This window comes from Phaethon aethereus (genome assembly GCF_964289735.1).
Source record: "Phaethon aethereus genome assembly, chromosome: 13".
In the NCBI taxonomy this organism is placed as follows: Eukaryota; Metazoa; Chordata; class Aves; order Phaethontiformes; family Phaethontidae; genus Phaethon; species Phaethon aethereus.
Window position 1 is genome coordinate 21,577,579 of NC_138589.1, and position 285,518 is coordinate 21,863,096.

The 285,518-nt window shown below is 46.4% G+C and overlaps 5 protein-coding genes across 8 annotated transcripts in view; 3 read left to right on the forward strand and 2 right to left on the reverse strand.

Annotated features, from left to right (window-relative positions):
* CYB5B (cytochrome b5 type B) overlaps nucleotides 1–11,498 on the forward strand; it is a 12,132-nt gene extending 634 nt beyond the window's left edge. Inside the window, exons 2-5 of the mRNA XM_082005899.1 lie at nucleotides 7,666–7,794; nucleotides 8,328–8,354; nucleotides 10,255–10,286; nucleotides 11,276–11,498. Coding sequence (XP_081862025.1) covers nucleotides 7,666–7,794; nucleotides 8,328–8,354; nucleotides 10,255–10,286; nucleotides 11,276–11,366 — 279 coding nt within the window. The 3' untranslated portion in view covers nucleotides 11,367–11,498. The remainder of the gene's footprint in view (nucleotides 1–7,665; nucleotides 7,795–8,327; nucleotides 8,355–10,254; nucleotides 10,287–11,275) is intronic.
* Nucleotides 11,499–29,499: 18,001 nt separating this feature from the next.
* NFAT5 (nuclear factor of activated T cells 5) lies at nucleotides 29,500–95,807 on the forward strand (the record flags this gene model as incomplete). 2 transcript variants are annotated; one of them, XM_082005820.1, is made up of 13 exons in its annotated part: nucleotides 29,500–29,572; nucleotides 55,855–55,980; nucleotides 69,034–69,592; nucleotides 74,548–74,740; nucleotides 79,422–79,612; nucleotides 81,574–81,746; nucleotides 85,563–85,697; nucleotides 85,872–85,924; nucleotides 87,054–87,186; nucleotides 87,727–87,804; nucleotides 91,254–91,402; nucleotides 91,912–94,342; nucleotides 95,569–95,807. In XM_082005820.1, the coding sequence occupies 13 exons, from the start codon at nucleotides 29,500–29,502 to the stop codon at nucleotides 95,805–95,807; spliced, it is 4,533 nt and encodes a 1,510-aa protein (XP_081861946.1). The 2 variants fall into 2 exon arrangements, with proteins under 2 accessions (XP_081861946.1, XP_081861947.1); XM_082005821.1 differs by lacking the exons at nucleotides 29,500–29,572; nucleotides 55,855–55,980 and having other exon boundaries at nucleotides 69,034–69,173.
* A 9,413-nt stretch (nucleotides 95,808–105,220) lies between these two features.
* On the reverse strand, nucleotides 105,221–108,130 carry NOB1 (NIN1 (RPN12) binding protein 1 homolog). Its single transcript, XM_082005785.1, has 9 exons — nucleotides 107,783–108,130; nucleotides 107,566–107,698; nucleotides 107,308–107,441; nucleotides 107,166–107,237; nucleotides 106,888–107,025; nucleotides 106,537–106,752; nucleotides 106,071–106,168; nucleotides 105,784–105,928; nucleotides 105,221–105,614 (listed from the first exon to the last, which is right to left on the reverse strand). Exons 1-9 carry the CDS (start codon nucleotides 107,858–107,860, stop codon nucleotides 105,345–105,347), a joined length of 1,284 nt encoding a protein of 427 aa, XP_081861911.1. The 5' UTR covers nucleotides 107,861–108,130; the 3' UTR covers nucleotides 105,221–105,344.
* Nucleotides 108,131–111,295: 3,165 nt separating this feature from the next.
* Nucleotides 111,296–149,663, forward strand: WWP2 (WW domain containing E3 ubiquitin protein ligase 2; the record flags this gene model as incomplete). 3 transcript variants are annotated; one of them, XM_082005605.1, is made up of 24 exons in its annotated part: nucleotides 111,296–111,379; nucleotides 112,119–112,266; nucleotides 112,558–112,676; nucleotides 119,646–119,927; nucleotides 120,396–120,500; nucleotides 120,621–120,717; nucleotides 125,816–125,943; nucleotides 128,356–128,572; nucleotides 134,317–134,406; nucleotides 136,240–136,414; nucleotides 139,635–139,689; nucleotides 141,670–141,751; nucleotides 142,379–142,507; nucleotides 142,808–142,886; nucleotides 143,042–143,113; nucleotides 143,205–143,293; nucleotides 144,521–144,680; nucleotides 145,719–145,852; nucleotides 145,980–146,120; nucleotides 146,705–146,825; nucleotides 147,169–147,273; nucleotides 147,859–147,959; nucleotides 148,825–148,893; nucleotides 149,129–149,663. In XM_082005605.1, the coding sequence occupies 24 exons, from the start codon at nucleotides 111,310–111,312 to the stop codon at nucleotides 149,226–149,228; spliced, it is 2,868 nt and encodes a 955-aa protein (XP_081861731.1). In that variant the 3' UTR covers nucleotides 149,229–149,663. The 3 variants fall into 3 exon arrangements, with proteins under 3 accessions (XP_081861731.1, XP_081861732.1, XP_081861733.1); XM_082005606.1 differs by lacking the exon at nucleotides 120,396–120,500 and having other exon boundaries at nucleotides 111,310–111,379; nucleotides 119,646–119,783; nucleotides 125,816–125,957; nucleotides 128,301–128,572; XM_082005607.1 differs by lacking the exon at nucleotides 120,396–120,500 and having other exon boundaries at nucleotides 111,310–111,379; nucleotides 119,646–119,783.
* A 2,395-nt stretch (nucleotides 149,664–152,058) lies between these two features.
* PSMD7 (proteasome 26S subunit, non-ATPase 7) lies at nucleotides 152,059–158,791 on the reverse strand (the record flags this gene model as incomplete). Its single annotated transcript, XM_082005708.1, has 7 exons — nucleotides 152,059–152,624; nucleotides 153,295–153,386; nucleotides 154,885–154,965; nucleotides 155,271–155,368; nucleotides 156,209–156,301; nucleotides 157,618–157,709; nucleotides 158,718–158,791. 7 exons carry the CDS (start codon nucleotides 158,789–158,791, stop codon nucleotides 152,186–152,188), a joined length of 969 nt encoding a protein of 322 aa, XP_081861834.1. The 3' UTR covers nucleotides 152,059–152,185.
* Nucleotides 158,792–285,518: the final 126,727 nt, after the last annotated feature.

Below are 285,518 nucleotides of genomic sequence, written 5' to 3' on the forward strand. Positions count from 1 at the left end.
CTGCTCAGAGATGCCTGCAAGATACGTGAGAGTGGTGGCAGGTCGTGTTGGCAAAGGCCAGCCGAGGGCAGGGGCTGTGCTTCAACTCGTTTGAGTCAACTTCTGTTTTCCTAGGAAACCTGTTCAGGCATGCCTTACATGGGAGGCACAGCTCCCCTCAAGCCGCATTTCTTCACTTCTGGTCTGGCAGGGTAAACAGTATTGGGCTAGATTAGTATTTTAAATTTGCTGTCTCCAGGGGCACCCCAGAACTTAAAAAGAAGAAAGTAATGGTGATTCAGTAGGTGAGCATCTGCCGCACTACTGCCCTCCCAGAGGTGACCGTGCACGAGTGATTTGGAAGCGATGCAGTCTCTGCTGCGTAATCTCCAATTTTCTTGGATGTCGGGACAAAAATTGTTTCTAGGCTCGATGCTTTTGACTTCTGTTTTTGAGAAGGTTGAGAGCAGAATTAGTGTTGGAGCTGAAAGCAGACTGGGAAGAAATGGCAACAAAATTTCAAAGTTATCTTATCCCATCTTAACACCAAACCCTTTGTTGCATCTACAGGATAATGTACGAAAGTTATTCTGAATCAGCTTTAAGAGCGTTTCACTGAAAGCGCACATGTTGCTGCTTGTTGGTTTTGCTTGAACTCTGATTTTCCTCCAGGAAATTATTAAAGCACATCTGCTGTGTAGTCACATAACAGATAATGACAAAGCTACCTTGGTGAGGTGTAGAGGCTTAGCAGATAGGAGGAGACAATGATAACCTGGCACCTTTTTTACGGTGGCCTGACAGCTGGAGGCAGTGGCTTTCTGTGTAGCTTTTGGTATTTGTTTATAAAGGGGGACACAATCTATTTGGTTCATTGGATCCAGCATCATAACACTTCATTCAGAATCTGACTTGTGCTTTGAGTCTTCCCCCCAGCGTTTATTTTAAGAAAGCCGCTAAGGTATTTCAGTGAACAAATTATGGAGTGTCTTTTACTGCGGTGGCTTGAGCTGGCCTTTGCCGTAACCAGTTCTGCACTGTTTATAGCTTTTATCATGAAAAAAACCCTTGCTTTTGCAGGACCATAAATGGATTCCGGCTCCTCTCTGCTTTGCTCACCAGTGTCTACTGTTGGTACTCCAGCACTGTTTACAGACACCTCTGTGTCAGATGCAGGATCTGAAAAGCTGCCTGCTGAGCAGCTGCTGTTCTTGGGTCTTTGATACTTGAGAGAGACTCTAGGCAGCCAGTATACTGGAAAGAAAAGTATGTGGGACAGTGGGATGGTGCCTGGTGGAAGCGTGGCGGCCTGGTGCTATGGAGCAGCAGTGGCATGAGGAATGCTGCTCAGCTGTTTGTTTCATAGGAGAACCCCCAGGTCTGGCTGAGGTGAGGGACTGCTTGCATATTTAGTCATATGCATCTACAAGAAGATGCAAACTGTACTGTAGAGAGCTTATTGTTGGGGTGGGAAGGAGAAGACGATCATAGTGAGTGTGAGTCTAACTCAGGAAGATCTTAAATAGTGGAGCTATGAGTAGAATTAAGGTACTGGGATTCCTGTTCCAGGGTCAGTTCACAAGACCAGGAGTCTTCCAACTGGTATGTGAGGATTTTTTGAGCAGCTGACTGCCTCCTTCTACATGCACGCCCCCTCCAATGCTTGGGTTCCCCGGCACTAGGCCAAATTTGTTGTCTGGCATCTGTCAGATTCCTGAGAGCGCAGTGGAATACAAAGCTGTGGGCCCAGCTACCTCTGCTGACCAAATGAAACAGGCAGGGTGGTGGGTGTGTTTTGAAGAATGTTTGTTACTCCACTAGCTTCTGAAATCTATCATGCTTGCCTGCATCTAAAACACTACTACAAGAACCAGGGGACATCAAAGAAGCTGTCTGGAACCAGGTTCAAAACAAACAAATGGTGTTTTTTCATGCAACAGGGAGCAGACCAGTGGAACTCCTTTGTCAAAGGTTGCTGCAGATGCAAGAAGGTTAAGTAGATTCAGGGGAAGACTGGGCAAAAACATGGAAAAGCAGTTCACCGCTGGTTTCTAAATAACAAAATGCTAAATAGCCAAAACCAGCTGGAGGTTGGGACAGTACTTGCAGAAACTGCATGCCTTGTCTTATGCTTGCCTCTGTGTTCCAATTATGGTTGCTGCTTACTGCTTTTCAGACTTAAGAGTTAGAAAAACGTTTTCAAGATACTTACCCCAGTGTGAATGACGCTGTGCTTCAGAGCATGGACACTGCGTGGTGGTCACAGTCTTCATCTCGGCATTCTCTGCATAAGACAGCATCTGGGACATGCTCCCGGGGACACCTTCGGTGTTACAAATGAGCCCAGAAAAATGCTTCACTCCCTCGCAGCAAGCCAGGTTTAGTGGTGCCCTGAATGTTATCCTGAGATAATATTTCACATTGCCCTTTCCAACCCCTCTATCCTATTTGTGTTTTTCTGACATGAAAAAGATCTACGTGGACTAGAGAAAGGAAGAAGAATAAGGCTACTCTCTTCACTGTGCCAGCATGGCTGATACAACATTCTTCTATGTACACCCCTTGCTGCCACAGTGAAACTTGTAAACCTAGATCAAGGCCTAATTTACACTTTATATCTGTTACCCCACTGTAATCAGTCAAGTGATGCGGAACAATGTGTAGCTGATCAGAACCAGGAGTGTTTGTCCTGTTTAAAAGTTACAGTTTTCTGATAAACTGTTCTGCTTTAGAGCTCTGAGTTGCCGTAACTGCAGCTATCAGGGTTTCAGTGGGTAATATTTCCCCTTGATCCTGTGCAGTCACTGAAGCAGTGTCTAATTGTTGCCTTTTCTGGCCTTTGGTCACAGATTATTTGAACAGGGTTGCTGAATTCCACTGCAGCGTTACCTTGGAGTGATTGCGTAATCTCAAAGAAGCCTTGCTGCTACGAATTTTGCTTTGCGATTCCTGCAAACTAGGTACAGCAGGTAGCCATTAGCTAGCTAACTCAAAATCTGTATGTTGTTTGAAGCATAGATCAGTTTAAGCTTCCAGTTTACTTTGTTATTTACTGTGTAATAGGCATAACAATTAAGACACTTCCCACATAGCAGAATTCTACTGAATAATAAAAACGTGAACAAAATGCAGGAGATGTGCAAAGACAGCAACTGAAATTTCATAGATGTTTCTGAGAGACTGCAATCTCTTGTGCTTCGGAAAGCCTGTAAGTGCCTGAAATGAAGTGTGGTTATTTCGAATTGGAAATAGCCTTATAGTGATAGTATGATTTTCTCCCAAATCTAAATAACTGGACCACCAGAATACCTGTTATTACTCCTGATTACAGTAGTCTAGAAAAGCAAGTGTAGACTATGGCTAGAGCAATATGGGCTGGCTGCTCAGGTAGGTGTGAATGATGAGTGAGGAAGCGGAGGAAGGCAGATGGACCTCCCTGACAGGCTCTCTGAGGTCTGGACCTGCTCACGCTTAGGCCCTCGCCACACTGGTATTAAAATCTGTGCCTTTTAACTTGCGCACAATCTGTAGTAGACTTATTTTCACAAGCATTCTTATGATAGAGGCACATGGTTTATCTCCATTTTTACACGACTAGAATTGTTTGGAGACACATGTTTCTTCAGTATACCCTTTTGTCTGTTATCTGAGTCCACAAGACACAGCAGCCACCACAGCTTTGTGTCTTGGCATGTGCTGCTGCTTCTGACACTTGTGATAAGTGTGACTAGAAATCTATTTGAAGTGGTTTCCAAGTGGCATGAGCCTGGGTTGTGACAGCTCTAACTGAATAAATTGGTCAGTGGGTTTCAAGTACAATGTTTTCAAACTATGTCTCAAAAGAAGAAGATAGGCTACTACTGACAGCTCCTCTTTAAAATCATACGGTTCTAACAGAAGTTACACTCTTTCCAGGCAAGTGTATAGCTAAGGTAGGGTCTGTGCTCGGAAGAGCAGGTAGTTAAGAGCATTATCATTGAGATGAAAGTAAAGAGGAGGGAAGTATCAGATGATCGCTTACACCAAAGCAGCAGCAAGTTTTTAGATTCTTACCTCCTTACTGCACCAGCAGTAAGAAACCAATGTTGAATACCCTTCTTTGTCTTTCCGCATTTAACTTCTGCATACTCTGGTGTATCTGAAACCAGAACTCTGTGAGGGAGAAGGAGGAATGTGAGAGATCTGTTTTTGCTCATGCTGACTTGCTCCAGCTTTGCAGAGATGTTTTCAGGGAAACCTGTTCTGTGTCTTAAAACAAGCTTTGGAGGATGTGTAGTTGACAAACACCATTTACCTAGGTGGCTGCTTGTCCTTGTTTCCTGGCCTGTACATTACTGGTGCATTACTATTGCACAGTAATACTCTTCCTGGCTTACTTCACTAATATTGGGGGCTAGGAATGAAAGCTTTTGCATCCTTCCTCAACCTGATGATCTCGTGTCTTACTTGATCCAGCGATCTAATTAGTCGTAGAGCTTAGTGTTGCTTCTGAGCTCATTTGTAGTTTACAGTGGGTCTGTAACTGCAGTTGCCAGCCAGATGTATGCAGACAGGCGCTTGAAATTTGTGAAGAGGTGACTCTAGGCTCTGGCCTTCTGCGATGAGTTTGTGTTGCACTCTCAGAAGCCTTTGCTGCATGCCTACGGTTCTGACTTGCTGCTGCTTTTTGCTTGCTCCATGTCCCTTCTAAAGGCTACACAGATAGAGCATCTTCTGAGGTCTCATGAATAAATTCAACCTTGCTGGCTGAACACAGAAGATGGACTATATGAGCTGCTAATTAGGGAGTGAGTCATTAAGGGCAGACTTTCTTTGCTCGCCACCTCAGAGCATCAGTGACATTTAAAGTGAGCTTGGAGTGTATATGGGGTTGTACAACTCCCTATTTCTGCTGTTCTTCTGTGGACCCAGTTTGGAATTTGGAGAACTTGATTCAAAGATCACACTAAAATGATGCTTTTGAGAGCACCTGCTGTAGCTGTGCATATTGCAGGGCATGAGGAAGACTTGGGTGTTCTCCCCTCCAAAATCTCCTGACTCTGGCAAGAGCAAGCTGGCATCCCTTCTGCCCCACCTGCGCCAGGGACTCTGGTGGGAGCCTTATACTGGTGATGGCTGTTGTGCTTTCACTGCCAAGTGACAGGGTTCTCACTGTAAAACTGTTTTCTCTGCTCAGTGGCATTGGTCATATCCTTCCAGAACTGGTGCTTCGAGGCTATTAACGTCGCTGTCAACAAGTACTTTCTTTATTGTGTGTGCTGAAGGCTCCAGTGACAAGGAGGTTCCAGTTCTATTACTCTTGTTGAGGAAAACTTCTGAGGACTGGTGCTTGGGCCCACCTCTCTTGTTCTTGTTTGTTTTTGTCTGTTTCTTTTCAGCACCAGACATTTTTCGGCCATTTTTTGGCTGATACTGATACCATACTTTTTTTTTTTCTTTTCACAGTTTGCAACACTTCTCGTTTTCATGTTTTCCTGCAGGAGCTGTAGCTTTGAGAAGTTTTGTGGTAGAGTAAATGACTTCCTGTATAAATAGTCTGGTTTTACGTTTGCTCGGGTATGACAAGGTAAGAATTGTCTGGCTGCAGTTGTGGTTGTCTAGACTAGGGAGTCCTTTCAGAAATACAGTATGCCAAAATGTTTTGAAGTTTTTTCTTTTGGCTTGGTGATTACAGCAAAGGACAGATGTGCATGCATAAATAATTATTTTTCTTACTTGTGGATTTAGCAAGTGTATAAAAAGGCTTCAGACCCAAAGATGTAACGAGGATTAAACTTTACTGTTCTTCTTGTCTCTTGTACGTTACCATTCTTCTTTTCTCAAGCAAAGATTGGATGCCACTGAAAGCTAATATCCACTGCATGTTCCCTGTTACTGGAGGTTTTTGTCTGCCCTTTTTTGGTGGATGATTAGGAAAACAAGGTTGTCGTCTTAAAATTCAGTTCTGATGTTTTCCATCTGAAATGAAATTTCTGGTGAGAGATCCCTAAGGAGTTCTTCAGGAAGGCTTAAAGTAAATGGCCAGATTTTCATCTTCTAGTTTCTGTGGATCTTTGTAAGCATGCTTGAAATATGAAATAACTGAAAATTGGGCAGTTGTTGTGCATAGACAATATACAACATCCTACCACTGCAGCCAAGTCTGAGAGCGGGACCTAAGGGGCGCAGAAATGATCTGAAGGGTGGTCTTGCTGCTGGCTGTGTTCCTGTTAACTCCCTTGCGTGAAGAGAGCTGTGCATCCAACCCTGTAGTGAGCTCATTCACAGCTATCCCAGCAGGTAATCACTTCCTTTTCTTTGTTTTGTAGGGTGGGTTTTCTGCTAGGGTAGCCCCTGATCTGCTCCCTCTGAGATCAAGTGAGCCTCAGGGTTGGTGTGGGAGAAATGGCAGTAAAACCTGTGGCCAGGCACGGAGGGAATGAGTAGAGTGGAGCCTCGCTTGGTTTTACAGCTAAGGCAATCTAATAAGTGACTGCTAACCAAACCGTGTCCTAGGACTGCAGACTTTGCCCTTCATGGCTGCTGAGAGAGCTCCATGTTGATTTTGTTACACACCTGGACAATAAAGGGATTTATTCAGAATAAGGAGCTCTGATACGAGGATTGCAGAATTGGCTGGAGCAACTCACTGGAGTAAACAACTGGCCTGTTTTTGTGTCCATACTGAGTATGTTTGGTATGAGGTGTGATAGCCGAGTGGGAATGTTTAGGCTTTTGGCAGCAAAAACAGACAAGCTGAAGGAAGAGGGGCAATGACAACTGTTCTGTGTCTGTGGGAAGGAAAAGGATATTACAGAGAAAAACAGGTGTGTTACTCCTTTGATCTGAAATTTAGCCCAACCTCTCTTCTCCAATTCCAGTCTTGTAGTTAGAGGCATTTCAGGCAGCAGTGAACAAGTCTCATCTTCTCAACTAGCGCATTTAGTACTTGTAGCCTGACGCTCTAGAAAACTGGCTTAGTCCCTGTGTGTGCCCTCAGAAGCTTGACTGCTTTATTGGTTTAACTGGATTAGCTGATAAACTGAACTATTTGTTCACACTCACACTGTAAAGAGATTGCACTTTGCTGGCTTTGCGGTTAGCGCTTTCCATTGCCAGTCTGTTCCTGGAATTATGGTATTGACAGTGCTAGAGAAGGGCCCAACCCATCAAGGAAAACAGAATTGCACCTGGGTTTGTTGTCAGTTCATAGCGCTTGGTCTGACCATCTGCCACCGACAGAAACGCCAGTGTCATCGTGGAGTGTCCTCAGGAAAGTTCTCGAGAAAATCATGCGGGAGAGGCTCCTCTGCGAGCAAGGGAGTCTGCCTTATGCAGTGAAGCCCATGAAAAGCTACATGAGGATATCCGTTCTTTTGTATTATTTTCTTGTCCAAATCCATTACAGAATCACAAAAGGGATAGCTTGGCTGTGGGGGACAAAGCTGTGCTTCCCTGTGTATGTTGGGGATTCGCCTGTTTGGAAGGTTTTTTTATTATGCAAAGTATTTTCCGTGCTGTGCCGCACACATTGTTCTTTGTGAATTCCTGAAGGAGAGGTTGGACAATTGAATCTTTGGAAGATTTATTGGTGACGTTGGTTTGAGGCATCCGTGATGAACAGAAGAGGTTGGAAGGAAGGCCGCTGACACTCTTGGCACCTTTTTTGCATCTAGCCCTTTGCTCAACTGAAGTCTTCTCTTCCAGCATCCAGGTGGAGAAGAGGTTTTGCTCGAACAAGCTGGTAGAGATGCCACAGAGAGCTTTGAAGATGTTGGGCATTCCACAGACGCCAGGGAAATGCTCAAGCAGTACTACGTAGGGGAGATCCACCCGGTAAGGACCAGCTGGCTCTTTCAAACACAGGATGGGACTGTGTAAAAGTATGACTCTCCTTTGTGTAACCCACTAAACACATACACCAAGATGCATCTTGTGAAATAAGTAAGTAGGTGAGGGTTTTAGGGAATCTCTGTGTTGTCCAGGATTTCTGCTGAGGAAGCAAAACTAAATTAGTCTTCTCTTTCCACCATTCAAAACAGATTTTTCACTACAATTAAATCAAGGGCACTTAAAGAAGCTAATGTAATCAGTTCCCTCTGTAGCTGGTGGTACCATAACTTCCCCTTGCCTTGTAATTTAGAGTTCAGGAGGGTGAGAGATCACAGGGGCACAGCACAAACACCAGCTTCCTGCCTACTACGAAGACCATGCCTTTGGGTGCTGAAGGAATGACTCCTTTATAAACCGGAGTCCAGGCAATTACCCCTATGATGAGTGCTGTGTACAGAACAATTCCCTCGTAAAGACTGCAGGTTTCTCTTGAAGTCAGTGCTTATCTTTTTTTCTTCTTTTTTCTCCCTTGACAGCATGATCGTAAAAAAGAAGGTTCTAAGGTAAGCTATTAGTGTTTTATTTTTCCGTTTTAATTTAATGCTGTGGAAACGACATTATGCTCACAAAATTAACAAAGAAGTTGTCACACGCCTTTTTTTTTTTCTTCCCCTCCTCTGTGGAGCTTGTGGCTTTATGTTTATACAAACTACGGTAATGAATAAATCTTCCAAGCAAATTATACCTTTGCTTTTGTTCTAAAGCTCAGCAGTCACCTCAGTGTGAAACTGGAAGTGGTTTTGTGTGCCCCCACTCCCCTGACATCAGCAAGGTTATTTCCACACCTTGAGCCACAGACCATATTTTTTTCTTTTTTTTTTTTTTTTTTTGGCATTACTCGTGATGTCCTGACCACTGAACTGTTAGTGTTGTTACAGTCAAGCTAGGAGACAGGCACAGCCACCATGGGGTTGGCTGTAAAACAAGAATTTTCTGTTAACTGCCCTGGTAATCATTGGTGTTGCTTAAAACTCAGGTACTCCTGGATTAGAACAGGGAACAGTGTTGCAAAAATGCCTTTGAAACGGATGGGGAGAGGGAAAGGTAATAAATAGAATCCCATCCGAGAGGTAAACATGTGCCTTGCAGCTGGCTTCTCTTCTCGCTTGGCTCGAAGGCTTGGACCAGGTGCAGCTCTGCCTTCAACAACGCTTTTGTTAGGTGTTGTTCTAAGCAGGGCCGCTTGCGGAGTAGCAGGAATCAAGAAGCAAACTGTCAATGGAGAGCGCGGCGACTGAAGCCCTTGGGAGCGCTTGCTTGCTGTAGTCAGCCATAGGAAGAATAACTCAGGCTGGGTAAAGCCTACACTTAGTTATAACACGAGATGGCATGATTACGCATCTATTCACCTTAAAATTTATTCTTTGGTTCAACTCCGTTTCATAAACAGAATCACATGCCTAATGTGACATGTGACAATCACATGCATAGGAATAAGTAGTAATCTGAGTAGCTCCCTTGGATATGAGTTAAATATTTTTTTCAAATAAGTTTATCTTCTGAGGAGAAAGTCCAGTGAGTTATGATCTGTTTTAAAAGCTGGCCCAAGTATAATTTAAAAATAGCAGCAAGAGATAGATATTAGCAATGTAAAAATAAATAGGGGTGGAACCACACACATACACGCGCACACACAAAATGTTGTATACTGTTGTGATGCAGCTCAGAGGTAGCTCCTCATGGATGAGTGTCAATGTTTAGCATCCACTGAATGTATTTTGGCAGAAAAGCAAGCACTAAGGCGCTCGAGGAATGGAGGTAATTCTCTTTAGGATGGGCAGGAAAGGTGACTTTTGGCTGGTAGGTGTTGAATCAACTGGAGAGCAGCAACAGCCACCGAGGAAGAGGCAGTAGACTTGATGAAAGCCTAAGCGAGAATTTCGGCTGACTGGAAAAAGTATTTAAGTTCTCGGAGTTCTATGAGAGGAGAAGTATTAAAGTTTGGAAACGGGTTGCGTGCAAGGGAAGAGCTGAAGAGAACATTGTGGTTGTATGGTTCAGTGGTCAGCCAGCAGGATAGCAAACGGGGACGTGGGCAGGGGCTTGGGGAGGGGATCATCGTGCAAGGGCTATCCCTGCCAGAGTGCGGTTATCATCCGTAGCATGTATAACAAACAGGCTGGTTTGTGAGTTAATGAGCAAGACCTTTTTTTGAGAGGAGTGTGAGTTCCAATGTGAAGTTGAGGACTGGGTGGGAGGACTGGATTGATGATGGAATGTGGAAGGTGAGGATGAGCACAAGCATCCCCAGAAACATCTGCACTTGTGACAGAGGGTGTTTGGGAGAGGAGGAGAGGGTTATTTTTCCTCTGTATTCCTAATTGCGTGTTCAGTCTTGTAGGCTTATTAGCACATGTCTGATGTTTCTTTTTTCCCCTGCTAACTCCCTCTTTCCTCCTTCAGAATCCAAGTATGACATCCTCAGGCCAAGCAAGGTATAGTATCTTCTTAAAATAAGAGTAAGAAATTGAGGGGTTAGGACCCTTTGTTTGAAGAACTGCATATTAACTCTGATGGACAGGGAAAAAAAGCCGTGGATATTACTGCACTGTCCTTCCAGCAGGCAGCTAGTCCAAAATAAGTTGCCGAACTGCAGTGCGCCGAGTTAGCTGCCAGGGCGTGCGCCTCCCTTGTTGGATGTGGGGACCCAGCCGGTGGGGCGAAGTCCCCTGCTCCGCTCTGGGCAGAATCCTGCTATTTTGCAGCTTGAATTCTCTGGCCCGTGTGTTCATGCTACACAACTCTGGCTGCAGTCCCTTTGCACTGCAGCGATTATCTGGGTGGTGGCCGTGGGGTGATGCAGCACAGTGATGTGCAATTTTTTTTTTTTTTGGAGGATCTTTACTGTGGCCAGCCCCACTTAGGTGAAAATCCAGGAGTGCTTACAGCCAGAACAGGGCCCTAGTCTTTCGTAGCTGATGCAGAACTTTCTTGCTAAGGGGGCTGCTGAAGGTGAGCCTGTGGCCTCTGGTTTATGAGTGAGGAAGATTTATTGTGGGATAGCTGTAGCAATTTCCATCCTTGAGTCAACTCAGCTGTTTGTATAGCACAAATTACAGTCTGACTTATTTAAGGAAAAAACCCAAAACAACAACCAACAACAAAAACCCCAAATTGGTTTCTGTATGTGCCAGGCTGGAAACTTCAGCAATTCAGCTGCTATTTTGTAAGCCACCAAGCCACCCTTGCAGGCACAGGGGCCTCTCGCAGGGGCCGGGCAGAGCACTGAGCACGGGGACTGCCAGAGCTGCCCAGCCCCGTTAGCTGATGGGAGACAGGTCCCAAGAGTTCCCTAGATGAAAACAGACATATAATAAGTGACGAGCATCTTGAATGAATTATTAACTCGATACTTTCTTCTGTTTTGTGTTGTGTGTAATTTTTGCTTTGTTGTTTGGTTTGTTTTTGTTTTTTCTCCCTGTAGTTTTTGGTCAACGTGGCTAATCCCCATCTTCGGAGCACTGGTCATAGGTTTAATGTATCGCTATTACATGCTGGATGGGAGAACTTCTTGAACTGACCTTGCTGGGACTTCAGAAAGCCTGAAAGAGAGGGTGTGAGAGAGAGTGCATGAATGCAACACGTGGAGTTCTGTTTCCCTTAACCTTTTCTGCCTTGCTTTTCGCTTTGAGTCTGTCAAGTGATATTGATATCCATGGGACCAAGCTAATACCAAACTCTTTATTCTAACTCTGGGACCCACGGACCTGTCGTACTTTCCTCGTGCGGTGGCAGGGCGAGTGCAACTTCCCAGTATTCTCTTACGTTTGTGTGTGGTCTCCCTCGTGTGTGCGTGCTTGTGTGCTCTCTCTCGCTCTCTCTCGCTCTCTCTCGCTCTCTGAAGTAAACCACAGACAACCTTTTTCTTTCAATGCCTTTTCGTTAAGCCAGACAACGTGAAACAGCTGCTAGTGAGCCTGTGGGTTTGCCTCAGTCTTTCACATAGCATTGCCAGAAATAAACTGCAAGTTGTCTACGGTCCTTTCCAGAAAAGATGTCCGGAGATTTGGTTCCGCAGTAACTTTCCCAGTGCATGCAGGCAACACTAATTGGAGCAGCAGGAAATTGTTAGCTTTGCTACCTCTTTCTGTACGTGTCTGTTTTTAACGGTTAAACAAATATAAGTATTTTAAAAGCAATTCTGTTCATTTTGTAATATTTGTACTTGTCCCTTTAAACTGTATATTCTGTGAAACAATTTATACCTTGAATTCTGGTTTGTTTGGGTGCTTTTGTGCTGCGTGCGGCAATGCCAGAAATGGGAACTGACATGTGGCTTCTCAAAATGCAGATTTTTCTTTCCCCCTGAGGTCTTGATCTGACACGTGTATTGGAAACAAAACTCATTCTTACTCACTGCGAATGTGCGCCAGATGGGGGGAGAAAAACAAATAAATCTGGTCTTTTCACCCCCAATGAAAAGGGAAAAGAAATCCGTTTGGGATTTGTGCATAATACTGTTTTTGTCTTGGAATAGAGGAGGATATTCCTCTCTTCTTCTGCTTTTGTGTATCATGTGGTCAGCCTCCAACAGCGCAGAGACAATCTAAGGTATGCTTCATGCATGGAGGCATGAATCTGCCCAGCTCTTCCAGCACGTTGGTCTGTGGCTTTGGGATCTGCTAAATAAAGGGAACTCGTCTTCTGGTGTCCGATATCCTTCAGCAGTGCTGTGCAATGCTGCTCTGACACTGGCTCCTGATTAAAACGTTACAGCGAAGCTGACCATCTTTTTGAATAGCGGCAAAAAAGGGAAGCGATATACCGGGGTCCTGATTGTGAAAATCTCCTGTAGGTTGCAGTTTTTTCTTCTCTCTTCTGTGAAACTATGTTCCCTGGGAGGTTGTGTGAAGAATTTCTTCGATGTGGAATTACACTCTGCCTTTTAAAAAACAAAGGCCAAGGAACTGCATAGTCCCTGGGAGTGGAACCTAACAGAAGAGTATAAAGCTGAGCCAAGGAAAATCCAGTGCGAAAGACCTGGGAACTTCTGTTTAGCTGCAGTTTAAAGGATAAAGGTGACAGGCCACATAGTCATACATTAATATAGGTCTCAAAGTCAGCAATGGGTCGGTCAATGTAAGTTTACGGAAAATAGATTTTATCAGTCCGACATATTTTTATACTCCAGATTAGTTGATAATACACTAATGTGCTGCTCAGGCTTCTGCAAGGCATTTGAATTGATACCGCAAGGTCTATTGCCCGATTTAACAAAACCAATACAAAAACCCATGAGGACAAATTGCCAACTGAAAGATTTGATTTAGTGGTGGAAGGGCAGTAGTCTGTCGGGGAACATGGTTCAAATTCACCCCAAAGAGCTTGTGTAAGAATTAGCAGTGACCTGGAAGGAGACAGATGTCCCCTGGTAAAACTGGTGACCCTGGTGATGGCTGCCTTGCGCGGCGGGTGAGCCACTGCCACGGTGCGGTCTGGGTTGTGTGTGGGAAAGCGAACTAGCAGGAAGGCTGGACGTTGGGCCCCGGCACCACACCAGGGGAGTGGCAGAATGGGACACTGGAGGGGTTTGGACTTGATGATCTCAAAGGTCTTTTCCAACCTTAGTGATTCTGTAAAGGTCCAGCGCGTTCCTCTCGGGCCTTAAGTGGGAAGGCTCATCGGTGTTTGGCATGGTCGCCGCAGTGGATGAATGCTCTGAGTATGCCTTTGGCTTGTAAAAATCCAGAGAAATGCCATGTAAATTATTACAGGCTTGCGAAACATTATTTATGGTGACAGACTTGGGCCCAACCTGGCTTTTCAAAGGGAAGGTTTCAAAATCGTAGCATGGAGGTACTTGCATGTGGAATAGAGACTTCATCAAAGGTCTTTTTGATCCACGGGACAGTGGTCTAAAGGCGGCCACTAGTCAAAGCTGGAGCACTTCAAATTGGAAATGGGTACTTTTTCACCTATGTCATGAAGTCATTAACCATGAAAACAGTTTAGTGAGGTTTATAGTGGATTCTCTATCAACAGAAAGTTTTAAAGCTGAAAGGCATGTGTTTGCTAAAGCATCATCTTAGTCAAGGATTAGTTCAGGGCCCCCTGCAAAAGTCAGCCGGTTTGGTGCCCGGAGCCTCGGGTTAGCTCAAGGAAAGGGGCTGGTGTCGGTGCCCGGTGTGATGGTGGAAACGTGTTTTCTCCATAGGCATGCTTTTACCTGGATTTTGGCATACGTGCTTTTTTTTTTTTTAAATAGTGTTTTCCTGGCACTCTCTACATTCAGTTGCATTTTGGTAACCCTAGATAACTTTTTGCCATGATTCGATCTTGTCCCACTGCTCTTTACTGCTGGGAAAACTGCCCGTCAATTCCCATTTGCTATGGAGCCTTTTTGTTGTTGCTGCTGTTCCCTTTTAACCAATTAACTGCCCGGAGGAGATGTTCAGTCTCGTTCCAGGGCTTTTGAGAGCTGCGAAGAGCCTTGCCCAATGCCTTGTGGAAACTCAAGCAGCCTCTCCCAAACAGCTGTCCCTTTTCTGCGCGCGTGCGGGCTCACCCAAAGGTCTCAAGGTGCCTGAGATGCGTCTACAGAAGCCACATGGAAGTCTTCCCGCTTCTCCATTACTTACAAGCTTAGAACAGCATCTGCCAGTGCGCCCAGCACGGGTATCGGTTTTACTGGTCTGTCGTCCTGCGGGTCCTTCCCGCAGGTCTCTGTCCACCGGAGCTGGGGCTGGTTGGGAGGACGACACGTAGGTGATGGACGCAGGATGGCGTGAGCCCGGTGCTCTCCAGGCGCTGAGCTGCCCTGCCCGGGGCTTCCTCCGGCGCGGCCGTGGGGCCAGCCCGCGCCTTCTCATTCCTTTCTTCTTTTCTTCTTCTGGCTCGCTGCATGATGGGTCCCACCGGTGTGGAACTGCTCAGTCAACACGAGAGGCATTAACAAAGCTTGTTTACCCGTTTTATTTGAGGATTAAAACAGACAATTCCAAATCTTTGTCCTTACGCTGAACTTCTCGCGCAGCGAATGTGTGTTGCCAGGTCCCCCACACAATGCAGGCGCTGTCTCAGCTTTCAGCCTGCGAGAAAACTCTCTCGGTGAAATTAAAGCTGGGCGTGTGCTCTTTGCTTCCTTCAGGTGCTTTGGAGAAGGAGTTGAGTGAAGAACTGTAAACACAAGCATAGAGGCAGCTTCCACGGTGACTGTAACTGGATTACGGCTGCCTTGGGAACGCCAGCAAGCTGCGCTGGTCTCTTCTGCCTCTCCACGAACCCAAATTCCTTGACAAAGCAGAATGTACCTGGTAATTGAGTTTGGTTTGCAGAGGATGGGTAGGAGGTCCGAGTGTGTTCCTGGTTTTGCTGAAGCGAGCTGGTGAAGGGAAGGAATAGCGAGGGGGTGAGATGCGGAGGTCTCTGTGCCGCCACGGGCGGACCTGGGAGCCTTGGCCGCTGGCCCAGGGCGGACGCGGGCTGGGGGTGCTGGGCAGTGCTCTGATCCGAGACAGGGCTACCCATGAAATGCTGCTTCTTGCACCCAGAGACCATCTGCCCAGCGAGACGTGCCGTGTCGTGGATTTGTCGTGTCCGTAAAGGCGTACAGCGAGCAAGTGCGTGGTTCTGTCTTCCAACAGGCGCAAAATGTTTAGTTCATCTGTCCGTGCGTAAAGGCGCGGCTCGGCTGCCGGCTTGGGTGGCTGCCTGTTTTACGGGGCGTGGATACCCAGTGGCTGTTACATTTTACAAATCATAATTTGTATAATTTCCCATCACCTATTTGAGGATTTCCACTGCACCTCAATGGGAATTATAATCGGAGAAAAGGATTTGGGGTGGGGGGCGTATTCAGCAGCCGCTTGCTATTCCCCAGAAGGATCGGTGTAAGGGAACTGAAGCCGTAACCTGAATTCCTGAAAATGACAATGTGCAGATGTAGCGCAGTTGGAGCAGGAAGATTTTGGTCATGAAAGTGGTTCTGCTTAGAACTAACTATTAGTTAAAGCTAAGAAAACGGTGAGCTGTGGCAGACGCAGGATTTGTCTTCCTGTCAGTAGAGGAAAAGTCTTATAGACGGCACCAGTTAAAGCTGACCCGTGCCAAAGAGGTTCTGCAGAGTGTTGTAACCAAGCAGTATGATTGTTCCTGCGATGTGTCGGCAAAGCAGCGCTTTGTGGACAAGCACCGTGCAAGCAATGCAACTCATTTTTTGGGGGGGTGAATTTGCTTTTCCAGTTTTGAGAACGTATGCTCTCGCTTCAGCGGCTGCTGGTGCTGTACAATCTTTCACACTGTAATTATAGTGGGACTTTTAATAATCGGAGCAGGGGAGCTATGAGGGCTCCCTATGTAATCCTGGTAATTCCAGCTGCCTCTTAGGAAGTGCAACGAGCAAGGGGCAAAGAAGCTACGGGAGCAAGTTTTGTCAGATAGGAAGCCGCAAAGCGTGGGACGGTGACAGCAGTGCCGTCTCTCGCCTTCGGCGTGAGCGTTGGCAGCAGCAGAGCATCGCCTTGTGCCAGCGGCAGCTCCGCTGCGCTCCGGCAGCGCGCGGGAGCACAGACTCTTCACCGCAAGAAGAGCGTGTAGGAGGCTTGTTTTCAGTGGAAAGGTGACATGGAGACCACAAAATACATCTCTTATTTGCAAGTATTCTTACAAAAGAGTGTAACATCCCACTCCCATAGCCGTCAGCAGAATTGGGCTCTTAAAAAGTTGCCTAATTGTGGCTCTCATGGTAGCTGCAGCGGCCTCAGGGAAGCGGTACCTGGTCAGATCATCCCGGGAGGGAGCAAGAGAGCAGCGAGGCAGCTAACCAGCAGCCGCTGACTCGATAAAAGGGCAAGGAGAAGTCAGTGGGACCTGTCTGCTTTGGTCTGGGATCTTAGCTGAAATAACGTAGGGAAAAAAGGCCATTAGCTGAGTTGGAAGCAGAGGGTTTGGGGCGGGAGCGCTTTGTAACTGGCGCTGGGTAATTTGCGAAAGCCACTGTGCGTCCCTCGCGAGGGTCCTGGGTATTAAAACTCTTCTGTGGTCTGGGAAGCAGATGCAGTCCCAGGACAGGACATCCTTGTGTGCTTGTAGGAAAGGAAAAGCCCATTTGCAATATGAAGGAAGGTTGTGAATTATTTTCTTGGCAAGCACTATTTAGCTGTAAACTTTATTTATCTTTGATCAAGAGCAATCGGATCCAAAATCCACAGAAATAAAAGAGAAGACTTCTGAACTACATTTAAATCTGCTTCCAAGTACTGCAGGGTCAGTACCGAGCACAGTCTGGCTTCTCCAAGCTTCGAGGAGAATTTGCAGGGTGTCTGAAACAGAGAGGATAAAAAAATTAGGGCAGTCCAAATGCTCCGGCACCTCTCGTTATCCCACATCTCAGCCTCGCCTCTGCGTTCAGTTGTACATTGCCCTTCGCTGGTGAAGGGAACGCTGAGATAGTGGAAAAAAGTCACCGCAGCGCCTGCACCGAAGGCGGCGGCGACATGACAACCAGCCTGTTGGTCTGTCTGCACCGTCCCGCCTTGACTTCTAGTGCGGCTAGCCATCGTTTACATAGTAATTGCTCTCAATCGGTAAATCGTCAATTAGTGCTGTATTTCTTTTCCCTTCCAAAGACTATTTTTCCATTAAAGAGTAGTTTTTGATACTTCCTTGAAAGAAGCATCAGCTGGAGAAGCAAGTGCTTTAAAACACCCCAAGGGCTGTGTTTGGTCCCTCTCTGTCCTCCCAGGCCCGTTCCCGGCAGCTGCTGCCATGTCAGCCGGAGCCACCGCTGCTGCCGTTACACCTGGCCGTCTTCACGTGCCATTCACCCGCATCTCCGCGTATTCATGGGCGGTATCTGGTTTCCCTTCTCTACCGATTTGAAGCATATTTAGCATAAATACCATCCTGCACTGGTTTCCAAGCCATACCAAAGCTCCAGAGAGGAAACCAGTCCGCAGGTGGTGGCTTTGTTTCCAGCTGAAACGGGGCACTGGGGAAGGGAGAGAGAGGAGAGAAAACATGAGTGTGGTTCATGTCCGTGGAGGGGACAGGGTCACTGCTGCTGCCCAAAACACTGTTCCTTTTCCAGGAACATTTCATGCCAGTCGCAGGGAGATACACGCTTGGGAGTGCGAGCAGCCCTCCTGCTGAGCCGTGGTGCTCCCACCAAAGCAGTTTTGGAAAACATGCCCGACACGGGAGCGTTCCTGCTGGGACGAGGCAGCCCGCACAGCATCGCTGGCCGCGCGCGCTGCTGTGGAGGGGAAACAGCTCTGGGCGCAGAACACGCTGGTACAGGGAGGAGGCTGCTGCTCTCCGCGCCTCCGGATGGGTCCTGGCCGCCGGGGCCGTGGCACCTGCATGGCTTCTTGCAGGAACAGGATTGTCATCTCAGGGCCAAATACCCCAGGTGGGTGCAGCAGCACAGGAGCCGGCGGGATGTGCCCCGTCCGGGATCCGCGGTGCCCAGGCTGAAGTCCGGCTTTGTGGGTATGCTCGGATGCCGCAGAGCCAGCAACGCCCGAGAACAGCCGTGCAATTTCTGGTGCTTCCCCTCCGCCATGGGGCCATGGCACGGGCTGAAACGGGGCTGCTGCCTCCGGGAAGGAGGGAAAGCTGCAGCTCCTGTCTCCGGGAAGGACAGTACCGTCGCTCCCCTGTGAGCACAGCCAGGCTCCGGTACCCGGTGCTGCTCGCCCAGGACGGGCAGGGTTTCGCCGCTGCCGCTTCTGCAGCGCTGCCGGGCTCTTCTCCAGCCGCCAGCTGGTGACACGCAGATTTTCTTGGCAGTGATGCCATTCTGTAGGGAGTTAATTTTTAGTGAGGACAACAGAGAAAAGGGCTAAAATGTTTGATATAGCTGGAGGATGGGGAGCCCGAATAACCTGGGCGATGCTTCTGTGCCGCCGCGTTACGGGTGACAGCGTTGTGCAAACTGAGAGCTTATTCCTTACAGCCCGCAGGAGAGGAGGAGGTGGAAACGAGTCTTTTTGACAGACATCATAAGCTCCTTGGAAATTGGGAAATATCCTAAACAGATTGATTGAGTTATTAAAGCTTTCAACTGAAACAAAATAAACTTGTTTTTACTGGACCAACTCTCGTCTCCTTAGCACGCGACAGCAAGCACTGTGTTACAGAAGACATATCCTGCCAATATTTAGACCAAGCAACACTTTCTTTTGCTTGATTAACAAAGGTGACATGAAGCATGGTGCTAAGGTTTCCAAAAGGCACGGCAAACCTGTGCTGCCCGGTGCTCCGCAGGGCCCGTCCGTGCCGGCAGCCCCGGGGCTCGCTGCCCTCTCTGCGCAGGAGCCCGGTGCCCGGTGGCCGGTGCCGGCCCTGGCCCAGGTCTGCGCCCCGAGCTCTGCCCTCCCTGGCTGCAGAGGGGCCGAGTCGGGGCGGGGGAGCGCAGAGCTGCAGAAGATCCTGGGGGTCCTCAGGGCCAACTAACAACTAACCCATCGTTACGTCTGGTATCTCACACATCGCTGCGCCTTTCAGTTCGCCCTCCCGCGCTCCCAGCAGACAGGGTCCCACCGCCTGTCCTGCCATCACGAGACTCTCCCAATCCCCGGCCCCAGCGTTCCCGGCACCAGTTCATACGTACGGGTCTCGTGTCATTATCGTCCCTTCGTTTGTACCTCTTCTCTTCCTCCTAGGTGTTCATGGAGAGTAACCTCAGCATTCACTGTGATAAATTAAAGGGGAAAAAAAAGTATTTGTCTTCTCCTTATGAACTAGGCGCCGATTTCCCTTGTAGTCACCTCCTGCAGCTGCTCCAGCTGGAATTAATCCTTTGTGACCACAACCACACACAGAACATCCCAAGGTTTCCCAGAGCTTTAGACCCTGAAATCCCCAATTCTCCATCGGCGTGGGAGTTCCATTGCCTGCCACATCCTACCCAGGCTGTCTGACGAAAACCCCGCGCTGGCAAGCTACAGCCACCTTGTGACTGGCGTTTCCTCCTTCGCTGTTTCCAACTAATAGGGCAGTAATTTATCGTAGAAAAGCTCACCAGTTTGTGAGCTCGTGACCGTTTGCTATGGAGTTGCGCGTCACTTCCAACGCACCGGTCTCTGGGATCACACCATCACCCGTGAATGGCATCCTGACCCTCTCCCCCCCAGACAACATTCTGTGTTGCTGTTCATTAGCACTAACCTACCTTTTGTGTTACTCTCTTCTGTCGTCCTACTGACCACAGCCTTTGAAAAGTCCTTTCAGAAATATTTCTGGGAAAAGCCCAATATGTTGAATATTTTTCTAGTGAAAAATACCCCTTAGGTGGGGTTAAGCTGACTTAAATATAAAATAGTGACATTTTTAAAGAGGAAAAAAGTTACTGAGTTACGCGGTGGAAAGCGATACAGGTATTCTCTACAATTGCATATAAACACAGACGGGTAAACTCTGCCGCTTTACAAATACCCTCTAATAGCACTGGCGTCACAGTATTATCGCAGCCTGAACACTGGGTTTTGCCTAACGATCCCAGTACTCGTGCGACGGGGAAAATAAGGGACAGAGAGCTATAGGGACCGAACTCCGGCGCCGGGACCTGCCCAGCTGGACGCTTGCCCTGCTGTCGACGGGCGGGCGGCCGTGCGGGGCTCGCGGAGCGCGAGCTGCCTCCCGACGCAGCCAACTCGTGTTTCCACACCGGGGCTGCCGCTCTTGGAGGCAAGGACGGGGATGCTGCTGTGCCTTTGGTCCTGGAATGGGAAGACGCGTTTCTTTAATGGATCTTAAAAGGCCCCTTTTTCTCTTTTCTCACACACACCAGCTCCTAGTCCTCAAAATCGGACCCTGCGCAGCCGTCAGCCATGCAGCCCGGGATCCCCAGCCGTCCCGCTCCCCGGCTCCGGCGCGGGGACACAAAGGTGCTGGCGCCTCATGCCAGCGGTAACCGCCGTGCGGCAACCCTGGCGGCGCCCAGCCATCCCGTGCCTCCATCGCCAGGGTGACGTTAATGCCGGTGTCACATGCTCGGTGTTGTCTCTTCTCCAGGGACGCCGCTAACAGAAATTACTATAAAACAAGTTTCCTGCCAACCTCAGCAGCTCTAATGAGTCAGGAAGCAGTAACCTGGGAATAGGGGAACTGTTGACAGAGCCTAATTATTTTCTGACAGTCTTTCTAACACAGTTAGAAAATAAAACACCTACGTAGGCTTAGAAATTGCAAATGGAGTTAGCAACATTACACACGAACCTGCTAATTTATCCCCACGATCCTGGTTCAGGCTCCTTCCCCCTCACACCTGCTGCTATCCCACTGCTCATGCAGGGAGAGGAACTTCATTATAAGAAGAAAAAATACCTTAATGAGACAGAAGACATAACTTCTAATGGGCAGTCTCCTGTTTCAGTGTATGGCATTTAATTGGTTAGGATTTTTGTGTATTTTAGTTACATTTATTCCGTACATTATAACTGCAAAATCACGATGCGTGCAGAATGCGCTGCCACGTTACAGATGTGCAAGTGAGAACAGACGCGTTGCGGTGCCGTCTCGGCTACGTCCACGGCCACGCGATGCTGCTCCTCAGCTCATTCTGATCCCCGACCAGAGCCGGATGAGGTTCCCCCTCCGCCTGCTGAGCAGCGGCCACGGGCACACGCTCCAGGGAAAAACACGTGAAAAAGAGCAGGTGCAGACAGGGATCCCACCCCGGGAGCCTGTCGCAGACTTTGGGGATTGGCAGTTTCCCGACCCCAGACTCCAAAGGCAGAATCCCAAGCGGAGCCCATCTTCTAAATCTCTGCTGCGGTGACTGGAAAAACCCATGATAGCTGCGTACCACCCCCAGCGGCAATCCCTCCTGCCCCTGAACGGGGCGCAGGTTTCCTTTACCGTGTTATTTCAACGTCCACTGTTTGTGTCACTTCCACAGTTCGGATCCCGCTCACTGTTTCCGCCACAGGCACTGGTTGGAGTTTGCCCTTTCGGGACACTAAAGGTTTTGCTCATCAGCCAAACTGACATTTGAAAAGGATCTACAGAGCTCGTATAAAGAATCCCCCAAGCAAACCTGCCTAAACCAGGCATTGAAACTAGATGTTTATCCAAGGCGAAAGACACAAAGTGTTCAGAAATCATAGGAGTAAAGAAAAATGCAGAACAAGCTCAGTGGTCATCCCTCTACCACCTCCTTTAGCATATAAGCCTCTCCAGCTTCCAGTTTTATTTGTGATGAAGACGCACAGCCCAGCACCAACCATGGGGCTGGAGGACTCGCTCCCACGCTGACTTTTGGGGTTTGGTACCAAACAGCTGGGCTGTGCCAGACACCGGGTGATCTTCAGCCACTCTCACGAGTAGCTGGTATGAATCCCTCCTACACTGTGTCCCAACTTTCCTGGACAGGGAATACAAGCCAGGTTTCATTTGCCGTCAACACAGCCCAGCAATACAACGTGATGTGAAGTTTGTGGCCTGGGGCTGGTGAGAAAGACTGGATTAAACATTGTAGTTGCTCTCGTAGCTTAAACCTCACCCAGATCCTGGGCAAGTGAAGGGAGGTTGGAGGCTAAGGCCCTGTCTGAGATTCACTGGAAAAGGTAAACCTCTCTCTTGCCTTGCTGTGTCAGGTTCATCCTGTTCATATGAAAATTTTCTCTGTCTGAAGTGTAAGCAGCTTTTCTTTCCCTCGGTAATAGGTACCAGGCCTATCATCACCAGCAACTGTTTGGTGCTGGGCTTCTCCAGACAGCCTAAAAAGTCCCCTGCAATTCAGTGAAAGGGCATGTCCACCATAAGTAAAAACATAAGTAAAAAAAAAAAAATCCTCTAAGTCCTCCCCGCTGCTATCCACCAGCAATCTGAGACGCGGCACAATTAATGTGCCACTCCATGGCATCCCCTGGCCAGTGCAATCAGTGTCGTGTGTGCCACAGGGTCCTCTGGCGTGTGCTCCAGCCGCTCCCTGCTGCGGCTGCGAGACCTTTCACTGATGAACCCCAGGTAGGAGCGGCTGGAGTTTCGTTTTTCATGTATTCCCATCCTACATCACCCAGAACAACCGTTTGTCTTAAGGTTTGTCAAAGGCACGGGAGCGGCGTCACTCGGCAGGCTGGACGGCTGGTTGCTCAGCAGCTCCGCTTAATGCGACACCTTTTACTGCCTTCGCATAAACCTGTATCCCGAGTCAGGCTGTCCATGTTGGATATGTGCAATGTCCTGAACATCCTCCTGCGCTCTAGTTTGTGAAGTCTTTCTGTCCGCCTCATCTTTTTACTTCTCTGCCCCTTTCAACGTAGAGCTTTTAACTCAAGCTGGATTTCAAAACTGTAAGACAAGGAGGTACAGTCCCACCTTCCCTGGCAGCACCTCTGCGCCATGCTCCACACGGCTTTTTCACTTGCTGGGGTCCACAGGAGGAGTTTATGGCTCCAACCGGATTCCAGTGTGCAACCTCATACTTGTGTTTTGCTGACCTGTCTCGGTGCGGTTACTTCCCCGAGTCCCACCGCTGGGCGCTGCTTCGTGCTGCACCCTGCACTAATAATATTTAGTCATTAAAAAGTCTAATTGTACAGGACTGCCCTCTCCTCCCAAATACCAGATTATCTATTCTTTCTCCAGATCTGGCCTTTGCCCATCGCCTCCCCCTCTCCAGCGATAGCGCGCGGCTCTCGGCGTGCCCGGGAGTGCCGAGGGCCTGTCTCCCGGCATGTCATCCCCAGCCTCACTCCTTCCCAGCTGTTATCGTGACCTTGCTTTAGAAATTTACCCCAGGCTCCACGGAGGAACGGGACTCCTTTTTTCTCCACTTTTACCCTCATTCTGCGTTGTCATTCATGCTCTACCAGCGCTGCCCTTCCCAGGACTCTGCAAAGCTCTTCACAGCCAAGAGTTCTCCATAAACCCACTGGCTTCAGACAGGGCCGGATGGGACCTGCGAGCTTTTGCGGGAATGGCTGCAAGAGGTGGTCGTGGCTTGCCGTTTGCTCTTGTGACTTTAGCCAATTCCAGAGACATTTCCCCTGGTTTCAGGTGTGCAGTCAGTCCTGGGGACGCGCTGTCACTTGAGAGCTTTGCCTGCCAGTGGCATTCCCACCGCTCCGTGTCCTGCTCGGGCACGCCCGCCTTGGGACGCCCAGGATAATGCCCCGGTGGCTGCAGGACCACTGGGCAGCAGAGGCTGGCTCCAGACATGAATGCAGCTTGCCTTGGTCGGGCAGAGGCACTTAGCTTGGGATTCGACCACAAGGAGAATATTCTCGTGCCACTTGCGACTCTATTGGCAATTAAAGCAGTTGTCAGCCGTGCGGCAACCTGTCTCTGCTGCAGCGTCAGTCCTTCGCAGCCGCGCAGCTCCTGCTGCTGCTGTGCCAGTAGTGTCCGGGACTTCGGCGCTGTCTGGTCTTGCTGGCCAGCGATGAATTTCTTTGCCCCCCAAAAGCAGTGGAGCTATCTGCTCCATCCCTGATTGTTCCGTCTCTCATTGCTCCCCTTTCAGGAGGAAGATCTGTTTTTCTGCTCTGCCACAAACCATCTATTAGCAGCACCTTCTCAGAAAGCCTTTGTTTCTCTCATTACTTAGGCAGGAGGTGATTATAGCACAGTCTTCCATTTTTTCCTCTGGACGCTTCCCAAATGGTTGGATTTTGTAGTGCCAGCGTAGGAGTAGCGCACTCACTTCTCAAGGGAAAGGCATTCCTCCCTTGCCGCGCAGGGAATCCCTCGCCCCGCACCGGTGAATCCACCTTCCCTCCCAGGGCTGGCGGGTACGTGATTGCCAAAGGGGGAATCAGCTTTCCCTTCAGCTCTTCAGAATATGACTACTCCACAGCTTTTTTTTTCCCCCCTCTCTAAACTTCCCACCATAAAAATAATTGCCAGTTGTTCAGTAAATTTATCAGCTAATCCTTTTAATTCCACGGTTGTATAAGCAGAGCCTGCCAATTTGCACAGTGCTGCGTATATTCAGCTCTCCTCTTTCCTCCTGCATGCTCTGGCAGCTTTACAAGGCCCCTGTGCCGTTCAGCTGAGTAATGCCTTTAGACGCACGCTTTGACATTTTTTCTTTCTTGCATTTATAGATGGTGTTTTACCTTATTTGAGTCACTTAGCATCGCTGTCTTTGGCACATTGCTTTCCTGGCTTTCATATTCTTAGGTAGCCTAAAAGTTCAGGCGGGCTGTGGTCCTGCAGTCATGCTGAGCTGAGCTGAGCTGAGCTGAGCTGGGTGCAGGTGGGCTGCCCTGAGCAAGTCTCACCTCTCCACTGCACAACCGGCACTGTTGTGTGCACCACTGTGCTGGCTCTTGAGCTGGGCAGGATAGACTCCATCTGGGAAACTGATCCCACTGCAAAATAACCTCACCAAAAAAAAGTGTTAGCTTTAGCCAGACTACTTGATTAACACCACTCACCGCGGGACTGACGGAGCTCTAGTGCCAGGCTTGGGAGGGGGTGAAGTATGTGGTTTAGGGCACAACTACCTCTTTCCATGGCAGCTTCCAGCAACATCGGGTGACAGTGACAGTCGCCCGGTCACCGCTGCAGCGATGTGGTGACACAGCTGAGGCTGTCACAGGGCTGCCTCTGCCCCGTTGCCAGCCTCTACGCCTCCTCTGTCGGCTTCGGCGTCCACCTGGACGTTTTGCTGAGGAGCTCCCGTACGTGCACTTGTTGGAAAACCAGTGGAGCCAACGCAAATGGCAAGAGGACACAGCCAGGGCAGGACAGGGCTGCATGGTCCAGCAGGAGAAGCGTTTTGTGCTGCAGCAGCGGGTGGTGGGAGCCGCAGCGCTCCTCCCTTACAGCTGTAGTAACCATGAAATGGGCTCCACTGCAGCACCCAGCATGCCGAACTCGGTCAGCACTGGTCTGTGGCTCACCAGGGGTGGTGGTGGTACAGCTGTTCAGCTGCTAGGAGCTAAATCTGTCGGGTCACACAAGGAGATGTGCCGGAAAACACACCGGAGCGCCTTGCAGCACAGCCTCCACCTCTGCGACGTGAACTGTGCCTCCTTGCCACAGCAGGATACACAGGGACGGCAGCTGTAACTGTAACTTTAACTGGTCAGATAAAGAAAAAGCCCAAGATTTGGCACAGGAGGGACAGAGTGCCGTTTTCAAACCATGTAGAAAAGCGGTGCTGGTATCTCCTGGCAGAGCTCTTTCCACAGGCAGTGGTGACCCTTGCAGCTTTGCTGCCTGCCATTCACAGCTATTTCCTATTTCTTGTGCATGGGAACAAACCAATGTCTTTTCAGGACAACAAACTGCTAGCAGTTAAATGCAGCGTGTGAGTGCCCTGGGTGATACGCAACACTTACTGCATCCAAGATCCTCCACTAAGGACCCCCAACTTACCCCCAACAGCCATCCCTCCCCCTTTCCAATGCGGTATGCTGCCCACCCCAGCTTCCCACGGCTGCCAGTCGGGAGCTGCGCCCGTTCCTAGGGTGTCAGCCGCTTTCAGGGAGTACACGTAACATCTCTTCACCCCTGTGGACAGCTCAAATCACATACAGCTTCTCAGCGGCTAGTAAACCATGGAACTGTCCATGAAATGCCTTCAGCTGTAATTCCAGGTCTGCCTCACATTGCTTCCCTTTGCTCCATTAACAAAAGGATTTTTTTGCCTGGTAACATTTCCAGAACGAGGTCTCTGAAGGACTGCTATCTGGATGCTCCTCTTCTCCTTTCAGTGAGGGCTTTTTTGCCAAAGTCAGGCACACAGAGCTCCGCAGCGGCACATCACCCTCTGAAATTTGGTAACCCTTCCTTGCCATTGCCGTAACTTAATGAACTGCAAAGCAGGCAGCTGGGTTGCCACAAGGAAATGTTACCTGTCGGATGAATGATAGCATAGTGATTACAGCAAAACCCTTCAAAAGATTTTAAAATCACGAGGATCCTTGAGCCTGGATTGAAGCAAATGAACAATGTCCTCACATGATGCCATCTGCCCACTCCACTTGGCACAGGAGCTACAAGAGCGGAGGAAAAGGCCTGCGCAACCTCCGGGCACAGGCAGCGGGGAAACTTGCTTGGCACTTCTGAAAGGCAGAAGCACAGCCCTCCTGGCAGCAGCCAACAGCCGGGGATGTGTCCAGGAGGCCTCGACAGCCTATTCTGAGCAAAACGTGTAAGTGCTGCTCTTGTTCTGCGTGGCAGCACGCAAGCGGCCAGGACTGTTCCCAGGGACGGTTGTACTTACTGTGAAGGAGGGAAAAACACCTTGTTTTACCCGTGGTTCAGCCTCAGAAATGCTCTGCTCTGTAGACATGATAAAAATAACGCATTTAATGACAATTGTATTTTTTTTCACTGTATTGGTGAACACTGCTGAGCAGCCTGAAGCAGCACCAGAATTATGGTGTGCCATAATGAGTGCTCCCTGGGGAACAGGACAGCCGCATCCAGGCTGTAACTGCCCAGGGAGGCTCCTGCAGACCTCAGTGCTGAGGGAGGCACTTGGGTAGGGGCTGGTTGCCGGGCATGGCCCTGGTGTGATGGCCTCTGCACGGCGGGATGCATTTCCCTGCTCCCCAGGGCACACACTGGCTGCCTTAGCAGCAACAAGGCAGCTCCTTAAGGAAAAGGTGAAGAGCCTCACCAGGCAAATCCATACACACCTGATCACGTGCTGGTGCGAAACTGTAATAGGTGAGTAGGCGAGGGACATCAACAGGAGATACGGTAGAGTAGATGGTGACAGAAAAGGAGTCTAGATACAAATGAGCCCTTGGACAGTGCTGAAATTTGTAGACGTACTCCAGGGCTTGAGCACTGTGCCCTCTCGAAACACCACAGATGACGATGAAGTCAGGCAGAGGAGAGGAAAAGCCAGCACAGCTCTGGGGGATTAAAGCAGTATGTCTGGGATGAAAGAGATATCCGACTTCAAATAAAACCGAACGTGTACTGCGCAGTTGCCATCAATTCTTCCACAGGGCTGTGACACCAGGACACTGTGTGTGCCACGCCAAACCGACTCCACAGGCACCGTCTGGGCGCCCTGCTTGTGTGGGTAACACGGCCGAGTGAAACCCCGGCACTTGAAGCACGAAAGCAACAGTGCCGCGAGTGCAGGGAGCGTGGTCAGATGTCTGGTGAAGACACCGGGCAGGAGGCTGCCCCATGGCGTTCGAGGAAACCCTCCCATGTGCCGCCATCCTGGCTGGTGGGGTGTGGCGAGTTTCTGGAAGCTGCTGAATGATTTTGGAGAGCAACTTCACCAGGAACCGAGAGTGGACTGGCATGGGAGCTGGCCGTGGGAGGGACAGGAGCCAACCTTTCGGTGACATAGTCCCCACAAGGAAACCAGACCCTCTGCTGAGCCGGAGGTATGCGTCAGCTGTTCACAGCTCCTTCCTCCTCCATTTTTCACAGCTTAAGCATTTGCCTGGCACCTCCATTCACTCACAAGGCAAGTCCTCTTGCTTTCATGATCCCTTCCCCATTTCCAAAGCAGATTTTTATCATCTTGGAAAAATAATTTTAAGTATGTGTGGGTGACCTTTCCTTACCTCCTCCCCCTTCTTACACTTTCTTGATCTGGGAAAGGGCTCCCAAACTCCCTCACCTCAACTTTTTTGTGCTCATGTTCCCCAGATTACCCAGATCTGGGGTACTTGGTCTCTGTGTTTGCCATCTTTGGTTCACCTAATTAAAATGCACTGTTGACACCTTCCACATTTCCGTTTTGTTTGCTTAGAAATGCCAGCTTATTTGGGATAGCATTAACGGGAGTTTGTTTGGACCACTGACCCTCTGCACCGTGAGCTGTGACACAGGGCACCAAGGCTGGCCGACCGCTGGCAGGCTGCAGCGGGTGGATGGAGGCACGATGACTGCTGCCCCACAACCACGGCCTGCCCGACCCGCGGTGTGCCCCTCGCTGCTCCCAGCACCAGGCGAGGAAGGCAGCGCCCACCACTTGCCCACGACGGCCCTGGGGCCGCCGCTGCACGCCGGCTGGACTTTGGGCAGAGCACCCCTGCAGTCAGGCCGGCCTGTCCGGCAAAATGGCTCTTCGGGGCCTTCTTCGGGGCCTCCTTCGAGGCCTCCTTCGGGGCCTCCCCTCGCCTCACAGGCACACAGCCCGGCCAGCCGCTGCTGGAGACCACCCGGCGCCGCCCGCATGGCTGCGCTCTCCGGCTGGGCCAGGCTCCCCTCAGCGCCACAGGCTCCCCTAAGGGCCCCCCCCGCCCCGTTCTAGAGGCTTCCGCGCCCCCCGCCACCGCGGCGGCTCTTCCGGCCGTCAACCCCCCGCCCTCCGCCTCCCGCCGCGCTCCTCCTCCTCCCGCATGCGCGGTACGGCTCTGGCGGCGGCGGCCGGGGGAGCGGGGCGGCGGGCCCCTCCGCGCAGGCGCGCGAGATCAGGCCGGTGGGCTGTTCCGTCGCTGCGTCTCCGCGCCCGCCGGGGTTCTGTGTCTGCACCGCCTCCCCGGCGCCCGCGCAGGCGCAGAGCGGTAACGGAGGGGGCGGTCGGGCGCGTTCCGTTGGCAGCAGCCGGTTCCTGTCAGCGGCGGCGGGTGGCGGTGCCCGGTCCCGACGGCGAGCGGAGCCCCCGGCCTGGCCCGACCCGGCCCGATTCGCGGCCCCGACGTGCGGAGCGCCGCGCTTTCGTCTGCCGGTGTCTCCCCTCCCCACCCCGGGGCGGCGGAGGCAGCAGCGCCCCCCTCCCGGCCCGGCCCCCTCCTCCCGCCGCCCCCCTCGCCCCTGCCGGGCCGCGGAGCTGCGATGCCCTCGGACTTCATCTCTCTGCTCAGCGCCGACCTCGACCTCGAGTCCCCCAAGTCCCTCTACTCCAAGGGTGAGTGTGGCGCCGGGCCGGGGAGGCGGGGCCGCGGGGGGGCCGCCGTGCCCGCGCCGTTAACCGTCGCTAACGGCCGGCCCTGCCGCCTGGGTCTGCGTCTCGGTCCGCCCCCCTCTTCCTCCTCCTCCTCCTCCCGGGGTCGGCGGGGAGCTTCGCCCTCCCCCCCGTCCTCCCCCTCCCCCCCCGCCGTCGCCGCCGGCCTGCGGGCCGCGCCGGGATGCTCGGCCGCCGCCGCCCTGCCGCGAGGGGCCCCGCCGCCCGCGCTGGGGCTGAGCCCCGCTCCCCCGGCCGCATTCCTGGCCCGGCCGCGGCGGCCTCAAGAATGTGTCCCGACAGGTTCCTGCGCTCGGGGCCCGGCGGCGGCCCCCGCGGGAGCGGCACGGCGGCGAGGGGCTGTCTCCCTGCCTGCCCGCCCGCCGGCCCGGGAGCGCGGCCGCGGCCCCGCTCGCCGCCCTGCTTCCCTCGCCGTTCGGCGGCGCATCCGCAGGGCTGCGGGCCGAGCCCGGCGCTGCCCGGCGGCGGCCGCTGCGGCCCGGGGCCGGGAGCGCGAAGTAACGGGGCGCAGGGGGAGTCCCGGCGGCTGGAGGGTTCCCGAAAGCCGCTCGCTGAGCTGCTGGGGAAGGGGCTTCGGCGGAACGGGCGGCCCTCAGAGAGCGAGGTGAACGTTCTGATCCGGCCTGGAAACTGGGAAGGAGCCCCAAAAGCGGGGGGCTGGTGCTCAGCACGGCGGTGGGTTATGGCAGCGGGGAGTCCGGACCATCTCCGGGCGTTATCGGCACACGTTAGGGCCCGGGGGAGGGAGCAGGAGGAAAACGGCACCACCGGTGCGTGGGGAGCCCAGGAGGGAACGTGGGGAGTGTTAAACGAGAGTGAGCCACGCGCCTGCTTTCATAATACCCCAATTTCAGTTTTAACAAGCGCCCGGCAATAAGGACATGTACGTTAGGACAACTGGTGCGTACTGCACAAGTTCTTTACTCGTTTTCTCTTGTTTAAAAGACTTGAAAGTCACTACTGGTAATTGGTTGAACGTATCTGCCCACAGTACAATGGAAGGGGAGCAATTTTGGGGGTGTATGGCAGAAGAAATGGAAAGTCTTTTATTACCCTCAAGTGAAGGTAGCTATTCAGAGTTTAATACTGTTAAAGGAAAGAGTAAACTTTTTTAGACTTTTTGGAACTAATTGTAACACGCGCAGTAACACTGAGTTGCGTGTCGTTAGTGGTGAAGCTAAAAGAAATAAAAATACTTGTAACGAGTGAAAGCCCATCTTTAAAGCTCTCAAACTGCTCTAAGTCATTGTCTCGCTGTTTAGAGACCTTCAAGTTATCACCACTGTATAACAGTTTGTAAATTTTTTTTTCAAGACGTTACTACAGGGGTTTAAGGCTCTCCCATGATCTAACACGTGTGTATTCCAATTGGTTTCAGTCCTAGTGAGGGCAATAGGAAGGAAAGAGTATTTTGGAACAGGATCGGTCTAATTAAATGATACAGGTGATAAAATCCATCAAAATTATCATTCATTGTACTGGAAAGTTGAAAAGTGTGCACTGTTAAAGTAACTTATAAAGCATTTAAAATAAAGACGTTCCATGGAAGTTGCGAAATTTCTTCGAGGGCTCCTGCTTAATTGAGCAGAACTTTTGAACTCGCCAATCTTACTGTGAATTCCCAAAATTGTTTAGGTTTAATGGAAAGGTTGTGTGTCTGTTTCAGGTAGGAAAAGGGTCTTGGACTGATTAATCAAGAATATTTTTTCTTCCAGTGGCGTTGATGTGGGTTCAGAGCTAAAAAAGGTCTAGAGAAGGATGTTTGATCCTTCGTAATGGCCATAATGAGCTTCTTGATCCAAACAAGATGGTGTATGATAGAGGTGTATAAAGCAGTGCATGGTTGTGAAGAGATTAAAGCAAGGCTTGCTTTTCATATTTTGTCTTAATAAAAGATCAAGGAGACGTCAAGTTGAAATGCAATTTAATTTAAATTAAAATTTAGAACAAATGAATATACTGTTACAGAATGAATAATTAAGTGATCCTTTTTGCTGTGAGGTATATTAATACAATTTTTAGCTGGATTTAGGAAGAGGTATTAGTGGTTATCTGATTAATCAGAACACACTTCAATGCGCCTTTTTTTTTTTTTTCCTAGATAGATACGGATAAACTTATCCTGTGGACAAATGCTCTGGATCAGAGTATGAATACAACTGATGAGATAAGGGGAAAGGTCTGAACACAGTGAGAAAGCCACAAGTATGCATTTGTGATGAGGGTGTGTTAGGAGCATGTAGTTTCTCATAACTGCTCTCCTTTTAGAAATACAGCTACCCCGCAGTTTGGAATCCAACTCGCAGATTGAATTGGGGCCAGTAACTTTTCCTCTGAATTGCATTCCTGTGTGCGCGTTGGGATGGTTGCGGTTTAATGATACCGGTCTTGTAAGTTTGTCAATGATGATCACTGATGTTTTGGAAATACCAAGGTTACAAAAGTGAGAGAAGCTGTAAAATTGGGGTGGTCTTGGGAGTGACGGAGGTTTTCTAACCTACAAACTTTAGTTTATTGAAATGAAAGTAGAAGATTATTAGTGTACTGATTAGAATGTACTTGCCTCCTCTTAAAAATGAAGTTATATTTGAAAACACAGTGAATCAAGATGTAGTTTATGCTAGTGCCATTTTTGATGGTATAGTTTGTCCCATTCCCTGGAAGACTGAGTTATGTCATCAGTCTGTCTCTGTGCTATCTGTTGAAGTTTTGGCTTGCGTGACCGTTTCAGTTAAGGTTTGTATTGTTCATATTCCTTCAAAAATGTTGAGCAAAATTTCTGAAGGCAAACAGGCCTAAAGTGAAATGGCAATACGGACAAAAGGAGAGTCGTTACTTTAAAATTTGATCTGATAATTCTTCCGAGTTATTTTGTTTAATTTATGCGTAGCTTGGGAAGGAGAATATTTTTCTTCGAATATCTGAATACTTTATCTTCCAATTTTTACTCCTGTAGGCGTGGTTTCATGGGCAGTTCCAACCATATGAATTCTCCCTTGCTGAGTTAGAACAGTCTTGTCCCCTGTCTTTTTCTTGCTGCTCTGCTCATGCCAACACTTCTGTGGCCATGCAGTGAACTGGATTGGGGAACTGATCGTGTTAGAATTAACTCAGCTTTTCCCTTATTGCTTCTCACCCTGGCCCCCAACAACAAAAAGGAAAAGGGGAAATGTGATTTTTTTTTTTTTTTTTTTTTTTTTTTTTAAACTAGGTGACTATCCTGCTCATGTTTGCTGTGGGTCTTCGTGAATGGCTTGTGCTGACTCAGGGGAAGGACATGTGAAAACTAGCCATGGGGAAGGGTGGGACTGTTTCTTTCAGCAGCAGTGCCGGTTTATATTGCCTTAAAATGATAGTGAAACTGTGGAACTTAAGTTGCAGGCCTCTAGAAAATGACTGGTTAAAGAAATGTGAAGTGTTGATTCCAAGGCCTGTTGCTGAAGCTCATCCCCACAGCTCCTGAGAAACTGGCTTGTGCTAAGGACTAAAACCCACCTTTTCATGTATAATCAATATTGAAAAAGGTATATGCTTTGTAACCATTGCAGAAGGATGGTATGTCCTAATAAGAAGGTAAAAGAGATATAAAAAAGTGTGCTTTTTTGAATGCTGAAAATGTTTAGAATGTAATAGGTTTAATTCCCATCTTTACATAACATACTGTCCTTTTTGAAATAAAACAACCCAAATGTGCATACAGATTAGTAATGTAGTAGAAAAATCACTGGAGCATAAAACCTAAAACCTTGAGGCTAGTTGTTCTGCGGTTCAATATCATATGCAACATTGAAATATAGCAAAGTTAGCTATTTGTTGTAAACAGGCGGAGGTGGAAAACTGTGATTAAAGCAGTTCTTCAAATGTCAGGTACTAAATCTGAACTGATTAAATGTGTGATTAATTTAGCTAACACATTCATTTTGAACAATTACAAAGTAATGTGTGTTAATAAAGTTGCATTTGTGCACCGCAGCAGGTATGATCAGAACTTTTTATTCGTTCCGCCTCCCAATTTTGCTTTGCATAACTGAGTAACTGTGAGACTTTCTCAAACTTAGAACCAACAAGAAAAATGTTAGTAGCTTCCTAAATAGGGAAAAAGAGCTAGAAATGTTATATGCTCAAGATGCAGTTTTCTTCCACACTGTTAAATGATGGTAATCTACTTGTATTCACTGAGAACTGTTGATACAACGTGTGGGTTTTGGTTGTGGTGTGTTTTTTTTTTCCTACCAGAACTTTTTTCTTTCCATGATTCAAAGGCTAACTCTGGTAAGACACTGACTGAATTATCAAAGAGGGATGGAGCAGATGCTTTATAAAAACACTAACAGCCTGCTTTTAGTTTTGAACTTTAAAACTAGTACTAGCAGTTTTTAGAAATAGAAATAATATTTAGCTTCTTTTTGTAATAATCTTTAGCTTCTTTTTGTAGCTCTCAGAAGGTGCCATGCTGGACAAGCAGTGCTGAGCGTTGTCAGGGATGGACTGCATACATCTGCCTGTTGCAGCTCTTCCAGCTGCCCTCGGGACATTCTGACTTAAGTCAACTGAAACGGATTCTACCAAAGTTCTTAAATTGTGTATCAGCCTTATAAACGTCCATTTCTACTTTGGATCCCACTAGCTCATTGGCTTTAAAAACAGAATTATGGGATATGTTGCTGCAAGATGGTTATGTGTTGGTGCTGGGACGGGGTGGGGGGATTTTGAATTCACAGCTTTTCACACTGTTAATTTGAATATTCCAGTGACAGCGCTGTTTAAACAGACCCTTTTCCCTGCCGTCTGTTCTCACTCATGTACTGTTCTCTGAATTTCACCAGCACAATTGTGTTTTGTGGCTGCAAGACGAATGGGATTAGGAAACCAATCTAGAATGAGTATACTGTACTTTTGATAGGATTTTCTGACATTGGTCTGCTCCACACTCTACTGTGCAGCTGCACAAGTAGTGGTGTCAGGACAAGAAAAGGGGTATCAAGGACTTGGAGTAAGTGGTGGAGGAGGTAGAAGATGAGGCAGAACTGCTAAAACTGGCTCTGCCATGGAAAGAAATGCTCCTCACATTGTGCCTTCTGTGTTGCATTTGCTGTGCCTGTGCTCTTGTGCTGAGACCAGGAAAGCCAGGCTTCCTGCCTGGGCTGGTTTCTTGGGGATTGGTGAGGGAATCCATTTCTGGAGCTCTCGAAGCTGGGCAGGACACTGCAGCACCTCCCCTGCCGCAGGTGTGGAGAGAAGAGCGTGACACTGTTCCTGCTGCAGCTTCTCTTCTGCTCGCCTGTTTGTATCACAGTATAAATGTGTGGTGTGAATCAAGGAGCATGGTAAATTAAGAGGAATTAAGTAAGCTTGTTCTTTAGTTCTAAGACTAGTTGGATTTTTTCATGGTCAGTTTTACTTGTTCTGGATACTTTATGGAGTTCTATGAAAGTTGTAGATTTTTTTTCTGTTAGAGACTCCATATGTTGCCCAATTCTCTTGTCCCACTTAAATTTAGATATTCAAAGAAACCGTAATTGGTGAGAATATATTTCAGTCCCATGGGAGAATTTGAATATTACAGTGAGGAGCTTGAATTTGACTTGATTTAGTGAGATCTCGGCATAAGCGTAGCAAGTGTCGAAGTGGCGCATTTGCACCGATCCGTTTCGGAAGGAAATGGGCTCTGGTGCTTTGTTGGCCGGGCTGCTCCTGGAGGAAGGGTGCTGCTGGAGCCTGCAGGCCGTGAAGGCGCGGTTCCCTGTGGTCAGATGTGCTGGGTTTGGACTCCGTCCACTTACAAAGTCAAATGGGCATGTTTTATTATGTTGTCATTTAATTCAGCAATGTTGGAAGGTTCTCAGGGTTGGAAAACTGTTTTAAGATACTGTGCAGATACTTCTCATTGCAGCTATGCTTTAAAGGAAGACACTCTTTCCTGATGCTTTCTTTCTGCACACCTTAGCCTTTCTTTTTTTGGCTTATGGCATTCTTCTTTGATGCGAGATTATGCTGCTTGGCATCCCATATATTTTGTTTTTTTCTGCAAAGTCCTTTCTGCAGTTTTGACGCTTGCTTTAATAGAGATCTGAGAATCTTTAGAATATGAAAATATTAGGAGTTAGGAGTACTTGTGCTTCAGTTAGTTCAGGATCTGCATATTTGAAATCCATTATAGCTGCTCATAAGGGGAATCCATAGGATACTGCTGTTTAGTATAGTATAGTAAAACTTTTTTATCTGATGTTTCCCAGATTGTAGGTTAAGCTTTTTCAATTTTTATAAAGCAGCTGATCTTTATAAGTTTTCAATGGCATAGTTACGTTTTGGGGTCTGTTGACTAAAAATGATTGTCAGCCTGGAGCCTTGATCTGATTTTTGCACCAGTACGCAGATTACTTAGTTTTATGTGGAAATATACTTCTTTGGAGTTGGTGAAGATGAAAGAGAAGTAATGCTTTCTTTCATACAAAAAGGCAATGGCGTGAACTCGTTCTGAAGTTTAGATACGCTGGTAAACCCTAGCAGGAATTGATGAGTGGCCAAAGTGCAGGTGAAGTAAGGTATGTGGTCATCTCTCTGCAGTTTATCACGTTTGTTATCTCTCTCTGTTTATGTAAAGAGTAAACTGATGAGGTTGAATATTCAGACAAGTTTTGGCTTTCTCATCAGCAAGTACAGCAATTATTTTAGGAACTGACTGAAATGAACTCTTGGGTCTAACTTTGAACTGTGTTGTAATAGCAGGTTCTAATGGGCATATAGTAAAATCTTAAGTAACTGTTCTTTCCAAAAGCACGCAGTGCTTTAGCAGTGTTTGAAATGTAAATGCTCAACATCAGTTACGTTATGTTATAAACGCGTGTAGTTCTGAGTGATCTGTATAGTGAATATCACCACACCAGACTAAGTGCAGTCTTTTCACTATTTACATAAATATGCTCTGAGGAACCGTTCTCCAATTCCCCGTGATTACTTGTCCCTTCAGCAGTTGGAACGGTTTTACAGTTGCTTTGTAAATAATTAGAAAGAATTTTGGCTCACCTTACAAAGGTTATAAAACTAATGCAATATGCCAAAGTAATGCAAAGTTTTGATACTAAAAGCAGATTTGAGTTGCTGTTTGCTGAACAAAAGTAAGATGAATAGCAGTTCCTATTAATGCCCAGGCAAGAGGATGCATATAGGAAAGGAAGAGATATAAAGACGGTAATAAAAAGTTTTCAAATGTTGGAGTTCCACTCCTGTTCAGAAAAACTGATATTACAAGCCAGTTGTTTCAGTCTCTCATTGTCTAGAGGCCTGATTTTTTTTTTTTTTTTATGGATTCATTTCAGCAGAAGAATCTGTAAGTTTTCATAGTAGCACTACAGAGTGATTGGAAAATAATAAGCTGTAGAGTTCAGTAGCTTCTATTAACTGTAACGGTTTCTCTTTTCTTGTGCATAGGGGAACATGACCTACTAATGTGACTATTAACTGATAGTGGTCATGTAAGCTGCTTTGTAAAGTGGGGCAGGAAGATGTGAGTTGTAAGTGACGGTCTGCCTCCATTAAAATTACATTCCACTTCCTTCAGTGCATGTCCTCGGAGAGCGTTGATGGCAGCAGCGGCTCCTTCCGAGCTGCAGGCCGCAGCGGAACTTGTGCCAAGCATCACCGCATATCTGTACGTTTGGGTACCGCTATTAATGCATGTGTCGCAGTTCGGGTATGTCTGCCTTTGCAGTGAGGTTCCTTTGTATGTATGCGTGTATACGCTTAACTATTTAGGGTATAACAGGAGTATCTAGAATCTTAATCGGTTCTTTTTCGACTCTTGATTAGTTTTGGGATTTGGCAAGAAATTCTACAGTCCAGTTGTATACTTGGTGAAGAAATATTTCTTGTCTTCCATTTAAAGTTTACTCTCTCTTCAGTTCAGTATCGGGAATGAGGAGGTCTCCTAGTTTAAAGTATTCAAGTATGTTTTTATTTCCTAAGTGTGGAAAAAGGTGGCTTAGCTTGGAATATGTATTCCTATTAAAGAAGATTTACTGAGGAATTTGTAATTATAGTTATAGAATCATTAAGGTTGAAAAAGACCTTTAAGATCATCAAGTCCAACTGTCAAACCAACACCACCATGCCCACTAAACCATGTCCTGAAGCACCACGTCTACATGTTTTTTGAACACTTCCAGTGATGGTGACTCCACCGCTTCCCTGGGCAGCCTGTTCCAATGCTTAACCACTGTTTTAGTAAAGAAATTTTCCCTAATATCCAATCGAAACCTCCCCTGGCACAACTTGAGGCCATTTCCCCTTGTCCTAAGTTCCTAATAGTCTTGGTTATAATGCTACAGACCCCAGGAATCTGATTTAGATTGAACTTCTGAAAACAATCGGATGTCCCAGTTGTGCAGGGGGTGGGAGAGGAGCAGGGTGAGTACTTCTGGAGGCAGTGCCAGCTTTCAGTCACACAGTCGTTGAGGTTGGCAGAGACCTCTTGAGATCATCTAATCCACCCCCTGCTCAGGTTGTGCCAGCTAGAGCAGTTTGCCTGGGACCGTGTCCAGTTGGGGACTATCTCTATGGATGGAGACTCCAGAACCTTTCTGGCCAACCTGTGCCAGTGCTTGGCTACTTTCACAGTTAAGATAATTAAGAAGTAATTTAATGTGTTTTAATTGGTGCCCGTTGCCTCTTGTCCAGTTGCTGGGCACTGCTGAGAAGAGCTTCTCGTTCCCTTCCTGCAGGTATTTATACACGTGGATAAGATCCTTCTGAGCCTTCTCCAGGCTGAACAGTTGCAGCCCTCTCAGCCGCTCCTTGTGTGAAAGATGCTCCGGGCCCTTCATCTTCGTGGCCCTAAATGCATGTCAGTTTGTGAATTCTGAAAAGTTTTTGCTGTTGTTGGGGCATTTCTGAGTTCCCGCATCAGAAATTCTCATGTCTAGTGTTATGTTGCAGCCATTTTCTTATTGGGGCACTAAATCTGGTTTTCCCTCTTGGAAGTAGCGGTTTGTTTTCTTGTACGCTGAGATTTTTGTATCCTATTAGCAGTTTTGCTGAAGGTATCTTACCAGGTACCTTTAAGAAAGGGGGTTACACTTTTTTATCAAGAGCGTGTTTCTTTGAAAGTCACTTTCTGGGCATTCCCGGAGTTCTGTGCTCCAGGCACATTCGGCATGTTCAGCAGTTTTAAATGCTTCTTTATATTTGTTAGTGGAGATGGAGAAAGAACTTTCATTGTCTGTCACCTGTGAGCATATTTGTGAGTGTGATCAGTGCCCTTCCTTAGCCTGTGTGCAGGTTTTATTTGGGAGTAAATCTTATTTTGTTTTTCTTTTAGGGCATCTCAATTCTAGGGCCATCTGCCTCGCCTTGAAATTTGAACCACACCTGGAATGGAGTTGCTCTTTAATCAGATGGGGAAATAATTTGGTATCTTATTTTGTGGCCTGAAAGGATTCAGTTTAAGCTTCAGTAATTCAGTTATTTGCTGACACTTAAGTAAAAAAAACAGGTGCTTTTGGAGGTGTGGTAGCAAGGAAGGGATTATATTGTTTAGAGTAAATTTAAGTGCTCCTTGTTGTGCAGGTATTTCAATACCTTAATACAATAGCAAAAGAATTCATTTAGGACGATTGCTACCTTCCTGCACCTGAGTCTACAGGCTTTATTTTTACTGAATTCAGCTTTTGGACATAGAGGAAAGACAGCTGAAGTACTCTGGGCATTTGAAACAAACACACTATCTAGTGGGAGACTAGTTATGTGTTGATCAAACTCTGAGCACAATTTTTTTTCCCCCCTTAGAAGTCCAGTAAGGAAAGACAACTTAATCGAGCTGAAGAGATCTTTTAAGTATAACAGCATATGACTTCTGGGAAGCTGGTCATCTCCGACTCTAATAGCTCAGTTTACTGGGGAGAGGGGTGGGGTAGCCTTAGACAAGGGATGCTGGAATCCCCAAAAGCTTTTGCTAGGTATGCTATATCCATCTGGATACGATCTTTCTCTGCACGGTTGCCCGTTACCCCCGTGAACTCTAACCCTCGGTGGACTTTTCTGTGTCAAGCTTTAGCATATAGAAGGTGTTGCACAGTTTAACTGTAGATACAAAACTGCAGAAGATTTGAATGAGCGGGATAGAAGAGGAAGACCATGAATGATATAGCACAGATAAGTAGGCTGTGGTTAGTTACTATTTTTCGTGACTTCAGAGATAGGAGACACCTAATGCAGCAATTTAAAACAAAAGACAGGTTATTTTTTTTTTTTTTCTGCACACCATTTAATTGTGGAAACAATTGAGAATTGTTTTGGGTGGTAAAAGGATAAATAGTTCAAGAAGCTGTTAGATTGCAGGGGATATATCTATTTAGGGAAACCTCTACACTAGGGAGTTAGTCTGTAGTGATTGTCAGAATTTGGAAGGTATTCTAATAGAAATACTCTCCTAAACTTAACTGGTTCTTGTAAACCTTTCCCTATAGATTGCTGCTATGAGAGAAAAGATATGGGCTAATCAATATTTAATTTGATTTGTTATGACCATCCTTAAGTTTTACATAACTTGACAGTTCCAGGGCAGTTACACCACTGATTCTGTCATTGCTGCTTTCGCTCCAACTCCATTGGGGTTTTAGCTCTGTGGTACAGAAAGGAATGTTTTATCCACATTTTGCTGTTAAATGGTTGGCTTACGTTCCCACTTGTCTCCTGAGAGTCATGTGTGAATGTATTTGGAGAACTTGCTTAATAGTTTCAAGACCTGTTTTTACAAAGAACTTGCATCTTTATTTCCTTGAAGAATTCCTTCCAGGTGCGGTATTTATCACACAGGTTTGCCTGTGGCTGAGTATGCACCTCATGAGCTGCATCTACCTTTTTCTGCAGTCGAAGGCAGGCTTGGCGTCTGTCTAAGGAGCACGGCTTGCTAGACAGAACAACGGGCTTGTAGTTGCAGAGCCTGGGATGGAACTGTAGCACCTTGTGTTTGATGGAAGCCTGCTTTGAACAAATGCTGGTCGTAACACATGCTGCTGCTGTATCATTCGGGCTAACTAGAAAGGATTTTATTTATAATCTTCTTTTTCCCTTTCCTCTTTTTTTCCCGATTTCCAGCACGAGCGTGTTCAGAGTAGCTGCTGCTGGTGCTAAACGTGACAGAAAGCTGAGCAGGCAATCTGGGACTCGTGTGCCGTGCTCCGAGATGCCTTGTGACTGTGGGAAACGTGTGTGAAGCATCCAGGCTGCCTCTCATTACTTTCAGTGCTTTTTAACACTGATGCAGTTTTACCTCCTAATCTGGGATCCTGCAGAACCAGAGGGAGAAGTGACATACAAGAGTCGCAGGCTCCATCGCTTTCACACAACATGTCTTTCATGTACCTGATCAGTTTATTAGAAGTTACGTTACAGATGTCAGACTTTCAGCAGAGCTTTAACTGTGCCAAGGAGTATAGTTTGTTAAACATTACTTTGTGTTTGTTTTTAAAAATTATGTTTATCATCAAACATAGTACTTGAATTATAACTAGAAACCAAAATCATGGTAGGAAGCATAAATATTTCTCAGTTTTGGGGAATGATGAAAGAAAATACATTTAATGCCAGTATCTTACTAAAATGAGTAAAGAGAGGGAGGTGTAAAGATGGTTTGTGGGCTCAAGATGCCAGACATCATGTTAGGAGTTACTAGGACATGTCAAGTCTCCTGAACATAGCCTCTGCTCCCAGGTTTTTAATAAGATACTGAATCTGAGAGATGGCTGCCATGTACTGAAAGTCTGTCTGAATACCTGGATACTTTTATTCTTCAAGGTCAAATATCATCGTATAGCCTCAAAAGAAAAAAAGTTCATGTATTTTTCATTGCTGCTGTTGCATTTCTTGTTCTACAGCAAATGTAAGAGATGGCAAAAATAACCCCATTGGAGAAAAAATATGCAAACCTGAAAAGGCTGAGGAACACTATTCTGAGACAGTACTAAATGGAGGGTCAGGTAGACTTCTGTGTGTCTCCGGATTCGGAAGGTGCATTGCCCCTACGGAACCAGTGTAACTGGCTGGAGCACCCGATTACCTCTCTGTTTCTGGTGAACTTTGATCTTGAAACAATAGCAATGTTTTGAAGTCGTTGATAAATAGCTATTACTAATATTCTTTGGTCATACTGTATTTGGCCTTCTTTGAGCATTTGAAAAATTAAGTCTGTCTTGTGACAGAATCTGAAGATGGGGAGAAAACCAACTATCCTTAAAATTCACTTTAGTATAGAATCACAAATAAAGAAATGCCATTGTTATAATGACTGTATGTAACAATGTTATACGGCAAAGTGAGGTTGTTTAAATTCCTTACTTGCATTTTCATACTTACCGTATTTGGATTCTTTCCAAACATAAGCTTGGTTTCCTGCGTGCTGGAAGATTAAAACATGGCAACATTGGATTTATTTCTTTTTGAATTTGTTGTAAGTTATTGTGAACAGGTTGATTTCTTTACTTTGTGTTTTTTTTCCTCCAATTTTTGTGGTATTTATGAGAAATGTGCACCTTTAAATACTACTACTCATATGTAGTAAAGCCTTTCAAATACGTTTCTGAAGGGTTTAACTGTCTAGCAGAGCAGTACCCTGTTATGTTCATGTGCTTGCAGTTCTGCCAGTCCTTAGTTGCTCGGCCTTGTCCAATGTGGTATTTTAGTACCTTAGTAGTACTTTGGAGTTCTTGGGTTTTTGTCTGGAGTTTACAACTCCGTAGGATAGTCTTTTCAGTAAGTTGTTACTGGTCCGTTTCTTGAAGTGAAAATTACTAAAGAATGTTGTTCTCTCTTTCTGAGATGTGTAAAATTGGATGCAAACAAGACACAGGATTTATCCTGTCTGTCTACATTTATAAAAGTACTCTTTGAGCTGTGAATGGGGATGACTGAAACACAGCCAGGAAAGCTTTATTTGATATTTGGATGAATGCCATAAATAGAATTCAGCTAACACATGCCTTTGTCAGTTGTTGAAATTCAACTTTAAAAGGATTAATTTCTCAACCCTACCCTGCTGTGCAGAATCCTGAATATTGAGATTAACAGCTTTTCTGAAGGTTAGTGGAATACTGCAGTAACTGATCTTTGTAGAGTTATGAATTTCTTGCAAAACTACCTTTTTAATACTAGCATTTTTGGTACTAATACTTGTGCCTTTAAAAAATGCAAAAAACAACTTTTAGCTTTCATTTTTATTTTTAAGTACAAGAAATAATGATATTACAGTTGTGATAAAATTTTAATGAATTTGCTAGTTAATAATACATTACTGATTATCTTTCTTTAAAATAGACGCATCTGTCTTTCAGCAACCTCTTCTCTCTTCTTCACTGACATACTGTAATGTGCATTTCATTGTTGGAGTAGCAGCATTTACAGGCAAGATTTGGATTTGATGGTGTCCAGTGCAGCATCATCAGCACAGAGTGCTCAGACCCTCTGCTGATTCTTCAGAGTGGAACCGCCCCAACATAAACTTTTTAACCATAAAGTTTTCTAGTGCAGGCAGAACTGTGGCATCTGCCTTTCCCTATGTGCTCATGAATCGTGTTGGTTTAGGGTTTGCTTCTTTTGTCTGAAGCCAGAGGGAACTGGAAGGAAGATTTTCTGTTCGGCTGTGTAAAACATCCTTGTATACACTGCAGTTTCTTTGAAAACCTGCCACTGTTGCTGTAGCAGCCATATAGTTCTGCCAGTATTGACAATAACAGGAGCACTGGCGGGAAGACTTGCTTCCAGTCTCTTACTGCTTAACCGTCTACGGATACTCTGAATATAGCGTGGCAGATAGAGGGAGGGAATAGGACCCTAGAGTTTGTTTCCACTGTCCTCTCGTTAGAGGTGCTACTGAAATGAAGGTACCAGTACAATGTCAGCAAGCGTGCCAAGTGTCTTGTTGACATACCTTCACTTGAGAGCTGTGTGAAAAACAGTGGTCCAGGTGGTGTTGGGGAAGTTACTCAGAATTGTTCAGGTGTACAGGAACAGAGGGAAGTAGTCTTTATGTATTTGAGGTTACAGTGTCAATTTGAATGGAGTCCTGTGTTTAATCACATTATTCTGAGACGTACTCGAAGGCACGAAATAAAAGCATTGTTTTAGTGTTACCTGGTGGGCTGAGCACTGGACTGCAGCCTGGGTGAGAGAAACTTGGTCGTGTCCTGCTGCTGGCTGGGGAGCCTTGTGAGTTATGTTCCTCCTGTGGCTCAGCTTCTGCATTTGCAAAAATAGGAGTAATCAGACTGACAACTTTGTAAAATGTTTTAAGGTGTATGCATCAAGATTATTAAGCACTGTATTGTGTCGTTTTGCTCAGCTTCACTAAGTATGGGCTTTGTCTTGCTCTTTGGCTTTTGCCGTGCAGCTGTGCAAGAAGTATCTTTCATTCTTTGAACAGTCGCTGTGTTTTATCTATTATGTATGCTCAAGTGGAGTCTTCCCTTCTTGCTCTGTGTATAACTTAAACCTGTCTCGAGGGCTGTTTGTCTCATTTTAACTACTGCTAAGCAAGCCTGCGTTAAGTCTAACGAAGTTGCAAAGATGCTGGGAAATGCAGAAACTGTCATAGTCTGTAATACATCATAAATCCTCTTTTGACAGTTACAGAGCAAAAGCTGATTTACTCCTATGTTTTCTGTTCTTTCCTCTTCCAAATCTTTCTTGTAACTTTACGATATAAAATCTGTGCTGTACCTTAAGCAGAGCTGCTGTTCTCCTCAGTTGTTGTGGGTGATTCTCACTTCTGCGATGAGAGTTTGGATCTCCTATGGAATACTCAGAAAAGCCAACTAACCGAGAAAGGGGGGGAACCTGACCCAAAACCCCAACTGCAACAAAACCACCACACTGGAGTAGAAAGGACATCAGTGGTCACGGATACATCTGGCCTGTGCCTATCTCTGGCTGTTTCTGTCATGTTTTTTATGTGCTAGGCTCTCCGTCTTTCTTCTAGTTGCCTTTCTCAGACTCTCAAAGCTTCCTCTGTTGAGCTGCTGACTGAGTCCTCGTTATGCTGCTTTGGCTTCCCGTCCGTGCAGCCCCTGTTCCTGTGCGCAGCGCCAGCCCCTTATCAGCGTGCCGTCTCGTGGAGCCACGATTCTTAAAATACTCCACGGCTGTGTACAAATTTGGTTTCATTTGCACAAAGGTATAGGTGTGTATTCTCGGTGTAGCTGTAGCAATATTTCATCTTGCTACCTTGGAGACAAAAAAAGCAATAGACAGTCTGTATTTTCACTGCAGAGTTTACTCCAGTGGGTCCTGATGTTGCTTTTCCCAGTTTAGCCTAGACGAAGCGAGAGCAGTCACTGTGCCGTGTAACGTGGAGTTTCTGCAGCGGTCCTGATGCCTGTGACACTTGAGGGTGGCCTAAGGTTTCTGAAACTTACCCTCTGTTCTCTGCTGTAATAACCAAACATTTTCTGCGATCAGCAGGAGAACCTGTTTGTCTTTGGTGGATGTATGGAGTGAGCTGTGGGGAGGGCGAAGAACTGGAGGGCTCATCAGCTGGCTCTTGCAGGTTCTTCCTGACAGGCAAAATAGTTTGCTTCAAAGTATTCCCACACCCAAGCTTTTGTATACAGAAAAATCCGTGAGGTCACGTGGCACTAACATTTTGCAACAAAGCACAGCTTTGATTACATGTTGAATATTTAGAGCTGATGTAACACTCCCCCTGTTCACCCCCCAATGTTCTTTAAAAACTCTTTGTGAACTAAGCTATTGTGGTGGAATCGGTGGCATACAATAAACTCAACCACTAAACTATATTGTTTATCATAGACACTGGACTTCTGAGTAGAACAGAACTTCAACTTAAACAAACAAACCACAAGGTCTTCTGGCAGATTCAGCAGCCTAGGTTTTGCAGGTGTAGAACAGATTCTGGTTTTAGCATCTCTTACCTACAAAGGTGTTTGAAAGATGCTCGGTTGCATGTATAGTTGTATTGAAATGCAGCTACCTTTGGAGTGACAGTCAGGCCCTTAGTTGACATTTGGAATCTTGGTAATAAAGGTTTAGCCCAAAACTGTGTCTTAACGTGAACTGGTTAGCATCATAGAATCTTTATATGTGTATGTATGGGTACTCGGAACCTGAATTTGTATGCTTAGCTGGGGATGAGGTGGAATATGGGCACCATTATTTTTTCCTTCATAGAGTTTCTTTAACGTGCTGAGCATGCTCCACTACTTTTCTCACCTAGCTCCTGTGTAGCAGAGACTACTTGCAGGGTCATGTATTTCTAATTGTTTTTTAATCTTAGTTCCATATAAACAACTGTCTTTGCCAGTTTGCTTTGTTTTTTGATCAGCTTAGAATACATCATTAGGAGAGATTTCTGCTTGGATGCTGCCAGCTGATTAGAAGAGTACACCAAGGTTTTGTCTAATCTCTGGTGTGACTGTCATGTGCTGCGGCAAGAAAATGGCTTTGGAAGAAGCAGCCAAATCTGTACGGGTATTAAAACATTTTGAGGAGACTGGTATCAGTGGGATCAAATGGGCAGCCATTCAGTGCAGGGAGCTTATTAAAAGACAAGGATTAACTTTGCTGCTGTTCGTGAGGTCACAGAATTGGTAAGCGTTTCCAGGATGTGCCTACCCTTAAAGGCAAAAAATGCCAGCTGCAAGTGGAAAGTGCCCTGCCTCTGCCTCCACTTCAAACAGTTTGGCTGGTTCTCATCCTCACCCATTTATTGATCGTGCGCTCCCGCACGATTGTCTTCTGAGCGGGAAGACTGTCGTTACCTGTTAGTCTAGGGCTGGAGATAAAAGGGATGCCTCTGAAGGAGCCCCCAGCGTTAGCGGGGGAGTCACAGGAGCGGATCGCCGTGCTGGCAGACAGGCAGGTGGGCTGGGAGGGAGCCAGGGCTCTATTTCAACAACCTCCTCAAGGCTGGGCCTGGGGAGCAACCTGGAGAAGTGGCATTGATGTAGGAGTTGGAGCTGCAGCCATGTTAAGTGATGCCTGACATCTTTGTTAAAAAAAAAAAGAAAAAAGGGGTTTTCCACATCACGATCAGAAATTGATTTAGAGGCTATTACATGCAGTGGAGGGATAGCTTCAGCTAAAGGCAGAAGCAATACTTCTCTCCTGGGTTCTTTTTTGTGTTCTTAACTGTGTGTTGTCAAAAATAGGCTTGAAATAGTGTGGAAATGTTGGCAGGTTAGTGGATTATTCTAATGAATTTACATTGATTTCTTAAGCAGGAGTGTGGAGGGGAATTACCTGCCTAGAAAGCAGAAATGGCTATTTTACTGCATATTGCTCTCTTAATTCTATAGCAGGATTCTGTGGACCTGCAGCAGTCTGGAGTAGATGACCTTTTCAAGTGGTGATATCAGTCTCCCTCTACATTAGTTGTGGCCTGATTAGCTGGTAGGTCAGGGCAAAGTTCTTCATCGAGTTCATAACTTGGCTTCCATGCGCAGAAGTTCCGGGTGGCATGGCTTTGCTTCTGGTACAGAGTAGCAAAGCATAGAGAAATCACTGGTGTGTCTAAAGAGCTTTCCGTAACATTGAAGGTGTTTGGTAGGACTTAGAAAATGAGGATGTCTGCACTGATCATGGATGAGCCTGCTGTTGCTTTTAAACAATGGAAACTGGTATTCTCTGTGGTTTTCGGTACCTTCCCTGCTCCTAGCATTAGCAAGTGCTGCGTTAAAAGAAGCAGCTCTTTGGACAACCAGCCAGAAGGATCTCAGTTAAATTTACTGGTAGGCTAAGAAAGCCTCACAAAAGTTTGAGAAGCACAAACAAGTTTTTTTGTAACATCATGAACCAGTCCTAGCACAGTGTGAGTTAATGAGGCACTAAATTACTAGAAACCACAGTTCTTAATCTGTATAGCTGAAGTTCCTATGTAGATGCAACTAAAAAGTCATTCAAGATTCATTAAGTGTGAGTAGCTGCAGAAGAGTCTTGCAAGTGCTACATGTGTTGGAATGCTGGATCCATGTGTACTTGATTTGCTGCATTACAGCTGAACTGATTATTTGCAACCACTTTCATTAACTATTTTGGGGAAACTACTTCTCTTTCCTATTACTGCCTTCTGTCATCTTGAAGTGACAGCATCTATCTATTTCAGTGTTAAACTTGTGTTATTTAACAAGAGACCTTTTACTTGAAAGTGGCTGCTGTTCTGACTATAGGAGGTTATCTGAAATTCAGAAATGAGAATTCTCCTTTTTTGTTATGAGGGAGAGCACTCTCCATGCGGAGAATACATATGCTTTGGAAAAAGTGGGGTTTTCTCTGGTCCATGTCCAAAGCTGCAGTGACTTCTCACAGAATATGACAGTTGTCTTAGCACTCCCAGACAGGAAGCAGTCGTGTTGTGTTCGCTTTGCTTCCATAAGCTTAGCTGCTATGTTCCTAAGAATAAAGTCTAAATAGAATCACAGTTTCCTAGTTAGTAAGGAGGAACCTAATGTTCCTGGTCACAAGGCATGGTGTGTTTCTGAAAAGTTCTTTGATATTGTGATGATGAGAATGGTTTACAAGTTTAAGTAGAATATTTTCTGTTGGTGGTGATGGGGAAAGGCTGGAGTACTTAGATTTTGCTGTAAGCCCAGATGCCTGTAATTTAGCCTGGTTAGTCTGTGTGTAGAAATCTAAAAACATTTCTACAAAAGGGGCAACTGTGTGTGTGCTAAGGTGAAGCGAATAAAGTAGGAGGAGAAGGAGCACTTACAAATTTCAGCGTGCCATCACGAACCACCGTAGTATCATCAGATCAGCTTTGCCCACCATTTTGTACCTTCTTTGAGTTATTTTGCCTAAATCCTTCCTAGGTCTCGTCTCTTCCTCTCTCCCGCCCTCAAAGACAGAGCTCCTGTCACCAGCTGCTGGGACTGATCCAGGTAGATGTTGACCCAAGGATATATTTTTGTGCAGACTGATCGTAATGCATCCAGCCCTTCCACAGATAGGTTTTGTTCAGGCCTGTTAATTTAAAATGAACTGTGTGTAGCAGTTTATACTGGGTGAGCAACCCTCCTAGCAGTGTGGTATAGCCTTTTGTGTATCTTCAGGATTTGTTGCTGCTCTTGGAGTTTTTGGAGAAAAGTAGTGCTGAATGCCTTTCACCTGAGACTGGATGCTGGCTCGGTTCCTGCCGATAGCCGAGTGTGCTGGAATGCTTATTACTTGCCTCGGCTGTACTGTTTTAGATGTGCTGCAATAACAAGCAAGTCCGATATCATATTGACGATTTTTCATTAATATTTCAATTCTGAATGTTTTGTGCAGTTTCAAGCAGTAGACTAACAAAATCTTGTCTTCCCCAGATTTAAAACCTTGCAGTGTCAAATACTGACCTAATGCTTGATGCTGTTCTGGTCAGCATAGCCACGTGAAATAGAATTTTCTGAACTGTCAGTATAACTGGCAGGAAGATCAAAGTTACAAGCAGCTGATCTCAGAGGAGAGATTATAGGGGTAGGATAATCGGATAAAGGGCAGTTGAAGAAATTTGACACTTCAAATACTTTTTGTAAGTCTGCCTGTTCCCATGTGTCCTTGATTTCAGTAGTAGAATTTGCGAAGCCTGAGCTCATCTAGTTGGTCTAGTTGAGGTATTTTGAGGGAAGAGATTCAGAAGTTTATTGTAAATAGGATGTCTAGTAACTGATTATGTGAATGCAGATGGAGGTTTGTATGTGGAAACGAGTTGTGTGTGACTCTTGGCTGGATCATTAGTACTTCGTTATTTTGTTTGTGTGTTGATCTTGTTTATATTTCATAATAACAGTAATCCTGAAATGCACGTTCCTCTCTTCTATATGGAGAAAGAACATGCGTTGAGGGGAGCTGTTGGGTATAAAAGGAGCTACTTGTGGCAAAAGAAACATGGACTTGAGATCAACTTATAGATTTGTCAAGGGGATTTGCAATCAGCATAAGTGCTGTCAGCCAGCTGAAACTTGACTCCCTGATTCAACACAGTGGCTGCTGAAAACAGGGTTTCTGTCTACATATTTTTTTTCTTGTTAATTAGGTAGAAATACGTAATGATGCTGACTTTTTTATTTTTGCCTTCAAATGTAATACTGCCTTTTCCTTTTTGTGGGTGTTTTCCACATGAACAAACATGAAATTATAGCAGAAAATTCCATGCACACACACGCGTAAAACATGGTGATGGAGGTGAGCTGGTCAGTAGGGGAGGGAGCTTTAGCTATATTTAAATATGGTATCAGGCGTGGAGGGAAACTATATCCTCTGGGGAAGAATTAGTTTCCTTGCAACAACTCTAATCTTTCTGGAATTTGTCAGTTTTTGCTTTAATGCTATTTATAGTGCGGCATATATAAACATTGGCCTGTGTTTAGGTGAAAACACAAAGTTTCATTTGAAGTCTGAGTTGTGTAGAGCAGGTTTGCTGCAGCAAGCCTTCTTAAAGGTACCCAGACAATTTCAGATTCTGCAGAAAAGCGTTGAAATGATAGCTCCTAGTAATCCCGTTCACTAAAGATGCCTTTTAGACTATGAAGCTACATCTGTTCTGAAGAAAAACCAGGAATTGTTTGTTTTTGTTTGTTTTTTTTTTCTTGAAGTTTGGATTTGACCTTAAACTTCTGCCATGTGTTCATAGAATCGTAGAATAGTTTGGGTTGGAAGGGACCTTTCAAGGCCGTCTAGTCCAACCCCCCTGCAGTGAGCAGGGACATCTTCAACTCAAAGCTCAAAGCCCCATCCAACCTGACCTGGGATGTTTCCAGGGATGGGGCATCTCCCACCTCTCTGGGCAACCTGGGCCAGGGTTTCACCACCCTCATGGTGAAAAATGTCTTCCTTATGTCTAGTCTGAATTTCCTCTCTTTTAGTTTAGAACCATCACCCCTTGTCCTGTCGCTGCAGGCCCTATGAACAAATCTGTCCCCACCTTTCTTATGGCCCCCATTAAGTACCGACAGGCTGCAGTAAGGTCTCCCCGGAGCCTTCTCTTCTCCAGGCTGAACACCCCCAACTCTCCCAGCCTGTCCTCACAGCAGAGCTGTTCCAGCCCTCTGATCGTTTTTGTGGCCTCCTCTGGACCTGCTCCAACAGCTCCATGTCCTTCCTGTGCTGGAAAACCCCATGGTTTTGATCTCTTTTCCTCCTCGTGTGTAGACCTCCCATGTTTTCCCTCACTCCTATTTGGCACGTTCTTACGCAGTATTTCTCCCACTGCTGGGAGGGGAGGGAAGGGAAGTTAGAGATAACCACGAGAGCAGAGGAGGAGATCGGCCTGGAAGAACTGGGGAGGCAGAGGAGGCACTGATGGTGGCCAGGGCGTGCTATCTCTTTTGAGCCTTCATGGTGCTGTTTGTTCTCCTCTTCCACCACATCTATGTTCTCTTGGCTGTACCTCACAGTGACTTGGTAAGCAGTGTTCCCTTCCCTCCGAACAGCTTGCTCCGTCCTCTCATGTTTACAACTGTCAAGGCTAACGCCAGCTTCTTTCCCCGGTGTAGGGTGCATCTTCAGTTTTAGGTGTGGTATCCAAGTAAAAGCTGGGTGTCGCACTTTAGACCACGTTTCAAGTAGTTTGGTCTTTATCAATGAAGCTTGAAATTAAATGGTCTTGTGACCTTTGGGAATGTGCTTCAATTCTAATACTAGCTTTTCCTTGCCTCCCTCTCTTTACCATATTGTTAGAATTATTCACAAAGATTATAATTGTGCGTGTTGTGGATTACTGCTAAAATTATGTATTCTTTGAGAAAAAATATGCTGTGGGAGTTTTGGATCTGAGCATCCCTTTAAAGCAGCAAACCTGACAGAATCTTCTTAATGTTTGAGAGTTAAAATAAATTTCTTAAAAAAAAAAAAAAAAAAAAAGGGGGGGGGGGGGGGGCAACAACCAACCCACCCGAAGAGAAAAGCTCACTCTTACCTAATAATGTAGCTTTCGGAGATGAGGCTTTGTAATCAACACCAAATACCTTATGAGTCATGACAGAATTATGATGAGGAGCAACTCTCTCCTCAAAGAGGATTTCTTGAGAGACAACAGAAAGGAATGAATATGTGTATATATATATTTGACATATAAAAAAAAAAATCAAGTGTTTCTATACTTACATGCACACGCAGACATGCTGTGTTACAATCCCTCGTTTTGGGGCCCATCACTAAAGACTCTGCGTAACAGAAACACTTGGTGAGTTGCTTCCAGTGTCTTTAAGTATAAAAGAATATTCAGCATAAGCAGATCTGCCTGTCAAGTGACTGCAGCAGCTTTAAATATTGCTACTACTCTTCTAAAGGCAATAGCCTTCCCAGCTGGGGCACAATCAAGTGTGTGACTTTCTTACAGACTTAGACGGCTCAGTAGGAAGAATTTGTTGCAGGGTGCACTTTGAACTAAAATCACTTTTTGTCAACAAAGCTGAACGGGCATAATTTTCCATAGGGGAGGTTGGGCAGATACCTTGGGAGTTAACTGCAGTGCAGCAAGCTGCTCCAGCACCGGACATCTGCCCATGGCTGGTTTTTCCACAGAAGTGAGCTTGGATTTTACTCACCTCTTCTAGGTGGTAGTACCAGTGCCAGCCAGAATAAAGGCTGGTGCTCATATACAGGGATTGCTGTCTGGAGTGGTTGTACAAACTGCTGGGTGCAGGGACAGTAGTACTTGGAGGCACAGGGATGTCAAGCAGGGAAGCACCCCTTCATGTCATAACTGTATTTTTCTTTGGCTGGTATTTGTGCTTTTCATTGTTGGGACAAAATCTGAACCTTTCATTCTTCAGTCTCGTGAATTAAGATACTCATCTTGAAGAAAATTTGTAATTCAGCAGAAAATAGACCCACACACATCTTGTGGTTTCCAAATGCCACATTTCATTTGGAGAATTTTTTGATGTATTGATAGCTATGCCAGCGACCAAGCCTATAGGAGCCATTCGATGTGGAAATAAGTAAACATTTTCTCTGAAAACTGCTTGGGATTTTGTGGTTCACAGAAGCTTTCTCAGAATGCAGCATGACAAATAACAAATGTCTGCAAAATATGCAGCGCTGGCTGTGTTTCTGTGCTTGCGGAATGCGAGGTGGCTTGGGAGCGTGAGTTACGCTGGCTTGTCGTTCTTTCGTATAGCTTCCCTGGGCTTTGTATGTGAGGACTGGCTTCACAGCTTGTGAAAGAAAGGGGAGAACTGAGACTGAAAATCCCCAATAGCAGTCAGCGTAAGTGCATTAATAGGGTTCTCACTCTAATGTTTCTGTGTATTAAACAAGATTGGAATTTACCATGACACCTCTTGGTTAGCTGTATTGTTCTTACAGTGCCGGTGCGGAAACTGCCTGACAATGACTATGGGAAGTAGTAACTGGTCTTCTTGGCTTCCCAGTTCTGCATTTTTACAGTCCTCCCCGTCGTTAAAGCTGTGAATGCAACTGCATGGAAATGATATTAGATCGAACGTGCTCCTTTTTGCAAGGCAGGTAATGCACAGCCTCTCTGCTCTGCTCTGCAGTGGATGGTCCAGCTAGAACTTGACTGGTAGATTTTAAAATTTTTTTTACCCAGAGTAGGTAATACTTGATCTTCCAGTGCCCTGTTTGCTCCTGCTGTTCTAAGAGTGAGTATCTACTGCAACTCTTTCCTATGATTTTAGCACATGTGGTTATACAACACAGAACCCCCCAAACTTTTTCTCTACTTCCTTCACCTTTGACATTCTTGTTCAAATATCAGTATAACTTCTTTTTGATTATTTAGTCAATGTATTTTTTTCTGTATACTTTCTGCACTCCCCATCTTAAAATAGAATTGTGCCTTGATAGCCGCTTTTCTTCCCCCTCATTGGCAAAGCAGGCGTAAGGAGATAGTCTTTGGCTAGTAACAATTTTAAATGCAATTTAGTTTTTTTTTTAATTTTTGGATTGGATTCAAGTCTGTATGCACATGCAACTTTAGTAAAAATTATAAGATAAAATAAAGGCATGATGAATCTTCTTTAATAAAGACTAAAATTTAGAGTATGTTTAAACTATGTAAGTGCTCATACACACAGAAAATCCACAGTACTCCTGCTTAATAAAGTGTTACACGGTTATCATATGACTAAAAAAGAACTAGCCTTTTTTGGGAAAAGTGAGTGAAGTATAAAATGAGAAGCATCATTGTAACCATATTTTTACATAACAGATTTAAAACTAGTCTAACTTATTTCACTGTGAAGGCCAGTTTTACGGTGTTGAAAATCACTAGTTCAGAAGACTGAGGAATCAGGCCTTAATAGCTGAGGAACCAGTTAATTTTACAAAGGGAACCTCATCTTTGAGGGAAATGCTAATGCAGCCGTTCCTCATAGTAAAACAGGAGCAGAAGTATGACAAATGCCTGTTCCCTCTGAGTACCTTTGAAGACCTTCAGTAAGCACAACTAATTTCCCCCCTGCCCCAGGTTGTTCCAAAGAACAAAACAATGAGTTTATGGCTAGTTAATGTGAGCGATCTTAAAATATTTTTCTTGCATATTGTGTCACCATTATGGGTAGCTCTTACAGAAAACCTCAGCAGAGATTTCTGCTTGGGATTTGGATGGCCACCTCTGGTTGCCAATATTTTGATTATCGTCTTAAACAAAACAGAACTTGTTTTTAATTTATTTGTCACGGAACTGAAAAGTTAGTTTTCCCAAAAGTGGGTGTAACTGGAAAAAAAATAAGTCTTGCAGCAGATGGGAAGAAGTTCGATGGGTTGTGGAGCTAACTCCGGTTACACCGCACCACCAGTTCGCAGCCGTTGTCGGTAGCTGCTTGTGATTTTGTGCATCACGGACAAGTAGTATCCTGTAAACAGCATTCAAGTTTTCTTGGGCTCTTTTTATGCCATTTGGTGGTGGGAGTATTTTCGTTCTTATCTAGTATGGTAACTGTTCTGGTTTCTGGCATAACCAGCGTTTGTATGTGTTATATTTTAATACAGTTACATGTTGCTGGGTGTGTATATACCTGTGTGTTTGTCTTGAGTATGTTCCACTTTTTACAGGGCCTAATGCAGATAATGCTTTTTAGTTAACAACTCTATGGGTTTTCTAATTTTACAGAAGAACTGCTGCACAAATATATTTTGCTTTAGGATCAATTGAGTATAATTATTGCTTCATAGGGGAAAAAAGAACTTTAAAAATGCAACACGCATTGAGTTTTCCGTATCTGTCTGAGGCATCTAAATAATACATACAAAGGAATTTCATAAAGTTTTGTGGTGTAGATTGTTGATTGGTTTATAGCTGTTCCTCTAGGTTACTTACATCTCCAAAGCGGGTGTTTGAAATGATGCGTCTTCGGTGTATCGCCTTGAAGAGATGCGTTTACAGCTGCGTGCTCATGCCGGAGTGGAGTTGTTATCATCTCGGAAAAACTCAGTGATACATTCTCAGTCATTGGGTGCAGTGAGAGCTCTTGCTAATTGAACTCCGAAGTAGCCATCTGACTGTGGGCAGTGACTTGCCTTGAGCTGTCGGCAAGCATGGAGAACCAGGTTGAACATGAGGCTGTTGACTTCACTTATCCCGTCTTGGCTGCTGAGGCTGTCAGGTGAGCTGTGTGGTGGCCACTAGCTGTCTCACGATAGAGAAGTCAGGAAAAAAAATTCTTAGAGGTTGTACTGCTGCACAGATCTGCTACGGTTGTGGCAAAGAGCTTTCTGTGTAAAATGGACTGGCACTAGCCATTCTGTTAGTGGAGACTGCTTTCTTTGGAGCATCTGCATGAGTTTACAGAAGAATTTGAGGGGGAAAAAAAAAGTTGGATAAATGGAAGTAAGGGATCTTGCATAACAAGAATTGACACTTTTGGGAAGACTTCATAGGATATTCCGTGCATAATGGTACTGAATTAGTCTCTCTTTCTTTGGAGGTCAGTTGCACAGTTTGAGTTCTGAGAACAATTTTGTCTTTGATTCTCATGTGATTCTGCCCCTTCATTCTAAGAGCGTACAGTTTCCGTGAAAGTTCATGAATTATTTCTTTGCTGGAACAAATTTGTATCCTTTTGTCTTGATCTTGAGAATGTGTATCTTAATGTCTTGTTTATTTGTTTTCTGAAATAATTGTATTCCATGATGTTAAGAACTCCGAGTGCTTAATGTAACTTTTTCAAAAGATTCTGAAAAGGTTGAATCACAGTTCATATCTTTTATGCAAAAACATGATTTCTTACACAGAGCGTGAATAAATTTTTGATAAAATGCTTTCTGTTCAACAGAATCTGTCTATGACCTTCTCCCAAAGGAGCTGCAGTTACCACCTTCCAGAGAAACATCTGTAGCATCCATGAGCCAAACAAGCGGTGGCGAGGCAGGTTCGCCGCCTCCAGCTGTAGTTGCTGCTGGTAAGCATTCTCCTTTATTCAGTTGCTTTGTTAAGGTTTGTAACGTTCTGGCCAACATGAACAGTGCTGGCAAAGTTTTGATTGTAAAAAAGAGCTTGTGGAGAAGTAACAGAGTTCATTCTAGGAGAATTTAGGTAATGTAAATTAAACTGAACTGGGTGATCTAAATTATCAAGTATTCTAGTTAATGGTTGCTGTATTTCATAACTTATTTCTTATGAAGAGAGAGAGATCTCTCTCTCTCTCTCTCTGTGTGTTGCTATTCTGTTATTATGCAGCACAGATCTTTTAACTCCTAGAATGCACTCTGTCTTCAGAGGTAGTAAATACCTGTTTGGATCTAAGGCAGAATGCTGACCGACTGTAAAACAGCAAATTCTAGCTAGGATAAAAAAATGGAATGGGAGATACATTTTGGGCCGTGAAGCTTTTACCAAACTGTAAGGAGGAAGAAAAGTCATATTTTCCTTTAAGAAGCCTGAGGAAGCTTAGTATTTAAACTCCATTCACACATAGCTATCTATTGTAATGTATTAAAAAATTCTCAAATACATGAGAATATAATATATGTCAGGATGGCACTTTTATAATTAGTTGTTTTTCTAATTGACGGCATATAAAAATGAGGCATGACCTTTTTATCTTCATCTTTAGCTTAATCCCAGTCATGTTTTAGACTTTAGTCTAAAGACTCTGTTATTGATCTTCATTGAACGTAAAAAAGTGAGGATTTAAGGACAAAGTTCTGATTTGTGAAGTTAGCCTTAGTGCTGTTTTGCATCTGGAATTCTTGTCAGTAACTTATATATTTTAGTAAACATCTGTGCAATGAGGAAAAAATGATTGTTATGCTCACGATAGATGAATTGGATAAGTTGGGGCTTTTTTTTTTTTGCATAATTTATTCCCCATATTTCTTACAAGGTCATGTTCCACTTTCCTAATTGGCCTTAAATTGTTGCTTGAGAAAAATGTGTATATTTAAGGTGAGGATTCAGATAGCTGCATTATCCTTTTTTCCCCTCTATGAGTTCATATGCATTAAATGTTTGTGTGAGAATGTTTCCCAGATTTGCATGGTACAGGAATCCTGATCAGAAACTGAAGTGATTGTAGACTTGTCAGAGGAACTTTACAGCACTGCTCACCATTCATGTTTTGCCAGACCTCTTCTGAGAGAACCTGTGGATTTAACTGTGCACAGTGGAACTTTGGTCATTGAAAGAATTTGTTTTTATTTATTACATTGAAAGGATTTGGTATTTCTACATCACTTATTAAAAAAATAATTTGGGCATTTATTTCTAAAATCAAGATATTTAATGATTGGTTTGGTTCAGAGATACAGCAGCAACCAAATCCTGTAGAAACGTGAACAAAAGTGAATATGAAATGAATATGAATATGTGAAACATATAAATGAACAAAAGTCCCACAAACCCTGTTACACTCTAAATCCACAGATAGACATGAACTGCTAATTAATTCTGTATCTAACAGAAAAGACTTAAAAACTTCAATGGAACTAAATGTCTGTTACCTCCAGGTATTTAGTGTCTGCTAACAGCCAGTCCAGTTCCTTTTAAAAAAACTAAGAACGTGTTAGCTGTGTTTGAGTAAAACTGCAGCACAACTTTCGTGAACGAAAAACTTCAAAAAATAGTGTTGATTTTGTGTTAACACTGAATGGAGACCTACTCCTTCAATTAAGAACACTTTTCGATGTCAGAGATCACACTTAAAAGACTTTAAGCCGATACTGCTCCCGAAAGAAGAGCTTTTCATGTGTGTGCTGCAGCGTGCGTTGGTTGGATCAAGGACCTCAACCAGATTAGAGTTGTCTGGCTGAGTTCGCTGCGGGTCTGCACAAATGCTTTTGGTGGCACAAGGAAAGGAGTCACGTGGGGAAGAAGGAGCAGTCGGGAAAGGCGCTGGCTTCTCTCGGTGGCTGTTAGTTTGTGCTGGTTTAAATTGTTCACTGAACTGTGGCTTCAGACACCTTCCATCAGAGTCATGACGAGGCGGTTAAGTTTCTGGGTGCCCTTAAAATCAGGATCAGAAGCATTAAGCATGAGCAAGTACAGTTCTCCAGGTTGTTAAAAACTGTGTTAAAAAACTAACCAACCAGACAAACCCCCCCGAACAGAGCAAAGACTACTTTTGATTTTATTGCTTGTATCAGCGTCCACTACAACGAGGGCAAGAAAATTGAATCCTGGTCTTTTATAAACACATAATTGTCATGACCAGGACCACTCCACAGCGAGCTGTGCTGCGTACACATGTAAGGAGAGGTGAGCCCCAGCCCAAAGCGCTATAGCCAGTGCTGTTACAGGGCTCCTGTAGGCATCGGGCAAGGCTCAGCCTCAGCATTTTGTCCCATGAATGAAATCAGATAGATAGCTTTAGCGTAACTGGTTAGTGGGGTTTTTGTTTGGTTTTGTTTTTTCCCCCACTCCTCTACCACATCCTTGAAAGAAAATATGTGCATCTTTAATGTTTACCTGCAAACCAGGTTTGTAGGCTGTGTTCTAAAACTATAGCGACAGAGCAGAAAGCTGAAAAGAACAGTCCCTGCTCCTCCCTGTGGTGCTGGGAGGTAAGATATGTACATATATAAAGAACATAAAATATTATCTATATATAATATCTATTATAAGATACATTATTACCTAGCGGTGGACAGATGGTTGGGTATTTCTGGTAAGTCTGAGGCCAGACTTTTTTTCTCTAGCTGGGGACAGCTTAGGAACAGAGGAACGAACATAAACGTCTACAAAAGTTGTAGATGGGGTACAAGGAGAGGTGAATTTACTCTTTGCAGTGGAGCTCAGTGGATTGTTTTATAGTCATGGTCCCTGCTCCTACCAATTCCTGCTGTGTAGTGGCTGATTAAGGGTTCCTTCTCTAAGCCATCTTGAGCTTAGCACTTCTGAACTGTGGTGGTACCTGCAGCACACGGCTACCCTGGAGCAGGAGCATTCTCCGGTGCTCTCAGTTGACTTCCAGAATCCCGGGAGTGCTTCTGTTTTTCATTGAGGTTAGCTGTGTGTTTTTTCTGCCTCCAAATCTCTCTGCTTCCTCAAGAGAATAGGACACAAGTTTGGGCTGCATTCTTGCCATAGCTGTACGATGATTCTAGGTAAAAGGGTGCCTTACCATTTTCTTCACTTGTTTTAGGATTGCTATAGTGTCTTGCTACCACATTTTCAAGGCCTGTGACCCAGCCTCTTGTAGTAATAAGAAGTCTGGCTGGGCTGGGCTCTGACCTCTTAACAGGAAAGTAAGAGGAAAATCAGCCTGGTCTCTGTGCATGTCTATATGCTTACAGAAACATAAGGGGAAACATAAAATACAAATGTAAAATATATATTTAAACGACCAAGATTGACTATTCATTTGCATGTATCAACTCCTTAATAGCAGAGTGTAGGCGTATTTTTGAGGAGCTGACACTGTACAGATGATAGGGTGAGGAGGAAAGATGACTTGGCATCCTAGTGTTCCTATATGGGAAATATTTCCTTTGTTTTGTGTAAGTGTCTCTGCCTTTTTTTTCCTCTTTTTTTTAATGTCAGCTCTTACTTGCTCTAAAACTTCACTTTTTGGGAAACGATAGTTCAGTCTCCACAGTGTTGTAGGTTAATCTCATTTTTTAAATCTCTCGTTTTTAAAAGGAAGGGCTAGTTTGAAATGCTCCTGTCACACTGTATGTAGAAGTCAACTGCAGATATGATTACTCCTGATAATGAGAGGATTACATTGCAGGGAATGATCCAAAGTGGTCATCATTTTTACTATTCTGTAATAGTTTACACAGTTTGTTCTCTGCTTCCCAAAACACAGAGTAAGGCTGAAATTCAGCTTACTTGAGGCTTTTCTGTCAATCACTTTGCTGTGGGGTTTTGTTCCATATAAATCACATTATAGGTGAAAAATATGTATTGCTGCAGTTAGCTTCTCTGGGTTTTTTTTTGAGGAGCAGGATGGGCTGTTTTTAGCAGTGATGACCTTGCAGGGGCAGACTTCTAGTTCTTGCATTTGGAAATTTGTTTTGTCATTTACAGAACAGTTTTAAGAGTATTCAAATGGAATGTTGCTGATTGGGTTTTCATTAATTTGTTAATAAATGTGTATCTCATATTCATTAATCCAGCCAAAAGAGGTATTACCCACTCTGAATATCAAACAGGCAAGTATAATTTAATAGAACTCTAGGATTTTGAGCTGTGATGTTCACAACCTAAGCTGCTATCTCAAGCTTCTAATTCTGTTATTCTTCTGGAAGGCGGAAGGGAGGGAAAGGATCTGGGTTCAACGCTAGAAACCCTTCTCTGTGCTTGCTATTTGAATGACAAGTGTCTTTGTTCAGGGACAGGAAAAAGGAGGATTTTCCCTGGTGGGGTATCATAAACACATTAAATATGAATCATCTTCTAGACTCTTGAAATGAGGGTGTCACGCTGAGAAGTGGCATTGTAAGCTGTGCCTAGAGATTTCTTATATGAAATAAATGTGCCTGAAGCTTTAATAATGCCTTCTCGGCAGTATTTTATAAGCTCCAGTTGCAAGGAGGGTTGCTTGATTCTCTTCAGTTGGTTCTTAAAGGTTGAGCAAATTTTTTGTGTTGATCAAGACACATTGAACAACTGCTTCAAATACTTAAAGTTCAAACTGCTGATTTAAGTCCTTTCTCAAAGGTATCTTTCTAGTTGATAGGTCAACACCTTGTTCTTGTCTTTTGGCGATGATGCAGGAATATTTTCAATCATGTGCTTTAAACAAGTGTTGCATTTTTGTAACAGGGATGCTGAAACCTTCTGAAACCCAGCGAAGAAAACTGTTAGAGAAACTTGCTTCTCTGCTTATCATCTCTTTATTCTTTCTGTAGCAGATCTTGGAGTGAGCTTCTTCAGCTCACTGATGCTCTCTTAAGCTGCTCTCCATTATCGACAGAGATGAATATATATCTTTCCATATTTTTTGTATTACTCCCCAGCAGTAATTCCTGCATTGTTTCCATCCTGAGAGTTTCCAGTTCTTATCTCAAATTGAATTCTCCACAAAAAGTGGTGTTCATGCTGTAACAAAAGGGGAACAGCTTTTATGCCACAGAGATGTATTTACTGAACTCTTTTTTGCATTTTTCATATTTCGATACCGTTAATCTGTGATGTGTTGTATTTTTCTGGTTCCCAAACATCTGTGTTTGTATCCTGGGAAAGCATTTGGTAAATGATAAACGTTTTACCTTTTTGTGACCATGACAATTTTGTGCTCCTTTTTAATTAAAGGGATAAAGAACTTGTCCCAAACAGGAGTATTTGGCTTTTTTGTTCAGAGTTGTTATTGAAATACTTGCTATAAGCAATTTTGGTAATTTTAATTAGGAAAATAAGGCTTTGTTTCTCAATTGCTACTGTAGAAAAATGGATAAAAATACTTACATCGCCTGTGGGGTAAACACCAGGTGCTAAGGGGTATGGGTCGTGTTTGCCACTGCCAAAATAAGGCTTCTTCATCATTCTCAAGCTAAAGATTCTAATAAAACTTCAAAATGGACATGTGGGATTTTTTTTTTTTGTTTGGGTAGGTTTTTTTTCTGGGTAACTAGAGTCAGGCTTCTTGATTTTTATTTTTAATGAAAATATTTTGGCAATTTATCATCCTTCCTGGTGTCATTAGTCAGTTTTTCCTGTTGATACAGAAATAATTACCAGAAATTTCAAAGGGGTTATCAGTGCTGCTACTAATTCTATTATCCTGGGCTTATAAGTACATGCTGTAAACAAATTATCAGAAAAAAAGATTCTTCTTTGTAGTTGATCTCCAATGCCTATAAAAACTTCCATTGCTTTGTAAGCTTTTCCCTTCCCCTTCCCACCGCCCTCCCAGTTGGAAATGCCTTCCTGTAATTTCCTAGGAGGATGTCTTCCAGGGATTCTGTCTGCAGTGTGCTTGTTTCTTCGGTCATGTGTCAAATACTTCTTTCTTACAGAATTAATTTAAACCAGATCCTAATGCTCTTTAAAAATGCATCTTCCTGGTGCTGTATATTGGTGCAGTGCCCTGGCTGCTCCGGCTTGTTAGCAGTAACGTAGATGACACCAAGTGTAAGTATTACTCCCGGCAATAGCGCCTGCCCCAAAGAGCTGTGGTGGAGCTAATTGCGTTAGCCTGGGAGAGGTGATTAGGTACGGCTTGGGGGCGGTGGAGAGGTTCCTTCATCCTTCTGAGCCGTGTGCTGGTGAGAAGTCATTGCTGGGAAATGCGAAAGGGTAAGATTTCTCTTACCGTTTCCATTTTATGGAAACTTTCTTAGACGAGTTCTCTGCACAGTCAGTTAAAACATTGTAGTTGTCTGGGACTGTATGTGTGTTGGGTGCATACCTGCTCCTCTGCGTGGAGCAGAGCTTCCTTATGATTACCTACGAAGGATTACATAGATGTACTCCAGATCATCTCTTTTTCTAGATCAAGTTTATTTTCAGTCTTCCTGAATCTCATATAGTCAGTAAACCCAATTTTCCAGAACTGCTCAAACACAAGCTGTTTTATCATTCTGAAAGGGTTTTTTTTTATGGTAAATTCTTGCATTAAGTGGATCCTATTCTTCTATCAGAAAAGCTTGAGAATTACTTTGTGGCAAGAGAATTCCCTGCTCCTTGACGAATAATGAAAAACCAAGCCAGTGAAGGACAGAAAGAGAGCAATCTTACCGTACTGTTATTTGCGCACCTCCTTGCAGTAGCAGCACCGAAGACTTCATGACGGCCAAGAGGGGTTCTTAATTTCTTAGAAGAAAAACAACCGTGCATCTAAGGAACAAAAGAGTCTGTTTCTTAAATTGAAGTGTTCTTTGTCAGATCCATCAATCCTGACATCATCGTACAGTCACTCTTTTAGGATAGCGGGCTGTGGGGGGAGCTGAGGGGATGACAGGTAGAGCTTGAAGAGAGCAGCTGAGGGTCCTAGACTTCTGACTTGCTTGGATGCAGCTGGTTATTGCTCCGAGTGGGGAAGGATCTAAGATACATGGAATTGGGGTGTGTGTGACCCACTAACAAAAGTTCAACTTAGAGACCTAAACTTGAGTGTTAATTTAATAACGGATGTCATTTATAACAAAACCAGATTGATGTATTTACCCGAAGTATAATACACTGCTTGGTTCAGCATGTGAATGTAAGGGGAATTTACACTGTTGGGCTTAATGTAAATTAAATTAACCTACCTATCTTGAATCTGAGTGTTTTTAATAACTGGTGAATTGGATTGCTTTATTATATTTGCTGGGATGCTAGTTTTTTTCTCTATTAATACACTTAACTTGCATTCTAGCTTCGCCATTCAGAGACAGGCATCGAGTGGTGGGTTGTGTGACAGTGTCTGTCAATAGTGAAGACAAATAGTGCCAGAGACACTTAACCCATCCAATCTCACCCAGGGTATAGGTCGGTCTTGTTTTCAGACTTCTTCATAAGTCTCTTTTCTTTCTTTCTTTTTTTTTTTTTTTTGTTTTATTTCTAAATAGTGGATTGATACTGATTTGAAACTAAACTTTTTGGAAAAGTTTTTGACATTACATCAGTAATACAAGAAGAAGAAAAGTAGAAACCCAAGTTTGGCATGTGAGGTGTGTTGAAAGCAGGTTTGCAGCCACTTTGTAAGTTCTGGTTTTTACCTTTAAAACCTTTGGCAACACAAGGGTTGATGTGGAAATTTTGCACATAGTATCCTTTTGGTTTTGTTCTGAAATTCTTCTTCTGTGTCCAGTGGTTCAGATAAACCCATTAACATATAAAAGTCTTATCAAGAACATGACATGTTAGATACATGAACAAATTTAGTAAATGGGTATACTTCATATATTAAGCTTATACACCACCTAAACCTCACCCTGTGTGGTGAGTTTTCACTTTTTGACACTTAATTGTTTTCTGAACATAGCCTAGGGGATCGCATGGGATGCAGGCTAGGTTCGGAGTTCTCTAATGGCTTTTTGCTAGTCCTGGCTGAAAAACTTGCAGAAACAAAAATATCTCCAATTTATGTGCGTTTGCAATCTTAAGCTTTCCAGTCTGGGAAATGACTTGCTTTGCACCCCAGCTGCAATTAAAAAACCAGCAAAAGAAAAGTCATCAGGATGCTATTTGTTTCTTTTTGAGAATTTGGTAATCCTTGTATTTAAGGATCTCTTTGGAAAGAATGAACAAGGATTTCGGGATTGGCTCCACGTAAGTGTTATCTAATGACAAGACTCCCTCAATGCCAAGTAGTGATTTTTTTTTTTCTCCTGCCTTTCAGACCTTTTTTTTTTTTTTAGAGGCTGAATGCCTTGTTTGACTTCACAAGTTAATAGGATATAGAAATATATGTCATTGCCTTAGTTGCTAAACTCAGGAGGTAATATATTTTCTTTGTACAATGCTTTATGTCATCAAAAAGAAAAAGACTTTGCTGATTCGCTCTTTGCTATGTGTTCTTCCCTTAGTCTCTGATACTATATTAGCCTGGGATTTTTAGCAGCATGCATTTGTGCCACATGCGTGTTGCATCCCTTCTTCCACTGCCTGCTTTTTGGCTGCTTTTTGTTTTCAGAAAGAACCTGAATTATTCAGTCTCTTGGTTGTGAATGTAATTCTGTTCACTGCCTGAGAGTGAGGTGAATGCTTGGGAGCGGTAGGCACCTTTTCAGACTTTCTGGGAAGCAAATGTACAAATGACTGGTATCGTGAACAACTGGAATTTCTGTGCAATACAGTCTTTCTAGGAGTAGTGCGGGGTTATTGGTTACCTTTATTTGCATTCTGAACTCCAGCACTAGCCACTTAGAAAACAATCAAGACCTAAAAACCTGTCTTTCATTTACACATTACGGAATTGTGTGTTACTAATGTGTAAATTAAGATGTCCAAAACAGAACCAGGACTTCCTTATGCTGAACTGTTTGATATCAGTCTGCCTCTCTTAGAGGAAAAAAAGCTTGTAGGATAGGCAACAAATTCTGAATTACTTATTTCAACTACCTTACATGTTACAGTGATGGCAGTGAGTAGATTCAGGAGGTTTAGTTTCAACAGTGATCAAAGTTGCTCTAATGTGAAAGTAGTTTTCTGTTCTCTCTCATTTATTTTATTAAGAAAAAGGGGGAAAAAAACCAACCTTGTGATGCTGGTGCACGTTTTGTTTATAATACCGTGGCTGTATTCTTGCCATAACATGCACTTGGCTTCTATTCAGTGTCGTTGCTCTGATAAGCAATTTTTATTTTGAGGCTGTGTTAAAATATATTCAGTCTTATATTTCAAACTGTACATACTCATTTAAACTATATATTTGTCATTGCAAGCACTGTTAAATTGCAAACGAAAGAGCCACCTGTAACAGTTCCCGTTAACATGTGTCTAAAGAAAGTAACCTCAAATAAAAGAAATGCTTAAACTGGGGAAGGTGTGTGTATGTTTGCACTCTTCACTTGACAGACCAGTGACCAGGTATCCCCCTCGCACTCAGCGTCCGCTGATTTTGGATATTATCTGCATGTTGGGGAAGACTTATTCCTCAAAACCAGGAAATGCAAAATGCTCTCGCCTTTTAAAGCAATACCAGCCAAGTTTGAATTACTGAAAACTTTAGAATAAACTTTTTTTTTTTTCCCCAAAATGCAGCATATTCAACCAAGAGATCTCCTTTGGGTATCAGATATGCATGTCTTGTCACTGGCTTTAGAATCAATTGATAGGAAAAAATGGGAGCCATGTAAAACATATAGTGATGTATTCATTATAGCAACTTTGTGAATTCGTATTTGGTTGACTCCAGTTATTATTTATTACTTCAAAGGAGGATGAGTTGGCTAAAAGCCTGCAGACTCCATGAGAAAACATAATAAATTTTATGTTTCTGAGTATTTGCATAACTTAAAATGTTACTAAAGCAATGACTAATTTAGCCCTCAGAATTTTAAATTTGTGTATTTGATTGTTCTAATATAGCCAGTTTAGTTCATTGGCTTTAATATTTGTCATACTTTCTTACGTATTTTTACTTACTATAATGAGTAGACACTGGCCTGTACACGCGTTAAAACACTTGTGTGTTTATGGATGGTAATGGCATTCATTTGAGAATATATAAGGCTAGAGAGAGAGGTTTTCTTGCCGTTACTGTTTAGCTTAATACTGTTCCGATAATCTAATCTTATTGTTACATAGGGGTGTCTCTGATAAATGGAGGAGAACATAACCAATTTATAAGGGACAGTATTTCTTTCCTTTTTAAATGTATAAAGGAAAAACATATACACATATTCATACATGTACATGCTTTTTAACTTCCAGGGGAAAAATCTGGAGGAGAAATTGTTTTGGATAGCAATAATGATAGCAACTTAAATATTGCAAAACGCTGCACCCTAAAGCAATGATACCATTACCAGCTCTTTTAGCTTTATACTGAAAAGTATTTTGTTTAGTCCTTTTTTTTTTTTTTTTTTTTTTATTTCCCCCCAGGAAAGTGAGGGGAAAGTACAATCGTTGCCTTTCTGGACAGGATACGCATTGAACCATTTGATGCGCAGGGTACGATCAGTGGTCGCCATACCTGTTCTAGTGCAGCCCTGCATATGGATTGTCACTTTAAGTGTTTCATACACGTCTTCTAAAAGACCTTTCTAAAACATTGCCCATATTTGCTGCAAAAAGATAAATCTTTGATATTAATCTATTGGAGGAAAAGTCTTCCAATTCGAGAGCCCTGCTACCTGGTTCAATGTACGTTATTATTTATTTGTCAAAGTCTTTGTCATGGGCAGGCAAACACGAGATGCGCATACACTGCGTTGTACTTCATCCGTTAAAAGAAGAATTGGTTTTAAATGGGGGAAATATTGCTGTTCAGTAATCCAGTTCTGCAGTGTTACTGCCGCGTGCTCCAGATATTCTGTTTGCAAACGCCTGCATGCAGCAGATACGCTGTATGCGTGCTGCATATTTCTATTTCTTCCCGTTCGGGTGTATAAATGATGGATGGAAACTAATCCTATTTTAACAAAACAAAGTAAGCAACCCAAATAACAATGATCTTTCTCAACTCAAAGTGGCTGCAAATCAGCTCCTAAATATTGTCACTGAAATTAATATCTAGATTTAATAGTTCTTGCCAATCCTATAAATGTTTTTGAAAAAAGCATTGCATTAATGCATGATATAGAAAGGATAAATTTGCCTTTAAATTGGAATGCAGTTCAAAGTGACTGAATTCTCCAATTTCAGCCACTACATTTGCCAAAGAACAAACTGGAAAATGGAACTGGTATCATTCATCTGCTCCTGCTTCACTGGGAGGACATAGGAAGGGACGTCCTATGAAGATAAAAGCAAAATAGTTTATTGATAAACTGTAATGACCACTAAATTTTGCAATCTCAAGTAGTGTAGACTTACTTTTAAACTAATTTAGCACAGAAAAGGTGTAAGAAACAATAAAGGTTTAAAAATGCTTTACTGTCAGTCATTGATACTCCCTGGTAATCATAAGTAGGCTGATTTCTAGGAAGGTGTGCTAAGTTTTGCACTTAGTTAAAGACATATATCCTAGCTGAACATACTTTATTCTGTTAGTTTTAAATAACTTAAACTGGATAAAATAGTTCAACAATCCTTAAACCTTTTAGACTTGAGAGATTAATATAATATTTTGGATTTAAAAAAAAAATCCCAAACAACAAAAAGGAAAACATCATGTTCCTCGTAATAATAGGTATTACCTCTAGGGCACCAGTAACTAGTTGTACAAAAATATTGTATAATTATGTATATATATTATGTACAATTTGTTTCCAAAATTGGATTATTTCTGTGGTTCTAGTTTATTGTGTAAGGTGTGGTGAGCAGTGCAGAAATACAGAAAGTAGCATCTCCACCCTAGGAAGCTTTAATCTGAATAGAAAATTCAGTTATTTTTCAGTGACCTACAGCTAATATAAATAAAAAAGACCTCTGTTCATCAGTACTGCTTCCTCTCAAACATTTTAGCCTATGTTTTCAGCTGATTTGTCCATTAAAATTCTTCTGTGGAAATCGTAATGGTGTTCTCCAGAAATCTTCAGGGTTTTGTTTTAATCATTTAGCTGTCCTTTCATGTTTCTGAAACAGATTGATCTGTGTGACCTCTGGAGAAGTCACAGTCACATTGTTTAAAATATCCTGCTTAATACGAATTTTTCAGAGGTCTGTCCCAAGTTGTCTCCGTACACGTAAGGGACTCGGCTAATAAAGTCTGAGAGAAACCATTCTCAGTGACTGAAAGAGTCAAATTACAGAAATTTCGTGTTGTCTTGTATCAGCATGTCACCAATACAGATATTTCATCCCCGTTTTGAACCTTCAAAATAAATAGCTATGTCATAGTGACTGATACCAGTTCCATTTTGCCTACCAACTCCGTTGATTTTATATTTTATTTCTCATTTATGATGGAATAATCAGCAGCTCTTTCTCATTTATTTTCTCATATTTTTATTCCAGGATTTGCCTCTGAAGCAGGGAGTGTCTGCATTAAAAATGACCTGTAGTTCTCTGCTTCATAGGTTAGAAACTTATTTTAATATTTTGTGGCTAAGCACAGTCCCGTCTCTTTCAAAAATAAAAATTTCCAACAATAAATGGTTTAATTGGCATTGAATGTGGATTATAAGCATTTTGCATTGGGGCTTCCATTATTTTAGATGAAATGGCTTCTACACAAATAACTAGTCCAGCTGAGGCAATGAAAGCTCTGTCTACTTGCAGCCATTTTTATGAATTAACATTAAGTTTTAAAAAAGTTGATTACAGTGGATCATACTAAGTCATATTTGGACATTTCCAAAGTACTGTATTGGTTAGGCTGTATTGCTTTACGCATTTACATTCTAAAACTTGACCAAATTCCAAATATTTCTTGGGGGAAAGAAATCGGTTCATAAATCACTTTATTTCAATGGGACTGCTATAGCCAGCACACACAGAACCCTGTATCTTGTATTTACTTCTGAATTATACACCGCAGATGCTTCTTCAGCTCCTTCCTCTTCCTCCATGGGCGGTGCTTGCAGCTCCTTTACCACCTCTTCCAGTCCTACCATTTACTCTACCTCAGTCACCGACAGCAAGGCTATGCAAGTGGAGAGCTGCTCCTCAGCCGTGGGGGTAAGTACCAGAGGGGTAAGTGAAAAGCAGTTAACCAGTAACACAGTCCAGCAGCAGCAGTCAACGCCGAAGAGACACACAGTCCTGTACATCTCGCCACCACCTGAGGACTTGCTGGACAACAGTCGGATGTCCTGCCAGGATGAGGGGTGTGGATTGGAGTCAGAACAGAGCTGCAGTATGTGGATGGAGGATTCACCCTCCAACTTCAGTAACATGAGTACCAGTTCCTACAATGATAACACTGAGGTGCCACGTAAATCACGCAAACGAAATCCAAAGCAGAGGCCAGGGATCAAACGTCGAGATTGTGAAGAGTCCAACATGGATATATTTGATGCCGACAGTGCCAAAGCTCCTCACTATGTCCTTTCTCAGCTCAGCACGGACAGCAAAGGCAACTCAAAAGCAGGAAATGGGTTGGTATCTGCTTTTTTTTTTTTTTAAAGTTCTAGCGCCATGTGTAAAACCAAACTAATAAAACTCCTCCCATGCCCCATCAAGTGTTCTACTCAGGTTCTCACATAAATCCCTTCCTTGCTATGCTGTTCCCTTTTGCGTCCTAGCCCATGATAAGGTCTCATTAGACTTCTTTATCTTTATTTAGAAGATAAAGCTAAACTTTCCTGCAACAATTGGACACAGCACTGATGAGCTCATCTGTATTCTTGTTTAAGTGAAATTCCTAAAAGATTGCATAATTCCATTTATAAAATGGCAATGAAAACATTATTGTGTTTAAAAAGAAAGGCAGAAGTGGACTGGATGCACCCTAAATCTGAATGTTTTTTGCAGGATTTTATGTGAGGATTTCAGTCTGTACACTTTACCTGCTTCTGTTTGTCTCTTTCTCTATTTATCAAATAGAGAGAGTGATGGGAGTAGAAGTTAATGGCTTGTTAGCATTTCTCATCATTTAAATTAACACATGCTTTACTTTTTTATAAAATGTTAAGATGATATGGTGAACCAGATTTTGTTTTTTCTTGTGAATTCACTTCTGTATTTGATTTTTTCAGAAATAAATCTCTAATCCTGTTTCTCTCTGTGCTTCTGGGTTGTGTGCATGTGTGTGTCTGTACGTGGGCACGCCTGGGTGGTGGTCTCTCATCTCTCCCACTTCACACTGTTCACTAAACGCATTTCAGTAGTTGCTTAAAGAGGAAAAAGTCCATCAGTTTACAATAGTGTGTTGATACATTTTTTAATTTTATTTTTTAACTTGTGGCTTCTTTAGTACTTTTAAGATGGTCAAGTGGATAGAGTTGGCTTTTTTACTTGGGGTTTTTGGGGGGGTGGGGGAGTGTATTTTGTTTTTACTTCTATGTATGTGCTTGCAGTATGTTCTAATGTTCATCACAGTAATGGTGAATATTAAAATTTGACTGATGGGAAAGATTATGAACTTCTCATATTCCAAAGGGAAAGAGCCTGGAGTCTGTATTCCCAGGGTCATTGCAGTTCCATACTTAAAATTTCACTGTGAGATTCTGAGAAACTCTCCAGAGTGTGCTGCTGCTTCCCGCCAGCCTGGGTACCGCGTCGGGAAGAGCCGAGCTGGCTGTTACCGGGAGCGTTGGCTCTGCCGCCCGCTCCTGCCTCGGACCGCTGGGTCTTCTGGTGTCTCCTTACAACAACCGCTCTAAGTGTGACTGCGATTGTCCAGCATCTCTTGTTTTCACCAGCTGAATTGATATAAAGTAAAACGTTAGTACGTGGTAGAGCCGAAGAAGCAAATTAGCGTATGTAAAGCAGCTGCTTGGAACTAGGAAACTGCCTCCACCGAGCACAAGGGAGGGCAGGCTCTCCCGTACAAAGGGAAGAAACTTTATCGAAAGGCGAGAACTGTGTGATTCTAAGTGGGATCTCTGGACAGAAAGGGGAGATTTACTAAATTCTCGAACAATATGTATGATCTCAACCTAAAATGTCACGAGGCTAGAACATTCCCTGAAATATTAGGGGCTAACCAGTGAACGTGCATCGGTACTGCCAGCAAGACTCTGGGAATGCAGGGGTAGATAAGCACAATTTTTTCCTAATGTGTCGTATACAGGCTAGGTTGACCCGCAGCAAAACTCTTATGTAACAGAATTGTCCTTTTAAATAAAAGCTCTGGGATAAGAAAAGGCCAAGATATTAGAAAACTTAATTTTGCAGTTGAAAGATGGAGATTTAGCATTACAAATCTAGGTCACAGTAGTGACTTTTTTTTTTTTTTTAAACTTTCCAGCCTGATGGAGTTCAGCCAAGGGAGTTAATTTACTTTTGGCTTTAAGAAAAGAGCAAGGAAAGCACCCTTGCTAATTTGTGAAGTGGAAATAGCGTTTGCCTCAAAAGAGACTTCTAGTTGGTTGTCTTTAAGAGCGTGGAAGGAACAGAATATATTCCTTTGGAAACTGTTAGAATTTGTGAAAGCCTTTTTAGAAACGGGTGAATTGATGGTGATTTAGAGCAAAGTCTCAGGTTTCGAACATGCTTGGTCTCACTTTTACTTTCAGGTCATCACTGGGAACAGCCTTGATGCCAGTGCAGGACCAGGCAAACCTTCACTCAGGAAATCTGTTTTGCTAGAATCGTGGGCTTTTCCACGATTTTCTTTATCTTTTTTAGAAAAGAAGTGCTAGCTTTGAGGAGACGTTGTCTGGTAACAGTTAAGCTAATAAATAAATGTGCGTGTATGAAATATTTTACTATTTATAGTGCATGAATATTAGTAGTATAAATAAACTAAAGTAGAAAGATGTGTAAATGAGATATCCTCATAATTTCAGACGAAAGACAGCTGAGAAGTTCTGGTGAAGGCTTTACAATTGCTTTCAAGTTCAGCTAATCTGATTGGAAGTCTTGATTGCTTTAGGTTTCTAGAGGGAAGATTTTCAAAATAGTTGTTAGGCAGAATCTTTTCACATAAATATGGCAATGTATAAAATATTACCCTGTTGACAATTAAGGTAACTTGGGTTTTAAGAGTAAAATACTGTCAGCAAAACAGAGTTGTGTTGGAGAGTCCAAAGTGTCAACATCACACTGCTAAAACTTTGCGTTTTAGGTGTTAAAAGTGAATTTCATTTTGATGGCTGCCTCTCTAACGCTTCCCTTAAAAAAAGAGTAATATCTCAGCCTCCTCTATTAATTTACAGAGATGGAATTTCCAAGCGTGACAAGGTCAGACTAGGCAATCCGTGTGACGCCTCTGCGTGGAGCGTTCTGTGACGTTTCAGCGCCCAGCCTGCCCAAGGGAGGTGCAGAAAGCGCGGTCTCAGGCACAGCGTTTCCACAAACGCGGTGGCTTTGGCAGTAGCTGGGGTTGGCCGGCGTTCCTTCTCCCATTCCCTGTGGGAAGCGAAGAGATTGTAGCTGTGGGCTTTAAAATTCTGAGAGAGAAAAAGAGAGTGTAGTCACTGAAATTTTGTAAATGTATTCCTTTTAATTACTAGTCCATTGGAGTAGTAATTATGCTTCCTGACAGGAAGACTAGTGAAAGTGATTATCTAACAAGCTTGAGTTTGATTAGCATTTTTGCCGAACTTGTACAGAAGCGAAGAGCACAGTGGTGTTAATTACAGTTTATTTAGTGTATCGCAGGTTTTGTATATGCTCTTGAAGAAGAATTTTGTGCCTTTTCCTAAAAGAAGTTATGTTTTTTCATAGCATTTTTACATAACATTTTTGTTTTTTTAAGCAGCCTGTTTGACTAGACTATGACAGAGTCTCTGTGGCAGAAAGATGGTACTCTTGCAGGTCTTTTTTTATAGTAGTTTTTTATCTAGATCCTGCCTCTCTGCTGTTACTGGGTTGAAGACGAGCGCAGGGCAGGGCTGCTCAGGGGCTCAGCTGGATGAGCAGAGCCTCGCTTGGCACTCCGTGGTGGTGAACCTTCACGAACAGAAAAACGTGAATGAAATTCATCCAAAGCGCAGACCTCGTAACAGCTCCACGGTGTACGTTTTAATCCTTTGTTATGGGTCTTAAAAGGTTTTGGAAGGCTTAGTAGAAATAAGGGCGTGACAAATAGGACTTTCAGGGGTGTGAGATGTGCTGGAGTCGGGGCAAAGTGCCCGACCTTCCCTGGGTAGGAGAAGGCCCTTCTGCAGGAAGAATGCTGGGACGGGCTGTGCAGGGGCTGCGGGACACCTTGGAAGTATTTGCGTGCTGCGTGGCCTTGTGCTACTCCTTGCGCAGGAGGAGTTTTAGGAAAGGCGCTGATAACGTGCGGTAGCGTGGACCGTCTGGTACTGGGGAAGAGAGCACTACGGGGTACCCCCGCCCTCAGGTCAGCGCAGTGGCAGAGCTCTCAGTAAGCGATGTGGAAGGAAAAGCCTCTCTTTCACCTTTCTCCCGGAGAAGAAAAAATTGTGGATAAATTAACTTCCGTATGTTACACATTGAAACAGGATTTGTTTTTTTCAAGCAATTCACACCCGTTATTTTAAACAGCTTTCGTCAGAGTCATTAGCTGTTAGAAACTGCTTTTTGGTAGCAAAAAGGAATATTACATTTGCATAAATTCATTGAGCCCTTTTTCTGCCTGTACTGTTTGCCGTGGCATGTTTACATTTGCTAGTGTTAAATGAGTTTATTAGACTTCAGTTCAGGTTCATTATACAACCCTGCTCCATATAAGATTGAGAGTTATTTTCCACTGTGCTTTAAAGCGAACAGAAAATCGATCACATGATGTTATACTTTGGAGGGCTTCTGCATTCGGGTTTTAATTATGGAACTGGACACAAGATACCGTACATCTTGAGGTGCGCACCTGGAAAGAAACAGTCTTTTTGCATACACTGCAGATTTAAAATTGGTGCAGTCGTGTCAGAGCTTTTTACAACAACTAATTCGGTTTTAACGTAAATTTTATGATCTGTTTTGACAGAAATTACTGTTTGAGTTTGCATGGATATGCAAGTTCAGGCGGAGACAGGCATGAGGCTGTTTTCCTATTTAAAGAAGTATCATTTAACCTTAAATCCATTCAGTGTGTGTGTGTACATACGTATATTTGTTACAGAAGCAAAACAACTTATTCGGATAACGGCAGGCTGTATCATATACTATGAAAAAGCAGGTTATGAGCCTTCTTCTGTTTGTTAACGTAGTTTAACGCTAATTGCTTTTCCCTTCCTTTATGTTTACTCTCTGAAAAGTAGTTCCTATTTGCACTGGATGGAGGAGGCAGGGAAGCGCCGTCCCTCTTCATCCTGCAGGTTTCCTTCTCTGTCAGAAAGAGAATTCCAAAGTTTGCTCTCAATTATAAATCTTCTGTCCATTAATATACACTCTTTATCTTTTTAGCTTTTCTGTGATGTAGTTTGTTTTTACTGAGGAGCTGCTTATAACATCTTTTTAATGGTCTACTTTGACTTCCCAGAGCATCAGAGAACCAGAAAGGAGCTGGAGGGAAGAAGACCCCAATGTTGTGTGGTCAGTATCCGACTAAGAGCGAGGGGAAGGAGCTGAAGATAGTGGTACAGCCGGAAACCCAGCACAGGGCTCGCTACCTGACTGAGGGCAGCCGAGGCTCAGTGAAAGACCGGACACAGCAAGGCTTTCCAACTGTAAAGGTAGGCTGTTCGGCGTTGGGTGATACGGGGCTCCTTTCCCCGGGATGCTTTACTAGAATGGGAACTGGTTCAGTTCAAATAGGCCTAGAATCTCTGTTTTTAGAGGGGACGGGGGGAGACTTTGCAGTCTCTTTGCTGTGGAGACTGTGCTGTATCTCTTCTTGCAGGTAACAGGAAGTCTTACTTGCATCGCAGAGGTGCAGGAGGAAGGAAGCTTTATGTCAAGGCAATGATATATAATCTGTGATGCATGTCCTGTTAGACTGCAACTATGCAAACTGTGTAAACAGACAGGCACATGAAGCATACAAAACTAGGACAGTGAAATGCTGTAACTGTTTGATTGCTGATGATAGTGGGCCATCATTATGACTTATTGGTAAGGACATAAAAGGAGGTTTCCTTTTAAAAAAAAAAAGGTTTGGGGGGATGTTTTTGGCTTATTTTGTGGGGTTTTTTGTTTGTTTGCTTTTTAATAAGTATCTGAATCCACATATCCAGTGTCTGTCTTTCAAGTTGTAAAGATCTAACTGAGGTGTACTTCCTGGGTCGTACTGCTCAGTACGGTTAGCACTAGTGAAGTACATGTGGATTAGTGGAACTGGAGAATGGGGGGAAGAAAAGAGGAAGCAGTTTTATGCACACTTAGCAAATGCAGCCTGTTTCCTGTATAGACTTTGATGCCTTAAAGTTTAGTTGTTGATGGTCACTCACTCTGAGGTAGGGATGAGCGGCACAGAGGGCTCGATTGTGTTCTCAACCCTTCTCATCAAGGGGAAGGATCTGGATCGAGCAGATGCAGTCAGGAACCCAGGGTCTGGCTGCATAGCTGGTTTCTCCAGCCAGCATTTAGCTTTTTTGCTCATCTTGCTTCATTGGGAGGGGAGAAAAGGACGGCTGATGTAACTCACCTTACTCAAAGAGGGGGAAAATTGTTGGTGATCAGGCTTGCCAGCCTGGTGAGGAGGGCTTTACTGTAAGCTTGTCAGAGGATGGGGACCAAAGCCCAGAAGGGAAAGGAGGAGCTACAGATGGAGGAGAAACACGAGGAAGAAGGCTACAAAGAGGTCTTTCACATTCCTGCTCAAAAGGGAGAACATTCAGAGGCTGTTCTCCAGTGACTGCACACTAATGCACAAAGTGTGAGTTTGCAGGTCTTGTTTCTTCTCTTGTGTAGTCACAGGGCTGTGACTTGACTGGAATCGCAGCGAGCAGCTAGTGTACATGGCTGGAATGCAGTCGTGGACATGCGGCAGCTGAAGAAGAGAGGACGTCATGTATCATAAGGAGCTCCCTGGCCGCACAGACCTCCAGCATGAAATTGGGGATTGGCTGCTGAGATCAGAGAAGGGAGGAAGCTCAGGGATAATGTTTTGGTGTCCGTTACAGACTGCCTGACTGAGAAGATAATAGATGATGCTTTCTATAGGTAGCTAACAGGAGTCTCCTGCTCACCGATCTCTCTCATTGTAAAAGGTTTCAGCCATCTGTCCATCTGCAAGGATGGCTACATAGCATGGAGGATGCAATCTGTGAACTTTAGGACTTTGCTTGTGAAGGTTCCCTAATGCAAATGACAGAGGCGCTTAGCAGGGGTAGTGCTGTACTTGACTTAACACAGAGACAGACAGAAGAACTGACGTCAAGTATAATCGCAAAAGTTGCAGCGACCACAGTATGAATGCGAGGGTGGGCATCGAACTGAACACAAGCCAGCATTGCACAGTCATTGGAACGAAGGCAGATGGCATCCTGGTTACGCTGGGAGGAGTGTGGCCAGCAGGTTGCGCGAGTAGGCAGCTATATTTGTTACCATACAAATAAGAAAGATAAAAGACCTTTCATACCTTTTCTTAGTTATGCCACTTTGAGAAAGCAGCAAAGCAGTTCTCAATCCAGAGTAATTTACCAGGTCGACAAAGAAATGTTTGTTTATGATGCAGCCCTTAAAATTTGTGCTGACTACTGCTGAGAAAGTATAGAAGTATACTTATCTTTAAAGTCCTGTTCAACAGTCTTAGAAACATCTCCAACACTTCACTTAGTCCTCCTGAGTAATGTAGAAATCCTGTAAAGTTTCATAAGAAAAGAATCCATTCATATAGTCCTGTTGCTATGGTGATTTAGTGCTCATTTATGTGAATTTTCTTAATGGGCCTTTGTTCATCTGGATTTCCTTTTAATTCCTTTCCCAGTTACCCTTTAGTGAAAATTCTGTTTGCAAGAGTTTCGTGTTACTGAATTCCTGGAAGCTCAAGCTTGTTTTACCAGTAGGCAAACTAGTTCATACCCTGCATAAAAAGTCTGCCAGGATTGGACAGACAAAATGAGTCAGTGGATCTTCAGGAAATCTGAGCTAGTGGAAAAAAAATATGTAAAGGACAAGAAGGCTTTTTGTTTTGTTTGGGTTTTTTGGAGAGTGTTTTAAAGATGGGGAAGAACAGTGTAAAAACGTTGCTAGTTCAGTAGAGATGCTTGCTCTTCTCTGGCAGCACATGTGACAGGCAACCGTTCAGATGCATCACTCTTAAAGCAGACTGAGGAGGAAAAGCAGGTTCTGTGGCCCTTTCAAGAAAACCATGTTACTTGATGACTTAGAACTAGAGTCTACAATCAATACGCAACATTAAGATTGTATAAAGAAAGCTTAGTCAAAGTGACTTGTCTGGCAAAAGAAAGATTATCCTGAATGCAAAGTCTCAGCAGAGGTGTTCCAGCCATCAATAGCAGATTTTCATGTTTTCTTGCTAACAGTATTGCAAAGCTGGAGCAGTTGCCATCCAGATGATAAGAGGTGCTCTTGCACACCTTTCATACCTTCTTCTAACAAGAACACCGGGGAAGAAAAGCAACCCTGGGTAGCTGTGGTGATGCTGTTTTTAGCCAAGGAGACCTTGATGGCATGACACAAGGACCGTTCATTCGGCTTTCCATGTAAAAAAGGTTCAGTGGTAGAATATCAGAATACCCTTTACTCCCCACTTTGTTCTGACCACTTGGTGAAATGAAGTCCTCTCGTTGGCTATTTTCATGGTCTCTTGTTTATTTGTGCTCTCTCAAGCTTTTGAGCTCTTTGATAGGAACTATACCTGCCAGCCTGTGGTCCACATGTGGGAGCCTGTGCTAGGCCACCTCCAGAAATCTTTTGTCCTTGCCCATCCAGAGCAGTCATAACCCACCTACCTGCTGTAAGCAAATTGTGCCTTTTGAACGTGGGGAGCGTCCTGTGATTTTATCAGTATTTGCCGATTCCCGCCCCCCCACCTCTTTTTTCAAACTTGCTAAGAACTACAGAACTGAATTTTCCCAGTGTGCCAGGGACTAATCCCCTAAGAGATCCTCTGGAGAATTCTGCTCTCATTTGCATCTCCTTACTAATAAAGATTGAGCTTCTTTCTGCAAGTATTGACTGGGCTTCCAGGCGTGAGACAAAACAGAACGTTGTCACCCAGAAATCCTCTAGCAACAGTTGTGGCTTAATGAAAACATTAAAAATACTTGTTTTTTCTCCTCCTAGAATGCTGTGGCAAATAATTGCCATCTCTGGCCTGGGAATTTGGCAGCAATCTAGTGGTTTTTTTTCCTTGGTGTATTTTTCTTCTATTACCTAAAAAGAATGAGAGGTTACTTCATAATACGATGTCCATGTTTACTTCAAGACTTCTTTTACTTTTATGTCAGAGCATTTTTAGTATGTAGCACCACGGTGGGATTCCGCTAACAAAAAAAAGCATTAAAAGGACACAAACCCTTTCATGCTTGGATGTCCGTTATAAAAATGAATGCATTTTTCACTAACATGTTTAGTTAGTGAATTAATTTAATTATGGCTTGCACACTGCATTGCAGGAGGACTGCTAAATCATTATGTGAAATGTATGTCTGACCATTTATGAAGTGTTTCAGTGAATCCTGACGCTGTTCATGAACTTTAAGTAGGAGATGTCAAGCTGCCATTTTTAATTTTATTTTGTCATCTGAAGGAAGACTAGATTTGCATGGTTGGACCATACAATCATTCATCCTGTTCCTCCCTCTGCTTTCCCCCTCAGCCTTTTCTGACTCATCCCGTCATTTTGCAAGTGTTAGACAACTTTAATCTGGTTTCACAAAGATTGCAAGGTGCGGCTGGCGTGAAGATGGGATCCTAGAAGCGTAGCACACTAACCGATTGATCAGCGTGCATATACTGACCAACAAATTCTCATCAACTTTGGAACCAGCCACAGCAAATGTTCTCTTTTGCAGCTCACTGGGGGTGTAGATGCTGGGGGGGAAGGAGGGTCCTGGAAAGAGATGGGGAAATAGTCGTGGTTGGGGTGAGAGTAAGGGGTCGTAAGAGACCTGAATATTGCAGTTGGGATAATTCTGAGTGGAGATAGATAGGACCCAAGCTGGTCTAGAAATAAAATATTAATAATAACAATTGAAAAGTAATTTCACCTGTTCAGTAAATGACTGAATTGTCTTTTAATGGAAGAACAAATGACAAAAGAGAAAAAATACTAACAAGTTGTTTATAAACTAGATGAAAAATTTTTGTTCCTTCTTCCCTTAGGATTGTTTCCAGCAACACTGGGGGCAGATTCACTTCAAATTCAGCTGCATAAAATGTTTCCTGTTTTAATTAAGAGGCATTGCTGGCCAATTGAAATATTTAATCTGTTTTGCCATGTTTCAGCTGGAGGGTCACAACGAGCCAGTGGTGCTGCAGGTATTCGTGGGCAACGACTCCGGTCGAGTGAAGCCGCATGGGTTCTACCAGGCCTGCAGAGTTACTGGGAGAAACACTACTCCCTGTAAAGAAGTGGATATAGAAGGAACTACTGTTATTGAGGTCGGACTGGACCCGAGCAACAATATGACACTTGCGTGAGTAGCTTTTTAAAAAACATTTTAAGTTACTAGCTTGTTTTCAGAAACTGATTTTCCTTTTTTGGTTGCATTGGTTAGTAGTTAAAAGTCTGGAACATCTTGGCACACACCAGGCACTTAGTGAAGCTACGTGTCTAAGAAAAACTTTTAAATCGCATTCTCAGTTTGTGTTTGTTATACTTAATGCTTAATCTGGTCTTTCCTATAACTTTATCAATTAACTTTGTTACGTTAGTTTCATGTTCCGTTTGAACAGTCCTGTGCATATCCAAGCATTATGTGAGCTATAAACTGGTCACTGGTTCTGCTGGTTGTCTTGTCTTTTAACAAGTACAGAACTGCTAATCAGAAGAGGGAAGGAGAATATTGGCATCTTCAGATCCCTTAGGCCCAGGAGGCTGGGAGTTGTGGATAGTGAGGCTGAACTCTGGCTTTTCTCCTCTCTTGCTTCGCTTGTCCCACTTCTGTCGTTTCCACCAGGTAGTCCTTTGCCACGGAGGCCTCCCGCTCTGCTGCCTTCACAGAGCTCGTCTGGTCAAGTGTAGGCAGCGTTCTGCGTACAGTTTGCGCGTGGGCAGTCCCCGAGGAGGGCTGTGCTCTGTCTGATGGCAGTAGTTAACTGCAGTAGATTTTTGAGCAAGTGGCCTCATCTGCCTGTGTGGTTTAGCTGTCCCAGGAAACTTTAGATATAGTGATTCCTTAATAAGCTTTTCGCATGTATCTTATTATACAGAAAGCGAGTGATTTTCTTTCAAAGTATTCTTTTCAGTAGAACATCTTTTAATGGGTGTGTGGTTGAAAGCTGCCACTCTTTACTTAAAAGCTTGTCTTGTTTCAAAAGAAGAAATGTTTCTTCAATTTACAGTGTCCACTTCTTATGCAGGATAATACAGTTTGCTAATAGACTGAATCAATTTGATTTTTTAAAATATAAAATATATTCCCATTATAAGTTTGTAAACTGCCTCTTAGAGAGGAACTTTATAGTTGTCCTCAAGTGTTAATGTAAACCCGTACAAGTACAGAGATACTAGAAAGATGAATTTGGCTTTATCTAGGAAGAGAAGTTCTGCCTAGGCTGTTTCTCAAAAGGCACCTTGATGTCTCAAAAGAAATCTTCCTAGTGTTTCAGTGATGCTGTAGCACCTCTCTATTGATGGTAATGCCAGTGCCACCTTCTGGATCACACTTCCCCCTCCTCTCTGCTCCCTAGCTGTTGCTTGTTGGCTCTGATGCAGCACAAAAATTTGTTCTACTCAAACTAGATATCAGATGGTCCCTGTACTTTTTGGATGTAGGACCTAAGATCCTGGTAAATTTACAATATTCTTCTTACCACATCAGGCTGTGTTTGTTCTTTTTTGCTTGTTTGTTTTTTTGCTTGAAATCATTTTGCATCTAGCATGTCTTTCTGAAAGTTAGCACTGCATCACTCTCTCACCTGGCCCTGTATACATTTCCCGTAGGACCACAGTTATGGTATGACGTATCTATCACTTCCAAGTTCCACTGAACATAAAAAAATAATATGACTACAGTAAGTTTTCTTCTACTACTGCTTTAAGTGAATGCAGAATATTTTGTAGTAATAATCTTACAAACCCAGATCTAGCCCCAGGAATGGAAGAATGAAGATCTGTGATTATAAACTGAATGCTTACCAGAATTACTTTGTTACATTGCATTTTCTGTTGTATTCATACTACTTTCATATTCCTTCCTCCCATGATTCATCATCCAAATTACATAGGGATGAATTGAAAACCGGGCTATATAATGAGAAAGGTCATATAGAGATTTCATGTAACTAAAAAAAAACCCAACACCCCAATCTGATAATATTTCAGTAATTACTTCAGGTGTTTTGACTTTGTGGCTTGTGTAACTAGTCAGAAGATTATTAAAGGTGCTGAACTTCTTTAACTTCTATTAAACTGTCAACTGTTTTGTGTTGTTAGGGTTGATTGCGTGGGAATACTGAAGCTGAGAAATGCTGATGTTGAAGCTAGGATAGGGATTGCTGGTTCCAAGAAAAAAAGCACACGTGCTAGGCTCGTATTTCGTGTTAACATCACTCGCAAAGATGGTTCAACTTTGACTCTTCAGACACCTTCTTCCCCAATTTTGTGCAGTAAGTATCAAAATAAAAAGTTGGTATTAGAGGACTCTGGATTTTAGTGTGATTGCCATAAAATGCTGGGGACACACACACACACACAAACAACGATGTTAATCTGTGATTATTTCAGAATTGCTATGGCTGAGATCACATGGATTGACTTTTATTTGGGGCGGGGTGTTAGTTAAATGACTGACCAGCATTTAAAAGTAGTTATAACTTTTATTAAATGAATTTTTGCCTTTTAAAAGGTCAGAATTTTTGTCATGATCGCTTTGAACTTATTGTGTGAGTCTTTTGGTAGAGGTTTAAATCTCTTCTGTATTGTCACGTTCATCTGTCAGCTTTCAGTGATAGAAAGGACTTCTACTAAGTTAGTAAGCATGGCTCTTTACAGCTGTGGTAGTTCGTTGGGCCAGAGGCTGAATCTGTTCTGGTTCAGTGCAAGAATGAAACTTTTTATAGCTATTTATTAAAATGCTCTGTTGAACACTGAGCACAGATGGCTGCATTGGCCAGTTAGATGATACTGAACAGGAGGGAAGGTGAAGTCAGAGGAGGCTGCAGTACATCGGGGCTGCCTGTCTGTATACAGTCTGTAGTGACTTCCAGTTACGGGAATTCTGCTCACCTGTCAAAGAGAAGAGATAGGGAAATGTGTTTAATACAGCTGTTGATGGGATTATTGATACTTCTTGATGAACAAGATGGAAAGCTTTTTCTCCATGCATGGAACGTAGCATGATTATGCAAGCTCCTGGGCGCCTGTGTTGTGTTCTTTCCGTTGTATAAATAGAAGTTATTGTTTTTGTTTTTTTCTTTTTTCTAAACACTGTCAGTACCTATTGTGTCAGGGCTCCTATTCAACTTGTCAGAAACTGCAGCTTTGTTGCCAGCGAAAGAGCAGATTGAAAGAGGAGGTAATTTAAAACGTATGAACTTCTACATCAGACACCACCATGCGATTCCAGCGCTGCAGGCAACAGGCGATTCGGCAGAGGTGCCCTGTTGTAGCCCGTCTCTCCTTCCAGGATGCTGCTCTCACAGAGAACCCCTTTGTGAGACTTAGGGAGAGCAGGAACCCTGCCGAAACCCCGAAAAGGCCCATAACCAAAGAGGTGTCACTGCTGATGCAGGGGAGGACTCTGCTTCTCTCTTCAGCCGTGTTCGATGCTTTAGGCAATAGTGTGATGTTTGGGGTGCTCTTGTGGAAAGGTCAGCTTGAGGTGTTCCCATCCCTCTTTTTTCTTCTTCCTGCCACTTTCTGCTAAATCTTTATTTTTCCAGTGTTTTTTAAACTGGTGGAGTTCTCAGATTTATGCGTTCATGTTGTTGGAAAATATACGTTTGCTAGAAATATGATTGTCCCTGTAGCTCCATTCCAGTCAGCATAGCATTGTAGTATCTGATACTAATCTTCAGATTTAAGAAAAAAACTCCAAAAGCTATTTCTGTATACATTTTGTTTCCATCTTTAACTTACTGGTTAAAGATAAAATTATTTAAATCATAGCGGAAATGGAAATCATCTGGTGTTTTCTTAAACACATAACAATCCAAAACTTGCTATTGTAAGTAGGAGCTGATTACCTGAGATGTTTTAGAGACTGACTTGTAAAATAGGCTGTTTAGCCGAAAAAGCTGTATTTGATGCATTTCCCACTTAGCTTGTTGATAAGGCCATTCCAGAATTGGTTTATGAGGGTTCCTTGTACGTAGTCTTCATTCTCTGTTTGTTGAATACATCCATTTATACCCCTAACGTTAGTAGCTATGTTTTGAGATGTGGGCAGTGAGTAAAAAGTAGAATTTGTGAGAATGATGACATGTTAAGGGATAGTAGGAAAAAAGGAAGAAGGAAATAAAAATTATCCTTCCATAAATAAATTTCTGAAAAAAAATACAGGAAGGAGTAAATTGGTTTAGTTTTTAGCAAGCTGGGTTTTGGTCGGTTGATAAAATCTTCCTAATTGTGTAAGCAGCTAAGAGATTGCCCAGGAATTTTATGGCATCTCTATTGCTGGAAGCCTAAAACAAACAAACAAACTACTCTGGTTAGGCTTTTGTCTTTGAGGAATGATGTGGGTGAAACTGATTGTGATGTGGAGGTTGAGAGGGGAATTCTTGAGGCTCTTTCCAGGCTTGCTTTCCAGGATTCTGTGCTGTGGCACTCCGAACTTGCTCCTGAGCTATGGTGACTTGCGGTAGACCTTAGCCAACCAAATAGAGTTGGTACACATATACTGGCTGACCAATATGGCATAAAATTTTGTTGTTTATTAAGTTATTTCTTTATATAAATCATCTCCTTGAGCATATCATATCTGGTTTGTTTGCTACATCTTATTACAGACATGTACTGTGCCTTCTCATAGTAAGATTTACATGTTCACTCATCAGAGCCTGTTTATGTTGTGTTTAATATGGTTGTCAAAGTTGCAATAATATTCCTGAAACCGTAGGAAAGACATTAAGTATATGAGGCTCTTTATTTCAGGTCTATGTTTTAAATAGGCTGTGTTAACTTGCTAGCAAACCTAAATCAGTTACTCTTTTCAGAAGTTCATGGTGCCTTGAGCATATTTAGTACTTGCGTAACGGTTGCCTAGGAACTCGCTGCAACAGTTGTAGAAAAATCCTTTCTGAAAGGTCATTAAATAATTTGGAGTGTTACAGTACGTATGTTCTTCTGTGCAATAAGCCCAGAGAATACTGTTACTAAACGTTAAAAGTGGGCCACGTGAGTGCGAAGCACAAGTACGAGCTTATGCCACTAGGATTTTATGGCGACTAGAAAAGGTGATTGAGAAACCTGTATAAGCAACTGGAATTATTTTATAACGTTAAATGTGACAAACTCAAAAATATATTATCTTAAACTATATGTCTCTATTTAAATTGTCTTTGGTGCTCATTGTCATGTAGCACACATGGTCTTACTTGATTTATGCTTTAAGAAGCATAGAAATAGTTCGCAGCAAAGATGATTTGTAATACGTTATGTAAATCATCGTCTGAATCACTGGCTGAGACAAAGGTTTCCAGGGATGGGTATCTGTAAGCCGCGTTCTCTTTGCTAGTTTGTAGGATATACGCTGCTATAATCCCCAACTACAGAGATGTGACTCTTGCCAGGATTTGTATTAGCTGAAGTACGTAGGTCTAGAAAGTCATAGAATCACAGAATGGTTTGGGCTGGAAGGGACCTTAGAGATCACCTAGCTCCAAGGCCCGTGCCGTGGGCAGCGACACCTTCCACTAGACCAGGTTGCTCAAAGCCTGGGGTTTAGTTCTTGCACCGAGAAAGCTATGTCATGTGAAAAAAAACTTGAAAAAAACCAGGTAGTATGGGAATTACTACTTCTACCCTTTTGCATTGCAGAACAAAATAAGCTTCATAAAAAATATTTTTATGAGCTTAAGGATAAATCTGAAGGAGTGCTTCAGCTGTATCTACGGGCTCATGCATTTGTTCATCGCTCTCTATGCCAGGAAATTACAGAACCAGATTTTCTTCTCTCCTGAACACTTCTTGAGCTTTAGCTCAAACAGTCAAAGTTTGGTTTTGAAGATTTAATAAATGCAGGAGAAAAGGGAAAAGATTATTAGTGGATCATTTACCTAAGTGTGATTTTTGTGAGGTCATTAAGTTTAGTGAGGAAAGAATAGAAACAGCTATCTTCTGACAAGTTTTGTCATGAATGATATAGTAAAGGAACAAGCTCTGCAATTATTTTGTTCTTTCCTTTATAATCCTGTAAGTAAAAGCTTTTTGTTTTGGATGTTGATGTTTTCTTGATTTCAAACTACGTGTTTTTTCAATTGCAGCTCAACCAGCAGGAGTTCCAGAGATCCTAAAGAAAAGTCTGCACAGTTGTTCAGTGAAGGGTGAAGAGGAAGTTTTTCTGATTGGCAAGAACTTTCTAAAGGGAACAAAAGTGATTTTCCAAGAGAACGTTTCTGGTGAGTGTGAAAGCAGTGATGGCTTGGGGTGCTGAAGAGGGCATGGTGTTTGGGTTTATGTTGGTTGATAAGGTTTAGCTACAGAGAGCCAACTGAGAAGCGGAATCAAAGGCACTTAAAATAAATTGCTTTATATGAATGTGCAATAAATTGTGCTTTTTAACTTTCATTTAGATGAGAATTCTTGGAAGGCAGAAGCTGAAATAGACATGGAATTATTTCATCAGGTACTTCTGTATTATTGTTGTTGTTGTTGTTGTTATAATATTTTAATAAATAAAAAATATTCTGACTCTGTTTCCAAAGAAGAATCAAATAAGCCTTTCCCTCTTCCTGTGCATTTCTAGAAATGCTATTCCTTTTTTTTCAAATAAGTTCTTTAGTGATCTGGTAGAATAGCATTTTTTTTGGGTCTACATAAGTATAATTGTTCAGTTTCTAACTGAGAACTCAGATACCATAGTAGGAGTGTGGTATATGAACTTGGTGAGCAAGTCTTTGCCCTTATATACAATGTCATTAAAAGGCCTAATACAATTTTTCCAGTAGTTTCCCTAAAGACCCATTAGATTCCTCCTGAGTGGAAATAAATTATGTGTATGCCATAGTCTTCATACCTGGCTGAATTTCTGTTCCACTCTTGACATGCTTTCCAAAATATTTGTTTATTCTTTTGACACAACTAAGTACCTTTATGGACTACTGGACTGACATTAGGGACATTATGGGACGTAAGTGACGTCTAACAAACGTCATCTTGCTCCTGCCTGCGAAGGCAGTATTTGGTGCGTGCACTGGTAGCAATGATTTCTCGCTTCTAGAGGGATTCGTAGTTGGGGAGCAGACAGCCTATCCCTCGTCGCTCGTACTGTGGATGAATGATTGCAAGCCCATTTTTTGATGTCTGCTCAGTCTTAAATCCGCTTAAGTGTAACATGAAACAGCATCCTCCATCTGTTCACACTGAACACAAAGACCGGGTTCGGCAGAACAGTGGAGTGTCTGAGTCCAGCAGAATTTGATGGCAAACTGCAGTTCAGTAAGGCGTTAGGCATAAGCTTATGTTTAAAGTACAGGACTTCACACATCTTTCCTTTCTGCACCTTCCGTTTGAGTTGTAAGCTGCCAGTGAGCATGATACAGGCAGATTATTCGAATCTCTCTTCTAGCACAAGTTAGTTACCAGTTTACTTCACTGAAAGTGTAACTTGATCATGTTTCCCCCAATGTCTTTGGTTTTTATGGTGGTTTATAAGTCTGTTTCTCTGTCTTGATGGTTGTAAATACAATTAAGGTCAATAGCAATGAAATAAGATTTCTAGTGTGATTTTTTAAAAAATTATTTTTGCATTGCAGAATCACCTTATTGTGAAGGTGCCACCGTATCATGACCAGCAAATAACCTCAGCTGTTTCTGTGGGAATATATGTGGTGACCAATGCTGGAAGATCACACGATGTGCAACCATTTACGTACACTCCAGATACATGTATGTAAAATGGAGAAGGAATGGCCAGTTGTACCTGCTAAGCATCTCATTTCTGATTTCATATTTAGTCCATACAATAGAAATGTTAAGTAACGTGCATCTTTTCAAACTCCTCTTGCTGCTGAGGTTTGTTCTGTTAAATAATGAAATCTAAAGGCTTGGCTTTCCTCATTTATGTGGCAAGTATCTCAAATTTCAACTGTGTGGAGGCAGCTGTTCTTATAAAGTAGCTTCCACTTCTAGTATAAGGTTCAAAATGTGAAGCTGAGGGAGGGCAAAAATAGACACTCTATACACAATGCACCAAATACAACCAAAAAAATGGCACCAAGCTTTATCCTGAGGAAAGTTGAAGTATGACTATATCATGTATTTTTGTTTATTTATTTATCTATATTACAACACACAATGCAAAAGTTTGTGTGGGTTTCAAAGAACCTTGATTTTTTTTTTTAAGGTAGAAGAAACTGTTTTAGTTTGCTTTGGTTTTTTTTGCTTGTTTGCTTTTTTAACATTTTTCAATGTGTTTTGTCTCAACAGCTGGTACTCTGAATGTTAATGTGAAGAAGGAAATCTCCAGCCCAGCCCCACATTGTTCTTTTGAAGAGGCTATAAAAGGTACTAAATTGATTCTTATCATTGCTGTTAATAATTTAACTATAAATTCCTACTCAAATTCGAAGGAATGAATCAGACATCCTGTGAAGATAAGTCTGTGCTTATAAAATCTGGCCATATTCTTACAGTGAGGTTTGTTTTCTGATTCTGAATATTTTACTTTATAACCGTATTCCTTTAAGTATATTTTAACGTGAGCTGGTATAGAACAAAAACTTTGCAAAAAAAAAAAAAATTTAAAAATGAAGTTTTCTTTTTTCATGGTTCAGACCCTGCAGTCTAATATTCATTTAATATGCTTGCAAGCGAAGAAGAAAAAAGAAAAAAGCTTAAGATGGCAGTTAATACAAAGGATTTAGAAACTGTGTTGTGCTATTTTAAACAAACACACACGTAAAGGTAGCGGTGGGGAAGAACTGAGTACTGAAAAACACAAACATGCCAACTCTGTATTTTTCGGAAGCTGTCCAGTAGTTTTATAAGACTGCTTTCAGTGGGTCTAAGTTAAGAGTTAAGAGTGCTAATTCTGGCAATTTCAACTTACTCCTTTCAGTGAATTTTTTTTTCCTGACCGTTCTGTCCATGCAAAGTTTGTCATTGTGATCCAAGAGAGCAAGTTTTAGGTTCGCCTGGTTTTTAAGTGTGAAGTAAATCGATCGTTCCGATATTGAAGTGAAGTAGAGGAAGGAAATGTTTCTTAGTTGATTGTTAAAACTATGGTAGTGTACAAAGGTTAATGGAAATTTCCGTAGCCTGCTCTGGTGAAAGCAGGTTGAAAGGTAAGCGAATTAACAATGTGATCACAAGTTTGATAGGAATCCGTAGCTTCAGGTTAAAATAATGAAGCTCATGTTTGAAGTTAATAGCTTGATCTTGGCAGGGGATATATTTACAAGTTGACTTTACAACTTGTTAGGAAGGATAATACAAGATATGATGCGTTTAAACCTGCAGAGAAAATTTGGCGGAGAAATATGCAAAAATATTTATGACAATGGAACAAGCTGATAAAAGGACTGGTAAGAGTTCTGGTAGCAAGATTAAAAAGATGAGAAAAACAATAACTAATGTATCAGGGCAAGCCTGACATCCGTCTAATTTAGTATGGAGGCTTAACCAAGGGAAGTTACCAACTGCTTCAGGAGAACATCTGCTGTTCCTAAGAACACAATGTGCTATTTCTCTTGCTTCATGTCCTCCATTTAATTTATGCGATAAATTTTAATTTACTTTTTTGTGTCGGTTTTCTGCTAGCCAGCTCCTTTTTGACAGTTCATTCCTGTACGTATTCTATACTCTAGATTGATGAGGAGCCAGAGGTCAGACAATTTTGTCTGCTTTATGTACTTTGTCACTGCGTATGTCCCAGCCCGTCCTTCCTCACTGTTCTGAAATGATAAAGACCAGGTGGGGATCTGGTGGGCTGCCACTTCCTTCCTGTTTCCTTTCACTGGGAGCAAAAAAAATCCTAGAATTCATAATTTCTTCAGTGGCATCATTTCCAGCAGCCCTGGCCAAATAGAACGAACTGTTGCTGCCAGGGATGTTTAAGTTACCTATTGAGCTACAGGGCCTTTCTCTTCCTATCACAAGCAATTTTAATCTGTCTCGGGTATCTGTGAATATTCCTTAAAAATAATTTCTATTACAACATCAGCATATGTAAAAAAATAAAACATGGCTTCCCAAAGCCATTACAGATTCTTAGCTCTAACATTTTAAGAGTCTGCAGATTTGACAGACTTCAATGAGAAGTTACGTTTCAAGACAACACATTTATAATTCTAAGCTGTTCTGTAAAACTTGAGGAAGGTGAGGGTGTATGGACAACCATGTGGTTCAGGTCTTCACCTTCTAACATTGAAGCAGTGCTGGAGCATTGTTTTTAAGTGTTTAATGATGGCTTCAGTTTCCAGCTTTGGGAGAAAAGGGAAAAGAGGGTGTGTGTGCCTTGATAAGATGGTAACTATTCAGAAGTTCTAAACTAACTGTTTTACAAAAACATACTAAAAGACCAAAACCAACAATGTTTATCTGCTCTTGAAACTTCTTCTTCATTATTAATCTCACTTCTTTTTTTCACTCTTCCAACCAAATACGTCACTCTGAACGAACATACCATTTCTAGAATCTAATTTGTATACCACTGGGATTTTTTTTAATGACATAATTTTTTTTTATTGTTTCTGATGAAGACAACATGATTAATCACATAGAAGAGAAAAGCTTATAAATTGTGACTACGGTATTGAAAAAATACTGACTGCTGTCTTTAAAACCACTGTATGACTAAGCTGTCCTGAAGTAGACGTATTTTAGAGTGGTCTCACTCACGTCGCGTTCCCTGCCAGCAGCACAGCCCAACACGTCAGGTCACGGGGCTTGTATTTCTGGAGCCACTCCAAACCTGTGAGTTAAGAGAAGGAGGGAAGGAGCCGATTTGGCTGTCGGTATATTGACAGCTGTTGCCCTGCTGACGGCTGAGAATTTATTGCTGGAGACAAAAAATAACATTTCAGGAGAAAGTCTTTGGTTTTGCATAGAACAAACACACAAGGACTGTTACTGAGGATGTGGCGTACTGTTAATATAAATGCGCAGAAATTTTACTGCCATGTTATTGTAATACTTAAATTTGTTTAAAGCATGGAGATCTGTTGCTTTATGTTGAAGATTAATTCTTTACTTAAAAGTACTTGTGGAATGATGGTTTTTACAGACTTTCCCCTTTGTTTTAAGCTCAATTTCAGCAGTATTTGAAATTTGAAGTTAATTTCATTCACAGCAAAGATCTCAGCTAAGATTTTTTTGGTAAATTTTTTTTTATGTGGAAAATTAAAAGGAAAAATTAAAACTAAAAAGACCTAATTAATGTTAAGAACCCACCTTTCTACTTAAAAAAAAAAAAAAAGAAAAAATAGGCACTGCAAAGGCAAAATAATGACCTTTTACTACAGAACTGCCATGCAGATTTGTCAAGTTTTTGCTCGATTAGTCCTTTAACAACAAAAATTCAGTCTGAATGCTTTGAACACTCTGTTCACGTAGTTACCTGAAAACAGACATTTTTCAAAATGAAATAGAGAAGTTGTACAGTTAAAGTGCAGTAAAGTGTAAAATCTGATAATTTGTGGAAAGATGTCTTAAGCTTTTGTTTTTGTAGTTTCATCAGTTGGTGGATGGCTGTCCTGGTCTAGAAAGATATGAAATGGAAGAAAAAGAAAACTATGACATTGCTGTTAGTATTAAAAATAATCTCTCGAGATTTCAATTCTCCTAGGATTATTTGAAATATTCAAATGTTTGCACTGATCTCTTGGCATATTAGCATCTTAGATGAGGATGACAGCTCATCTCTCAGGGAAGCAGGCCACAGCTAGAAACCCACTCTCTGCGTAGTTAATGTTAATATTCCATTGCCCTTCTTTTATTTTTATTTGTGACTGCAGCAGTGAAGGCCACTGGTTGTAATCTGGAGAAGGTAAACATTCTTCCTAGTGCCTTGATAACTCCACTCATGCCAAGCAGTATGATTAAGAATGAAGATGTGGCTCCAATGGAAGTAAGTGCAGAAAAAAGATCTCCCCCTGTCTTCAAGGTAAGTTTGATTGTGATCTGAAGACAGCAGCTTTAATAATCTTAGCTACATCTACCCCTCAGTTTGTGTTCTAATAGTAGAGAAGAGTAGCACACAGGTAAATGTGTCCGAGAGAGTTCTGGGCAAAACATATGACTACAGTAATAGACAATTTCCTTTGAAAGTCACTTATCTTGTTCCCGCATTCCAACAGATTGATTGGTTAGTGATACGATGATGAATTTTTTTTGTCCTGTGACACAGAACTAGTAAATTACTCTAAGAACATTATTTTAATCACTTCCTAACGTTGCTTTCATTAAATTGTACTTGGACTCTTTCCTTGAAGTAGCATTTCCTGTGCTAGTCGTTTGCTTCCTTGTTTGGTTATGGAGAGATTTGGTTGTATGGAGAGATACATAGCCATCAAATCTTCCGTCCAATCTTTCCTAAACATAATGGATTGGTGGAAGTTTTATAAGCATAACCTGAGTAAGCTTATGAATTGCTTAATGTACTGCTCTTTTCAGGCTTCAAATGTGGTTGGACCAACTCAACAAACATTGGAAAACAGTATGTCCAGCATATCAACTTCTGCTTCCCATTTACCTTCTGAAAATGAAAACCAGCAACAAATACAGCCGAAGGTGTATAATCCAGAGACACTAACTACTATCCAGACGCAGGACATTTCCCAGCCCGGTAGCTTTTCAGCAGTCTCTACTCCAGGTCAGCTGCAGAACAGTGATGCGTTATTGCAGCAAGCTGCACAGTTCCAAACAAGAGATTCCCAAACCAGGGAAGTCTTGCAATCGGATGGCACAGTAGTCACTTTGTCACAATTAACTGATGCATCACAACAACAACAGCCTACACTCTCAGAACCAGCGCAGGCATTGCAGCAACAGATTTCATCAAGTATTTTCTCGTCAGCAAGTGGTGTGAGTCAGTTACAGAACACTATACAGCAACTACAAGCTGGAAATTTTCCAACTAACACTGCCACTGGCAGCAATAGAAATGTTGACTTGGTGCAACAGGTATTGGAAGCTCAACAGCAGTTATCTTCTGTTTTATTTTCTGGTTCAGACAGCAGTGAGGATGTTCAAGATCAGCTAAATGCAGATATCTTTCAGCAAGTTAGCCAAATACAAAATAGTGTGAATTCTGGGATATTTTCCTCCTCAGACACCACTGTCCATTCCAGACCAGAGAACCTTTTGCCCGGACGAGCTGAAAATGTTCACTCACAGCCTGAAAATGCGTTGTCCAATCAACAGCAGCAACAGCAGCAGCAGCAGGCGATGGAGACTTCTGCAGCAATGGTGATAGGAATCCAGCAAAACATTTGCCAAGCTGCAACACAGATGCAGTCTGATTTGTTCTCTTCAACAACTTCAGGGAATGGAGCGCTCCAGCAGTCGCCTGTATACCAGCAAGCTTCTCACATAATGAGTGGGTTATCAACAAGCGAAGACATGCAGATGCAGTGTGAATTATTCTCTTCATCTCCTGGTGTTTCTGGAAGCGAGACTGCTCCTACTGCTCAGCAGCAAGTCTCCAACAATGGACCTCCTATGTTTCAGGCATCAAATTCTGCAGATGGAGAAGAAGCTTCTGGTCAGAGTAAACAGATGCAAAGTACTGTATTTCAGACCATGGTTCAAATGCAGCATAGTGGAGAAAGTCAGTCTCAAGTTAATCTCTTTTCATCTACCAAAAACATGATGACTGTTCAGGCAAGTGGAACTCAACAACAAGGAGGTGGTCTGTTCCAGCAAGGCGGAGAAATCATGTCTATTCAGTCGGGAAGCTTTATGCAGCAGTCTCCACACTCACAAGCTCAGCTTTTTCACTCTCAGAATCCTATTGGTGATGCTCAAAATATATCACAGGAAGCACAAGGCTCTATTTTTCACAGTCCAAATTCCATTGTCCACAACCAGACCAGTACTAATTCCTCAGACCAACTGCAGCCTCCAATGTTCCACTCGCAGAACGCCATGGGTGTGTTACAGAGCTCTTCAGTTCCTCAAGACCAGCAGTCTGCCAGCATGTTCCTTTCCCAGAGTTCAATGAGCAACCCTGCAGCTCAGGAAGAACAGATGTCGTTCTTTACAAGCCCAAATTCCATTTCTCCTCTTCAGACAGCAACAAACACTGAACAGCAGACTTCTTTCCAGCAGCAGACACAGATATCTCATATCCAGAGTTCTATGCTTCCCCAAGAACAGCCCCAGACTCAGCCTGCTCAGCAAGGTTTGTTTCAGTCTCAAGTGTCACTAGGCTCCATCCAGTCCAGTTCAATTCCCCAGAACCAACAAGGAACTATCTTCCAGCCTCAGCATTCGATAGTTGCTATTCAGAGTAGTCCTCCATCTCAAGAGCAGCAGCAGCAGCAACAGCAGAACATGATGTTCAGTAACCAAAATGCAATGAGTACAATTGCTTCGCAAAAGCAGAACATGATTTTCAATCCAAATCAAAACCCAGTTACCAATCAGGAGCAACAAGGCCAGTCCATTTTTCATCCACAGACGAACATGGCGTCAATGAACCAGGAGCAGCAGCCCATGCAATTCCAGAGTCAGACTACAGTGTCTTCTCTTCAGAATCCTGGATCCAACCAGGCTGAAGCACAGCAGCCAGCCATCTTCCATAACTCACCCCAGATTCAGTTGGTCCCAGGGTCACCAAGTTCTCAAGAGCAACAAGTCACCCTCTTCATCTCTTCAGCTTCCATGTCTGCCTTGCAGAATAGTATGAGCCAGCAAGAGCTGCAGCAGTCTCCTATGTACTCTTCTCAAAACAGCATGGCAGGAATGCAAGGAACTGCTTCACCTCCCCAGCAGCAAGCTTCTTTATTTCACAACACAGCAGGAGGTGCTATCAACCAGCTGCAGAATTCTCCTGCTTCATCTCAGCAAACATCAGGAATTTTCCTGTTTGGCATTCAAAACAGTAAGTGGTAGATGCCTGACTCTGAGTTTACAATTTAGAAGAGGTACTAATTGGGGTCCACAAGACAATGATTATTCAATTCTAAGATACTTCCTTACCAAAAAAAGAAAATCCTGAAATAAGTAATGTAGCGCTGCAATTGAGAATATACATACTCATTGTGTTGCCCTGAATGTACACTTACGTTGCTGATTTTGCATGAGAACTCTTCACTTAAATACCTGTTGGTCTTCTTACACTTAGGATTAACAAAAACAAGTGACAAAACCATCTTAGAATTGTGTGTATATTTGTATAGAAATATTATATATAATATTATTGACAATACATATGCAAAGAATAGATAAAATACATGTACACACTTCAAAAAAAAAAGTTACACCTTCTTAAGACAGCTCCACTGATCTTTCTCGTGCTGCATTTGATTTCCACAATGTGTGGAATGACTTTCTCCACACATTATTGGAAGGAAGGATTTTTTTTTTAAGCTGCATAGTCCAGAAAAGTGTCTACTGAAGTGTATTTGAAACTCCTTTAACTTCATAAGCTGGCAGTTTTCCGTATCTCATCTCCGAGTCTAGCCTTTATGACAAGTTCTTTGGGATGTAGATGCTTTAATCTGTCTGTAAAGGGCTGTACATACCTGTGAAGCTCCAGAAGTAGCAAATGATGATTATCGCATGTTGTAAAGGATGTGGACCGAAAGCCGTAGCTGTGTGCTTGGTCTGTGCTTATACCTGAGCATGTGCTTTGCTGTATGAACTCTCTGACAGTCAGGCCACAAACAGCCGAGCTTCTCCATGAAGCTGAAGGTAAGGCTAGAAATGGCAGGAGAGGTGACCCTATTTGCAGAGTTACAGAAGGAGCCAGTGGATACCTTGGCTGAACTGAGGAAGACACGTCTGTAGTCAATAAAGACAAAGCATGGGCATACTCAACACTTAGGCCATGCATTTTGTTTTTCTTCTTAGCTAAGTATTGTCCTCTGTTCGGGGTGTTAGTAGTGTTTGGTCATAATGCAGAGGCCATATATGCCTTACGTACACCTTGAGCTTGTGCCTGTACCCGGAGGGAGTGGGGAGCAAAGGCGGCCACGTGAACGAAAGTGCATGTAACTTTCTGCACAGTTTATAGATGATACGGATGTATGTAAAGAAGGCGGCTAATTCACTGCACATATTAACCTAATTTAAATGCTCCTTTGTTTTTCACTTACTGCTTAACAGACTGTGGGCAGCTGCTAACTTCTGGACCAGCTACGTTGCCAGATGAGTTGATGGCTATAAGTCAGCCAGGTCAGTCACAGAGCGAGGGACAAGCAGCGGTGCCAACGCTGCTCTCCCAGCAGATATCTGAGACTCCTCCACTACCTTCAGCTATGGCAACCAATCAGAATATTGAGAAAATAGATGATCTGCTTGTGTCATTGCAAAACCAGGGGAACAATATGGCTGGCTCGTTTTAATTAGTCAAGTAAGTAATGTGTTTGGGTTGCTGGATTCTTTCCTGCCATGCATACTTTTGTTCAGTAAGTCTTTACTTCAGAGTGTATCACCATGCTGTAAGAGATCAGCTGAAGTACCAGTACTGCTGAATTAAGAATATAATACCAGTGGCTAGAATGGTTATTAAAAACAGTCAGAGGCCAGAATTTGTACGGAACAGCTGGTTGAGACTGGGTCTTGTTGTTCAGTTGCTGTACGTTTTGTCATCCGCTGTTACGGTCTAGTACTTTATTTGGAAGGAGAGTAGATAGCTGTCAGCTTGGCACATAAAAGCGTTGTGAAATATGACTGTAGTTAAAAACTTAAGGCTTATTGAGTAAATAACACCTCGAGTCTGTACTATTCTTAAGTTACCCCCTGGGTTACAATAACGTAATGTGAAAACAAGTTTCGGTAGAATATGGCAGCTATTGAGAGTGTGCCACATGCCGAGTCCTTGTTAAAAGCAAGCTGCCACAGTCAGCTGTTACTGGGAAACATTCTGCTCTTAGAAGGTGCCTTTTTCAGAGAGGTGAACGAGGCCTCCACTACGAATGAGTACCAAGAACCATGAGAACTCTGGAATCTGGTATTGTCCGCAGTGTGTAACTTGGCTCTGGTTAGCTGTTTTGCCATCCTAAATCCCCCATAAGTTTCACTTAAGTGATACACTTCATTTTCTAATCTAAACTGTTTTGTATATGAAGTTATGAATTAAGAAAGAGAGTGGAAGGAGAGTAATCCTGCTCTAGAAAGAGAGCTGCATTCCGATACTCGCTCATAGTTTCCTGTCTGCTTGTAAAGAACACTTTGAGGATGAAGGAACTGCATAGGAATAAGAGGATTACTTTTGTTAGTTATGCCTAACTTTTTTCCTTGCTTGTTTTTTTCCTGCAGAAATTCTGTGAAGAAAAAAAGTGATTGCCCAGATCCTCTCAGACCTTCCGACTCTGGATTAGGCTGTGTGGAACTGATGGCTTCTGTCAAAAAGTGGCCCTCTTCTCTAAAGAGCACAGACGTGGCCGATTGCAGCGTCTAGCACCTAAGGCTATGACCATAGTATTTGGGATTTGTAGTGCCAATAATGCTGAAAAGCTATGCTTTGTTTTACTAGGGCATGGGATTGTACTGTTACTAGACTCCTAAACCTCATTACGAGTGGGGTGCTCTGTCAACTTAAAGCATATCTGGTCAGTTATTATTGTTGTTAGAAGGTAATACACATTACCACGTTTACTTTTTTTATCTTCCTCTTCCTTCTTCACATCCCCTCTTTTGACTAGAAAAGCTTGTGAAGCAGAAACATCCAATGCCTGTGACGTGAGCCATGACTCCTGGCTGTCAGTAGGTGAAGGGGTCGCACGTTTTACAGGGGAGTGGGAGAGCTAGTGCTGCCATTTGTTAATTGTAGTAGGTGGCAGTGAAAAATACTGATACCTGTAATAAACAAGCAGAGAATTGCTTGCTACTGTAGATAGCCAGAGGTGGGTGCTTCCCACCTGAGAACGTGATTAACGGTTTCCATGTCCCTTACATGTAACTGTAGATAGAGCAAGGGTTTGGTGGCTCTAACAAAATGAAGAAATGAAGGGGAACTTTCAATTAAATTTTGCTCTAAAAATCTTATCCTCTAAAATACCTTCAACTTGCAAGGAGGATTCTGCCTGGCTGAGGAGAGAACCCCTCTGTCTCTCTCACTCTGACTGTATGGGTTAGGACTCGGTAAAGCTGCGTTACCCATTCTCAAACCAGCCTTCTCCCTTTTGTTCTTTTCATGGTTTTCCTTCTCTCTCCCTCAGTTTCATATTACGTTTTTAAAAAAGACATAAATATCCTACTGGCTTTAAAGATCAGAAGCAGCTTTTAGGAATTCGTGGCGCTAAATTGCTTAGTCAGAAGAAGCTTTGACAAATAATCAAGGATTAAGGAAAGAGGAAGCAGTTTCTCCACCACCTTCTCAATGCAGGAATCCCCCTTAACTGTTACTCATGTAAATCTTCAGCTTGACTTTAGTCCAAGTAGGGGGCAAATTACATCATTTTTAAGCGTTCTTGAAAATTTCACTTCATGCTGAGCTGTTGCATCTTTGTAGCATATTGAGCTCATTGCAATTTTGAAGTGATTTTTTTTTTTTAATACCAACAGTCACCAAGTCTAGTTTCTAGATTGTCGTGTCTCAATTGAAAAACAAACAAACAAACAAAAATTGGCTGATGTTACAGAATGTAAAAACAACCCACTCCAGACCATGCAGTTGTATTGTGAGGCATGTGAATTTTTTGGGTGCTCCAACTATCCAGACAGTTTTGTGATATCACATGACAGCCTCATTCAGATACTCGTTTCTTCTCCTTCTGCACGTAGAAAGCTGTTGCTGCAGTTAGAGCCGGACAGCTGTCGTGTATGGCTATTATGCCTTGGTAGAGTGTAGTTGGTATCATGCCATTTTTCATTTTTGTTATTTTAAATAACAAAGAATAGTCTGTAAATGGTTTTTAAGTTACTCTAGTCTGTTTACTGTGTGTTTTTTCCCTTAACTTGTGTGCTTAGTTGAGCCGTGTAGAGTTTTTGTTTGTTTTAATGGGTTTTCCTGTTTGTCAGTCTGTCACAACGTTCACTTTCTCTTTCTGTCTCTCTCTTTCTCTCTCTCATTGAGAGGCATTGAATTACGTTTTCAGTAGTAAGGCTTCTTGCCGATATGAAGGGAACTTTTCAGAAAGAGACCTGCTCTGGGTCATTTAATTTTGAATACAGTTTTCAATCGTTCAAGTTTTGGATGGTTTATATCTAATGTGTGTTTCATTTTTTTGGAAAGCTATATTTTGTATTTAGGAAATGGTATACTATTTTGCTATTTGTACTGAGTGAGTACATTGGCATAAATATAAAAATTTATATATATACATATATATAAAATATTCTTTTTGCCACACATTTTTGTGGTAAATTTGTGAGTTTGTCTGATGTTCTACCACAACGTGGCGTCTGATAACAGTGGGGTGGGGTGGGGTTTGTTATGTCTTTATTGCGTATTTAAGTACTTTTTGCAACATAAATAACTTGTTCATCTCTCGCCATTCCATCAGGCAATTTGTTGTTCCAACTGGCTATGAGAAGCTTCACTGTGTGTTTTGATGTGTCTGTCACTCAGCAATACGATCTAGTAAGGAAACCCGTAGGCATTTAGGCGTATATAAAATAACGGGGTTTCACTCAGAATGAGCCATTCAGCTTCTATCCACTATCATTGTCTATTTAATATTTTATTATTAGCGCCTCTGTGTTTTAACTCTTAATTTATGATTATGCTAAAATGTTTAAAATTTTAATCATGATAAAAAGAATTCCCTGCTTCATAATGTCCAGAGCTGCTTTATAACCCTGAACCATACTTTTTCTCTCTGCGATTATTTTTTTTTTTTTCCTGCTAAGACAAAATACTAACAGAATCCTGTTATGGTTCATGACATGAAAACAGCAGTCTTGCAGCATTGACTAAATGCTATATGAGGCTATGTAGAAGACTGAGAATTATGGACCGAAACAACTTCCATATGGTCGTGGAAGTCGATAGCCAGTTATTAAAATATGAACTAGTGGCTTTTGCAGGATCGCAGTCCCAGAACAAGCTGTTGGGTGTCATCTGGGGCCTTCATACACAGAAGAAGTAATAGGAATGATAAATTCACTTGTGTGCTGCTTCAGTTCGTTCCGTTGTTCCGAAGGGGCGTATCCTTATGTTGATGTGCTGTCGGACAGTGCCAAGTCACCAGGGACCAATTCTCCATTTAACAAGATGGGTGTCCAAAAGAGAACTTCATACCAAGACTGCTACAGCTCCAGGGGAAGGGTATGTTTGAATTGTGTGCGTATTTTAGGTCGCTTACGAAGAGAAGAGGAAAAAAAAAAAGTTTAAAAAAAAAAAAAAAAAGGGCTGTGCTATCACATTTTTCACTTCTGGATAACACCTTTTTCTTGTGTTAAATTTATCTCGTTCATTTTAGGTCAATGTTTAAATGTACAACACGTTGAACATGTGATTTGGTTACAAAAAGTATTTGTCTTACGAATGAAGAGATTGCTCAGCGGTTGATTAGTGCCTGACCTGCTGCTTGCAAACGGCTGTTACAGAGGATAAAGAGAGGTTTGATAAGCCGGTGAAGAGCTTAAAAACAGGCTGCAGGATTTCATGGCAGAAAGACCCAAGAACAGTGTGAGCCACATCTGTATTTTATCGGAGTCCTGAACAGTTACATTTGTGATTTAAGCAGTTGATAATTGGAGCTTACTCTGCCTTTTTTTTTTTTTTATCCCTGTGTGTACTCCTCTGCATGTTGACACCGGCGTGCCTGTTGGCTGTGAGCGGACGGAGTGCTTGCCTGCGGATGTGAGGCGGTGGCATCATGTCTAGTCCATTTTGGTTGAGGAAGTTAGAAGATACCAAGACAGACATTAATCTCTATAAATTTAAAGTTCCTGACATTATTATAAAGGGGAAGTTACTATCATATCCACAAAGCGGCAACTAAATATAGAAGATACTACTAGGTGAAAAATGAAAAACGGCAGAGCTGCCTTGCTGGGATCAGTTCTCTGTATCTTCTTTTTTCTGCTGCTTGAGCTTGCTCTTAAAGAATCGTTAAATCTGATTCTCCACACTGAATGTGGGCTGTACTCTCCAGCTGTATATGCCTCCGCAGCACCCGTGCTCCACGCTCCGCACAGCGTCCGTGGTGGTTTACAGAGCAGTGATTTTAGGGAGAGGGACCTGCTAGCCACCGGACGTGACTTCTGCACACGCTCTCTTCTCCGCTTATACACTGTATGTGTGTGTATATATGTATAAAAAAATCACAGGAATAACACATAATACGCAGTTGTTGGCTAAACATCTCCTCTGGTAGGAAGTTACTGGTGCTTTGTGCTTAATTAGCCAGTCCACGTTTTGTTATTAATTGCCTCTTCACTGTCTGATCTTTAGCAGTTCTTCAAGCCAAATGCTTTGCTGTTATTTTCACCTGAAAATAGTTCAAGAAATAATTTCAACCTTGCTGTTTCAAAGTGGATGTTTAGTCACCAACCATTTTGTTACAATTACTTTTAATTACTGACAGGGTGGTTACTTCCGATTTAGTTCTAAGATAGAATAAAACATGAGCAGTGAAGTGTCTGTTACTTTGGCAGGCTTTTTTACTGGAAATACTCAGTCTGGGCAGCTGTATCAGTGGACATTCCCCTAATTTAGATGAATTTAATTTTTTTTTAAAGCTTCTCTTGTGATTTTAATTTAGCATACAGTTTCTAAAAAGAAAACTTGTCTGAATAGATTTTTCTACTCTCTTACTATCTCTCCAGAGTGCTCAGAAAGAGCACTAAGCAAGTCAGAAGCTTGCATTTGTCTTGAAACACAGTTTAAGTCACTATTCGAGTAGCAGGAAAGGTGATTTATTAAAAGGCAGGATCAAAAAAGTTGTTATTGGACTAAAAAAGCTACACGTCGTTTCCCCCAGGGGTACGTGTGTGTGTGTGCACATCCACGTGCGCATCCATTAGAAGTTGGAAAAGAATTTTCAGTTTTTGAACCTCACGCCTCTGTGTGGCAAGCTGTTGGGCTACTTTTTCAGGAGAGGAGCACAAGGGATTACGGACGTTTATCTGAGTGATGGTAGAGCAGGAACGAGGAGAATGAATTGCTTTGCACGCCCTGAGCTGTGAGTTGTAGGTGGAAGGTGAGAAGAAGAAACATCGATCACAGGTGACTTCTCATGAGTGCAGGATTTATTTCCAAGGACTATTCGTGTGGTTTGTGTTCCAGAGGGCCTGGCGGCAGCTCCGTTGTTTTAGAACCTCAAAGGCAACTGGTACCGAGATGCTTTTTTGTTTGGGGTGTTTGTCTTAATTTGGAGGAGTCTTTTGGGATAGATTGTGAGCATTTCGTGTTTGTGCTCGGGCCAGTGATGCCGGTTGTGTACAACGGTAGTCCCCGGAGCCTACGAGCGGAGGCGCACCTGCCCATGCACGCCGCCGGCGGGGCGTCAAGCGTGGAGGATCCCTGCTGGAAATGTCAGAGATGTTACTGAGACATGAGGAAAAATGCAGCAGCACATAAACTCCTGTAAAAGTGTACTCGTAAAATTCTCTAGCTGGGGAGGGGGCTCTGAGGGGTTCCGCAGGAGGAGAGGCTTTGCCTTTCTTACAATCTGTATAGGTATGTAAATACGCAATGCCTGTATATTCTAGGGTTATATATATGTATATAGAGGAATCGTATATCTATTATATATAAATAATTAGTAGAGACACACACGTAATACCATTATATTTACGTTTTTATAAACCTGAAATAATGTTAATTTTCCTTAGTCTGAGGTTATTTACCAGGGTTTTTGTAGTAACTCATTAATAGCTGTATGAACACCTTTCAGTACTGTACGTGTGACGCTGTTGGTAATGTTGCTCCAGAAACTTGCTCTGCTTGTGAACGTCACTAAAAACCATGGGTTGAAAACAGCTGTACACTTTTGTATTTTTATATATTTTTATTAATATTTGCAGATGTGGTGTTAGCAAAAAAATAGTAGAACTGAGAGCCTGCCCACTGGATGGGCTCGGGATGCGGCCGCAGCACTGGCTTTCCGCAGCCTGCCAGCTTTCCTCAAGTGACTCCCGACGTCGGGACCTTTTCCGTTCTCGGCCTCCCCGCAGCTCGTGCCGGTAGGGAAAGCACTGGTGGGTGTGTTGCTGCGGAGGAGCTGGGCTGACGCCAGCAGCTCCCTCCCGGCGGGGGTTATTGATCGTTCTTGCACGGCGAAGGATCCCAGCTGCTGCTCAGCTGGGCTGGTTTGCATCGGGACGATGAAGCTTAATCTGTCGTTCCTCTCTAGTCTGACAAAGGCAGGCATCTTATTAATTTTTTTTTTTTTTAAACTTTGTACCGCAACAGTCAGTATCTAGAAAGCTCTCTCCTTGAAAGCTGGTGACAGCTCTCCTTGGTTTCTAGCCGTGAGGAACCCTGCCCCAACTTGTGCTGATTTCTTACAGATTGTGTGAGAAATTAAACTCTAAAAGAAATACAGTTGGTAAAAAAAATAGCGTGTGTTTTGTCCACCACGACTCTTCATGCCGAATCAGGTGTGTTCCACTGCAACATGGCGTTAGGTTGATGGGCAGATACTATTGTCCTGGTACAGGCTTTATCAAGCACCTCTGCCAAAGCAAATGTCCTTACTCTTCCCTTTGAGCCCTTGCCTTGCAGGTCTGGTCCCCGCTGCTTCCAGAGACGGAGAGCTTCTGTAATTTTTGCTGTTACTGTTCATGAAACTGCCTCATAACATCCAGGTGTCCTGGGAGAGGGGTGAGGAACCCGAGGGTTTCCCCGCTTGCTGCGGGGCCCTCACTGACACTCTTGCAAGCGCTTGGTTCAGACTCCAAAACTCCGACACCCAGCAGCAGCCCACTGTAAAACGTTCCAGTTGCATGCACTTGCTCCGGGATTCGGATTAGCGGGGGGTCCTGGGTTCAGATCCCCTTAAATGGCCTTCAATTCTCTTCAGTCCCTGCAGCTGCCCCTCTGCGAGTCAGGGAAGGTCTGGCCCACGTGTCCCTCGTGCAGGCAGGTCCCCACGCGGCAGCGCACCCAGCCGAGGGGCCGGGATGACGGCGCTCGGGGGGAAACTCCCTTGTGAAAGGAGAGAGCGTGGCACGTCTGGGTGTTACAGAACTGGGAACGCGTTCCCCTGTCCTGCTTAGTAGACCACAGTATTCTGAGGCTTTTTTTAATCCTGGACACTTTGAAATCTTTACACTTGAGCTCATTATTAGTGAGTAAGCTCCAAAAAACTTCAGAGCAGAGCTTTCTACCTCTGTTACTTAGCTGCTGCATCCTTGCGTGGTTTACCTGCCTTTCTGCCATGTGTTCCTGGAGCACACTGATTGACCGCTGAGCTGCCTCTTCCACTGTCCTGCAATGTGAAAGTAGCACCAGATACTCCTTTGTGCATTTCTGTGTATATGGCTTTCGTAGTTGGGATTTTCAAAGCACTGATACCCGGTGTTTTCAGTTTGTTCTATGAGGGGATATTTCATTTGCATCTATGTTTTTAGCTATCCTGTGATAACTTGTTGAATATTAAAAAATAAAAATATTTTGCTTCTATTGGGACATTTGTATACTCGCGACTATATTTCTGTAAACAGCTGCAGTCAAGAATAAAACAATGAAAGTTTTCATTTTGCAGTGTAAAGTCTTGTTGTGTGTTTTTCAAGGGCATCTTCTCTCTGCCGGGAGAAAGTGTCCATTCCTCAATATGGAGTCAACCCATCTGGGAACCGTATGGCATCAGGTCAGGAAATACTGGGAAGGTGGGAGCTGCTCTGTGCCTGTGCTGTGTCCCGCTGGAGTTGTTGCACAGGGTCGTGTGTGCACTTTGAAAAAATACTGCAATGTTTCTTTCCGCTTTTGTGTGTTAAGGCTGAAGTAACCATCTTTGCTCTTGTATTTAGTACCCCAGCCTGCAAATTACAGAGCATTCAGAGAAATTGTTTTCACAGTCCACCTGAGGCAGGGCCCTGGCTCCAAGGGACCTGAGGGGCGATGCAGAGGTCTCTCCCAGGATGGTCTGGGAGCTGTTCTGCCCAAGGGAGGCAGAGATGACTGGAATGAATGGCCTCTCCAGCAGAATTAGTACAGTCCTACTTTATCTGCATCTTTGGTGTATTCATGCTACCATGCTAAAAGTGATCTGGGGCTCAGCGAGTCTTGGGTGTGTCATCCCTTTCCTGCTGACCTCCTGCAGGGATGTAACAGCGAGCAGGACCACGGGGCCGGTGGCCAGGATCAGTAATTTTTCAAAATTACAACAGGGGTAAGAATAAATGCTGCAATTACCCCGAGAGCTGGGCAGAATCCTTTACTGTGAAAGGTCTAAGCAGATCACCCGGAAAGCCTTTCCCCAGCGCCTGCCCCTTCAGCCTTGTGCCCACTGCCAGCGTCGGAGATGGCTGTGCTGCAGAGGGAGAAACGCAACCCCCTTCCACTGGGTTTTGCCCTTCTGGAGCTGCCAGCCTCCTCATTGCTGACATGGGACAAAAGAAAACACCCCCAGAAACCCTCCTCAGCCCCCTCTTCTTCTTGAGGCTCAGAGGAAGGCACAGCCTGGCCCACGAGCCTGGCACAGGCAGCCACAGAAACAAGACTGAGCCACGGTGCTATGGCGTTTTATTAGCAACGCAGCCATTGCCTGGGGCGTGCCGGGGGCTGAGCAGAGAAGCCACTACCTCGCCCGGCTCCCCCTGGATCTGGCAGACCACCCTGGGTCAGAGCCTCCCCCAGCCCCCCGACCATCACCCCAGTCACTGGCCACTCTTCTGGCACCAGAGGAGTGTGGAAGGAGAGGCCCGGCCCCTGCCCCAGGCGGCTGCCTTCGGAAGGGTGCTGGGAGAGGCTGTCAAGCAGCAACATGCAAGGCCTGGGCAGATGGTCCCTCACAGCACCGGCTGCAGAGGCCCCCTCCCACCCTTCACCTCCTCTTCACAAACTTCTTCGTCACGGCGTTGGGGTTCAGGCGCCTCCTGCCAGCGCCCAGGGCCGCGTCCCGGATTTGCAGGTTGGCTGCGCGGCTGTAGACGTCATTTTCCGCAAAGGGTGAGACCCCGGCGATGTAGTCAGGGTCGAAGACGTTGGTCTTCTGCCTGGCCTTGCGGGACAGTCGCTGCTGCGGGAAGGGCTGATCTTCCACCAGGTGAGGGTTGTTTGCGTGCTTCCCTCCTTTTGGGGCCGGCAGCGGGTACTGCCAAGAGAAAAGAGGTTGTTAAACTTGCTTCAGGGCTGACTCTTGCTCAGAGGGACTTCAAGACAACCGCAGGCCTTTAGAGGCGAACTGAGCAATGAAGAACTGACCACAGGCCAGGCCATTGTCCCAGCAGCAACCGCCCAGCACGTCGTATACAGCTACTCACCCGGAGCCCTCGGGGGTTCAGCACCTTGGGGTTGCGGGAGAAATGCATGTGCAGGCTCCCGTCATCGCTGACGCTCACTGCGACCTTCTTCAGGGTCTTGTTACCGCAGTGGGGACAGAAAACCTTGGTCATGTCCGAAGTGGTCCTGCAAGAGAGGGACAGAGGGGTTTTACTGCTCCCTGGGCCGTGGAATACCGGCTTAGCCCCTGAGCGGGATCATCCACCCAGCCCCAGCGAGCACCGCACGCCCGTGCCGAGGCAGCGCCGCTCTGCACACACACGCTCACTTGAAACAGCCGTGGCAGCGGAGGATGTAGCTCCGGGCCTGGCGGATCAGCATGCCGTTCACCGCCAGCACGTGGAGGCCCATCTGCAGCAGCACGTTCTGCAACGAGGAGGGAGAAACCGGGACACCGTGAACTGGCACTGCCAGGAGCTTTAACCGGGGTTTGCCAGCCCAGGCAGCAAGAGGCAAACGGAAGCGACGCCAACGGGCTTTGCAGAGGTCCCTGCTGTGGGCAGAACCGGCTGCTTTTTAGATAAAAGGTGCTCTCAGAACACTGGTCTCCTCTTGTCTTGGGGATGCAGCAGTGTGCTCCTCTGTCTTGGTGTGCTGGTTTAACCAGCCCAGACATTCGAGTAATTTGGGAATGTGCCCCTCAGCCCAGCCCTTCCGTGCAGACAGTGCCCACATGGTATCAGCTGAGCCTGAGGCTGGAGCCGGTCCCGTGCCGGGCAGCAGCCAGCACCCACCTGCATGGCAAAGTCAGTGGTGACGCAGCCGACCTGGACGCCAATGGGAGCAGTGTCACAGTGCTCTGTGTCCTGCTGGACTTGCTTGAGGTTGCTGGGTGTTATCCAACCCTCATCATCACTCTCCTCCTCCTCCTCTTCCTCAGCACTGGCCCCATCCTCAGAACTCCGGTGCTCCTCAGTGGCCTCTGGGCTAACGGAGATGGCTTGAGCTTTCTGGGATGGAGAGACAGTTGGCTAGGGCACGCACAGCACTCCTGGTGCAGTCCAGCACTGCAAAGAGGAGTTGGGCAAAGGCAGCCAGAAACCAGGGTAACAAGGACAGCGGGGAGTGGAGGCTCTGGGTCTCACCAGCAGCTCCTGCAGCTCCTCCTCGATGCTGGGCAGGGGGGCTCGCCAGTAGAGGAAGGAGCTGAACTCGTTGCTCTCCGATGGGACGGTGCTCCTTTCGGGGCTGGGCTGATGCTGGCCTTTTGCCGGGCGCTTGTGCTGTGGTGGTGGGGACACAAGACAGGGAATCCCTCATCCGCCGCTGCCCGCGGGCGCTGCAGGGCTGCATCCCCTCCCCATGGACTGGAGGGCCTCGTCCTCAGTGCCGTCCCTTGGGGCACTGCGTCCCTGTCCCTTACCTTGCTGGGCAGGTGGAAGCCGGCGAGGTGCAGGGGGGCCTCAGGGTGCCGCGGTGTGGAGCTGAGCCGCACCTGGGGAGGCAGAGCAGGGGGTCGGTGGGACGCCCAGGAGACGGGGCCCCGTCCCCGGTGTGGGCCCTACCTTGTCCTGGGGCTCCCAGCGGAGGCAGCCGGGGCCGTCGGTCTCGGCCTGCAGCTGGCAGGTGAGGGCGAGCACCTGCAGGTCGGCAGCCGAGAGGCTGGGGTAGTCGCCGGTCTTCTTGGCGAAGTCGGTCACTGCGGGAGGGAGGGGAAGGAGAAGGGAGCGGAGCCGTCGCGCCGGGCCGGGCCAGGCCGCCGGGAGCCGGGCGGGCCGGGCCCCCCGAGCCGCAGGGGCCCCGCGGGCCGGTGCGACACTCACCGAGGCGCAGGACGTCGGGCCGCGGGCGGCGGAGGCGCAGCTCGCAGGGCAGCGCGGCCAGGCGGCGGCGCGTGGGCCTGTCGCGGATCTCGGCCAGCACCTCGGGCACGGTGTACAGGTTCTGCGCGATGTCCTGCGGGCAGCGCCGTCAGGCCAGGCCGGCCCGGCCCGGCCCGGCCAGGCCCGGCCCCCCCCGGCCCCCCGGCCCCCCCGGTACCTGAAGCGGGGCGGCGCTGAGGAAAGCGCCGGTGTCGGCCACGACGTGCGCCACGCGCGCCATGTCCACGCGCCCCATGGCCCCCGCCGCCACCCGTACCCGCCGCACTGCCCGCTGGGAGCTGTAGTCCGCGCGGGGCAGGCTGGGAACGGCAGCGCCGCGGCCCGCGTGACCGCTTCCTGGCGGCGCGGTCAGGTGACGGGCAGGTGTCACATGACGGCGGGCGCTGGAGCCGGAAGCGGGAGCAGAGCGGTCGCCGGTAACTCGGGTGACGGGACGGGACGGGGTCGGGAATTCCCAGTACGGTCTGTCCGGCAGGCAGGGCCTGGCGGGGCGGCCCAGGCGCTGCTCGGCTGCGGGCTCAGCCAGGCCCGGGGCGGCACCGGCCCGGCGAGGTGAGGCCCGGCCGGGGGCGGCGGGGCCCGCGGAGCGCGGCCGTGGTGGGGGCGGTCAGCCCCCTCTCGCCCTTCCCGGTGGCCGCGGCCGTCGCTGCCCGGCCCGGTCCTGTGCGGGACGAACCGGCACCTGGTCTGCGGGGCGGGACCTGGCCCGGTCCGTGCGGCGACGGAGGGTGGGGGTGCCCGGTTCTCGGGACTGCTGCCCCGGCCTGCCCCCGCTCTGCGGCCCCGCGGGTAAACCCTGCGTTAGCGGAGTGGCGGCGGGGCTGCCCGCTTCCCGGGAGGCGAGGCCGGGGCGTCGGCGGCGGGAAAGCGGGGAAGCTGGAGAGGGGAGGCCTCGGTCTTGGCGAGAGAGAAACCTGCGTGTCTGCGTGGCGGGGGGAGGGCCCCAGCCCCGCACTCGGTACAGGCCTCGTCTGCAGCCGGTGTGAGCTGGAGCGTGCGGGAGAGCAGACAGGCCCACGGGGGAGCAAAGCCGTGCCTGGGGGGTGGCGCTGAACGCGGGGGGGCTTCCGGATAGTGGTGGCCAGGGGAAGCTAAAGTGAGCGACAGTGACGTGGTGTAGAATCGGGAAGAGAGAAAGTGGGCAAGAGAGTCAAGATTTAAAAGAAAAAAAGGATGGGTGCAGCCCAAGCAGGACGGGGCTCTGCTGTCGCCTTACGCGGGAGGGTGCCATGAGGAAACTGATGGCCGGTCTGGCCCGGGGTCGTCTTCTGTTATGGGATGCTCAGGCGAGTCTGCACGCACAGGGTGGGCACATCGCGGCGGCTCTGGTCTGCGCCTGGGTGCTGGGCTGCAGCGGGAATGAGGGAGAGCGGCAGGGCTGCCTGGGAATGTGTGTGCAGAGCGAGCGGTGGGAAGTGGAAACGTCTCTGTAACAGGTAATGCTCGGTGACTAACGAACCCCAAATCGCCAACTCTGGCGGAGGGTGGTGGGGATGGCTGGAGATGAGCAAAAGCAGCACCAGTGATAGTGAGGGAGGACCGGGGATCTAGACTCCCTGCTGCAGGGGAGAGCCTTGGCTCTTGCCACAACGACTTTGAGGTGCAGGCCACTAACCTTCGTGTAAGAGGCCCTGAAGGACAAGCTGGCTGGTCGGTCTAGCCCAGGGGCTGGTCACAGGCTGGCGCAGGAGGGGCACGTGCACCTGGCTGTTTTCTGTGGGCTTGCTTAATGGCGCTAATGAAATAAATGGTGATGTGGAGCTGGGGAGTCATAACAAACACGAGGAATAACAATATCCTAAGGGAAGGCCAGGGTGATCTGTGGGCCAGGGTAATTGGAGTAGCAGTAGCTGTAAGTAACAGCAAGTGCACTTAGTCTCGTGAAAGACCTCCCTCCGTAAGTCAGCTCTCCCCTACTTGTGAGGGGGAGGAGATCAGCGTGTGTTAGCGAGCCTCCAGCCACCATCTGATAGAGCCAAGAGAGCAGCAAGTCTGGTACCAAAAGTGGTTTTCCAGGCAGAGGTGAGGATTGTACAGGGCACCAGCCAGGTTCTTGGCTGAGCATGGGGTCCCAGGAGGGTTTGCGGGGGGGTGAGGTCACACAGGGCTGGCACGGGGAGGGGGGTGGAGAGTGAAGACCCTAGTTCATGCGAGGGGGATTTAAAAAGGAACCTGGCTTTGAGGTGGAGCTTGATGAGGTCTAATGAGGATGTGAGGAGAGGACAGGGAAGAGAGTGAGAAACCTGCACGAGAGGGGAGGTGGCAGAGGCTGGAGCTGCGGAAGATGCCCTTCTCCCCTTTTTTTGCTTCCCTGCCCCTGATCAGGGGAGGGAGAGGTTGGCAGGCACTCCGGTCCAGGGCCAGGCAGGAGGGCTGCTCTTGGCTTCGGTGGCTTGGGAGGGCAATCAGGTTTGACCCCATCTGAGCCCTTGCTGCTGCCCCAGGAGACAGGATTGAGGCTCCTCTTTGCTTCTGCCTGGAGTGGGCAGCAAATGTCTCTGCCCCGCTGTGTCAGGGGCTTGTGCAGGCAGGGACCCTCTGGTCCGTGACCTTGACAGCCACTGCAGGCACCCGCACACAGCGCATCCTCTCCAGCTCCTCTGCCTGGGAAGTGCAGGGAGGAGGGCTCCTGCCCGCAGGCTCAGGAGGATGGTGTGAGTCAATAGCTGACTCTGTGGTCCCAGACCGAGCACCTCGTGCTTCTGTGTGATATGTGACCTCATCCTTCTACTTCGTGGTCAGTCATTTTCGGCAGAGTTGCCCAGCCACGTGTTCTGCCAGCGTCCCTGGGTATTACAGCCTGTGTCCTTCCTGCCTGCTCCCTGTCCTCGGTGGGTGACTCCAGGGGAGAGCTGCAGCAGAAGGGGCAGGGGAAGCGCTGTGCCTGTGGTGACACTGACGTGGCACTGGAGAGCGAGGAAGTGGTGAGCACTTGGGGAAGTGGAGGTTTGGGCGTGTAGCCTGCTCCACCAGTGTGATCCTTCTCTCTGTTCAGAGCAACTGCTGTCCCTGTCCCCTTCACAGTGCGTTAGAATAGATGGGACTGATTTTTCTGTGGGATTTTGCTGCCAGGAAAAGACCTGGGCTGTCCTTGAGGGATGTGGCTGCTTCCCCATACTGTGACTGGACCTTGCTCTATTCCGCTGCTGTCGCTGCCTCGCCCTTTCCGAGGGATCCCTTGCACGGTGGCCATGCAGGCTGCTCGCAAGCTGGTGCTGCTGCTCATCAGCACAGAGCAGGGTGTGAGACAGTGTATCTGCTGAAGGCTTTTGAGACTGCTCTGTCCTCGTGATGGCTGTGATGAGCAGCGGCCTTTAGGTCAAGGTGAGCTGCAGCCACCCAAATGGGGTGTGCAGAGGACTGAGTGCTGCCCAGCTTGGCTCAGAGCTCTTCAGGCCATGGTGGTGCCATTGAAGGGGGGTTTCTCTCCCTACGGCGCAGCATTGCTGTTGTCTGGGGTGCAGGGCTGATTTATCAGGAGTGAGAGGGAACCTGTGTGTACCAGGTGTGTGTCTGTCCATTGTCAAGTCTCCCTGCCATGTGGGTAGCTTGCAGTAATGGCCGAGCTGCATTTGGGCCCAGAGAGGCTGACCTGGGACCCCAGTGCAGCCCCAGCTTCCTCTGCATGGTGGCAGCGGTGCTGAGGTGTCTCTTCTCTCTCTGCTTCCAGCCAGGGGTGATGCCATGGCTGCTGCGAGCTCCAGCAGGGCCAGGGCCGGGCTGCCCTGCGAGAAGTCCCAGCTCTCTGTGAAAGGTGGGTCCCACTGCCTCGCTGGAGGTGGGGGCCAGGAGCCTCATGGGGGGGAATGTGGATTTCGGGTGCATCTGGTCTGGGTGTGTGCTCTGCCTGTGCCCCGGGCTGGGACACCTTCCTGGGGGAGCAGGGGCTGGGGAAGGTCAGCACTGCCCTGCGTCCCATGGGTGCCCAGGGAAGTGGAGCGGCTGTCAGCTGGGCTCCGCTGCTTCCTCTCCCTGGCTGCCCGCGGGACGTGGCTCCGTGACCCTGCCAGGGCCGCGCTGGTGCTGCCGTGGCCGCGAGATGGCTCCCGTCCCCTGGAGCTGCGTACCCCGGAGCTGCGTCCCCGGGGCAGGGCACCACTGGCCTGGGGGGGTGGCTGAGCTTCACTTGGTGGGTGCCTCTACCCAGCGGCTCTGGCAGAGCCCCCTTGCCCTCACCGTGCTCAGAAGCCCGGGGGTAGGGTGGTGTCTGTGGGGATCGTGACACTCCTGCAGCCTTCGGGTGTGGGACCAAGGTGTGGGTGAAGCTGGGGACAGGCAGTGACTGGGGGCTGGTGATGGGAGCACCTGGATACAGGCATTGCTGCCATCAGGAGGATCGCTTCTCGCTCCCCCTCTCCCAAAAGCAGTTTGACTCTGTGGTGACTCGTGGCACCTCGAGCTGGCAGGAATGGGGCGGGTGGGGGGGGGTTAGGGAGCTGGGGACAGGGTCTCCCCTGTGGCTGTCTGACCCTCTGCCTGTCCCCCCTGCCCAGTCGTGTCTGTGAAGCCCAAGGCGCACAGCCGCCCGTCACGGATGAACTGCTATGTGGAGGTGGCGGGTGACGGGCTGCCCAGCGAGACCAAGAAGACAGGGAAACAGATCGGGAGCTCTGAGCTGCTGTGGAACGAGATCCTCATCCTGTAAGTCTCCATGACTCCCTGTTGTGGGGCTGGTGCTGGGGCCAGCCCGGTGCCCCGCAGTGTACCTCACTGTGCTGTCAGCTGGGGCCGCCCAGGTGTTGGAGATCTTTTCCCCGCAGATGAGGACACTGCCAGGGACAGCCAGGCCGGGAGGATGGCAGGAGGGGGGGGTCTCCCATTGCCTCATCACCTTGCCTGCCTCCCTCTGCTCCCTGGCTTTGGCAGGCCTGGCACTGCCCACTCTCTGAGCAGGGACAAGGCCATGGTGATGGCCTCCTCTGGTCTCTGCAGGAATGTCACAGCTCAGAGCCACTTGGACCTGAAGGTGTGGAGCTGCCATACCCTGAGGAACGAGCTGCTGGGCACTGCTTCCGTCAGCCTCGGCAACCTGTTGAAGAGCGGTGGGAAACGTACGTACAAGCTGGACCCCACTGGGGTCCCTCAGCCTCCGCCCTGGCTGGGTGCCTCGCGCTCCACAGGGTCCTGCCACCTCGCCTGCCCCGTAGGTGTGCAGCGGGGAGGAGAGGCGGTGGCTGCAGCAGCTCCCGTGCAGCCCCTGCCCCAGGAGGGAACAAGGTGCCATTGTGTGCCCTGGGCTGCCTGTCAGGGCAGTGACGGAAGCCATACCTCCGTTAGCCAGGGTGCCGCAGCCTGTACGGAAACACAAACCCCTCAGCTATTTGCTGCCATTTGTGGTCGCCGCAGTGTGGCTCGTGACAGCAGCTACTGTATAAAGGTGGCCATTCAGGGCTTGGGCCATGCAAGCGGCTGTGCGGGGCTGGAAAAGGCTCGCTCTGTCTTTTCTTGTGAGAGACAGACCTGGTATTGAGCAGGGAGAGGGGCCTCCCGTGCCCTGGGGGGATTCGGGGCTGGTTCAGACTCTCCCCCATGCCAGGGGCTGGGGTGAGCTGCTTCCCCTGGCACTGCCAGCTGCAGGCTACGAAACCGTGACGGTGTCCCTGCTTGCGCTCCCTGCGGCGGGCAGCCCGCCATGCCCCTGAGTGGCACCTTGTCCTGCCGGGACAGCGAGGGCCATGCAGGGAGCTGCGCTGCTGCTGCCGCTGCCATCAGCTCACAAAGCCCGTGAGGACCTGAGTGTCCGCTCTGGCTAGCTGCAGGGCTGGGATGCCTGTTGTTTGGGTGGTTATCAGTCAGCCTGCAGTGGGGGTCTCTGCCCCAGGGCACCCTCCTCTGCAGCTTTTTCTCCCTGAGTTGTGCAAATACCCTGCTGTGCTGGGCTCCGGGAGCCGCTGCTGCTCCCGCCCTACCTGCCTGCTCCTCTGCAGGGGCACAATCGGCTCTTTCTTTAGCAGGAGTCCCAGGGGGCTGTGTGGAAAATGAATGGAAAAGGCAACTGGCTGTTCTAGCTTGTCTGTTAACATCCACCAGAAAAAACGTGTCAGATTTTTCCTTCACACCGTGGGCTGGGAGGGAGGACTCTTAAAGCTGCAGAGCCTGCCCTGCCCTGCCGGGAAGGTGCTGCCATGGGCTGGGGGCAGCCGGCACTGCCTGGGTGAGCGATGTGCTCTTGTCTGCCCGTCTTGTCTAACCTGTGCCCGCTCCCTCCTCTTCTCTGCGGACTCACTGCGTGGCCTTTGCTGCAGCTCTGAGTGGGCCAGAGACTGCTGCCAGCCCGCCGGAGGTCCCACGGGAGCCTGCGTCCCTGGGCGCCTGGGAGGCCCCTTCCTTGAGAGGGCTCCTTGCCTGTGGAGAGGAGGGGAGCCCGTTCCCTGGGCCTGCCAGCCTGGGGAAGTGCCCGGTCATGCAAGGGCCTGCAAAGGGCGTTGGGGATTTCAAGCCATCCTGAATCGAACGGTTAATGTCCTAATGCAGCCCACAACCCTCTGCCTGGGGATGGCAGCGAAATGCGTGTGCTTCTGCTGCTGGTGGGGCCCAGCCATCCTCTCCCTCTCCTGGGGAGCGCTCAGCAGGAGCATGCCTGCTCCTGCCGCGCAGCAGACCTGCTCTCTAGCTTAGCTGGGTTTGTTACAGTTTTGATGAGGTTTTCGGTAAGTTACTGATATGCGAGCGTAGCTGTGGCCTTCGGTTTATGTTCCTGTAGTTCTACTTGGTGTGGAAGAATTGTTCTGGTTGCCCTACTTTTGGACAGGGGTGTTGTTCTTGCTGCCGGTGACGTCTGTGGCAGCGCATGCAGGGCTCCCGCCTGCCAGGAAGGTGGTGGAGCTCCCCCCGTTCTTTCTGTTGGCCCTCCTGCCAAGCACGCCTCGCTTCAGGTGGAGGAGTCTCGGCTCTGAGGCCTGGAGCCTGGAGAGAGAGCTCAGTGATGAGCCCGGTCGGGCCTGAGCTCCCAGGAAGATGGAGAGAGCCTGCTGGAGCTGACAGCCCGAGCTGTCAGACAGGAGCTCCTGCTTTCAGGCTCCCAGCGCTTCCCACCGCCTTGGCAGGCGCCTCCGGGGCCTCTCCGCTGGCAGGCAGCGCCCTCCCGCTTTCGGAGGGGATTGGCCAGGGAGATGGAGAGGTGGGTAAGAATGGGCTCGATCACAGAAAATGAGCTGGAGCCTTCCACAGAGCCGAGCTGCTCCCAGGGCTCCGGTAAAACAGCTCATTTGCAATGGCACAGCCCCCTGCCCCGGCCCCTGAGCTCTGCCTGCTGCAGAGGCACCGCTTTGTTCCCAGGCTCCGCGAGCTCCTTGCCCACTCCTCCCACGAGGCCCGAGGAACGTCCCCAGCCGGCCTCGCGCCACGGTCTGCGTGGAAGCCAATACTGGGCCTTGCTGGTTTTTGCTGGTCCCCCCGTGTGCCGAGCCGTGGATGTCTGTGCAGGCGCTGGAGTCGGCCAGGCTGCCGCTCGCAAATGAAAGCGCTCGCTTTTACTGCTCGCTGCTCGGGGCGCGAGTTACCTCAGCGGGCTCCTGTTTCTTGAGTGGCACCGCATGCCGGGGCTTTACAGCTCCCGCAGAGCCTCTTCTTTCCCTGCTGCTGCGCCCGGGCGGAGCCGCTGGAGCTGCGGCCTCGCGAGAGCCTCCAGGAAGCCGGCAGCAAAGCCCCGAGCCTCTGGAAAGCTGCAGCGTCCCCACCGTCGTGGGTGCGATGTCAGAGGAGCTCTGCTGCACGCCCCGGCAGCAGGGGCTCTTAGCGAGGAGCCGTGAAGGCAAAGACTCGGGCCAGCCGCCGTGACTGTTCGGTGAGCCGGCCCTGTAGTGCCAGGCCACAGCCTGATAAAGCTGGTCATCCAGGGTCGCAGCGGGGGTCGGCCTGTGCCTACCCCACGTCGCCTTTGGGGTGTCGCGTCCCGAGTGTCCTGCAGAGCTGATGGGACTGTGACCACCAGCACTGTCCCCGTGCCCTGGCCACCCCCACGCTCAGTTTGGATGGGCGGCTGCTCTCTGCGCCCAAGCCGGTGCGTAGGCAGGGTCTGCCGGCTCCGGTCCTGCCGTAGCCTGGCAGGGCTATTTTGCAGACAGCCAGCTGCCCCTGGTCAGAGATAGCGGGCTTTTTGGTTTTCTCCTCTCATCATGTCTTCCCTCCCAGGGCTGTGGTGGTTCAGAAGGAAGCAGAAGTCTGAGGTCCTCCTGGTTATACCTGGCAGATAAATGGAGTGAGACACAGTTGTCTCTAAGCTGCTGGTGGCTGAGACTGTGTCAGCAGCATGGGCAAAGCTTCCCACCGCCCCGGGAGACTTTCACATTTTACCTGGGACAGTAAAGATTATCCTTTCCCCTACTTCTGGGTTCCTCCGTGGTTTAGGCATGGCTGTGGAAGGTCTAATGTTCCCCTGCTTCCCGGAGGGCCTGTAGAACCACAGCATGGAGTCGTTCCTTTGGCTGCGGGTATGCACAAAGGTTAAGCTAGTCTTCACCTGCTGAGCACCAGGGAGGTGGGTGCTGCCCACCCGCCAGCCCTGAGCTCTGGGGGAGCCTGACACCCGGGGGAGGCCGGTACGGCTCGGGGCTCCCACCGGCCCCGAGAGCGGCCCCACCGACGTTTTCTGCTGCCCTGCCTTTTCTGTCTGGTGCCAGGGTGCTTTCAGGGCAGGGTTCTGGCTCTGGGGTTTGATTCTTCTGCAGATTGATGGGGGGCAAGTAGGTTGCTGGCTGGAGCACGTGGTTTTCAGGGTAGCCCAGAGGATCTGCTCGTCTTCCTTTTGCATAAGCAGCAGTCGTGGCCGCTCCGTGGGGGCTGCACTCAAGGGGCGATGGTGCGTACAGCTTTGATTGCGTGGAGCTGTTTGAGTGGAAACTGGCCTTTGCATCCAGTGGAACTGGTTTGGGGAGCTGAGAGGGTTGGAGGCACCGTCCGGCTGTCTGTCTGGAAATCTTCCTGTCTGCGTGTGCCAAGATGGAGCCACCCACCCAGGGAAGAGGCAGAGGGGCTGCCCCCTCCCGCGCGGCAGCTCTCTGGCGCTTGTGCCTGTGGGCATCAGGCGCGTGTGGTTCCTGGAGGGCTCCGGCTTGGGCTCGGCCCGGGGCCGTTATCACGCTGGCTGCTACCAGCTTGGCTTCATGGAACTGTAAATCCGCTTAATGGGCTGGGTGGGAATTCCAGCTAACCCCCGCTAAATGGGAGCTCTGATGCTGCGTGCGGGGCACTGGAAGTAGCTGAACTGAGACCTTATTCAGGACCAAATTACCCCCCGACCCCCTCCCAAAATAATAATAATAATCCCTCTGACATTCTGGCTGCTGGCGGGACACAGGCAGCCTTTGTGCTCAGCCGTTCAGGGGACCCTCTGTTGGTGCAACAGCAATGTCCCTTTGTGCGTCCTGCGTGCTGGACGGGGACAGTGAATGGAAGGTTCTGCTAGTGTTTATTTTCTTTAAAAAAGCTGAAGGGGGTGGAGAGGGGGAGAAGGAAGCCGGCTGGGAGGTTCATGTTCACATCCTCCACTTGGAGACACCTTGTCTTTGCTCCTGCGCGGCCGCCCCCTCGGCTGGGCGCCGGCACAATGAGGGCTTGTGCAGCTCCGGTGGGGAGAGCGGCTCGCTCGGCTGCCGGGCGCTCGCAGAGGGGTATGGACGGGACCCCCGGAGCGCGCAGGCCCGACTTCTGCATCTTCAGAGAAAATGCAAGTTCGTGTGGCTTGGAGCAGCCGGGGAGAAACAGGGTCTGGATTTGTTCTGGTTTTTGGCCGCGGTCAGTAGCATCTTCTGTGTCAGGCTCTTAAAATGGTCTGTGAGGCTGCTTCCCCTTGGAAGCAAACTGAGAGCAACTCCTTTAGGCAGGTGGGTAAGACCAGGCTTAGCAGGATTCCTTGTCTGTTGGTGGGCGGGTAACGGGCGACAGAGTTAGGCTCCAACCCCTGTGCCGTGCCGCCGTGAGCGTGTGCTCCTGCCGGAGCAGGACACCCGCCTGCTGCCGCTGGAAACCTGAGACTTTCCCGAGGGCCATGAGTGCTGCCCGTCCCATGGCCCTGTCTTCACTGCAGACCCCGGGGCGTGGGGCTTCGGGGTGCTGTTCAGCACCCTGTGGGGCGTGAATTGGAGGAGGGGGCAGTGAATCCCAGCACGGGGCCGCCTGCCCTGTGGCTGGGCTCCCCCTCGCAGTGCTGGTCGGCTCGGAGGACGGATGGCTACCGGCCATGGGCCAGTGCACGTGGTGCAGTGCTGTGGCTGGCCTCGTGCCAGACCCCTTCTCTGTCCCATTTCTGCCTCTTCCCAGTTGTGTGAGGCTGGCAAGTGCCCTGCGGGGAGCAGCCGCTCCGGCCAGGGAAGGAGGGCAGGAGCCCCTCTCCAGGCCGGCACGACAGGCGCGCGGCTGCTTCCGGTCCTGGCGACGGCCAGGCTGATGCGCAGCGGCACCGCGGTCTCGGTGCCTTCAGCCCCGGTGCTGTGCAAGGGCTGGGCTGGCAGCTGTAGGTGCTGTTTGGGTGGCAGTTGCACACCCTGGGGCCCCGCCAGCATGTCTCACCCTGGAGCTAGAGATGGGACGGGGGGTCTGTGGGGAGCGCGTTCCCATCCTCCTCCTGCTGCCGCTGACAGGTACCGCACCCCATCCCAGCGGTGGACCAGGACAAAGCAGGTTGCTAAAAAATGGTGCCGTTGTGTCATGAGCAATCTGTGTATAATAAAAATGTTATTTGAGCAAATGAGTCAGGAAGTGTCTGGGCCGGTGTCCCAGCCTGGCGCAGCCAAATCTTGCTGGCTTTCTGTGGCGGAGCTGGGTGTTTCAGTCCTGCTGGTTCCAGCAGGCATCGCTGCGGCGGCACGAGGGCCCTGCCTGCCCTGGGCACGGGGGGTCGTGGTGTTCTCTCATCGCTCGTGGGGCTCTGCAGTGGGTGGCTTTGTGGGCACAGCTGGAGGAGGCTGCGGGAGATGTGCAGGCAGCCCCTTTGTGCTGTGCCTTGCTCCAGCCCTGCTGGGTGCTGGTGGCTTCCAGGGACAGCTCTCGTGGCTGTCCGCGTGCCGTGGGGAGCTGTCGGGAGGCCTCAGAGGAGCTGGAAGGCTGGCGGGTGTCCGTCCTGGGGCGCGGGGAGGCAGAGAGCCGCGGCTGCTGACGTGCATTGTGAAATGGGGCAGGTGCTGGTTCTCGAAGCAGCTGCTGGGTGCCCTGGCGCGTGGCACTGCGCAGCTCGTCGGCTACCCTCCCCTTCCCTGCCGCTGCAGCCCCTCGCTCCGTGCCCGAGGGGACAGCGGTGAGCGGTGTTCCTGGGGCCATTACCCCTGAGCAAAGCCACGCTGTCCAGCTCGCTAAGCTGCTGGAGCCAAACTGGCTCACGAGGGAGGAGAGTAGAGCTGGCGGCTGCCTCCAGAAGCCTCCCAGCCCATGCCAGCCACTCCAGAAGCTTCTGCGAAGGCGGTCTGATGCCGCAGTGGAGGGTTTCTGCGTGTTTGGGGGCAGCCCTTTGTGCCAGTTGCGTTCAGTGGAACTGAACTGGGCTTCAGGCACCATTGGGCATGTGGCCATCAGCCTGCTTTATGTCCCAAGCACCTGCTGGTGGTCATCCTCATGCAGGATCCTTCTTGACGCACGTGTTGTGTCAAACCAGCCGAATCCCTCGGCTTTTCTGCCACCATCTCCCCTACAGCCCCAGCTTCTGGATTTGTGAGTGATGGTGGTCTCGGCTGTGTTACAGTCAGGGGCCCTGGGGCAGCTCCGCCGCCGTGGTGGGACTCTGCTTTGCGAGCAATAGCTGGTGAAGGAGGGTCTTCCTCAGAAGCGGGTGGTGGGGCTGGCTGGGTGTCTTCTGGCGATGCTGGTAGGTACCTGTAGGTGTGGGGCCAATGCCAGTGGTGCTCGCTGGGACAGCTGGCCCTGAGGGAGCAGGCACGTTGTCCTTTGGGGATATGGGGAGGCCTGAAGGGGAGTCTGATGTTCTGTCCCATGGGGGAGCCGGGGTGGTGGAGCCATCCTCCATCATGGCTGGCATCCCGAGTGGTGACTGCTTGGTCTCTTTCTCCATGTTCCCTCATCTCCCACAGTGGAGAACAGGCAGCTGACCCTGGACCTGCAGACGGAGAACAAAGGCAGCGTTGTCTCCGGCGGAGAGCTGACGATTTTCCTGGACGGGCCTGCTGTTGATCTGGGAAGCCTGCCTAATGGCAGTGCCGTGACAGAGGGTGAGTGCCGCCCGTCTCCGCATGCATGCGGCGGCTCTGAGCACGAGGCGGTGAGCAGCGGCGGGGAGAGGAGTGGGGCTGAGAGCACGGCCCCGGGGACCTCTGAGCAAGCGTCCGAGTGCCAGCAGCCACCTCCTCTCGCAGGTAAGGCTCCGGCCCCTGCCCGCCCGGACCCCGGGCTCGCACATGGGCTCCTGCGGGAGCGCGCGTGTAGTGGGACAGGAGCGGGAGCGTCGACAGGCTCGCGCCCCGCGGCCCCGACGGCGTGAGTGGAGCGGCCCTTCTCCAGGCCCTCCACCAGCCGCCCGCGCGGCTTGGCCCCTTCCTTCGCTGTCCTGTGTGGGCTGGGGAAATGGCTTCTGTATTTAACGAGCCGCTCAGAAAAGGGCTCCCTGTGGCAGAGGGTGTGCGGAGACGTGGACTGATGTCTGACCCATGAGGGCTGGCAGGGGAGCGAGCAGAGCTTGTGCTGGACAGGGGCTGGTGCATTGCTTTCCCTTGGCTCCTTCTCTTCCTCGCTGGGAGACAAAGCCTGTGAAATCTGGGAGTCTTACATGTGGCCGCTTTGCTGGTGCTGCCAGTTCTGCAAGGGCCTGTGTTTGCCTTCCCTAGCGCGGCACTGGGAGCCGCGGGGTGCTGCGGGGACGGGCTATGCCGTCGCACAGCAGTGGGAGAGGAGAGCACCTCGGGGTAAAGGCAGGGGCTCCTTGTGTGCTGGTGGGCCTGTCCTGTAGCGTATGGGGCTGTTGTGCTTTCGGGTCTCCTTTCTGGAAGGAGGGGGAGAAGGAAGGAGGGTAGAACTGGTAGGTGCCTCAGTCATTTTCTTCACCCATTCAGGGTCCCAGCTGCCTGGACGGGACCCCAGCAGCATGGCTGCAGCCACGGAGGGCAGACACCAGCCTCCCGGAGCAAACTGCTTTGGAAGCAGACCAAGGTAAGGGTCCCATGCTGGCAGCACCTGTCAGTCCATTACTGTCTGGTTGCTGCAGCCATGAGGCAGCTGAGAAGCGTCTGGGTCATCCCAGTGCAGTGGACCCCAGTCCGGATCTCCCCAGCGAAGCAGCTCATAGGAGGTGTGGGGCGGGGTGGGCTGGCCAGCCCGGAGGACAGCCGAGCTGGGAGATGGCCATACAGCCGGTGTGCGACTGACCTGAGCCGCTCTTAAAATACTCGTTTCTGAAGGAATATCAGGTCTGTGGCGGCCCAGACAGTTTCTACCGGTTGCTCTACTGGCAGCTGAAGGAATGGCCAGTCAGGGGGATGTGGGGCAGGCTGTGACCAGGCAAACCAGCAAAGGGCTGGTCTGCAGATGGGTATTACGGGGACTCTTGCCTTGAGCACAGCCCTGGCCAGGCGCTGGACCAGGCTGGGAAGCACGATGCCCCTCTGGGCGATGGTCACAGGGGGATGCTTCCGAAGGTCTGTGGAGAGCAGGAAAAGCAGAGCAAGGAGAGCTGCAGGGAAATAACAGCTGCTTCCAAAGGAAATTAGATGCTTGGGCACCAGGCCATCCTGTGCCTGGCACGCTGCCCTTCCTTGCCTTCTTGCTGGGCTGGAGTGGCTCAGTGCTGCTCCTTTTGGAGCTGTGGTTATTGAGAGACGTGTCACACTGTCAACATGGAGTTGAATTTAACGCTTATTTATATTTCCAGAACATGGCAGTGGCCCAGCAGCCTATACAGATGTTCTGGTTAGAAGTGTGCCTGTAGAGAGGGTGCCTGCAGCCTGCCCAGTAAGAGGTTCTGCATGCCCCAGGCTTAGGAGCACTCTCGGCAACAAGCCCCACACCTTGAGCTTTCCTGCTCCTTCTTCATCTGCTGGGCACATACAAGAGATGAGCGAAGGGGAGAAATGTTTTTGGCTTTAAAAAGTGACCCTGACCCTGTCCTTCCGTATTGTGTGTTCGTCTCCCACTCGAGGAGGGAGTGGGATGGGAAATTGGGAGCAGGTTGCTGAACACAGTTTGTGCCCTTTTGTTGCGGCTGCTCCTCGTGGTTCCCGCTGTCCAGGTGTTAAAGCCTCCTAAGGGGCCAGAGAGTGCTCAGTGTCCTGAAGGGAGCTGGACTTTGCAGCCACTTAGCAGCTATTGGTAGGTGCTAGAATGCCTACAAAGTTCTCGTTTGAGAGGCTCAGCCTGGTGACTGCTTACTTCTGATTCCTGACTGCGTTCCGATTGCCTGAAATCAGTTTCTGCTTTTGGTGTTGTCTCGACCTGTGACCATGCAAGAGAAGTGTGGTGAGGTCTGGCCAGTACTTCTACATGGGGCAGAGGGTTGCTGCACGTACCCACCATGGAGGCAGCTGCCTTCTCCAGAGTGGAGTACGGGTCCTTTGCGCATGGGAACGCTGTTTGATGTTTGCTGTGTTTATACGCAGAGCCGTGTTTATTTTCCCGGGCTTGGTGATGGATGCTGGCAAACTCGCTCACAGGCAGGACGGAAAGAAAAGGGTCATTCTTTGCTCCTCAGCTATTTCTACACTGTCCCCTCAAGGGAAACTGCTTGGTCAGGGCTTCTCTTTCTTCTTCTGAACAAATGTCATCTTGGGATTTGCTGCTAATCTTGGTGACGGGGTGTGAAATTCCACAGCTCTCTGCATGGAGAGAAAACAGAGCCCAGAGGTCCCCGGCTGAGAGCTGGTGCCGTGGGTGCCCAGAGAGTTGCCACAATCCCCGTTTGTCTGTGGTGGCCAGAGGGGCCTCTTCTGACAGCAGGGAATAAAGTAGCCTGGTTTGCCGCTTGCCCTGCGGAGAGGCTCCGGCTGGCGAGCCACGTCGGGTATTGCGATTTGAGGCACGGCCATGAGAAACGGCTGTCACCTGTCACAAGCTCATGCAAACTCAAGCCATTTCCTCAGTGCAGCATGCTTTGCTTTCTCTGCTGGTGTGATGTCCAAATGTCGCCACTCAGCTAGCGACAGGCATGAGCATCCCTGAGGGCAGACGGGAGAGACTCTCATCACTCAGATGAAGCATTTCCCGTTGTGAGACCCCTGGCTCCGCAGAGCCCTGCGTGTGGCTGCGGAGTGTCCCCAGGCATGTGGCTTCTGGTGTGACACCACAACGGCGGGAGGCCGGGGAGCTGTGATCACCAGTTCCAGCCCCGGTACAAGCAGGGGAGAGGCAGGCAGTGCTGCACGGCGGGTGTGCTGCCTGCTGCCGCGGAGGGACTGGGGGGCTGCTCAGGGCCTTGGAGAACAAGCCGTGAGATGGGTCTTGGGTCAGCTGGAATGGGGTGGGTAACAGGAATAAACTGGGTTTGGGGTTTCGGAGCCAGGTGCCTCTTTGTCTGCACGTCCTGCCACCGTGGGGCGAGGAGGTGTTTGTCCTGCCCCAGCTGCAGGGTGGGGTACACGGGTGCCATCTCTGCCTCCGGCGCTGCAGGCATGAGGGCTGGGTGCCGGGGGACGTGGCTGCCTCCTCCCCTCTTTGCAGGGGCAGGGGGAGTTGCTCAGCTCTGTGTTTCGGGAGCTGAGCCCCTGCTGCCCGCGTGGCACCGGGCTCTCCCGGTTGTGTTTCCTGGTGGTTGTGTCCCGGTGCCCTGCAGCTGATGCTGGCTCCTGGCTGTGCGCTCTGCCCTCCCTCCTCTTCGGCTGCAGCTTGTGATCTGGCGTGCCGAGTGAGACCGAGACCGGTGCTGCCGCCTCTGCTGGCGTCTCATGCCAGGCGGGACCTTCTGGCCGCCGCAGCGGGAGGAGGCGGCCGCTCCTGGGTCTCTTGCCCGGGGCCCATGTCAGCCCCTGTGGCGTGAGGGCTCTGCCTCGGCAGAAACGGGGGAGCCGGAAGGTTGATGTCACCCTGGCTGGCGCCACTTTCCTCTTTGGCACCGTCCGCTCCCTCTGCCTCCGGCCCAGGAGGGGCCATGGGGCAGAGCACGCGACGGGGCAGCCACCCGAGGTCCCCGGCGGACAGGAGACAGCGGGGGTCTGGTCAGCTGCCTGGGAGACGGGCTGCCATCCGCATGCCCCGCTCCGTCCCTCCGGCGTGGCTGCGAGCGGCTGTTCCCAGCCGCGCTCTGCCTTGTTTTCTCCCCGCTCCTATTTTAAGAGCGCGTTCCCAGCCCCGCCGCTCTCACGTGGCCCCGCTGGGTTTGTTTCCATGCGTCTATTAAAAGACAATGCCCAGATGGGAGCACTCGTAGGAGGGCTGGGCTGGGCGGCGGGCTGGCTAATTCAGGCCTGGTAACCCTGTGCGGCCGGCTGGCAGCCTGGAAACATCCTGTTTTGGTTTCTAAAAACTCTCTGGGCAGCTCTGAGCTCATCCGTGCTGAGAAGGGCAGGGGCCGGATCCGTCCCATGCCTCAGGGGCCGCTCCTGGCGGGACCGGCTCCTGCCAGCGGTGCCACCTGCCCGCTCCCCTTCGGCCGGGGCCCCGGGGGCTGCGCTGCCTCCCGGCCTCGCCATGGGGTGCGTGTGGGGAGGTGGGTCCCAGGCGACGTTCGGGAGCCGTGTGGTGCCCGCGTGCCCCGCTGAGCCCCATGGATGGGCAGCAAGAGGCAGCCGACATGTCCCAGCCGGGGGAAGAGGAGCCCCTTCTGTGCCTGCAGCTGCTGCGAGTCCCCAGGGGCCGGTGGCCAAAGCAAACCCCCAGCACGTAGCGGTGCCCTGGGGGTAGCCGAGGTTTCTGGGGCGCGTTCACCGTCTGAGGAGTGCCTCCCGGAGCCCCTGTGTGGGGCTGCCCTCCTGGAAGCTCCATGGCTGGTCAAAGCAGCCTTGGTGGCTCCTGCTCACGGGCTGCTCTGCCCGTGGGTCTTACCTGATCTATTTTCAACAACCATCTCCTGCTTTCCCAAGTCTCCTCCCGATCCCAGCCCTTCCTCTTGCCCACTCTTGTGAGCCGCTCCCCAAGGAGAGCGGCTTCGGAGCGAGTGGGAGGAACCGAGGGCTTGCTGGAGCTGGTGAGGGTGGCATGACTGATGCTGCGCCCTGTTGCTGCCAAGCTGCCGTCCCCTCCCAGCTCCAGCCCCGAGACGTGGGGACAGTTTGTGGGTTTTGCCCTTTTAAGGGGAGAATTTGGCTGGGGCAAACTGACTTCCTAATCCCTGCGGACCTCGCCCTCTGCGGTCGCTGCCCCGGCCCGGCATCCTGGGCAGAGGTGGCCAGGCTCTGCCTCTTCTCCCCTGCCCCAGCGGACCTGGGAAGGCAGCACCCCCCTCCCGCCCTGCGCCAGCCCCCTCCCCGCTTGCAGTAAGGACTAGGCTTCTTAATCGGCCTGAAAAGCCTCAATTCTTGACTGCCTTGGGGCTGCCTGTGGGGCGCGGGGTGGTCGGAGTGGGAGAGCTTGCTGAACGGGACGTGCTGGCAAGGGAGCTGCAGCGTGGCACAAGGAGAAGACCTCCTGCGAGGTGGAGAAGACCTCCTGCGAGGTGGAGCAGCCGCATTTGAGCCAGTTGCAACCTGTGCCATGATTTAAGCTCCCGTCTTTCCCAGCTGCTTGTTCCCTCCTTTGCCGAGGCCCCAGCTCTCCGGGCCGTCCTGGCAGTGGCAAACGCTTGCACCTTCTTCACCTGCTTTTGTGCAAGGCTGGTAGCCGGGCGGGAGGCACGGTGAGGGTTCCCACCAGCATCTGATGCGGCACCGCGGTGCAGCAGCTGGCGCTGGTGCGGGATCTCTCCTGGGAGCTTTATTGCGGGGGTGGAAGGAGCAAACTGCTGGTGGCCGTGACAGCTTGGTGCTGCAAGCCGGTCTCTGGCCATGAGTGCCCGGGGCCATTCCTTGGCATGTGGGGCAGACGGGGTGAGCACCCACAAACAAAAGCAAGGTCCTTATCACCCAGGTTTATCCTCTGTGGGACTCTGCCACTGGCAGGTGGGTGCCAGGACTTGTGGGCAGGCTGGCAGGTCCATGGAAGCAGCACGAAGTTCGGGTGCTGCCGGGGGAGCAGAGGCATGTGGCTGCATCCCGGCCGTTCTCGGGGGAGACGGATGGCTCTGCTGGGGGAGAAGCAGTGCAAGGCCGAGGCAAAAAGGCAGGAACGGGTTTTTTTTGGTGAAGCCAGTGGTGTGTCTTACCTCCCGTGTTTTTTTCCTTTGCAGGACACACCGACATGTGGCTGGAGTGGCCAGGCAAAACACAGGGAGCGGAGAGCCAAGTCCCAGTGCCAGGAGCCGGCACCGGCAGCAGGCCAAGAGCGCGCAGCACGCCGGCATGGCCAACGGCACAGGTGAACCAGCACTTGTGGGAGGTGGCAGGGACAGAGCTCAGGGCTGCTTGTTGCGGGAGAAAATGATTTTCCACTAAGATAACGGATCTTGTAGTGCCCAGGAATTTCCTCCCTGTGAATTGATTGATTTTTATGGATTTTACTTTTGATAAGCTGGGCAGCTCTGCAGAGCACGCCGGTAGGATCCGTTCCGCCTGTCATGAATAATTTCTCTGGCTTCTCTCTGGAGTCTCCCGGACAAAAAATACCACATCCAGCTCCAGGTTTTTAAAAGGATACTGGGACAGCCATGTCACTGATGCCACAGCAGGGAGGGCAGTTGTCACCGCTCAGCGGACTTTTTTCAGGGTTGGAAGCGTTCAGCTGAATTTGCCCATCAGTCTTCAGTGACAATGTTTTGAGCTCTCCGCCCACTGAAGCGGGGAGGAGTAGCTGTCTGTCGAGCACCAGAGAGGGCACAAACTCACGTCTCAAAAGGGGGCTGATACTTACACCAGAGGATATTTTGGAAAGGTTTCTCTTGTCTTTTCTTGGGTTTGTCCACAAATCCATAAATACCTTGTGGAGCAGGGACTGGGACCTGCTGAGTGCCTGACTACAAAGCCACAAGCAGCTTGCTTACCTGTTTTCCTTCTCTGGCTCTCATCGAGCTGGCTGAGCAGTGCAGCATCTCCCACTCCTCTGTGCTGCTTTTTCAGGCAGCGCTGACCTTTCTTTTGCTTTTGGCAGAGACCTGGAAGAAGCAGCAGAATGCTTTGTTTCTGATAGAAGGAAATGTTTTGTTCAACCCAAAAGGAAGACTTTTTTAAATTTTTATTTTTTTTATTTTTTTTCCGTTTCATTGGAAAAACCTGGAGCAATGCAATTTCAATTTTGCCAAAACCCATTTTGGGAGGGAGATGGGGGAGCAGAAGGCTGATGTGAAATGCTGCCTTTCAGCCATCGCGCCTGGTCTGTGCTCCCCTCCCCAGGGCTGCGGCTCGTCTCCGCCGTTTGGTGCAGCACTGTACCGGGATCGAATGCTGCCCAGTGTCCCCTGTGCCCACCCGGCCCTTCCCAGTGTCTTCGCTGCGCGGGGGACACTCCCTTGGCCTGTAGACGGAGTTTTTGTTCCCAAGTACAACTTCGCTCCTTGGCTTTGGTTTGTTTAGAACATGTTTTATTGGCCCAGCTCCAGCCTCCCCAGTGGCTTTGTGACTCTGCCATCCTCATCGCTGCTCACCACTCACCAACCTCTGTGTCTCCCGCAAGTCCTGTCGGGGATGATTTTACACTTGAGGATGGGGAGATGAGTGTTTTAGGTGGCTGGGATTAGTGCTGGACACTCTGTCTTGCACTCTGTGGAATGCCTCTAGAAGTCATCCTCTTCCTCCTCAATTTGGTACATTTTGACATTTTCATGGTTTTTTTTGAGCATACTGTTACAAGAATTACATTTGTCACTCACAGCTCTAATTTCATCCGACAATAAAAGGAGATTATTTCATGGCATGTTTTCTCCACAGCCACGTTGCTTAGCCCTAGCTGTGTTCCCCCTGGAGAACACAGCTTCCTTAGCTGAACTTTGGATCAGCTTTTCCTCTGCTTTGTCCAGGACTGAGATCAAACCGATCATTCTGCAGGTTCCCTTTGAAGATTGCCATAACGTGATTGAAGCTTCTAAAATCCCTTTCTGAGGCTTGCTAGAAATGCGTAGCAGTCAGAGACCTCCTCAGCTGAGTCTTGCAGGACTCTGGAAGTTGCTGTGAGCCTGCTGACCTGGGAATCCATCGCCTGTAGATGCTGCCTGAGGGGCTCCCTGAGTTGCTGATGCTGTGTAGCGAAAGTTATCCCCTGGGGGACTGCCAAGTCCCAGGGTTTTTTGGCTATCTAATAAATATTCGTCAAACAAATTCCCTTTCACTTTTTTGATCTGCATTTTCCTCTTCATCAGTTTTCTTTGTAATTTTCCTTTGCTCTGTCTCCTCCCCTTCCCTTTTCCAAAAGTTCAGTGGAATCCAGCAATGTTTAGCGCTTACCAGTGCAGCTGACTTGCTGAGCCCAGGCTTCCCTCTGCCTGGGGAGGACGCTGCACCAGCAGTTTCTGAGCTCCTGCTCGTAACGTGAATTCCCATCGGGCATGCAGCATGTCTGCAAGTGGCAGAAGAGATGCTGAGCACAAATGCAAAGTACCCTCTTCTTTTTTTTCTCTGGACAAAGGCACACGGACAGTGGTTCCCAGAGGGATCTGACTGCCGGGTGAAGGAGGTGCTGCCTTTGCTGCAGGCTGGGAGCACCGCGAGTCCTGTGCTTGGGTGGTAGTGGCTGCCACCCACCATGTGCCCCACTTCCCAGGCCGCGTGGGTGCGGTAGATCAGCAGGGCCCCCGTTACCCTTTCTGGGTGCTAATGTCTCTGCCCTCTGCCTTTCCAGTGAACGGAGACGCAGCGGGTGCTGCAGACATCGAAGAGGAAAGGCCGGCAGTGGGAGCGAGCATACCGACCCCAGTGGCATCGAGTGTGGCTGACGGCTCCGTCGCTCCTGCCCTTCCTGCCTTGACCAGCTCTGGAGAGGCAGAGGAGGCAGCCTCCGGCTCCAGCGCCCCGCCGTCCCGGGCAGCCGTGTTAGCCCTGGATGCTCTGCCCCCCGGGTAAGCTCTGCCTTCTGCTTGACACTTGTTCCCCTGACAGGGCCAGCATGATGGAGTGCCTGTGGCCCTCGGAGAGGGAGGCATGGCCCTGGAAGGATGGCTGAGGGGGCATGAGCTAACTGGGGCACTGCTGTGTGCTAGAAGAAGAGGATGTTTGAGGGAGGGGGCTGTGCTGCGCCAGGAGTTGGTGGAAATGATGGTGGTGGTCAGGGCAGAGAGGGCCCGGAGGTGCCTGTCAGGGCTCCCTGTGCCCCTACTCACCTGGCACAGCCTCTCCTCCCTCGTTTGAGCCGTCTGGCTGGGACGTGCCTGTTGTGGATTCCTCCTCTGGGCTGGGGTTTGATCTGTGTCTGCTGTGGGTCTCTGGGGTAATGAAGAGTGAATCGCATCTCTGCGGCAAGCAGCCTCTCAGCATCCGTGCCCAGGGGAGCAGCAAATTCCTCTGCTCTCCCGGGGCTGCTGAAGGGATCAGTCGGAGGAAAATGCATGAGGGAGTGAGCGTGGATTTCCCAGGAGCTCCCGCTGAGCCCGGAGGGCACGAACACGCGCTCCAGAGACACTGTGGAGGCAGTGGCCACTGCTGGGGGCAGGTGGGCAGGACGCTCGCATGGCTGTGCCCGTTCTTCTCCCTGGTGTGGCTGCGGAGCATCCTCTTCCTCCATGGGACATGGGGAGGGGCAGGGAGGAGAGCTGGGGCTGGCTGAGCAGTGCTGGTGGGCACGCGGGCTCTTTGTGGGGGCGGTGGACAGACTCTGGGCTCAGCCCCGCTCTGTGCCGCAGCTGGGTCGTTCTCCCCTTGTATTTCAGACACCTTTAATTCTGGACCGAAAACGCAAAGTGGGGGGGGCGTTGAAAATGGCTTGTGTTTCGTATGAAGGGAGCTGTTTATTTTCCTTTGGCTGAGGCGATGCCTGGAAGGTCAGGGCCTCGCTCTTGTGTCAGTCACAGGTAATTAGGGTTAACGGCTCAGTGTGCCTTTATGCGGGGTGTGTGAGGGTTTCTGTTCTCAGGCCTGGGCGCTTCCTGTTTCCAGGCAGCTGGAAAAGTCCAGTGCTCTGAAAAAGGTCTTTATTCCAGCCAGAGCTTGTGCTCCTTTCTGCTCCTACCAGGTAGACTGAAGGTCTCCTTTTCCCCACCTCTGCACAGCCCGAGGTGGAAACAGGCTGTTGTTCCTTTCCTGGGGTGGAGAGGAGCCCGCGGGTATCTCACGATTAGGGTTTCCGGAGGCTCCAGGAGGTCGCAAGTGCTGCTTTCTAGGACACGCCAGACTTGCGTTTACCTGGTCCAGCTGGGTGGAAAGGTGGCCCGTGTCCGCCCCGTGCCCGTCTCCCTGCGGTGCTCACACGCTGGAAAATTTGCATGTCACAGTGGGGAGGAGGATAAAGCTGCTGTGATTTGGGAGAGGGCTGGAGAAGAGCAGTGAAGGGGTAGTGAGCCATCCTCCAGGCTGAGCTCGTGGGATTTGGATCTCTGGAGACACCTTTGATTAGCACTTTGTGTATCTGTCCCTCCCTGTCCTGACCGCAGAACCTGTAGGGGGGAAAGAGAGCAGCAGCCCTCTTGGATGTGCTGTCCGAGTTACACGCTCATGCTGGGCCGGCTTGGGTAGCAGCTGATCCGCTCGGTCAGGTGGAGACCAAGTATCAAGGTCTTCCCCGGTGAAGGAGAGCGGAGAATTGAGTGCGTTTGAGGTCTCCACGGTGCGAGTCCTGCCCTGAGAGCTGCCAGACCAGGGTCTGGGCTAACAGGGATTTGTACAAACTGGGGTTTGCTAAACAGGGATTGCACAAAACACTGTGGTCCTGGGGTGGTACAAATGAGCTTCTGGAGATCTCTTGAGACCTCATCTAGGGCAGCTGATTTTTGGCTGACTCACCACACCAGGGTATTGCTTTGACTAGTGGTTTGGGGCCCGGCTTGGGAGATGGGGATGCGGCTGGCTGGGCTGGTGGAGCAGCAATGTCTCAGGCAGAAGGGATGCAGACAAAACCAGGCCACTTCAGCTCTGGCAGCAGTGTGCTCCGCAGAAAGCGGTACAGAATAGCCCCTTGCCGGCCCGGCTGCCGTGGGGAAGGCTGTGCAGAAAGCCCTGCAGAGCCCGCGAGCGATCGCTCTTGCTTTGCCACTCGCAGGAGCAACGTCCCCTGCAGAGCTGCCGGTCGCGCCGGCACTGAAGAGCCGGAAAGCCGTCGTATCCCTCCGGCTTTCTGCACGAGCCCTGTCTCATTCTCTGAGTGTCTCCTTTCATCCGTGGGAGTGCGGAGAGCACACGTGCTCGGCCTCCCTTCAGCCTCTGGAGGGGCGGCAGCTTTTCCTAGCTGCGTGCTGGTGGGTGTGCGGAGCCCCAGCCTCCCTGCTCGTGCTGGACTGCGTGCAGGTGGACTTGAGAGCGGCCGGGTTCATGTGGGGATTCAGAGCTATTTATTCTGCTCAGATAGCTGTCTCTAAACATCTGCACCAGATGTGGCAAGCACAAAGGCATCTCACACAACTGGGAGTCTGTTCTAGGGGCTTGAGGGTGCTGGAAGGTGTTCTGAATAATTCCAGCCCTGGCAGTGCCCAGAACCTCCTTCACATCCTTCTGGCTCGGGCAGACCTTCCTTGCGAAGCCAGGGAGCGCGTGTGGCACAGGAGCGGCCGGTCACAGCACTCGAGGCCTTTGGCACGGGGTCCTGGTTCTCACGTAGGGGTTTCCGAGCGGACCGACGGTAAAAGGCGGGGAGGGCACGAGAGCCGCTGGCTCCTGCATCTGGTTCCTATCAGTGATGATCCTGCGCGGGGGACAGACGGTCGTTAGCGTGGTGTGTATACACAGCGCTGTCTCGCCCGTACAAAGAGGTACATTATGCTGCCTGGCAGAAGGCATGGGGCTGTGGTTTCTTACATAAGGAGGGCGTTTTGTTTGGACTGCAGGGTTGCCTCAGCACTGCCACTTCGCACTGTCCGTGGCTCCCTGTATCTGCTGCCGTTGCGAGCCCTGTGGGCAGTCGGAGGGGAGCTAGCCAGGGCCGTCGTGCCGCGCGCTTCGTGCTTGCGGCAGTGGTGCACGTGGGTGAGAGCTCTCGCCATCGAGCGCTTGCTAAGCCACTGCTCTTCCTTGCCGGTGGCGACACAGCAGCAGGCACGGGGGAGAAACGCCAGCTGGACTTCGGGTCTCCGGAGGAAGATTCTGTTGTTGTGTGACTCCCAGGGCTGTCCCTTGTGGGATGGCAGACAGGATGCAGGGAAGCTTGAAAAGGCTGAAGCCTCTGAAGAGCTGAGCAAGGTGGTCTGAGCAAGGACGGGTTGCCCCCAGTGCCCCTGCCTCTCAGGCCATTGCTGTGGATCAGCGGTAGTGATGGTTCATCGCTGCTTGCTGTTTAACAGCGATGATTCGCTGTTCGTAGGGCAAGGCAGCCCTCAGCAAATTCACTTTTCAGATTACTGGGGAGCTGCTACCTGAAGAGCATGTAAGCTTGTCACCTGTTTGTATAGGATGTGAGGCAGGGACAGAGGACGTCAGTCAGTAGCTGCCACCACCAGCAGCTCTCCCCAATCCTGCGTGGCTCTTTGCCGTCACGAGGGCACCCAGAGGAGTCACCCAGAGGAGTATCTGAGGGATCCAGAAACCCTCTGCCCCAGAGGAGTCCTCATTGTGGGATTTCTGGTCTTTACAGCCACAGAAATGGTGCTTGGGGGCTTGAGAGCCTCTTGTCATAAAGGACTTCCAAGTCCTCAGAGCCAATATTGATCAGAGAACCTGCTAATGAACCCGGAGGACCTGTCCGCTCCGGTAACGACGGCTGGCACCACTGGTTGTGTGTGCACAGGGCTGAGGTCCCATTCATCTCTGAAGCACCACATGTCAGCGTGGAGGGAACGGGTGGGACATCTGGCTGGGCTTGTCCTCGCTGTAAGCGAGCGGTGCCGCAGTCTCTAGATCCACCAAAAAGAGGATGTTATGTATACCTGACCTCGGAAAGATGATGCTTAAAGGGTTTTCATGGGATGCTGAGTCCTGCAAAGCTCCCTCATGAGCGGAGTTGTGCCTTGGAGTTCTGTTTGCGAATAGTGTTCCTCCACTTGAGCCTTGTGCTGGTGGTGATCCGGAATGCCCGCAGTGCGAGCCTAGGAAGGAACTTCCCAAAGCTCTGCCTGCAGTGGGCAGCTCTCCAGCCAGCAGCACTTCCACAGCCCTGCCTTCTCCCTGGAGATGCCCAGGGGCCTTCTGCTGTCCATCTCATGGGGTGGACATGCTTGTGACTTCAAGAAATCCCAGCTGTGCTGATTTTTCTCTTCTGAGGTTTCAGTCTTTTTTTAGCTGTCCTGGTGCTTTTATGCTCATGAACTGAGTTCAGTGTTGGTGAACAGGAAGCTTCAGGCGTTTCCCCTCTGACAACGCCCGACGCTGCCCAGGGGTAGCCCAGGAAAAGCGCTGACCGTGGGGTGGAGAGACAAAGATTCCTGATGCCAGAACAGCGCCGGGTAGCGCCGGCTGTGCTCTCGTGTGCTCACTCCTTCGGGCGGTGTTATGCTTGGCAGCCCCTCGCTGTCCAAGGTGTACAGGCAGAGTAGGTCCTGCTGTGGACTCTTTCCATCAGAGATAAACTGGTGTCCCTAGATCTGTTCTGGGAATAAGAAAGATCCGGTGCTGCTGACCAGTAGCAACATTGCAGATGTCACCTGGTCTCTGCAGGTGCATTAAGTTGCCAGTGCCTTTGAGAAGCCTCTAGGAGCGACGCCAATAGCTCTGATTTGGGTTAGATAATCTCTCAGCTAAATCCTGAACCCCTCCTGCTTTTGGGGAACTGACTCTTATCTTGGAGTGCAAGATTGCCTTCTGGCCAGGGCAGAGGCTTTTCAGGCTGCCCGCATGGCCGCTGGAGACCCCAGCTGACGGCACGCTGCCAGGGCTTGGAAACACGGCTGAAGCTCTCCCTCTTTCTGCCTTCCCACCTCCTTCGAGAGCGGTGCCGAGGCTGTGATGCACGCGACCTGTGGTCGCAGCAAGTGCCTGGTTGTGGCTGAGTTCACTGTTTGGTGGCTTCATCGTCTCCTGGGGAGGTTTGAGGGTGAGCGGGGACGGGGCAAGCCCAGGCGATGGGGTGTTAGTGCTTAGAGCATCTCCTTCACAAGGGCTGCTTGCTTTCTGCAAGCCCAGATTTGTTCCCTTACTGTCACAACAGAAGTCGGTATATTAATTTCCTAGAGCTTTTTGTGATGATTAATTGAGACTGAAGATTGAATTGGGAGGGAGACCTGTGGGAGCAGAAGTGTGGCAGCAGAACACTTTATCTGTCAGCAGCTGCTGGCTTGCTTCTCTCTGTTGCAGAATAAAAGCTGACAGGAAAGCACGGTGCTCCACGGAGCTTTTACCTGCGTCGGGGCACACACTTTCGTGAATGAATTAAGGCTAAGAATGGTTTTCACTGTAGCCGTGTAAAGCCAGGCCTCCCTATCGAGCCGGCTCCCCTTAGGGACCAGCTCCGAACCGAGTGCCTTGTGGCCGTGCAATGTTCTTAAGCACTATCCGTCAGCAGTGAGCAGGACGGCTGCCAAGGAGAAAATTCAGCCCCAGCCCAAACTCAAAGGCTCCCCTTTAAAGATGTATCAAGAGAAACCAAACAAAAACTACATCAAAAACTCTCAGGGCATAAAACTGACCGGGTGCTAAATCTTACGCTGACCCACCTACTTTCTGTAGGAAATTAGGAATTTATGCTCCAAATGATGCCTGTTTGTTTTGTTTTTTTTTTTCCTTGCAGTTGGGAACAGCGAGAGCTGCCTAATGGTAGAGTCTACTATGTAGACCATAACAACAAGACCACCACGTGGGAAAGACCTCTTCCTCCAGGGTAAGGAGCTCTGGGGGCAGATGGCATCTCAGATACTGAGCTAGCTTGTAGCAGATGCACGGGAGCCTGCGCAAAAGGCGAGAGGTGGGTTGGTGGCAGGAAGGTCTTTTCATTCCTAAAAAGAAATGGGGAGAGATGAGATGACCAAGTGTTCACTGGCCTGAAAGCACACTCTGTACCCTCAGAAAGGCCTTTTCAGCATTTGTAAAAAGGAAAAGGCCTTCCAATCTGTTGCGTTTTGACCTCTGTTAGAGGATTATTTTTTTAAACAGTCGATGGAAATCACTGAACACTTCAGCAGCAGCGCAACCACTTGTGGGCAGAGCAGAGGGGTGGGCTTTGGGACGGGGTGCCAGCAAAGTGCCCCTGAGGTCCAGGGGAAGGGAGAGGGTGGGGCTCCTATCACCTGGAAAAAGAGATGCTTCTAGATGAGAGCTGAGTTCCTGGTGAGCAGAAACAGGCATGCTGAATGCACCCCACACTGGAGCTGGACCCTGGCCTCTCTGAGGGGCCTCTTACGTTCTCAGCCGCATTGGGATCTGCTTGTGCTCGAGAAGACGATGCTGCTCAGCTCCGTGAGACCTGCAGGAAGTATTCTGCCAGTCTCATGTCCAGGAGGGCCACGCTTTCATTTGCTGGAGTAAACAGTCTTCAGGTCATAAAGGCTTTACACAGCCCTGGGGACCACGTGCTTTCCAGAAGCTTGTTGAATTCTCGCCTCTTTGTGCTCCTAAAAGCAGAGAACTCGATACAGCCAAATGGTTGTTGTTCTCTAGACTGAGTTTGTTCAAGGCCGGAATGACCGAAGTGTGCTTTAACCGTAACGTGTGAAAGTGAAATACAAGCCCGTCCTGTTTTCCTCCACGGGAGCCTCCAGGTTCCTGTGGGCACCTTCAGTTAAGCTGTGATCTCTGCAGCCGTTTTCTGATCCTGTAACAGCTTGAAATCTGCCTGGTGTTAAAAGAGGGAGGCTGTAACCTGGAAGGGTAGGTTTGGGAGCACCCCAGGTGTGCTCCCTCCCTCTTGCGCAGGTCTCCAAGCCAGTGCCCTGTCTCTGTTGGAGGTCAGCTGTCTTGGAGGGATGCTTATGGCACCCTGGTGCGAACTCTGCTAGTGTCTAGGCATCCCATCTAGGCTTCATGTGCCCTTGCAGGGAGGTGCTTCAAGTCTTGCTAGCCTGTTGTATTTCCTTCTGCTGGGTCTTTGTCCAAAAGAGCCCCTTCAGCTGTGAAACTGGTGGCTATGCTGGAGCTGGGAACGGAGCCCTCGTGTTAAAGGGTATCTTAGTCTTGTGAGAGGAGCCAGAGAGCGAGTGTCTGAAGTCAGCCTGTGGTGTCAGAGTGAAATGAAAAATTACATCTTCGTGGCTGGACACTTGGGCCCCGGCAGTTCTCAGGTTGTCCTCCCTTGGAGGACTGGGAGCTGCTTTTCTCACCTGCATTTCCGAGAGGCAGAACTCAACCACAGATCTGCTGAGCCGCTTGTGTGGGGAGCACGAGGGGAGCGTGGCAGCTGGGGAAGGGGCTCACAACGCAGTGCTCCTCTCAGTCGTGCTTTTAACACATTCTGGAGCAGCGGCTGGATATTCTCAAGCCACTGCTGCATGTCCCGGGCCCTAGGGACAGCCCTCAGACGAGGGCGATGGGAGGTTCCTTGGTGTAGGACCGTGGTCTATGCCTTCTGCTGTGCCTCCCGACCTCTCTGGGGTTTCTTTCTGCTGCCTTCACACCAGCATTAGTATCAAGGTGCCGCACAGCAGCTGCAGGCACCTGCCAGCAGGACCTGCCGAGCTCTCTGAGGACAGCCAGCGACATCTTCCTCTGGTGTTTCCAGGTGGGAGAAACGCGTGGATCCTCGAGGCAGGTATTACTATGTGGACCACAACACTCGGACCACCACGTGGCAGCGCCCCACAGCTGAGTACGTCAGGAACTACGAGCAGTGGCAGTCCCAGCGAAACCAGCTCCAAGGAGCCATGCAGCAGTTCAGCCAAAGATTCCTGTACCAGGTGAGAACTGGGGGCTGCGGTGGTGGGGGTCTCACCCCGCTCTCCTGCCAGTCTCACCTGGGTTGACCTGGGAGGCCCTGAGCGTGGGGAGGTGCTCGCTGGGCTGTGTGGGGTCTGTTGGCTCGGTGAGCTCAGCAGAGCAGCGCTCGGACTGGAGAGCCCACGAGCTCCTCTGCTGAGTGCAGAGAGCCCTGTGGGAGTAACTTTCTTTTTATAAAACCGCTTGCATGGCCCTGAAGGGTGGTGGGAGGTGTCCTCGGCGGCCTGTCCCCAGTGTCCCTGTGGTGCCAGCGTGGCTAGGCACACGCTTGCTCCCTTGGCTTCAGTCAGCCAAGCCTTGCTGCCGACCTGTGAGGCTTGCAGGACGTGCTGCGTGCCACCGCAGCTGGGCGTACGCTGGGGAAGCTATGGGAGCCTGGCCTGTAGCAGGAGGGGAGGCTCTCGGGCTGAGCTCGTCCCTTCCCTGAGGACAGCAGGTTGGGTTCTGGGTGGCAGCAGTAGCTGCAGGCCCAGGGTACAAGGGCTGGCATGGTAAGGGCTGCAAGAGCCAGGGGACCAGAGAGTGCAGGAACGAGTGCTGCTGGGCTTGGCAAGCTTCCTCCTGCTTCCTCTGCTTCTTCCCCTCCTTCCTGGTTTGGGCTGAGTAGCTGCATTTCCTTGCTCAGGGAATGGTCTCTCAACAGCCCTGCAGAGCAAGAGCTCCTGGGCAGAGACCACTCTGGTCCTGGTCTTGCCTTTGCTGCTGGAACCAGGACCCGGCTTCCAGCGGTGGTGAGCACCCTCTGATAACCGGGACCGTGTTGGTGTCCGTTGTGGTGAGCAGTGCTTGGGAAACAGCCAGGCTGGAGCATTTCCACCTCCAGGAGCAGCCATGTCCCAGGGCTCTTCGCCGTCAGCCGGCCACGTGCCTCACAGAGGCTGTGCCGCTGTGTAAAACATGGCTCTTGCCAGAAGGCGGGGAGGTCTGGAGGGGCAGGTGCAGAGTGAAGGTGGGCAGAGCCGGATGACAAACTTCCCATCGACGTTTAGCTCCCCTCAGAGAAAGCCAGGAGACTGACGTGTCCAGAACCGCTGCTAGCGCTGGCGCAAGCTCTGTGCTCCAGCGAGGAGCTCGGGTGCTCTCCCGTCCTGCGCCGCCGCTCTGCGTGAGGCACAACCAGGGCCGCTCCCCGGGGGTGCGGGAGGCTGCTCTGCCCCTTTCCTCCCCCTGCCCACGTCTCCCGGGACAGCTCAGCCCTTCCAAGCCTCGCGACCAGAGCTGCCGTCACGGCTCTGCCGCCCTCCGCCCGCCTGCCCTCCTCGGCACGCCCTTCACAGGACCGCTGTGGAGGGGCTTCCACCGGAGGCCGAACGGGGCTCCGGGCCTGTCGCTCGCTCATGTCTCTGCCAGCACCAGCCTTGGAGCCGCTCCGGCGCTGCGTGATTCGCTCTGGCCAGGCGCTGCGGAGTGCGGAGGGAGGGACTCGCGCTCCAAATTTAGCCTGATGAAACGATTGTGCTTCTTGTTTCAAGCTCTCTGCTGCCAGCGGTGATGGCTCCCGCGCTGCCTCCTTCCCCGTGGGAGCTTTCTGCTTCGCCGTGTCCTCCTGTCTCCAGCACCCACCTGCCCTCCTTGCCGGGAGAGGACGGTGGGGAGGTGACGGGCCGCGCCGCGGCTCTGGGCGATGCAGAGCCCTCTCTGCGCAGCCCCTGGGGGAAGCCGCAGCTCGGGGGGCCGGGGTGCAGCCCGGGACCACTCTGCCAGCAGGCACCTCGGTGCCGCAGGGCTCCCCGGGCTGCGCCCGCACGCAGCATCCCTTGCACCGAGGGGTCTTGCCGGCACAAGGGGCCTGGTTGTTCCCAAGGGGCTGCGGAGACTTGCAGGAGGGCCGGCTCCCTGGAGCTGTGCCCCGGGCTCTTGTCGCTCTGCCCTGTTAGTTTTAATTAGCTATTTTTAGGTCACGGTGAGGTGATGCCTCTGGATGTGACTCGGCTGCGTCTCGGGGCAGGGAGGGAGCGGGGGCTGCCCCAAGGCTGAGGCACGCCATGCCGGGCTGGCCGCTGCCGGCGCAGTGCCTGCTGCGCCCGGTGCCAGCACGTGGGGTCGGGTACAAGAGACCCTCAGAGAGGCACGGACGGTGCCGGCCCCGTCCCTGACGTGCCCCGGGACAAACCCAGGGTGCTGGGCTGCCACGGGATGCCCCGAGTGCTGGCGCCTGCCTCAGGGTGGGGGGCCCTGGCACCCTGAATAGCAGCCATGCCTGGGCCCGGGGCTGCCCCCCGTTCCCGGGCGGGAGGGACGGGCCCGGCTGCGGGCGGCGTTCCCTGAGCCCAGGCTGACTCCGATCCGCAGCCCAGTGCGGAGGGCTGGGACGCCGGCCCCTCTCCAGCAGCTGCGTTTCAGGAGGTGCAATGAAAATGCCTTTTCGGTAACAATGCGTTTCTTATTTAACCATTAAAGCACTCGCAGGCCGCCTCCTCCCCTGAACCCGCCGCTGTCGGGGCTGCGCCTCCGTCCCCAGGGACCTCCAGCGGAGCCAGAGGCGGGGGGCTCAGCCCATGGGGGTGGCGGGGCGGCACGCCAGCCTGCTCCCCCCATCCCGGGGCATCCCCCCGGTTCAGGCTGGGTGACGGCCGCCGCTCTGCCCGTCCCGGGGAAGAAGAAAGGTGCTTTGTGCGGTGGCCCCCAACCTGCTGGGGGGGGCGGCGGGGCGCGGAGCCGCCCGTCTGCGCGGGATGAATGTGGCCTCAGTGCGAGAGCACCCCGCGCCCTGCCCGGGGAGGAGGGGGCCGCTGGCCCGCCAGGAAGCGCTGGGCGTGGACAGGGCTTGTGGGAATGATTTCATTGGAAAGGCCTGCGATATTTTTTCCCCTCTTGTGTGTGGTTCTTGGAGGAGGCTGGAGGTGTATCTGGTGGGGACAGCCGGCGGGAGCCGAGCAGCCGCGCACATCTGGACCCCGCCGCGCCATCCCGCTCCCCTCTGTGCGGCACGGCCCCTGCCCCGCCGCCCCCTTGGCTTCCCCAGCCACTGTTTAGTTTGTGCTTTTTTTTTCTTTTTTTTTTTTTTTTTTTAACCCCCCTTGAGTGTGCGAGGTTTTTTTTCCCAGTTCTCTGGGAGCTGCGGGCCAAGGGGAGGCGAGTGGGAGCGAGGGCTGCGTGGCTCACCTCCACACTCCACTCCTCCCAGGCATCCCTGCCCTGGTTTTTATTTTGTGTTTTTGCCCTCTCTGTTGTCTCTAGTCGTCCGGCGCCCCGTCCGACAATGATCCTCTCGGTCCCCTTCCTCCCGGCTGGGGTAAGTACTGAGCCGCCTCACCTGCCCGCCGCCGCGCTCGCCGGGCAGCCCCGATGCGGACGCTCCTCTGTCACCTGGAGCGGGGCCCTGCCCGCCCCATGGGGAGGACGGTGCTGTCAGCAGCTCCTTCGCTCCTGTCCCTGGCGTTAACGGGAACGGTGGCTGGGCAGCCAGCATTCCCCGTGCTCTGCTGTGTGTGGGGCTGAGTCTGCCTATGATTAGCACGATCTCTGATTTGAAATCCAGCTTTTTTTCCTTTTTTCCCCTTTTCCTGGAGGAGTTCCCAGTCTCTCTCAGCTACTGAATGCAGAAGTGCTTGTGGTTGTTCTTTTGGACAGGGGGAATGGTTGGGGATCCAACTCCTCGCTCATGTCCAGACCCCTCCTCTGCCAAGCAGGGATCCCTCCTGCTGCTATGGGATCCCTCCTGGGATGCTCTGCCCCGGGGCTGGGAGCAGCAGGAGCGGGGCTGGCTGTCCTGTCCCTGTGGCCCAATGTGCTGGGATGTTTTGAAAGGTCCCCGTGCCATGCCCAGGGCAGAGACCCCCTCGTCACGGCAAGAGCATCAGTGGAGAGGGCAGGCTGGGATGCCTGTGGGCACGGACGGGCTGTGCCGTGGCAGGGAGGGCAGGAGGGGGGTTAAAACTGGGGGGAGCTTGGAGCAGGACAGAGGGGGCCCAGGCTGCGCAGGGGCTTTCCAAGGGCAGCGTCTTGATGGGGACGGTGCTGGAGCCTTTGCTGCCGCCTTTGCTGCCACGCGGGGTAGCCCACCTCCTGCATCAGTGAGGAGCGGGGCCCTGTCCCCAGCGTCAGCTGGGCAGACTGTGGGGAGGCACGGCTCTGTGTGGGGCTGAGCACCCTGGGGTGGGGATCCCCAGGATGGATGGGGTCCCCGGGGTGGATACAGTCCAGGTCATCGTGTGTGGGGTCTGCCAGAGCCAGGGCGTGGGGGCTGCTTCGCGCAGTCCGGGAGCGAGACAGAGCGAGGGGGCCGGGAGGTGACAGGGGAGCGTGCGTGCAGGGCGTCCCTGCCGGCATGGAGCAGGGCCGTGCCTCCACGCAGGCACGTGGAGGGAGGAGGTGTGCTGCGCGTGGGGTACGTGTGTGTTGGGGAGGCAGCGAGCGTGCGCGTGCAGCGGGATGGCTGGTGAGAGGCAGAGCGGCGTCGGCACGCAGGACGAGAGGGGTGCGCGGGGTGGGGGCGGGCACCCGGGGGCCGGTGAGGTGGGGAGCGGGTGCAGGATCATCCCCAGGCAGGAGACGCGGTGCCCAGGCGCGGCTGGGAGGCACTCGCCGATCTGAGTGTGCAAGTAGTGTCGGGAGCGGGTGTTGGGAAGAGGGTGCCCGGCGCAGTGTGTGCGGCACACGTGGGGAGCACGTGCTGGGAGGCTCCTGCGCAGCAAGTGTGTGAGGCTGCAGGCACAGAGGGGTCGAGCAGCGGTGCCGGAGCGGGCGGCGCGGTGCTTCTACGCCTGTGTGCGGCAGGAGGGGGGGGGGGGGGTGTGCGTGCGTGCATGGGTGTGTGGCGCAGGCCGGGAGCACGAGCTGTGCACCGGCAGCAGGGCCGCGCAGGGAGTTCAGACGTGTTTGAGAAAGCACCTGGAGATCCGCCTGGAGGGATCTCTCCGCTCTTGCAAGCGCTGCCTGGCCGAGCTGCGTGCGTGTGCTGCCTGCCCAGCAAGGTGCGTGGCCGAGCACGCCGCTTGTGCCAGCCCGGCAGCGTGTCGGCAGGGCTGGCCTCTGCCGTGGCAGCTCCCCGCACGCTGGCCTTCCCTGGAGGTGTGGCAGCTTGTGCACGTAGAAGAAATGTAGTTTTTTATCCTGCCTTTTCCAAATGAGCTGGGGCAGTGCCGGCAGAGAGGTGGGACGGGGGGAGCCGACAAACTTCTTGTGAGCGGGGAAGGGGAGGGCTGTTCCCGGGACCGTGGGTCAGCGCTGGCCAGGGTGCTCCCGCTAATGCTGCTTCTCCCTTTTCTCTCAGAGAAGAGACAGGACAATGGGCGAGTGTATTACGTGAACCACAACACACGGACCACCCAGTGGGAAGACCCTCGCACGCAGGGGTAGGCAGCCTGCGGGGAGAACGCCTGTGGTTTCGGAAGGCCCATGCGATGGGCTGCCGAGAGCTGTCTGTGCCGGGGGCCGGGCGGGCTGCAGCGCCGGGGAGCTGAAAGCACCGAGAACAGCAGGCAGTGTGCAGACGGTGCTGGAGCCCAGGAGGGTTGGACGCGGCAACCCTCGGCATCGCTCTGGCTTGCAGGCACTGAGGGTAGAGATGAGGGATGGGGAAGACTGCAGGGCTTTCTGGGCAGAAAGAGGTGCTTTCTTCTTGCCCCGTCGCCTTCCCGCAGGGCTCTGCTTGGGCTCCTGAGGGCTCTGGGTTGCAGTTCTCTAGAGACCTTCCCTGGCTGAGGACCTGGCCCAGGTCTCCACTGAGGCCACCTCTCCTGCGGACAGAGGGAAGCTGTAACTGTGGCCGGTCCTGGCCATGGCCGAGAGTGCAGCCGTGGCAGGGCTCCTGTCTTGGGGTGCAGGCAGGCGCTCACTAATCCCATACCATGAATCCTCCTTTTTGCCTGGAGCGGAGCTGCAAATGGAAGGTGGTCCCCAAGGGCAGCGATTTGGAGGGCCGCAGCTCAGGGTGAGAGGTGCCCGAGGTGCCTGCCTGGTGACCCCTCCCTTGTCGGCAGGATGATCCAGGAGCCGCCGCTGCCGCCCGGCTGGGAGATGAAGTACACGAACGAGGGCGTGCGCTACTTTGTGGACCACAACACTCGCACCACCACCTTCAAGGACCCGCGCCCCGGATTTGAGTCTGGGTAAGCATTTTTGGGCACGGCCCCTCGCTCTGGAGCCGGGCTGCACACTGGGAGCTGGGGCTCGAGCTGCCTGTTCACAGCTCGTGCCTTCCCCGGTCGTGACACAGAGGGGGTGAAGTGGGTCAGCTTTGTTGCAAAGACGCTGAGTAGTGGGTTTAGGACCTCGTGTTTGGCTCGGACGGAGGTGATCTGCGCCCCAGCGATCTTCCTCCCGCCTGGCAGGCGATGAGGCTGCTGGGGCCGAGCAGCTCACGCCAAGCAGGCGGGAATGCTGAACCAAGGCCCGTGCTGCTTTTGCAGGAGCAAGCAGGGTGGCTCCCCAGGGGCATACGACCGGAGCTTTCGCTGGAAGTACCACCAGTTCCGCTTCCTCTGCCACGTGAGTAGAGCGGCCGGAGGGCTCTGGCAGCTCGGGGGCTGCTGAGCTGCAGGCCTGGGTGGGTGCGTGGACAGCCTGACCCCGTGGGCAGGCATGGGCAAGGAGAGCTGCTGTGCCAGCCTGCACAAAGCCTCGTGTTTCTGCCTTGCTCATAGTCGAACGCCTTGCCCAGCCATGTGAAGATCAGCGTTTCCAGACAGACGCTCTTTGAGGACTCTTTCCAGCAGGTGAGGAGGTGCTGGGGCCGCAGAGCCCGGGGAGGTGTGGAGCCAGCCCTCGCACCAGCCCGCGATGACGCTTCCCCTTGATTCTCCCCAGATCATGAACATGAAGCCGTATGACCTGCGGCGCCGTCTGTACATCATCATGCGAGGAGAGGAGGGCCTGGACTATGGCGGCATCGCTAGGTGAGCGCCAGCGTGCCGGACCACGTGCCTGCTGCTGGATGGGGCCGTGCCCTGCCTACGGCGTGAATCCCTAAAGGGCACGGGAGTCTGTCCGGCAGCTGCACTCGGGGGTCCCCAGCCTTTCTGCAGTGCCTGCTTGGGCAGAGGAGCCCAGGGGGGTTCAAATGGGAAACAGGGCGAGTTTTAGCAATGGTGGAACGCCCTGAAAGACAGACACCAGTCTGTCCCTGGCACAGAGAGGGCTGGGGGACCCAGCTGGGATGCTCCTGCTGCCCCCAGGGTGTGGGGGCGATGGGTCGAGCGGCCTCTTCTCCCCGCAGCCCGCCTGTGCAGCCAACAGGCCCTGGTGTTTCCTGGGACAGTCGGTGTGTGCCAGGGCAGACGTGGTGTGATGCAGCTGCTGCAGCCTCCACTGCCTGCCCCGAGGATGGTGTTACCATGGGCTGCATCTCGGCTGGAGGGGGGTCCCGTCTCGGCTGGAGGGGGGTCCCGTGTCCCCATGAGCCCCTGCCGGCTCGCTCGGGGCGTCTGCCTTGGTGCCGGGCTCACGCTTCCCCCTGCCTTGCTGCCGCCCCGGCATTTGCGCTGCTGCGCTCTCGCCCATGCCTCCTTTGTGGTGCCGCTGCCCCCGGCTCTGGTGCAGGGGCTCCTGCTCTCCGCCTCTCTCTGTGTCCTGCCAGTGGTTTTACCCTATGGTAGGTTACGTCATGCTGTTCTACCACAGGGTAGAACCACGGACGGGATGCCGGGGCTGCCTCTGCGTCCAAGGACTCCCGTCTCCCTGCGTGGCTGGGGCAGCAAAGCCAGGACGGTGCCTGTCCCGTGCTGCTTCAAGCTCAGGGTGGGGCTCCCGGGGGGAGCCTGTGTGGGGAGGCTCAGGGTGTGTGTGCACAACAGCCTGTGTGTGTGTGTGTGTACGACAGCCTGGGTGGGACTGAGCCGTGTGGTGCCAGCCGGGATCCCCGGTGCTCCGAGCGGGGCCTTCGGCGAATGGGTGTTTCTTGTTGGTGTCTCCACAAGCCCTTCACAAACCACGCACAGCACCCCTGGGGCGGAGGATGCCCTCGCCCAGTCACACCAGGGCCCACCGCTCGTGCCGGCGCCCCGAGGAGACGGGCACCTGGTTTGTGCGGGGCGTGCTGCGGAGGTGCATGGCTGCCCCCTCCGCCGGGCGCAGCCTCCCCGCGCAGCCGCTCGTCACCGCGCTGCCCCTTCCTCTCGCCCCAGGGAGTGGTTCTTCCTCCTGTCCCACGAGGTGCTCAACCCCATGTACTGCCTCTTCGAGTACGCTGGCAAGAACAACTACTGCCTGCAGATCAACCCTGCCTCCTCCATCAACCCTGACCACCTCACCTACTTCCGCTTCATCGGCCGCTTCATCGCCATGGTAAGAGCCCGGGGTGAGAGGGGCCGGGGAGGCAGCGGGAGACAAGACTGGTCGTGTCCCCGCCGCGGAGCAGGGGCCTTGCAGGGGATGGGGGTGGTCAGCGGGGCGAGGGGCAGCTCCGCATGCCATGGCTGTGCTCGGCTCGGCACTGTTGCCCTCCTTAAGCCCCGTCTCGCTCAGGCGTGGGTCCGTGGGAGATGGGCTGTCGAGGGGGTGCAGTGGGGAAGGCTGCGGGTGATGCATTTTAAATCAGCAGAATGGCCGTGGGGCTGGAAGGGACCTGGTTTCCCAGGGGCTGTGTGGCGGGGATGGCTCCAGGTCTTTGGCTGCCACCCCAGGTGCTGTCGGGTCTGCAGCTCCGGAGACTATTTTTAGCCCCAGCAGTGTGAGATTTTCCAGCTGCCCAAGCCCCAGAGCAGCTCCTCCCATTCGTCTCGCATTCCCCAAGGCCCGTGTGCCGCAGGTCTCTCAGCCCTGGGCTGGCAGGGGGGCTGCCAGGGGCTCCCCGAGCCTGGGGAAGGGTCCCTGGCCCGTGGCCCTGCGAGGTGTGTGCGGGAGGTGGCTGTGCACTGCTCGGGTCCCCGCTCTGCCCTGCCCTGCCCTGCCCTGCCCTGCACGTTGCAGGATACCAATAAAACCCCAGACTATTACTCACCGCTGGGCCGTTCTAGACAAGCGTCTGCATTATTTTTGGCTGCCTTTGCCTTGGGGCTCCTGGAAGCCAGGGATTCAGGGAAGCCGCAGCACAGCTCTGTTTAAACAAGTGCTCTTAATAGAGCTGTGAGGGGAGAAGGAGAGGCGGTGGAATTCATGGTGGGGAGGGGAGGGGGCTGCGAGCACACCTGCACTGGGTGAGCCACCCCCGGACAGCACTGTCGGGGGGAGCCCGCTCCTCCCCGCCGCCTTTGCCAGCCGGCAGCGAGTGCCGCAGCTCTGGCACCCCGGGAGCGATTCCCTTTTGCCCCACGGCTGCCCCAGTGGTAGAGCACTGTCTCGCCCTGGGGTGCCCCGTGACCTGGCGTCACCTCCCCGCCACAGGCTCTGTATCACGGGAAGTTCATCGATACCGGCTTCACACTGCCCTTCTACAAGCGGATGCTGAACAAGCGGCCCACGTTGAAGGACCTGGAATCCATCGACCCCGAGTTTTACAACTCCATTGTCTGGACCAAGTGAGTGCCCCGCGTTCCCTCCTGGCCCAGGCCCGTCCTGCTCTTGGGGAGACGGCGCTCCTCCCCATGGCCCCTCGCTGCTGCCCGGTGCCTCCATCAGAAATGGCATCCTGGTGTCCTCCTGCAGGGAGAACAGCCTGGAGGAGTGTGGCCTGGAGCTGTACTTCATCCAGGACATGGAGATCCTGGGCAAGGTGACCACCCACGAGCTGAAGGAGGGTGGTGAGAGCATCCGGGTGACGGAGGAGAACAAGGAGGAGTACATCATGTGAGTGGCCATCCTGAGGCCCCCGCCGGGCGCCTACCCCCACCGGCTCAGGGCAGTTCTGGGGTGGGACGTGGGGCTTGGGACGTGGCCGCTTCACCGGCCTACGTGGCCTGTGACAAGTATGGGCTGGCGCGGTCAGCTGAGCTCTGCTGCGGTCTGGCTTACTGCTGGCTGGGCAGTTGCCAGTACTTTCAGGAAAGAGGAGAGGGGAGAGAGGGTGAGACTTCTCTCCCTGTCCTGTGGCTGCTCACCCTGCCTGTCTGCCCCTGGGCTGGCTGGGGGCTGCCAGGGCCATCTCCCGCTGATGGTAGTCCCCAGTCAGGGGCTGTGGCTTGCACCCCTCGACCTCCCGACAGCTGCTGGTCTGTGCTCAGGGCTGTCTGCTGCTCTTTGGTTTGGAGGTGGAGAGAGAAACCCACTAGTGGGAGTTGAGGGGAGCTCTGGTGATTGCAGGAGCCCCTCTCCACCTCCCCACACACCCCTGCAGCTCCCGGGGCCCTCCCCGCTGGCGGGAGGGATGGTGGGGGTTCCCTGTGCTGGGCCAGCGGTGCTGGCTGCCGGCCGACCGTCGTCTGCCTTCCCAGGCTGCTGACGGACTGGAGGTTCACACGGGGCGTGGAGGAACAGACCAAGGCTTTCCTGGACGGCTTCAACGAGGTGGTGCCATTGGAGTGGCTGCGGTACTTCGATGAGAAGGAGCTGGAGGTAAGCTGGTGCCTTCGCTGGGATGGGGAAGTGGAGATACCAGTGCTTCCCGCCCTGCCGCAGGCTACCGGGGATCGGCGCGCGATGACGGTAGAGTGCACAGGCTGCACTTGCACCTTCTGCCCCTTGGTGGTACCCCCACCCCAGGTGTTGGGTCTGTGGGGTGGCTCGTTGGGTCTGTTGGCAAGAAGCCTCGTTGGAGGCAAGAAATTCCTCCCAGACACCTCTATTGCCCAGTGCTGGACCCTGCACCGTGTGAAGCCTGGCACTGGCGGAGTCAGCACTCCGAAGCACGCGCGCAGGGCCCTGTTTTTAGCCCCTGCTGACTGTCCCCTGTCCCCAGCTGATGCTGTGCGGCATGCAGGAGATTGACATGAACGACTGGCAGAAGAATACCATCTACCGGCACTACACCAAGAACAGCAAACAGATCCAGTGGTTCTGGCAGGTGAGCTCCAGTGCCGGCAGCGCCTCCATGCTGCTCCCCGACCCTGGCGTTGTCCCCTGCCCATGGCCCGGGGCAGGCAGCCTCGCAGGCTGTCGGGAGGAACAAAATACACCCGTGAGCATGTGTTCAGCAAAGCAGCGTTTGGCTGTGGCTGGCAGAGGCCCCGGGGCCGCCGCCGAGGACAGCGGGCAGCGCTTAGTGGTCAGCGTGCTTCCAGCAATCGCTGCTGCTCTTGGGCAGGACGACAGGAGGGGGTGACGTGTAATAGACCTGCACCAGTTCAGGCGGTGCTGCTCCGTGCTGGCCAGGAGATGAGGGGTCAAAAACGGCTCTGAAGGAGGGCAAGGCCGGACAGAGCCGCTCCCCTCGGGATGCACTCATCCCCGAGGATGCGGGGCTGGGGGCGAGGGCTGAACCGCGTGCCTGGCGTGCTGCACTGCCCTGCGCTGTTGCTGAACCCGGGCGGCCGGAGGGCGTGGGGTGCTCGTGGCAGGAGCCATGCTGCAGGACGGTGTCCCGAGCCCAGCCGGGCTGTGGGTTTGGGGGTGACGGGGATCCCACTCTCCTGCCATGTTCTTGTCATAGGTGGTTAAAGAGATGGACAACGAGAAGAGGATCCGGCTGTTGCAGTTCGTGACGGGGACCTGCCGCCTGCCCGTCGGGGGGTTCGCGGAGCTCATCGGTGCGTGTTCCCGGGTGCTTGGCTTGGGGGGGGGGGGCCCAAGGAGGCGAGTGGGGCCGGGGGCTGGCGGGTGAGACCTGGCTGTCCATGTCTCCATCAGAGTGCAAAGCAGCCCGCAGCATGTAAGCAGTAAAGCAGCTGCGACGTCTGAGCACGGTGGTTTAATCCGGTGGCGTGCTGTACCCAGACAAATGCCTTATCTGTGAACTGTGCCACCACAGTTAACTTTGTCAGTCCAGTTTGTAATTTCGAATGAGTTTTGATTTTTGATTTAATTTTGGTTTTTGTGTGATGAACCCCTTTTCCAGAAGACCACAGCGTGGTGTTATTCTGCTCTCATCCTTCAATTTGCCATTTTTTGGGGCCTGTACCAGCCTTTCCCTTACTTTCCTGGAATCAGTGTCAAGCTAACCAGCTAACTTAGCCCACTCGTTGATTCTTGCTGGCATGTTAGCTTTTTTCCAGCCCGCTGGAACCTCTCCAGCATTCACAGTCTGTTAAAAAGCGACCTTGGTGCCTCAGACTTCCTGAGCTAGGTCCTTCAAAACTCTTGGATGGACCCAGTCTGTCCTGTGGGTCAACAGATAAATGTGTTTTAGCACTTGCTATTTAACCATCCTGCTTTGAAGCCATGCTGTTACCGCTCTGTGCTGTGAATATGCTTTTCAGCTTTCTCCTTTCATTTTTTTTCATCTCCGCAAAGGGGTCAGAACAGGCAGTGAGTGCTGCTACGGATTTATGCCCCGATGCGTCTTTAGGACCATAAGGGCGTGTGATGGTGCGATGTGCTGGCTAACGGCGTGTTGGAGGGTTCTTTTTCAGCTCCTGGTCATGTAATGAGATTTTCTGTGCTCATAATTAACAGGCAGCAATGGGCCCCAGAAATTCTGCATCGATAAAGTTGGCAAAGAGACGTGGCTGCCTCGGAGCCATACATGGTAAGTCATTTCTCCTTCGCCCTGTTAGGAGCACACAGGGACAACCGCTGGCTGTCTCTGGGGGGCTGTGTGGGGCCCCGGGTGCCCTCCGCCCGCCTTCCCAGGGGATGTAGCTGCTGTTCCTGGCCCTGCATCTTACCGCAGCTGCTGTGCGTGGCTGAGGCCGGAGGGGACCCCGCCGGGGGGAGGAGAATTGGGATCGCAGCGCTATTCACGGCCTCTGCTGTCTCTCCAGCTTTAACCGCCTGGATCTCCCTCCCTACAAGAGCTACGAACAGCTGAAGGAGAAGCTGCTTTATGCAATTGAGGAGACGGAAGGATTTGGACAGGAGTGACGGAGCTTTGGTGCTCTCCCGGGGCGGGGAGGGCCCTGGAGCGCTACTGGCCGCGAGGTCCTGCCTGCCGGCGCCCAGCGCCGAGCCCTCTCCCCGGGATGGTGCGCAGGCAGCTGCGGACGCTCTTGCTCTTGTTCCTGCGTGAGATCTGCACTAATGCAGCCCCAGGGGAAACGGGTCTGTGTTTCCCTCCCCAAACAAATTTGAGGTGTGACAGGGAGGTGGCTGCAAAAGCCTGGCTCCGCTCAGCCCGTGAGGGGTGCGGGCTGGTGCAGAGGGGACAGGGCGAAGCCCTGGGCCTTGGCCAGCGGCACGCGGTGCACCGAGGCTCCCTCGTCCCCCCCCCTGCAGACACAGTTAACTGAGATCTGGTTTTGGCACAGGCTGTTTTTCCTCCTAGTGTTTTCTGCCGTTTCATGGCGTTTTAATACGTGCAGGTCAGGAGGGGAAACGGCTCTTGAACTGACTCTCAGGTCACTTTTGGGCCCTATCCTGCACCCAGCAAAGGTACAGGGAACCCCCAGTTGATGCCGCTGGGGCCGATGCACCGCACGAGAGCCCGGCTGGCCCCTTCCCCCACCAGCCCCGCAGCCACCCTGACCCATGGCTGTTGCGTGTTTGATTTGCAAGCGTGAGGCCCCTGTGCTCTTGTATTTAATATTTAAGTGGGGTGTTGCTCAGAGCTGGTGCTCTGCAGCAGCCTCAGGGGCTCTGGTCACGTTCGGGGCACATCTGGCCTTTGCTTGGGTCATGGGTTGAGCCCAAACTCCCTGTGTTTCCTCTGTCGGCGGCCAGGCTGGTGGCAGGAGCTGAGCGTGAGGGCAGGATCAGGCCCTGGCCCTTGCCTGGATGCTTCCCCTGCTGCCCCCCCGCTGTGTGCAGGGGAGCCTTGGTGTACAGAGCTGTACGTAAAGGAAGCCTGTGGATACAAGACACTGCAATAGCTTTTGACTGGTAACCGGCTCGTTTTGTACTGCACCGTCCTGCCTCAGTGCCGCCGACTTCTTGTGCAATAAAGGATCAGCAGCTGCCGCGGCGCGTGTCCCTGGTCGGTGTGTCGCACGGGGCGCCGGCCTGCTGCAGCCCCTGGGCTGGCTGCGTGGGGACTGGGCTGAAGGGCCCTGATGGGTGGCCAGTGCTCATCAGTGGGGACATAAATATGTATTTTTTCCATGCACACACCATGCGGGAGCATCAGGCTGGGCGCAGCGCTCCTGCCTGCTTTCACCCAACCTATAATCAGGCTCAGCTAAAAATGGCTCCAGGACGCTTTGCCAGAGCTGGAGCAGCTTCCCGGTGTCACCGTGTGAAGCCCAGAGGAGCACTGGTGGAACAGAATCAGGTGAACGAGGCCAATGGCCCTCGGCTGGCAGCATCTAATAAAAAATCCAACACAAGCCCAACAAACCAACCCATGATTCATGTCACCAGGGCCAGCCTGCAGACAGTCATTCTGCCATGACTTTGCTTTTCAGCAGTTGCCTTGGCCGGTTGGTTCTTTGTGTGGATTTGTTTTTGTTTGTTTTTTTTTTTCTTGGGGGGGTGGGTGTGGGTTTGCAGTTTTTTCTTTTAATCATGTGTTCTTGTGCTGTGCTGTGGGCGATCCTTGCCAAGCGTGGCACAGCCAGGGCCAGCCCAATCCCAGAAGAAATACTTGCTGTGGACAGGTGTCTTCTGGGCTCGTGGTCATCTTGTGCCTGGGAGAGATGTGTTCCCTCTCTGCCCTGTCCCCTGGGAGATGCTGCAGCACACGTCCATCCTGCCCATTTGGCCCAGTGACCTGCACACCCTGTCCCTGTTGTCCTGGCAGCACGTTACAGCCATGGCTGCCCTGGAGGATGCTGTGTGAGGCCCCAGCCCTTCCCCGGTGTTGTGCCAGCACGGTGCTCTGGTGAGAGGCCAGCCTGTTTTGGTGTCACCACAAAGGCTTTAACAACGAAGCCTGAGGAGCGAGGGACAGGGCCTGGCAGCAGAGCTGGTTCCTTCCCTGGCACAGAGCTGTGGAAGCTGCAAGAGCAGCGACACACCACCTGCGTTACCCCGGCAGGCAACAAGGTGCCTAGGGCCTGCGCAGATAGGAACCGAATTAAATACACAGATGCCTGTGTTGCATGGAATTGGCTATTCATAATTATGCAAATCCATAAGCACACTGCAAGCCTAACATGGTAATGACCTGACGCCTTATGGGAGAAAGGGCAGCCCTTCTTCAGTGTGGCAGCACCACACACAACATCCCCTCCTGACCAGAGCAGGATCCCATCTTCTCTGCCCTGTGTTTCCACCCCTGCAGAGCATCTCACATGAGCTAGGACTATAGTCTTTTACCTAACAAAAAAAAAAGCAGTAGATTAGACAACAAAACAGTCAACCAGGTTCTTGTCACTGGCCAGCTAGAAAGGATAGCAAAAAAAACCCAACAGAAAGACTAGCCCAGCACAAGGTACAGTGGGAAAAAAACAGACCACAATAGCAATAGCTTCTTTACTAGTCAGACCGTGGTGCTTCCAAACTCCACCACTCCTCAGCTCAAAAAATGAATTGATGCTAACACATCGTGTCTCATACAGCAGTGAGAACTCAGTGTTGGGTCAGACAAGTACACGGAGCAAAGGCTGACATAGTACAGGGTTAGAAATCCTCAGTGCCTTGAAGGTACACTGGGGGAAGGAGGAATGCTGCACTAAAAAAAGTAGTAAGAAATTTCCCCCCTGGCTTTTACCCCTTCCCTGCCCAGTGCCAAGATCCAAACTGCCTGGCCTGCCCTACAGCAACTGACTGCTTGTTGCAACAGCTGCCAGTTTGAGCAGATCTATCCAGCCACGTTCTGATAAAACACAAAAAGCAGATACCAAAGCAGAGGAAAGCTGAGCACTGACCCTTTCAACAGAAGAACCCAGCATCAAAGTAATTTAGTTTACAAGGTTTTTAATTTACAAATAAAAAAACTACACATTTTACTTTTTCTCCTTTTTCTCCTCTTTCTTGACATCACTCTTCTCCTTGTCTTTCTCCTTCTCATCTTTTCTCTCCTTTTTACTTTCTTCTTTCTCCTGTCCTTCTTTCTTCTCTGCATCCCTGTTGGCAATCTTGTTGTTAATGAGGTTGTGCAGGGCAACCACGGAACGGATCAGAGAAGCCAGATAAACTACCACCATCTGGTCATTGGTCTTCAGATAAAAGGCCTTGACAAACTCTTGCAGGTTGACGTCTGGTAGCAGGTTGAAGACATCCTGGAGGTGGTAGATGATCTGGTGGTTGATGGGGAGTTTGCCCATGGCTACTTTCTCCAGGTAGCTCCTGATGTCCAGAAGCTTGGAGTTCAGTCCCTTCAAGCCATGGACCTGATTTGTGATCCGCTGGGACAGAGTGCCCACTGTTGTATCCTTGATGTCTCTGCAACACCCGCAACAGAAAGAATCAGCGTTAGAACGTTACTTTGCCTTCTCATTAACAGGTGGGCATGTTCACTTAAGAGGTCTTTCCAGCTTGAAAAGTGGTTTGAAGCACACCTGGAGTACAACTGAAATGAAGCCTTCAAGAATGAGAACAAACTGATGTACATTATGAAGTGTAACTAAAATAGACCATTGTTGTATCCTGTGGTGCACGTACGTTCTCTTTGGAATAATATTTGTAACACCAGTTAAAGGCATAGAGAGAAATAAACAACAGGAGTCCTGACTGGTGGAAAGGCGACGTGGCTTGTACAGGGTGACTGCTCTTTTTTTGACTGGAGAGCTACAGACCCCTCAGCAACACCCCCATTCCGTGCTGCTCTGTGAGGTACGCAGCGGCTGGAGACAGTTCCAAACGATGCAATATTCTGCAGCTCGGATAGAATGAATATGCAGTTTTCATCACCTCAGCAGGCGGTCACACTTTTCACTAGCAATGAGCGAATATGCCAAGCAAGACTGTTAAATGAATACGCTCTTAGAATTTAAGTAGCATGTTTAACAAGATCCACATTTCCTCCCGGAAGCTGGCACCAGGAGATGCCAGATGGATCGCGTTCACTGCTGTGCAAGTCTCCCAAGAACGCTTTCACGTTAAAGATGCTTACCGTAGCAAGTGTTCAACACCAACTTCCTCTGCCTCCTCTGCCCCGATCTCACTAGTCACGTGCTCAAACGTCTTGGAGGTTGGAGTGCCATCCTTCGAGGTGCAAGGATAGAGGAGACAGGGTCAGACTGAGCACAGAGCTGACTGCAGGTACAAAGGTGCACACCAGCAGGCCGGTACCGGTGTCGGACACACAAACAGTGGGGCAACTCGCACAACGTCGCAGCGTAAGATTAACTGATGCCTGTTTGTGTGGTGAGATCAGGAACAGGCAATGGGGCAAATTATGGCAAAACAGAGTATTGGGGGACTGAAGTACACAGCTAAGGGGAGAAGTTTGTAAGTGAATCACCACGCCTTTTAAAAACATGGAATTTTAGATACAGTATGAGAACGGTATTAATGAAACTAGTGACATAGTTATATACAGTCCACAAGAAATCAGAGAGGAAAGACTCTAGTTGGATTTTTCTTGATTTAATTTGTGCTACCAATTGTCACAAGCCCAGAGCTGCTAGTAGTTTCTTCTTTCTTGTGCTCAGTTACTATATTTTCCTGGTCTACGTACTGGTGCGTAAAATGGAAAGTCTCACTAAATATCACAATTCTTTCTTTCTTTCTTTCTTTCCTGATGCAATCTTATTACAGTTTGGGATACCTTTTGTCGTCCTGCTATTTCCTCTCAGACAGTTAGAAGCACATATGCAGTTCCAGAGAAAAAAAACCCTAATACAGAGCAATCTCATTAAAATTATAATTTTATGTACTGGATATTAAGGAAGATGTTTAAAAGAGTCACAGGCTGAATTTCTGAGAATGAGTTTTACCCATGTGTTTTCAAAACCATTACCTGGACCCGTATACAGCTGTAAATAGAAAGCACCACTGGGATTCACAAAACTAAGAGCAAATCCTGCAGATAAAAGATCTACAATACCGGGAGCAGCTTTTTCTCTGTAGTGAGGGTCCCAGAAAGGCAAGAGGATCAAACTTTTTTATATACATCCAGAATGTACTTAAATCAAATAATTGCAATTAAAAAGCTAAAGCTGACTTACTACTGTATGTTGTTTGTCTGCACGGTGCTGCAAGTGATTAGTAAGTGTTGCTCATGCCTGACCTACCTACTCAGCACTGGCAGGTGCACAAATGAATAAGCACGCAATTACTCAGAATGCCTCAGCAAACAGCCTGACACGTAAAAGTGACATCTTAAAAGTGCTCTAAACAAACTGTGACTTTCTTCATGCCCACAGACATGACAGAAACAGGTAAGAAGCATTTAAATCAGATCGCTGGAGCTGTGGAATTCCTTAGGTCAAACAGAAATGCACAGCTTTTTTTCCAGGAGTATTGGTGGATGAAAGCTTTAGTTACAAAGGCTTACATTACAACTGGGATTTAAACTCTGGTTTCAGCAGATTTTGGCTGCAAGTCCCAGGCCCTCACTAGTGAACACAACATCCCATATGTAAAAGGCAACTATGTGCCATGGGACACGCATCCTTCGGAAAATAAGGCAATCCTAACAGCCATCTTTTAATGGAAACCCTTTGCCTAGAAAAGGCAGAGAGACATGTTAAACACTCACATCGTGAACTTCTTCAACTGAAATATAAGCTTCTGTGGGCAGCCCCAGGTCCTTTGGCTTCACATCAATAATCACCAACACCTTATGGAAAAAGCAAACATTTCAGAAAAACAGGTTTCAAAGACTAGAAAAAAATACCTAAGTCAGCTCTTCACAGCAATGGTATTCTGGCTGCTCAGAGGTGTTAACTTCAGGCGTTGAGAAAACACATCTATAACTGTTTCAAAAGACTCTGATCCGAGTTCCTTAACCATTTCACAGCTACCAGGTCTGTAACATGCTGTATCACCAGTAACAAAGGTGGGAGCCAAGGGTTCCCACATCCCCCATTTAGGAAGAGAGAAAAGATAAGACCAAAAGAAAAAAAAAAAAAGTGCTGCACTTACAGAGTTAGGACAGTATCTTTTCATCAGTTCATTGATGGCAATGTCATTCTTGTGCAATTTAGGGCCTGTGTGGTACCAACCAACTATTCTTTCTCTAGCTGAGCAAAACCAGAAAGGGTTCTAAATCAGAATTGCATGGTAAGACAACAGCAGAAAGATTTAGGCAGAGACTGAATTAGCAAACCAAGGGTGAAAACCTTATGCATGTAGAAGACAAGTGTAAAGTAAGGGGAAATGAATCATAGTAGGCAAGACAATGACATGGCAGGTGACAAAAAGACAGCTTACTAATCATACCTACTTATCGTAGCTTACAAATCACATGTATAACTTTACACCTAGGTTGTTAACTAAACTGGACTATTTCCTATCATTTATTAATTTTGCGGATATCAGGATCTGACATCTTAAAACGCTGATATCTAAGAATGCAAAAATTCTAGAAACGCAAACTGTATCATGAGAATGACAATTGTTGCCAGTGCTAAGAAAATTCATAGGAACTTAAGTCATGGCTTCAGCTCTGAAGTCTCAAACTGAGCAGTGAGACACTTTTTAAAACAGTGGCAAACAGGAATTAGAATAATTACTTAAAAGTTTGTAATGTTCACATTCATAAAAAACTAATTTCAGGGCACATCTATATAAAAGAGTGTATAGAGGGAAAAGCTTTGAAATTCTTCAGAAATAATGGCATTTTTGAAATCTGAATTATTATGAAGATACAAAGCTGTCAGGAGACTTGGGAAAATTAACAAGGCATAAATGAACATGTTAAGAACAGAAACTATTTGCACAAATTAACCCACAGAAACCATCAGCGAAAGTGAAGCCACACAAACAATTAATTTTCTACCTTACTATGAATTCACTTTCCCATACAGAGTCTTGAAAGTTTCTAGGAGAGTAACCCTGGCTGCAAGAAGACCTCAGCTTACCGTTGACCTTCTTAAACATTCCGTACATGTTCTCCAGATAGTCATGGTCTAGAAACCACACGGTATCATCCTTATCATCCTCATCAAAAGGTACTGTGAATAAAACAAAATCCCAGTATTTAAGAACACAACTTCCAGACTGAAAAAGTTTATAGAAACACTGTATTTGAGGAGATCTTTGGCTGCTAAAGGGCAGTTTAATCAGTTTCAACTGTTCTGCAACACCATGCTGCACAAGCTAACCTGCAGTGCTGGTTGACTCTCTCAGGCAGAGGCCGTCTCATCATTACTAACAGTTCAGAACTGAGGAATGAAATGCGAAGCATTCTGAGGGTTATCCTCAGTGGACGACATCAAACATCAGAGAGAAATCCTCCCCGCCACAGAAGTGACTCAATGGTGTGCACAGACATTTGATAAACCAGTCTGCTGGAGTATCCCAGCAGACTTTATAGCTTGCTGATCAACAGCAGTCTGCTTACAGAAAATTTAGTTTTCAGTGTAAAGCACATATCATTAGCACTTTTACAGACTACTAGAACACCATGAGGCACTTTAAGCAAAGACTATTTACCATTGAGTAAAGGACTAGTTATTTTATCAGTTAGCATGTATACAGAGACACAGGCTCAGTTTAGAGAACAAAGACTGTTCTCAGCGTTAATAGTAAAACTTCGCTGTTGAAAGGCTGTCAAAAGCACACTTTTCAACTCAAATGAAAAAAATAAAGATCCTCCAAACATTGGGGAAAAAAAACACCAGCCCACACTTGTGAGAAGAACTCTATATGTGGAGTTTCACAGTTTATGTGAACTGAGATAATTTTACTTTGTCAGAGTAGCTCCACTGGGAAGAAAATGATCTAACACACACACAAATGGGTCACCAAAAGCCATGCATTCAAGAATTACTTTTACTATCACATTTAAGTTTTTAAGAGGAATCTATTTCAATGCTATTAACAACATACTTATGAAAATAATAGTATTTAATTGGACAAAACCTGAGGAAAAGAAGCTAAAATATACACTAAATCTTTACACAAGTAGGTAGCAGCTACATCAGCACCAAGGGCTGTGATTTCTGTATGACATGTTGAGACACTGATCACTCTGCAGAGGTCAGCGAGTCCGATGCAGCAAAATATTCACCAGCATTTTAAAAGAGGTTTACATCCACTCCCGAAACATTCCACATTGCACAATATTACAGGGAAGGTACAGCAGCACAAGACTGGATGGAATAGTGTATTTTTGACAGCAGTTAGCATTTTTTGTTTGATATAAGTTGATTTGTACACGGAGAGAAGAATCTGTGGTCTGGCAGGGTGGCTTAAAAAAACCTCAAAAACACAATTCATCTATTAAAAATTCAATAGGTTTGAACAGGGACAGGACACTCAAACTCACCTGCAAAACTGTTGGACACATCTAGTATTTTTTTCTGCCATGAGCCCAGCAGCACACCGACGACTCGTTTCTGATTTCCGACTTTTCCTATTCTAAATGGAAAAAACTGTCAGTTCCTACGACAAAAAGCCCGATTCAAGAAAGAAGGTGTCCTGGTAGACACTTAAGTTTTAGTTGCTGGCTGGGGTTAAACCACGACAGTAGTTAACAGCAGACCTCTTGCTTCGCCAAATTCCTGCAAGTTAAAGAGTATGCGTGCTGGAACGGAAGAAGAGGTGTTCTGATTATTTTATTACTGATCGTTAATTTACATCCAGAAAAGGGCGGTTTAGGTGCCCTCAGAATCAAGCCTTGTAACCCAGCGATGCAGGAAGAGGACTATGTGGTCCGATGCAGCTAACAAGGGGGAAGGTGACCCAAAATAAGCACCACTGCAGCCTCTCCACAGGACAATGGGCTATTAAAAAGTGAGTAAGCTCTTAAACTGCTCGGCGTCATCCACAATTTGCTTTCACAATAGCAGGCTTGTTCGCCTTGTGAGATTTTGGGTTTTATTTTTGACATTAAAACTGCTTGTCAATTGGCGCAATTAAGTTAAATTAGGCACAAATTACAGTAGGTGTTTAGAGGCATACGATCTATCCCCCGCTCGGGCAGCTGCAGGTTTAGGAACAAGCTCCACTTCTCCCCCACTCGTGTTTTCAGGAGCAGGACGTTGTCTCCAAGCCCTCGGCCGGCCCGAGGGCGGGCGCTGACAGCCCCCTCACGCACCCGAGCGCTCCCCACCCTCGCACGTTTCTCCTCCTGAAGAGGAAAACGGCGGCGGCGGCGGGCAGGGGCTCCGGGGGGCTCCCGCAGGCCGCGCTCCCGCCGCCACACGGGGATGGCGGCCCCGGCACCGAGCGGCCGGCCCGGGCCTAGGCCCGCCGCTCCCCCCGCGGCGCGGGGTCCCCTCCACCCCGATCTGCCCGTCCCGGGGCCCAGCGCGCCGCTCCCCGCACGGCCCTGGGTACCGCACGGCCCCGTGTCCCGCACGGCCCGGCCCGGCCCGGCCCGTGACCGTGACTCAGCGCCGCGGCGCCGCGACCGTCCGGCCCCACCTGTTGAAGTGATCGACGACGCTGAGCAGCACCAGCGGGTGCACCACCACCCGGTCCACCGCCAGCTCCGGCATGGCGCCCGCCCGGCCCCGCTCCGCCGCCAGCCCAGCCCGCTCCGCCGCCAGCCCGCACCAGGCCCGCTCTCCCCGCCGCGCGGCCCCGCTCCCAGACTGCCCCGCTTCGGGGCGGGGCCAGAGCCGCCATCTTTAAGAGGTCGTCGTCGGTAGGACACCATGTTGGAGCGGTCGCGGGAGACGGACGCGTCGCCGCCATCTTGGGAAGGTGCATCTCCGCTGTCGGCAGCGCGGCACCATCTTGGGGAAGTCGCGTCGCTCCGCCCGGAGGTGAGGGGCGGGCCGGCGGAGCTGGGAGGCGGGCAGCTGGCGAGCGGCCGTCGCCTGAGGGTCTCCGGGGGTGCTGGTCTCCCATCCCTGCAGCTGCGCCTCGGCGCGCCCCGCCTGGGGGGGGTTCCTGTCAGCGGGGGTCTGAGGAGGTCGAGTCGGTGGGAGGCGGGCAGCCCTGCCGGGCCGCATCCAGCCCCATCCGGCGGGTCCCTTGTCCAGCTGCTGACTAACTGGCCCCCAAGAGCGTTTGCTTTGTAATCCCTCCAGGGACGGGGGTCTCAGGGGCTGGCCAGCCTTCCCAGGCTCCCGCTGCTGCTCTTCTGGAAGACGAGTGTGGCATTCGCCTTTTTCCAGTTGTCGGGAACGTCTCCTAATCACCATGACCTTTCAAAAAATGAGAGCGCGGCCTCAGAATTAGGTCATAATCTTGTCTTTGCCACTAGACTGCAGGTTTAAAATGCAGGGATGCTGTCCTCTCATCGATAGAAAGTGAAAGCGCTAATAGCATGTACAGGGTGCTACGGTGACCTTAGCTGTGCTCTCTGCCTGAACTGTGTTTGTCTCTGCAACTTCGGGAGTTGCTGCAGCCTGGGCTGGAAAAACTCCCATCACCCTGCCTCTGGTTCCAGAACTTCGGAAGTTCCCAATACTGCAGTGATAAAAGCCTGTAAACAGGCAGAAATCTTTATTACCGGTTAGTGTTTGGTTTCTCCTGAGGGGATTCTTAGGCTGATTTGTTTTGCTTCGCAGGCAAAGCCAACATCCTTCAGCCTCTTTTGTTCTGTAAACGTTTTTCCACTCTGAAGTACAGCTTTCCTCAATGTAAAGGAGAAACAGACTCCGAACTGAGTGCTAGTCTTTGTTTTTGCACCTCAAGAGTAGGAACTGGTAGACACAGAGCTTGTCTTTTGTACTTTACGTCTAGCAAGAAAACAGAACCTCAGGCTCTTATTCCTGAATCTACTATGGAGGAATTATTAACATGAAAAGTATTAGCAAAATTCTTGAGGATAGTCTCACAATTTTTTAAAGCATTATGATATCCCTTATTTTCTACTCTTTTTCCCACATGTTACTTTTTTTTCTTTTTCATATTTCTCGGGTCTGACCAAATGGCGGTATTCGGGGTGAAATCTAAAGTTTTGTGTTGCTGTTTAGCATCTTCTAACACTTAGCAGATTTCAGGAAAAGCAGCATTCATTTACAAACGCTACGAGAATTAGAGACCTCTTGTGGAGTTTTTTAGACGTTACATCCCTTAGTGCTGCCACGTTGAAAAAAAATTTCTGGTCCAGTTTTTAGAGGTTTTTTTTTTCCCCAGCAGAGGGAGACATCTGACCGTGAAATTCAAATATACCCAGTATTCTTGTAGCTTGTTTTATCAATATACATATAAAACTCAATGTTCAAATTAACTAGTTCAATAAGTAATTTAGCTCATTGATTTTTGGGCATATCCTAAGTGCCATTACAAGCTACGGATATTTTAAATGCCATTACCTAATAGAAGGAATGTTTTAAGCACCTTTTATTGATTTTATTACTGCTTTATTTTGCTGTCTTGGTTTAAAATCATTTTAACCACTCGGTAATCAAGAAGAAATATATCGTTGGTGAAATACAGTCAATTTCCTAAAAACCTTTGACATCGTTAAATAAGGAATTACAGTTGTTAAATCATGTCAGGCAATAACCGAGGGACAGAAAAGATATAAAATTTGGAGCAGTGGGCCAGCATACCAGTAAGCTGTTTTGACCTTTGGCATTCAGACTCTGTATGTGACAATCACACTTCAATTCTCTTCTTGGTTCTTACATGAGTCAGAAGAGATTTAAAATCTCAGCATGCCAGGAAGGTTGTGGAAGGATAACGGAGTATGATCTAGAGACAATTAAGGGGCATTTTAATGACCTGCTGTGACTTTGTGAAAATTACTCTCTAACTTAGCACATTTGAAGTTTCATTTGCTGGATTGTATTGCTGGTAGTTTAGTGTATTGATGTTATACACAAAAGGAGTAAATTGAGTCTGCTCATAGGGATTTCAGTTACTTCCCTTCCCAGCTCTTTTGACTTGAGAAGATTATCAGTATTATTGAGCTAATCGGCTGGTAGATGTAGACTGGGAATAAAGCAATATGTTGCTTAATCAAAGAATTGAAAAGTAAGTAATGAATGTTGGTGCTCCAATAAAAACCAGCTAATGAGTTGATTGCATTGATGCTTGATATAATTTAGCTGTAGAGTGGCAAACATCAATACTTATATATGATTTGGCTCATGATTGCTGGGCTGAAACTCAAAGTTTAGAGAGGTTCTGCAGAACACAAGCACCTGGCAACTGACCTGAAGTGGGGAGGGAGTGAGCTGCATTTCATTCTTTAAATGGGGCAAGTGATTCCATTGTTAATTGCTGGACTTTTATTTTGTTAAAAAAAAACCCAAACCACAAAAACCCCAAAACCCCAAAAATACCCACAAACCCCAAAACTTACACATAACTGTTTTCCAAGGTTTAAGAATAATTTCTGGTTTGAAAAATAAGAATAAATCATCATGAAGTCATTTAAGAATCAAATTAATGATTATAAATATTAAACCAACCTCTAGTCTCCTTTTAACAATGACCTTGATAACCTCAAGGGGGAAGTCAGCAGCAAAGAAACATGGTGCTGTCTGGGGAGGTGGACATGTGCTGTGTCTGAGCTAGCTATCCCGTTCATGTCGCATCAGTTATGACTGCATTTTAAAAGAAAGTTATTTTGCAGAAAGTGAACAGTCTTGAATGGTGCCACCTGTAACTTGATTCTGAATTCACTTTTTGCCATTATTCTTTTCCTTTTGATTTGTTAGGTGTTATAAACTCTGCTCAAGTGCAAGGTTATACTTACTGGTGACACAGAAGGACATCTTTGTAGGCTTTTCTAAACCAAGATATGCCCTGTCCAGGCATCACTTTGTCAGTGCCTGCAAAGCAGCAGGATGAAAACTGTTGGTACCCAGATTCTGAATAGTTTCTACATCTTTTGTCATGTCCTGACCTCTTTTCTAGCCCTGGGGATCATACTTCCACTTCAGGGATGTTGGACCTTTCATCAGGAATTAGTATTTGTCTTTAAACTGCAATGTAACTAGTTGTTTCAGAAACTTGGTTTTTATTTCTGTGAAATGTCCCGTGTCATGTTTGGGCCTAGATCCTGATAAGATTGGTGACATGTTCTCTGGGCAGCCATCAAGCATGGAGTCTCTGCTTGCCAGCTGTTTTCTAATTGAATGCTGGCCTACAAAACCACAGTAACACAGCTGAGGGATGTTTTTAGTGGCCTTATCTCTTGCCTTCTCCTTTCAATCTGTCAATATTGCATGGGGGGCGGTGATGGAAATTTGTAATAAGGGAAAAACAAACGGAGGGAATTCTGTTGGTAGAATCACAGAAGAGTCTGATCATCTTAAGGCTAGGGAAGGCATGCATTTACTGAATACATTCAGTTTGTATTTCTAGGTGTTCTTTCCAATGATGAGGGTTAGAAACATAACAATGCTTTAAATGAAAATACCAGCATGCCACAGGAACAACCTCAGTTCATCAAGGCCATGAACTGAGCCTTGGACAGCTGTGCGGTAGGCTGCACCCTCGACTTACAGCCTGCTTTGTGTGTAGCTCTTGATGTGCATTTTTCCATCTTGTCTGAGAAGGAGCTGCTGTTTGCTCGTCGTTAGCCTCTCCTTGGGAAGAAAGGTTTGATTATCAATGTCACTGAGCATCTCCCAGATAAAGAGGGTTCTGTACCTACCTAAAGGGCAGAGTGCATGAAGGAAGATTGCGTAAGCAAGCAGATGGTGGGCTGTGGGCAGGGCAGGCTCGGGCTGTAAGGAGGAGGGTAAATCATCCAGAAGGCAGTAACACTTCAGTCTGATTTGCTTTTTCTCTGTAGCTTTCCAGTGTTTGCTAGTGATAAGTGACATCCTTGGGACATTGGCTACAAAAGATCCATGCAGCTGGGAAATACTGATGCCTGGTACTTTGGATCCTAATTCTACATGGCACTTATTAATGTGCTCCTTTAATACTGGTTGTCTTTGTTTTTAAAGAAAAACCCTACTTAATTTTTCCTAAATTGGGGCAGGGGGAACAGAACAGTTAAAGAGACAATGTCCACTAGCATGTATTTTCATTGAGATGCCTTCTAAAATGTGTTTAAAATCCAGTCAAGAGAAGCTAGGCTTTCTTTAGTTTGTTACATAATACCTTTGTGCTACCAGTTTGAACAGGAAATGTATTTATTTCCCTATAAATGTGTTTAGCTTTGTCCAAATAACTGTAGCTTCCTGTTAAGATTTCCTTGGCCAGGGTGTGCCGTAAACTGTTTTAGAAGGAATGGTGCTACCTGGAATTGAACAAGGATAATGCAAGCTAGGGAAGCAAAACAGAAAGCCACCACAACATTAATTCTAATTGTTCTTGGTTAAATCATAATTCAGTGAAATGCTGATGCTGTATACTGAATGCATGATGCCACAGAGAGTGTCCGTATCCAAACTGCAGTTTGCTTCTGAAGACCTCCAAATAACCGTTTTTTCCCAATGTCTGTTCTAGAATGTAATCTCTAAAGCAAACTTTAAAATTATAATTATAAATTGATCCGTTAACTTTATGATATGATCTTTAAGTATTTGTGTAGTAATGTAGTAATATATATTTTATATATAATATGCATATATGTATAATATAATGTATATTATACATATATATGTAGTGTGTGTGTATATATATAAAAAGAAAAAGTAGTAATTTATTTGTTTCCCTGTAAGTTACTGTTGCTTGACCAAAAGGTACACATATAAGTAGAACTTATGCTGCGTACTATAATTTGGCCATCTGTGAATATCGCTGTAGTTTCTGACAATAGATTTAAAAACTTCTGTCCATATCTGTGGGTTAGCTGGTGACTCAAATAATCCTATCCTCCCCACAACAGTATCACAGTGGAATTTTGACTGATAATTTTTGGATGTAGAATTGTTGCTTTTCTTAGTTAGAAACGGTTTGTAGAAATATTTTCAACATCTAATATAAAATTATGGAAAAGTCTATCATGTATTATATTGTACACTTCTGATTTTGTTGCCCTGTCCAGGCATCACAGGTATAGAAATGCCAGAAAGAGTTTAATTTTTTTTAATAACTAAGTCACTGACTCTAATTTTTATGTTTCAATACAGAATGATTTGCTTATTTTATTCTGGTACCCTTGCTACAATTTTTTTTAAATAGTGGAAACAAACAGTTAAAAAAAGAAAGCACAACAGGTTCTAGTCATACTCATTTTTCCACACCTTGAGGACTAGCAAATTCTTTAATATGAGATTTTATTTGTACAAAGCAAAACTTCAAAACCACTCAAAAGCTTTCTTATTAACTGCTGTCAGTCCTTTGATTTACAAGGGCAATAAAGATCTAGAGGGGGCACATTTATCATGGAGTTCAGCACACCAGGAGCCATTTTCTCAAGCGGTAAAGCCAAGTGATAAAATGAGTTCTTTTGTTCTATAACCAAGACACATTCCCTATTTTTAAAAATGTGTGTGTTGGACTTCTTGGCTTGTAGTTTGGCTGTGTTCCTGTAATACATTTATAAATAATGAAAAATTGCTAACATGCACATGCTGATGATGCATCTGGAAAAACAGACTGTCTGAAACAAAGAAACAAACTCACTTTCAACTTTGGTTTATTTGCTAACTTGTGCTAATTCTTGTATGATTTTTTTAATAGCACTTTTTAAACTAGAGGGGTTTTAAAATTATTTTGGACTTTTTTTTTAAGTGATCATCTACCTCTCTGCAAAGCTGAAAGAATTATAGTTAGGAAGTAATGTAAATACTCTATTTAATGTGAAGAGCCATGTTCCTAGGGTATAGTGCTATTTTGCAAGCTTCAGTTGCTTCATCTGTTTCTAAACTTGTATTTGAGTGACTTTTTGAATGTTAGCAGATAGAAAAATTTAGCTTCTTGTCTAGAACAAAATATTGACGGCTTGTATGGACACTTCATTAACAGACATAGCTTTGTGGGAGGAACTGATCGCAAGAGTAAATATCCTTGCATATGAGCAAAAAGCTCAGAATCTGTCAAAAATAGTCAATATAAATTGATTATTAAAAAAAAAGTAAATTGTGCTTTTTCCATACAAAAATGCTGCCACCTACAGTCTCTTCCCGGGAAAGAGACTCATTGCTGCTTTTGGTAGTCAGCTGCTGAAAGTTCTGTGGAGTCCAGTTATGCTTAGCTGTCCAGTGTTGTGGCACGGGTACCTTTGAAGTAGAAGTAGGAGAACAGACTTGCAAAAAATACATACTAATATGATTTTGAATAGAATAATCTTTAATTGTTAACCTAAAAGTTCTTGTGAAGAAACTTTTTATGAAGTTGCTCTTGATGTTTTGGCTTCGATTGGGCTCCTGTCATAACATATGGACGAATGAGTCTGAAAAAGGTCAGCAGCATTAAACCTTGTTCATATTTAAATCAGCACCACACTATGGTGCCCGTGTAACTACAGCAGTGCTGTGGCAGAACCTATTTGTCCCCAGGTGAAGCGAAGTGTGATGGATGGGCTTGGGAGGCATTTTGGACAATAGCTGTTTCTTTGGTTTTATTCTTGGTTTCTTTTGTAGACAGACCTTTAAGAAAAGCCACGCTGTAAGCAGATTGCACTCGTAGCAAAGTTATCGCATAGCTCTCAAATGTGGTGTTTTATGAAAAAAAACCCTGACAAAAAGGACCAAAGGTGTATCTGGTCTGCTGCATTTTCTTTGACCGTGGTCAGCAGCAGGTTTGTAGATAAGTGTTAAAACAGGGCAAACATACAGTGTTATTGTCAGAATAAGACATGTGGAACAACACAGGCCTTGCCAAACCTATTCATTGAACTTAGGGAAACACTTTTCAACTGTACAAGGTGTGTGGGACAAACAATTTTTCATTCACTCTATTCTACATTAAATAGTTTGGAAGTAGGACTTGTACTGTTATCACCCTAGTTCATGTGCCTGTGAAAGCATATTACTGAGAAATTAAAGAAAATGTTTCTCGGTGGCTGAATCGTAGTAGGTACTTATCCAGAAGGAAGTAGCTATTCCAACAGCTAAAAGACCCCACCGTAACTGCTGTACTAGCGTATGGAAAACTAAAGCTTTGATTGACCTATCATGGCAGTATAGGGCATGGGGATTTTGCAGATCTCTGCTGTAATTTTGTGTTGGCATTTGAAACTTAGCAAGAAAGGACATCATCTAGGAGGCCCACCTTTTTGTATAGCTGTGTACATTACTTCTGATACCTATATTGCAAAACTTTCAGTCTCCGATATTTAAGGTCAGAAATTATAAGTGGTTTTTTTTGCTTTGTGGGTGTTTTTGTTTGTTTTGTTTTGGTGGTTTTTTTTTAACCCTGGGGCCTCTTATACTGTAGCATCTTGAAAGATCCTAAAGCTTTGAGGGGGAAAAAAAAAAATCAAAATACCTTATTTTATGAAGCAGTTTTGGGGTCAGTTTTTCTAAAATGAATGCTTTTATGTTGGATAGTTTAAAGACCATCTGTTAACTGAAACCAACCGTAAGTGAAGTTGCAGTTATGTTTCCTATTAGTCTTATATCTTTCCTATTAGTCATGTATGAAAGAATACAGAGACATCCAACAGAACTCAAAACAAAAATTGAAAAAGCAGATGTTGAAACTGTTGGCTTGTTGCTTTTCTTTTACAGGAGCAAGTAATTATTAATGGATCACAAAAATACTGTAAGACTAGTTTTGTAAACTGTTACCTAGAATAACAGCTAAAGATGTATTTCTGATTACTGGATATTGCAGTTGAAAATTGGAGTATTTCACTTGGAGACACTGAAGTGGGTTTAAAAAGTAGATCATGAATGTTATGTCTGGAAGCATACAATGAAAGATAAAATACAAAATTTTAGATAGTTATGCACTTCTAGTCTCTCAGGGCTCATTTATTATGTTGTCATGGTGAGCAAGGAATAAAAAAATAAAATAAAAAGGCTGTTCCTTGGGTAGTTGTGACTTATTGGTAGTTATCTTTTACAAGAGTTCCATGCTGACTTAAGTAAAGATCTCTGAGAAAAAAACCAAACTTTATTTTTCAAATAAATTCAGCTAGGAGCTCACAGCCTTCCATGACACCACACTGAATTATTATTAGTGTACACTGCTGTGAGAATAATGCTCACTGCTGTTTAACAACAATGTCTTTCCATGGAATTTCACAAAGTCAGTAGGAAAATGAAAGGCACAACTGAGTGCTGAAGCAGAATTAAACCAGTCCATCCTGAAGCCAGGATACTTTCATCATTACTTCTGTAAGAAGATGAATAAGAATTAACATGTACTGTATATGCAGGTCCATGTGATTTGGTTGAAAAATTCTTAACGGCTTGTCCTTTCTCGCCTGAATAAAATCTCCTTAAGTATATTTCTTTCAGACTTCTCTTTTTTTTCCATTCTTAACCTGCAGTCAAATATCAGGAATGTATGCAATTTTGTCTATGTAAAGCTTTGTTTGCCATGGAGAGAAGTTAATTTTTTTGCTTGCATCTATTGTGATGGAAGATAATGTGTTGCACTTGGTAGATGATGGGATTAAAATAGCTGGGAATTAACAGCCATGTCTAGGCTGTTCTGTAAGGTTGTTCACAAAGACTGTCCCAGTAAGGTTCTCTGACTGTGAAATGTCACTGAGCAGGCCCTTGGATGCTTCCACTTTCCCTTGTCTTCAGGTTCTGGAGGGCATCTGAACTAATGCATCTTAAGTGTGTCCCACATAAGCTTCCTCCAGTGGTAGGAAGACTCATGCCATTGGCCTGTAGTCAGGGCAGCAGAACAGTACAGGCTATTCAGGATCTACAAGGAGATGCCTCTGAGGTTTGTGTGTACAGTTTGGGAGCTGAGGTGTTTTCCTGGGACGCTGAATTTAGGAGATGGGACAAAGGTCCATCAAGTATCACAATAATCATTGCAGGGGCACAGAATTACTGTTGTGAAGACTAAATCACTTCATTGACCTCGTGGGCACAGCTATGGATAAAACCCCAAGTGCTTACTGCCAATTCTTTGGAGAAAATCTTTCAGAAAGCCCAGTTCTGAGACATCTCAGTCTCTAGTCCTGTGGAGGTTACACAAGCCATGTTACAAACTTGGTGTTAGAGGGCACTAGGCTGAGGGTCCTAGAGCAATGAAACAGCAGTTGATAGAAAATGGGCACTGATGGAGAAACTGTCTGGTGTGGATACCCAAAGAGTTTCACAGATTTAGTATGATTCTGTGTCAACAACTTTTTACTCTAAACATGATATACAATCCCGCCAAAGACATCCCTCCTTATTCTATCTTGGGGTACCCTTCAAATCCAGTTTAAGGCCCATCTGCCAAGGCACTTGGACAATTGATGTCAGTGGAGGACTATCCTACAAGGAAAATCTTATGGAAGCACCATGATAGCTAAACCATCCTTATGGCGCCAGCAGCCTCTGTGGTCCAGCTGGTGTGGTCATCTCCAAGCACCTTGTCAGTCACAAGACTGGACTTGGGGAGGAGTTGAAGACCTGTCCTAGCCCAACAGCAAAAGCCTTCTCAGGCAGTGGCCCGTGCTGGTCGTAGGGAACAACTCAGTTCACTTGTCCCCAAGGCCCTTGAATGCAAATGTTTAAAGACGAAAGGAATGTAACCTGCCGGGATTCCTCTGAATTCTTGTGACATCCAGGCTGAGATGGTATGAAGGATGCAGTACATTAGCCTTGAAGGGGCTTTAACATGGCAAGGTTGATGTAGCCGATGTTTCTGTCTTGTTCTGCTACTGCTTCGTTGTATGGTTTGGGCAAAAATCACTTTTTTCATTCTGTTAGAGCTGTTTCATTTAGAAAATGGAAAATTAGTTATACAGGTGTTGAGTTTTGAAATTCTTGTAGTGGACATGTTTTAGAAATGTTGGTAGTAGTGATGTAGTTTATTCTTGTTTAAAGAGTGTTGACATTGCTGGCCCAAGGAAGCACAAATTTGCTTTAAGTGGTGGCTTTTTGTGGGAGCAGCTGTCCTGATGAAAGATGCTGAGACCAGCAGAGAGAGAAATTCTGTTTCATGCTTTGCCACTGACATGGCTACTCCCTCTTTTACACATACACCAGTGTTTTTAATAGAATACTTTACCACCTCTGTTGGTCTCAATACCCGATTTGTCACAACTTGGGAATAATGGAAAAACAGACCTTCTTTCAGCAGACAAAAGTGTTTTTTTACACCATTTCTCTCTAAGACTGATATGGAAAAATATGGAAAAAAATAAAATAAACCTCCTGTGGCAACTATATTCTTTCGGAGAAACACGTATTTTAGGATAGCATTTACAAAGGCTTTATTGCATTTCAGTCGTGCAAAACTGTTTCCATAACTAACCTGAACTTAAAACGTATTTACTTTATGTCAAGGCTTTAATATTAGGCAATTACAAATCCTGTATTGTCTAGCTCTGCATTTTATAGACCAAACTTACTGTTGTTCTCAGTGCTGTGCTGTGTTAATTATGTAGTGATGAAACATCTATAATATGGATGTCATGTTTGTTTTCTGTACCTTCTCTAGACAGATGAATTTCTCCTGTAGCTCCAACCGACACTGTGGAACCAGGCTTGTGTTTAAGCACTGCTAGATGCTGAAAAGGGGTGCTGCGACCCACAGCGCGTACACACCTGGCATCTCCCCCTCGCTCCCTGGTCAGCTTGTGACTGCTCCTGGCTTCTCCCCTTGGATGCTCCTCTCAAATATTCCCTCATCTGCATGTCTTTTCCCCCTCAGCCCAAATTTGTCTGTGTACACCAAACTTGACTGGTGGGGAGACCAACCTAAACCAGGTTTTGGGAGAGCGATCCTTCTCTCTTTCACTTGCTCATCTCCTTCTTTTTTGTGCCATTATAATTTCTGGAAAGCTTGCCTCTCTGGGTAGAGATCACTGACTGAGTCAGTTTTGTTGGAAGTTTTGTTGAATTTTCAATATGAAATACATGCGTGTTATTGAAAATGTACCTGTACCCCTTCTACATGCCTCAAACACTCTCATTTACTGCTAACAGCAGCAATTCACGTCGGATGCAGTGAATACTTTTTTCAGATATTTAAGAACTTCTGTGCCATCTTATCTGTGTCAGGCTGTAAACAACTGTGTGGTTTGATATCCTTTGCCATGTTTCTCATGTGTAGATTAAACACCAATATATGTATATAAATATATTAGTTAGTAAGCCAGTAGGTTAATGTAAATAAAAATCAGCTTTTTCACTTGAGTCTGGCCAAATACTGGTTGCAACTATTACCGTATAATCATGAAGAAAATGGGGTAATATTTTTTTTTTTTAAAGCCTTAATTATAGTTATAATGGTTTTTAAAAGTGCGTCTTGTTTGTACAGATACACAAAAAATTCAAAACATGTGGCATCTAAAGAATTTCTTTATGCTTACAGTTTTTGGTATTACCCTGCTGTTGTTAATGGTGCTGACTGGTTGTATGGCTATCAGTCTGCAGGTTTTTAATAGCTGATAATATTTAAATAGGACAGACTTGTATAGTACTTTTAGGAGAGATGGTGTCTTAATCTTGAGAAATCCCACTCCCCTTTGGAATCAAAATAGAAAGAATGGAGAATACAAAACACACTTTTCTTTTGTCCAGCTTTTAAAACCTATTGTTACTTTTTGTTTGTTTCCCTGTTTTCATAAGAGTTTATTCAGGTAAGAGGAGAATGGGGTGTGTATGTATGTATGTGTATAAGTGTTAGAGAATGGAAGACTGCAGAATTCTGCAGAGGGGGCCTCTGGAATCAAAGGGCCAGAGTAATCGAAATTTAGTGAGGGGAAAACATTGTACAAGGTGAGATATAGTCATTGAATGGTGAACTCTTAAATTGCTTTTGTAATCAGCTGACAAGCTGATTGTTGTATGTGGTGGTTTGTTTTTGTGTGTGTGGTGAGGTTTTTTTTTTTTTTTTTTTTGGAAAGCATTCTTTACTGGTGTTGCATCATGGGGACAATTACCCAAATGCTGTTTTCATATTTAAGCATTATATGCTATGTTTGTTGATGTAAAAACGCAGGTTTTACTAAAAAGGTTTTACTAAAGATTACTGTTTCAGCTTATGGAAAATGTCATTCTAGCTCATCTATTCTTAGATTCTGGTGGTAGTCCTTTTAATTTCCCTTTGCTCGGATTGGATTCCAGAAAAGGTTAATTAGTTATCCACTGAGTTTGACAGAAGATTTTTTTAAATGTTCTATTGGGGTATGAAGGTAACACCACAAGGGGGTACTATAATTTTATCAAATTTGCCTTGGTAAGTTGTTTTATTAAGGTAAAGTGATTACAGCCTGCAGAGTTAATTTTAATATGCTAATATACCACAGCAAGTTGGAAACTTAAATAAAATGATACAATTAATTTAAATTTATAGAAGATAGAGAAGCTTAGTAAGGTCATCTGTATGTTATATTAAGATTGCGTATGGGCTTACCAGATTTAAAAGTCAGGTTTTTTAGCAGCAAGCTTTAGAAGATTGCTGTGTGTACTATTGACCTTTGCATGAGGAAGTTAGTGTAGTTCTGTGAAAACTATGAAAAGTTTGTTTTCATATGAGAAAAATAACCTTTTACTGTCTGCGTACAAAAAGCTAATGTTAGATATGTATATGTTTTAATGGTTTTAACACCTGTATGAAGGTAGAAATTTATTAGGATTTTTTTATTTTTAAATTTGCAATGGAAAAATGCATCCTCTGGTATTCTTCTTTTAGTGAAGTAATTATTGTTGATTAAACTTTTTTATAAAATGTGTTAATCTGATTTGCTGTTGGGCACATGGGTGCGGGGATTGTGTTGCTCAGTTGTGGGAAGGAGTGGATATTGCTTTTGCTTTATTTTTGAAGCAAAGAATATCAGCACTGTAAAATATCTGGGCTTTTGAACTTTTATGTCTCTGCTGTATTCAGATAATGCCTTCCTGAGCTCTAGAAGAATAGGGTAAAAATGAATTTACCAGAAACAGGCTTTTTGAAAACCTTGCTGTTATATTTGGCCAGGAAAACTAGAAGTATAAAAACTAAAATGAAATAAAGAATGAGGGGGACTAGTTTTAACAGTTTGTTTGTACGCAGCCTGTTGCTATTTGGTTGGTTTATCTAGAGCAGAATTTATCTGAGCAGCATAACTGCTCCTGGTGCAGAGAAGGCATGATTTCAGGCTGGGGTCTCCGGATGCATCATGCAGATGTGAAGCACCACCACCACCAGTAATATGGGATGAGTGGTGGAAGGTAGATGGGTGTTAAATCTCAAGGGCTGCCGTGGGGGATATGAGAGAGAGGGTGTAGAACTGTTAACATTTGTCTTTGGAGGTTTTGATGAGGTCCACAGAGAGCCAAGTTAGAAAACGGGAAAGAAATAATGTGCCAATAGAACACATAAGAAAATACTTTCTTGTAATTTCTTACAGAAAATAACTAATTTGTCGTTCCTGTGATCCTGTTGAGTGAATTTTACTCTCATTAGGAGGTTCCCCAAGATCACTGTTTCACCCCAGGATATGGTAAACTAGATTGAACATCAACAAACCAGTTGAGAGGCTAGTTTGCCAGAGACAATAGTTGGCAATGATGTAACAAAATGGGATTTTCCAAACGCTTTTAAAGATGTTTTCAGTGGCCATTTGCAGCCTTTTATTAAAATCTACACATAGCATCTGTATATATTGAAGAGTACACTCAACCGACAAAGTCAGTGTTGCAAACCTGCTATTGATGCAGGGCGGTGGATGTATGAAACCCATAGTCATTCATCCAGGTTCTTAGTAAAACCTGCTAGATTTCTTTTTTATGAAATCCATGTACAAACTTAGGAGAAGTGAGGATTATAGTGACAGTGTCCTTACTAGTGGCAGTCTCTCTCCTTTACTTTGTAAACCAAGCAAATCACCATTGCCTATGCAATTTGTTGGGTGCTCCGTATTGCTGAATTTTTGTCCCTGTGTAAGGAAATAAACAGATAACGTTGAGTGTGGCTGTTTGGCATAGTGTATGGAATCTGACATTTTAGAAGGTCACAATGAGTCAGCTTCCGCAGAAAACAGGTCCTGTTTTACTGTGATCACTGTTTATAATTGTTTCCAGAGATTTGGCTTTCTCCTAGAAACTGCACACCAATGGAAAAGGAGTAGGGCAGAATTTTTGCCTCCAATGTCAATTAAATGCTATTCATTCTTGTCATGGCTTTCAGTGGTCGTTCCTTGACTTTGTGCTGAAGATGTGCCCAAGGAGCACCATCAGAACTTCATTAATGAAGTGAGGTAGCCTGTCTTGGTGTTGTGCATCTTCCACGTGAACAAAGGGCTGGATTTAAGGACATTTGAGTAACAATAAAAGGGTATAATTTCACTGGGTATGAGTTGTGTCCCATTTAGGAAGACTGCAGGCAAAATAAGGCAAAATTTGGGGTTCTAATAATAAGAATGTTTATTCACAGAAACCATGAATGTAATTTTTTTCCCAAGAAAAAGCCAAATGAATGCATTCTAGATTTGTATAACAAATTATTGGTATTAAATTATCAAATTGTATGCACAATTAAATTTTTATTAAATAAGAAATAATGTATGTAATAGTATGATAATCTCCTAAAGTATAACAAGTTTTTAACTTTAACAGCACCATGCACTGCGCCTCTGTTTCTCAGGGGACTAATTTTAAAAGTAAGGCATTCAGCAATTGAAAAGGAAATTATAAAATTAGTCACTTGAGTAATTTAAACATGCAAATAAGTATCCCAACCGCATTGATACCAGATTTAGCTCATTTTACTAGGGATGCTTAGACTTTATCATCCTAATTACTCCAGCTTTGTGTCAGACTTAAGAAAGCAGAAAGACAGAATTATCTGTTGCAGAAGTTTCTTGTGGTACTGTATGACTGTACTGTGTGTTCACTAATGCACTCACTGGCAAAAACTTATTCCAAGGTTTTTTCCTCCTAATTAGCAGAACAAAGGCAATCAGGACTGTTCTATCATTGCTTCTCATAATGATTTGAACACTTCGGTTTTACTTGCTGAGCTGAATGAAGTACAATGCATGTATGTTCTGATTTAAAACAGTACAGCATAACTGGTTGAATTCCATGTGTTGGAGCCTCTTGATGAATTCAGTAAAAGTTACCTGTAAGAATGATATGCCAGGTTGGGCCTTCCGTATGTTGTAGGCTGTACGTAACTTCCAAACGAGGTGTTGGTGACTGGAAGCTCAAAGAACAATATGCGATTCATAATCGTTACTCTTCACTGTCTGTATCATGTTGGTATGCAAACAACCCTCCTGAGTGATCAGGACCCTGCTGCTGTTTGGGTATAAACTGAAGTCATTGCCCCAAACAGCTTATACTCCACGATGGACGGAGACAATGAACAGAAAGGAGGTGATGCTAACAAGGCCGTGAGCAATGGCTGTGCACACCTCGCCTGTCTGCTGTGGATTTATTGCAACTGTTATGCCAGAGGAGGGCTTGGTCTGAAGAGGCATGATGAGGTACATCTGATATTCGTGATGCTTCTCTGCAACAACTGTATTATAGCAGAAGGTGAAAATATCCTGCTTCAAAATGAGTTGGCAAACATCTTTGGTGGAGTGAAGATAAAGATTTCAATAGTGAACAAAAAATAAAGGCAAGGCCCTTTATAAACTGGTAACTGTAAGTGATGAAGTACCTTAAAAATAAACATATGTAGTTTTCGTTTCTTATATAGTAAAGAAGGCGAGCAGTAGGTAGAACTGCACAGATAGATTTGTCATATTAAAAAAAAAAGTCAAGAGAATTATTCTTGAGGCAACTTTTTAAAAGGGTAGAATTTGAGCAAGATTGCATTTGTCAAGGCTGTGGAGAAGGTTGTAGGAGTTATGTATGTGATAAAGGCTTGATCAAGACACTTAGTTGGTTGGAAAGGAAAAGTGACGTCCTAATAATGTCAGGCAGGAAGAGTGTGAAGTTAGATTTGATGGAAGAAATAGAAAGATGAGACCTGGGTAACGGCCAAGTTATAAGTCTGAACATGGTGACCACTGTTTGTGAAGATGAATGAGGAGAAACAAGGAACGCCTGAAGGCAAAAATTGAAAGGTATACTTTGGTAAAACTGTCTTTATTTAGTCTTGTGGTTGGACATACATATGAAAGAAAGGGACCATGGTTTTAGTTTGGACTGGGGAGACAAAGCAGGAAGAGATAGAAGAGAGGTGTTGGTCTTAACATAACAGTAAAATCATGCTTGAGAGTGAATTTGCTTAAGGAGCGGGTATATGGCTGAACCATTGCAGCTTTCTTTAACATTGGCAGGTTCTCATCTGTGTCCAAGATCCATACTCCCAGTACACCAAGAAATGTCACTGACGCAGCTGCAGCTCTCAGATTCCCTGTGTAGGATCATCCCAGAGCAGGGTGTGACTGGCTGAGCTCTGGCTTCCCTCTGCCATCTGGGGACAGGCAACTGTTTTTTCTGTCATGCCTTTCCCAAGGAAGCCTTCATGGTGGAGAAAACAGAATGGGGTTTGCCTCCTTTCTGTTGCCTAAGTGGCATCAATTAAGCGCAGTAGGGCAGTGAATCATCCCTGGAGACTGATCTGTTGTTCAGTTGTCTGTTCTAGGTTTGCTGTGATAATCGTGAGTTTGGCAATGCTCTGCCTTTCGTTGCTATGCTTAGATAATGATTTTTTTTTTTTTTCTTAGAACCATCTCCTTTTGTGGTGTTTGCTTGGACATTAAAACATATCTGGCCACCATGAAAATATAAATATATTTTAGAAATCTTATCTGCAAGAAACTGGTTAAACCTTGTGAGAGGAATGATGATGAAAATAAACGCATGACCCAATTGCACATGCAGGACTGTTTTCAGGCATCTTAAAAGAATGTTAATACAAAATGTTGAGATAAGAAATAGGAGACCCGTCTCCACCTACATAAAGTCCAGGAGCTCCCTGGTGGTTTTCCCTGAGCTTTGCTTGACAAGCAGGTATAGAAGTTATGTTATTAAATTAATCTAGGCCTTATTACTGGCATTTGGACGAACATTCAGAGGATGTAACTTTTTTTTTTAAAGGTATTTTAGTGATAAAAGGCTGAGAGTCAACAGACATTTCTTCTTGTTTTTTGGCATAACTCTTTAAATTTTTCCCCCAGGAACTGTACATAACAACTACATTTTCCATATGTGGGTAGAAATGGAAATAATCTTTGCATCTATGGATGCTTTTTAATATTAGTTGAAAGTAAAGATGCACATAGGGCTTCTGCTCTATAAAGAAGGTGAGAAAACAAATAAGAACAAGTGTTAATTCATGTACACAGAATCTGTGTCTGCACAGCAGGTGAAAATGCTACATTAATGCTGGAAATATCTGTCCTGCTGTGTAGTTTTCCTTCCTTTTTATTACTTCAGTGTTTGGTCTCGTATGAATGCACCGTACTTATTTGCATGTTATCACGATGGATTCCTCGCTTCTACTTATCCATATAAAGAGATAGATGTTCCACATGGCCTCAATAAAGTATTCAAATGAAATACTATATTAAAAATATCTTGATTTTCATAGTGCAGTGTATATACATAAATATTATTTTTAGTCTAGGTTATTAATTGCACACAAAAATGCTAAATAAAAGGAATGTTGTTAAAATGTAATGTCAAACACTTCTAATTATGGAAATGTCAGAAGCAGGGTTCAGTCAGAATCTCCACGAGATTAAATTGAAAATTATCTAGACTGTGTGACTCAAAAGCATCTAGTGCTGTTGAGCACTCTATGTGTGAAAACAAATCCCATTAACTTAGTATCTGAAAAGACACAGCACATTGCAAACACCACCCCCTATTAGCAGGCTGGAGGTCCGTGTCTGTGGAACATACAATTAGTGGCTACCCCTGGCAAGTTTGATTTAACTGAGTGGCTTAAATTTGTAGAAGTCATCTCCCCAGGGGCAGGATGAAATTCGGTTCTCCAGGGAAGCACTTAGTTGTCCGTAACAATCAGAATTTTCTTCCTCTTGCTGCCTCTGGACCGGCCTGACCTGTGTTTCAGAAACCATTAGCTGTGGCTGTGGTGTGACCACGGAGCTCAATAATGTGTCTTTGATCAACGCCTGTTTTCAGAAAGGGACTGCAAATCTTCATCTGTACATGTACAGAGATGGAGAGTCCATGCTTTTTGGGGAGTAGCTTCTCAGCGATTAGTACTATCTGTGCCAAAACTTGAGCTGAATGTCCAATTTGAATTAGCCTGTTTTCAGTAAAAAAGGTGTCTTGCCTTGGACTCATAGGAAGGTAACGGCTGTTTTGCAGCTGGCATAGGACAGGACGAGGTTGTGCATTGGTGTGGGCTGCTCTGCATGACCCAAGCTCACCCTGCCGTCAGGTGTTTCAGGTGTATGATGCTGCATGCTTTATGTGTCCTCCCACTAGTTTTCAGCTGGGTTATTCTATTTTATTTTCAAAAGAAGGGAGACTAGTCTTGTGGTGGTCCTGAGGTAGGTCACAGACCTGCCATGTGCCTCTCCTGGTGCCTCAGGCTGGTGCTCTGGAAGTGATTCCCATAACACTCTCCATCCCTCCGGCATGTCGTCGGCCTGCGCTAACGTTGCAGGCGTCGAGGGCAGAGTCTCGCACCGAGTTTCCACAGAACCTGACAAACAGAGCTGATTGTAAATTGCCATTTGTTATAAAATACACATAATACTATATTATTTTATATGCTAAGTTTATTCAAGGATTGGATACAAAAACGTCTGCCAACAATGCTTTGCTTTGTTTGTGTCCAAATTACTACCTATTTTAAGCATTTGTGTATGAATGATAGTGAAATCTTGGAAGTGTGTGTTCCAGGGTTTTACTCTGTTTTGGTTCTCTGTTGGATCTGCAGTTGTCATAATTCCTCCTTTTTCTTTTTTCTTCCCCCCCCATGAGAACAATAAGGAAAAGAACATAGCAAACTCTAATTAATTTGGTAATTCAGTCTTGCCATCCACACAAGCTCCCAGTCAAAGCTTGTCCTGCACGTGGAACTGAGTGTAATATATGTCATGCTCTATTTTGGTCTGTATATTTGCCTACCTATTTTATTAATGCTATGTTATCCTCTGGAAGGGTTGAACAAAGGCAGTGTATAAAGGGGAATATTTTTTTAAAAAAGGAAAATGAGCACAGTAAGTGGAAGAAAGGTGAAAGCACATAAAAAAAGACAAGCATCACATCAGTCATTTTAAGTTACTCTTCCAGACTGCTTTATGTGGCACTCACATTTTTCAAGTGTGTTTTTCTGATAATGCTTTATGTATTTTACTTGATGCAGCAGGTACTTGGGATTTGTACTTTCGTATACATGAATCACAAAATGGGCTTTTTATTTAAAATTGGTATTTTTACACTGCTTTATATAGCAAAGTGGTGAATCGGTGTACTAGTACTTCAAACTGGCAGGTCAGTAAAGCGTGGTTATAGTCAGAGCATTGACTGTAAAAGTGACATCATCGTTCTTTTTCAATGATTACGGCAAAATTGAAGTTTACAAGCTAAAATCTGATTTCCCCCCACCCCTTCTTCCCTTAACTGCATGCTCTGGCCTCTGAAAACCCATCTGTTTGCTTTCCATCTCATACATTATCATCAGTAATAAGGGCTCTACAGTCCAAACTTAGTGAATGCTCCTGTTTATGGTGTGTGAGGCAGGGCAGGCGCCAGTTCGTGCTTCCCTGTATGTGTTGCCACTGCAGAGATAAAAGGAATAGAAACTTTTTTTAATTACTGTAAGCAGAAATGATGTGCAGAAAAGAAGCAAGGGCTGTTTGCATATTGGTGCTTCCCTGTTCATACCGTATTTTTTTAAATTCTCGTTAGGGCCATGTTTCTAAGCAAGAAGCATGACAAAACCTGCCTCAGGGAAGAAAGATCACATATTCAAGTTGCATTGCAAAGAACAGGGCCAGGGTGGTTGGAAGTCCTCTGAAGGGCTGTCTGAGACCTTGGCTGGTGGTTGGGATCCTTTTCCTTGGTTTTCTGATGCAAAGTGCTCCGTATGATCTGCTTCCAGAGAGTTTCCTGGGCTGTGTACAACTTCCCTGGTGCCTTAGCTGTTGGTAAGTTAAAATAGTGCTGGACTGCCTCAAGATATATTTGGGTCTAAGCTTGCAGTCCTATTCCAAGATACAGGATCCACAGACATTCCTCATATCTAGTCCTTATTGAGCCAGGCTGAAAATGTGTGCTGGTATTTTAAAGTACTTGAAGTGCTTTACAGAGCAATTAGTTTAACAAGAAGAGTGGAGATAAATGAAGCAGCATGCGTGTGCTTTGGTTATAGCTGAAATCTAAAGAAAAATTACACACTGAAGGATGGGGACACAGCTACAGCTTCTGTAAGAAGCCTGCTGTATGTTTTTATCTTGAAAAAAGAGGACTGTTATAAACTTAAGTGAAATGAATCTTACAACCAGAAAAAAGCAAATTGTGCACATTCATGCTCATCTTTCATTTTACCATGTGCTGCAAGGTTGGTCACAAACCTAGAAATACATGAATTTTTCTGTGCTTTTGTCTGGAGAATGCTTTGGGGAATAGTGCATAGATGTAACTTTTTTGCAGTGAAGTGAAACTAAAGAATTTCAGCTGCCAGGTCTGGTGTCGCATGTGCAGGTACCTGTTACTTGTGCAACTTCTTTGTCTTATTCTGCTGGTCTTTGGGAATTTACAGTATTGAACTGCTCAAAAGAACAGAACAGTCCAGAATGGATGCCAGTGGCTTCCTTCATGGTGCTCCCCTATGAATATTTACCTTGAAATATTAATCCTAAGAACATGAGATAGTAATACCTTACGTGAGGTTTGCATCTTCTGTTTCCCAAGTGCTAAAGAAAAATAGAAAGTTATTTCCCATCAGGTGTGTGATTTTTGGGCTGGCGTGGCGGATGCTGGAGTAATCTTCAGTGCTTTCCCTCCATCGCATGGCCATCAGGTGTGTGATTTTTGGGCTGGCGTGGCGGATGCTGGAGTAATCTTCAGTGCTTTCCCTCCGTCGCATGGCCAAGACCACTGGAGCCTTTGCAGCATGAGCATTACCTAATGGTGACTGCACCTTCCTGGTTCTGAGGAGCAAGTAGTTTGCATGATGTAATTAAAAGGAATGTTTTCTAATGAACAATGTGGTCAGCGAAATCTCTTGTATGCGTCAGTACACGATACACTGGTTCAGTGAAGCGTCTCGAGTGGCTTTGTATATGCAGGACGTGGTGAGCTGCTGTATTGTTGCTGGCTGGGGGAGCCTGCAAATGCCGTGTTGCATCTCAGGGCTCAGCTTTGTTTGTGGATACTGGCCTGTCAGAGGGCGAACTGTGCCAAAACAGCGCTGAAATGCGCTGACTGGCATTGCGGGAGGTGATTATTCCAGTCTCTGGGTCTATGTTATCTTCATTTTGCTTATTGTGTTTTCAGCATTTTAGAAAAGTTCATCTTTCAGGTCTTGAATACACAATGAAATATTTAATCATTTAAAGTTCAAATTAGGTGCAGAAATGAAAGTAGTCTGGATCCTATGGAGGGAACTCAGTGTCTCCAGACAATATCAATACCAGCTCTTTAAAGCCAAGCTGGCTCTTGGCTGCCCAGTTGACCTTGGGGCATCTCTGCGTCAGCAGGGAGACTTTGGATTCCTTCACCATGTTGTTTCTGGAGCTTTCACTGGGCAGCAAAAATGTCACTCAAAAAACCTGTCATTTAATGAAGTTGTTGCTCTGCAAAGAATGAGTTAGATGAGGTAGCTTTCAAAATATGTGCTTGTTCCTCTTCTTCTGACCTAAAAAGACTATTTTTTGTTCCCTGAGATCACAGTGCCAAACTTCATCTCTTCATTGACTTTAGAAAGAAGACTGTGATTGTGATACTGCACTGGATGTATTGAGGACTGTGTAATTAGCATCTGAAAGCATCATTTAATAGCTTGTCCTCATAAATTTATTTTCCCTTCTGGAAAAAAATGTCGATATTTTAAGCATTTTAACTGTTCCTGCTTATTTTTTTGCTTCCTTTTATGACATAAAAATTCAGTTTGCTGGTTCATTTTGAGCCTGACTGGAAGGGTAAGTTTGTTTATTTTGGCAGCTTAGTTGTAGATCGGCCAAGAGGAAAATGAAAAACTGTAGCCTGTAGGCATTCTGCGGGTGCTTATCTAAGTACTGCTGGAGCAGGGATAACTGTCTCTTTCATAGAAAAGGAAGAAAGGTTCGGGAGAAGCCTCACTTATTTATATTTTCTCTATTTGTTTGTTTTTTACTGTATCAATTATGTGCAGCATCTTGAATGTGTCAGTATTGGCAGTGGCATAGACACACCTACAAAGAGTAAACTGAGGGTATGGTCTAAAGTACTTTTGCCCAACAGAAGTTTGAATCAATTTATTAAACACTTGTTTTTTCTTCTTCTAATGTTTTGAAAACAACTTGAGACTGTATATCTTCTGCTTGAGTATTAATCTAACTGTGAGTCAGAAAACAATAATAATTTACGTAGGCTCCTTTTTTGGTGTTATAATTCAAAAAAGGGCATGCATTCCAACAGATTGGGCACAGCTGGCTGGTACCCTTAATACTCTGCTCTCTAATTGCAGTCAAGGACAGGCACTGGTGGGTGCTGTTGCTGTGATCCCAAACATCTTTCAAATTTTATCAGTCCTGTCAATACCTGGATGGGTTTTGACTTGTGAAGGATGCAGAGGGAACCTTGCTGCCACCTGACTCCATGAAATCCCTCAGCTGGCGCATCCTCGGCATCCTGTTTTCCCGTGGGTGACACAAGCACCATCAGCGGTTGCCAAAGTGTAGACCTTTGCGCTTGGGAGCTTGCAGGTAAGTTAGGGGTGGCTAATTCCTGTTTTAATAGGATTTGTAACATCTGCAAGTATGCTACCACACCTATGTGAGATACTGAATAGCTTTAATTTACAAATCTTGTGATGCTCACTCCTAATTTGCTTTTACAAAGTGCAGGGAAATACAACATTATCATATATTTCACATTAAAACATTTTAAGGATCTGTATTTGTGAACTTTCAAACAAGTTTTATCATTTTGTGTTGTGCTTTATGTGCTGTTTATCCTTGGGATATGTGGGATTTTTTTCTTACAAGGGATGCTAAACATGCCAAATCCTAATTCATTGAGAGTCAGTAAAAGTTCAAATACTATTGCTGTTCTGTTTTAAAAAAAAAAAAAAAAGTGTATATATATACACTAGTAAGGTAGGGAGAAGAAACTAGATTGAAAAGTGAGGGACCTATGTGGTGGTTTTTTGCCTCTTTTTTTTTTTTTTTAAATCCTCCTTGCTAAAAGGCATCTACCCTGTCTTCTGAGGACTTGGGTATTGTTTTTGTGTCAGTTCTTTCACAAATAAAATATTCTTTCTGTTATTCTAATCGTACATGTACATTAAAGCCTAATAAAATTCTTCCTCGTGTATCTGAGAGAAAAAATGTATTCTTTTGTTTTGGGAAGGCCGGCGGCTGCGGCTCTGGTGGATTAGCAGATGAGAAGCTTATTCCAGAGAAACAGCTCTTTCAGGAAAATTACTTTGACAGAAAACTCTTAATTCATGTGACCAGAATTCACATGCTTTAAAAGTAATTAGGGTGCCTGACTTCAGTTTAAAAATAAATACATAAACCAAATCCAACAGTAGATTTGGCTTTTGCTCAGCCGTGGGTCCATCCTGCTGGTGGGGGGAGTGGAGAAAATGTTGGGGGAGAAGCCTTTATTGCTGAGAAAACAAAATCATCCCTCTCCTTACAGCTAGAGCTCTGTCTTTCAGGAGCCGGGGATGTGAGCAGCCTTGGCATGGAGGTGCCGTGTCCTGTGGCCATGCCGTGTCCCGTGGCCGTGCTGTGAGGAGGCTGTGGGTTGATAGACATCAGGCTGGAGCCGTGTGGTTTAGCACATGGTTGTTCGTAAGGAGCAGTGCAAGGGGGCATTAAGGAAACTGGGCACTCGGGTGTTGAATGCCGCTGGCAGCGGGTGGCTGTGTGCCGGAACAGCTGCTGGTGGCATCACCTGTAGGACATCCCTGCGGCTGGTACCTGGTGTGCCCCACCATGGGGTGGGGGAGGTCACACTGACAGCGCATGTCCCCAGTTCCTGTTAACTGAAGAAAATGTCTGTATTTTCTTGAAGGGTCTTTAAATCATTAAAAATTCCTTGAGAGGGAAAGGGGGAAAAAAACCCAAACCTCTGGGAGAAGTGGTGCTTTTGATAGCCTTTTCTTTGTGGCCAGTACACAGCACTGACCATCATTTTACCCCCCTTCTTTTTGTCCTAATAACAAATTCAAATTGTGGATTTAATACCGCTTTGCTACTGTAAGTTGTGTGCCTGAGGCAGCACCTTTCCACTGACTCGTGTTTTTCTGCTCTTAGTGTATGTGGGGAGTGAAGATGACTGACAGAGCACTGGGCTTTTGTGCCAGCCTGGGCGGACCCGGCTGAAGGAAAAACAGTTTTACTGTATCTTATTTGGGACTAAGCCTAATTGTATTTCCTTACACGGCAGAAGTGCATTTCGCTCCCTCCTGCCACTGATCCTATTGCAACAGAGATCACAGGTCATGATTAAATAAAAGCAGCCTCTGTTTGTGGTGTTTGATCCACTTGTGCTGTGGTGACCACTGGATGGGGTTGGGGTTTCCATGTGTGTACTTTCTTATAAAAGTTTGGGAAAAATCAATTTGTGGACTCCTGGTGCACTACTTGCACATAAAACAGGCCCGCTGCTAAACCACGACATTGGCGTGGGGCTGGTGAGAGGCAAGGTGGCACGGGCACCTTGTGTGGCTGAGCCACCGGAGTGTCATCAGGGATGTCCTGGTGCTGGAGCCCGCCAGGTACCCAGGCCGGTGGTGAGGGGTGTCCCCAGGGCTTAATACGGAGAGGTTTGGTGTGCCAGGCAGTCCTGGCACACAGCGGGTGCTCCCCCGCCTAGTCTGGCAGGCGATGCCCGAGCCTTGCCTGGGGAGGAATGCACCCAGCAGATTTCCCTCAGAGGAAACATGAGGAAAACATCTTGTTTTAAGAGAGATATTTAATATGTTTTTCATATTTGGAAAGCAGTTAATGTCTGGGAATGTCCTTTTGCTCCCTGGCCAGCACGATTAATATTACTTTTGATCTTTTTTTTTTTCAAAAAAATTTAGATTAAAAGTGATTTATCTGCAGCGAAAGCAACAGCAATTACTTACTCTGCATTAATGTTTAAAGTTGCTTTCTTTTAAACATTATTTTTGGGAGGGTAAAAGTTCTTAAAAATAAACATGGTTCAAATTATTTTTAGATTAAAATACTTTATGGAAGGAGAGCTGAATTTTAGCGTTTGAGCAGTAAACCAGGAAGTCAAGACACTGGGGAAAACACAGATGTAGAAAGGCCAAGCAAAAATGTGCTTTCAACTGACTCGCGCTAATTGCAGAGAGTGCCTAATGAGGATGCTTCTGCTGTTGTGCCCAGGTGGGTTGGTTTGCTGCCTTGCTGTGCTGCCAGCCCTGTGCTGGGGCTCGGCTGGCTGTGGGCCGTGCCATGCTGTGGGGACGTACTGGCGGACACAGGCAGGGATTAGGCGCAGGGCTTCACCAAAGCAGGGTAGGATGCACCCAGCATCGCACGTGGGAAAGCCTCGCCTGTCCAACTGGTTTTGTAAAGTGTCAATACAAGCTCCCCTCAGCAGCGGGTCGTCATGTTTTTTATGCAGGATTATAAATTAATGCTCAAATAATTCAGGATGTGCTTGAAAAAGTGTGTCAGAATTCTTTTTATAGCTTTTTTTGCCTGTGAAGCTGAAAGCTTTGTCTGCCTGGTCCTCAACACTGCAATCTGGCTGGGAACCGCGTGACTGCTGAACAGCTCAAGGTCACAGGATGGAGATCATGGTATTTTAATGTGTATTAATTGTACCATGGCCCCTTCCAGAGCCGGCAACAGGCGTGATGTCCTGAGGCTGGGGATGGCCTCTCTCTGCCCTGGGGATTGGCAGGCTGCAAACCTGGGCCCACCAAAAATGAGCGGCTGCTGGGGCTGAGCATCACTTGCTCCGTGCATCCATCTGAGATGCTGCTCATGCCCAGCCACACTGGAGGGGGGAAGAGAAAAGCCTGCTTTAGTTCTTTATTTTTCTCAATTTTAGTGTTTAAAGGTTATCTTAGCTCATGTGTTAATTTCGGGAGATACGATAACTGGCGATCCATCTGTCGCTTGTACAAGGGGTTTCAGATGCGCAGGTGAAAATTGCAGGTGTGGAAGGATGGTGTCCTGCTGTGGTCACAGGTCTCTTGTGGGCAGAGACATTATGCCAGCTTTACAGCCAACGAGGTTCTGACCTGAGTTTTTCACAGTTTTTGTACTAATTTTGTACTTACTTTTCCACATATCATTTTTCATAACATTTTTTAGATAATAGGTGAGGGGTTTTGTTTGGTATTTTTATAGTTTTATCTTTTGTGTTAAGACTAAAATCCAGCTTACAGTAATGCTGTAGAGCAATTTTATATGGTGAATTCTGGTAGACAAGAGTCCTTTTATCCAAGTAAGTTTTTTACAAATGCATTTCCAGAATGCATTGAGGTACTTACTCAGATTGATATTTTTCATAAGAACACAATTAAATAGACATTTCCAGCAGCAAACAGGCATGCTTTACTATACTGTTGGTGGTACCTGATGGCCCTTGGACTGGCTCAGCTCGTGTGCTCAGTCACCCTGCAGCCGAGGGCTTGTAGGGGAGCGTGGTGGTGATGTGAACACCTTTTTCGGGCACATGAGTTACTTGGGATGGGTCTGCCTTCAGACAATGACCTTTAGGAACACTTCTGGTTACTCATGAGCTTAAGCATTATATGCAAACAGACTTCATTTAACTCAAATTGCATTTAATTTAAAATTACAATCGCAAGTAAATTCTATTGCAGGAGAAAATGTATTTTTTAGGGAAATAAAACTTAATTACATTACAGTAATATTTCAACCTCTTTTGCATCAAGCTCTGATCAGTAAATGCTTGATCTTTGGAAAATCTTAACAAAATGAGCTTGTGATTTGTATGTACCACCAATGAGGCAAAACATAGTTGCCAAAATTTTTTATTACTTCTATGTGAAATATTCAGATTTAGTTAAAAATCAGATACATTCCACAGATGTGATTTGTAGGAAAGTGGGTGAAAACTGCCCAGGGTCATATGTTACAGCCAGCCCGGCACGGGCAGCAGATGGGAGCTGTGGCGCAGGGGCTGCATGGCCGGTTAGGTATGAACCCATCCACAGCTGCAGAAGGTGGTCAGTGGTTCACATGGGGAAAGCTGGCCCACTGCTCTCCCCATCGTGCCCATATCGTCGGCATGAGTGTCCTTCTCCTGTATCACCTGCATGGCAGTCCAGGGACCAGAAGTGTCTCCTGGGCAGTCACAGGCAGCGAAGGTCCAACTGGGCAGTGAGCAGAGCCCTGCAGGCTGGGATACATTGAGTTTGGATCTTTGCTTTTTCTTCTAATTGCTCTCTGCCTCTGGCCATGCCATGTCTAATTAATAAGAACGTATTAAAAACCAAGGCTAACCTATTGAGTCGATAATGCATGAATAAGCTAAAAGGATAACCCCAAGTTACTTCTTCTCTACTTATAGAAAATAGAACTGAGTTTTCCATTTTGTATTAAGACCTTTCTGGTATGATAGTGCGTTCTGTACCACATACATGATTTTCAAAGGAAACATGGTTTATCCTTCTCGTTTGATTAAAGTCTGGGATGAGAAACAGAGCTTTCCTTTTACTTACACCTTCCATTATGGTCCTGCAGAAGCCATTTAGGTGGAAATGTTGCAATGGTCTGATTATCATGCAAAATCACCCATGTTCTTTTCAGCCTTAAAAGCCTGAAGTGATGTGTGTCCACCCCAGCTGGGACAGAGACACCCAGAAGTGGTTCTGCAGGACTTCTGTGAATTAAATCCTGTGAAGCAAACCGCTCCTGCTGGCACTCTCCTGGGCATCAGCTCCTTCCCAGCCTTTGCTGGGGGATGGCAGGGTGACTGTGGCTACAGGGGGGAAGTGGGGCTGGGGCTGAACCTCCTTTCCCTCCTCAATCCCAGGGTTTTGTTCAGACTAAAGAATACGAATGGTTCAGACGCAGCTGTGCCAGAAGTTCAGTGCAACACAAGCAAAATAAAGATTTAAACTTGAAAACTGATCTTTAGTTAATCCCTTCTAGAAAAACATGCCTAAAGAGATCTTTTACATTTCTGAAGCCCGTGTGTGTGTTACAGTAATGTGACTTTCCAAGAAAAGTCCATTTTTTCTTGTTTTAACATATGAATAATCTTTCAGAAGTTGATACAAAACCATTATTGGTTTAATGTCTTTCAGCGTTTCAGTAACTGATAGCTTGCTTTAGTTCTTTAAAGCTGAAATTTTTCTTGTCTGGTATCTGTTCAAATATTTCTTTGAATAATTCAGAATCTGTTGGATTTCTGGATCTTAGTGTGAAAATAATGTCCCTTTTAAAGTCCTCCTTTGTGCGTAGCCAAAAACCCCTAAACTGTTGAAGCTAGAATTTCAAATTCAGTAGATGATATGATCATTGTTGAAGAAGGAAGGAAGTAAAAGCCAGTTTTGTGGAAAACAGGTCCAGTAGTTTTAAATATATGGATATTTCAAGCTGGAGTACTTATGGATGAGTAGTGGAATAATTCTAAGTTGGAAGTTTTTCTGTGATATAAGTTTAATTAAAAGGCAGAGGGGCTGCATACGGGCACAGTCACCAGTGGCTCCGGTCCTGGCGTGTGGGCCCGGAGCGAAGGCAGGGATGTCCTGTTGCCTGCACGGGGTCTCGGGGCTGTGCAGGGCTGATGCGCCTGGTCCCAGCGTGGTGCTGGGTGGAGGAGCCCCTTACTTCTGCACTCCTCCGCTCCTTTCCCATGCTGAAAGACCATGGTATGGCAACTCCTTTGGGTTATTTTACTTTGCTATACTGCAAGCAATATCTATCTATACAAAGGGGAGGTAAGATGGACAATATAGGCTAAAATAAGTATTCTATAAAGCGCACAGTATGTGCAACATCCATGTGAGTATTTTCTTCATCCCTTTTGCCCTGTCCCTTATGGCAGAGCTTAGTGAGGTGGCGCAGGGGGGGCAGCCAGTTTGCTCTTTCCGCTTGGATCTCCTGCACTTGGTTTCTTGTTCTCGGCATTACATAGAACCCTTATCATGGTGCTGCTGACAGCCTTGGCTGGCTGACGCACTGCTGCTGGCCTGGGGATGGACTTGCTCCCGGCTGGGGCTCTCCGGGCTCCTTCAGCTACTTAGTTATTTGGTAATATAGAAAGTGTTTTGTGTTTCATATTGCTGTTGATAACTTCATAAAAACTGGCTGCAAAATCACTTGGCGTGGTTTTGTTCTCTGGATGCATGAGCTCAGTCTTGACTGAAAGAGCTTATAATTTCCTCTGTTGTGGCTGAGGCAGTTAGGGGTTTTTGGTCTTATTAGCACTATATGACAAAGGAATGTGGCCAGAGCAAGCCCATTTATTAAGCCATGACTCATTTCTGGGTATCGAAAAGTCCATGACTCACCGGTGTGTTGCTCTGTGATACCATCCTTTATCTGCAAGGCTGCTCTGTTGAATGTCTGCTGATTTTGATTTGCCTCCTTGAAACTGCCTTGGCACGAGGTTATCCAGGATGAGCATATCGATCAGCTGCTTGTTCGGATACAGGATAAGTTTTCTTGTTGTGGGTGATGTTGTGCAGTGCTCTCCAAACTCGACCTCAAGGCTATGGCAGAGATGTTTCCTGGTTGAATCATCTTTACTTCGTGCCATCCCCACGACATACCTGATCTCCCTGTGTGGTTAGCCCTTGTTATCAACGTGGGATTAGCTAGCAGAGTATTTTGATTAATGCAAGTGCCTCCTGCAGGGTAACGTTTTCTGTTTCAGGATGCTGAGAGTCTAAAGCTTCAGGCTCTCCCACTTTGATATAATTGTTTGTTCTTTTCATTTTTAGTGTACAAAACATATCTCCACTCATAATGAGTTTATGCAGCTAAAACTACCCTGTTCCTAAAGCGGAAGATCCTGTTATCTGTCTTTGCTACATCTGTATTTAGTGTATTATAACCAGCACTTCAAAAATCCTCTGTATTTAGGAAAGCTTGTGCTATTTCAGAAGAGGCGTTCTGCTTCTTGTGCTGCTCGCCCACCTGTAGCTTGCTTCTGTTAGGCTTAGGGGGTTCCTCTCTTGTCACAGTCTTGGCTGCTTTGCACTCTTGATGCAATAGGCTCAACACTTTTTATAACCAGAAACACTATACTATTTTTATTGAACCTGCACAAATACCTCCAAGTATTTTGCCCACGTTCCAGTTTTCAGTCAAAGTACATTTCATCATATCTGGAATGTGAATACAACTAGGTATTAAGACAGTTCTCTGAAAAATAGTCTATAAATTTCTGTCCTTCTCGAAGTGTCTCAAGGTTTGGCAACTGGTCCCTTTTATTTTATTTTATTTTATTTTTTTATTTTATTATACATGTCCCCACTCTGCACCAGGGAGTCCACTGGTTCTTCCCTAGGTACTTTGGCACCACAAATGTGACACTTGTGCTTCAAATCCACAGTGATCTAAAAATATATCCTCAAGAGTGCAAAGAGTTGTGAACACTGTAAATAAGAGCGATAGCAGAGATACAGGAAACAGATGTGGCTTCCAGTTTTAAATTCAGTGACCATTCTGGTAAAATACCTTAGACTTATAAGTTACAAAAATGCCTCAAAACCACACAAACCTGTCAGACTTCAATGTTGCTGCCTCAGATGCTGGTGGTTACCATGCTGGCTCATGAGCTGTAGAAACTTGAAATAGGTTGTGAGACCCCATTGTCTTGAATTTGGTAAAAACATGCTATTTGTAAGTGACAAAATTACCTGAAGGAAATGTCAGTGAAATCTACTCACTTCCCTAATAGGAATATGCCCCATGTCCAGAAAAAGGAAATGAGACCCTTTTTGGAAAATTTGGGAACAGCTTCTTAGTTGTCCATGTGTAAATCCAGACCACCTGTGTCAATGTATGTGCATCTCTACAGGCTCCTCTGCCAATGTGCAGGGAAGCACATGAGTGCTGCAAGGGGTAAGAAGGACCTGATGGGTGGTAGGTGGTAGGACATGTCTGTGGTCCATGTTGATGCCTGCAGCTGTGCTGGAATATCCATCTCGCACAACTCGAGCTTTTATTCCACCAAGGTCATTACTTTACACCCCTTAAAGCAGGCACAAGTATGTGTCCTCTGTTGTTAGTCAGGCTAGTGCAATGTTGGAAGAACCTCTACTTTGAAGGCAGAAAGAGAAGAAAACTTTTCTTACCAGGTAATAGAATTGTACGGTACCTCGGTTTGATAAGTTATAGACAGCTTTTTGGGATGCTGAGTTGTGGTCAATACTTCAGTGAATGTAAGTTACGTGGTTCAGTGATTTCTAAGAATAGTTATTGCCACTATGCTTAGGTGTGAAAATATACTTTCTGTTGCACGCACTACCTTTATGAAGTATATAAACAGGGTTTTTCATCTGCTTTCCATTTACTGTTACATTTTGTTGTCTTTGCCATGGGCATTTAAAACTGAGATGTTCTAAAGAACCCTGCATGAAATTTTAAAGAGACTGGACCTTTCATCTGCACAACAGCAGGACACCAGATAGATGAACAAGAAGGAAAGAGAAATTGTTTTTGAACCAATAGCAAAAAAATAACAGTAGAAGCAATTATTTTATCAAAGGTTTATTTTCTTTCTTGCTTTTTAAAGATCTTTCCTCAGCTGAAGTTGGCTACCTTCTTATGTATGTTCGATTTGTGGTTTTCACAAGGTCCAAATGAAAAATGTCAGCTGGAAGATGTGTATTGTTAATGAGCAATCACAATGGCACCAGTGATTTCAGTGAATTTTGGTGCTCAGAGAATTGTAAAACTCTAGTCTTCTATCCTCAAAACAGGCACAGGTTTCTCTTTCATATCTCAGTCTGTTCCTTGACTATGGACAGACCTTTTCAAAGAATAAGGATGGACTTAGTCTTTGTTTGTCATGTTCTTGCTTGTAGTGAAATAAATTGTGTTCCTTATCATAAGGAGCTAGATTATGACCCATCAATCCCCTCTTTCAGGCCATTAAGCAGTGATCTCCACTTATGTTGCTTTGGCTTGTGTTGGTGACCTGACTGTGAGAAGTTCAATATTGCACTGCTGGTTCCAGATCCTTTCAACTCGCTGCTGTTTTTGATTAGTTTTCCTTCTGCTGAATTATCTCCTGCCTGTTGCTCCTCACCCTGCTGGGAGATGTTCCCCTTGAGGTGATGGAAGCTCCTGCTGGACTCCACCGGTCGGCTGAGGTGGCACTGACTTACTCCAGAGTGCAGGTGGAATAGCTTCAGTTTTAATTTTGATGGTGTCCCGGTGGGAAGGAAAATAAAATTCCTCTCCTTATATGTTTATTGTATGACAAGCTGGGAACAGACTGCAAATACCACTGGGTTCTCCCAGAATTGATCTGGAGCAGAAGAAGGGTTTAAGGAAAGAGCAAAACCACCAGCTGTGACAGCACAGAGTCATGGCAAGGAAAGTAATATACGGGGCTGGGACTGATAGCTTGGCTGTTCTCTACTCGGATGCTAATAAAAACATTATTCTGGAGGAGCTATGTTGTTCAGAACATGCAGGACTTTAAATAAACCATCCAACATGGTATCTTAAGATGAGGAAAACTTGGAAAAATCTAAGATACCAATAAACATATCTCATATTCCTCAATTTCAAATATGTATACCTTGCATTAATTAAATAGGGCAAATGGGCAGAGAAGGGTTTTTGTACTGCCAGTAAATATTGAAGCTGGGATCTTGTTTGAATTAAGATGATGTCTGCTGGGTGAAAGAGATCTACAGAGATATATAAGGCCAAAGCTTCCAGCAGTCCATACTGTCTTTACTGAAAAGCATATTTATATCTTCCAGACTAGTAATTAATCACTCAGTAGGATTTTTTGGGACGTGCATTCACAGAAGATCTTTTTGTACTGCCAGGAACCACAAAGCATGGGCACAATTAAAACACTGATTTAATTTATTATGTAGAGGCATGGAATGGGAATGTTTTAAGCAATGTTGACAGGTCAGGATTTCAGAACCACCTATTTTTTTACAAACAGAAAACAAATGCTGCTCCTTACAAAAATTAAATTACATTAATAGCAGCTTTCTAATACATGACTGAGAAAGAAAATAAAGTTTTGGCATTAATTAAGATGTGAAGAAATGGTGTAATTTTAAAAAAGAATACACTTCAAAGTTGTCTATTTATAAAAATAAAAGATACTATCATTTGTTGAAACACACTTTAAAAGCACGGGTCTCTTGAAAAATTAAAAAAAATCGCTGAAAATTTTTTGTGTTCTGATAGTTTCCTCTTTAGTTAATCTTGGGAGTCTCCGCAGCTCCTCCTGTGTCTTCACGTGCTATTGATGCTACTGATGGGAACCTGCAGAAACAAGACTTTGACCGTGATCAGTCTGTAGGCAGCTGGGGCTATGGGACACTGCCTGCAGCCTTGAGCACTGCGCAGGTACGTACGCATGGGCTGCCCCTTGGAGCAAAAAAGCAGCTGTTTGGAGACTGTAGATTCATAAGACGTCACCCGTGTGTACATCTACAGCTGTCCACTTTTGCAGGGTCCCCGCACTCTTTTGCTCTGTGTGTGTTTCAGAGAGTCCTCAGTGTTTGAGGACTTGGAAGGAGCGGAGTGGCCGCTTTTTTCTATTTCTGTGCAAGGAAGCGCCTGTGTGGGTTTGCAGTGCGCTTCTGCACACCGACTGCTTGCAAGGACTCCTCGCAGCTTCAGAAGCAACTTCTTATCACAGCTAAGAGAATCATCCAAGAGTTCAGGGTCTGATCTGGTCAATCCAGCCTGTCCTGTGCAAATGCAGAAAAACGTTCAACATCCAAAATGAAACTCGGGTCTTACTCCTGTTGTTTGTATGTTATTTAAAGAAAGACATTTTTCTTTATTAAAAAAAAAAAAATTGTAAAGCTTGATGCAGCAAAACACATACATCCCACCAGCAGACAAAGGATGCTTTTTCTGCAGTAAAAGTTCCCGAGATGGTCACCAATTTCCTTCTCATGGTTATGACTTTTATTTTTGTTTCTTCCTCTGCTTCAAATATGAAACATAAAGGTCTTATCAAGGCATAGGGTTATGCAGGAGATAAATTAATTACAGCTTTAATTTGCTTGGATCCAATTGGAGCAACTCAAATATTTTAAATGTAGAATAGAACTCATAATGTTTTTGTGGTATTGATGGTTTTAATGTTCTGGAAAATTACATTGTACTGAAACATCAAATGGGTTGAGGTCACAGCTTGGGGCAGGGCTGCACAGTGAGTGGTCACCAGCTTTGTGTCACCATCATCTATCACAAAAAAGCCGATTTGCCATCTGGCCCTTTGGTAAACTATGATAGTATAATCTGAACACCATTTATCAAGAAGGTGGACAGCCCTGGATAAGAATAATTTTTTTCTTTCAAGAGTTCTTGATTGTATTTCCCTTACTCACAGATACCTTCGCCTGATGTCAGCAGTAGATGTCATCCCACTTTTTTTTCTGCATCTTGGGTCTGCCAGGCATCGTCATGCCTGTGGTCATGGAGGGGTGGCCCCATCTGCTGCACACCGCGGGGGGCAGCTGCCAGCAATGCTCGGTGTGTGGTCACCTGCAGGATGGTGACATGGCATGGCAATGCTGAGAAATGCCATGTTTTTCTTCTGGGGATGCTTGTAGATGTATGAGAAGCTGTAAGGCCAGGTGTGCCTGTCCGCTCTCCATGAGGTGCCTCTCAGGGCAAGACAAGATTGGATCGTCTCTGCAGATTAACAGTATTTGTGTTGCGCAAGGAGTAGCAGCATTTGAACATGTAAAGGGTGCCTAGCGTTCCCAGCCTGCAATGTTTTTTGTTTTTCTAAGAGATACTGCTCTTCTGCCTGCATATGCAAAGAGACTATGAGACAAATTCTAGATAAGCTATTACTCAACTTTTCATTTGACATGGTGCAAGTATCCTCCTTTCCGATTTGAGAAATACCACTTGTTTTGAAAGCTATCATCACGTGTCATCTTAGTGATCTGTGAATTAATAGAAATGTGCTTCCATTTAAGGTCATTTGCATGACCTTAATACAGTTTAAAATAATTGTGTGATCATTGCTTTGAGACATTATGGCATGTGTGTGTCATGGAGACTCTTTTCTCTTTGACTGAGTAGTTTGTCACTTTTAGCATGCCTAGCAGAGAAATCTGTTGGTGCAGTCCTTTCATGTAGGGCCTGGATAATGCCGTGTAGGATTAGGGGTTGTATGATCTCTGCCACTGCAAACACCTCTGGAATATTGTCCATTTCTTGGGCTAACACTTGGAGAAGGGTGCTGAAATGGATGCAGTGAAAAATCCACGAGGGTGATTAAATAAGTGGAAAATTTATCTTATGGTGACAGATCAAAAAAAAAATATTCAAGGCTCTTCTGTTATCAAAAAAGGCACTTAAGAGGTGACTTGAACACGGTCAATAAATGCCTACACAGGCAAAAGAAATTGGAGAATAGAGAGCTCTTAAAACTAGCTGAAAAAATGTATAATGAGATTTAGTGAATTGAATTAAAGGTAGACAAAAACTTGACTAGAAATAATGTACGTGTTAATCAGGCAAGGTGATTAATCACGGGAACAGCTTAATGGCTGTTATGGTGGATATTTTAAAATCGAGATTGGATGATTTTCCAAAAGCTGCAGTTCAAGTGCAACTATTGAGCTTTAAACTGGAAGTAATACAGAAAATTCCGGTGGCCTATATTATGCAAAGTGTCAGATCAAATCATCACACTGTCTCGAGTCCTATGAATTAACAAGGCACCTTTGTTTCTGAATAAACATAACCTCTAATAATTTCCTGTTTCTTGAATAATTCAGCAGTCCTACCATCCAGTAGTTTTGGTATAATGTTTTATGCCATCACCGTGAATTGTCTGAACGTCAGATTTCTTCAGTGATGATCCAAAGTATAGAAAATAAATGATAATGCGATAAGCTATCAAAAATATATCTATAAAAACCCCTTGATGTTTCTGTCTTTTTGTGTATCCCTATCCATTCTTCTCTTAAATCTTCCATGCTTCATGCGACTGTGGCACCCCATGTCAAACGCAGTGTTGTGCAAGGCTGGAGTGGCAATCCCAGCTTTAATTTTGTTGCCTTTTGTGAATGTCACAACATTAATGTTGTCTGTTTTATTATTTGATATTTACCGTGTCTAGGTATGTATGTTGTATTAATTTAATGATAGAGAGCAATGATGGGGTAAACTGCAAGGAACTGAGAGAAGTGACAAAGGAGATAAAGGGGTTTTCATTTTAATAAACTGCATGCTAACACGTACTGTTAAAAAAATACTCCTCTTGCTGAAATATGATGCAATACAGAATGAATACGATGAATTATGGTCACAAAGATATAACAGCAAAGAGTGGCTGGACTGTCATCCTCAATCAGAGGCATACCTTTTGGAAATGACTTTGAAGGTTATCTTGGAATAGCTTTCCAAATTGACTTTACATTTCAAGTGCAAAGGAATTGATGGATGGATGGAGAGGTAGTCAAGGAAATTAAATGTGGGTGACCATCTGCATGAGCAGAGATTTTTATACAGGGTAACACCTGACCTATTTATTTTTATCATAAAGTCATTACCTATTGTGCCCAGAGTTCTGTAACGATAATAAACACTGTAGAGCTTTATCTCTTCCAAACGAGATCTCCATCAGTCTGGTCCTGTAAACAAGATTCACTTGCTGAGAATTTTTTACATTAGATACGTTTTCACAGATGCTCAGAAAGCAGGATGCAAATCTCCATCAGGCTGGTGATGCTAGTAAACCTAATTTCTGTTGTTCACGAGGAGAAATGAGTCGCGTCTCTTGATCTTCGGCATGCTTCCTTTCCACAAGAAGGTCTCGCCAAAATACCTTTGCTTTAGGAGACACTTCCATTAGGGATCTACATGGCACTAACCGTCTTGGCCAACATGCTGATGGGTTAGTTCATTTTGGGTGAAACGGGAGATCTCTGTTTCCATGGATGACGGGTGATAATGGGATCAGCAAAGGGGTTGCTGTTGCATCCCTCCTCGTGCTTCTCGGAGTTGTCCAATGTTTAGGACTTGGGTTATCCTGTCTATGTTGCTGGATGTAATGCAGCTGTGCAAGTCCCAAGGGCAGAGGAGAAATGATGGGGGACTGGTAGAAGACCCTGTAGTGACGGGGCTTTGTGCACGGCTGCCGTGGTGGGGCAGTTGTCATTGCACATCTGTGGACTTACTACAGGATGCTTGTGCTTTCACACCACGCTGCCCTCTCACATGTATAAATGTGATGTGTTTCTCCATTAACTTTGAAAACTAACAGACTCCTAATTCTCTTTACGTACAAAAAAATTACAGTAGCATTTATTGTATATGTTGGTGTTTTCTCTTATTTGCAGACAATTTATTCAGATGCTCTCTCTGCTTTGCTCACTTGTATTTTTTCTCTCTCCTCTTGCTTATATTTTTTCCTCTCCTTCTCTTTCCCATTTACTTTCCAGTTCCTTTCCTTTTGTATGTGATTATATTTTAAACACACAAGCAAACCCATGTAACTAAAGGTATGTTTTTTGTGACAGAAGATCTAACTATCTGTGTTATGTTCATATATTTTTCTTTTAATATTCCCCCCCCCCCCCCCCCCCGCCCAAACAGTGACCCTGTGTGGGTCAGAACCAGGGTTGTTCTTGTTCGCAGCCTGCCAATATGCCTTTGTGTTTAATCTGCGCTGGTCCTCCTGCATGAACACATTTATTTAAATAGTTGAATGAAAGCCTAATGTGGAATGCATGTTCACGTATGTTAAATGCAATATTAACTCGTTCTTCCTAGTGCTGTTCTGAACACATCCTTTTCTCCCTGTCCCTTTGTCTCCCCCTTTCAAGCCCACCTCTGGCATTGCTGTTCAGCTCCTCGTTTCAGCCCCAGCCTGGTCCTTGCTGGCTCATTGAAGTAAATGGGAGAAGCTCGTGGTAATTTCAGCTACCCAAAGATTTCACACTGGAAATTCTGGAGTTCATAGAGAAGAAAATAACCAAAGGCTGTGATAGCGCTGCCTTTGTGCTGACAGCACGGCCAAATCTGATAGGAAGGAAGGAAGGGATGGATGAAGTAATGACACTTTAATTTACAGATCAACGGAATGTGATAAAAATAATAGAGAGTAAAAATTTTTTCAAACTATAAAAATAATTGAGTTTTCAGAGCAAATTTGTCTGCAATTTAAGGCTATTTAAAACAACATGTACAGAGGTCTTTACATTGGTATTTAAAGGACTCTTTCATTTATGAACTGACCAGATACATTTAAAAAAATGTATGAGAAACCACAAACAGGTTTTCAAACCTGTTCCAGGACAAGTAAAATTTTGGTATGATTTACAGGATTCCTAGGGGGAATACTTCACAGTGCAAGTCTCTGTTTCTTCTGGGACTTAGAGGCATTTGTTATATGCGTTTCCGTATTTTAAGAAGCAGGTATTATTCCATGTACTGGTACCAAATGGTTTTGTCCTGAAATGGGAAGAGTTTTATTGCGCTGTTGATGTCAGGGTCAGGAGGCCAGGGGACACCTGTTTGTTTGGCTCTCGGTAAGAACTCTGCCTGTTGACATCTTTTTAGATTTATTCACACACTGGAAATTGCAGATGACAGTTTCTCTGACTTTCTTTTTAGATTCATGGTTTGCAAAGTTTTTTTTTTCCTTAATGAGCTGTTAATTCATAACAGTATTCACTAGTGATGTAAAATAGAAGTCTGCTGCTTTCCAAGCTGGTTTGCGTTGTGCTGTAGTTTGCAAATTTTAAAAGAAAAGGATTTATTTCCTCCTGAGATTTCTTTTTTAGATCTCAGAATTTCCTAAGAAGAATTTTTTTTTACTTGTTTGTGGTTAATATTCGCACAAATGTGTGCAACATTTGACTGTAAGTAATGGCGTGAGCATCGTTGCATTTTTATAAATGTATTATCTTAGATATAAAAACCCACATTTGCATCCTTCCAAAGCCTACAGTGGCGTTCACTGTATCGGTCCAGGTACAGCACAGCTTCCTTCTGCTCCCATCTTGACTTGCTCTAAAAACTCCTGGACAGTCTGATGCATAAACTCACAGATGCAGAAAGCTTGTGTCTAAACTGTTTTTTGGCGTGAAATCATGCAACTATCTAAAATTATAATATAATCTTGTCAATATTGTTATCTATTTGCATTCGTATGTGCACGATTTCAAATGGGAGAGGGAGCTGATGGTGGGAGCACATACCCCTTCCTTTCACTGTGGACACTCTTGCAAGCTTTCTGGTGTATGTGCAGGTTCAAGGCAGCATGAACATGATTACAATAATTTTTCATTGCTTGGCAAGTTGAAAGACTACACAAAAAGCAAGGCTCTCCCTCTCTTGTTGATTTAATGAAAGCTTTGGGTACAATATGATGGGCTTTGGAGGATTATAGAAACCAAAGGATGTTCAGTGTTGCTGCTGCCCTCAAGATAGCTCCTCAATGCGAGAGATGCACGATAGAGTTAAAGCTGACAGTGTGTTATCCAGAGTGCTGAGGATAAATCTGAGGGCTGGCCCTTTCATGTTGATTTGTCTGAGTTTTAGACTTTTAAGTGATTTTAGACAAAAATTACTTGTGACTTTAAAGCGAGCTCAATGGTTTCCTTTGGCAGTGCTGGTAATTCAACATCTTCAACCTGCACACAAACAGGATTATGCATGGGGCAAGCAGACTGTACAAGAGTTGAAGTGCCCAAGTACCTATGGCTGTGCTCAGTTCTGGGTAGGGGACTGGGGTTCGGGGTTTGGCAGACACCTGTGTTGCCCTTGCAGCCGGTGTTAATAGCAGAGAAAGCACAAGCGCATCTGGAAAGCTGGCAGGGAGCAGAAGCGTGCAGCCCGTGCTGGCTGGAGGCAGGAGGCAGTCCCGTCACACTGCTCGGATGATGTTCAGTAAAACAGGGAGAAGTTGTGAAGAGCCACGAAAGCAAAGACAAGGAGCCTGTGTCTGAGGAGGGGAGAAGAGGTGGCTAATGGAAGGCTGTGGAGATGTGTGATACGCTCCAGGTGATGGATGGGGAAATTATCTTTGCAGTAACACTCCAGACAGGCTGTGAACAGAGCAAGAGTGCATTTGTCAAGGACAGAGAAGAGGATGCTGCAGAATTGAGAAATGTCTTTCTTCTTAAGACTAGGAATTTAGGGCAGCACTCCCCTCAAAATTCACTCTTGCTGTGTGGGATTCCCCTTCCTTTCAAAGTGCTCAGGTTTTGTCCCATAAAAATGTATGAGGTTTAATTATAAAGGTCAGTATATGTCCCTTACCTTTTGCTTGCTTCTAAGACATCCTTCTGCTGCATCCATACTGGGATGTTGTGGTCTTCTGGAGACTCACATGGCGAGTTTTGGTTTTGTGTATTTTGTTACTGTAGGAGTAAAGTGGACAAATACTATTTGCTGCTGCAATTATTTGAATATTTGACATCTGGCAAAGTCTGGCAAAATATGTTGGAAGAATGAGCGCTCCCAATCACTCTCGGTAGTCAGGTGCAGGGAAGAGCTATCATGCCTAATTTTTCCCTCAAGCATTTTATTCCATTTTACTTCTGAGCAATACTAAACTTATCAATGATTTCACAAAGTAGGTTCTTCGGTAGTGTAGAAATAAAATTGAAATGAGAAATTATGACTCAAAGAAAGCACCGATTTGGTAACTACGCAGGGCCAAAGCTGTAGCTGGTAAGAGAGGGTGTGGGATGAATACTTGGTGATGGAGGCTTGGAGATCATATTATATTGCTCACACCAGCGTCTAAAAAAGAAACAGTCGATCACATCGGTAGGGAATGTCAGGATGCTGCAATCAACACACGTGCAGCAGGTGCCCGAGCCAGCCTCTGTCGCCAGCTCGGTTTTTCTAGCAGTTGGAAAATGAGTAAGAGCGAAGCTGCGGCTGTACCTGCAGGGTACCGCTCCCGTCGCTGCGGGACAGCACCCGCATCCCCCGGGCACATGAAAACGGGGGGAGTGCGTGTTCAGACATCAAAGATGAATATAAATAGGAAAGAAGCCAGAGATAAAAAGGACCATAAGGCTGAAAGAGTCCACAGAGATATTACATGTTTATAGCGGGGTCTGTGGGAATAATGGGTGTTTTTAAATGAGTTCAAGGGGATAATGTGTATTGAAATATGAGTCCGGAGGGAGAGTATGTATTCAAAAACTATCTACTGTATATAGCATAATAATCCCAGTATTTCATAAACTCATAGGAAAGTATTAAATAAAAATAAATTACAAATGTCTGTGGCTTGATTGCAAATCATTTCAGAGAAAAGGGGGAAAAAAAAAAAGTCCTCTGCAAAATGTGGAAACCATCTTGTGTTAAACAGCACCAGAAAAAAAAATTATAATTGTAAAAAGTAAATGTCAGTTATAGTTATTACAGTGGCCATGTTGTTTCCAATAACAATTTGGCATTTTATTTAGTCTGTAACAATCTACAATTTAAATTTAAAATAAAGATTTTTCTTTTATTTCCCTCTGAAGTTGTGTGCCAAGCGCAGCAGAGCAGAATGTAACATCTGTTGATGATTAAAACAAGCTTTCCTATGGGCCCTGAATACAAAGTAAACATGGATTTTATCCATAGTCAACAGCATTTACAAATGTAAAGGGAGGAAGCTACTGAGTTTTTGAAGAATGAGCTGTGAGAGAGGAAATATAAGTATGGGGACGGCAGATGGCGATAATTAGTTCCATATCGTGAAAGGCTTCTATTAAAAAATAAAGAGGACAGAGTCCTGTATTATGCTGCTGTTTTATTAAAGCACCCTTTATTTGCCATTATTCCCCCCCTAGTTGAGCAGTACCTCTCCTTGCTGGCCCGGTCTGAAATGGGTGAGTGCAGCTGGTGTCTGTGGACGCTGGCGGCTGGCAGCAAGCACAGCCACTCAGGATAGATATTTTCCTAGCTTTTCCCCACGTAGTGCTATAAATGCTGTGCTGGCAGTAGGCAAAATTTGGGAGGAATGTATTATATGGACCTATAGGCTAGTAATCTTGCATTTTATTCTGTTTTAATTTAGATTTAGGGGCCAGGGTATCGAAGGTTAAAGGCTACTATACCTCAGTGATGCCCCTTGTCTCCTACTTTTGCCCTGTTTAATCATGTGGTGCATGATTCCCACCTTGGTGTTCAGCTGTCGTCACTAAGAGCTACTTCATTTTATCTTTTACCAACGCAAAATGCCTTTTTTGTGTGTGCTCCTAGTCTGTTTCTCTGTTTCTTGTATGGTCTATCTGCCTCGGTTACGTTACTTGGTTTCACCGTATTAAATTGCTAATTATTACTGCTGGTATAGTTTCATTTTGTAGGACTTCGCGCAGCCTGTTTGCCTTGTTTTGTCTTGCTTTGATTCCACACACCCACCCCCCCACCCCCCCCAAGTTATACTTAATGTAGAGTGCATAAATGAAGTGTCAAATGAAATTCCGATTTGCTGAGATTTACCTGCTTCCCAGGGAGAGGACTCCAGCTCCTTAGGGTGTGAGCCAGCCCCAAGCTTCCACAAGAGTTTTTTGACTCTTCTTTCAAATCTGGGCTGTTTTTGGTTTGCAACAAAAGCCACTTTTTTTTTTTTTCATGAAAGTATTTTGTAGCATTCCAATTCATATGTTATTTTGGAATTCATTTCACTTTTTAATTGCAATTTCTTCTTTCCTCGCTTCCATCCTCCTTCAATTTTCTTTCCAACCTAGAAGCTGTTATAACCGTGCTCTCAGCGCAGGCACCCGTGGAAGCGCCTTTGTAGCCCTGCACAAATACACAGTGTGTTAATCTGGCACGCTCTCTTTTTTTTTTCCTTTTTTTTTTTTTTTTTTCCTTCCGTCATTTTATAATTACCCGAGGTGGTAACAGCTCTTAAGAGCCTCATCTGTCACCCTGGAACCAAATGCTTTTCATTGAAAATTAAGGAGAGGCTTCAAAAGTTTTAGTTCTTTCAGCAATGAAACATAACAGTCCTCCAGTAGAAAGAGTATTTTGATGATGGATCCCATTACACCGAGTAATGTAGGATGTAAGTATGCTTTTGTGGTTAAGAGGAAACATAAAGAGTGGAGGCTTGTGCCTGCTCTCACAGACGTGCGAGGCTGGCTGCGAGCGCTGCCTCGCCTGGAGAAGGCACCGTGCGAATTGCAGGGGCTTTGTCGAGGTGTGCGGAGCCCGCGTGTGCCCCGCACGAATCCCCACCCGGCAGCAAAGGTGTTATGAAAGCAGAGCCACTGGCCCTGCTATTCTCCCAGGTGTTAATGAAACTATCTCCTTAAGCGGTGTATCTGGACTGCTGTTAACTATAGCGGTGACAGCAAGAACATGCTGAGCAAGAAGGTGGTTATTACTGGATTGAAAAGGAGGCAATTTGTTGTGAGGATATAAAAAACATGCATTAAATTTAAAATGCAAAAAGAGAAACTGCATGAAGTTCAAAATGTCTTTTAAATTGCTGAAAGAATGCATGGGAAGAATTTTAGGCAAAATAAAACTAGATCAAACAAGTGTCCAGATCTGCTGAGACATATGTTTTGGGCAGAGTTTTCCTAAACTCATAGCTTTAGCAAAGTCTTCAGGTAACAGATATTATACTTAAATGTCCAACTTCAAAGAGAAATGACTGCAGAAGCATCCTTGCTTTTATTTTTAATAAAAAATTTGAAAGCATTACCTTAGTGGACCCCAAAAGTTAAAAAGCAGAAAGCAAATAAAATGTTATGTCTTTTAATGTCTTTGAAGTTGAATCTTACAATTGCTGGATCCCATTATCTTGGGGTTTTTGCGCATGTTTGCGGGTGGGTGTCCTGCATCAGGCTGGTGGTGGAGGGGATGGGTGAAGCGGTAGAGATTGCAGAGGTGCCCACAGAATAAGGGAATTGTCAGGGATGTGCTGGAAGTGGAGGAGGTTCCCACCTCATCTGCAGGGCTGATACCGGATCTTTCAGGAGCCGGATCCCAGTCCTTCCCCTTTAGGACCCGTGTAAGAGGAGTGCCCAGTGCCCTCTTGCACATTAATCGTGCTCTGTGACTGTGTGCGGTAGCACCACAACTGTACTTGTCCAGTTTGCAGCAGTGTTTTGTAGTTAGCTTCATAGAAAACCCAGCCCGCCCTGCTTCCTACATCGTACCGCATAGCATTTCCCTAAAGCAGTCCATGTATGACAAATAACTTACAAATAGACTACTGATGTTTGAGCGGATGCAACGAAAATGCCATGGTTTAAATGACTTTGACTTTGCAGCATCAGAAAATGCTCTGCTTCTCAAAAAAGAAAACACCTCAAACCCACTCTAGAACTCAACCTTGCCAACTCTTCTCCCATCCAGGAGGGGCAAGGCAAGCTGTGGTACCCAGTGCTTGGTGTTTGCAGGGACCTTGGCCTCCTCCCAGCTTTCACTGGTTTCCAGGCAATAATGGCTTTGGAGGCCCAGATGAGTATTGGAGCCCTTCCAGCAGATGATTATACTTCATCTGCTGGGCCCCGTAAGTGAGGCTGCTGGAGAGCGGAGTGCCAGCCCAGGCCCCTCTGTCATGTTATGGAGTGCTACCAGAAGGCCACCAGACTAGCTCTGTCTTTCCTTTTAAATAAGCAGCTTAATCATTCTCTGCTTGTAATTAAAATTTTGAGTTGGTCACATGTGTTGTAAATCTGCGCACGGAGAACTTTTTTAACTAATAAAAATTAGCCTGAAGTTATGTTTACCTGAGCAACTGGAATCTAAACTCTCTGGATACATCAGCTCCACTCTCCTACGAGCGAGTGTAAAGCTTCTGTTCCTCAGGAAGCTCTCGCAGGAGCTAGCCAAGGGCCAGCCTCAATCCCCTTTAATAAAAGCTGTTACTTCAGCTTCTGTGCAATTTGGAGTCCAGCCATAATGTAGGATGGGAACGCCTTGTAACACTTACAGATGATCTCCTGCTTTCAGTGGATTGAGGCCAAACTTCCGTTTACCTTTCTTGTTTTCTCTGCAGAATTGGACACGGTGGCTTGTGAAGCATTTCTGGTCCAAGGGGCAGCAGATACGATAGTGGTGGCCCTAAGGAGTGCCTCCACCATTGCATGGTCTTTGTGGGGATGGCTTTCCTACTGCCCTTAGCCATCTTGCTTGGGCTGCAAGAACTGATAAGATAAAATGGACTCATGTGCCAACACTATGTGATAATACTTGGATTTTCTTATGTTTTAACAAGCGTTTCTATCGGTGCTGTGACCCAGTACTCCAAGGCCTACTTGAGAAGATCAGTTCAAGTGAAGGATGGGGCTTCTTGCCCTCAAAACAATGTGAAGTAGCTTACTGTGGTAGCGAGGGTCTAGTTGGGATGTGATGACCCCTGTGTCCTGCCTGGTGGCCCGTATCTCTGCCCCTTCTCTGGGGACAGTCATCTGCTGTGGAGCCAGGGCAGGGAAAGCCCTACGAGGGGTTTGCTGCATGATGCAGCCCTGTTTGCCCAAAGGCTCTGACTCAGAATCAGTCAATTCAAACAACACTATGAAACCTAAAAAAATCAATGGTTGCTCAACAAGACTCTGTACAAAACATTTGTGACTCAAGTTAATTTTATTCCCATCCTCTAATATTTTATTGATCAAACTCTATATTAACTTCCATTACTTTCTGCTGAGGATTGATGTCAAGTTAAGTAACCTATAGTTACAAGTCTTGCTTGCTCTGTGTGAGTATGGATATAATCTTCATGCTCTTCCAGTGTTCTGCAATTTCCCTATTATGTTAACTTTTTTCAGTTCATATTGACAGATTAGTGATCTCTCCCAGTAACTCTTTTACAACTGAGTAGCACAAGGCATCCAGCGGACATCAGATTTTAGATTGCTTAATACTCCCTGTAGCCAGAAATAGACTCAGGATAGTTCATTGTCTTCATCTGATTGGAGTATGCTGTCTGTGTCTTCCCTAACAAAATGTTTATTGACCAGTTCTGCTCTGTCTGTATCCTTATTAATAATATAATCGTCTCCATTGAATAATAAACCAGTTCAGTTCTTGGAATTTCTTTTGGCCCTGATATGCCTAACATACATGTCCTTGGTTTGGCCAGCCCAGATTTTGACATCTGCCACCTTCTGTCAGTGATCCACACCTCAAAACGTCTAAAATTGTATTGATTCCTGCTTCTTTTGCTCCCTGTAACATAGATAAAGTTGGCCTGGAGCACTTGTTGAAAAAAGCAGTTTGGAGATGCTGACAGCCTGTGGTGGCAAGTAGATGTGGAGGCTTGCCCTTGCCCATCTCCGGGGTCTGCTCATAGGACTCTCCAGTCCAAAAGCCCCATCCTCTCCTTAAGATGTTCAGTAGTTTGGGAATGGTCTTACGAAAAGGGTAAGATTCAAGAGTTTTTTCCTTCTAGACACCTGTCATAGGGTTAAAGTTTATTTCTGAAAAATAGAGATTTCTTGCAATTGAGCCCATATTGGGACAGACTGCTAGGAAAGAGACCATTAATTTTCTTCTGCTCCATGCTCAGGCATGGAATTCTGCAATCTTGTGTTCACTATTTCTGCAGTCAATGCAGAGTCTGTAGAACAAATAATTATATGACCACTTGCCAAAAAATTGCCTTACAGCGACTTTAAAATACTTGGATGTCAACAGCTTTTGAGGTTTTGTTGTTTATATAACTCAGATGGTCTACTTGGTACATTAAAACAGGTATGCAGGAAAGATTCCTCCCTTACATTTTTTGGTTTGACTTTTTAACAGATTGTCAAGATGGCAATCTCCTTTTGGATTATTTTTTTCTTGTACTGGCTACCTTTAGCTTGTTCTGAAGTTTTCTCTTTGAATGTTTAAAAGATAAGTGCTTGGAAGATTTATGGATAAGATGATAAAGACCTATCGCAGCCTGAAATTGGAGGGTTAAATGTGCTGGCTTTCTTCTGATCTGGACAAAACCCACACACGGCTCAGACGAGGGCGCGTGTATCTCCTGAAAACTGGCTGTCATCTCGTGAAGGTTGTTAGGCTTAGCTGCAAATAGAGGACTGTCACGTGATCAGCTTTCCACCAGCATCTCAAATGCTGGCATGATAAAACTGAGAGGCAGGTTCAAAGTAGCCCCATAGATGTGGGGTTTGTAGTAAAGGGCTTTGACCTGATCCAAGTCCTACCCCAGTATTTTTGATGTGACTGATACAGAAATCATTAAGCGATTGCAATAGATACAGCAGGAAGAGAAAAGTAATGTTTCCTGTATGTGCCTTCCCAGTCTTCAAACGATTCCCAACATCAACAGTGGTATAAGTGCCAACTCAGTCTTCAGAAGGTGGCCCAGGAGCTGCTAATCGTAACTGTGCTTGAGACTGAAAGTTGCAGACTCATTAGCAATGCAGGACATAAGATTCTTCAAAGGCTGCTCCCAGCTTTTTACCCACAAAAGGGAGTGCGTGTGAGGAAGGTGGTAGATTCCCTGTGGCAGATTTGAGTAAAACAGCCCTCGTCTTCTCACAGACTCGTGCTTGAGAAGTTAATTCTGGTGGTACAGGTGGAAGCTCGCTCTACTGAATGGAAAACTCATCAAAAGGCTAAAGACTAGAACAGTGGTAAAGGCAAAATGTTTAATCCTGTGGTGGTTGGTTATTTATAGCCATGTGGCTGGTCCTGAATTAATTCTATGCATTTCCTTTAGTAACTCCTAATAACTTGAGAGATGAAGTAAACATCATCAGACTAACTTTGGAGAATGATGAGTAGTGAGGGGTTTTATACAGGTATAATACCAGGTTATTTATAGAAGTTAGAAGCAGGAAGGGAAAAAATGAAATTCAGCCTTGAAAAATACAGATGATATAGCTGCCTTTGTATGAAAGTACTAATCCATCACAGGTATATTCAATAAGAAAGAACCCGAGCAGTAGCGATGCTAAGAGACATTTCAGGGTAACAACGGACAGCAAGTTAGATATGAGTTTGCAGTGTCATGTAGAAAAAATGACGAGCAGAGTTTTGGACCGCCTGCACTAAGCCATCATGGTAAATAGCAGGAAAATAAGTGACCCCCATACTGATCTGTGGCTGCAGCTGGGAAATCGTGCTCTGTTCTGGCACCATGTCAGTGGCTTTCTGTTAACAAACTGGAACAAGTTCACAGAAAAGCAACAAAAGGAACTGGGGACCTGGAAGAATTGACTTATGAAAAGAGATTAAGAGAGGTAAATTTTGCAGCTTGGCTAAGCAGTGACTAAGCAGCCACATCAGCATACAAAAATGCCCACAGCTGTGAGCAATGGTGGAAAGATCTGTTATCCAGCAGGATGCCCATCTTACAAACTGAAGGTGAGGGGCTGTATTTAACAAAAGAAATTTTTAGGCAATAGTAGGGGAAAAAAGCAACCAATAATGAAATCTTTAAGACTAAGCAAAAGGCCCTCAAAGACAGGAGAAAACCAAGTTTCTATGGAGCTTTAAAGCAAGGTTAGGTGACAGCAGAGTATGTAGTACAGTGAAATGCTGTATGTTGCTGAGATGTCCACAGCCGTTTGATGTTCTTACCATTCCCAAATGCCCAATATGCAGAGACTCCTGAGGCACATATATTCTTTGGTATTGCATAGTTGCAAGCTTAACGTTTTTACCTTGAGAAATCTGTATGTGGATATGAATGAAAACTATCTTTGCAGCTCTTGGGATCCTTACAAACCTAGTTCATGCTTTGAATTTCTACTGCAGCACCCATCTTGTTGGTCTTTGAAATATTTAGACCACAATTTTGCATCCCAGGCCCAGATGCTGGGTGGCACCACCAACTTGTCTCCAAAATAACTTCCAGATGTGTCACAAATGTGGTCAACCCGTTTGGAGAGTGGTGCCCAGAGGAGCACATGTGGGGCAGCTGGGAGAGCGGTCCAGGCTCCCCAGGAGGTTTCTGTTTGACTTGACCTGTCATAAACGATGAGGCTGTAGAAGTAAATACTGCACATCTGGCAGCCTGCTCTGGGGCGGCGTTGAGATGTCTGGTGTAGAATAAAGCCAAATGCTCATAAACTTGCCAGACCGCATTGATACAACACTAAGATATCAAAATGTATTAATATGTTTTTTGCTCAGCCCTGGCCTTGATGCTTAGGGCAGGAAAATCGCTTTTGGGCATTGGTGCAGCAGGGATGGGCATGCTCGAAGGCGTTGCTGCGGTGGCTCGCAGGTGATGATAACGTTCATGGTGCAGGTCCTGACGTGGGACCATGGGGGAACAACTGATCTTTTGCATTGTGCTTGGTTGGTCATTCTTCTGTTTATTGTTTTAGGGTGTCTAAATGTCTCCACCGAGTGCCAACAAACTCCAAACTGATGAAACAGAGATAATGATAAAAGTAGTTTCTGCACTTGCAGGCTTTTAACTAATTAACATGGTATTGTGATATGTAATGAAAGAGTTCCCTTTTGCAGTAAAGGAGAAGTTAGAGGCATCTCAGTACAAGAAACTAACACCAAGTCTGTCCTGAAACAGACATGGTACTAGTGCGTGGAGTATCTGTGAGGTGTGGAGGCTTTGTGCTGCCCTGCTCTTCAGTGTCACGTGCTACAGGAGTGGGTTTTTACATTCCTAACCGTGTTCTGGTGTGTGCAGCGCTATGAACTCACCTGTTCACAGTTAGCTGGTGAAGAAGAAAGGAAAGGGTTATTTGAAATGGAGGTTAAAGCATGGGGTTCTTTCCACAGTGTGGATCCTTTACCCAGGCCTCAGGGGTGGGTTTCCTAAGTTACCCAGCAAATCCTAAAGCATGTGACTGTGGCCACTGGACACTTAAACAGCAAAAGGAGAAGTTGTGCTGAGCGTGTCTCTATCCAGTAGCAGCTGACCTGGCTGGCACCAAACCCAGGCGGCGTGTGAGGTTTTCCTGGGCACGTGCCAGCGAGAGAGTCCGCGCTACTGGTGCTGTGTTCAGGCGGCAGCAGGTCTTGCCCGTGGCACTGAGCACATGTGGCCAGGTGATGCTCAGGGATAGCTCTCGTCTTTGTGCCCCGGAAAGGTAAACCAGCTTTGCTTTTATAACGTACGCCTTGGTTGGTTGGTGCTCTTATCTATTGTAGTGCAGCCTGCCATTCCCTTGCGCACAGGCACTGCTTTGTTCAAGTATTCATCCTTGGCCTGAATTATTTATTCATTCATTTCCCCCCCCCCCCAATTTTTCCTTCTCTCTTTCCCCTGCTAGTGTCAGACGAATTCCTGTTTCTCCAGAAGCTCAGCAGGGCAGGGATTAATGCTGCTGGAGCGTGACTGCAGCCGTGTTGGGCAGCTGGAGTGACCTCCTCCAGGAAAAAGACAAAAAAAAAAAAGGAAAGTATCCAGTAGTTAGAAACAAGGGAAAAACTCTGGGTACCTCGTGTTCGTTTTCACAGCAGATACGTTCCCAGCATCTCCGTTCCCCTGGGAGGTGAAATATAATGCAAATCTTTAATAGAAGGTAAAATGGAAAGTGCAAATATTGAGTATGAATTGTACTGAAAGAAATTGCAAGCTATAAACCAAAAAAACATGCAAACTTTAAGTGCTTGGCTAAGGTTAATAATTATGAGCTCTGTTCTCACAGTTCTTATTGTTTCAAGCAGCATGATGCGGGAGAAAGTGTCTCCTTTCCTGTTGTCCTTCTGCTAATGACATGATGAATTCTGATTACACTGCAATTGCATCCCTGCAATGTGGAAGGCCGCAGTAACTATTTGGGACATCAGTTTTCCTTCTGCCAACTTTCAGGAGCATTTTATAGGATTAATATTCAATAAAAACCCCTTAACATTAAAAAAATGCTTAGTCCCACAATTGTTATTAAATTCTTTTCCTGTGCCATAATGCGGATGCTTTGATCTAAAGTCCTGCAGTTTCTGGAAGGAGCTTGCGTGATTACGATAATGTGCAGTGCTCTTTCTGCTATTCCTATAGGGAAAATAAACCCCACATTAGTTCCATATTAGTACCTGACTTGGAGAAGTTAAAAAGTGCCAGAAAAAGGTTAACCAGAGTCAAGTACACATAAGAGAGCTGTGATTATTAGTGTTAAGGGAGCCATTTGAAAAAAACATTTCTGCTTTTACAGAAGAATTTATTGGTGTCTTTGCTTCTGGCTGCTTTATGCATTTTAATAAAGCAGTAGCAGCAATAACAGGGTGTGGGAGTTGGTTACGCCTGTGCTGAAAGAAGGAGTTTGTGCGATGTTGCCCCTGTCCCTGCCTTTAGCCTTCCCCAGCCTAGGGCTGCCCTCCACTCAGCCTGGGCTATTTATTTGCACCGGAGCTGGGATTGGGAGTTCAGGTAAGAGTCTGTGATCCAGCACTCTCCAGAAGTTCACATTCCTGAATGCAGACTCAGTTCAGGCTCTCCAACTTGCCAGCACACAAACGGGATCCATTTGGAGGGCCATTTAAATAAAGGCAGTAATTGCTTTTGTGTGTTAAAAGTTGCATACAGCCTACAAGCAGCTTTTGCAATTTCCCTGCCAAATGTCTGGGATTATTTTGAAAATGTACTCTATTGAAAACAGTCCCAGTTCGAGATACACCCGCACATTTAGGATAAACTCGAGTGTTTGCCGAATGCAACTGGGCCCAGAGAAACAAGTTCTGATACAGTAGATGCTAAAATGCTTATTGTGCGTGGAGAAGGGTTTGTGCTTTCCTGAGGCACCCGCTACTGGTCTCCATCAGAAACAGATACTGGGACAGATGAATCCAGGGTTCAACCCCATATGGCTGTTCTTACGTGCATTACCTCAAAACAAATTTTCATTGCAAAACTCAGTGCTCTTAAAAGACAGATGGAAATTAGACTTCACTCTAGTTTGCTGTAGGTGGGCAGCTAACATGCACAGACTGTCCACTGCAGATTATCCTTCCTTATAGGTGGGTCAGTGATTTAAATTCCTTACGAGACCACAGGCTGCAGGTAACACAGGGAAAGTATGTTTAGTTTGTACAGTCGTTTGCTTAAAAAGACATGTATGAAATGCCAGCAGCCAAAGCAAATATAAATAGTCTATGGCTTGCACACCATGTATTTGGAGAAACATGGATGCACTCGGTACATGTGGAAGCCACATGAACATGCAGGTTTTTGTATTTAAAATGCTAGCTCTGTTGGTCTACTCTTACTGCTTTGCGATTAGTTTAATTTTCCCTTGAGAAGGCATCTCTCTAGCAAGAGGTTTGCAGCCGTGGATGTCCTGATCTTTAGCTGGTCTTTTTGTGAATTTATAGTTGCTTAGTCTGTGAGAGATGTTTTTTCCTCTACCCAGCCCCTTCTTTGTCTCCCTTTTCTTTTCCCCTGCCTGTGTCATTTGTAGGACATCTCAAAGTGTATCTGTGGAAATATTTTTTTTTCACAAAGTTTCTGTTTAATAGCAGCTGAACTTGGGTGACCTCAGATAATGGTTCTTTGGTATTGTTTAGCTGTGGAGGTTTGACAATTTTTTAATTTTACCACAAAGATCCGTCATTTATTCATGAAAAACTCAGACATTGTTCATCCTCCGCAATTACAATTTAATACAAATTGGGGATGCATCCTGAGGGTGAGATTTTGCTCCATGATCTATATTCCCTCTCTTCAAGTGTCTACCTTTCTAGAACTTTTTTTTGGTGCTTTCACACACTGGTTCTGATCCCAGGATCCTGTTGTCTGTTGCCTGTAACAATGCTTTCTCGGTAGTGGTAGTTTTTCACATGTTGTGTAAAAGTCCCATTCATCTGTTTGGGGAGAGTAGGAAAGTATTTTGCTTCGCAGGTCTGTAAGCCCATCTGTGCTCCCACATCTGGAAAGGCTCATGCTGTCTGTCGTGTTAGTGCACTGGGACAAGACTTCTAATGGAAACACTTAATTCTCAAAGCGATGCTGGATAACGATAAATCCTTTGTGAAATGTGGATTTGCATTTAAGAATCTTTCCTGCTCCCATTGTCTATGGGACGTTTTACTCGGCCTCATTTCCACTGTCCCAAGTCTAAACTCCTAATCCTCTCTCGTGATGCTTCAGCTTGAGCTGATATTCCTCCATGGCTCCTTCATTTCCGTGGTTTTCAGAGCCCTGTCTCCATCTCAGCCTCTTCCCTTCTTCCGGCATCCTTGCCAGCTTTCTCATATTCTCCACTACTGCTTTGCTTCAGGGCTATTGAATCTCGCAGTCCCCGATTCCCCTCCTCTTGACCTGTTCCTGCTCGTCACCAGACCAGCTGCCATTGCAGATCCAGTGCCAAAGGTGCCCGCGGCCCCTCCTGACACAACTGCTGTGGGGGCTGAACAGCACAGGAGAAATGCAAAAGGGCACTAGTGGTTTGGTAAACACAGATCATGTCCAGTCAACCCAATTCCCAGGAGCAACTGCTCCGCTGACCTGGAGCCGTGATGCATTTTAATCTCAGTGGTGCTCTGACATGCTCCCATGCAATCTTGCTTACAGTTGTCTGCACTGACAGCCTGTAAGATGGGTGCACATTTTGCTAGGAGAATGAAATTTTCCAAAAGTGTAGTTATCAATAGTTTGTTCTTAAACTGAGAAGGTAAATCAAGTGGAGAGCTGGGAGAGTTTGCCTTAGACAGGAGCTGTTCAGTTGTTTCAGATCTGTGAGCAATAAAGTAGTGAACATGCTCTTGAGGCTGGCAGAGGAAAGGAGACCGGCTGCTATCCCTCCAGAGGATGAGAGAGCAATTCCAGACAGCCTTGGAAAGTTTGAAAAATGGTTGGAAATTATGGAGTTGAAATTGAATTAAGAAACACCTAAATCTCCATATTTACTCATTTATTTGTTTTCCCTTCCTAAATGCAAACTGGAGAGAAGGTGGCTAGCAGAACTGCAAAAAATTTACAGAGGTAACCAGAAATTGAAGGTGACTTGACAGCAGGATGGTGTATATATTAGTGTCTCAGTGGTAGAGCCTTCTGGGATGTGTTACCTTATATATTAAGGTATAGTTATGGTCAGAGCTTGCAAGGCCTCGCTTACATTTCAATATCTGGTTGGAACATCACACTTTGGAAAATATATTAAGTAAAATGATCAGAAGGATGGAACACCTCTCCTGTGAGGACAGGCTGGGGTTGTTCAGCCTGGGGAAGAGAAGGCTCCGGGGAGACCTTATTGCAGCCTGCCAGTACTTAAAGGGGGTTTATAAAAAAGCTGGGGACAGACTTTTTAGCAGGGCCTGTAGCGATAGGACAAGGGGTAATGGTTTTAAACTACAAGAGGGTAGATTTAGACTAGATATAAGCAAGAAATTTTTGACAATGAGGGTGGTGAAACCCTGGCCCGGGTTGTCCAGAGAGGTGGTCAATGCCCCATCCCTGGAATCATCCCAGGTCAAGTTGGACGGGGCTCTGAGCAACCTGAGTGAGCTGAAGATGTCCCTGCTCATGGCAGGAGGGTTGGACTAGATGGCCTTGACAGGTCCCAAACTAGTCTATGATTCTATAATTGGAGAAAAACCAGAGGACAGCCGGGAAAAAGACAGCCGTGTCTGTCTGGGGGATGGTGGAGCAGGGAGAGGTTCAGCCCGTGCAGAGCTGGAGGACTCGTCAGGGTCGTGGGTGAGCTCTGAACCGGGCAGTGGTGGCCCAAGGAAAGGGTTCGGAAAGAGCAAAGCTGTTTGGCATGTCACAGGGTAGGAACAGGATATTCAGTGTATGAAGTTGATACGGTATGATATGATTGATATGATATGCAAAACGTCCTTCTTTTGTACCCATTTTGAAGGCATTGCATCATCAGCCTAGTGCAGTTTATACCCTTCAGCTGGTCTTCTGTTACTCTCATTTTCTGACTGTTGCTCCCACGTATCGACATCTGTGAGGCATCTTCCAGCTGTTGTGCTTGCTGACGTGGGCATTGCAATGCACTCCTTCAAACCTCTGCCCATCACACGAACAAACCAAGCCCTATTCACAAAAAAGCAGCCCTCAAATCAAAGAGGGAAATAAAACGCTGGGTACTTAATGATGGGCTGGAGGCAGAACTTTTATTTCATGCTTTGTCCCTGCAATTTCCCCCTTTGTTTTACAGGGTATGACTTTACCAAAAATAGTCAAAGGAAGAAAATAAAGTTTAAAACTTCTGGGAATGAGCCAAGTTTTCCATGCTGAAAATCAATTATTGGCTAATATTTTGAAGTCAAGACCACTGCACTCTGGCAATAGGCCAGTTCACCCACGTTCACCTGCTTTGTACTTTATTCACAAGAGTCAAAGATCTTGCGAATAAAATTTTTTATTTGTAGAGGAGTTTTGAGTTTCAAGGGAGTGCTGATTCTTATGGCCAGTACTGCTGGCAGGGGAAGGTGACTTCTTACCACAATCTGTATGTTTTTCAGGGTTACCAACAACAAATAAAATTATTACATGAAAGAAAATGATTGCTTTTGGAAAGAATTGCAAGGTGGCATAATTAGACAGTGGGCATTTTTAAGGTTACTTTACTACACTGGCGCTGCAAAAGGTGGAAGTAATTTGTTTCCTCTTGGTAATGCTCCGTTCTGGTCTAGCAATTTATCAGATATGTTAATCCAACAAGCAGTAAGCGTGGATATGGTGAGAGGAGGTAAGGGAAATGGAGGAAGGAGAGAGAGAAGGCATTTAAAATTAGCTTCGAAATATTGTACATCTCATTAAAAATGTAATCATGCATAAAATGAGATCAATGAAAATTTATCTAAAAGTGCAAGGAAAAGGCATTTTCTGGTGTGATACTGGATATAATAGTCTGGATTTTAATTTAGTCAGTTTGCAGCAAAAAATCCCTCCAGGCTAAATAAAACAGTTTCCCTCCCAGTTATTGTATGGACAGCTAATTTTCTGCACCTTTCCTTCTAATATTCAACCTTATCTCTTGCTGGATAGAGGTTTCAATATATTGCAGAGTTTGTTTTCTTTACATTTTCTATTACTGCAATTTAATTTGCATGATAAATGATGAGCGGTAGAAAGATGATAAAAAGAAGCAGAACATTTCTTTATTAATTTTGTTTAAATTAGTGTAACTTTTCACTGACTGTGCTTTTTACACAGAAAGCCTATGTAGAAAATCTTTTAAGACTGTACTGCAGTTAGAGAGCTTATTGTCAAGTATTAAATTTTTTCTGCCTGACATGCCAGTATGCATGTTCTTATTTTTATGTTTTCTTCCTACTTTACATTGTGTCTAATTATACTTCTGGACCAATATGGTGAAATCACCATCAATATTCCAGAATCTGTGCGATAGGCATGGGTTTAGATGTGTTTTAAACATGTATGGCATAATGCTGAATTTGTTTTCGGCTCTTCAAACCCTTTCCTAACGTTAGTTTCCCAGCCTTGGAGGAAGCACCAAGAAAAAAACCCAGTAAGGATTATTGTAAGTTTTCCTGGTTTCTAACGTGGGAATCTGAAAGTGTTTGACAGAGCTGGCCGCATCTTCCCCTGCGCTGCCCTGCCAGCTCCTCCGCCAGCGCCAGCCCTGCCGGGCACCGGCGCGGGACGCTGGGCAAGGCCGTGGGGCTGGACCCAGCGCTGCCCGGCTCGGCCTCGGCTCCCGGCTGGTGACTACTTCCAGCGTTTGGGGGATTGCTTCTCAGCATCGGGAGAGCGTCTGGGCTTAGTTCTAGGAGTAGCAATGAAAGGCTCAAAGGTGTTTAGGTAAAGCTGCTCCATGTTGCTGGAGTTCAGTCCTCCTGAGTCAGGTTCGAGATTGGGTGGTTAGTCATCCGTGAGGAGTTGTGGATGCAGGTATTGCTTCTCTGTTTATCCATCTGCAAGCAAACTTGTTATAATATCTTAAAACGGTGACTTGTGCATCCTTGCCCTCCTTACCTGCCCTCTGCTCACAGCTCGTGTTTCAGCAGCAAAAATATTTGATCAACTTTATTCACAGCTCTTAGTTCAAAAAACCTGCTCATCACATTTCCTTTTCTTTCTGTTTTCACCCCACAAGTGCTTCATTCGGGGCACCGTAGCCTGCCCCGCTGACCCAATAAGAGGGAGACGTCCTTTGTGTTTCAGAAGTCTCAGCCCTTTCCCTTCACTCAGGGAGGCTCACAGCAATTGGCTTTAAAGTTATGAGTTTTGGGAGAGGAAATTTATTTGAATTCATTCTAGTAATTGGTTTTACGCCGGTTAATGTTACCGAAGCTAAACTGAATCTCCGCTGAGCCCCTGCAACTGAGGAGAAACCCAGGGCCTTTGTTTTCGTATTTTCCCCCCCATTTCCTTCTGAGGTTTAAGGCAATTAAACACAAAGCAGTTAAAGTTTTACAGGTGGAAGAATGCAGTAAGTCTCCCTAAACGTATGTATAAGTGCTTGCTAGAATACTTCCAAAGTAAATCCCAGTAAAATTTGTGACAAAGGCGTGTTGTGGTGCGTGGCTGTACTGGTACAGTCATGAGCGGGGAATGCCTTGCCTCCCCCCCGGTGCTACCTGTCATAAACCTGTCGTGGTGCTCCATCCTGCCCTCGGAGAACATAAATTTACATAGTTCCAAGTGTATTTCTATATGAACACTTAAAAAGAGAGGTATATGTAATACTGGGATTGCTTACACATTCCACTGTAGCATGTTTGTGATTTTTTTTTTTTTTCCTGTAAGCCTTAATTCTGTTGGTGTTTTCTGCAGACATTTGTAAAGAGACAAGAAAAAGCACTGGCAATGGAGATTTGCCAGGAGAAGGCCTGTCCTTCTTCCCTCACTTTTCTGCCTCCCAAATGACATTTCATTGTGATAGAGTTGAGTTATAAACTTTTGAAAATTGCCTTTTTCCTTCTCTGTGCTGTATGAAAAATATAGGGAGCACAACAAAATAATAAATAAAAATTGTAATTCAAGACTGTGCTGCTGCCTCAGCAGCCTGCTGCACTGCAGGCTGTGTTTGAAAATAATCCTCCGTGCATATTTTTTATTTTAAAGAAAAGGTGAGAAGGATATTATTTAGGTTTCAAATTCCAAAAGTTCAAAAATGCTGAACTAAGTTTTCTTTGAAGACTTATTCTTGTCTCCGGGAGCGCATGTGATGTGCTGCAGGCTCTCACTGCAGTGGTGGGCTGGGCAGGTCCTGGCCGTGTCTGTCCCTGCATGCAGACACCGTGCGTCCCATAGCTGGGAGCCTCCTCGCTTACACGAAGCAGGCAGTACTGACTGCAGCCCCTGACCAAACACGACCTCTAAGCGTCGTGCATCTTTCCTGCTGCATTTCGCCCTGCCCTGCGCTCACAGATCCTTCTGCTTTTGCTAATCGTCCACGGTCCCTCTGCCTCACGCCCAGCCAGACCCTCCCAACCTGGGTGGCTGCATCTCGTGCTGCGCGGAGGCTTCAGTTTTATGAGAAACCTCAAAAAAAATCCCCTGGCAGTGTCTTCTCAGGTGATGCTTGGCACAGGCACCCCGGGCAGGACCAGAAACCCTGTACAAGCAGCAGGCTCCTCTTGTGTCGCTGACCCACCTCCTCTTGCACTGCCTTTTTCCCCCTTTTATTCTATGGTCCTCTCCTCTCTGTGTTATCCTTATTCCCCTCTAATTCCCTGAAAGTCTGGCTCCACTAAGATCAATGCTATTAATGGATATATTAAACTGGCATAATGTGGTAAATTGGGGCTTAATTTCATATGTGTTCTTCTTCTCCAGAGATGACCAAATGCTTTGCAAAAATAATGTATTGATCTACACATGTAATATCACTGTATATGTGTTTGGACAACTACATCAAATAATTTGTTTTTATATATGAGGAACTTGTCTTCTTCCATGTTTCATCCCAAAGAGTAATCAGATCAATATGCTTCAGCTAAGAAGCAGAAAATGTGATCAAGTTTTATGTATTATGTCAGAGGATGAATTCTGCATTAGTTTTTACTTGTTGCTGCCTGCCAGGGGGGAAAAAAAGGCCAGTGGTGTTTGAACCAAAATAAGACACTGGTTTTGTGCAAAGGAACAGTAAACAACACGAAGGGCTGCTGGAGCCCTGCGAGTCCACTTCCGCAGCATAAAAGAGAATTGTGCTGCAAAGAGAAGAACAGGGAAGCAATACAACTGAACAAATAATCTCAGTCATTCATGGTTTATCAAGAAAATATGAGGGCCACTGAAGAAGAGCAGAAAGCACTGATGTGCATTTTTTCCTTTGAGTGGGTGCCCTGTGTGTACCTTCACTCTGAGTATTCATATCGTCACAGATACTCAAGCCAGAGATGCAACAGCATCCCCTTGGGACCAGACTTTTCCTTCCTTTATTTAATTTTCCAGTTTTAGTTTCTATTTCTAGGCTGCTTTTGTTGCCTTCATCTTGGCTATAAAGAGCCAGAGGAACTCTGGAGGGGTCATTTTGCTTTCCAGGTTTTCAGTCTAGTGATAATCTAAATCTTTGGAGCCCTCATTGTCTGTGATCCCTCTAACGTAAGACTATTTGCTCTATTTCAAGGGAGAGAAATTTCCCATCAGTTTTCTCAGGCTAAATGTGGAGCCTTTTTCTGAAGAGGACATCTGCTTGCTGTTGGCATTCATTGGTTACCTCACTATTGACTTGCAGCTTCTGGACAGTTTGGAGAAGATCTCCTTTCCTGGAGGACCTAAATTTGAACTATTTCTTGGGTCAGCCCTGGGACACACGTCCATCTGCTAACGGACTTTCCATGCAGGAATGGTGGCTATTCTCTCTGCCAGGCAGTAGGAGGGATCACAGCCTCAAGGACGATCCCACTATGTGGTCTTTTTCCCTGGAAGGAAAAACCCTAAAACTTTGGCCTACCCAAAATTGCTGCCCATAACTGTGTCAGAACCTGATTTTGGACAGATTGTTATCTATCTTTATTCTGAGAGATATAACCATGTAGATTTTAAGGGTTTGGAGAAAAGAAAGAATAGTAAAACTTCAGTCTACTAAAATACAAAGAGTCCTTTGCATTTCCTTTCTGAGTTGGACATCAACCTTTTATTACTTTGTCCTTAAGACAAAAGGCTTAAGGCATGCTGCTTCCATTTTAGAGCAATCCAGGTGTGGTCTCCCTAACTGGCTGGTGCACAGTTCATGGAGGACTCAGCCAGTTTCCCCTGTTGTGCATGGCTCCAGCTGCCTTGTTAGCCTTCTGGCCATCATGAAATCTTCTGTAGTTATTCCTAGAGTCTCTCCCAGTTTCTTCTGTTGTGCGTCTTCCAAAGGCATCATTATACATAAGGCTTCTAATATTAAAACTTCTCATTTTACAGTTAAAATGAGCATCATGGCCATTATATAGTATATTACTTTATGTTCCCCACATAACGGTTCAATGTGATCCATCTGGTTGGATGTTTGCGTTATGATGTCTTCCTCTTTATCTTATGTGCATAGAACAAAACATGCCCTACTTTGCCCCTGCTGGTTTTTGCTGATAAGACTACCAGGCTGTTAACTTCCTTAATTTTATTTGGCCATTCAAAGTTGGTGCATTTTTTGACTTGCCGTACTTTAATACACCAGCCTGTGGGCTGTGATGTGTCAAATAACCTTTTAAAATCCAAACAGATTATGTCCCATGTTTTCTTCCTGTCTGGAGTCTGTGTTACCTCTTTAAAAAATTCCAGCAGATTTGTCAAACAAGATTTACCCTTTATAAGACTCTGCTGGCTACTTTTTATATCGGCTCACATTTCTCCAGATGTTTTGTGATCTCATCACTTATTAATGTCTCCATGATTCTGTCTTCTGCTGAAGTTACACAGTTATTACTGGTTAATGTGGGTATGAATGCATCGTCTCTTTCTTCCTTATTAGAGTGCATCTGATGACACAAATCTGCTCAGGATGGGTTTGAAGCTTAATGGAAAGAATCTTTTTTTTGGTCTCAAATTTGAGGGATTTAGAAATACCTCCATTTTCTTAATCTATTACTTTATTACTGTTATTTAATAATCTTGTCCCAAAGGAGTTGGGCTATTTCCAGTAACACATGAGTGGAAAGCCCCTGCCATGAAGATGCCTCACCTTTCCTGTCTGTCCTTGTTTAATAATCTCCCATGTAAGCATCATTTCAGCTCCTGTAGTTACAGACATATTTAATTTTTTTCCTCTTCTAGGCTGACTGGGCTTTTACTCCTACCTTCTGACTCATGAAGCAATTGCCACAGGACTGTGGCTGACTCAGGGCGCTTCTTGCAAGGTAGACTAGAAAGATGTCTCTCTAGATCACCAAAGGTAAAGAAGTTGCCTTAAAAAACACCCGGTTCTTGGCCACAGGCAGTTGATAACTAGGGCACTGAATTTTCTTGGCTTTTTCATGGAGCCATTGGAAACAACAGTAGCTTGATTTTGCCATTCTCATGGTCTTGAAAATGTTTAATTTCACTTAATTTCCAGAATACTGTTTAAAAGCATGAACATCATTTGTGCCTTCCATATGTACAAATATGGCATGTGTAAACAAATACGTCCAACTGGAGAACCCATGAGAAGGTGGCATAATAGATCTACTTGATTTCCCTCCTTCAAAAGAAATAAAACTCTATGGGGGAGCATGAGAACTTTTTCCAAAGTTGTCCCTGCTTTGGGACCGTTGGAGTAGCTGAGAATGGAGGTATGTCCATGCTGCAAGAATTTATGGGAAAGTTGTAAGCTCCATGAACCACATGGAATTTGGATCGGATACAAGTCAGCCTCTCCATTACATGTCTACGGCTCTCTGCATATTTGTGATTATCCTTATGAATAATGTAAGCTACTGCTTTCAGATGGGAGACACTTTGAGAAGGAGTTAGGGAACATGTCTGAGCGCTGATAATGAACTCAGAGTAAGAAAAGATAAAGCAATTTGTCAATGGATAGAGAAGTGCAGTCTTATGTAAAGCCAATAAAGTTTCTGAGTAACGGAGCAAAAATGTTTTCTTTTTCCTTGTGGTCATCGCTTCTAGAACAACCTTTTTTCCCCCCTCCCCAATGCAAGCTGCACGGTTGGTGAGGAAGAAGTGAGATTAATGTCCTTGTGCTGCTTAAAAACAGTCACTCTCATTTTGAAACACTCATGTCTGTGAAAGTGGATTTTTGTCATGGCAGTGACTCTTGAATCACTTGGAGACTGCTATCGGACTTTTTTTTTTTTTTAAGTATTTTGTAAAATTTCAACATTTTGAGTCTCAGAACAAGAAGAAGCCTTCTTCCTCCTTTCCAGGGAAATAAATTCCTTACATATACTCCTCGAATTTCTCTAGCTGGGAAACCCAGCAGGAGATAAAGCTGCTGAAAGCCATTTAAATGCTTCTAATGGGTAAGATATTCACATTTCATGGGCCTGGATCAGAAGGGTCTGTTGTATGGAGGTATTTTGATAAACTCATCTAGGTCACCTGAGAAAATTGTGCTTAAAATTCATCCATCAGCTTGTTTGTCTGGATGGGGCGTTGCAGTAGCTAGATGTGGGTCATTCATCAGGGAGGTAATGCATGCTACTCCTGCATCCTGAAATAAAAAGAATTCTTCAAGCAGTTAGTATAAAAGGAGAGCACAGCGGGAGGTTTTAATCTTTTCCTTGCCTTATCGGAGTATTTTTAAGGAACTACCATAAAGAACTGCTGCTAGTATTATATTGCAATGATGTATGGGATATATAGCTGTAGGCAGTTCTCCTACTGCTAGATGGCTGCTATATAGTTGTTTGGGGCAGAAAATAGCTGTAGAAGCTGAAGAAAACATCTCGGCAGCCTGATAAAGCATTTCCATTGATTTTGCTCATGCTTGTGGCAGATACTGATGATGCTTGGGCGTTGGTTACATTTAGTAGTCTCATTCTGCTCTAGTTGGGAAGACTGCCAATCTAATTGCTGAACTTATGCTACAATTTTAATTTGGTGGATACACAAAATAATTTGGTTCAGGTTAGACTGTGAGATGCCAAGTTTCATCCATTGAGATCTCCACAGTTTATCTGAAGGAAGATAAGATGTTGGTTGGTGATGAAGAAACATTTCTACCCTTCTCTCCTTACTGATGGTGAGAAGGACTTGGCATTTGATTCAACAACTCCATACCGGTGGTCCAGGCCCTGGGTTCTCTCTCCAGGAGTGTATGTCCATGTGGGACAAGATTAGTTTGTGCCTCTAGGCTACCAAATCAGTCCGTTTCTCCTGCTGTAGCAATCATGTGGCAAGGGAAGGGGAGGGAGAAGGTTAACTTCTAGTTCTGATTCATCACTTTTATTGAACTTAAATTCTTTTGTTTTAATGCACACTTGATTGAGCCAGCATTTATTGAAACAGTTATGGTTTGTAGGAAAAAGAGACAGTTGAAGAAAGAACAAATGAATCTAATGTAAATCAAATACTTAACAATTTTATAGAAACTACAAAGCCTTAAATGTGTATTCTTAATGGTAATTGTACAAAACTCCACTAGGCATCTTCAAATGGAGGTGTGACAGTGATTGTTTCAGTCTGGAGATGGCTTTCCTTTCACATGCTAATCATCTGCTCATTGTGATATTTCTCAGCGTAGTTGCAGTCAGTGAATTGAATAATTTATGGAATGAATTTTGTTGTAAATTTATTGTGTCACAAGCAGGTTGTAATTTCACTAACAGTACACTTAAGTTATTAAGTAAAAAAAAATAATGTGGTCGATAGGTTCGTGCATTTGGAGGTTCTCTTGCTCCCTCCCCAACTAGTTCTCATCTTATATATTTTCAAACAGAGTATTTACCTAATTTTTATTCAGAATCTGATCTGAGAAAGAGAGAGAGAGGACATTAACATAAATGGGTTTGCATTTGCACACTATTGTTGAATCTGGTAGTCGTAAACAAATTACAGAAGATTTTATATAGACAGAAATAGCATTAAAATGGCATAGCTCCATTGCAGTGCTGCTTTCGTTCCCTATTTGTTTCTGAGTAATTGTCCTCAGCTTACAAGTGATGAAGTGTTGAAGTTACAGGCAAAGATGCAGAGAGAAGCGGAGCCTCTTGCTTCTTCTCCAACTTTGGTGTTAAGATAATTGGGAGACATTGCTAGAAAGTTGTTTCTGGCTTAAGAAGTACAGGCAGCATGGGGAAGGAAGAGACACGTACCTCCTGCGCCTGCCGGTGAGGGCTTGGACCAGCAGCAGCTCGGGGGGATGCTTGGCCAAGCCTGTATGGCAAAAGGGAAGGGTTTGGCTGCCCCGATATCAGTCTTTCCATATTTCCTTATGCCAGAAATGCCTGTATTTCCCATGGGCTGTACTGGTGTTTTCTGTCTTCGCTGACAGCATCTGCGTACTACGTGTGGTGGTGTTTGTTTGGAGGCAAGTTAAACAAGCGTATGGTCTCACACGTCACGGTGTCCTCAGAATTAAAGTAGCATATAAGGAAATAACACCACAGCTAGGATTTTATGTTGGGAATGGGAAGCATTCATCAAAGTCTGTTTTTGTTCCTGTACCTGTTACTTTCTGACACATTTGGTGTCTTTCTTGTTTTCAGCTTTCCTCCGCGAGCTCTCCTTGGTGTTTTGCCAGAACGAGGGGCTTGAGGTCCTGTGTTTGTACCTTGGTTGTATAGTTTGTTTTACAGCTTCTCAGGTGAAGTCTTGGGTGGTGTTGGCAGGAATAATGTGATTTTTACTGTTGCATGGTACTTCTGAGCCTCCATGGGAGGCCTGGAGAGGGTTATTGGTGAAACTTCTGGAGAGCTTTTCTACAAGAAACAACTCTTTTGTAATTGCAAAACAGCTGTGGAAACTGTATCTAGTTGCTAGTCCTTAGTCTTGGGACATGGGCATTTTGGGTAAAGGCCTGCTTTTATGTTGTTTTATATGTGCTTATACATGCAGTTTTTTGCATCACCGTAGCTATCTTAAAAGCCTCTCTGTCCTCTTCCAGGTATTTTATTTTGTCCAGCTTCTCTCCCTTTTCTGCCATCCCTTGGAGATACTGAAATGAGTTAACTTTGCCATTACATTTTTCACATCTATTTTCACGTGTAGTAATGGAAGGTAATGACCCATTTTGGTGGTTACTGAATGGCCAGGGACCCCTCATGCATCCTGGTGTTTCCAGCAGGACTTTGGCAGCTGGAAGGTTCGTGGAGCTGGAGCTTGTGATATATAAATACTACGAAAGGCAGAAGTTGATTGTTTATTTAATCGTTTAAATTAAATATGCCAATGTTAATACATATAATTACACAGTATAAACACATTTAATTACTTAAATGAGCTAAATATTTTTGCATGTTAGTCTAAAATCGCAATCAGAAGTTCTCAGTGGGTGGCAGATTTAGAAAAGAATTTTTTTCTCTGATGGATGCCTCTAAACATTTACTCTTCTGTTAGGAGTAGAGGTGAGATAGGGCTCAAAATCCAGGGGACCACAACTGCACAATTTAAAATGTATGCAAAAAATAAGTTTCCCTGGATCACTCAGGTTTTAATGATGATCTTGAAACAAGCTGTACAGCAGGTGAAATGAATGCATGCACTACCCTCCTCATGGAAATTGTAGATACTGATAGCAGGGGATGAGTGGGTACAATACTTTAGTTGCATTTTGTAGTGGGCATGCTAACACAGAGGAGTAGTGAACTGGTGGTGCCAGGCTGGAGAGCGGGACTCGGCACATCCTCGGCGGCTGTGCCAGGAAAGCCACTCTTGTGCTAGACTTTGGCTAGAAGTAACACAAATAAATCTCTCTTTTTAAAGCACTCCTCACAATGTTAAATACTGGACCAGTCGGTTAAATTACAATGGATTTTTCACAACAGTGTTTCAGGACTAGGAGTAAAGACTTCATTGAAATCTCCTGTACGGACTTTGGTTTCATTAGGTTGCCTATCTCTGGCTACTTTTTCCTGCTACTGTAAATTGCAGTTAAAATTGAGAAAGCATTTCTACGATTCATTCCTCAGATGAAATTCCTCTTAGAAGCACTGTATTGTAATTATGGTTGTGCGTGTTAAATTTTTAATTTCATTTTCATTTGTCTATTCAATTGATATAATCGATGTGCATCCTTTCTCCCTCAGGATACAGGTTAATAACCTACTAACCTTGGAATGAAGGAATGATAAAAGGATACCACACTAGGGTTTAAGGGACCGTTTATAATATATGTTTTTAACTGTAGCCTTTTTTTTTTTGTCCTTTGTAGCCTACAGTGTTTAGTACTTCCAAAGCCTTCACAGGCATTAAAAACATTAATTATTTTAACTTTAATGAAAATAACTATTCATACTGGACCTACAAGGAGGCTAACTATAGTACCATTGGTGAATATCCTACAAAGCAAAAGAGAAAAATAAGTTTTTGAAAAAGAATCAATTTCTGTTCATTTTCTGAACAGGTACTTCTTGGCTGCTTTTGTTTTTGCACTTCTTCAAACTGCAGAGGCGACTTGCCAAATGAGTAATACTTATAATCTACAAAAGATGATGAAAGTGGGTAAAAGAAATATTTAGGTAACATCAAGGCACTTGCTAACCGTGGAGGATCGTAAGGTAATACTGGTGCAGGACAAAGTGCAAAGGTATCTGGTTTAGGGTAAAATACTTTGCAGATTTATTCTTGATGCCTATTTTTCTTAAGTGAAATGGGTCCTTTCCTGTGGTGGTGCATTAAGAATTATCAACCCTACAGATCAAAGTCCAAAGTCAAATTTCCTGCTACAGCCAGAGCTGGAAGGTCAAGCTGTTTTGCCAACTCCAGGCCCAAAGAGAGTCAGAGAAGTATTACTATCGGGGTATTGAAAATGCTAGGAAAAGCCCTCCTTTGCTGTGTGTCATCTTGGGGACATTCACTGCCATGACCAGCCTCTCCTGGCTCCTGCTCTTTGCCAAAAACACGCTGCTTTGGGACCTCATGGCTGCTCCTTGTACCCTGGCAGGACACATCACTTTCCAGATTCCCTTTTGGTCCGCGCTCGCTTGGCAGGGCTTTGGTTGTTAGTTGGTGTGCAGCGCTTTATAAAGATGCATTTCTTCTGAGACACCAGTGTGCAAATCTCACTGGAGTTCACGCTGAACTCTGGCCAAGCCTGAAGTTTATTCTAGCGGAAAGAAACACTTTCTTCTAGGTTTCGAAGCTGGAAATGGAGTGATTAAATGAGCCAGCAGTAAGTGCAGAATTAGCACATGGCTGAGTCCACTCTCTGCTGGATGATGCTAGAGGTCTCGGAGGAGTAGCAGGGCTGAGAGGACCGGGGGAAGAGTACCAGCCTCAGCTGTTTTCTCACCTTCCCTTTTTGCTGAGGGAGTGAGTGCCCTAAAGTGCTTTGTAGACAAACGTTTCAGCAAAACAAGCCTAGGTGTTGAGAGGAATAACTGAAACACTCCCAAATACATTAAACAAACATCCCAAGACATACAATTCTCATGCTTCAGAAAGTAACCAAGCTATCAAATGCTTCAAACTGGATAGAAAATTTGCCTTGGCAAGTTTTCCAGTGCTGGATTGGTGTGGGCTCTCTTGAGGCTTTCTCTGGAGGACCTGATGTTGAAGGCACGAGGGTGCTGCACAGAGGCTTGGTCCTGTCCTCTGTGGCATTCCCTAGGTCGGAAAATGAGCTCAGTGTCCTGCAGCCAAACGGAAACTTTCCTTGGGGTTGTGCCTGTTTAATCAACTGGTAGTACTGGATGTACTGTTCCTGGACCAAATATTAAATGGGCCAACTTGTCCTGCGTTTTATCATGGTGCTATTCCAGTACTTTCCACATGCAGATCAAGGTTAAAGAGGGTCTGGAAAGAGCAGACATCTGTGTCCATTGTGCAGTGAAGGGTAATAAGCACCGGGAAGTTCTTCTGAAATGCTTCAGCTGGATATGGAAATGAAAACTATTAAACTTGTAACCCATGGCTCTTTAAGGACCTCACTAGTAACAAGCAACAGCGTTTTCTGTATCTGGTAGGAAACTTAGAGGATGGCAGTGTCATATGTTGTTTTGGCCAATATAGTGGAGAGCTGCTTAAGACTTGAAAATGGGGATTTAGTTGATTAGATATAACCTTCACATTTATTAAACTAGTCCCAACAATTAAATAGTAGACCTTGCCTTTGCATGTTGGAAATAGTGAAAGCTATTAATGACAGGGAGAAACTTGTGCAAACTTCTTGGACTGCTCCCCATCCCAGCTCACACTCTTCGGCCATATCAACAAAGGCCGAATAGTTTGCATTTACAATTGTTATACTAAACAGGTATATGTACAATCTTTACAGATAACTGGCTCTAATGCCTTTATAAATGCGTTCAGTGGTCATGGCCAGTTCTTGTGGGGAGAAAATTGAGTTTGCTATGGGAATGCCAACTCTGAATTTCTTGACGTGTGTATAAAGTCTCATTTTTAAAGACATACGACTAGAAAGACATAGCTTCCTTAAAAATTAATGTGTAGTGTAATCTTGGACAGTCTGCATAACAATATGAAAACTGCAAAGCTGGAGCTGCATGGTTCATAAGCCATGAAGAACTTCAGCAGCATAAACAGTGTAAGATGAATGAGCCATATTGCTGGGGACGCCACTCCAGCACCCAAATTGAATCAGAGACTCTGTGATTTAAAAATAATGTAGCTTTCTGCTGAGGTAAAGCAGACACTGTTTTGTTCTGCCAGGGCTAGTCCTGGTTGCAGTTTTCAAGCAAAGATTTCGGCTAAAAGCAACAAATACATAAATCATTGGGAGCATCCATCCTTGCCACAGGGAAGGGATAGATTCATCATCTGTGGGTGGTCTTGTCCCCAAATGCTCGTTAGGCATTACCCGCTCTACACGTGCAATGAGAGGGCATGACTTCCCAGGGAGCAGGAAGGGAACTGGGTTTGTTCATTTGCTGTTAAACCACATGTGCGCTGGCTTTTAGATCAGGCTTTTCTCATTCTTTATTGCAAGTTGTACCCAGCAGTCAACAATGTAATTGTTTGTCTAAACAATTAGTTTAAGACAGGTTAAGTTTTAACTTAACCTGTTTTGAAACTGTTAACGCTGTTAACTATAGACAAGTATGAATCTGTGTGGGCAGAAGTGAATGGTTGGAGAGCTGATGCCGCAGAAAACAAGTGCTGTGCTGAGACTGTTGGGAATTTTCTTGCTGGTTCACACTTATCCCTGTCTGTAATTGTTCTTGCATCTTCTAGGGGAAAACCCAAGAACCTCAGAGAACACTGGTGCTGCATAATCTCCTCCCCAAAATGTATTTCTTATTTTGCTCTCTGGAAGTTAAAGATTGACATAAACCCTAGGGTACAAAGTTTAATAGCCTTTCTAAGGTTATTATAATTAATTAGGAAGTCTTGTTGTCTTTAATCTCATTGTGTGTGACTGCAGTGACTTCCTTTGGGACAGTCCAAAAGCATGCTTTATGAAAACATGTTTTGTTTTGACCCTGCTCATCTAGATATTGTCAAGTCTATAAGTACATTTTTTTTTGCCTCTAGTATACATTTCCTTCTATTTATTAACATTGATTTCAATTTCCAATCATGTTGCTGATTCCCTTACTTTCCTCACTGTCCTCTCCTGTGCTAATTACCCTCAAACTTTTATCTTTTCTACCAAACATATTAAAGAGCATAAACTTACCATGTGACAAGAATGACTTGCCTAGGGTGTAACAGAAAGCTTTCCAACTATTGGAGTGCTAAAAGATGGGCACAGGTTTCAGGATGCTGTGAAATCCCCTGTTTAAAGGTTTTATAGAGCAGGTTGTACTTGTTCCTGCTTTAATGCCGGGTTTTTTGCTCTGCGAGCTCCCAGAGCCCTTTTAATTTCTGAAATTTCCCTCACAGTAGCTCAAAACCAGTCAGGATGATATGAGGCTCCATCCCGCCTGGTCTCCAAGCGTAGTAATGAGGTGGGAAGCACTGAGGAGCAGCAGTGAGGGGTGGGCTGTGGTGAGCTGTGGAAATGAAGAAGAGCAGCACATGTCTGACATGATGGAGAAGAGGGAGCACTTGACCTGTTTTGAAGCCCTCTTGCTTTGCAAACTTGTGCTTCATTTTCTTCTTGCTTTAATGCCAACCTCCTTCCACCCTGTGCTGTTTTGCTCTCCCTCTCACCCAGCATTTGCACAAGTCTGGGCTGATCTCTGTATTTTGGATGGCTTTCTAAGGGATGTTCCTTGACTGAGTCAAAGTTCTCACCAGCATTAAAGAATATCCTAATGTGATATTCTTCAACATGTCTCTTGGCTTGCTGGTGCCTTTTTTACAACACACTGCTGAGTTTTGTACTGGACATGCAGAATATAACCTGTTATACATCAGACACCTTATATGTAGATTTTGCATTTCCTGGCCTTTTAAAAAGCTTTTAAAATTATAAACTATATATTAAAGACCTCATTATACTCTGAAATTAAATTACTACCATGCACCCCCCCTAAACATCTCCAAGATAATTTCTATATTACTCTTATTTTTGCCTTATGGTAGTTTATTATGGTCATTGTTATTTATTGCTATTGCAGATGAGGCAGGAGGTGAGTCCAGCTCACAGGTTGGGAAGTGCTTCAGATGCTGTGTATCATCTGAAAGGTCGGTGGGCCGTGGGTGGAAGACAGGGTTGTCTTCAGGTCTCTCCCTGGGAGGTGCAGGGGCTGCATTTAGCAGCAATGAAGTTCTAAACCAGCAGTTAAATTACAGACCTATCATACTTATATTTTCAGTCTTGTATCTTCACATTTCCCTTAAAAAATATTTAACTTAGGCTGTGCGTCAACATTTGAATTAAGAGGTGAGCCAGTGTTTTATGTATAGCTTATTGCTGTTGGTTGGATTCAACACCATTATTTTAGTTTTCATCCTCTGATTCAGTGTTTATCCCCTGGTCATTTTATTTTTTGCTAATTATGACCTGTGGATCTCAGGCTAGGTGTCTTGAAAATATTGGATTACAACCCAACCATTTGCTTTTTGTGTGCTTGCTGACTGACCCCATGGAGGCTGATTAAAATGCATCGATACTGATGCCTGACGCTGTCACCCGCATCCCTCCAGAGGTGACTGGGGTTTATCCAGCTGGTTGATGCAGACGAGCAAAATGTACTGGCCAGCAGTTTGTGTTGGAGGAAAATGAAATGTAATTTCGCAGCTGTGGCAGTCCAGCTGAGAGCTGGGAATGGAGGGGAGCAGCGTGGCACAACCGGTGGGGAGCAGGCGTTTGGGAGGCTCCCTCAATATGCTGCTCACCAGAGAGGGACAGAAGCTTCTTGAACAAACTTCACATCTTCTTGATGACTTGACAACATTAAGAAATGTATCGCTGTGCCTGTTGATAGAAAATCATTGCATGCAACAGGAATTTCCCCGGTGGGCTGCAGTAAAGGATATTGGCACTGCCCCTTCGAGACACCGTTGGGGTGTATTGGCAAAGCAGAAGATGACCAAAGCACACACCTCTTCAATGGATTCAGGACAAATTTGCAGTTTTAAGCACCTGCACTTTGCCACTTTCATTTGAAAAAATATTTGTCCCCATGTTGTCAAAGATTTGGCTTTTTGTGTGGACAGGTGGCTAGAGAGTTGGTGGTTATTCTCAAATATCAATAATAACTTCATGGTTTCCTGAGCTAATCTGATTGATTAGATGGTTGTCATTGATGACTGACCCCTAAACCCAAGAACGACGAGGGGCAGCAGCCGGCACGGGGCAGCACCAGCCCCCTGGCACCCAGCCGCACCCCCTGCGCGTGGCTTCCCCTCTGTCGTATGTGTCGGCTGCTTCTCCATAGTGCCAGTATAGCTCGGGAACAATGGCTATTTCTGACCATAACATTCTGAGCAGCTTCAGGTTTATAGACTAAATCTCGCATCTTGAAGTGCACCCAAAAGCTGACAGCCTAAGCAGCGTAGAAAGCAATAGGAGTTAATAACACACCCGAGTCTCCTGCCACCTCCTAAGGCTTTTTTCTTCAATATTATTCAAAATTTAGGCTCCTTTCATATTAATTAAATGGTAACTTTTGTATCCTACGATCAAACTATCCAATAACGCTTGCTCAGAGCAATCAGAAATGACAAAAATAAAGTACTAATACAATTTTATTATGAATGATTTGATCCCCGGGGTTTCTATCATATTAAACAAAGAAACAAATTAACCAGTGACTGAATTAAGTGGAGGAACTTGCATCATGGAGAGGCAATAGATTTTTTTCATAGTTAAGCTGCCAGCTACTTTCATGCTTCAAGTCTAGTTTCCAAGTTTCCCCATGAATTTCCTAGAAATAATCCTGCCCATGTATCGTTGCATATGTCAGCATGTAGCAATTTTTTTTTTTCCATAGGAAATGCAGTAAAGAAAGTCAGAAGAGGAATTTTGAATGCATTGCTCTGCATTCCCAAATCTATTGAATCAATGATCATTCATCAGGACAGTACCAGTGGCTTGGGCAGGTTTGTTGTTCTGTCCTGTGGCAGGTCTTCGTGGATGGCTCTGGGCAGCACCTCCTGAGCCTGACGTCACCCGGTCGTGCCAGATGGGATGTGCTCTTGTTTATTCACTCTCTCACGTCCCAACTTTTTAAATTAATGACCGTCTTCCCTATTTTAGCTGTTAATTTTCTGTAGGACACCATTGCACATGTGGACTGTTGGATAGAAGAGGTTCACATTTCCCATATATAGAAAAGTATTTATCACTGCAAAGAAAAATATCCAATAGGTGGAAGCTCTCTGGCACAACCTTTCTCTGGAGAACACATGCTGCGGCATGGGGTGCAGCAGGAACAACTCTCTGCTGGAGGCTGCTCTGGCCACAAGCCTTCCCCTCACGCTCTGCTCAGCGTTCTCATGGGGACAGCCGTGGTCTGTCACACCAGGCACCTCTCTGTGTTACTGGGATGGAGTGAAAGAAGCTTGCTGGGATGTGGTCAGTGACATTTAAAAGCAGCTGTGCCTCTAGAAGTGCTACCACATATTATGCTATGTTAAATTTTATATTATAAGCATATATACATATATGATATATGTTGCATTAAACTCTGCCCTTTCAGGTACCCTCAGATACAGAATAGGATCTAAATCTTGGGGTAGCAAAGCACTTTTAATTACCATTAAGGAGGCAAGGTCATGTGGATTTCTCGCTGAGATACACCTCAATGCTGGCAAGGACAAGTGCAAAGGAGGACCACATCCTTGACTCTCAATGCCTATTTTTTTTTCTTCAAGTTCAGACTTAAGTTTGTCAGGTGGTTTGTCAGCTGGGACCATACCAGTGGGATTTGGAAATGATGTGGAATTCAGGTATTTTCCCCCTACAAGATTCAATGTATCCACAACTGATCCCGTTATGGCTCTTACCCCTATTACTGTGAGCACCGAAAGGTTCCTCTTTTGGGAGAGCCAAAGCAGCTCTGAAATCGGGACTGAGCAGGAGCAACTGTGAACACAGCGATGAATTTCCCTGGGTATGACAAAATGATGTTTTCTGTATCATTTGTCTTAAGGCTTTGTGGTAATCACGTGCTGTTGAAGTTTTTGAAAAGTACCCCTTCCTTAAAACACTGGCACGTGACCCTGGTCGGTGCAAAGGTGTGCTGTGCGTCCTGCTGGGCTCTCTACACAGAACAGGAGCAACCCAGAGAAAACCTACCTCTGATGTTGTGAATGTATATTATTTACTGACAAAATCCCAAGCGTGGGATAAGCACTTTCCTGGCCGAGACAATATTGATAATAATCCAGGAATCTGCAATGGAATTGGGGTTTTAATTGCATTCCTGCCCCCAAAAGCTTCATTTCATGGTAAGATCAATGATATGTTAAAAACAGAGTACAGTAAAATATGTGTATAATGTACTTAAAATCTGTACACAGTGCATTACTTCTTCATTATTTACTTTGTTCTATCTCGTTGGGACCCCAGGCTGCGATCCCCCCGGCAGCAGCTGGCAGCAGTCCCGGCTCGGTCACGGGGACATGGCAGCTGTAAAGTCTCCTGTGTCCCTGTGAGATCCAGCCCAAGTCCTGTAATTGTCAGTTATTAATTAATGTCTTCGCTTTGTAACGAAAGACATTAATTAATGTCTTCCCCTGTAATGGGCAGGTTTGGCACAGGCACAAGCATGGGAAACTCTCGGGTCAGCCATCTGCCGAAACCGCTGTGGTTTGTCTGCATTTGGGGCATGGTGTAGGAGCCAAACACTTCCCACTCTGCATGGAGCTTCCCTCCACCTCGGACCCGCCTGGCCATGCCGCTGCGGGCCTTCGGTCCTCTTGGCAGCAATGCTCCACATCTGCTGCACCAAGTGGGGAAGGATAGGGAATGTTATTAAGCCTCTCAGCTTTTAATGTTGCATCTCATCCTGATATGCCGTATCAGGTAACACTGGTCACACATCTCTCTTTCTAAAAAAGATATTATTATAACAGAGGGATTAATCAAAACTGGGGTAAGCTAAAGCACGCCCGTTCTGGTCAGCCTCTGGTTTCAGCAGTTGTTAATGGCCAGCCTCTTGCTCCTCGCTATAAACATCTAGATGAGGACGCTGAAAGAATTAAATTTTGTGCCTGAAAAATGACATATTGAGTAGGAGCTCTGCTTTCATCTCTGTGATCATGTTTTTAGGAGAATACGCGCAGAGTCTCAGCGTTAACATTCTTTAACTGCTCCTCAAATTACTAATGCTTCACGTTGCTTTAATCCATTCTGCTGTAATAGCTTTATTAGATTAAACTCCCTGCTGAGCAAGTGAGGAACAGTGGGATTATCACACTTCCCTTTGAACAGGCAGTAAAGACAAAATAAATGGTTAACAAAATAGAACAAATTCAGTTTGCAGGTGATCTGCAGTCCTCAGCCTCATGGACTGTGGATAGGCTCCGAGCGTCCCTATTATTCCTTGCTTGAAAAATGCGTTTTTAGCAGCCTGAAGAAATTCCTGAGGTAAAAAAGAAGTCCTAATGGAATAAAAGTTCCTCTTTCCCCTTTAGATATGTTGCTAATTGCATTGTGCTGACTGCAGGGACAGTGTGAGGAAAACCTGAAACTTTATTTAAAAAAAAATTTTTTTTAGCTTCACTTTTGACGAAGCCGTAGGTGTGCCAGTAACAGCCGTTATCCAATGTCTCCCAGAGTGGTAACTCCTAATGACTGATTTTTTTTTTTTTTTTTAAAGCAAATCTAATTAACTATTTGAAGTATTTCGTCAAGAGGCTCATGGTTACTATACACAAGCAGTGGGTGGCTCTTCTAGAGTCTCTTAAAAACTCAGTTTCTTCTCAGCATTCTTAAAATCTTCATCTGCTGGAGCAATTTGAATTTTGTTATTAGTGACTGCTGGAAATCATAATTCAATAAAGACTAACTCATTTAAAAATGCTTCATGCTGAGCGTGCATTAGGTAACTTGGGAAACTTAGGAGACACAGAAAAACATATACTAATATTCAGGTCTACACAGGAAATTGGTATGGCACTGAGCAGTTTGAAGGAGGCTTTTTGTATTTTTTTAAGAAGCTGCAGAAAGGTTGGAAGGAATGCAGTTTTTTTCTAGTAAATGTATTCCTTCCCTCTCCCCAGCATTTTTTCCCTAACATGTTGGCATTCATCCAAAGGAATTAAAGCGCCCAACATACTAGGGGATAGTGAAAATATACATGATAAACATTTCTATAATAATTTCATAGATAAGTAAGAAACCCATCATGTTTCTTTTCCTGAACTCCTTGTATGTCCCTTATTACTTGTCTCGTATGAGTTTGGAAGTTTTAAGTATCTCTCCTGCCCCATCTCTCCTATTCCCTTTATGGCAATAATATTACGGTCATAGAATATATAGTCTTGCCATAAGGGAATGGGCCTCCTGCTCGGGTTTTTAAGCCACATCTGCAGCTGCAGCTGGAGCAGGCTTTGAAAAATACCGGTATTATGAAAGGATGTCATTTTCTAACAATGCATCCTCCTTCAGAGGACGCTGTGCCATTTCATTCCTGCCCAATGCTGTCCGGCAGCTGTCTCCTCTGCAGTTCATTTGCTGCTCCAGTTCACCCTAGGAAATACACAGCGGTATTTTTTCCCAATTTCTTTCCCCAGAAGTTGTTTCATCTTTAGAATCACAACATTTCCTGCCAACATCAGAGGTTTCCATTCTTGTCTCCTCTCTCCCTTGTTTCTTTCTAGCCATTTTCAGACTTATATAGCCCTTCTGTTTCTTACCACCTCTCCCTTTCATCCGCTGGTCCTCTCGCGGTGCCTCCCTCGTTTCAATTCTCCACTTAGCTGGGGTTCAGAAAACAATTGCGTCTTCCACCTGTTTTTCCTCCTTTGTTGCTCTGTGGTTTGATTTAGCCTCTCTTTGTCTGCTTTCCCCTTCTTGGGTTTTTTCTTTTTTCCCCTCACCCTCTTTTCAAAATGTGGGAAAATGATCGATATTACTTCCCCCCTCTCTGTTTGATAAGGTAATGCTGGACTAACGTGGTGGAGATGGATTTGTTGTCACTGCAGAGAGGGAGAAGGAGTAAAGGTACTCCAGACATGGCGAAGGGTGCTGTGGAAATGGGAGGCTCAGCGGCGCAGGCAGGGCTGTGCACCGGCAGCCCCTTCTGCGGTCAATACGCTCCGAGTCAGGCTGTGTGAGCCCAAATAAATATATGTAATTCCCCGGATAACAAGTGGGACAAAGGCCTGGGTTCTTTGCCCAGGCAAAATGCCCATGGAAACAAGTTGGTGTACGTCAGAGCGGAGAGGCCAGTTTTAGGTTGTTTACCGAGGAGATAATTTAGGAAAGCCTGACACGCAGGAATGTACTTCTGCTCAGCTTTACGCCATGGCTTGGTTGCGTTTTCTAGACTTTCTGCTTTATCCTTGTGATCTGTGGCTTTGTTCACTTTGCAGCAAAACAGCGTCTCCCCCTCAATTTAAGATCGTTAGCCGCGGGGAATTAGCAGTGCTATGCTGTAGCTACCATACTTTGAAACTTGCCACTAAGCCGAACGGTCAGGAGGGACCCCCAGCCTGTTTCCTGATTTGAGTGGATGCTGCATCCACACCGAAACCCCTTTTAGGGGAGGTCGGGTTTTTAAAAAATTCCTTTTCTTTCTTCCTAATATTGATGATGTGGGAAAAGTTGGCAAAATTTATTGGGGAGAGAGTCAAAACTTCCCCCCATTCTGCCCACCTGTTCGGTGTTTCTGCTGCCTTTCATTTTCTGAAGTGTTACATATGGATTACATATGTCTTTCTGCTGCAGCTCTGCGGCTGAAAAAACCCCAGCAAGCACAAGGAGATCAATAAACACCTGTTATTCCCAGATCCGCCGTTACTTGGGCTCAAAAGGGCCTGCAGGCAAAGTTAAAACAAACCCCCCGGTAAGTCTATCTGCCTTCACACCCTCCTTCTTGCCAGCACGAGGGGGGGTATGTGGGTATTTATTTTATTTTTTATTTATTTCGTTTTGTTTCTTCTCGGTTTATCCCAGATTGGTACCTCCACCTCCGCTGTGACCAGGCTGCCCGGGCTGTGGCTCCCCGGGGCACAGGCGGCCCCGGGGCACAGGCGGCCCCTGGCCCCGGGCGGGGGGCACAGGCGGCCCCGGAGCGCAGCCCCCGGCCCGGCCCGGGGTCACAGGCGGCCCCGGAGCGCAGCCCCCGGCCCGGCCCGCGCTCCCGCAGCGTTCCCGGGGCGAGGTTGCCCCCTGCTGCTCTCCCGCCATCAAGCGCAGCCGGGCTGTGCGCCGGGCTCCGGGGCCCGCCCCGGCACGGGAAGATACTCGGGGTCATCGGCTGCCCCGATCGGCTGAACGCCGGTTTGGGGGCGGCAACGGGCAGCTGCGCGATGCTCTGGTGTAACGTGGTTCTTTAACAACAAATAAATATGCGGTGAAGGCGTTAAGTGTGGTTCCTTTCCTTCAGGAAGGAAAATCGCTGTTGGAAGAATACTTTTGAGCAGTTACTGATTGCGGAACCAGCGGTGAGAGGCATGCGTGCAGGGGAGGACTGCCAGCAGGCGTGTCTGTTTTACCAGAAGTTGTTGCTGTTTTCTCTCTGTATTTGCTAAGGATTGGTTAAAGACCTGAAGTCTTGTGAATACATCTGCATTCAATACATAGAATGGTTTGGGTTGGAAGGGACCTTTCAAGGCCATCTAGCCCAACCCCTATGGGGTTGGGACATCTTCAGCTCGACCAGGGTGCTCAGAGCCCCGTCCAACCTGAATGTTTCCAGGCATCTACCACCTCTCTGGGCAACCTGGGCCAGGGTTTCACCACCCTCATGGTGAAAAATTTCTCTAGTCTAAATCTACCCTACGTGTATCTTGCCCTTATGAGTCGGTTCGAGACTGCATTTACTTCTGCTAACTGTAATTGCATGCTTAGTAAATGACTTAGTGCACTTAGTATACAACTTTTGTTTCTTCAGCCTCTACCTGGTTCAGCTGTACAGCAAAGGTTTAGCACTCACCCCTCTTGCCAAGGGACACCCAGAAAGCGTTCGGTTCCTTACTCTTTGGTGACAGAAAAAGAGGGGCAAGGGCCAGGCTGGCCCTGCAAAGCTCTGAAAGAGCCTGGCTGATTTTAGCCCAAAAAGAACCATAGCCATGCAAATTACTTGGCAATTTAATCCTGATGTGTTAGAAGAAGTGCAGGCTGATGTGAGGATGCATAATAGTGCGTTGTTGGAAGCGGGTGCTTTGTTCATCTTTCTAAAAGACATCCTTCTTGCTGAGGATGGGAGCACATCGTATCACAATTAAAATATGTGGCAAATACTCCTTGGCATGCCAGCAGGTAGTGCCTTTTTATAGTTCTGGGTATCATCACAGACCTGGAAATAATGGCTGAAACCAGCGCTATGAAATATAATTTCTTCAAATGTAAGAAAAAAGAAAACCTCAGAAAATTGTTATGGCATTTTAACTAACTTCAAGTGTGCTGGCTGGTTCAGTCGCCCCTTTGATGTTGCAGCCGGGTGACCTGGCCTCCCCCGCCATTCATCACTGACTGGAAATCAAACTCTTCGGTCCTCCCACTTTACAGTCCTTCCTCTGTTCTGCTAATAAACACAATGTTATTTAAAATAACCATTCAGGAGGTGTTCAAAGGGGATATCCATATATGAATTTTAGTGAGAGTGCAGTTTCTTGCTGCCAAGTCCTAACCTTCAAAATGCAACACAGAAAAAGATAGCATTAATCTAAATACACAGCATTGGATTCATGAAGTGTGAGGCTCACAAATCCCTTCGCTGTTGTGGCTACTCTGTGATCAGAACCTTGGGGGAGGTGTATTTAATTATTTAATTTCACCTTCATTTTTACAGTTTCAGTCTGTGATTATGGTAACAGCTATGTAAACACAAAAAATCCAGTTTGTTAAGAGTATCTGAAGTGAAGTAGATAATTCCCTCTTGATGGACCCTGGACACTGCTCAGACAGCACCCAGAGGCAGGCAGTGCTGGAGATCTGTCCTGGAAGGGGGCAAGCTGTGGCAGACACGGTGTGTAACACACCTGGGCATGGTGTGTGTGTAACTCATGGACACAGTGTGTGTGTAACACTAGTGTGAACCTTGTCTTCTGGCCTTGTTCAGGTTGTGAATTCAGCAGTGATTTTTTAACTGCTTCATTTCATCAATACTGTGCTACCCGAGAAACAGGACTCCTGAATAACTTGGCATCTTACCCTGTTTTGTTTGTACTGTGCTAACAGCAAAGACGCGGTCATTGCCGTTTCAAAACGACGTGATGTTTGCCAGCAGCCCCTGCAGCGAGCTGTCTGAACGCTGCACGTTCGCCATCCCTGGCAGGGCACACGTGCCAATCCCACTCCAGGATGTCATGGAGGAGAAGGTCAGGAAAACCAGCAGCATTGCAATTTTAAACAAAGTATGAAACAGTGGTAGGTGATTGCATCACATATCTTTGCCTCCGTTGCTCTCTGGGTAGTGTCACCACAATCTGCTGTCATTTCCTTCCCTCGTGGTTCTGCGTTGCACTAGATGTGATGAAGAGGAGTGCTGGCGTGGGCATGGGAGGAGGGCAGAGGCAGAGCTGGAGCACCAAAACATAAAAGTTACCCCTTCTCCCCGGTGCTCAGCTCCTTCCCAGCCCTGCAGTGCCCTCATGCCCGGCGTGGCTCTGCTTGAGCCCATCTCCTTGGCGCTTGGCAAGGTGCTCTGGGCCTGAGGAGCACCAAAGACCTGGGGGCATGTCCCCCCACGGACAGAGGGAGCGCCCAGGTAATAGCTGTGGTGGTTCATGCACCAGCCAAGGGAAACCCTTTCACTGAGGTGGCACTGTGGCTTGATTAGAAGAAAATTAGTAGAGGATTTTGTGTTGTTTTGGACTTTGGACTCTGGCACAAGTTTTTTCTGAGTTTTGTTGCAGATCCTCTTTCTGGCAATTGCTTTTACAGTAAGTTGTCTGTATCGTGTAGGAATGAATGAGGTGGGCTAGGAGAGACTTCTGGTTGGGTTAAAATAGCTGTGTTGTTTTTTTCATAGGCCGTATGTTTTCTCCTCTTAGATCTGGTTCTTTTCATCCTCACTGCCTCTTTGCCTTTACCTTTCTAAAATGTCTATTGCTGCAAAACTCTGTTGAAGCAGATTGCCAGGTCCAGCCTCAGAGCCCCGCTGCCTGCCGCAGCCCCCCGAAGCTGGGAGCGGCCAGGGCTCCCAGCCGTTGGTGGAGGAGGCTGCTGATCAGTGCTTTCCTTTTAAACCTACCATTGACTAATGTTTTGAAGACTGGATTGTTATTTTTTTCGTAATATATACATGGCAAGGAGCAGAACCATGTTATTGTCTGCCATTTAACAGAAGTATGCCTTCCTGGGAGGAGGGAAAGCTGATCCTGTTTGTGTGCATTTCAGCTTTATGTCGGTACAGACTAGCCCAACTAACAAGAGTTATTTTAATCTGATCCGTTTTATCTGTTGTGCACAGAGTAACAGAAGTGTAAGTCTAACACAGTAAATCGCTGTATGTATTATGGCAACATCGTGGAAATACTTCTTAGCAGCACCAGGAAAAAAAAAAAAAGGATGGAAAATACGTTGATTTAAGTCTTAAAAAATGCACAGTCAATTTAAGGAAAAAAAAAAAGAAGTAAAAAAGAAAGAAACCCTTTACCATATCTAATTTCATTAGTAAACTGTAAATGGAAAATTATTAAGAGCTAGGATTTCAAAGGGCTGGTAACCCACACATTTTATGTAGCATTAATCACATGCTCTTAATTTTTCTGCAGCAGAACTCTGCAGCTCCGTGTTCCCTCTTCGTGATCCACAGGGCGGTGGGCGAGGGCAGGTGAGCGGCAGAGCCCGGCTGGGACCCCCCCACGGCAGCATCCGCTGGCGTTGCCGCGGCCGACAGGGGGGATGCCGCGCAGCCGGCCCCACCCCACGGGACGAGATTTATGGCCACGTGCCGGAGGTTTCGTGCCTCTCTGCTCAGACTGATTGGAAACACCACTTTTCTGCTGGCGGCTCGTGTTTTCTGCTTTACCCTTTCAGAGGCTCTTTCTCTTCCAGGCTGTAAAGAGGGTTAAGAAAGGAATTGTCTCTATTATGGTAATTAAACTCCCAGGAAACAGCCTCATTAGACTAATAAAGAGTAAATAAAGCAGGCCAGGACACACTTTTCTTTGCAGTAGTCGAGGGCAGCAGTTACTCCCTTCCCTTTGCCCCTCCGCCTGCTCCCCGCTCCTCGGCTGGGGCAGCAGTGGCCTCTGCCAGTGCCCCTGCCTTTGCTTCTGCCTCTGCCCTGAGCTCCTGCCTGCCCCTGCACCCACCCGGTTCACCCCCTCATAACTGTCCCTGCAGTTTTCCTCATGGGCCAAAGTTCTCCTTGCTCAGTTGCAGCTCAGAGAATTAGGTATTTCCAATGCTCAGAGAAGCTTTTGGTTGCATTGTGCTTATCTTCATTACAAGCACTCCCTGGCTTTCTCGCTGGCTTCACGAGAGCCGCCCCTGGTTTGGAGCAGATGCTGTGGAAGGCTGCAGCGCGCACTTCCCGAATGCACGTAACAAAATCCAAGCGATGCACGTTGGGTTTTGCTTCTTGCAGAAATGACATTTGTGGCACACTTCTGGGTGCTATTTCTTCTGTAGCATTGACCCCAGCTGAGGCAGGGTACCACACTGAAAACGCACACGTAGCGCTCTCCTGCTTTTTCAGAAAGCAGATTATGGAGGGAGAATGAAATTAGCAGTAAAAGTATTAAAATATTGATAGCAATCATTCCATGTCCTGGCTTTACTAGTTAATTATTAATTTTACCTTGAAGGTTAGCGTAAGGGATGGACTTTACTTTATCATGCCTTCACTTAGCAAGATGTTTGACTATATATTTTTAAACATTATCAGGTCTCTAGCAAATAGCTCTCATTTTTTATGGTTAGCAGTTGGGATTTGCTTTATGTGGCTTCATAAAGTGGGAGAAAAGATTGTGTTGTGAAGGCCTTGGGGAAGTGATCCCTCCGTCATGTATTAGTAATTCCTGCTGATCTTTACTGCTTGCTGTCCTTTCGGTATAGTACTTGTTGCTTTTCCATATTGAGGGCCCTTTGCAGCACTATACAGAGGAAAGACATGCCTTGATGCTGTGGGCTTGGCATTGCAAGATGGTTAAAAAGGAACTGGTTTCGCTGTAAACCCAGGGGTGCCGGCAGCTGGATGCCGGGTGGTGGTGGGTGCTTCCCTGGAACAGGGCTGCCCTCTCCGCCCGTCCCCCGGTGCCCCAGCTCTCTAGCTCGGGTACGCACCGAGCAAACGTGTTTTTGCAGCCTGCGGGCTGGGCGCACGCGGCGCTGGGGAGGTGTTGCTGCGTCCGGCTGCGACCAGCGGCTCCCGCCGCTGCAGGCTCTGTAAATACCGGCTACGGGCAAGGAAGCGCTGGCTGAGCTGCTTCTGAGGACATGCGAGCTGCATATTGTCTTTAAATAAATGCATAGATAACACGGTTTGATGAAAAACATTAGTACATATATAGTTCATAAATAATTTTTAAACTGGGTAAACTTTTGAATTTACTGTGAAGAATGTTTTTTTCTTTAACACAACTGTAGTATTGATATAAGATTCAAATATGGAAACATTTATGTGGGTCTGCGGCTTCGCTCGTGAGAAATCGTATTGATTTCAGTGAACTATACACACGAGGAAGATCAGGTCTTGTATTTGCAGGACTGGAGTTTTACTTTTGTAAACTTCCCATTTCCTCTCTTGCATCAGAAAGGTTTGAGAGATCTGTTTTACTGTCTTGAGGGTAAATGCCTTTCATTTCTGAAATGGTAAAATCCACTTCTCACTTGTTTCTCTTAAAGTGGCCCCGGTTTTAAATGCGGACAACTGGAAAAAAGCTTCACCAGTGTCCCTGGGGGGGAGTGAGGTTGCAAACCTCCAACTTTGGAAACAATGATTTTCGTTTTGTCAGTTTTAAAATGGAATATCAGAAATGGAAAATTTTGCTGTAGTGTTGTGAAAAACAGAACTTACCCAGTCTGGACCCTTTTAAGATAAACTTAAGGAAATTACAGCTTTCTTGTGCACGCTATTTTCCACTTCTAGCATCTGCAGCGTGCAGGTCCCAGTGGAGCTGCTAATGTGCGTGAAGTTAAGACGTGCTTACGCTCTTTGCAGGACTGGGACCGTACTTCTCTGTGTCTCTGTTGTATGGAGACGTACACAGGTGCGCAGGGATGGGAGCAGGCCCTTGAGCAAACTCACACATAGCTTTTGGAGGCTTGCTTGCTTGCTCAAAGGAGTTATAATGCCCTATGTTTTTTTTTAATTTGGGGAGCATTATGTTTGTTCATGGAATGAAATGAAAAATTTTGGCTTACACAGCCCTGTAAGGTACCAGGAGCTCCTGTGCTGGTTTGCCACTCATCACTGCAAGTTAGATACTGATACGCTCAAAAGCCACAAACACACATCTTATCCCCGGCGCTGTTTAAAGATCCTTTAAAGGTCTTTTCCAGCCACTCTGCCAGTATCTTGTCTTAGCACAACCCACACACCAAGTACTGATATTACAAGTCCATCTGGGGCCGGTAAGCATAAAGATGCAGACGCAGCTTCTGACTGCAGAGGCCAAGAGGCACACGCTGCGGGGGACAGGGAGGCTGCGTTGGAGGCTGCCCCACGTCACCGTCCTGCCCCTACTCCCTTTCCCTGAGCATCCCCTATGGCCACCGCAAGGCCAAGGTGCAACCATAGAGGAACCTGGCTGTGATGCCAGTTGGTCAATCTTCAAGAAAGGAAATGCTCCTTCTGCACAGAGTCAGGGCTCTGCTGTACCGACACAGATGCACACTGATTCAGGCTGCGGTCAAGGAATTGGCACTGGTATAACAGAAGTGTGATTTTAAGAAACTTCCTCCCAACTTACCCCCTCCCCCTTTCAGGGTATCACTTCCAGCAGAAAAAAGCCACGTAGCTTCCATCTTTGTCCACATAGTTGTGGGGTGTCCGTCAGCACAGTGTGATCATATGTGTGTGTATGACATTAAAGCAATCACTTTACGGTATCCCAAAGAAACCGCCAAAGAGAGATTTTCCTGCCATATTATGTGACTATTTTTGTGTCATTTCTATTACATAAATTATGGGAATAAATGCAGTATTAAAGCAAAATATCAGCTAGAATATAGTTAGCACCAGTCCTGGAGAGACTGGCTGGAGCAGATGCACCACTGCATTGCCACTTTCTTACTTATTAGCCATATGAAAATGTTTCCCCCCAGGTAACCATGTTTTCAGGATAAATTATAACCTGTGATACTTTACATCTGCGAAGGAAATGGAGCTTCCTGAGCTCCAACCTGTGCTGATCCTCCCTCCGTGCCATGCCCAGGGTGATGGTGCTGTCTGTCCCCAGGGCAGCGGCTGGTGGAGCTGAACCGCATCTCCCGGAGGCATCCAGAGATGGCGCGGGAACGGGAGAACAGCAGCGATGAGAGGGGATGAGCCGAGCCCTGCTCAGCTGCCTACGTGTGGAAGAAATGTTTCGATGCCCACCAGGAGCACGCAGTGTGTTAGATTCAGTTCTCCCAGGCCTTGTGCAGACTCTCCTCTGCTTTAAAGGGCCGACTGTGATGCACTGAAGTTCTTCTGTGGTACACTGTTCGTGGTTTCTCTTAGAGGCTCTAAGGTGGAGACATGAGCTCCATTGGTCCTAGGTCTAGGAAAAGCCCTCCAAAGCTTTGGGTGAAGCAGGCAAACATTGCCCTCTGCTCAGAGACGGCTGGTTCGGTACAGCTACAGGCACAGGCAGTTTTCGGGAGTGAGTCTGCGCCCCTGGGGCAGGGCTTCCAGTGAAGGGCTGCTGCAGCCCCCTTGCCCAGCGGGAGCTGCACAGCCACAGGGGGATCGCTTTCCTACTCCCCGCTGCTGCACGTGATGTCTCTGAGCTCGGGGTCTGATGCTGACCCCCTCATCCCTCTCCCTGCCCTGGGTCACCAGGATTCCTGAGCATCTTGTGCCTGGAGCCAGGCAAGATGTCCCCCTGCCTCCCAGACAGGTAGGTCCAATAAGATACATCTTCCACAAAGGCAATTTGGGTAACACCAGTCATAGGGGGTGACAAATGGAGATTTAATCTCTTTTGTTATGGCTTTTGCATTGAAAACATTTTAGACTGTTGTGCTTTAGGTTGAGCGGCAGTGAGATGCAGAGGCCAGAATGGAAAGTGACACTGACTGAGCCGCCCCCACTGTGCTCGCTGTGTTTCCTCCCCTTCCAGCCATCCTCATCCTCACGCCTCCCCAAGCAAGGATCTGCAGTGGCTCCTATCCCGGGAGGTGGCTGCTCCTCCCAGCTCCTGGAGTGGCACCGCGGCCACTTGCTCTGGAGTCGCATCTTTCCTTGAGCCTGGTATCAAGAGCCTGATTTGCAGTTAACATGCAACAGTTTAGGCCAATGAAGGGCTGAGGCTCAAGACAAGATAAGCTGTTCTTGGGCAGGAAAGAGGAAGCACTTTGGGATGGGGCAGGGAGAAAGTTACGGTCTAGAAACCTGCTTCTTGGCAGCTTTATGAAAATATCTGTTAGCAGTCACGCAGAGAGGTTGTGGCCATATGGACTGGAAAAACAAAGTGACTGGTGGGTTTGCCTTATGTGACTGATGTGTTAAAGGTGATACTGTCCTTCATTAACAGCACTTAGTGTTGGAGGACACTATAGGACAGTCAGGACGAGTACAGTATTTTTAACAAGTAATTTAGAGCCTGTCTTCGCTGCGTGATTAGCTTGAGGTATAACTTGAGAGCTGCTGGTAACCCAACGCTCGTGCATGTCTTTAGCTGGAGCCAAAGGGTGCTTTTACCGGGCGCTGACCCAGCAGTGCCGGTGCAAGGCTGAAGCTGCTGCTGGTGCTAATCATGCCGTGGGGCTGAGCCGGCTGCTCTAAACATGTCTTGCAGCTCAAGGGCTGTTTTACAGCGCTGACTGCTCTCACTCAGAGCGGACTAACTTGAGAGGAGTTAGTTTAAGTGTAGATAGCTTCAGCTGGCAGTTAAGTGAGGACAGCCCCATTGAGAGCTGAGAAACTGGATGTAACTTGAAAATACACAGAGAAAGTTGGGAGACAGCACATATCAGTTCTCAGTTAAATCCTTTTCTTTCTTTCTTTAAAAAAAAAAATTCTTTCCACAGTAGCAGACTTGCAGCTGTTAACTAATCCCATAACAAGTGGCATTTAGCCACACATTTTCCAAATTAAATATGCTTGCATGTTGGACTAGTTTCATACCCTGTAATACAAATACTTTCCCTGCTGGGGAAAAAAAAAAAAATTAAAAGAAAACTCCTCTCAGGCGTGTGAGGAGTGGAGAAAGGGAAGATGGTGTGTGCATGTCTGTGCGCGCTGCTGGCGCAGCCTGCGTGTAGCTACTGCTGTCCCTGTCAGAGCAGCGTATGAAGATTCTGCAAGGAGCACGATATTGTTGGAAGCTCTGATGGGTTATCAAGGGCTGCTCATGCTTAAATTATTAGTTAGGGCTGTGACATTAAAGAATTGTTATTTGGTCATGGTCTCATGGCTGTGTTTTGCTAGGAGGTGTTTGAAAATTCTTGTCTGTGCTGTCACATAATCTGTACTTGCCCTTTTGTTTCTTTTTTTTTTTTCCCCCTGGTCATTTGAATAATGTTTTCAGATCCTCGATTTAATCTGGGTTCAGCCCAGCAACATTTGGAAACAAGCAATTAACGGCACATTTTCTTAGAACTTATGCTGGATCTTTTCTGAGGGTGTTTGAGAGCACCTACCCTACCCCCCACCCGCCTCCTGCACATTTTTAAGAATCCCATTAAAAATTTTTCAGGATCCCCATACAAGCCAAATGCATTGTTTCCATGGAAACAATTAATGGGGAGTGCAATTTATAAGACTGATGTAAAAAAATGAGCACTTCATCAGACCCCCTGCTGCTCTGATATACAATCTCAAGGAAAAGTCTGTGGTGAGGTTTGCATAAGCGATATTCTTAAAAAGGCGGGGGGGGACAAAAAGGAGTCTGCAGGTCCTGTCTGTGGCACAGTGAGCGATGCCTATTGTGCTGCGCAGGCATTATTAGCTCTTGGAAAAGGCTAGTAAATTCTCATTTCATGACGTCTTTTGAAATGCTTTCCCTTTAGAGAACGGGGGTTTTTTTTCTAATCCCACCCTCTTCCGCAATACACAGGTCTGCGTTTGGGGAAAGGCATCGTGGCTTGTGATATACGGGGCAGCTGGGTCCCCGCGCGGAACCGGGCCCTTGATTAAAAGGCGTTCAGGAGGCCTTATATCGCACTGGCTTTCACAGCTCCACAGGCTCCTGGTTAGAGACCGGCCTTAAAGGTGTGCTCCTTGTTGTGGTTTGGTTTTTAAAAACTAATTATAGCTTTCTCCTGGACGATGTTTTGCATTGATTTTATCAATATATCCATACAAGCTAAATCAGAATTTGCTATTTGAAAGGGAGAGCGAGCAGTGCAGACAGCGTACAGCGAGTGCCGCCACGCCGGACAGGTGTCTGAACAGGACTCGATGTGGAATTTCCTACAGAGCTTATTCTGGGGAAAAAACCCCAATAAAAATTCCACCCTGCGCAGTTCTGCTGCAGGAGAAGCAGGCATCCTGCATGGCTGCGCTCTGAAATACGTGGCAGGGATTTTAGAGCCTGCCATAAAACATTACCTGGCAAAAGAAAATTCTTCTTCTACCCGCTCCCGCGCTAGCGCGGCTGCCCCCGCGCCGGCCGTGGGGCTGCAGCAGCTTTGGGCTGCGCAGGAAAATTCGGCTCGGTGCTCCGCGCAGCACTGCCTGCCTCTGTCAGCGCGATGTGCTGGGCGATAATTAAATGAGTAAAACCAGCGACAGCGGAGGAATCGCTTTGCTCCCGGTTTCTCCCTCTTCCCAGGGTGTTTTCCCGGCCGCGGCACCTTCTCCTGCAGAGGGCACTCGCCATCCACCAGCCGCCCGGCCGCGCGGGCTGCCTGCTTCCCCGCAGCATCCCCGAGCGGCACACGGGAAGGCTGTGGAAAAAAAAATCTAAATTATGAAAGCAAATTATTCCCTTGTAGTCCGTGAGGCCAGCTGAAAGAGCAGCTGAGATTTAAGGACAAGGGGAAAAAAACCCAACAAACCCCAAGCCCAAACGGTGGGGAGGGAGAGGGCTGGGCTGGGGCAGCCGGAGGGTCCGGGGGCGCGGGGGTCCGGAGTGCTGCGGTCACGGGTGGTAATAATAAAAAAGGGTGAAAAAAGGAAAGGCTCCGTGGCTGGTTTAAAATTTAATAGCATTGAGGACGAGGGAGGCAAATGCTTTAATTAAACCGCCATACAAAAAAGGGAAAAGCTTACAGCAGAGCGGGGCAAATACACCGAATTATTGTTAGTCTGTAGCCACCAAAGTATTAACTATCACAGTGTTTGAAAAGCAGTATTTGTTTCAACTGTATTTCTTTCACGCCCGTGTATGAGAAAGGAATGGACTTACAAAGAGCTCAGCCCAGAGAAATACCGGGATCTCTCCGTGTGAGGCTCTAAAGTACATGTCTGCGATAAATAAATACTTGGCAGCCAAATGATAAAACAGTTTAGGTCTTAACTATTCTGGAGTTTGTGGGGGAGAAAAATCTCTTTTCACTAATAAGCTCCCATTGAAAATACGTTATAGAAATTGTTTATAGTTTTTTTAAAACAGCGTAGAAAATGGTCATGCACTTTCCTATGCCCGTAACTCATCAAAGGTGGAAAAAAACCTTGTAGATGCATTTCAGTTTTAATAGGACTTGTATTTTATTATTTGGTTTTATCACACCAAAGGAGCAGGTAGACAAAAATATCGATTCACCTTAAAGCCTGCTCTCAAAAATGTACATCTGAATATTACAAAAATCTGTAATCTAAATAATTTTTACATTGCTAATGAGAATTGTGAATTTATTTTTAAAGTTTCTTTTGGCTACCTGTTTTATTCTTTCTTTCCTTTTAACTTTGTTTTTCTCTGCAAATATTTTCTACTTTTCTCTTAAAACTTTAGCATTTTGAAATGGAATGGGAATTCTTTCATTTTCCGAAGTATGATTTTCATTTGCTCTATGTCCCTATTTAAGTAAAATATTACTGATGTGAAGCACATTCCCTTACATCAGCCTATACATGCCTCCGCTTTATGATGAGGAGGGACAATGGAATTGTTGTTAATAGCAAATTTTGTTTTGGGACATTCCAATCTATTTTTAAATGTGCAGTTTGGGCTCTCTGGGGCCGAGTCAGGTGAAAAAGGAGCAACAACAAAATGGCAGAGCAATTTAAAGGGAGGCTCATGGAGGATGGTTGTCAGATTTCTGTAGGAAACTCAGGCAGACGGTAAACTGATATGATCTCCCCCGCTGTAATAATCCCCCTTGTTTCACAAATTATGAACACTTCAAAATCCATAACACAAATCAGGTTGCAGAACTGAACAGTTTCTTTTGAAGGGGCTTGTCTGTTGAAAAGGCTCTTGTAATTTTATTTTAGTAGGTTTTAACTCTGGATTTGAGGAGATAAAACAACCTGTTCAGAATTATAATGATGTTATTTGGGCTCCTATGTTTAAATTAACACAACTGTTTCAGGTATTAACATCCTGTTTTCAGGTTTGTAACTCAGCCTTAAAAAATTGGCTCAAGTGAAAAACAGGCACAGACTATTTCAGTCTCATTGTAGCTTTTTCTTAACAAATTTAAATAGTTTTAACTGATTTTAATTTTAGTTGCAATTTGACAATAAAATCAAAGCTCGCTGGATTTATCTAGGTTTGTATTTTCATATTTTAAAATGGTTGTGAATTAAAAGGAGCTTGGCTGGTTGTTGTAATTTCATGTTATTTCTTCATTTGGTAGCAAAAAAATAGAGGTGAACAAGAAAGCAAGATGGACTGTTCCCAAGTATACTAATTATTATGGAGCATTTTTTTGTGTGAAAAACGTATGAATGTTCATCATTTTTGTGCCGATGTGGGATTTCCCAAATGACAGGGCAAACAACATTATGTGTCTTTTTTTGATATGTCTACTAGACAATCTGTTCTTTTATGAATTCATTCCCCATATCCAAAATATGTCTTTATTTTTATGTTTTGCCAAGTATATTTGTTTTTATCTTAATGTGTGTTTTATACTTGCATAGTTACAGGTAAGTATACAGTACAGCTATAACGATTTACTCCTAAATAATCTCATAAAGGAAAATGTATGCCAAGTCCAAATGCTGGTTTCTCAGTAACGCACAATAAAAACCTATTTTAATTTTGCAGTCCCTCCTTCCCAAAAAGATGAAGGGGAGCAGGCCGGCAGCGGGAGGAGAGCTTGAGGAGGCCCGTGGGCAGTGGGGCGCGGGGCTGCCAGCATCCCTCCCGGGTGACGGGCGAGGGTGGCCTGCGGTGGCAGCTGTCACTCGCCTGTCCCCGGGACCGCCTCTTGGCTTTGACCCGACCCTTCCTATTATCTCCCTTCCATTTTACATTCCCTCTTGCTATAGATATTCCCATTCATAAAATCTTCTCCTGCTTGCTTACAGCATGAAGGCAAGTGCTGGTGTGTATCCGAGAGAAATAAGATCACAAGCAGAAGCTATTCGTCAAACCCCTTATTTCCCGGAGTTTCTTCCCTGATCCCTGTTGCATGCACTGCATTATATTGCAAAATCTTTTTTTTTTTTTTTTTTTTTTTTGGTAACATTTTCTTCTGTCATTTATTAAACATCAGAATATTTTCAGTGTGCTTAAATCCCACGTACTCGGGCAATCTTGCCCAGCGGGGCTTCACACTGCACGAGCTCGCAGTTCTGGGCCAAATCCTGAGTATTGTTTTTTATGATGATATCAAAAATCTGTTAAAACTCGGCGTGTCTTTTTCTGTCTCCTATCGAGAGTTATCCTAGCTAATGGCACAGCTGCGGGGGACGCGGGAGCCGCCTGCAGTCGCTGTAAAGCAGCCCGTCCCCTCGGCCGCGGCGGGGATGCCAGCGGGGCATGGCGCGGTGGGAACCGCCGGCGAAGTCCATGCCAGAAAATGGCTCCTTTGGCAACTCACTTTGCCAGCGTGCTGTCACGCATGCTTCTTGCTGCGCTGTATCAGGAGTGAGGAGAAAATATTGTGACTAATTTAAAATGGTGGAATGCAACTAGGAGTTCCTTTCGCCTGTTTGCTCCATCCTATTTCAACAGGGCTTGCATAGATTATGTTTGGTTGTTTGGTTGGTCTTTTTAAAATAAAAAGAGCCGTTACGCAGTTAATTTTTTTTTTTTTATTCTTGGTTGACATTCCAAATATTTTGGAATATTATTTGCTAAGATTTTCTTTTTTTCTCTCTTGCTTTCTCTCTCCTCCTTTAATGTACATTTCCCTTTTACCCCACTCGCTGGATCGGCTGCATTTTCTTTCGGAGCTGAAGCCATTGCCTCCCTGTGCATCAGGAGGATGGGATTATATGTACTTCTTTCAGACCTGAGGCATTACTATTTCTTCCCCATACTCAGCATCCAATTGTCTGGATCTATCTGGGTCCTAAATCCATCCTGAATTGGTTTCATAGCTGGCAGATTTGTGTGTTCCATCTTGTTTTGGGACCTGGCTTTCATATGAATATCTCAAATCATTTTATATTTTTCCAAGTAGAAGTTTTATTACATGCAGACAATCTGTATATGACTAGCGAAAATGAGAAGATAAAGGGTTGATTGAAAACATGTCAAATGCTAGTTTTTGCCAGTTTGTGCAACAAAACTGGGTTTTATTGTGAAGGGAGCAGTGACAAACCCTCTTGTTTTAAATGGATGGTCTCATGTTGCCCTCTGGTAGAGAAATGGTTAAATTATGCACTCGTTGGAGTATGAAGGCAGTTCTTCTTTGCTGACAGATAGTTTGACCAGTGTCAGGTTATCCCGATGCGTTCAGCATACCTTCATTGCATCATAAATAAAACAGACAAATTACTTTTTTTTCCTAGGGTAGAATAAGCAGGAGGAAGGGGAGGGATAGGGATCGGGGTAGATGGGGGTTTGGGGGGGTGAAGAATTAGAAGGAAAAGAAAAAAGAGAGAGATCTTTGCAGACACTCTATGAATCTCTGCTTGGCAGCTGAGAACAATGAGAAAAGCAAGCAATTACCTCGACTCCTTCCCCTTATCCAGACATAGGAAATATATTCCTGCCTGAGCCTTTTTTCTCGTCTCTCCCTCCCTCCCTCCCTCCCTTGCCCTCCCTCTCTCCCCCTCTCCTTCTCTCTTTCCCCCTTGTATATCTAATTTAATTCTTCGAGGAAGGCAAGGCAGATGTAACAAAGAAAGGAGAGTCTGTGTCGATGGGCCACTTCCTACTGCAGGACGAAGTCTTCCTCCATGGCAAACGTCCTTTTCCATTCTCTGCCCTGGCAGACTTCTGCAACCTCTGCAGCAGCATCCATGAAAAACGAGCAGAAAGGTATTTTATAGCTCCAACTCTTTTACAGATTCCTCCCAAATAAAGTGGTGTGAATACTAAATCACCCTGTCCGGGCGCAGGAAGCCGATGTGTTCTTTACCTTCAGAAATCCATCCCAGAGGTGCACACAGAGCCCTTTCTCCAGATTTCCCTCAACTACTGTATTCAGTGGCCCCTTTACTAGCAGCTTCCGTATTCTCCTGGAATTCCTATAGGATTTAAATTCTTGCTCTTAAATCTTTTTTTACCCCCTTTTTCCAAAGCAGCATTTGCAAATATTTCCTTCGGTTGCCGGGTCTGTAACAGGGGTGTCCCCGGGAGGTTCCCCTCTGGCTGTCGCCACCTCGGCCCACTGACTCACCCGCGGGAGACGGGGCACCAACGCACGCCGGTACCCTGCGCCGGCTTACGTGTACGTCATGGTGATAAACATGTAGGACCTGCGTCCCCTCACTGTGCCGTGCGACTTCCAGTTGTGAGAACGATAGTTTGCATAAAGATATTTTGGCCTTTTAATTGCTGGTAAACCTTTAGCTAGCAGATTTATTTCCATTTCCGAGGGAATAAATAATGCAGGCGTGCTTGCTGCGGACAGGATTGTTGTTCTCCTCGGTCAACCGCGGTACGTGCCCAAACACCTGACTGCGCAGAGCCACCCTGGGTTTGCGACGCGCTGGACTTACTTAAGAACAGTCTCCAGAAATGCCCCCGCGCACCCTGCTAGCGGGGCTCGTTGCGGTTCGCGGGCTCAGTGTCCGGCACGGCCGGTGCCGGGGGCGTCTCGCTCGTCAGGGTCCCCCCGCGGGACCTGTCGCCACGTGCTGCTCCGCGAGGCCTTTTCGTGTGCCTCCCCCAGAGCCATCGCCGATACTTGAACACTCAGCCCCGTGCCAGCGCGTCCCGCACGCAGCCCTCCGCGGCCGGGGTGCGGGCGATTCATCCCCCAGTCCTCCTGTTGCGGGTCGGTCGGCAGCACAGCCCCCGCGGGGGTACCAGACGGCAGCTGTGCCCCCGACAGCTGAAATATTTGCAAACCCCTGAGTGAGCAGAGCCTGCCGTTTGCACAGGAGCGTGCGTGGGAGCCCCCGGGTCGGCCGCCTCCCTCTTCCCACCCCGGCATTTGGCATCAGGAACATCCATAGTTCTGTCCGTCCTGTGCTCTCTTACACAGACCTTTTCCTTCTGTTGTTTGCGATCACACTAACAGCTGCATATTGCGATTTAAAAGTTGACAAATCGTCTGTTTCCATTGCCTTTGCTTTTAGAAGAAAACTGAAACTGCTATTAGACTTTTAATAATTTAAGATAAAACCGCCATTCCTTAAGAATGTTCTCTGGCTATATTTTTGCAGTTGGGGGATAGAAAGGAACATTACAGGAAATTTAAAGGAGGCTTTTGGTATTAAATCTTCACCTCTTCCAGAAGATAACGCAATTCCGTAAATCTGTGCGAGACCTTTGTTTAACCCACCCCCCGCTATCGCAGGCGAGGTTTTATAGGCGCCTGTCTCGCTGCCGCTCGCAGGCTGTGTTTTACATAATACCCTTCAGCATCACTGATATTAACCTTGATGGCATTATTATTGCTATTTACAGTTCATATGCTGGTAATGGTAAACCTGAATGGGATTAATAAAATAAATTAAGTGATGGAAATATTAATGCTATTAACAATCAGTAACAATAGTTGACAGCGTAAGAAAAGGAATAACCTGCCATTAACCAAGCAGGGTAGAGTCTCTCTAGCATATGCATAAAGGTATCTGACATTTCATTTTGATAAACCCAAGATTAATTTTCTCTCAAGCAACAACTTTTCCAGGGCCTTCACGCTTCTCTGTTTCAAAACTGAGCTCTCGGCACGTTTCCCGTATCACCTTTCCGATGACCAGGAGCCTGGTCCACTGCGGGCCAGGGTCCGGGCAGGAGCTCTGCGGTGAGGACAGGTCTCATGGGCTCCATCTGATGCTGCTGAACTTTGCCTGGTTTTGGTCCCACAGGGATCCTGGGCTTCGTGAAGCTGCTGCAACACATTCCCTGTGCCCTGAATTCGCTTTTCCGCAAAAAACCCAACACCCTGCTTCTGGGTGGGAATTTACAACTAGAGGACCGACTAGTGATGCAGAACTGTTTCTTTCTGAATGTGTCATTTACATTTTTAAAGTCAGATGCATCCAGCTAGAGGGTAAAAGGACTCTGGTGCAGAAGCAATAGCGGTTGCACATTTTTTGGGGTTGATCTCATGCCGCACGGGTGGGCAGTGCCGGGGACCTCTCCTCTCTGTGCCTGCCACTGTGACACCAGCTTTTGAATGGGAGAAGGTGACTTTGTCAGGGACTGCGAGAGAAGTGGTGGCTCCTGGGCTTTTTAATTGGGGTTGCTGTGGTTTTGCCAAAGCCCTTGAGAGTAGAAATACAAGTCTGTCTTCCTTTTCATTCCTCACGGGAAGTTTTTCCTAAGATAAACCAGAGCCCAGGTTTATCAGATGTGACCACGTTTCAGCTGGTTTCTGGACTAAGGCACCGAGTGCCCTTGTACATCGCTGCTCACAGGTCAGACACCGAGGCTGCTGTGGGGCTTATTTGAGTACTCTGGAAAATTCCCTGCCTCATAAGGTGGGCAAAGGTTGGTAAGAAAAAATTGTTGCTAATTTTTTTCCCCTTACAAATGCGTCTTGCCAATCCTTTACAGCTGGCTAAAAGCTAGGATTTCTCGCACTAAGAAAGAAAGTGAGACCATAAATAAGCCAGTGCAGGACACCTGGAAAGAATAAAGCGCCCTTCTCAACCTTGCAGGGGAGGCGGAATCGGTGTCTGCCTGGCTCGTACGCGGAGGCGGTGTGGGAAAAGGAGCCCGGGCTCAGGGCTGGACCAGCGAGGAGGTGCTCGCAGTTGTTTTCTCTCATAACAATTTGTCTGTTGAAACCTAGCTTTTTAATGTTATTGATAACAGTATTTTGCTGAAGTCCAGAATGAAGAGCACTTGCCACTGTTCCAATAGCACTGTCTTTAGTCAGAACAGAGGCTGAAACCTATTTCTCTCTATAAATCCAAATTTCAACCCCCTCAACCACTTCATCAGAAAATGGATCAGCTCCAAGAGCTGCTCGGGGCAGGGGATTCCCAGGGACCCTGCAGGTAATAAAGAGTGTTGTACGGGGTTGTGACAATCCAGTTAGGGAACAGACTGTTGAACTCTTTTCTTGCACATTTCAGATTATCTTGTGTCCAAATTTCAAATGTGTTGGATTTTGGCTATGGTGGGAAAAAAAGACTCTTTTAGAAACTCATGTTTTCCTTGCGTTCTGGTGGGGAGAAAAAGGCTGAACCGCCTGAAATACCCCTCAGACAACTCCCCTCAGTACAAATTGGCTTCCCCTCGATTCTCAAAACCCTACTTGAGAAGGGACTGCAGCGGAATGGTGGACGTGATCTAGCGACGTGAAATATCGCCACAAAAGCCCATTGTTTCACCAACAGACCTTATCCCTGAGGCATTCCCTGCCACTCTCAGGACCTGATACTCTTTCCAGAGCGCATCAGACCTGTCCATTCATTATCTCCACAGAGAGCAGATAAATAAGCATACATGCTTTTCCTCAGACTCTGGAAAAACTCCACGGCAAGCCCTGACACGACGTCTGGAGGGGCCCCGCGCCAGCGATGCCCTTCGCCGCGTGCCTCCGGTCCGTCGCTGCGGCGGGAGGCGATGACTGCGCACCTGGGTGCAGGTTTCCTTCTTCCGCACGTTAGAGAGCGAGCCTCTGGCATCTGCTACCTCCAGTGCGCATTTCTCACCGAGGTGTATTTAACACTTCTGCACGTTGTCTCCATCTTTGCCGCTCCACTGTTGACTCCTGAGGAATTTCCTGTGATTCGTTCTCTTCCGTCTGCTGCCGCCCGATTCCCTCTCCGGTGCCAGGGTCCGTGTTCGGCGTCGCCGCCTGGTGCCCTGATGGGATGGCAGGTTCCCAGGCACTGGCTCGCAGAGGGGAACGGGAACGAGATTGCTCTTGCTCATCCTAAGTGACGCCGCTGCAGGCAGGAAAGCAAATTCAGCAAATACAGCAACCGATAAATGATCGTATTTTGCAATAATGTGCCTATACACAGCCGGTGTGTTTCAATATCGATTTAACACCGAAACGTTAGCGTGGGAGCACTTCTGGAGAGAGGTGATTCCTTTGGCCCTGGAATTACAGAGTAGTCTTGAGATATTAAAAAAATTCCTCTTTTTTAATTAATATTTGCCTTAATTGTCCATTAGCCATTACTTAGCTCCCGTCAGCGTTTGAACCAATATTATGGTTTATTGAGGAAGAACACTATTTTCTGTTTAGTTTGTTCTTGGTGAACTTAAAATGGCTGCGCTGTGCTGTAAGATGGAGCCTCACTTCTGTATAGATAGAAATGGAATTAGCAAACGTAAATTGTATTCAAAATAGCGGCTCCTGCTTTATCTCGTTGTGCTTTGCCTTCCTCCCGGTACTCCTCTCCTTTCTTCATAAGCTATCCCAGCCCCTTTTGAGAGCGTAGCAAATAGTCAATACAGTGGAGATTTTTTTATCCACTGGTTTAACTTGCATATTTCTGCTTCTCTTGCAGTGAGGCTGTAAGGCTGCTAGTTAAAGTTACAGCACGCCGTTGGTTTTGCTACACGCTTTTACTCGGAAGGCTTATAAAATTGCCCAGGAGAATTCACGCCAGGGTAAGGCCTGGCATAAGATGTGTAAACATGGGAACAATTTTTTTTAACGTTACAAAAAAATTTCAAAATACAGTTTACTTGTATTTTTAACTTTACATCATTCCCCTGTGCACGTTTCTAAGCACCTTCAATTCCCATTTATTTTAGCGCTCACCATCTCCTAAGAGCAATTCAACATCTGAAAGGTTTGGATCCAAAAGGGTTTTGTAAGAATAATGCCAGACACGTGGGGGAGGGGGTCAAACGATCAAAGAGAGGGAGTTTAATATCGTTGCCTGAGCCTGGTTCGAGGCGCATGTTTTCTAAGCATTGCTTTTTTGGGTTTTTTCCCTTTTACATCGACTTGAAGTCAGCCCTTTGGCAAGTCACTTAACCCCTAAGTCTGTTTTTCCATCTGAAACCAATAACACCATGGTGATAAGGATTCTGCAAGTACTAGTTATCGTTATTATTATTCATAATTTTCTACAAGTTGGGCTGGTGTTAGGTGTAATTGTTTTTAGTAGAGAATAATACTGGAAACAACCATTTATAAACCTCAGCAAAGCTGTAGAAACATTTACTCTCAAAGTTTCATGAAGCTTTTTATGGTTCCCACACATATTGTGGTTAACATTTCTAATTAAGCTATCATACATGCTGCATATATTATGTAATTATACTAGACACAGAAGGAGCAACTTAGAAATTACAAGACAAGGACACATACACAACAAAAACTTAATTAAAAATGTGAGAGCCATAAGAGGCAGAGAGAACAACAAATTTCAGGAAATTAAAAATTATTCAGTACCTTAACTCTAATGGGATACCATTTTAATATTCAGCTTTCCATGTCAATATTGGATGTTTAAATCCTGAAATGTGAATTTCCATGCTTTTGTGACTTTGACTCACAATCTTAACGTCCTTTTAATGTACTTTTTGTTGTGTAAATCTGTGTAAGTACCATCAGTCATCAAACTTGACATCTGACGGTGTGATGTAGACCCAGCCTGCATGTATTAGGGCTTTTTGTGTTTGTGCAGTGGAACCTACTTACACAAATTCCACTGAAGGCATAAACCTGTTAAAGGAATACATTTTCTTCGCACTGAAACAATAGACCTGCATCAAAGGAACATCCAGGGAAAGAATAAGTCATTTCAAAAGATAAATTTCTTTTCTGCAAAGAGGCAAAATGTACTAAAGGTCTGACCCGCTGAAGAAACGAATCTGTTGACTTATCAGGGCAGTGTGCAAACTGAATTAGAATATAGACGATCGTTTAAAATTATCAAACAGGGATCCCGCCAACACCTTGTGCTTTTAATGTACTGCTATGGTTTGAGGTGATTTCAAAAATTTAAGGAAAATGTGAATGAGAACATTCCCAGCATCCTTAATGCGATTCTATTATTCCTACCCCCTGAACTTCAGCACTTCAGCGTGTGGCTAAAGCTTAACTTACACACTCAATTATAACAAGCAAGCAGCCACAAATTATTTTTTAAAATGCATTAAAACTAAAAAAAATGTATTGCCTGTGTCCACAAATAAACGTTAATGGACAAGAACAAGAAGGGGTTTGAGGAGAGCGGGGCCAGCTCAGCCAGCTGTGGGCAGATGTTTTCAGCTAGCCCGGCTGAGCTGCCCAGGGCCGGCGCTTTGCTGAGCGAAGGGCACGCTGCCTCTTTCTTCTCAGCAAGGACTTGGCGCCAGATGTGGCACCAGCCTGGGGTTCTGCGGATGAGCCTTTCAGGGCGGCTGGTGACCCCGGTGCCACCGAGGGGTAGCGGCAGAGGAGTCGTCCAACCGCTCAGCTGAGAGGATGGGGCTGGGAGTCCGTTCCCTAAAACCTCCGTCCCGCGGCAGCCAGCCACAGCCCTTCGCTCCTCCCAGCCGTGGGGAAAGGGCAGTGAGGGAAGGGCCTGGGGAGCAGGATCTTTTCCTGGCGTGACAGGTATCTTTTTGCAATTTCTTATTTTAAAGATGAGAAAGGTGATGTCCACACTGACCGTGGGGAGGTGTCTGAAAGTGCCAGGGAAAAGCTTTATAAAGTTCGTTTCTCAGCGTGTCCTCCAAAATCTTTGTTCTGAGCGCGTACAAGAGGCAGAGCTGAATGGCACAACGTGCACGGAAAAAGGGAGAGCCACCACACAACCTGGTGACTCCCTCAAGTCCCGCTGGAAGGCCAGAGGTGTCCCGGTGGGTGACTGGATGGTGCTTGCAAGGATTGCCGGGCTAACTTCTATGCAGGGAAGCCGCGCGTGACGATGGACATGCTGAGCCCATCGCCGCGAGCGCCCGGCACTACGTCACATCGCTGCACTTCTCCAAGGCCGGGTGTCCGGCTGTGCAGCCTCGCGGAGGCACACCCGAAGTCCTGCGTTCCCCTGTACCAGGAAAGCCTCTTTACCGCGGGCAGGCGTGCAGCTGTGGCGGCCGGTGCCGAGCACGGGATTTGCCCCAGGGGGCAAAGAGCCTTGTTGGTGCTCTGCAGCGGCGCGAGAGCGGTTTGCCCACGGCTACGGCTCCCACCAGGCGCTGCATTGCTGTCCCGCTAGCCAGTGCATTACCTGCTATGGCACGTTAAAGGCATTCATATTCCTGTGTGAATTTAAAGTATATTATTTACCTACCTGACATACTTGAGCTCTAAGTATACTTTTATGGGTATCTGCTCCGTATTTGGCACTCCTCGCTGGAGTTTTGGCCAAATTTTGCCTGTAAGTAGATTCATTGCTGTCATTTGGATTTGTAGTGGCAGAATTTGCCCATTATTGTGTTATTTTAATTCCCTCAAGAATCTAATGAAAATTAAGTGAAAAAATAAGGCTTTCTGTATTCTATTTTCAGAATGATGGATTGATGGAAGGACAGGCAACTTATACTTGTAGGCTGAAGATTTTATGCATATATACATAACAGATACGGAGACAGAATTTTTCCCTTATGGCAATGGAATGGTTTTGATAGTCTTCATTAAAATAGATTTGAAAATACCATTTGTTTTATGTTTAAACCTTAAATTAAATTTTTCAATAATAAAGTATGCTTATTATAACCCAATTCTATCAATCACTGAAATGAACAGCACATTGGTGGGTTCAAGCAAGTAAATAAATGTGTTATTTTATTGCATGTCAGGAAGGTTTATTGGCTAGAATACTTCCCTCTGAACTGGTGGGTTAGAGGTTTAAGCATCATATCAAGGATTTCTACTAAGGCAGAGTGCCGATCCTGCCTCTCGGTGCCTCAGACAGAGGGTGGCAGTTCAGACACGGCATAAAAGCGTGTTGCTCTCTGTCCAAGCCAGAGGTAGTGCTCCCATGGTCCCTTGGAAAAGGTACCGCTGAGAGTAAAGGGTGCCTCTTCGTAGGTGGGTATTTTGAGATATACGTGATGTGTGGTATTCTGCAAGGATATTGTCTGAGTTACTGCTAAAGATCTTCCAGCTGCTGCATTTGTCTAGGGTCATTGTGATAGTTAAACTCATTATTTTAAGAAGGGCTTGGAGAGGCCTTAAATAAGAAAATAGTTTTAGATAAAATTCAAAGAGACTGTGTTTTCTGCTGGAAATGGGCATGGGTATGGAGAGCATCTTGCTCCCTGGTCAGTTCACTGGGTTTCGCACTGCAAAGACTTTGCAAGATTTTTCCTTTGTGCAATCAAATAATTGCCTACAGAAGGTGTATCACTCTTCTGTAGGACAGGTATCCTTTCGACTGAAGAGAAACAGCTGGGCGAACCGTGAACGTTTCTGAGATGCATGTAAAAGCTTCTAAACGTGTTTGAGTTGGCCTGTAAACCTCCATGTCCCAGGCGCTCTTCTGTCTCCACGAAGCAGCTCAAGGAAGGAGGCGCAGCCGCTGTTCTGCTCTTGTCTTTCTGTGGTTAATCATCTGTACCAGGCACGCGTCCTGTTTTCCTTCACATCTAGGATGTGTACAGAGCACAGAAAATGCCCGGAGATGGCTGCTGCTGCAGGGTGCAGATGAGGGACAGGAAAAGTCCCTCCATTGCGTCCTGCACTCCGACACTTACTGTGCGCACGTGGAGTTTTGCCGTACTTACCCAGCCCAGACCATGCTGCCTGTCCTGGCGGCGCAGGACAGACGGACCCTCGTGTAGAGCGGCTCTGTGCCGTGGCAGGCGTTAGGCTGTGCTCGCTGGCTAACGGGCAGATGGTGCAGGTCACGGAGCATAACTCTCATTAACTCGTAGCTGAAAGCCTGTGCTATTGTATTCTGTAATACCGTGGCCTGCGAGTGCTCTGTGAAAGGAGACCCAAATAAATCATATTACAGTAGCCTGGAGAAGAGGTCACAAATCTTTTTGAAGAAGAAAAGAGCCACTTCTGGCCACTGCTGAAACATGAACTTCCACATGTATCCTGTTATAAAAAATGAATTCCATGTTGGGAAACTTATCGACATGTTTGGGCATAGCTCATGGACAGGGAGAGCTACTAACACTCCAGTGACACCTTCCAGATGTTCTCCCCTCAACAATTATCCGTCTTCTCCAGGCTGGCTTTCTGCTCCACAGACATCCCCGGGCAGGCGGGACGCCGACTGCTGAAGGCCACTGACAGGTTTGGCAGAGGTGGGAATATTCTGGCAGGTTGAATAAATTCTGAGCATTTTGAGTTATCCATCATTAACATGGCTAAAATGAAAGAGTAGGGACAGAGTTCAGAGCTTGCCTCTTGTTCAAATGCAGAGAGGATGTCGTCCCTCCACCCTTTCCTGGGGGAAGCAGAATCTCCTGCCCAGGCGTCTGTTTTTCCAGCCCACACTGATCACCGTGTGGAGTGTGGACATGCACGCACGTGTGTACACCAAGGTACGAACAACTGTTAGAGGTGGTGATGTAGCAGATCATCAACTACCACGAGTGTCACAGAGAGAAAAAAAGTCTATGACAGGTTGAAGTCTGTTACCAAATTAATGGAAAGCATGAGAAGGTGAGAGGCACTTCTCATGAGTTATTTTAGCAAGGCAGGTCGGTCCCAGCGTGCAGTGGTTAATTCAAAATCCCCCTGGTCTTGGAAGGCAACGAGGCTCCAGCCTGCAGCTTCCAGCCCCCTGCTCTCATCAACGTCCGAGGGTCTGTCCCATCTGCCAGCCCACCCAGCCGTCGTGTTAACGGGGCACCAGTCACTGCAGCGTTCAGGTACAAGCAGATAGTTAAATGTTTCCCCAGAAAGGCAAAGTAGAAGAAAAATGTGTTTCACCAAATGACAGGTGAAATCTCTTTGTAAAGATCTTTCGGAGATGAAACGCGAAAAGCTGAGCTTGCATGGGTCTTTTGTTTTACAGAATTTATAAAAAGCACAGTGGGCAGCTACAGCAAAGCCCACAGAAATTATTATCTTGACTATGTGAACAGTACTGAGGAAAATGGGCTTATTGGTTCAAATAAGAAACAAGATAATGCCTCGTCTGGGCTGGCAGTTCCTGGCCCTCTCCCCACTTTTTTGTCCCTTGGGAAGCAAAAGAACTGAGAACAAAACTTAGTTTTTAAGAAAAAGAAAGAAGACAAAATTTAAATTGACTTAAAGCCTTCAGAATATGTGTAAGACCAACATTCCTCAAACATGAAATTTTTGGGGTGCAAATGTGACACTCTTTAGATTACTGTTAATTGTCTTTCGCTGTTTGTGACTTGAGGTTCATGATGTCATTTCATGTTTATCTGTGAATGAACCTGGGTATAACATAATGTGAACATGACAAAGTGTGATGGAATGCCAAAAGCTAAAGAGAAACATATGATTTCTGGGATGAATACCTGCTTTACCCTTGTATCTAATAAGAAAAAAGCTGGGATGTGGAAACAGGGTGAACAGTAAGAAGAGAAAAAAATTTGGCACGTCTTTTGTTGAAATTCAATCCTCCCCCTCCCTACTATGCCCAGAAACCATCTGCAAACTTTTCAATCATTTTTTAGGATACAGTGAATTTTATCATAATTTTGTCAACCAAAACCATATGTGCTTTTTCTATTGACAACATAGAATAACAAAATCATATTTGTTCAGACCACAAGGCAGGTAATAAATAACTGTGGACACACTGCTACAACTTAAGGGTTTTTTTGAAAAAAAGTATTGAATATTACCAAAAAATTTAATTTGGGAGGTAAAGTAAACTTCTGAAGAGAAAACCATCTGAGAGAAAGATTGTGGCTCAATAACTTTCCCCTTCCTGTTAGACCAATTCTAGCTCGGTGTCCTGAGGCCATAATAAAATGAGATCTTCCACCGACCGCCCTCGTCCGTGCGTGGTGTAGATGTACATGCAAACTGCAGGTAACGGTTACGGCATGTTCCTGCTGTGCACACATTCTCCAGCCTTATTGCACTTGGCTGTCTGAGCTCACGCTGGCCATTGCTCTGAAAAGGTTGGATCCCTGAGGTGAAAAGATTAAATGTGAATTGAAGCAATTCAGGACATGCTTCCTCCTAATACTCCAGCCATTAAATATCTCTCCTTGCTGATATTAGGCAAGCTAATCTTTCAGGTGTGACCAAATATTGCCCGAATCATGCAAAAATCTTCACTCTAGAGCTTCAGAATAGTCATGCTTTAGGTCGACTTTGGTGACAAGCAATGTTTGCTTATTCTTTGGGTCTAAAAATGCAAAAATTTGGAACTGAAGTAGCTGCCTGAAGCCCTTTACAGAATTCAGAAAGGTTTTTTTGCATAAGTTAAGTTGACATGAAACTCGTCCCCGTGTCTGTGTATGTGTGTGTCTGCATGGAGAAAGCTGTTGCAAGTGGCGGTAGGCTCAGCTTCTAATCACCAAAATGCCAACGTGGAATATGGCACAGATATATTAATGATAGCACTTAACCACTGGAAGACGTTACCAAAGAAGCTGGTGAACTCTTTGTCTCAGGCTATCTATAACTTGGACAGACAACTTTCCTGGTCTGTGCTTTAACAAGCCTTTGAGCTTAAAGGATGAAAATTATTATAGTGTGGTTACACTGAAGCTTGGGTGAAGTGATTTAAAGAAAAAATCTATGAATCCATGTGTAGACAAACATATGGTTTTAATATGATTATATATATATTACATTAATAAACATGCAATTGTCATTGTGTTAGCAGTGATAAACAGCCTTAGTTTTTTATAGTAATGCCACATTAAGATTGACTTGGGGACTTGGTTGGATCTCCGCCACTTGACTTTGCATGCTTGCTCTTTACCTGCGTGTTAAAGTGGATGCAGAAAAGCTTGCGCTCCACTGCAAAGTGCTCTGCGATCTGACGATGAAAAGCTACAGCTAAAGTTCCCGTATTAGAAACGTTATTGCCTTCCCCTTGCTGTATTCATTTTAATGCAGTATTTCCTCGCTTGTCATCATTAGCCACAGCGTTGGACTCGGCCGTATTGTTTTCATTTTTTTTCTATATAACCATGAGATAAACAGAAAGGCATAATCCTTGGTCTCAAGAATTTACTATTAAAACTATGCTTATTTGTTATAATTATACCCTGAGACTTCAGCTGGGATGTGGCCTCAGGGTGTTGCGTGGTATGTGATCAAGCAGGAAGACAGAAAGTTCTTGAAACCTTCGCGGTCTAAACAGCACAAAGGGAAAGGAGGAAAGTCTATTTCAGCAATGGTAATGATAAAATAATTAATAGACTTTGCAGGTCTTTAAAACCTTCCTGGTAAGTTCTTGATGATCTTAACAAATAATCAGTTAAAGCCTTCTGAGATTAGTGAGCATTATTACCCTTTTTTTGAATGGATTAGGTGACTGAGGTACAAAGGGATTCAGTTCTCAGCCCTGTACCTCCTGTGCGGGTCAGCCCTCCTCCTGCCCCAAACCCTCTTATACTGGTGTAAGTGCCAGTATGCAACAAGTCACAAGAGCAGGTTCTGAAGCACTTTTTTGCATGGCATGTGGGAGAGAGCCAGAGGAAAACCGAGCTGTTTGGAGTCTGCTCTTCTATCCGTTAGTTAATACCTTCACACGTTTTAACCTGATTTCTCAGGACGGTTGGAGCCAATCCCAGTTTCAAAGTCATATTTAAAAAGGCAATGATATTATTAAGATACTGAAAGGAGAAAGTTGGAGATCACATACGGAATTTGGGAACCTTTGCTGCAATGCTGAGACCCATTTACCAGATGGAAAGAGTGTACTCCTCCAGAAAATAACGAAGTAGCTGAAGACTCGGTTAAGAGACAACAGTAACAGCATTGCTGCTGCTTTCCTCAGTCAGTGCGCATGGAGTGGGGAGTGCTCCAGGGAAATGGGGCTTTACAGGCAGCTTCTCTAAAGCTTGAGATGTAGGGCCTCCACAAAACCTCTCTTCTTACATATGAATCCATGCACAACTCAGTCCACATGCTGGTTGGAGAGATACAAGTTGCTGTTGCGTTTAGACCACAAAACCTACAAAAAGTGGGTGTGAAATGTTCCTCCAAGATTAGCAATTGTCTTCATCTTTCTTAATTCCTGTGACCTGGTGTATCTGTGGAAGGAAATCAGCAGTTCCTTGGGAGCACCTCGGAGGTCCACTTCACTGAGCAGAAGGTGCCCATGCCACCTTTCAGCAGTGACCTTCGTCTGTGGTTGGTGCCTGGGGAGGAGCAGCTGCCTGCTGCTGGGAAGGTCAGAGCTATGCTTTTGTCCCATCCTGCCTGGTGGTGGCAGGAGATGGTGGAGAGCGTGTTCGGGCGGTGAGGAGTCTAAAAGTGGGTGTCCCTCCAGCTGCAGGGTGGGCATGATGGCCAAGAGTTGGGTGGTGAGGTGGTGAACATGTTTTCTGAGGTGGGGTGAGAGACAAGATCCCTGTGTTGCCTGGGTCTTCTGGTCTTCTCCTGCTATGACCAATGACAAATAGATGTTGTGCATCTCTGTTTGCTGCGGTAGGAGTCTGTGACTCTGCAGCAGCCGCTCTGCGGCCGGAGCCGGGTGGTGCCACCACCCTCGCTGTGACCAGAGAGCCCTGCCCCGGAGGAGGCCTTCTGGTGACACTGCACCTCCTGCACTGAGCGGTGTGCGTCCGGTTAGAGACACTCTCACCTCCTGAGCTGCGACAAACTACCTGTGGGCCCAACATTTAACCTTCTGCACAGCTGCTCCAAGGAAGTGAACTTTCTGGTTGAACTTATTACACCGCAAAAGGGGTTGTTCGACATACGCTTTAGTTAGCAAAGCGGTGTCTGCAGGAGATTTAGGGGGAATGTGGCGACTGTCTGACTTGTGAAAGATGCACTGGAAATATTCAAAAGTTTTTGGTGACAAATGCAGCAGAGATGATGGAGGGTTTTTCCCCTCCTCTGATAGATGCTCTATTTTCCATCCCTTTCACTGTTTGCTAAAAGAATTTCTTCTGCCTTTTTCTTTCTGTGAAAATGAAAGACAATGCTTGCTCCATTCCAGAAATGTGGTCCATTTTCTTAGATATAGCAGATATTCGAGACAAAGCACCTGTGCCCCAGGTTTCCTTTTGGGCAAATTGAAAGGGAGACCATACGTTCTGTTTTACAGGGAAAATGACATGATTTTTATTTCTGAAGAGGTCTCATTAACACCTAATTTCCAGGTAAAGGAGCAACTTGTTTTTCCTTCCTTTTCGAACACTGAATGAGGGGTATGTCATAGCTGTTTTCATAACGTGCTTGAACCTGCAGGATCCATGACTTCTTTCATAACTCACCTCCACCGATCTCTTTGTCTGTGCTCTAAATTCAAGCAGTTGCTACCAGCCTCCTTTTTTCTCTTCAGTATTTTAATATTGCACCTAATATTTAACAAGCATAGAAACAATGATAGTGCTACTGAATGTGTGACTGTGAATTGAATTTAGGCTGCTAAGAATCCTTGTTTTTAACAGAGATTGGTGGTGGGTTTGTGTCGTGTTGTTTTGTTTTTAAACCGAAACAGAAACCTCTCCAGCAGCACTAAAGGAACTTTAAGAGGCTATATGCTTTGCAGGTCGAGGTGCTAATAAACACAAGAACCCTGTTCTCAGTACACTTTGAAGAAAAACAAGATTACAGTTTCTTTCACAGCTGCCTCAGTTTGGAGGCCAGAGGTTTAAAAAAGCGCCTTCTGCATTCAAAAACCAGAATGCAATTCCATCAGGGCAGCTCCTTCACGTGAGCGTGGGGTGCAGTGCTAACGGGTGAGGGCCTGGAAGGGAAGCTTAGTTGGAGAAAGTGCTACTTAAAGTAAATGCTAATGATTTAAAATGTTATTCCTTCTGTGCTTTTAGAGAGGAGGAAAAAAAAAGTTTAAAAAAAAAAAAAAGTAATAAAGGCTCCCAGCCTGTACCTCATCTCCAGTCACTCCTGTGAAATTCCCAAGAGAGCATCCAGGCTCCCCTCTCCCCCTCTTTAAAAATGGTGGACCTGGAACCACTTACAAGAGAGGCTTAATAAGAGGCAAATGTGTTTTATATTTTGTATCTTGTTAAGTGAAAAAAGATGGATTCTCACAAGTAGTCTCCTGGTGCAGATTTGAGTGGTCTATGCATGCAAATGTTGTGATGCTTCGTCTGCTAGCATCCCGTTCCAGTCCCCCTTGGCCACTTAAAATCCCACCCCCCAGAGCAAGCAGAGATGAAATTGCTTCATTTGTACAATGGATCTGCAGATCTAGGAAACTTGTTTCTATCTGATTTGCTGATAATTTACTCCTCATTTCATTTTTTTTTACTCCCCCCCCCAAAAAAAAGAAAACAGTGTCTCAGCTCACGTCTCTTCCCTAAGGAGGGAGGAATTGTTTCGCTGGGCTGAGAGTATGATTGAAAGCAACTGAAAAAATTAAAAAAGACTTACACAAAGATGGAACATTTATTAGAGGACAAGAAAACCCCTTTGCATCTGAAAACTAATAGTAGAATTTTTAATTTACATTCCTGATTGCTGAAAAATCTACTAGGAAAATGTAACTATTGAAAATATACAGTACGTTATGTGAAGGTGTGTGTTGAACAGCAAGACATATTCCCCGTCTGATAATCATTTTTATGACCTTTTGGTGCAAGATAGTGCCATGCTTACTGTCTGCTTTCACTATTCGGTGTTGAGGAAACGCATTATATTTGTCTTTGATCCAGAGATCTGGATTGCTAAAACTGATGGCCACAATTAAAGACAGTCCTGTTGAAAACCTGACCTCTGTCTGCTCTCAACTTCATGTAAACTTTTCAATATGGATGTAATTTAGTATTAAATTACTCGTGCTTTATTGCTTTTTAGCACAGCTCTGTCCTGTTGCCTTTTAAAAATATAAAGAGTAACATAAAAGAAAAATTGCAGTGCATCTGCTTAATTATGTAATTATATACTTGTTTTCCTACATTTAGAAACCTTTTTGGACGCGTTGTCTATAGAAAAGCCATAATACTTGAGAGATGGATTACTTTTCTGTGTTCTCAGAGCATATCCAGAACAAAACGCGTAACTGCAGCCGAGAGTTGTGTTGTCTTGGACAGCTTGCGTTGAAGCGTGCTCCTTTTTTTAGGACAGCCCCACGAGCCCATGAGGGTTTTTTTCCCAGACCTTATACATGACATCAGCCCATGATTGTCACTCTGTGGTCTTGTAGACTTTCTGTTTGAACAAGGACTAAACTCCTCAGCTTTAGGAGATCATGGAAATCACAGACAATGTGATTGGAAGGGACTAGGAGGCATCAGCTGATCTCTCACCACTTCTAAAATGAAAAAAAAAGGTGGAATTTAGTGGCCAGGAGTCTACAGGCTCCTGTTATCTTGTGCCAGCTGCTACCGTGTCAGTGCTGGTACCTGCAGCCAGTTCCTCCTTCACCCGGCTGGTGAAGGTCTGGGCATGCCGCAGCTCACCATCAGTCGGATGTCTCGATCCTTGGCTGTCCCGTCCAAACCTCCTCCGCTCGCATCTGCTCAGCAAAACATCCAGCACTTGGTCTGTTGTGCCTTCCTCCAGACACTCGGCGAACCCACACGTGATCCTGAAATGATCATTTTCTTGTGGCTGTGCCCTTCATGTGTGGCGTAGCACATTTAGTATCAGACAAGAAAATTACTGTACATCAAACAAACAGTGCTAAAATTGCTCCCTTCTGCTCGCTGCTTCAGGGCTTCTCCAGCCTTTTTCATTGTCGCTTGGTGTTTCTTGCCCTTATTTTGCGGCTTGCTTGGTGCATTGGTATTAACCTGGCCAACCATAGTTAGGTCCATCTTCCCTAGCATGAGGAGAAATCTCTGTGCACGGGTCCTTGGGCAAATACCATCAAAAAGACGACTGTGCATTGGTTGCTGGCTTTGCACCTCCTTATGTTAAAAGATGGTGGGCTGCCTGCTGGTTACAGTGCTGCTCACAGGCAAAGCAGTCTCTTCTGCAAATCTGAGACTTTTATTCTTTAGGAATCTGCAACATCTTCTTTACAGAACATTGTTATCTGATATGATAAAATGCATTTATCTGCATTCAATCAAGAGCTCCACTTTTACCTAGTAAAGCCATAATAAAGCAGTACCTCCATTTGAGGCTGTGTATCAAATGCACGTAACCTTGCCCAAGAAAAGGCAACGATGGCATCTTCGGGGATGCTACCCAACGAATAAAGGGGGAATGCGCCTTCTTGGGACACCATCCCTGTGAAGGCACGGAAGAGCAATGCAGGGCTGCTGTAGCACAACGGCATTTCTGTGAGCAACATCAGCGTGGCCGAGACATCTGTTTTCCCTCAGTCTGTAACACAAGGAGGAGGTTAAACCAAAGGTGGTTTTGCACTGTTTGAGTGTATGTGGGAGATGGCGCTGGTCCAGGCAGCGTGGGGGAAGGAGGAGGCTCCTGCTTGGCTGGGAACCCGCGAGCTTCGGGATCACTGAGGAGCTGGAGTCTGCTGTGAGGACAGTATCTCTCAGGGCTTTTATTATTTCACAAGTGTTTGTAAGTCTCTGGTGCCTTTTAAGTATAAAATGACTGGTGAGGAAATTCCTTTGCTAAACTCCATATATCACTGTTACTTTGGCCAATTGGGATATACAAGACAAGGGATGGTCTAGGCAGGCCCCTTGGGTAGAGGCTGTGAGCACCAGCAAAAGCTCAAGGGGTGAAGAAGCGGTGTTTTCTGAATCAGCGGCGAGACTGGAGCATTGCAGGTCCCAGCCAGCTTCTCCCAAGTCTCCATGCCGAGTAGACACAAAGTGAGAAACTGGGGATGGGTGAAATCAAGCCACTTCTCTCGGCAGCTGCCCATGTTGTAGCAGGTTGTTCTTCTCGCTGTTATGGTTTGTCCTGTTGCTTCATAAATTATAATTTAGATGTTTTAAATGAGATGACAAGTATGTTTTAATGCATAGTTAACACGGTCTGTATGTACTGCATAAGGCTCGAGCACCCACAGCCCTGGTCTCCCACGTGGCTGGGGCTGGCAGGTCTCCCCTCTGTAGGAGCAGTGCCACTCTCCACCCATGGGAGAGGGGTGCTGGGGTGTGAGTGGGGTCATACCTGCTCAGGGCTCACCTGGATGTGGTGTGAGGTGTGCAGCAGGAGCCAAACAGCCACAGCTACCGGCTGCTTCAAAGACAAATAACGAAGGAGATATTTTATTTTATTTTCAGAAATATTACGAGAACCGCAGGTTTCCTTCTAGTCTCTGCCATGTTAAATATACTATGGAAAGATTTTTCTACCACAACCGTTCAGGTACTAAAGCGAATAAATAAACAGATATCAAAACACATCACCCAAGGGAGGTAAATGGGATTTATTAGAGACTGAAAATATAAAATTATAAGGTTAAAAATCATTAAATATGAATCTAACAGGTGCAGTAATAAAAGAAGAGTTAAAGGTGTTTGCAGCCTAATCGAGTTGTATCTATTGCCTTCTCTCTCACATTGCCTTACTTTGATCCTCTTCTCCTTTAAGAACAAATGCAGTTTTACCCAACTAATAATTTATTTATAACTTTTTTTTTTTAAAAAAAATTGCATCCACCGGAAAAAACCACACACTGCATGGCATTTTATTGACTTCCATGCAAAAATGTAACTGCAGACCATCAAGAAACTGATGGGAGTACGTTTTATATCTTATCTAGCTTTTCTTATGTATTTATTTTTGCAGAGGGTCATTTTGTGGGCTGAGAGCACTCACAACAAAAGCAAAACCAAACAAATGAAAATCTACCTACAGGTGATTCCCCCAACCCCTCCAAGCTGTTGTTTGAATGAGGGTCCATCATTTTTTTGTTTAGTCATGTCTCGTCCATCTCCCTGCTCTTGCATATATTTGCTCGTAGCACTTTACCTTCACAGGCGTGCGGCAGGTATGCAGGCGCACGTAAGACGTACGGGCAGGCATCGAGAAGCAATATGCAGCTGTGACAACTTGAAAATACAATTATATCTCCCTTACGGAGTCCCAGGTAAGGTATACATTTCCCAGGAGAGCGAAACTGTGAATGACTTCCAGCGCGAAGGCGCTTCTAAAAGTTTCGCATTGCCATTTGTGCACGTTATTCCTCTTCCCAAAGCGCGTGTTGGCATGCAGTGACCGCGGCGGCGGCGGCGTTGCCTGTAGGATCATGGGAGAGGTTGGCAGCATCCTGCACTGTGCGCCGGTGACGTGAGGAAAGCATATAACGCTAATTAAGCTGAGGAGCAAGAGACGTTTGAAACAAGAGCTTCGCTCGCACTTTTTTCCCAGCTACAAATGGTGTTGTGAGGAAATGGGATTTTTCAGCTAAATATCTGTCTTGATTGAAAATCTTTGACCTTTAGCATGAAAAACAACAACTAATTTTTGAAAGTGGATTTTTTTTTTTGCATTTTTGATTAAACTGAGCCAAACAATTATTTTTGGAAATGGACTGGGATTTTTTTCCCACACAAAAAAGGGAGAAAATGCTTTTTGACAAGCTTTAATAAAAAGGCAGTTAAGGGGATGTTTTCTCATGTGGATTCCATTTGCTGGGATGCTGAGCCCAGAAGCGCAGAACCTGTGCTGTCTGCGGGCTTTTCATCTGGAGGGTTTGCATCTGTCGCTCTGTAGCTAGGAGGAAAACGGGGAGCATTTTGAAGAGTAAAATCTACAGGCAGCTTGGTGGTCTGAAGGTAAAGTCAGTGCACGTGTGAAACTCAACGGAGAGCTAACGGGGCCTTGGAGAGAAAGGAGCGCCTAAACCGTACATCTCACGGTTTGGGCTTTTGATGGTGGAAGGGCGGTGCCAATGCTTAGCTGTCATCTGGAAAAAAGGCAAGGCCCTGAAATCATTTCTGTGAGGATGTTGGTACAAAAAACCCCTCCTACATCCTCATCAGCATTGGGAATAATAAGCGCGTGACAGATCTGCTGGCTCCAGCCCGGAGGTGCCAGGCAGGGACAAGGAGCCGGCGTGGGGAGCTGGGCGTCAAGAGGCGCTTCGCTGGTGGCCCAGGGCTGCTGGGGTGGCTGGTGAGCCCGATGCGTGGGTTTGTCCGGGGAGCCGAGCTGCCCGGCGAGGCCGAGCAGCAAAGCGAGCTGCCGTGATGGGGAAGGGGGTGGCTCTGCAGCCGCCTCCGGAACCGGCTCAGGATGCGCTTCCTTTTGCGTAGGATATTGCGGCTGAGATGGGACTACAGCCAGGGGCACGTCTCCGGTGGGAAACGGGTGCCGCAGGGAATGACCCTTCCCATCGCCAGCTCTGGTGTGTTGACGGCGCTGTAGAGACACGGGGGTCGGCTGGATTTGTCCTTTGTCCCAGGCATAAAGCTGAGCTGAGGCCGCTGCGTCTTCCACTCAGAGTTGTGTTTATAGAAAAATGGAGCTTTCAGGAGGAGAGCTTTTCTTTACATACATATATAATAAATACAAATACAATAAATATATAATAATATATACAATCAATATAATATATACTTTCTTTTACTCTCTCACAACTTCCAGCTGGCTGCAAGTGTGCTGGAGAAAGGCGCGGTGCAGGAATGCTGCTGAGCTGCCTGCGGCCGCCTGGCTCATCGCCGGCTGCCCTCTCCTGTGCCGTGGCTTCGCGGCACAGTGTTGCTAGGAGGGGTTGGGGCTCCAGGCTGGGTTTTGGTACCCGCAGGCTGCTCTGGGCTCGAGGCATCTGAGGGCACCTGGTGCCCATGGGATGGAAGGTGCTGGAGCAAGAGGTGGGATGCGGGGAGGGCAGCCGTGCCGGCATGCCGGCTGCTCCCCGACGCCTTTGGTTTGGGGAGGTTTGCGAAGCAGCTGCCTAACCAGAGAGGACGGGCAGCGATGGGCGAAGAGGAGCAGGAACCTGCTGGCTCAATATGCGGGAAGTGTTAAATCAAACCACTTCCTTACGATGGCACACGCTGAGCTGCGCTGAAAAACCTTTCAGCTGTCCCGGCTCGGCCAGACGAGGTGATGCTGCCGTTGCGGGAGGTGGCAGGTTCGGGCCCGCCCTGCCGTGTGCCGCGGCGTGGCCGGGTGACAGCAGTGCGGTCCCTGGGGAGCCCGCAGCCCCGCGGGTGACCCTCCTCCAACAGCAAACTCACCACCTCCTGACCCGGAACGGGCACCACGGCCAGGGTGGACGAGGACTTGGCCACTGGTGCAGGCTGTTGTCTCCTTTTCCTGGAATTTGGATGTGGGTTGAGGCAGGAGCGGCGTTAAATCTTTGGAAAAACAGGAGGGCGAGCGTGCTGCTGCTCCCGGGCACCGCGGCCGCAGGACATCACGTGCTGCCCAGCACCGAGCCTGGAATCACTGCCTTAGGTGATGGCTGAGCGTCGTCTGCTCTGCACACAGGTCCGAGAGTGAGAATGAGGATTCTTATTTTTCCTTCTCTTTTTGGTGTGTGTGTTGCTCTCTGGTAGAGGAAACCGTGACCTGTCGAGCTGACAGCATCCGCCTCTTCTCCCGCTCGCCCAGTACTCTGTCCTGCATTAACAGACCAAATGCTTCAGAAAGGGGAACAGGAAATGTCGAGTTTGTCTGGCCATGTGCTATTTTTCCTCTTGATTCCCTATAATTAGAAAGTAAATTAAACCACAACTTGTATGAGGGTTTTTTTTTTGTTTTGTGTTGTGTTTTTTTTTTAATTGTTACCATTAACTGCTATAATTCTAGTTATTGTTTTATATTAACATAAATGTCCACTCCAGTTTTGCATCTGTGTTCCTCAGTGGCAGGGAGTTCCCAAGTTTAATTGCATTTGTGGAAAGAGATTCCCCTTATTGGTTTTGAATGCATCACCTTTTAATTTCATGGAGGATGCCCAGGTACTCATGTTATGAGATAGCCTAGAAGCAGCTGATCTACCCCCTGTAGGTTATTCATTATCTTATACGCTGTTATTATGTCTTCTCTTATTTATTGCCTAGTTAAGGTTAAAAAAAAGCACTCCTTCCATCTCTGGTCATATGAGAGATTTTCCATATCTCTAATGATTCCTGATGGTTTGTTGTGAATCACCTCTAAGTATGAAATACTATTTTTGAAATAGTATAGTCACTACTATACATTACAGCTGAGAATACTTGATTTACATGTGTTACACATTATTTTCCCATATTATCCAGCATCGTAAAGTCCTGGCTTCTCTGACCATGATATTTCAGCCTTATCCATCCTAGCATCCCGTCCTGGTAACTTCTTGCCTTCAAGCCTAGCCAAAACGCCGCAGCTACCATCCCTGCCTGCCCTGTTACTCAGTCATGTCATTTCTACCTTTCACGTGTCCTCACCGCTTTCCTCCTGCGCCGTTGCGAAGCTCGGGTTTGCTGCTCTGCTCCGCACAACGTGGTCCCAACCGCTCCGCTCCGCTGCCCGCAGCTGCCAGCTCGGAGCTGCCGTCGTCTCCCGACATCTCTCTGCGCCTTCCCCGGCGTTCCCTCCAGCCCTGGAAGTATCTTCTCGCTCCAGTCCTTGGGTTGCTTCTCCTTCCTCATTAAGTCTCTTCTAAAGAAGTCAGTTCTTCGGTGGGCCGTGCAGGCTCTGATCCGTGCCACTGAGATACTTTCATCATCCTTCAGTGCTGAAGCAGAACTTAAAAATGATAAACTAAGTGTCTGATCCTGCAAACGGTTACACGTGCGAGTCAGCTTGTTGACTTCAAAGGAACCGCTCACATGAGCAAAGTCATGAATTAAGATATTTTCAGTAATGAAAATTCCTTAGGGTTTGGGCTTTTTTTGTTGTTAGTGGCACAGAACAGAATTTTGTGCCTCAGTAAGAAACTGCTCGTTACAATTCGAAGGGTTACTTAGATCCTTTAAATTTAGATAGATGCCTACCTGTCTCTCCGAACTACTTCTAAATGCTAAATATTGCCAGTCCTGACGCAAGCCGTCGGAGCGAGCCCGTGTCTGCGGTGGGGAGGGGGAGCCCGTCCTGGTTAACAGCAGGCGAAGGACGTGGGCCTGTGACGCTGAGCAAGCAGCAGAAGTGTATTTGTTGCCATCTGTCTTCATTCCAAGTGAGTCACTGCCGATTTCTGGGTATCAAAGCAAATGCAAGGATTCTTTTAGGAAGAAAGCTGCTAAGCCTGGCCCCCGGTCGCTCCCAGGCGTGCCGTACCAGCCTGACGCGGGCACCGTCGCTCCGGCGTCGGGCAGGCACATCCTGGTGCGGGCGCCTCCGTGCAGCCGTCCCGCACGCCGGCGGGCCCTGCCCTGGAGCGCGCGCCCTGCCCGGCGCCGGGGCCGTCCCTCGGTCCTCCCCGTCGCGAGCGCACGGCCAGCGCTCGCACGGCCGCGCTTCCCGTGCGCGCACCAGCACCGCGGCTAGAGAGTCAGAGCGGCCGCTACTCACCCGCCGGCTGAAGCCATGAAAGGGGAAGGCTTTAAGGCGATGCTTTTCCCCCATCTTGCTTCAGTTTTAGCTGCCCCGGGTGGCTCTGGGCACCAGTGGTGGTGACAAGGGAAGCCACTCGTTTGCGCCCTGGTCAGGATTGCGCTTCGCCTGCGTGACTGTATTTCCTCCGGGTCATTGCAGCAGGGGCACGTGCAGCTCGTTTTTTTGGCCTCCCAGGTGCATTGGAAAGGGAAGGGGGTAGGCTTTAAGGCGATACAGAGACAGGTTGAAATTAATAAATAGGGCGGGCGTTTGAATCAGACGGTCCCCATCTGTACACGGAGCTTTTGTTCATCTTTCTTTTTAAACTGTGCCGTTTCTTACGATGTAGAAAATACGTTTTAAACGGAGGTAGCTTTCTGTCTGTCTGTGCCTATGAAACTCTCACAGGCGGAGCGAGAGGATACAGCCATAAGCCCCGGCCGTTGCTCGCCGCTTGCTTGGAGGCTCCTTGCCAAGCCTGGTGCAGTAGAAAGTCCATACGGCATTTTGTGATGCACGTGTACTAGCTGGTGTATACGTTCCTACCTCCTTGGGTCAAACATTTTGAAACTGAAGTGACTCATCTACAGAACTGAAGCTGAGCAGTAAAGCTTTTTCTGAGATCCACTAATAACTTCTGGGATTTGAAATGTTATTTTCCATCATGGAATTGAACACAGGGTTTCGGTTGCCTGTTAGCTAGCAACCCCCGTGCCTACCACATTCCTGAATTGAACCTGCCTTTCCTTCTTAATACTTCCAATGAATTTCAGGAATTTTAGTTTTTCTGGTTTTTCTGTTTGGTTGGTTTGTTTGTTTGTTTTTCTTCTGCCATTGCATGTTCAGTTCTCACAGCACAACCGGGTGAAACATCTTTGCTCTTAGTTCTGGTCGGAAGCACCTGCTGGGTTTTAAAACCGATTGAAGCTTCATTACCTACTTTGCCCACATACAAATTTATTTTATTGCCGATCACGCACCAGATCAAATGACACCGTCACAGAACTGTTAATTTCTCTCTCTGGTTTGGCCCCTTGCATAAAGGGACACTCCATGCAGTAACTTGTACGGCGGTTCCTGCAGTGTCATCCTGCCCCGGGCCGGCTACGCAGGGTGAGCGGAGCGCGGCCAACGCGGGGTCCAGCATCCATCTCATGAACACGGTTTGCGGGGAGGAAGGTGGCGGAACCGTCCCCGACAGCCCTGGGGCCGCAACGCTCCGTCTTACCCTGCCAAATTCAGCCCTTGGAGGGGAGGCGGGTCTTGCTGGGGGTCCGCGGTTCCCTGGAGTCGCTGCGGCCGTTTGCTCGCCGACGCCTGCGCAGCCCGGCTCGGGCCAGGGGCCCGTAGGCGCGCGTGCCGCGTGGGGCGCGGGGGGTGCCGGGGGGTGCCGGGGGGTGTGCGGGACCCGCCGCACCGCCTCGCTGGCCAGGGCGTTTCGGCTTGTGCTGCTCCGTCCTGAGAGCAGCCGGCAGGCGACGCGGGGAGCGCGTCTGTCGGGGGCACTTGCAAAGGCATCAGGCTGCAGATGGGCAATCGCTTCCCCTGCGCGTTTTCGGCCGTTCTCCTTTTCTGCCCGCTGAGGTAGCGTGTAAGCCTGGCCCTGCGCTGCTGCTGCTGCCTCCTGCCTCGGGAACGCCCGCGGCCGCCAGCCTCCACGCGTGACATCACACGCGTTTTCGTATTAGCAGCCTCTTCCGAGTCTACTCGGTGATCGAAGGAGCCGAGAGGATGATTGAGAGAGGAAAGTTCGAACGGCTGAAGTAAAGACCATACAGAAAATAAAATCACTTCGGGAGGAAAGGCGTGGTTTTTTTCCCCCGCCACGCTTTCTCCACGCCGGCGTGCTCAGGGCCGGCACGAGCGCGGCTGCGTCCCCACGGCTGCGCGGGCCCCGCCAGTGGGGCTGCAGGGCTCGGGACCGCGCGCTGCTGCGCCTGCCCAGCGCCCGCTGTGCGCGGGGGGAGCGGGGGCACCGGGAGAGGGTGCCGTGGGCTGCAGTGCTGGAACTATGTCCCAAGACTGCCAAACAGAGCAGTTTTTAATTACGCTGATTGCCTAATTTGAATGTCTTTTTTTTTTTTTTGGTGTTGTCACATTTGTCTCTCTTGGTTTTTTAATAAATGAATATTTCAAATCGGTATAAAGCACAGAATAAAAAAATGCTAAGTTCAGTAGTGGAAATTAAGTGTGTATAGTGGAAGAAAAATGTCCAGTTTTTATCAAGAAGCAAAATTTGACTTCATTGGTCTGCGTAATTTTTGGTATGAGTCGAGCAACTGAGGCTAAGATGTCTGTCTGATACGTAGGGAAAGATTTGATGCTTTAATAAGGGAATCCTCTGCCTCCCTCATCCATCATTCGTCATCCTCATCCATCCAAACACCACTGTAAATTTGTCAGAGCCTTTTCCATATTCAGTACGTGTATAAATAATGGCCGTTGTGAACAGCAAAAAGGAAATGTGCATTTTCTATTTCTGTTCTGTCTCCAGTCACAGCCGTGGAAATGTTTAGCAGGTTTTTGCTTTCAAAATACGCCTGCTCAGATCATGTAACATAATTGCATAAACAAAAGTGCATTCTAGTGTTGCCCCTTATTGTGGTTGCTACTCGCCAAAAAAACATGAGTTTGTGAGCTTTTCCAGAATATATGAAACAGTCTGTGCTTCATTACTACGCGCTTTTATCCTACTTCATCATGTCTTCCTTCTTTTCTCTGCTATCTTAGGGATTATGCAGCTTCTCTGCAATATTCTGAAATTAATCAAACCAAGGAAAACCTCATGCTATATTATCCATCACTGGAGGAGAATGATTTCCACAATCCAGGCAGCTTTACATTGTTTTGTCCAGGGGCTGCAGCAGAATTCCATTAACAAGAATACACTAGAAATTTGATTTCTCACAAAAGGCATTTGTTAAATAGTCACAAACAGCAAATTCTTAGATTTGATATCAAATATAACGCTAATCACATTTCTTTTTCTCTTATTTTAATTAGGCAGTGGACAAGCATAATGTCCACGTCTTTCTGTGAATTTTCACCCACTGACCAGCTGCCGGGTGCTAATGCAGCAAGGCTGAAGAAGCTTTGCTATGCAATGAGATATGTAAAAACTTAATGGATGCTTACTCAGGCTATTTTATATTTCGTCTATTATATAATCAAGATCTACAAGTAATTTCTTTCAATAAATTAGTAACCATACTGCAGATTGCGGACACTTAGTTTGATTGAAAGTAATAAAGGGAGATTATCCACAGAGTTTGTTGAATGGCGATTCTGACTTGACCCACTGCCCAGAGAGATAAGAATTAATTTTATAAACCTCTCCACCCTTGCACCCGCTCTGATCCGCCGAACAACAGCGCAGGGTCCCGTCAGCCCCGCTTTGTTCGGGGGCAGCCCTGGCTGGGGAGAGGGACCCCGAGTCAGGGTGGGCTGGTGCGGGTCACGCGAACGCTACAGACGATTTCTGAACGGCGCCGTGTTTTAATGACAGTGGTACCCAAAACGCACAGATGATGCAGCGGGTCCCCAAACAACGTGGTTGCAAAGGCTGTGCGATGTCTGCCTGGCCTCCTACAGCACCGCACGAGTGCAGAGGGAGTGTAACGGTAAAGTTGGAGACTGAAAGAGGTATACGACTGCGTAAGACACAAGTGCTTATGCTACAGACTTCTTTTTCTCTCTTAGAATAAGATAAAGTCTTGGTATGGGACCTGACTTGCCCCAGTCACTCAGGTTGCACCTGGAAGCTTGGACTAGATGATCATTGTAGGTCCCTTCCAACTGAAATTATTCTATTCTACTCGACTTGACTCAACTCTGCTCTGCTCTACTCTACTCGAAGCTCGCCAGCCGCAAGGCTTTTCTTCTGAGGAAAGGCACTAAAAGGGGAAATAAAAACAACAGCTACTGTCTGTTTGCCACTGGGAACTGGCTGGGAGAAGCTGAACGAAGCTTTAGATAACCCCAGCTGATACAGAGCTGCCGTGTAGGTTCAAATAGTTTCTGCACTCAGAAGTGTTTGCCCCATTTTTCCTTCCCCTCCTCCTGCCCATGGGTTTCTTCTTTGAGCCCTATGCTGCCACCGACTAATTTTTTTCCCAGGTATTTTACCATTGTCAAAGGTATTTCCTCTCTCCAAATGGGATTTTAATGAGTGCTTCCACAATTACTGATGATAATGTCATTAATTTATTTTGTACAGCTCTTGCTAACAACTGTGAGCTGTTTACTTGTAATGATCCTGAATTCTCACCTCCTTCTCGGCGTCTTTGGTGTTGAGTGTTACATTAAGCGGGGAAAATGAAAATGTGTTTAAATGAAAGAACTGAACCACTCTGGGCATTTGGGGAGTGCTGGTGGCTGGGGAGCAATGCTGACCACCGGTGGGGAAAGAGGGGCAGGGTAAAGGTTTGGGGTTTATCTGGAGGGTGACAGGGAGGACACCGAGCACAGCCTTGCCCTCCAGCCAGCTCCCGAGCCCGGGTGAGAGGTGCAGCAGTTCCCTTGGGGGAGAGGGAGATGCGTAAGATCTGCTTATGTTCATTCCTTCGTTTGTGAAGTTAGGCGGTCATGCTCTTCTCTGTTAGCTTGTCAATACACAGAAATGGTATGCTTGTGCTTCAGATGACACAGACGCAGGCAGCACGGAGGGTGACGGCAGGAAAAAATTGAGCTGTGCTCAGATATGCAACGTAGCTGTCAAACATGAGCGGAGAGGTGTGCTCGCTGTTTTGTGTTTGTTACTTTATTGTGAAATAAAATACCGATGTTTTCAATTCATGTAGCGACTCTCAAACTGCTGCTCCCTTCCCTTTTTCTTTTCCTGAATTTGTGACTTCTGCTAAAATTAAGAGATTAGGACAGCATAAATCTGTTATTTAACTGTCTCAACCCTCAGAAAAAATAGTATGCTTCTCTCTCTATTTCATGCTTTCCGTTAAGGATGTATAGTGCTGCGGAAGGACTTCAGTACTGGTGAATGACAACACTTCAGAAGCAATGTTCAGCTGCCAATGCAGAGACAAACAAGAACAGCACGACTTTACTGCATCTTTCAGCTGAAATAGCACCGCAGCCTCTTGCCACACCAAAAGCAAGACCCCACGGACAAATAACCATCATCGTAAGTCAATGGTGTGGAGGCGAGGGCAGGGGTTGGCTTTTCTTTTTTTTTTCCCCGTCGCCAAATTTCCCTCTCCAGCTAGATAGCCTGAACTTGTGTGACATTATCCATCCTCACACGCAGACCAGCCGCTCTCGCTCGCCTCATTATACATGCTGCTGGTGGTAATACCACTGGCTTAACGCACCAGCTTTCACATCTGCAGACATCAGTTCACAACCTGATATGCCTACAAGTGAAATGAGGGTGACGGTGACCTCGAACAGATCCCCGGTGGGTATTATTTCATATCAAATCATATGATTACTCATTGATTCAGTGGGTAGTTTTTGCTCAGATACCGAGGAAAAAGGTCCAGTTCTCCAGGTTTTGGATGGTCTCAGGTGAGTTCAGGCAAACAGTGGGCATTTCCCGGCTCCCAGAAAGTCATGAAGGAACACACAGAGTGCCTTCTCCTACCACAGCGGGCGCAACACTCCCAAATCCTTGTCTCCACAAGGCAGATGGACAAACGCAGATATAGACGTATAACTTCACGCTGCTCACGTACAATGCCAGAAAGGGGGATCGTCCCATTGCTATGGAGTGACAATGATAAAGTGAATTATTGGGTGAACTGGGAGCCACTCTGAGAGTCACATTTGGTCGCCCTCGTGTTTCATATCGGCACACACAGTTCCACGCTTCCCTCCACATCTTTCCTTATTATATTTATACCAGGGTGGGATCAGCTCTTTTTCATTTACTCTTTAGAAAAAGGCAACAAAGCCCACCCCAAACCGCAGTTCATTGCCAAGCTGAAGCGAACATCAGGGTATGAGACTAACGTTTGTGACAACACCAGCGTTGGGGGTAATGCGATATTCAGATATTATGATGCAAATAACAGGTTTGAGTTCTGTCTTTCTTAAGACTCTATGGCTGCATTGCTTTGGGTTACAAAAATAGAAAAAGGTCAAGCACCATTGAGCTGGCCTCGGAGAGTAAACAATTATTTTAAACTCCATGGTGTACTCACTCTCAATAAGAGAGCTTCTGTTTGCAGGCGATACAGTAGCATTCAAGTATTTAGGTCTCCTTAAAACTGTTTCTTCCCCCACTTGTGTTAATACAGATATTAAGCCTAATAGTATCTACTTAGCATAAACAAGAAGATAAAAATGATTTCTGTGATTGAAATGTTTGTTATTTAGCATTAAGCATCTTCATACTCTCATGTGTTTTGCATTTTAATCCACTCTGTGCTTGGTTTTGGGATTGATAGATTAGTTTTAATCCCCTGTCTAATAGTGGAGTACTGGTGAGATTTATTAAACAGGCAGGGTTTGGTACTTGGATTTAAGAGGACTCACATGCACTGTTCATGCATATTAAATTTGGGAAACCACCGGTTCAGTTTATAAAGGGCTGAGATGTCCTTTATCACTGAGTGTTTCTGTTGTGCTTCACTAGCTCAGTAAGCCTTTACGCTTCTGAAACGGAACATTTTTGATGGTTCCTTCCCGCTGCATAAATCTAATATTCCAAAGACATGTTTTTGTCTTTAAAGCTATTCTTGAGACTCTGTTCATTTGATCCTGAGTTTGCGTTGTCCCTCTCCTCCTTGGCTCGGCAGCACTGAAGGTTGGGCGAGGATCCCACTGCCCCTTGGGACGCGCGGGCTGCAGCTGCGGGTGCCGAGTCCAGGGGTGCCGGAGCCGAGGTGGATGCTCACAGACGCTTCCCCTGCCCCTTCGTCAGCCGTTCATTAACTCAGTTGTGCAGCTGTGCACGCTTTGAGGCTGTCGGTGCGGGTGTGTTGTGGCGCGTGCGTAGGTGCGCTGAAGTAGATGTCCCGCGCTGGGAGCGCTGCCCGCGTTGCTGGCGGAGGTGTGCTTCCCCCAACACGTGCCAAGCTCGCACGTGAGCTTGAGGACAGCGTACGCTGGACGTGACCAAACTACCGAGGCTGTGCTTAGAGCAAACGCTTATCAGAAACGTTTCTGGAGAAGCCTGCGTGCCGCGCGGGCTCTGCTCGCCGGCGGTCTCTCGGTGTACCGCCAGCTCTCCCTGACGCGTCCTGGGGTCCGGAGCCGAGCGGCTGGGCTCGTTCTCCGCTGGAACCGCCTTCCCATGTTTGCTGTATTTCAGGAAACAAATAAAAAGTGCTGTGTGGTGATTAGAATGTGAAAATTACTCCTGTGTGGGTTTTACTGTTACACTGGGAAAAGCAGAAGCTTGATAATAGTTAAAAAACCACTGAAAACTTCAAACCCGCCTAAATTACAAATTCATGCCCTATCAGTGGAAGATGAGTTGACTTAATTTGCGGTTTTACTGGTTAATATACCATTAATGTTGTAATACTAGTAATGCTGTGAGAAATGGGGGAAATTTACTTTTTTGTTAATGTAATTATAGGATTGCTATATAAAAGTTATTAACTGCAGAAGTGAAAACTGGGAAAAATGAGTTTAAATTTAATGATAGTTTAAAGAAACCACTAAAAGCTTTTTGCAAGAAGATGCTTTATTATTGTAGGTTTGCTTCTTTAGCTAACCTCTATTTTTGATTTACCAAATATGCAAAGCAGATATTGCAAATACAAGTGGCACCAGTTGTAGTCACCAGCTTAGGAACTCTCATATTTGATTAAAAACCAGATAATTAAAAAAAAAAAAAAAAAAAAAATCTTTCTGGAATTTTACTTGGTCCCTGGGAACTGATCAGCCCGGAGAACTAAAGGAGAATATCAACACTTGGGTTTAAGGTCTGGTAATGGGAGATAGAGTTTTTTAGAAACTTTAATTGAAAATAAATTACGTGATATGCTGGATAATTGAAAATACATTTCTACCTTAGTTAAAGCAAATTTTTTATTCTGCATATGACATGAAAAGAGATAAAGAAGGCAAATAGGCTGTTACTCGTTCCCACCCCTTCCTTTTTGTTTCCTTTTCTCCTAGTGCATGAATCCAGGCAGTGACACTGAAAGGTGGCAAATTTAAACAATGATGCTTTCACATAATGTGCTGTTAGCCCTTGGAATTCATTGCCGCAAGATGTTGATGCAACAAGACTGAAAATATTAGATGTTTTATTTTATGGTTAACGAGAACACCCATGCTAATATATATAATTTCAATTAAATAATCAAAATTCTACTGCTCCAGGACATAAGACAACCCCCAACCAATGGTAACGGGGAGGGAACTCCCCTGTGGCCACGTTATTTCATAATTATCAGCTGCGAGGTTTCTGGCCCATTGCAGTGCGAGGAACATTAACCATTTAGAGCATGGGAGAGTAAGAAACCACTTGGTTCATCAGCTTTTTGCATTCCTCTGGAAAAACACCCGTTTGCAGTGCAGGGTCCTGGGACCCTCATTCTGGGTATGTGAAATTTCAGAAATGTTTGCAGTTGTGATGTTGTCAGAAGGGTAGAAAATGACTTCTTATCTTTTTTCCAGTTTTCCCTTCGTGCATATAGATTTGGCAATTTAACATGGGCAAATGTAACACAATTTAATATATTAAAAGAGAAAAAAAAAAAGGCTGTTGTGTAAGGAGATGTTGTAGCCTCCTCCGTGTCGGCCCGTGCTGTCCCTTGCGGGCTGCCCGCAGGGCAGTGCGGGAGAGACGTGGTGTTGCGTGGAGTGCCGCTGGACCGTAGGGAAGACGTGATGCTTTGGTTGAGCTCCGTTTTTTAGCTGATGATCAACAATTTGAGCAAAATGGGGAAAAACATGAAAAGTCTGTACTTTTTTTGATAGCCTTGCTATTCTGAAGTAGTTGCATTTATAAGAATAAAGTTGGCTTCAGCTCCGGACTGATGGGAGGTGGTTGCTAAATTAGAGCTCACTGGGGACTCTCTTTGGCATCGTGCTTTCCACAAACCGAGCGCTTGAATTTCACAGAGCCCCGGTTGCAAACTACGATCTCCTTTAAGGCACCAATAGCCTTAGGTGCTCACTTGTCTCGAGATATTCTGGCATATTACAACTTTAAAAAAGCCAAGGCCACATCTGGGAATGAATCCAACATACCTAGAAGAACTCACAGAAATGCCATGGAGACGTCGCGGCCCGGGTTTCAGTTTCCGTCTCTCTTTCCAAGGCACTCATGGCATCATACGAACCAAGAGACAGCACATTTTGTTCTATGTTAACGGCCACCTTCGGCTTAAATCAAAGAGGAGATGCAGTGATGTGGCATGCGATTTGTCTCATGTTCCTTCTGCCGGGTGTTGAGTTTTCGTTCAGTGGTGACCGTGCATCAGCCCTCCCCAGACCTGCCTGAACTGCTTCAGCCTGACTGCTGTCAGCCCTGACGCTCTCATTTGGGAGCAGCTGGGCAATTAAAAAATCCCTTTGCTTACTTAAGGTGATTTGTTGACATACGAGTACATTAGTAGGGAAAAACATGAATGAAACGGGAACCGTGGGAAGGTTGTGCGCAGATTTCTGCAGCCACAATCTGCCTACAGACACGGTGCGCTCCGTGCAGGCGGTAACTTGTGACCATGGGATTTTGCCATATTCTCACCCAACGGTGTAAGACACCATGGAGTCATCAAATTACAGCAACTCTCTTGTATCAAAAGAGGCATAATAGTAACTTACGTTTTTGCTACCTTTTTTGAAAATATTGCCGGTACTGAAACGCACGTCTCTACGGGAAACGATGCCGCTGCAGAA

What these genes read in the sequence shown, in the direction of transcription:
- NOB1 (XM_082005785.1), bottom strand. Translation starts at nt 107,860, where the DNA reads ATGGGGCGCGTGGACATGGCGCGCGTGGCGCACGTCGTGGCCGACACC. An exon ending in GCTGGGAGCCCCAGGACAAG is followed by an intron (nt 107,238 to 107,307) that starts GTAGGGCCCACA and finishes CTGCCTCCCCAG; the next exon opens with GTGCGGCTCAGCTCCACACC. An exon ending in GCTTCCACCTGCCCAGCAAG is followed by an intron (nt 107,026 to 107,165) that starts GTAAGGGACAGG and finishes CCACCACCACAG; the next exon opens with CACAAGCGCCCGGCAAAAGG.